The following is a 288358-nucleotide window of genomic DNA, read 5'->3' on the forward strand; positions in this document are numbered from 1 at the left end:
CCCGTTGTCGTGCCTTCTTCCCCCTCCACCCCGCCTCCCATTGTCCGTGCCTTCTTTTCCCCTCCCCGCCCTCCCTCCCTCCCATTGTCCGTGCCTTCTTTTCCCCTCCCCGCCCTCCCTCCCTCCCGTTGTCCGTACCTTCTCCTCTCCTCACCCACTCACCCCCGTCCTCCCATTGTCCGTGCCTTCTTCCCCCCTCCACCCTCCCTCCCATTGTTTGTACGTTCTTCCCCCTCCACCCTCCCTCCCGTTGTCCGTGCCTTCTTTTCCCCTCCCCGCCCTCCCTCCCTCCCGTTGTCCGTGCCTTCTTTTCCCCTCCCCGCCCTCCCTCCCTCCCATTGTCCGTGCCTTCTTTTCCCCTCCCCGCCCTCCCTCCCTCCCATTGTCCGTGCCTTCTCCTCTCCTCACCCACTCACCCCCGTCCTCCCATTGTCCGTGCCTTCTTCCCCCCTCCACCCTCCCTCCCATTGTCTGTGCCTTCTTTCCCCTCCCTCCCTCCCGTTGTCCGTACCTTCTCCTCTCCTCACCCACTCACCCCCGTCCTCCCATTGTCCGTGCCTTCTTTCCCCCTCCCCGCCCTCCCTCCCTCCCATTGTCCGTGCCTTCTTTTCCCCTCCCCGCCCTCCCTCCCTCCCGTTGTCCGTACCTTCTCCTCTCCTCAGCCACTCACCCCCGTCCTCCCATTGTCCGTGCCTTCTTCCCCCTCCACCCTCCCTCCCATTGTTTGTACGTTCTTCCCCCTCCACCCTCCCTCCCATTGTCCGTGCCTTCTTTCCCCCTCCCCGCCCTCCCTCCCTCCCGTTGTCCGTACCTTCTCCTCTCCTCACCCACTCACCCCCGTGCTCCCATTGTCCGTGCCTTCTTCCCCCCTCCACCCTCCCTCCCATTGTCTGTGCCTTCTTTCCCCTCCCTCCCTCCCGTTGTCCGTACCTTCTCCTCTCCTCACCCACTCACCCCCGTCCTCCCATTGTCCCTGCTTTCTCCCCCCGCCCTTCCTCCCTCCCTGCTGATGTCCGTGCCTTCTCCCCACCCTCTGCAATAGTTCTTGCATAAATTGGAGACCTATTGCATTGCAAATGCTTGTTATTGTATAGCGCACGGAGGAGGCGGATACCTGTTAGTGGGAGTTTGTGGGAACCAGGAAGGGGTTGTTCTGACACCGAGACAGTGCATGGCAAGCAGGACCGCTTCGAGGGGGCATGGCAGAGACCACCGAAGCAGCGATATCCCCTGCATGCAATATGCACCGCGGCCCAGAATGGAGGGGAAGAATTGGGAGCCCGACATGGCAGAGCACATGGCACTGAACCTGGAGCCGTGTCCGAGCATAAGTGAGCCACAAAGTGTGCTGGCCGATCTGACAGGCATTATCCTGTGGTCTGGCCCAGTACATCCGAGAAAGGCCTCCTTTTATATGCGTGTAGCTGGAAAGATGCACAGAGACTAAGGACATTCCAGTGTCAGATAGATTTGGCATTATTTGAAGCTTAGCAGTAGGGTTGTAGACATTTTATGGTTAAATAATTATATAACTATCTTCCTATAAACTTCTGAGTATTATTTTGAATTTGAAAATTGTTATAGAGTGCTTAATTTTAGCTGGTGGCAGCCGGAGGTGCCCAGCCGTTCTCATGATAATTTTTCGAGTTGGGAGATTAGCGTGGTGTGGGTATGTAGATGACGGAGTTATTTATTGTCTTTCTAAGTGGGTGCCGATTTCTTCTCCAGTGACATGTTTTGAAAGCTCCTTAGCTTGACAAGTCAGCTGCCCCTTGGCATCCTCTTTGTTTAATCGTTGTTTTTGGTGATGTAAAGGGATGGGGTAATGTTTTTGACTCGGACGTGCATTTGCGATGTTGTTAAAATATATATTCCGCAAATTGTGTGGCCTTCGTAGCTTTAATATAAAGCCTTTTAATTGTGGCTAATGTATGCTGTTTGTCTTGACAATTTTCAACCCTAGTCTGTTCGATTACAGCCTTTAATCAGCAGCTTGGTGTTTGCGCCACATATTCACAGTGGGGCAGATTTATGTTGCACTTGCGCCTCATTTACGCCGCCGTTGCGTCACTTTTGTGACGCAGCAGCGGCGCAAATCCTGCGCCATGGTGCGGGGTATTTACAAACGTGACGCATCTCCCAGATGCGTCACGTTGTAAAGCCCTGCGCCACATGTAGGCGTTCCAGGGCAGGTGGGGGCGTTCCGGCGCAGGAACGCCTCCTAAAAGTGGCTGAGTGAAATCTACAAGATTTCACTCAGTCACTTTTAGGCCCATGCTGCGTCAAAACCCTGCGCCTGCTTGAAGCAGGCGTAAGGATTGACGCAGCATTGTACAGATAGGGCCCCCAGATCATTGCTGGAGCTGCGTCGCGCTTGCGACGCAACTCCAGCAATGCGCCACTTTTCGGCACAGATGCGTCACGCATCTGTGCCGTTTTTGCCCCATGGTGCGCCGCATTATAAATGCGGCGCATCCATGGTGGCGCAGCTGTGGCGCATAATAACTGGCGCATCCCTGCTGATATGCAGGGATGCGCCAGTCGTCATAAATCTGCCCCTAATCTCACCTAAAAACAGGCTTTTTCAGTTCCTGTTTACTTGCAGTGTTATATTTTCACATTCAAAATCGAAACTGAAACATCTCAATTTAAATTAGTTTTCATATTGATTATTTATGTGCGCACAAACAAGACTGTGACCAATGCTTACATCGTCTCCAGGGTTTCCAAAACTTTATATAGATAGCAGGAATAAATGCAGGCCATTGGCACTATTCGGAGTTGTGCAAAATGCATTTTAATGTGCATTTCACAGCAATAATTTGGGCGATTACCCCTCAGAAATGTTAAATATGTAGTGGATCTCAACCACACGTAAAACATGGAATTTAAGGCACACATTGCTTCTGCCTGCGCGTCATTGCACTGAAGGTTTCAAGGCGCATCTCGTCAGGTAATAACGTTAGTTAAAAAGTCTTGTTGCTTCTGCACCTTTCAAAAGCTTGACCTCAATGCTCTGAGTAGTCCCGAGCGCCTTAATGTGGCAAGGTTTACAGTGCACATTACAGTATCATGACGTGTCTAGTACTATAGTGAGGCTAGAGGAAACACGTTTAAATTGCAGTTCCTTTTTAGGTCTCGCCTACGCAGCGCGCATGCACTGCGTAGGAAAAGACCTTTAGCAATCGCTTCAGCTTTGCTGCCAAAAACGTGCATGCATTGTATTGCAACGCGTGCACGTCTGGCGATTCCATTGCGGGAGCGAGCTTTGAAACCATATGGTGCTCGCTCCGGCAAGGGAAACAGGCGCAGGTCCCCTCCTCTCTCCCCTCCCCCTGCTGCCTCCTCCTCTCCTCATCTTTTTTTTTCCCTTCAGCGCGAGGCGTGTGCTTGTCTTTTGTTGATCTCATAGCGCAGGTTTTGCTCTAGGTAGTAGAACGCTTTACACAAGCGTTAGGTTACTGTGTAACTCCTTAGCACACGTGTAATCAATTAATTCACATAAGTATATAGCGTGTTTCCACATGAATGATCAAGTTAATGATACAAGAAAATACAAATAAGATCTTCCTTCTTGCTTCTTGTTTTCTTTAATAATGCAAAACTCCCAATGTTTGATTCCAGCCAACACGTGTTTCGTCGTACACGGGGTATAGTTTCCCCACGACTTTTTCAAGGCTATGCTCCAAGTATCTTAAATTTGAGCCGCGACAATTTATTCAATTCTCAGAGGAAACCGCTGCCCTCAATTATATAACATAGTGTACCAAATCTGTACCACTTTGGGTCTATATTTCTTCTGGCTAATGCCGATTCATTCCATAACGTCTATTTGAAGAATCTGTGTATCTCGTAAATGTATCTTGTCTTTTGTTGATCTCATAGCGCAGGTTTTGCTCTAGGTAGTAGAACGCTTTACACAAGCGTTAGGTTACTTGCATTATACATGGGCAGATTTTTTAAATATATATTAATTACCCGGGGGTTTTTACGTGATTTTCTAGGAGTAACAGGCTATTGAGCCGAAGCCGAGATCTGGTTCTCTTGTAACGTGCTGAGATGCTCTCAGGCCAGCGTCGTGCTTAGTGTAGGTAATGGCCCTGTGATTTATGGAGATGAGAGGGGAAAAATATTTTGTCCCCTCCACCAATGCCCCCCCAGCCCTAAATCTAGAGGAGATAACACCCCCTACCCCCGTCCCACATATGTGTGTGTACTTGCATTGTTCTTATGCAATTCACTACAAAGACTCTAGATGGCGGGGAATTTAGCAGCAAGTGGTGTTTCGAGTTCACGATGTGTGCACGTCACCGCCAAGGAAGGTGCCTGTTCAGCCGCCATTCGTAGTTATTTACCTAAGGTGCCTCCCCGTTTCCCATGAGGCTACATACATTTGAGAAGGCAATGTAGCCGCTTTTGAGTGAGTTGTGATTGAATAGTGAACCTTTTCTCTGCAGACTTTAAATACCGTAACCCATTTAAGAGTTTTTTCAAACCTGCATATGGCGATAGTTTCTCGCTCTCACTTACTAGAGGTTTTACTCCAGTGGTTTCTTCTCCGCCCAATATCTTGTATGCCTTAAACTAATAAGTAAGGAAAATAACGTTCTTGGGTGACGCCAGGATCCTCACTCATAATGTGAGCCGAATTTTTGAACCGGTACAGGTTGTCCCGTGGGTGACCTGCCTACTTCGCAGGATGCCCTGGTGCAGCGATCTGCCCAGCCCCATACTTGTTCAATAAAAGATAATCAAGCTTTAAAATATATAATATTTGCACATCATGTAAAAAAGAATCTTATTCAAAGCTAAGTATTATATATTATTTTGTGACAGTATCTCTGCGTAAAATGTAATCTTTTTACGTCATTTGGCAAACTGTGACTTTAGAGTTTAGTAAAACGCTTCCTAGTTCTTTATTTCCGGTATTTTATGTTATAGACGAACAGTAATTTTTTTAGGTCTAGCTTTATAGAGCAATGGCACGTTACACCTATTGTTAACTTTTTTTTAATACAAAGTATACATATAGCGGAAGCTGGCTTTGCCCAGAGGAATATTTTTGCCTCATCTAGTGCCATCCCCTATGGGGTGCTTGCATTGTAACGCTTTAGGGGCAATTTAACACCTTAAAAGTACTCTGAACTATCACACGTTAAAATGATCATCTCAATGCTTTGTATACTGAAAGTAACCAAGTTCATTATGTCTTAAGATGGTGGCAGTTTAAAACAAGCATTGGCATAGCCAATAGTTCTGGCTTTTGGGACCTTATAAGTATTTATTTATGCAGCACAATATCCTTGGTGCAACAACATCAACTGTTGCATAGCTAAACACTTATAAGGTCCCAAAGGCGAGACCTATTGGCTATGCCAATGCTTGTTGTATGTTTCTCACGGGAGCTCCACTTAAGTATTTATTTGCTGCTTTGAGATGTTTTAATGCTTATCTTCGCTTTGTGTCCTGGTCACTAGCATGCAGCCCATACATTTAGAAGTACTACACACAAAGAAGTCATTTTTATTCAGTTCCATTGCAAGTTGAGTCAGTATCACTTGTTTTGTTCCACTGTTTATTTTGTCTTGAGGTGGCACTATCCTATAGAAAGTTTCCATTCGTCAGGTTCTAGAGAGATCAGAGAGATGTTACTTGGTCTCAGATAAATTACGTTCAGCGTCCCCAATTTTTTAAGTCTCGCCTACGCAGCATGCGTGCGCTGCATAGGAAAAAGACCTTTAGCCATCGGTTCCCTTTTTCGCCCAAAAACGTGCACGCGTTGCATTGCTTTCAACGGCAACGCGTGCACGTTTGGCGATTCCCTTGTGGGAGCGAGCAGCGGCGCCATATGTTTGCAATTATCGCACCTTGCTGCTCGCTCCCGCAAGGGAAACCGGTGCAGGCCCCCTCCTCTCTCCCCTCCCCCTGCTGCCGTGTGAGGAGCGCGTGCTTGTTTGCTTTATATTTTAGATTATACAGGGGTGATATTAGTTGCACACCAATTATCCTTGTGTAAGAAAGAGGTTATCTTCACATCTCTCTCCCTCATCAGCTCCAAAACTCTTACTAAAAAATACAAAGGGCCTTCTGTCACAAGCCTTTCATGTGTGGATACTGCCAGTTTAGCCACAGGCAGCAAAGAGCCCACGCCAGACTTGGGTGGAAGTTCGACCTGTGCAAGAAGTTCAAAGGCCTTGGGTGTGTCTGCGTGTCAGTGCCCCGCCAAGCTCCTGTGAAGGCGGATTCACGAAGTGGCAGCTGAGTCAGGTCGTGGAGTGCTCATAAAAGCAAATACGCACGAAGTCTTATTTTTGGACTATTATGGGGATCACTCAGACCGAATCTTACCATAAATATTCCCCTTTGGTGTATTGCCAATCTGTGGACTTCTGCCTCAAACTGAGGTAAAATGGCCCCCACTTGTTCCGTGACAGTCACAGTAGCGCATCCCACGCCGCGTCCGAATCAGTGCTCTCGAGGCACTTCACTTGGAACCCTTTAGGGACATGCTGTTAAAATGAATGAGGCACTGGTAGGGTCTCCTTCCCCCGCCAACTTCAACTCCACTACTTTCTCCCAAAACATGCAGCTCTCCTGCGCCCCTTTAGCGTGCCTTTTACAGCTCTTCTGTGACCCACTTGCATTTCCATGAACACTTCTTGGGGCTCTCCTTCGGTTGTCCCATGCCCCAAGAGTACCCATTCAGCCCCCCTCATTCACTTGTGTTACTGGCAGGTGCCTCTCCTGCGTATCTTATGAGCCTCTTATCCGTGCACTTCCGGCCCCTCTGCGCCTCACTAAAATCTCTTGTTTGCACGACCTGCGCAAATCCTGACCAGAGCACGGTTGTCTGTCTCTTGTACTGTCTTGCACTGCTTCTGCATCTTAAGCATGTCTCTTCTCTACCCTTCTTGACCGTTTTCTGTGACACCCCTCTACTCTGCGTCTCTCACGTGCCCCACCTACGTATTTCATGTCTCCCTCTCCTGCGCATCTCTTGCCCCTCTGTGCCTTTCTAATTTACCCTCCCTGAGTTCCTTCTTCTCATATTCTGCCCTCAACACTCTCCTGGGCACTCCTGTGCCGCTCCTGCACCAATGCTGTGTGTCTTTCCTGTATCTCTCTACGGCATTTCATGCGCTCTACTCCTGCGCATCCCATGCTCCTCTGCGCCCCTCTAAGGTCTCTGATTTGCCTGTCTTTAGCCCCTACTGGACATAAACTGCACCGACACTCTCCATGTGTCACTTTTGCCCCCTCCTGTAGTAAGTTTGTGACTCTTCTGCGCCTCTCTTGCGCCCTTCCTGTCACCTCCTGTCTCATTGCACTTCCACTGTAGAACATGCAGTGCGCACCTTTGCAGCACCCCTAGCACCTCACCTGCACCCCTCTTGCGCCTCTTCAACACCTCCATTGAAGCTTTTTCTGAGAATCTCCAGTTCCCCATCTATCCTCTTCTCCTCTTGCATCCCTCTTGCCATCCACTAGTGGCCCACAGGAACCCCTCCAGTGCCCCCACAGGAAGCCCCCGCCAGTGCTCCTGCCCTCGTGTTTCTTCGCTTCATCCGCCGCCACTCCTTCTACGCCCGCCGGCGCACCTCCGAGCTCTTTTTTTATCCTGCACCCACGGATAAGAATTGTGAAACATGCCCCGGATGTATAAATCTACAATGAAACCAAGGGGCATATTATCAAGAAACGGCGTTAAAATTATCGCCGCTTTGCGGCAGAAAACTGCCGCTAATGCGGCGATAATGGGCTTGATAATATGCCACAGAGAATTCCCATAGAAGCCCATGTTCTGGTATCAACATGGGCTTCTATTGGAATTCTACAGGGCATATTATCAAGACCATTATCGCCGCTTTAGCGGCAGTTTTCTGCCGCTAAAGCGGCGATAATTTTAACGCCGTGCTTGATAATATGCCCCCAAGTTCTTGCTTTACTTTGTCGAACATCAGCCGAGTTTCTGTTGCTGCTTTTCTATGAACTTCTGAATAAGCATGCGCCATACTTGCTATTCTGTAGACAAGAGAACGCCCCTTAGTGCGTATAGCGGGTCCATCCGTCATTGACCCTTTAGCATAGGGGCGGGGATGGTATCCACCTGGAAACACCCTGTAAAGTGGTGGGGGCGCTAGGCCCGCATACTTTATGAAGGACCACACAGACACTGCAGATATAGTGGTTGACTGACCAGGAGCACGTGCGCTCGGCCCCTTTTATTATCAGGGTCACCTGACTGGTGACGCCTGTGGTGGGTGGGTGTTTAGTGTGGGTTCACAGGCAGTAGAAACACTAGACTGTATCCAGCAAGATACTGCATCCCTCCCAACTTTGGATAAAAAGAAATATTCTAAGTCCAACCTGTAAAGGAAAACAGACACCCAAAACAAACCACAAGTAGACTTAACTTCAGGCCGCAGTCCGGCGGTGTTGGTTTTCTTGGACCACCATTGTTCATGACGTTCAGGTTCGTCTTGGCCAACTATTTGAGACCGTACTGGTCTATCAGTAAAAATGTCTATGTACACGAGTCCTTCATCAGGATACTGGGAGCTGTGATGAGATCCACTCTGATGATGATTCTTGGCATGAGGTTTCCGCCTGGAGGTGACGTGCTAGCTGTTCTAGTATCTTGACGGCCACGATGCTTCCGACTTGCCTCTCTTACTTGGGCACCTCTCTCACCGGCGCCTCCATGTGGGCTTTCCTGCTGGGCGGTCATGGGACCGTGTGGACCGCGCGAGCTCCGTGTGGGCCGCGCTTAGGCGTCGCTTCCGAACTGCCAACGGGACTAACAGCCTAGTCGCTCATGTGTCCGCCAGGGTGATGTTCCATCTCAGTGTCTTCACCATCAGGCATCCGGTTCTGTGTCTTCCTCTCAGGGTTGCAGGGCAACCAGTCTCCGGCTGTGGCCTCCGTGCATCCTGCGCATGTCAAGGAGCTGCTGTCAAACATCTCTCCCATTCGGACTCCAACTTCACTGGAATTCCGCTGAGGCCCCTTGCCCCTGGATTTCCACTTACCGCGTGGGCTGTGCGGGCCTTCGTGTAGGCTGCGCGTAGGGGGTCGCTTCAGAACTCCCAACAGGGCCACGGCCTAGTCTTGCTTTATCCCAAGGAGTGGATCTTCATATGTTCAGTTGTGCTCTACTTCCGTATGCTACAGGGTGCCAGGGGTGCACAGACGGTTCCTGGGCAGCCTGCCTTCTTGGACTCCGGTTGCCTGGAGTGTGTGGATTCCCTTAGGTGTTATGCGGCTCCTTGATGGTGTTGATGACTTCACCATTATCCTTTGATGGGGCAGTAGGCGGCGGTCCGATGTGTTCTCTTTGGTGATGATGCGCAGTGCCACTGTACCTTCCTCCTTTGCAGGCTGACATCCTGTCATCCTATCCTTTCCTCATGGCGTCTTGCCACTCACTCTCCTTCTCTTCTTTACTTTCTTTGCGACGCTGTCTGGTCCTCTCGCATTCTTTCTCCTCCTCATCAGGCTTCTCCGTGTAGCGTGCACTCTACACGTTTCCCTCTGGTCTTGTCCCAGCAATGGGACACTGTCTTCTGTTCAATCTGTGACTGGACCGGTCGTCACGACCTTCTTCTTTTGATTCATTCTAACTTCTAGTTTCTACTGTTCAACTTCTCGTCCGTCTCTTTCTGGTCCTCTTCGCGGACCTTTCCTTGGGGTCCTCTTTGCGGACATCCTCTTCGTTCTTCTCCATTCTTCTGATCAGGCCGCTTGTCAGGCCTCTCCTCTCTGACGACCATCTGAGTGGTCCGCTTCTTCTTCTCACTGGCGACCATCTGCCTGGTCGGCTTCTTCTTCTCACTGGCGACCATCTGCCTGGTCGGCTTCTTCTTCTCACTGGCGACCATCTGCCTGGTCGGCTTCTTCCTCTCACTGGCGACCATCTGCCTGGTCCGCTTCTTCTTCTCACTGGCGACAATCTGGCTGATCGGCTTCTCTTCGCTGGCGACCATCTGGCTGGTCGGCTTCTTCCCTTCGCTGGCGACCATCTTGCTGGTCGGCTTCTTCCCCCTTTCCCGGGTCTTCGCGTTTCTGGTGGCTGTTGCAACCACCTCTTCTTCCCTACAATCGCGTTGCAGTGGCGCGCTTCTGATGGCGCTCTTCCGCTACCTTCCTGGGTGCACTCGCTGTGCATTCCTCTACCTCCTTTGTCCCTGGAGCAGTGTCTGCTGTTCTTGCATGTCTTCGCACTTTGCCGGGTGCTGAATCCTCGCTTGTCTGGTGGTGCTCCTTCTTCCTACAGCTGCAGCGACAACCTGTGGTTACTAGGTACCGCTGCGCTCTCTCTCGGCCTCAGCTCCGTGCTTTTGGTGGTCTGCGCCACCGCTCCTTCGACCTGCTCCTGGTCACTCCTCTTTGCGCTTGTGTCTTCGCTCTGCTTCTCTTCTTAGGGTTCTCAGTTCACTGTCCTCATCTGCTTTGGGCAGCGTACCTATAACTGCCTCTGTGTGGAGTTCCTGCACTCCTGGCACGTTCCTGCACCTTGTCTCTTCATCCTCAAAGGCAGTGTGATGGCTTGGCGCCACTCTGGCATGGCAGCTTTACTGCGCACTCCTTAGGCACTTGGCGGTCCCCACTGTCCAGGATTGCCTTACTTTTCCTTCTGCTAATTCTCTTTGTCACTCCATTATGTTGTGCTGCAAACAGCTGATCCTGTGTTGTTGCGGGTATTTCCCTGGCACTGTTGTGCTTTCTACTCTTTCTCTTTTCCCATTGGACTACTTGGATCTACTTCGCCCAGGCATTGTCAATGCTCCCTGGCAGTCTCTCCAGGAGTCCCTTGCATGCTGTATAGTATTCCATTCAGTGGGCGTTGCCTTGTTTCCAGTGCTGTTCCCGGCTCTTCCTTCTCTCTGAGTCCTCACAATGCCTTCTCACTTCTTTTGGAGGAATGCCGGTACCGACTTTTCGTGACCTCGCTGGGCTCCGCCACATTACTTTACCCCGGGCACAGGCACTCACAGCCAGGTAGGCGCTTTGATTTCTTTATTTTTTTGAAGTGTGTCCGCTTGCATTCATTTTTCGCTGGTACACACATGATTGTGGCACTTCACTGCTGCAATTGTTGACACGCCCAGCAGCACTCCGATGGCCAAAACAGCTTCACCCACGCTGCAGGCCTCACATTCCTGTCCCATCGCTCACGCTTTAGGCAGCAGTGGACGCACACTGTCCCTTGGTGCTCTCGGCCCCACGCATCAGTCTCCTCACTATATTAGGCGGCGCTAGCCGCATGCAGTCAGTTTGCGTGTTCATCGCCCGGGGCCCTTTCAGTTTACAGGCAACGCAGGGGGTGTTCCGACGCCGCTTTCATGGGCTGCATACAGTCTGAGTTCTCCGCCCCTCGCAGCAGCCTCAATCGCTTCCTTCGCTGCCTGGGGGCTGGAGCAGGCGCCGGAGGCTATTCTCCTGATGTATGCGCCTCACTCACGGAGCGGCTTTCAGTGAGCAGGGGGGGAACATGAAGGTAGGAGAGCCGAGACCTTCTTTTGGCGCTGTCGCGTCCTCTTCCTCGGGCGCTTTATTCACCATTCGCTGGCCGCTGCCTAGACGCCGCCTCACCGCAGCCTCACTTTGTACACGCTGCGTGGAGGTGGGGATAGGTCAGCGCTGCTCGGAGTGGGGTCGGAGCTACAGCACGGACACACGCTGCGCGGGAGCGGGGAATCTCCGCGCCATTCCAGGGTTGCTGGCTCTTGATCGCAGGTGGGCTCCGCTTGTGCCAGGGCTTCTCTTTTCACGCCCGCAGCTCCTCACCTTCGGCCGGCAGCCTTTTCAGCGACGCGGGTGGGCTCCGCGTGGTTCACGTCACTTGCGGGGGGGTCACCTCGTCGCGGCCAATGCGGGTGGGCTCCGCTCGACTCGCACTTCACCACAGGGGGCACAGCGGCAGGCTCGACGGGGTCAGGGTGGGCACCCGACTTCCTCTTGCGGGGGTCATAGCGTCACAGCTGATGCAGGTGGGCTCCGCTCGGCTTGCACTATTTCCCCACGGCACTTCCACGCCCGCAGGTCTTCGCGACGGTGCGGGGTGGGCTCCCGGTCACCGTCTTTATCGGCTCACACTCCCCACCAGGAACCGGGGAAGTGAGGCCTCCGCACACGTGGGATAAGACCCACTCGTCGCCATTGTAAAGTGGTGGGGGCGCTAGGCCCGCATACTTTATGAAGGACCACACAGACACTGCAGATATAGTGGTTGACTGACTAGGAGCACGTGCGCTCGGCCCCTTTTATTATCAGGGTCACCTGACTGGTGACGCCTGTGGTGGGTGGGTGTTTAGTGTGGGTTCACAGGCAGTAGAAACACTAAACTGTATCCAGCAGGATACTACATCCCTCCCGCCATTTTCTTTTCCCACTGCTGCCTTCCCCTGCGGCCCCGCCCATTCGCCGCCCCGCTCCCACCTCCCAGCTGCTCCTAAATCCCTTAACCCATTATATGGAGGCCGCGCAGCAGTAGGAAGAGCGACCCTTGACCCTGGTTCAGGGTAGGCCACTCTCCACAATGCTCACTGCTGCTCCTCTGTGCCACGGCTGTTGTCTTGCCACCACTGTATTTGCCTCCCTCCCTGTGACATTGTTGTAACTTCATTTTGTGTTAATCCTGTTTTTTTCCCCTTTTTTACTGTGATCCGCTGTGCCCGCTCCCGTTTTCTTTTCCCGCCGCTGCCTTTCCCTGCGGCCCCCTTAGCGCCCATTCGCCGCCCTGCTCCTGCTGCAGATCGGCGCATATAAATTCTCCCTAGGGCCCATCACACTGACATTCATTCTATTACTCTATCCACACTGAATATATGAGAGAAACCTAAACCAATCTGCATCTAGAGCGAGGTCAATGCGACCTTAAAGAAATTGTCCTGAGTCATGATTTTAAACATAAGGAAATACATTTGAAACTCAATAAATGACAAGGAAATAACCACCCGACACTGGAATTCAAACAAATGCTTATTTATCTAAATGAGTTCAAATGAAAGTCAATCATTAGCAAAATCATTATTCTCATAGTTACCTATTCTAGCTAAAAGAGTCAGGACAGGTCTCTCGGTAAAGTCTCTCGAGCTGCCGTCCTCAGCATAGGTTCAGGAAGAAGTCCAAAACGCGATGACCGCAAGGAACGCAATGAATGTAATGAACGCAATGAACACGGACCCTCTCTAGTCTAGCATATTTATAACAAAAATGACAAAACAAAAGTTACAAACAAACTTCGAATATCCGTTGAGCCGCTGAGCAGAGCGAGCAGGAAAGGATGTCACTTGGTTACATTTAGAAAACCTCCGCTCAGAAAAAATCACAAAAATAAAAACACGGAAGAAGGAAACTCGAGTTTGCAAGTGTTACTTTCATGAATGCTCTTCCTTGGTACCATAGCAGAGCCACCGCAGACTGATCATTGTTCATTGTGGCTTTATCCTTCTCCAAGGACAATTGGATACATGCCCAGAGCTGCTGTCCTCACGGAAACTTTTAATTCAGGCAGAGGCTGTGGTCAGGTGACTTTCAACCATATTCAGCAAGGCCTCTCGTCAAAATTCAATCACTCGAGCGCAGGCTGTAAATAGCAGCCATCTTTGTTTAGGCCAAAACGGACCATCTTAATTAAAAGAAACACAAAACAACGTTACCACATCATAATGATTATACAGTGTTAATTCCCACTAATACCCTTATGTGTATGTAATTATCTAGCCTTCTGCAACGCAATAAAGCATTAGCACACGTTATTTTAAAAGCACAAACTCGAAACAAATAACACTTTTGCGATACTCATTTAATTAAATTGCACATATTATTAAGCAACATATATGCATTCCCACTAAGCCTGGGCGTTAAACTACGCTCCGTTCGCGGAGCTTGCGAAGTTTTGGTAACTTCGCGCTTCGCGTAGAGCGCGAAGTTGCAGATTGCTACGCAATCTAGCGCGTAGCGTAGTAAATTTGCCACGAGATTTGTACTATGGCTGCCCAAGCCCGCGAGAGTGTGCGACCCCGAACACGTCATTGGTGCGCGCGAGCTGACTTCCGGCGGCTGTTTTGGTAAGATCGCGATCCCGAACATGGAAAAACTGCAATCTGGCAAAGAATATCTCGCGAGCTTCATAAAACCTTCTCTAAAATGATCATTTTGCTCAGAAAACTCCTCAGATTGTGATCTTGCTGTAGTCTTTGTGTAAGAAAGAGTCCTTTAATTTTTTTAACACTTTTTTTCAAGAGGAAGGAAGTGCCCCTGACACTACAACTTCCTGTTCCTGTCCAGCAGGCTCCTCCCACGTGCTTTGTGCATGTGTTGTTCACTTTCATTTGGATTTGGAGCTGGAAGGATCACTTTTTGTGTCTGTCTGCTGCATCATACCATTTTTTTGGATTTATTTGAGGAATTTTTGATTTGAGATTTAATTTATGACAAGTAAGTTGGAGAATTGGTGTGTTTGTTTCATTGGGGCTTGTTTGTACCTACATTTTTCTGGGATTTTTATTGTTTTTAAAAATTATTGTTGTGGTGGGTGGCCTATACTACTTTCAATATGGGCCTAGTTGTTTTTCTCTGCAATTTCAGCCAGTAGGGTACCCATGGGTCCATGTTTTGTGGTGTCTGTAGAATTTCTACATCATGTAGGGCATGGATGGCATAGGATTGAAATGCTAAACGTGGCTGTGGTGTATTTCACTGTTGGTGTGTGTGTGTGATTTACCTTTGTTGGATGTGTGTGCTTGTGGCCTAGTAGTCTTCCACTAGGCCCAGAGGTAGTCAGCCTCCAAGCTGTGGTGCGTGATTTTAAATGTACAGTTGGTGTTGTCTGGTGATTTTCCTTTACTCCATGGATGGCTTTGGATTTTATGCAAAAGGTGTGTTTGGGGTGCAATAGCATTTTTTGGGTGTGTTCTAAACAAATTGGGCTATTTTGGCCTGCATGTAAGGCAAGGGATTCAGCTCGCGAACTTTCGGTAACTCTGCACAGCGCGACAACGCGGACTTACAGTTTTCGTCATTTTTGCGCTCGCAATATGCGTGTTCGCGCACGCGAGAAAGCCTTTTTGTACAGTTCGCGATCCCGAACACGCAGCTTTTGCAATCTGGCAAACAATATCTCGCGAGCAACATAGACCCTTCTCGAAAACGCTTTTTTGTGCATTTCTGCACAAAAAACTCCTCAGGCTGTCATTGAGCTGTAGGTTTGGAGCAGGGAGAAGCTGTTATTTGTCTGGAAAACATTTTTATGAGAGGGATTAAGTTCCACAGACACTACAACTTCCTCTTCCTGTCCTTTCCAATCACTTTTTGTGTGTTATTGTGGTGGGGGGGCTGAGCATGTGTGTGGCGGCCATTTTAGGAAGGCATGCATTGTGCCTTTGCCATAGGCGTCCATTGACTGTCTCCCATTTCTTGTGGTTGTTGTGGGTGTGTGGCGGCCATTTTGTGAAGCCATCCAAGCAGTGTGCTTGCTTTTGCCATCCGGTTCCAAGCTTGTGGCCTAGTAGTCTTCCACTAGGCCCAGAGGTAGTCAGCCTCCAACCTGTGGTGCGTGATTTTACATGTGCAGTTGGTGTTGTCTGGTGATTTTCCTTTACTCCATGGATGGCTTTGGATTTTATTGCAAAAGGTGTGTTTGGGGTGCAATAGCATTTTTTGGGTGTGTGCTAAACAAATTGGGCTATTTTGGCCTGCATGTAAGGCAAGGGATTCAGCTCGCGAACTTTCGGTAACTCTGCACAGCGCGACAACGCGGACTTACAGTTTTCGTCATTTTTGCGCTCGCAATATGTGTGTTCGCGCACGCGAGAAAGCCTTTTTGTACAGTTCGCGATCCCGAACACGCAGCTTTTGCAATCTGGCAAACAATATCTCGCGAGCAACATAGACCCTTCTCGAAAACGCTTTTTTGTGCATTTCTGCACAAAAAACTCCTCAGGCTGTCATTGAGCTGTAGGTTTGGAGCAGGGAGAAGCTGTTTGTCTGGAAAACATTTTTATGAGAGGGATTAAGTTCCAAAGACACTACAACTTCCTCTTCCTGTCCTTTCCAATCACTTTTTGTGTGTTATTGTGGTGGGTGGGCTGGGCATGTGTGTGGCGGCTATTTTAGGAAGGCATGCATTGGGCCTTTGCCATAGGCGTCCAAACTTGTGGCCTAGTCGTACAGTAGGCCCAGGGGTACAACTCAGCAATCATCACGGCGGGTTTTTTTTCCTTGCTATTCTTCTTCCTAAGTGTACACTACACAGTACAAATACAACAGGATCCCTGGCCTTGTCAGTCTCTTAATGGCTGGCTATACTGTTGATGTTGTTCACTGACTTCATGAAATTTAATAATTGTGATGACCACCCACGAGACACTAATAAGTTATATATTATATTATGGATCTTTTGACTGATGTTCTTCTGGCTTTTTTGCTTTTAGGTGCACAAAAGACAGAGGTGTGTCATCATCATCCACTGTTGTGGTGCCAGACCGACGTCCTGCTGCTGTAGTGTACACAACGTGACGTGTCAGTGACCTGACCAGGCATCTCTGCAACTTGTGCAACTGAGTGCTGTTTTGACATCTGTTGAAGATGCCCCCAAAGAAAGCAGGTAGCAGGTCCTCCGGTACCAAGAAAGTTGCCATGGAGAAGAAGGAACAGAAGAAGAAGGAAGTGTCACTTAAGTCTGGTGTGCCTCCCAAAACCTTTTTTGGTTCACCAAAAATGAGGCCTGCAGCAGCGGTGTCGGGGGGGCAAGCTGGGGGCAGCACCTCCACATCAGTGGGCCCAACCCACCAACCCATGCCCAAGCAGATGAGTGTGGAAGAGGTAGCCAGCCTTATGGTAGAAAGCAGTGATGCTGTGCCTGAACTAAACTTATCGCTATCTCAAAGTAGTACACAATCAACGCAGGAGGGAACATCATCAACACAGCAGATAAGTGGTCAACAGCCGCAGCTACCGCCCGCAATAGTAGCTGTTCCTCCTGAAGTAGGGGCAGTTCAGGAAATTGAGCCTCATGCAGAGGAAGAAGAGGAAGCCACTCCTTTAGAAGTTGCATTGGCTTTTAAATCCCCAGCAAGGAAAAGGAGGGTTAGTACATCAAGTTCTTCACCAAGCCCCCCTTCTGATGATCTAGATGTCACTTGGAAGCCACAAACTGAGTCTGAGAGGGAAACACATCACAAGAGCAGGCATGGCAAAAGGAAGGTTCCAGAAAGCCTTACACTTATGGATGTTGATGTAGAAGAGCAGGTTGATGATGATGATGATGATGATGAGCCAGTCATCACAAACATCACTCCCGGGCCTGAGGAGATGGAGAGCAACATTTTTACATTATCCAAAATGGATGCGAGGGATGTAGCACGCATACCTCCAACACAGGTAACACCAACACGACCTCCAGCTTCCATATTTACATTAGCAAAGGGCCGGCAGCGTCCTACATCCAGCACAACAAGCACCACCTCAGCAGAAGTAGGTAGTGGTCCTGCACAGAGTCAAATTCAACACACACCCTCCAGTTCATCCGGCATTGGAAGTGGGAGTGGCACCTCCAGCAGGAGACAAAAGTTAAGCTCCCCAGTGTGGGACTACTTTACGGTTAGCCCAAAGGAGGAGAACATTGCTGTATGCTCCGTTTGTCATTCCTCTGTTAGCCGTGGAAAGCTTGGTACAAACTATGGTACCGGAGGCCAAATGACCCATCTGAAAAAACACCACGCAATCCAGTGGGAGGAGCACCTTAGGCTCATCAAAACTGGAACCATTGCTGTTGGGCATAAACGAGTAGAAAGTCCGCTCACGGTGGAACAGGAAGAAGAGGGAGACATTCTCTGTGCTAGTGGTACACAAAGTAGCCCTGTCCCCAGCACTGCAGTGGTAACGCCCACATCCTCAGCCACATCTCATTGGCACAAGAGTAAGAGCCAGCCTGAGACACCAAGGAGTACTGCTGGGCCAAAAAGTGCGACGTCGACCACAGGAAGGAATACCATGCAGCCTACCATTCTTAGCATGTTTAGTAGGCCGGAGGGGCAGTACGAACGCAATCACCCAATAGCACGTTTGTACAATGCTAAGCTGGCAAAAATGTTTGCACTGTACCTTCTCCCTTTTTCTTTTGTTGAAGGGGTGGGTTTTCTTGAGTTTGTGACCACCATCTGCCCAAAATGGAAAGTTCCCATCCGCTACTATTTTGCAAGAGTTGCTGTTCCAGCACTACATCACGACGTGCTGGAATTGCTTGGAAAAGCCTTAAAACAGAGTGCTGTTCAGAGTATACACCTGACAACAGACATGTGGACCAGTTGCCAAGCCACTGATTACATCTGCATCACTGCACACTGGGTCTCTTTTTCGGGTGTTAAAGATAAGATATCTGACGGCGTTGTTGACACCGCTGAGATTTTTAAAGACACTCGCAAACATGCAACTGTAGCCATGTTTGCAATGGAGAAATCTCATACTGCTGCTAACATTTTGGATGAGTTTAACAGCAAGGTGTTTGAGTGGCTGCGACCAAGAGGTCTTACCATTGGTTTTGTTGCCACGGACAATGGCAGTAATGTAGTTCGGGCCATGAAAGATGGTGGGTATTTCAGGGTGCCATGTTTGGCACACTGCATTTACATTGTTGTGCAAGACTTTCTGAAAAATGAAAGCAAAGTCAGCAGCTTACTGACCACCTGCAGAAGAATATGCACACATTTCAACCATTCTTTTAAAGCCCGGAAGGAGCTGAGGGTGATTCAACGTGAGCATAAAATGCCAGTCAAAGCACTCATCCAAGAGGTGCCAACACGTTGGAACTCAACGTATTACATGCTTGAGCGTCTGTTTGAGCAGTACATACCACTTAATGCTTATGTCATGAAAAGGTCAGGGGATCCTACAGTGAAAGGCATGAGAGTTGAGATGACCCAATGGGACCTTGTCAAAAGCCTGACAGAGATGCTGCTTCCTTTTGAGGTCTTCACCCGTGAAGTGAGCCGGGAGGACTGTACTATGGGCCAAGCTATCCCATTGTTGTACATGCTAGAGCAACAGCTGAAGGATGTGGCAGAAATGTACGCAGATGTGGATGACAAAGTAGAAGCACATTCTTTGGCAGACACCTTATCCGCTTGCTTATCTCACAATACAAGGATTCAAAATAACATTCTGTCAGATCCACATTACATTACTGCCTCAATTTTGGATCCACGTTACAAATTATTGCTGCGCAGTAATGAAGTCATTCCTTTTTCAGAAGTGAATGTTGCCCAGTACAAAACTTTGATAGCTGAGGAAGCCACTGAGTTTGAAAACGAAAGGATCTTCATTAAAGGCCCGCCCCTCCAGGGCAGAAAAAGTACTGCAGGGCACCCAGAACAAAGTTCTACTTCAGAAGCCAAGAGCAGTGCGTTTGCCTCCCAGCAGTCAACACTGCCAGCAGCAATAACATCAACAGCACCAACAGGATCATCAGGCACATTTACAAAAACGGCAGGTGATTGGTTTCTACGGAAAGGGTATTGCACATCAATGACTGATGCAAAGGCAAAAGAGGCCCAGGAAATCGGAGCACCCCTGAACATTGAGCGGATGGTTCAGGCCTATCTAGATGACACAACAGAGGTCTACATGGAGCAAAGCCCATTGGTGTATTGGTATGGGAAAAGAAGCCAATGGCCAGTGCTCAGCAGGATGGCGATAAAGTATGTGGCTTGCCCTGTTGCAAGTGTCTCTTCAGAGCGTGTTTTCAGTGCTGCTGGTGCCATTGTTACTGTCAAAAGGACCAGTCTCTCGCCCAAAAGTGTTGAGAGGTTAACCATGATCAAAATGAATCAACACTTTATACCACCGGAGTACAAAATACGTGAATCACAGGAGGAAGAGGAGAGTGACTTTGATGACATAAGTAGTGGATTGTTAGACGTACTGCTGTCCGAACCACCAGAGTTTGAGGACGAGCTCCTCTTCCCTGACAACTAGGCTTTCAAATTGTTCTCCCTTCCTTTATTTGTGTGTGACTGTGTGTATCTGTTTTTCTGGTTCAAAATCTACATTCACAACAAAGCCATCAACAGTCTCCTTTTTTTATTTCCCTATTGGAGTTGCACGTCTGTGCATAACTGTCCACTCCACTCCTCAGGGTCCTGCTCCATGTTCCTTACTCTCCCTAAGTACATTTCAAGCAAGTCAGACATTGGATGGAGATGGAGAATAGTACAATACATGTTGCCTCTAACAGTCCCTCCATAAGAAGTGAAACGTGACTCCACCTATATTCCATTTTGTTTCCAATCCGAAAGAAACTCATCACTGACTGGCAGAAGGCTAGGCAGGCATCAGATCAGACAGCCAAAGAGAACACCAAGACAGGTAATGAGTGATTATTGTGAATGATGGTGGCATGCATTGCATTGGATGCTGGCTGACTACGAAGAATTGTGCATGCCATGAAGTAGAACTATACTAGTTTATCGACAAAGTACAAGTGACTCAGGTGTGGTGACAGTTAATGTTTCCTTGTTGTTTAATAATGACCACATTGTACTCCTACCACTGTAGGTGCCGGCCAATATCCGTTGCAATTTGGTAATATGGAATATATTATAAACTTAATCAGTCACTACAGACTGAGTTGGTGTTGGAGAATACGTACCACACGGTCACCATCATTGAGGATGCTGAGCATACTATCTTTGCACACAGTCAGTTGGATTGGAGAAAATTTATGGAATAACGGCGTTTCATGGGCTGACATAAAAGGTAAAAGGTTTGAACAAGAACCACAGCAGACCTAGGCTAGATGTCCGTGTAGTGGTGTGGACTGGAGTAGAGTGTAGTGGTATGACGGACAGTGGCGCATTGATTTAGTCACTTCATTGGGAAAATTCTAGGTTGCTGCAGTGCATTTGACACTTCTCTGGCTCGGTCAAAATGTAAGTAAGGGGTAGGGTGCCTGGCCTGTGCCGCGGTTCTCCTGTTCTGTGGCTGTGCTGGCTCCTGAATCCTGTCCCGTTGTTGTTGTACCTTAATGCTTGCTGTAGAGTAGACACACTATGTAGCCTATCCAAGCTGCCTCAGTCTGAAAGTGTTCTCTCCAGAGTGTTGTCTTGCACTCCACTGTAATTGAGTTTATTGTTGTAAAGGCTGTAATTTTTCAATACCCCGTTTGTTTTTCCATCTACACTTACAGGCCGGCCTTTACCCTGTGCTACAGTGGGAGAAACGACTCACACGTACCTTACCAATACGCATCAGGCTTTTCATGGGCTGACATAAAAGGTAAAAAGTTTGAACAAGAACCACAGCAGACCTAGGCTAGATGTCCGTGTAGTGGTGTGGACTGGAGTAGAGTGTAGTGGTATGACGGACAGTGGCGCATTGATTTAGTCACTTCATTGGGAAAATTCTAGGTTGCTGCAGTGCATTTGACATTTCTCTGGCTCGGTCAAAATGTAAGTAAGGGGTAGGGTGCCTGGCCTGTGCCGCGGTTCTCCTGTTCTGTGGCTGTGCTGGCTCCTGAATCCTGTCCCGTTGTTGTTGTACCTTAATGCTTGCTGTAGAGTAGACACACTATGTAGCCTATCCAAGCTGCCTCAGTCTGAAAGTGTTCTCTCCAGAGTGTTGTCTTGCACTCCACTGTAATTGAGTTTATTGTTGTAAAGGCTGTAATTTTTCAATACCCCGTTTGTTTTTCCATCTACACTTACAGGCCGGCCGGCCCTTTACCCTGTGCTACAGTGGGAGAAACGACTCACACGTACCTTACCAATACGCATCAGGCAGGCAGTGATACCCAAGATTGATGTGCGGAGTGTCCATGGAAGGGAGGACCAAGAAGAATGACGAGAATGATGCAACTCCTCATTTGGACCAGGATAATACAGTAACTTTAGTATCATCATTCGTCTTTACATTTATTTGCTTGCTTTTTTCTCTTTAATCATTACGACTGTGTGTTGTGGTTTGTTTGTTAATTGATCCAACTTTTTTTTAGTTTCCTTAGCTAGCTTGAAAAATGAAAGTAAGCCCGGTAGAGCATGTAATTGGGTTCGGTCGGAGCTCTGAGGGCGTCAGACAGGCAAGGCAAATTTCAATTTCGTCCCTGACTGTACTGTCTCATTGGGTCATAGTAGTTATAGTACAACTCATTATCTCATTAACCATCAAGTTATCCTCCTCAGCATGCATGCATTTGCTTTCTCTCACTTCATACTTTGATTTCTTTGATAATGGATCATGGTCGTCTTACAAGATTGTGTTTTACTTTTGTTGTGTCCATGCATATTGTCTGTTTTTCTTTCTCAAACCTTTCCCAAAACCCCACTTCCCATCCAATCATCAATCCCTAACCCTCTTCCCCCGGGCTGTGTGATTTATATTGAGGTGTGATGTGATGACTATGTACACCAATTGATCACACGCTTGCTGGGGCAGATGTGGTGAAAGCAACACTAATTGAATTTCAACTAAGGCAGGGCAAGGATCTTCTTCTGCTTGACCACCCATGCTGTAGTTTACTTTGTGTTCTGTTCCACTCCTCCTCCCTGAGTCTCAGTCAAGTGACTTTCTCTTTCTTTTTTCAAACGCTATTGCCAGTGTCTACTACTACCACCACTATAATGGCATCTACTCCGTCAATTTGGGAAACCAACCATGCAGCCATCAGTGTGCCGAACTTCATCATCAATCACAGGTAAGATAAGTTTGGTGGGAGGTATGGACTAGGAGGAGAGACTGACAGTACTATGACAATTAAAAATAACTCAGTGAGGGGTACTGCATCTATCGGTTTGTGTGTTACAAAATCGGCAGATCTTTTAAATCAAACACTGGCTGTGGGCATGCAGCAGCACGGAAACAAAGTAAACAACCATGTAACTTACATTGAATTCGGAAAACTGTAACCCACCACAAAAAACATTAACATCATATAAATAAATAGTAAGTATATTTTTTATATCCCCTAACAAAAATAAACTATCCCGCTCTGACCTAACCCACCCCCCTCCCTAACCCCAACGAAACGAAAGTCCAAAGTCCCAATGTCCGTTGAAATCCCCAACGCCCACAAACCCACCCACCAACAAAAGGAATTAAAAAAGGGGCAAACGACGAGGTCCTCTATTGTCGGCGGGCCTTAAGGTGTTTGTCCACCAGGATCTTGACCCGCTCCTCCATGTTCTCCTCCCAGCGGGCCATCCGGCGGAGCAGCTGGCGGCGAAATGCCCTAAAGTTGCTTCCAGGGTGGGGGGCAGCAGTGCTGGAAATTGAGGCGCGGCGGCGGGCGAATGCCGGACCACGGCGCCGTGAAAGTGGAGGCCGGGCCTGACTGGGGCCCGGGGCATTGGAGGAGGCTGCAGCTTCAGCCGCCTCCTCCTCCTCCTCCTCCTGAGCCACCAGCCGGCGATAATGCTCGCAGATGGCCTCCAGTTTCCGGCGCCGGGCCCTAGCGGCCAACTCCTTCCTTGATGGTTTATTGGAAGGAGTATCATCTATATCAAAAAAGAAAAAGAACATGTTGGAGCCAATACTCTTAGCAAAACAGGAACACTAAAATCATTCAACACATAGTGTCACAGTATCACTAGCAAGCACAGTTCATAACATTTGGGATTTGGTGCTGGGGTAAGTATCTCTAATCCTACTTCCTTGGACTCTAACATTTGTGACCGTTTCAGACATTATTTATAAATATAATCGTACTATGTATGTACTGCGGTACACCAGTCGTGCTGTTCTTATCTGTAGTTTAGCCCAATTACATAACCTTGTTGTAGGCGGCATGCCAGGTCCATCAGCTAAGCTTGCACCCAAGAGAAACAGATATGAGCCACATGATGATGCAGACTCACGTTACTTTTATTTACTACTACTGTCTGCAGGTGGGGAAGCTCATCTTTTTGTCTGACGCCTTACGGCCGTTGGCACTGGTCATACTCTGTTACATGAGGGCAAATGGCATGCACAATTTCACTTACACCCTGCCATGGGTACTACAAAAAGGCTGATTATTTATTTATCGGATCCAACGATCATTGCTTATATTCATATTATAGATGCTGCTAGTGCTAATACGATATACGACATCAGGTCGGTAGCGGTCGGTGGTGGGAGTGCTGCCGGTCGGTGACGTGGGAAGGTGCAGGGTGGGGATAGTAAACGATGGATTAAGGACATTCACAGGTAATTAAAGAATACATAAAAAAAAAAACATTGCTGCACACAGTAGCACACACTGCATCGCATTCGGCGGTGCAGTGCGCACCTTGAAAATAGTTTTATTTATTTTTATGTTGATTACCTGTATTTGGCCGTAACAGTAATACACAGTTTACTCGCCAGTGCCACCCACCCGTCCCCTCCCCATGTCGCCGCCCGCCAACAATCCCACCACCAACCGCTACTGCAGAGGGTACTTTGCTTTCATTGCTTGTGTAACCAATATACATAAACATTAAACAACAGATAGGCCACCCTTTGCAGGCTGGCTGCCCCAATCGAAAATACATTAATAATAATAGGTAGGGAGTGGTCCCCAGAGTGGGAGGAAGGGGTTTCCGCTTGATAATATATGACGTGCTTGCAAACTACTGCAAGTGTACTGTATGCTCATAATACTACCTTGATTCCTCTAGGCTTTGCTACTGTCGCGCAGTTTCTGTTACATTTTCTTCAAAGTAAGAATCTCCAGTGACACTTTCCACCTATACTGTCTCTTGGTGATAGTACATCCAGGCATACATCCATTAAAGTAAACGTCTATCCTTTTGTATATATCTCTTAACAAACCTTAGTTGGTTTCACCAACAAACACCCATGCTTCTGCTCCTTCCTTCCTTGCCTTGGCTTTGAGTTTGAACCAAAAACACCGCTGACTCTTGCTATCTAGTACTATCCACCCATACTGTGTCGCCCACCCAGGCAGGCATTCTTTCACCTTCCACCCATCCTTCAACAACCCATGCATCTGATCTTATTACTATCAGACTCCTATACATGCTTCCAACAACATATCCTTCTCTGCCGGTCAGTCATATTGTTTATCTCGCCCGTCCTTCCACCCTTAGTGCTTTCCCTCTATGTTCAACACATCCATGAAGGTCATCTGATCTGAGTTTGTCTTCTCCATAAAACATTCACAGCTGATTTTGGAGTCAAATAGAAGAGGCCATCGGTTACTCTACTCACGCTGGTAATGCTACGTAAAGGGTGTCTTCTTCAACCGTTGTATAATGTCGCACAGTACAGTGAAATAGTGAACACAGTTCCATCTAGCTGTAATGTCAAGAAGTAATGAATATAACTTACCGCCGCCGGCCACTGCTGCTGGATCCCCCCTGGGCCCTGTGTCTCCTGCAGGTGCCGCCAGTTCGCCTGCCCCCTCCGGAATGGCCGCATCGCTGGCCCCGACGGCACTGGTGGATGGTAGTGTGCCTAGAAAAAAGCATCAAAAATTTTTTAGATGCCTGTAAACCTCCCCCTATTTTAAGTGTTCACTTGGAACATTGAACAAAAAGTTAATGCGATGCAACATACATCAGCACTAGACAGTAAGTACAGTCAGTAGACAGACACTAGTAGGATATGGTTCCACTTCCTAGGGTCATCTAGTCCTACTCTACTCTTTTGAAAGTTAGCCTGAGCCATGAGTAACCCTTTTAGATTCATCATGTCGACTACTACTCTTTTGGTGCATATTATACCTGCCAGCGTATTGACATGTGCAGTAGATGCCTTTAAGGCCGCTTGACTGTTGCGTACAAGTGAAGAGGTCGGAAAAAAAACAACATATTGACTTTGTTTAGTTTATATTGCTTAGCCATCACACATACATGTTACACTTTTTGGCATGACTGCAAAATGCTAGCATCATTCACCAGTATACTATCTAACGGCTAACTCGCAGCGTTTTTCTCATATATCATAGGCGGAAGATTCCCTTCTACAAACCAGAGATTTACAGAGCATAGTGGATGCAAGATGATGTATCCAGTATTTCTACGTTCTACGGTGAGGGATCTTCCAGAATTATAAAGGTCTTGGCTCTTGTTCTTGTTGTCAATCATGCACTTGTAAATGTTTACTGTTTTAATGTTAGGCTTTTTGCTGGCTTATTGACTATGGCTGTCGTAAATAAAATTTCATATTAACGATGTACAGAGTTTGATACTTGTTTCAAATAAACCTTTTGAACTTACACATAGACTCTGTGGTATTTGGTGTGGTGGAGTGGACTTACACAAGTGTGTGAGCAAAATGGTGTTTGTTATTATGTTCTGGATTGTCTCTGTCTCCGTCATCATCAACATTGTGTATCGTCTTCGTGGGGGGGTCGGGAGTGGGACCCTAATGTGAGACACTATAGCTAGTCTGTTAGGGGATCCTGGGTTCTTCGGACTGAGGTGTGATCAGTAAGATCCAACCTCCCATCAGCACCATCCTATTTTGTTGTGCATAGTTCTGTATGTGGCTCTGCAGAATCCTAGACAATAGTAGTATCATGTACTATCCGATCAAAAATACTAGTCAAATATCTGGTTGGGCATTTTGTTTGTGGTAATTGTCAAAGCCTCAACATTGAGAAGACTTGAAGAGGACAACCCAAAGGACAGGACCCAGTGGCTAGAGCTATTGGTCAATCAGAGTTTTATTGTTGCAAAGAAAACATTCTATTAAAGAGTGGGCAACTGTCCAAGCTTCGCTACACACAGAGTAATAATAGTAATAGTAGTAGTAGTATTAGTAGCACAGAGAGTCATAGCAGAGGGAGTTAGAAGCAACTTCGAGGCAGGGATAAACAGAATTAGTAAACAGATAGTCAAGGTCAAAGAAGTAAGCTTTTGTAAAAAAGAGATTCAGAAAGTGGAACCATAATTTAGAGTTTGGGAAAAAAAAGATGCAGTAACATAACATTTAGGGAAATATAAATGTCAATCTAACCAATGGAGGACTTACTGGGGCCAGCTGCAGGAGCCTCAGTAGAGGAGAGGTCCTGGGGTTCCCCCGCCGACTCCGACCCCGTCTTCTTGCCCCTGGGTGGTGCTGATGATCATGTAAAATATAATAAAGAAAGAGACCAACATTAAGGAGTGCTGTGAGAAAAATAATAAATCATTTGGAAAAACAATAAGTCAAAGAACATTTTAGGAAACAACAAGTGCAATAAAATTGACCTATCTAATCAGATGGATCGACTACTGGCTGCTTCCTAGTGCATTTACGGATCGTCTACTTATTTATGAACACTCCAGTGTTCCTTGATCATTCTGATTCCAAATACTAACAAAGCCTAGTAAGTACCACCTGACCTACACCACCTATTCCAGACGGGCCAATTGTTCACTAAGTCTGCACTTCAATTTTTTTCAGCCATCAAATGCATAGATGATGAGATGGAGGACACATGCATAGTTGCATACATTAGTGCATACATACAACAAATTGTGGGTTGGTTGCATAATGCTGATCTAGTTCTGCTACTGACTGACCATGCTAAGCCTACCACTCACTAAACAAAGTACAAAAGGTTCGACGGAGGACTGGGGTAAGCAGCACTCAGTGACAGAGGATGCGTCACGCAGACCGCATAAAACAATTAGTAACTACTACTAACAAACTAAACCTAGTATCCAATATCCATCCACCACTATTTCACAGTAGGACAATTGAAGGACTAGAGTCTCTCTAGCAAATCGCATTACCTAACTTCAGTTCTGTAAAGTAAACTCTTACATAATCAGCATCAGCACAAGCTAGCGCAAACTACGTTGCAAACAAGTAAGAGTACCACCGTGCACCTGGGTCCTTAAATCAAAGAACATTTTGCTTTTTGGAACGTAATACCAGCAACGCTTGACACGCAGCAGTAATCTTGTTGTTCATCTAATTTAATATACACAATCAGTTACTCACCAAGCCCGATGACCTCGACACCTAGCAGGTCCAACAGGTCCTGCTCCCGGTCCAGGATGTCGGACCACCGGTGAGCTAGCTGGTTGTGGGTGCGCCGGATCCCAGTGCACCGGAACACGGTCCGGCGCACCTTCGCCCACCGACGGTGCCGCTCCTGGGTAGCGTACCCGGAGCCTGGCCTGCCGCCTGCTGCCAAGGTCAAGGGGAGGAGGCGCTGGATGAAAAAAACAAGAGCCGCCGCCTCCTCCTCCCCAAACAGTTGCCGGGCCTGCACCCCTGCAGGACGCATTCTGCCGCAAGGCAGGCGGCGCTTCTCTGCGCCTGCAGGTCCCTTGCCCTTGGGACTTGGTGTGCCCTTGGCCATGGTTCTGGGGTGGGTGGGAGGCGGAAAAGAAAAGTCCGAAGGGGAAAAAAAGTTAGGGTGAAGAAGATAGAAAGAACTTTATAAAAGTAACAAAAACACAGTAAAAGTAGAAATAAAATGCAAAATATAAACTGAGGCAAACAGAGAGATAGATAATAACTAAAAAAAGTCAAGAAAAAGGCTTTAAAGACAAAGGATTGCTGTGATAAAGGGAGGATACAAAAGTAGGCCCAGAAACATGGCATAGAGTGAAAAACAAGATGGCCGCGCCCATTCGCGACCGCGTGGGTAAGTTCGCGCGATATTTCTCGCGAACATGTACAATTTATCGCGAACAAGTAAAATGCGCTCCCGAACACGTCAATGCACATCGCGAACACGCTATCCGCGACCCGGAACAGGAAATAAGGCATCGCGAGCGGGCGGGACTATAGAAAAACAAGATGGCCGCGCCCATTGGCGACCGCATGGGTAAGATCGCGAGATATATCCCCCGAGCATGCAAACAGTTCCCCGAACATGCTTACCGCGCTCGCGAACAAGAAAAAGCCATCGCGAACAGGTTGCCACAAGCAACTACGCAAGCTCGCGAAGCTTCGCGAAGGTCGCGTAGTGCAATGACATCTTCGCGAAGCTTCGCGAAGCTTCGCGAAGCGCGACTACGCGAACTACGCCCAGGGTTAATTCCCACGTGTAGTTTTCTCTCATTAGTAATGTTGGTTAATTTAGACATTTAACAAAACTAATTTTTAATGATTACAAATTAGTAATTTTAATCATAACATATAAACAAAACTGGAGCTTAAAACTCGATAAATTTTCAACAGAAAACTCTGCTCCAGCAATCCCCCCTTTGGTGATATCTTATCACCACAAAAACCAACCCAAAAAAAAAATTTGTCCCAATTTTTAGGAGAAACTGAAAATGTCTTTTATGACACAACATTAAACACCAGATTCTCTCACATCATCCCTCTTCGACTCCAAGTACACACTCTCCCTCAATTCTTCTAATTCTATTTCTTGTGGGTCTCTCCTCGACCTCTTTTGTTTCTTTTCAGCATTTCCTCTAATTATTCTCTTTTTCCCTCCCCTGTTTTTACAACACAAACACCCCAATCTTAGCAACAATAAAGCAACAATTACACATGTCAAAGGAAATAATATTTTACCAATAATGGTACTACCTATCTTAGCAATAAAACTCTTAACAGCAACTATCTTATTAGCTATTTTAGTCCAGATGCTCTCAGCTTCCAGTGGTACTAATTCTTCATGCAAATCAGTAATATTTTTGATATAGACCTTTACATCTTTACTCTCGTCAGGAATGTAAGTGCAACAATGTTGAACTTTCAGCATTCCGCAGACTCCACCCTCCTTGGCCAATAGAATATCAAGGGCAAGTCGATTTTGCATAGACATGGCACGTACGGCAATCATCTCCGTATTCACCAAAAGAAACCCTCCAGCGGTGCTTGTCGATAAGCGATCCACCACTGTTGACAGTTTCCGAATCCCATATGCATTTAAAGAAATTCCCACTGCTGGAATTAAAGCTCCAAAAATATCACCTATGATTTCTGACCAAGTTTCTCTCTTAAAACGTGTTAGTAAATTAATATGTTCTACATCTTCTATTCTATCTATATGAAAAATCTTTGGAAAGACCAGGCCCACATAACACGTGCCATACCAATGGTCAGGCAACTTGTAATAAGCCTTGTTCCCACAAACATAATACACTCCTGGGAAAACTGGATCTTCTCCACCTTTAAAACCCCATCCTGTTGCAATAAAGTATGTATCATGACACTCACTAGTCCCAACAAAGTAATTATCATATTGGGATTTCTTTCTGGTAATGCATAGTTTACCCTGCTGTGGTGCATCTAAAGCCAAAGTTGGACTGGCCCCATTCCTCAATTCCTTTCCCATCTCAATGTCCCAAATTGTCTCACCCAATTTATATTTCCCTTCCTTTACATGCATGCTCATTCTCCTTTCCTCTACCATGTTTAGGAAAGCCTTCCCCTCCTCTTTCAAACTGCAAGTTAAATTGTTTCTAAAAATGTAATCTAATGTTAATTCTTCTTTCTCAATAAAAATCTCACCAAAAATGTTAGCTTCTTTAGCTGGATTCAGCCTTTTGTTCATAGGCAATTGCCCAAAAATGTTATCCTTGTTAGACATCTCGTAATCTATTTTCCCTAACAAATAAAAAACACTACTTAACACACTACATGAAATTCCATACGTAGCTGGTAAATGGTGATAAGTAACACCCTCTGAAATGGATGCAGGTAACTGCATACATACGTAGCAATCCCTAACTTCCATTGTCTTTACGTATTCATACAACAACTTTGAAAAAACATTGCTAGAAAAATGATTAATTGACCTATCTTTATGTATGTAAATGTTACTAATTCTAGTTGGAACTACTTTCTGTGAACTCTTCTCTACATTAGTCACATTCTCAGTATGTATTCCAAAAGTACCTATTGTAACTCTAAAAGTAACTAGTAAAGCTAGTACACCCCATAATAGCATTAATAATCCAGTACAGCAGCAGCACATTCTACACCATCTTTTCAAGAAGGCACATCTACTTTGATTATTTTCTGTGTTAGCCATTCTATTACTTTGGCAGTGTCTTTTGACTTAGCCTCTTCTACTCCACTACTTAAATTTAGAACTCTAGATTATTTCACACAGCTAATTTCAGATTTTCACTTTTCTCCAAGTGACTCCTTCAGTTCACTCAATTTGGATTTGCATCACTTTTCACTTCTTCTTCAGCAACATCAAATTGTATCAGATCTTCAACAACATCCTGTGCATCCGACTCTTCTCCAATGTCAGTCAGGATTACTTTCAGGATTCCAACAGTTTTCTACTCAACCACTTCTCCTACGGTCCCCTCTGGATTTCCTTGACTTTCTGCCTCTTCACCTTCAGACAGTGCCACGTACGTCCATTCCGGTGACCTATACTTCTGGTTAGGTTTTCTGATTCTCTTGATCTCCTCTGGTTCTTTTGAGACCTTTTGTTTTTCACCTTTTGCTTGATTTTGACTAGACACCTCGTTCACCTGTTCAGCTTTCGATGAATTTGCTCGTGTCAGTCTGTACCTCAATCTCTTTATCCTGTTGGGCCAATGATCTCCTCTTACAACCCTCTTTGGTCTTGCTTCTTTATTAGTTCTTTCTCCGATCCAAGTTCTCTTTCTCAGAACTCGACCCTCTGATTTCTCATTTTCACTCTCATCTGATTCTGTCTCATTTGCCTCTTGTTCCTCAACAATTTTCTTTCGCTCCACAGTTTTTCCCACCACCGATTGAGATTTCCCTATTTCTGTCCCTCCTCGGGTCTCCGACACGCAATCTTCTTGCTGTCTACTTGTCCCTTCACCTAGCTTATCAGGAATGTTCCCTACACCTCCTCGGGGGTCTTCTGCAATCTGTCCCTCTCTATCTTCTTCTGACCCTGCTTCTTCAGGTGTAACCTCAAGTGGATTTTCAACCTCCTCATCTGATTCAGGTGTAGTTTCTGTGGAACTGCTCTTTTCTCTCCTTTCTCCTCCACTGCTTGTTGGAACTTCAGGCACTTTTACAGAATCCGATCTCTCCTCTGAGACTCTCAATGTTTCGCTTGAAGCCTCTCTTGGAAAGAAAAAAGAATCACCTGACTCTCTTTCTCCTTCACCCCTTTCAGGATTCTTTTTTCTTCTCACTGGTTCAGTTTCTGCATCATCACTGGAATCTGACTCTTCAAAATACTCCTTACCAGTCCCATCTTTTGGATTTGGAACTCTCAGAGTATGACTCGCATGCACCCAGTTTTTCACACCAGCACACTTTACTGCAGTTGTCGTAGTCAGAATAACTTGTCTTGGCCTTCCCCACCTTGGAACCAAGCAATTTCTTCTTCTGTGTACTTTAATCCTCACCCAGTCCCCTGGACTCAGATCATGGGCTTGCTTCTTCTCAAGTGTAGTAGCGTCTTCTCCAATCTGGTGAAACACAGAATGAACTGCGTCAGCCAGGCCTTTACAGTAATCCAAAATCATGTCATCAGTTATTGTCATCAACTTGTTGACAGGCACAAATGCATGTCTCATCGCACGTCCCATTAAGATTTCGTGCGGACTCAAACCTGTGGTTCTATCTGGAGTAGACCTAATAGTCATCAGCACTAGAGGCAAGACATCAGGCCATTTCATTCCAGTGGCTAAACACATCTTACCAATTCGGTTTTTTATTGTGCCATTCATCTGTTCAACGACTGCAGAAGCCTCTGGTCTGTATGCACAATGTAGCTTCTGCTGTATGCTCAATGCTTCACAAATTAAACCCATGAGCTCATTATAGAAGTGTCCACCTCTGTCAGACTCAATTGTCACTGGGAACCCGTAACTAGGAATCAACTCTATTAACAGTAACTTTGCAACTGCTATTCCATCATTTCTCCTAGTCGGATAGGCCTCCACCCATCTTGAGAACAAACAGACTACCACTAGAACATATCTCAATCTGTTCACTTGGGGCATTTCAATGAAATCTATTTGCATTCTGGTAAAAGGACCTCCTTCTCTGCCTATTGTTCCTAGACTCACCACTGTCTTTTTCCCAGTATTGAACTGCTGACAAATCAAACATCTCTGACAGATGCTCTCTGCAATCAACCTGAATTTTGCATTGTACCAGGTCTGCTTAAAAGACCTAATCATTGCATCCCTCCCCAGATGTCCTTGGCCATGATACATTCTTGCCATTGTCGATAACATGGAGTTGGGCATGACTGGTCTACCATCTCTATAGATCCAAACATGATCTGTCTCTCTTGGGGCACAACCTGCCTTGATCCAATCTATCATTTCCTCATCTCCTGCCTCATCCTGCAACTGTTTCACTTCATCCCACGTTTCTAGGACATTAGTAAACATCACAGAACAAAAAGACATTTCCCTTTCTCGTGCCCTATTAATCGAATGATTGTTCTTTGCACAATACTGTGCTATGTCATTGGCAAAACGATTGCCAAGAGTAACAAAATCATCTCCTTGTCCATGTGTAGCACACTTCACAACTGCTAACTCTTTAGGCAGCTGTATTGCCTCAAGCAATTTTCCAATCACTTCAGCATTCTTTATTGGAGTCCCACTCGACGTCAAGAAACCTCTCTGTAGCCAAAGCTGGCTAAAGTCATGAACGACTCCAAAACCGTACTGACTATCAGTCATTACAGTCACTCTCAGATTCTTCCCAATCTTGCAAGCTTTTGTCAATGCCACCAATTCAGCCACCTGAGCAGATCTCACTCCTTTCAAAGGCGAAGCTTCCATAACTTCTGAAACCTTGCACACCGCATATGCTGCACTCAGCACACCATCATCAGTTCTCAAACATGATCCATCCACAAACAACACATGATCACTCTCTGGCAATGGCAAATCTCTTATGTCTGGTCTTGGTTTTGTGCAGTAGTCAAGCACATCCAAACAATCATGATCAACATCATCTCCCACATTCACATTGTCAGCATCTGGCAACAACGTTGCTGGATTCACATTCACACATCTCTCAAGAGTCACATTTGATGCTCCCAGAATGATTTTTTCATATTTAGTCAATCGACTATGTGACATGTACTGAGTCCTGCTTCTTGTCAAAAGAATTGCCACATCATGAGGTACGAATACCCTTACAGGATATCCCATTATTATGCCCTCACTCTGTTCCAAGCTTCTGCATGTAGCAGCTACTGCTTTCAGGCAACCTGGCAAACCCACAGCTACGGGGTCAAGTGTCGATGAGAAGTACGCAATCGGCCTTCTCAGTTGTCCATGCTTCTGGATTAACACTGAAAGTGCACATCCATTTCTCTCACTGCAGTACAACTCAAACTCTTTCTCATAGTCTGGCATTCCCAAAGCAGGGGCTTCACACATTCTGCTCTTCAACTCCTCAAATGCTGCCATTTGTTCTCCATCCAGTTCCAATGGGTCTCTCACCTCACTTTTGGTCAACTTAATCAGTGGCTTTGCTATCAGGGAGAAATTACTTATCCACTGACGACAATAACCCACCATCCCCAGAAACATCCTCACCTCTCTCTGGGTCATTGGGGCTCTCATTCCTCTGATAATTTTGATCCTGTCATCGGTCACCTTTCTCAGACCCTTTTCAATATTGTGTCCAAGATAATGCACCTCTTTCTTGCAAAATTGCAATTTGGCTGGAGATACCTTTAACCCTCCATCTGCCAGATGATTCAGTAAAGCTATGGTATCTACTTCACAAGCTTCATGTGTCTTCGATGCCACAAGTAAGTCATCGATATACTGCACTAGTACTGAGCTTTCAGGCATGATCAGACTCTCCAATGACTTTTTCAACAACTGATTGAATATCGAAGGACTCTCTGTATACCCCTGTGGGATACGACACCATGCTAAAATACGCTGTCCAAACCGAAATGCAAAAATCGGCTGGCTATCATGATGCAATGGAATTGAAAAGAAAGCATGACACAAATCAATCACTGTGTACCACTCAGCATCATGAGGAATCTGATACAAAATCACTGACGGATTTGGCACAATGGGACAACATGCTACCACAATTTTATTAACCTTTCTCAAATCTTGTACAATCCTGAACTTTCCATTAGGTTTCTTTAGCCCCATTATCGGTGAATTACACGGGCTACTTAGTAACTCTCTCAAAACACCCTGATGAATCATCTTGTCAATTATAGGAGTTATTCCCTCAATTATTTCCGGTGTCAATCTGTACTGAGGAATATTAGGATAAACAATCCCCTATTTCACTGAAATCTTCACTGGATCTACATTATTCATCAATCCCACATCTTCTCCAGTAAAATCCCAAACTGCTGTTTTCACTGTGTGTCTCAACTCCTGAGGCAAATCATCTGGATTAAACACAGCATATGTACCAACAATCTCACTCTCTCTATTATCTAGAGTCATCCGGTACAAAACATCCTCATCTGGTGTCTCAAAAGCTATTCCATCCGGAGTACAGAAAATTGTACAATTCATCTTGCACAATAGGTCCCTACCTAACAAGTTCACTGGACTGGTGTCACAGACTACAAATCTGTGCATGTCTGAAAATTTCCCTATTCTTACCCTTACTGGTTCGGTAAAACGAGTCTTAATCTGTGTATTGGCTACACCAACTACTTGGATTGCTTCGTCCGAGAGAGGAAGATTTCTAATATCTGCTGACCTGACAGTTGATCTCGTCGCTCCTGTGTCTACCAAAAAAGTAACACTCTCCCCATTTATTTTCCCATCCACAAATGGTCCTGCCTGGTCTATTTCTAGAGTTGCACCAAGTATGCACTCTTCCTCCTCTCTTCGGCACCGTCAATAGTCCCCTTCAGACTCACTCCCCTCATTCCTTAACCAGTACTGCTGTACCGGGTTTGAACGTCTCGGTTTGTTTACCTGCTCATCATTGTAGAATCCTGAGTCCTGGTTATACTTTTGGGACCCTCTATTCTGCGGCAAGGGCGGTTTTGGCTCTTGGCTCTGTGTCTGACAACCTTCTGCTGTTGCTGCTGTTGATTACACCCCTCGTTCTGCACCTGTTGATTTAAGGGTTTATTTTCATTACTCACTAATGGTGGATTGGTACACTCGGATCTCCAATGCCCCAATTGTCCACAGTTGTGACAAGGGAATTTCTTTTTGGCCTCTTCTAGATTCCCCTTTCCTTTTCCCGCATATCTGGGTCTATTTCCTGGATTATTTGCCTGTTCCATCAACTGTGCTTCTTGTCTCTCAGCAACTTTCACCTGTGCCCACATTGCTTTCTCTTTCAGCTTTCTCTGTTTTGCTTCAATCTCATCACTGAAGTATTTTGCATGTCTCAAGATTTCATCAATCTTTTTACTTTGCCAATCAACTGTATGCTCACGTATTCTTTCACTGATTTCAGGTCTCAAGCCATATACAAATCTGTATACAAAATGACTCAAATCCTTATCGCCCAGGTATTCGTCTCCACTGAACTGTTTAAAAGCCAGTATCAGCCTTTCGTAAAAAGCATGAACTGATTATTTTGCTTCCTGATGTGTTCGATCTATCTTAACCCAGTCTGTCTCTTTCGGGGGTACTTTATTTTTCAGGAACACTATAACCTGTTCGTACTTCTTCATTACCTCTGGATCTGGTGCTCCTGTTTTCTGATCTCTTGGGTACTCCTTAGCAGGCCAATCTACAACTATTTTACACTCTGCCCACAAGTCTGCTGGAACAATTATATCAAACAGACTATTTAGGTCAATCCACAGCACTTTTGACAATTTCACAAACCAGTCTACCTGCCTATACCACTCGACGGGCTTTTCTCTCAGTCGAGGGAAATCCTTCGTAAATGACAAAATATCCTGTCTAGTCCATGAGACATGTACATATCCTCCTCCAGGAATCTCTCTCATAGGATAAGCATCCACTGTTTTCTCTTTTTCTCTCATGGGAAAAGCTGAGTAAGTCCTGTCCACTGAATCTTCCCTTTTCTTGTACCATCTAGCCTTCCATCTTTCCACATCACCCCATTTTCGCAATAAGGCAATCATTTCCTTAATCTGCCCTGTTCTGCCAGCACCATTTAGATTTTCAATATCTTTGTCAGAGAAATCCACCCTGTAAGGCTTCTGCAAAGCTTTCACCTTATCCATGTCAACTCCTTTTTCACTCGCTATTGCTTTTAACCTGTCATGTGTACTTTTAGCCCTCCAGGTGATACTTTTACACATAAATAACAACTCTCCATCATGATGGGTTTTCAGTATGTCTGTAGGAATTGTTCCCGCAATAAGCTCCTCCAATTCTATGCGCAACCTGGCTACATCAATTGCCTGTGAATCTTTATCCTTTTTTTGAAGAACTTTCAACCAATCATTCAAATCCTCAGCTGTTATTTCTGTAGACTTTTTCACTGCACCCACTTGTTCTGCCATCCTCTGTGGTTCCAAAATCGTTCCTCCCAAACAACCAGTATTCAATCCCGAATTAGGCTGTACATCTAATCCTCCACTACAGGCATCATGTCTCGACTGTCTCAAATTATTTCCTCCTGTTCTCATTCCTGATTCCTCCAAAGTGCAAGTACCAACCAAACCATTTCCAACATAAGGAACCGTCAAACTATTTTCACCCATTCTTTGCTTATCAAAAATAGGCACAACCGGACCAATCGTTACAGGCACCGTAACTGCTTCAAGATTTTTCGTCAGCTCCCTAATTTTCTCAGTCAGCTCAGATGTTGTTCTGGCTAATTCTCTCGTTTTCTCGTCACTGACTCGATTCTCTCTCTCTCGCTCTCTCTCTCTCTCCCTTTCTGTGAAAGAGCTACCACTTTTCAGATCTGGTGTCACAACCTCAGTTTTAATAATTTGCAAAGTATCTCTTATTGGAGTAGCAACTGGCGTGCTCTCTTCTGGTTCTGGTCTATACGGAGGTGGTCTCTTGTAAATCATATCATCTAAGACCTCATCCTCGTAATCATTAGCCCCATACCTTCTCACTTCTGCATCAGGCACCCTTTCTGTACCCTTCCTCTCTTCCTTCTTGTCAACTATCCTCATAGGATATAATCCCTCTGACATACTAGCATCTCGCCATCTCCTCATTCGATCATGATGAGTTTCACGATCATATTTCCTCCCGAACATGTACCTATAGTTGCCTCCACTCCTCTGCTTTTCTCGCTCATGCACCTCATCTTCCCATTCCACCAACGCCTCGAATTGTGTCGGCCTTGGTCTAGGCTCTAGACACATCATTTTCTCCCGTAAATTTCTCAACACGGCCAAATTAAATGAACCATGTTCCGGGAACGCTAAGACACCATCGTCCTTAGTATACTTAGCCCAGTTATTTAACCAAATACAGGTATGATACCCATATTTCACAACCATGAAGGATGCAGGAGTTCTCTTTGGAGGTAGCAATTCACCTTCTCTAGTTATTATGTTTTTATCCTTGTCGAACCATCTTTTAATTTTACCGAACAAGGATTTCTTCTTCTTTTCCTCGGGTTGGTAATACATTTTAACGTTTACCAATATTCTCTAGTCTCTTCCGCAACTGTACGATCTCTCGTCCAATAACAGCGCGACTCACACCAACGCACCAATCCTGGAGCGTCTACGTCACCCTGTACTCCTTCCAATCCCTGCGCGGCTCACACCAACGCACCAACCCTAGCGCGAGCACTGTTCTGATCCACTGCCCAATCACAGCGCGGTCTAAATGACGTCAGCAGTCGCTGCAGACGCTTCTGCTCTGTCTCTTGTCACTCGTCTACCCCTCCTTTACAAAGCCTTCCCAGTAGACTTCGTTTCAGATTCTACAAAATCTATTAGTTACAACATATAAACATCTCCATTGTCTACTTCGCTAACCACGGAATAGTAAAGAAAATTCTTTCTCACAAGAATCCCGCTTCTCTCTAGAACAGCGCTTACCTCTGCTCCACTACGGAATAATTACTTTCGTTGACACAGTAGCACATCCCTCTACTCTGCACTTCTAACATGCATCCATTAACTGTTTCCTCTAGGACTGCTCCAAAGAGTCTTACAATCAACTAAATGCTCATACATTCACGCACTTTCACACCAGAAAATGTAGCACATGCACACAGAATCCTGCCTTTCCCGAGAACAGCGAACAGTCTGACCCGCTACAGAATTATAACACGCATTAACCAAGCAGCGCTTACCTCTGCCCAGTCCCTCAGACAAGCTCAGAGAATACCTATTACTCCTCCCGCGATAAGCTTTAACGGCGAACCTTACAGATCCCTGGGACTTAAGACCAGAGTTTCACAGATAACCTTCGCTACCATACACACTCCTTTTATACCGAAAATATGTCCCTAATAGTAACACACGACGATGTCACTAATTCCGAACCCAGACAATGTGACGCGCAACTTCAATTGTCACACGTTTTTCCCCGCATACGTACAGGGCCAATAATCCCGTCTTTCCCGAGAGCAGCACTCACTTCCCTCTGTCCTACTACGGAACCGTCACCAGCTCCCAAGTTCCAGAAGCCGTACACACTACATAGAACTCAACACGACAACTTCAACATATAGTATTAATACATATACCAACATCAATCAATAAATCAAAAGCCTATGTACAAGCAATCTATCAGATCAAGACAATAATCTAAAACCATCCTCTGCTACCAGGAAACTGCTGCAGATCGGCGCATATAAATTCTCCCTGCTTCCACGGACAGAGTAAATCCACAGTCGCACGCACATACACTCATCATACGCTAGGGCCCATCACACTGACATTCATTCTATTACTCTATCCACACTGAATATATGAGAGAAACCTAAACCAATCTGCATCTAGAGCGAGGTCAATGCGACCTTAAAGAAATTGTCCTGAGTCATGATTTTAAACATAAGGAAATACATTTGAAACTCAATAAATGACAAGGAAATAACCACCCGACACTGGAATTCAAACAAATGCTTATTTATCTAAATTAGTTCAAATGAAAGTCAATCATTAGCAAAATCATTATTCTCATAGTTACCTATTCTAGCTAGAGTCAGGACAGGTCTCTCGGTAAAGTCTCTCGAGCTGCCGTCCTCAGCATAGGTTCAGGAAGAAGTCCAAAACACGATGACCGCAAGGAACGCAATGAATGTAATGAACGCAATGAACACGGACCCTCTCTAGTCTAGCATATTTATAACAAAAATGACAAAACAAAAGTTACAAACAAACTTCGAATATCCGTTGAGCCGCTGAGCAGAGCGAGCAGGAAAGGATGTCACTTGGTTACATTTAGAAAACCTCCGCTCAGAAAAAATCACAAAAATAAAAACACGGAAGAAGGAAACTCGAGTTTGCAAGTGTTACTTTCATGAATGCTCTTCCTTGGTACCATAGCAGAGCCACCGCAGACTGATCATTGTTCATTGTGGCTTTATCCTTCTCCAAGGACAATTGGATACATGCCCAGAGCTGCTGTCCTCACGGAAACTTTTAATTCAGGCAGAGGCTGTGGTCAGGTGACTTTCAACCATATTCAGCAAGGCCTCTCGTCAAAATTCAATCACTCGAGCGCAGGCTGTAAATAGCAGCCATCTTTGTTTAGGCCAAAACGGACCATCTTAATTAAAAGAAACACAAAACAACGTTACCACATCATAATGATTATACAGTGTTAATTCCCACTAATACCCTTATGTGTATGTAATTATCGAGCCTTCTGCAACGCAATAAAGCATTAGCACACGTTATTTTAAAAGCACAAACTCGAAACAAATAACACTTTTGCGATACTCATTTAATTAAATTGCACATATTATTAAGCAACATATATGCATTCCCACGTGTAGTTTTCTCTCATTAGTAATGTTGGTTAATTTAGACATTTAACAAAACTAATTTTTAATGATTACAAATTAGTAATTTTAATCATAACATATAAACAAAACTGGAGCTTAAAACTCGATACATTTTCAACAGAAAACTCTGCTCCAGCACTCCCACCTCCCAGCTGCTCCTCCCTCCCTTAACCCCTTATATGGAGGCCGCGCAGCGGACACGCGCAGCTGGCGCGCCGAAGGCACACCTAAGGCAAGCCCGTCTGCGCCCGTCCCCGCCTGGACCGCGCCCAGTGCCAGGTCCCCTGGCCCCCGCGAACGCCACAACGCCCTCCTCCGCTACGGCTCCAGCACCCTCCACGCACTCAACACCGGACGATCACACACCTGCTGCCTGGCCATCCCGAAACGCACCCAAGGACCCTTCTCCTGCCAGAACTGCAGCTTCACCAGCATCTGGCCCGCCAACCCTCCCACAGAAGAACCCAACTTCCTCAGATGCATCCTGCTCAACACCTGCTCCGCCCGCAAACACGCCGTCGAACTCTGGGACCTACTCGACACCAACGCCCCAGACGTTGCCTTCCTGACGGAGACCTGGCTGACCCCCTCCTCGGCACCCGACATCGCCACAGCCATCCCGGAAGGCTACAAGTTCACCCGCAAGGACCGCACCAATGGAGTAGGAGAAGGAATCGCCATCGTCCACAGAAACACTCTCAAAATCTCGACAGACACCGACGACACCCTCAGCACCGCCGAACACCTGCACTTCCAGATCCACACCGACCCCAACACCAGCCTCAGAGGTACCCTCATCTACAGACCCCCCCGGTCCCTGACCACAGTTCAGCGACTCCATCGCCGACTTCATCAGCGCACACGCCCTCGCCTCCAAGGACTACATCCTCCTTGGGGACATAAACTTCCACCTCGAGAACAACAACGACTCCAACTCTTCCACCCTGATCGACAACCTCCCCAACCTCGGACTCAGACAACCTGTCACAACACCTACCCACTCCGCCGGCCACACGCTTGACCCCATCTTCTCAGCAAGCTCCCACGTCTTCTTCAACCACACCACCGAACTCCACTGGACGGACCACCGCTGCATCCACTTCACCTTCCAGAAACCCACCACACACCCCCGCACCCAGCAGATGCCTCGTCGCCACTGGAGCAAAGTCACTGAGGACCAGCTAACCACCGCCCTCGCCTAGAGCCTACCCGCAGACCCGACTGACCCCGACGCCGCAGCCCATTGCCTCAGACAGTGGATCAACGACTGCACCAACACCCTCGCCCCGCTCAAGGAGCCCTCCAACACCCACACCAACAAGAAAGCCAGCTGGTTCACCGAAGACCTCCAGGCCTCCTAACCAACCTGCCGAAAACTAAAAAAAAACTGGATCCGTGAACGAACACCTGAAAGCTACACAGCCCACAAGAACGCCACCCGCAGACACCACCACCTCATCAGATCCGCCAAAGGTACCTCCTTCAAAGACCGCCTAGACAACAAAACACACAACAGTAAAGAGCTCTTCAACATCGTGAAGGAACTCTCAAACCCCAGCTCCAATACCAACGACATCCCACCGTCACAAGACCTGTGCAACTCGCTGGCCACCTTCTTCCATCGCAAGATCGCAGACATCCACGACAGCTTCGACGCCGTCACCACCCCGGCAACCGCTGAGACCCCCGCTCCCACGACCACCACCCGCACCAACCGCCTGCTCGCCTGGACCAACATCAATGACGACGACACCGTCAAGATCATGAACACCATCCACTCCAGATCCCCAGAAGACCCCTGCCCACACCACATCTTCAACAAAGCCAGCAGCACCATCGCACCCCACCTCCGGAAAACCATCAACATCTCCTTCGAGACAGCGACCTTCCCAGAGAGCTGGAAACACGCTGAGATCAACGCCCTACTCAAGAAACCCAAGGCGGACCCCACGGACCTCAAGAACTTCTGACCCATCTCCCTGCTCCCGTTCCTGGCAAAGGTCATCGAAAAGGCCGTCAACAAGCAACTAACCAACTTCCTTGAGGAGAACAGCATCCTGGACCCGTCCCAGTCCGGGTTCCACAGCAACACAGCTCCGAAACTGCCCTCATCGCCGCCACCATCAGGACCCTGACATCAGGACCCTGCTTGACAACGGAGAAACCGCGGCCCTCATCCTCCTGGACCTGTCAGCCGCCTTCGACACGGTCTGCCACCGCACACTACAAACACGTCTCCACGATGCCGGAATCCAAGAGAAGGCCCTGAACTGGACCACCTCCTTCCTCTCCGGCAGAACACAGAGCGTCCGCCTCCCCCCTTCCGCTCCAAAGTCACCGAGATCATCTGCGGCGTACCCCAAGGCTCATCCCTCAGCCCAACGCTGTTCAACGTCTACATGGCACCGCTCACCCAAGTCACACGACGGCACGACCTCAACATCTGCTCCTATGCTGACGAAACCCAGCTGATCCTATCCCTCACCAAAGACCCCCACACCGCAAAAACCAACCTCCACGAAGGAATGAAGGCCGTCGCCAACTGGTTGGGAAACAGCCGACTGAAGCTGAACTCAAACAAAACGGAGGTCCTCATCCTCGGATCCACCCCCTCGGCCTAGGACGACTCCTGGTGGCCGTCTGCATTAGGAGCACCCCCTACACCCACCGACCACGCACGCAACCTAGGGGTCATCCTCGACTCCAGCCTTTCCATGACGAAGCAGGTCAACGCTGTCTCCTCCTCCTGCTTCAACACCCTCCGCATGCTTCGCAGGATCTTCAAGTGGATCCCCGCTGAAACGAGAAGGACGGTCACCCAGGCCCTCGTCAGCAGCAATGCACTCTAAGCAGGAGCCCCGGCCAAACTCCTGAAACGGCTTCAACGCATCCAGAACGCCTCCGCACGCCTGATCCTCGACATCCCTCGCCGCAGCCACATCACACCCCAATTGAGAGACCTGCATTGGCTCCCCATCAACAAGAGGATAACCATCAAACTCCTCACCCACGCACACAAGGCACTCCACAACACCGGACCAGCGTACCTCAACAGCCGACTCAGCCTCTACACCCCCCACCCGCCAGCTCCGCTCCGCAGACCGCGCCCTCGCCATCGTCCCCCACATCCAAAGAGTGACCGCCGGCGGCAGAGCATTCTCCCACCTCGCCGCCAAGACATGGAACACCCTCCCCATCCGCCTGCGGCAGACTGAAGACCTCCTAACCTTCAGAAGACTTCTCAAGACCTGGCTCTTCGAACAGTAGCAGCACCCCCCCACCCCGCGCCCCCCTAGCGCCTTGAGACCCTCACGGGTATGTAGTACGCTCTATAAATGCTATGATTGATTGAGGGCTGAGGGAGGCTTGTTGTAAATTATCCCAGGCCTCTCATTCAAGGAGCCTCAGCCTACCATCCGTAGTTAATTCGTATATTTTCCTTAAAGTGCGAACCTGCTCTTGGTTTCTAGGTGAGGTTTGGAAAGTTTGCGGAAGCCAGGGAACAATTCTTATCAAACCATGAGCGAAGTCATTTCCTACCTCTCAATGATGCTGAATTGAGTCCTTCTTCTATTCTACTGATATGTCCCGTTTTTGGACTTTCACTATATGGTCACCTATTCTAAGATCATGTTTAAAAACCATCACTTTCAGAAAGGCTTCTCGATGCAGCGATATAATCCGCATGTTAAACAAATACGCCTTTTTCAGTCCTGAAGCGATTTTACCACATTTCCCCTGCGTTTGTGCCATCATCCCCCCCCCTCCCCCCGCGGCTCGGCTCTCGCTGTTCACTTGTTGGATCGCCGACCACATACCTGTGACTGTGGATTCTGAGCCTTATAAAGGGGCTTTGATGTTCACCCAAAAAGGATTGGGGGTAGCTCCGTGGCTGGTGAATCTTACATTCAAAGTAAATAAATGATGAACCGAATCTCTGTCTGTCTTTCTGTTCCTCAACAATCCGCAAGTTTCGTTTTCCTAAATTCACCGCCATTCAAGAAATGAAACAAACCTGGAGCGGAGGAGAAACGAAAGCGAAACACCTCGTAGCAAGCGATGGTTTGGGACAAAGGGAGTGGATGTTCATCCGCCTATCAGAGGAAGGCACGCACGTTCGTGCATCACATGGAAGGCGCTATAAAGCGCTGCTGTGGGGTTCTATCGGGGCATTCGATCGAGAAGACGCAGACGGCTAGGGGAGGGAGTAAAGGAAGAAAAGAAATAAGAGATTCTGTAAGTTTTCAAACATTATTTAGTTACTGTTTTGCACAGATGTTTCTAAGACTTGCCAGACTGGCCCGTGCTATTCAGGAGTCCTGGGAGTATAGTTACAGACCGGCATAGGGCGGTGCCATCGGTGCCACCGCACCGGGCGCTGACTTGGGGTGGGGGCGTACTTTTTATAAGTATATTATCAATTTAAAAGCACCCCCTGCCGCGTCCATGGCCTCCAGCAATTTATTTTCAGGCATCAATTCAAATGTCAAGATAACTCCGGTGATTAATTGTCTTCCTAGAAAGAGACCAGTGGTTTGTCTAGTTGAAGTTTTGACTCACCCAAAGGTAGTGCAGAGGGTTAAGATGACTGCTGCTGAGAACATGTACCATGCAGATAACAAAGTGCATATAATGTAAATAGTTGAGTGGGTGACTGCTTCTGTAAAAGAGCTCTTTCTTACTTGTCATTTATCAGTCAAAATCCTAGTATAGAACATTGCGCAATTAAACTGTCATCAAAGAGCTGCTGCAAACTGCAAGGTATATGTTAGAGCTATATGTTTTTTGCCCAGTCTTTCATTATCCTAATCTTGCCAAAAGGGTTCATTTGGGGAGAAAACAATTATTATTGTTAAAGAGAACCCCTAACAATGGTGTTACGTTTTAAATTCTGAATGTGTGCTTTTCCAGAATAAGGACTCAAACTATATTGCCTACCATCAGTGCTTTAAATGGAAAAAAATAAGTGCAGGTGCTCATTAAATCGAGTTAGGGGCGTGGCTAGTGGGCGGGGTGACTCATGACGATAGAAATCACTTCTATTGAGTATTCATTTTACGCTTGCATTGCCATTGACAGTTGTCTCAAACTTTCCATATGTGCAGATGAGCATGGTAGACGGCAGGGGAAGAACAATACTGGCCTCTGATGTGAGGTCAGTAGACCTCCTCCCACCTCACCTGTGCTCCAGGCAGGCCGTGTAGGCCATCTTCACCACCTTATCCCTGCCAATGTCCCAGCAGGTGGAGGGGATGGAATTGCAGGAGCAAGTGAGTCAGGCCTCAGTGGGAGGCCAAGCGGTTAAATTGCACGGTCACTTATGCAGGCTTTTCCCTCCCACCCATTCAGGCTGCACGCATCACTGTGCCCCTGGCAGCCGATGTGCAATACACTAACAAGACGACCCAGCAGGGAGGCCCAGCAGGGGGCAGGTGAGGACAATGAGAGCTTCCATCCAGGAACAGAGGCTCACTTGCCCCTGCGGCAGGCGTCCAGAGAGCCGTTCGGCTGAATGATACAGACAGATGCCAAAACGGCCAACATGCCGCCAAATAAACAGGCAACAGCTGGCCCTCAGGCATCGGCCTAGTGCCCACCTAATCAATCGGAGTACCAATACTATTCTTGGCACTGGAGAACTGACGGTACTCAGCTTGGTAAAAACAAGAAGTGCTGGTACTAAGTACCTATGAGTACCGGCCCATTTGAAGCACTGACTACTAGTATTGATGACGTGACTCCTACACTACACCTTGTAGTCCTGTCTGATGTAACATTTCCTATACACTGATTTACACACATGTGATTGTTTCTTTGCAATGTGTGTGTGATGTAAAGTGCTCTGACACCTTACACTGGTACAAGTGGTGCTACAAAACTAAATGAATCTGAGAGACAGTGGTTATGGAGACCTGAGCGGCACTGTTGAGGGTGCGAGTGAGGGAATCCGCGGCAGAGGTTGCAATTGGGTGGGCGCCAACAAACATTGTCGCACATGGGGCCACCAGCGCTAAAGCCGGCCCTGAAGCATTCTGGGGTTTGTAGTGCGAGTTCAGCCCAAGTGAGCTATTAAGAGGAGGTTGTAGGTTACAGACGAACCAGTCAGAGGAAGTCCTAGCTTACAGAAGAACCAATAAGAGGAGGTTGTAGGTTACAGAAGAACCAGTCAGAGGAGGTCCTAGGTTACAGAAGAACCAGAAAGAGGAGGTTCTACAGCATTTCGAAGAAGGAAAAGTAGTATCAATATGACATCTCTTGTGACAGTGAGTAAGTAGTATGAATTCTATGTTTTAGACGATTGGCACAACGCAGCGATGATCATGAACAGCCCTATAGTAATGTTCCTGTTGCTTTATGTTAAATACCGAAAAGCAGAGAGACGCGCTGCTGTGGAAAAATACGAGATAATACTGCATTTTAGAGCGCTTAATGCCCCTTGCTATGCCCAAGGCGCATTATCCTACGATGCCCTGCGGGGTGGGCGAGCACTTGGTTGGAGGGAGCTGTACTTGCAATTAAATCCATGTGGGAAGAGTTTTGGTATTTGGAGTTAGAGACGAGTGGTGCTCGGATTCCGTCTTACAACACAACGCCTAACAGTGAGCTGGAGAAAAGAAGCCCTTGGAGTTTACACCTGTCAGCAGGTATAAGATACTCAGGAGGTCGCATGCAATGGTTTTTAGGTGACGACCAACCATCACCCACATCCTGTGCTGGACGCTGCAGTAAACACGACCGCTCTATATATTTCTGGAGGGTTTGGGGGCCACTGGGAGGGTCGGCATTAAAGCCCCTAGTGGGGCGAGCTTTGATACTGGAACAGAGGCACGCGACAGCGTTCGCCTCTGCAGCTCGTGACAGGCGCGCGCTGGACCTGAAGGGATGACGTCATCCTCGATGGCAGCCGTATTACATGGAAGATGCCCACTCATGGTGCTAGGTGAACACTGGATGCATCATGTGTGTCCTCCCAGTACTGAGTGAACCGGCTTAGGACTGATGGGGCCTCTCTGTTTGTACATCCACGTCCTATTGCTTTTCTGTTGGCAGGTTGCCATGAAATGCATGTTCTAAGAGTCCAGTCTAGGGTACAGAAACAAGGGCTGCTCTGCCTGCCCTGTGTTACCAGCAGCCGGGTGTATTTCAGGACGCCGCCCCCTTCAGAGGTGAAGACGAATGCAAGCCCTACAGTGATGTGAGGCGGCCGTGAGGCCTACAAGCAGAGAAGAGTTGGTGACTTCCTGGAGGTGGCCTTGTTCTGGTGTCTGGCTCCGAGCGCTCTAGGGCTGGGCGCTCTGCCCTGACTTCAGGTGGTGACCAGCTTACTGGTGCATCATGCTCCTGTCACTTTGCCACTGGATTCAAGCTAGCCTGGCTGATGATGGCTGATTACCCAGAAACCGGTCCCAGGATGCTTGATTCCGGTCCAGGGAAGACATGGCTTAGCAGTTCGGGCTGGACTGTTCCCATGAGGCACAGGGTCAGACTGATTTGCAAATGGCCATGTCTGAACTGGGGTGGGGAGTGAGCTAAAGAATGATGATGGATTAAACCCAGATCAGTTGACTGGGGGTGAGTGCTAGCAATGTTCAACACTCCATCCATCCTCCCCTTTGGTTTTGCTTTGTTCGCCCTAAGTTGGGAGGGTATGCCCAGACGTGGGTTCCTTGCTCACTTTGCCACTGGATTCAAGCTAGCCTGGCTGATGATGGCTGATTATCCAGAAACCGGTCCCAGGACGCTTGTTTCCGGTCCAGGGAAGACATGGCTTAGCAGTTCGGGCTGGACTGTTCCCATGAGGCACAGGGTCAGACTGATTTGCAAATGGCCATGTCTGAACTGGGGTGGCGTAGTGAGCTAAAGAATGATGATGGATTAAACCCAGATCAGTTGACTGGGGTGAGTGCTTGCAATGTTCAACACTCTGTCCATCCTCCCCTTTGGTTTTGCTTTGTTTGCCCTAAGTTGGCAGGGTATGCCCAGATGTGTGTCCCTTGCTCACTTTACCACTGGATTCAAGCTAGCCTGGCTGATGATGGCTGATTAGCCAGAAACCGGTCCCAGGACGCTTGTTTCCGGTCCAGGGAAGACATGGCTTAGCAGTTCGGGCTGGACTGTTCCCATGAGGCACAGGGTCAGACTGATTTGCAAATGGCCATGTCTAAACTGGGGTGGCGGAGTGAGCTAAAGAACGATGATTGATTAAACACAGATCAGTTGACTGGGGGTCAGTGCTTGTTGGAAGGCGTTCTCCGGGGGGCTTCGGAATGCATTCCTGACCACCCGTTGACCAACCTCTCCCAGAGTTAGGCCGAGCAAGGGCGGGGAGGCCCTTCCTGGAAGGGTCTCGTACCTAGGATCGCACACACTGCGCTTGCACTCTCTGACAGAGGGACACCACACAGTAGTTCTTCGTGAGACAGTATACTTTATCGTAGACGTAAGGGACCTTTATGATCCGAAATGCAGGTACAGTGCCACAATCAGCGGCGATCTCGTGATGGGGGTATGGGGGTAGCGGGACAGTCTTTGAGTCAGTGTCTCTGCGGAGTATCCTGCGCACAGCTCTCAATCCTCGAGCTGGGGGATGTTGCTTCTCTCGGCAATCTCTGCTGATTCCCTTGGAGGAGAGTGCCGCGAGTCACTCAGCAGGCACAGGTGGTTCGGAGTTCGGGGAGCCGCGACAGCGTCAGCAGGGCTCAGATGGTTCAGAGTTCGGGGAGCCGCGACAGCGTCAGCAGGGCTCATATGGTTCAGAGTTCGGGGAGCCGCGACAGCGTCAGCAGGGCTCAGATGGTTCAGAGATCGGGGAGCCGCGACAGCGTCAGCAGGGCTCAGATGGTTCAGAGTTCGGGGAGCCGCGACAACGTCAGCAGGGTTCAGATGGTTCAGAGTGCGGGGAGCCGCGACAGCGTCAGCAGGGCTCAGATGGTTCAGAGTTCGGGGAGCCGCGACAGCGTCAGCAGGACTCAGATCGTTCAGAGTGCGGGGAGCCGCGACAGCGTCAGCAGGGCTCAGATGGTTCAGAGTTCGGGTAGCGTTCTTTGGTTCGGGGAGCGATCGAGCCGCGACCAGGTCAGCAGGCTCTCGTCAGTCCAGGTCTTCTCTGCCTCCCGTCCCTTCAGCACCCCTTTTATACTCCCCCTCCTCTTTGAAGTCCGGAGTCCTCGCCAAGAGGGGTCTTGGTGCCTGGGGGCGTTGTGTCGGGACTTCCTGTCGCTCTGCCCTTTGATCCGTTCAGGTGGGTCCGGGAGGGACTCCAGACACCCAGCAGGCGAGGCGCCCGCTCACCGGGGGCCTGGTGGCCGATCGAAACCTTCCTTGGGGAAGAGACCAGAGGTGTGACAGGGACGGCGCCTCCCGGTCTGGCTTGGGGGATTTCTCTCTCCCTCGGCCGGGCTTGCGTGTTGGGGTCTGGCCGGCCATCGGGATGTTGGGCCATGGTGGCCAGAAGTCTGTGACATCGGGGATCGGTGCGGTTGCAGGGTGGCTTGCTGGTCGGGAGGGCCCACGGCACGAGGCCGGTCTCACACGTGCCCCCCCAGCTGAAAGGCGGGGAGAACTACCCATCCACTTGGGGGTTCTCCTCGCTGAAGCGGAAGAATCGGGACAGGCCGTCCGCGTTGGCGTGGTCCGTGCCGGGGCGATGCTCCACCGTGAAATCCATCCCCTGGAGGGAGATTGACCAGCGTAGCAGCTTGGGGTTTTCTCCTTGCATCTGCATCAACCACCGCAAGGGTCAGTGATCTGTTTGAACTCGGAAGTGTGTTCCGAACAGGTAGGGCTGTAGCTTTTTGAGGGCCCAGACTACTGCGAAGGTCTCTCTTTCAATGGTGCTCCACCGCTGTTCTCGAGGTAGCAACCTTCGGCTGATGAAGGCTATGGGCTGATCTACGCCTTTGTCGTTGAACTGTCAGAGGACTGCCCCGATGCCGTGTTCCGAGGCGTCCGTCTGGACCACAAACTCCTGAGAGTAGTCGGGGGCTTTGAGCACCGGAGCAGTACATATAGCGGCTTTCAAGGCGTCGAACGCTTTTTGGCACGGGGGAGTCCATTGTATTTTCTTCGGGTGTTTCTTGGAGGTTAGCTCTGTGAGAGGGCCTGCGATGCTGCCATAGTTCTTAATAAACCTCCGGTAGTAACCGGTGAGGCCCAGGAAGGCCCGGACTTCCGTTTGGGTCGTTGGAGGTTCCCAGGACAGGATGGCGTCGATCTTCGGCTGGAGGGGGGCGACCTGCCCGCTTCCCACCTGGTGCCCCAGATAGATTACGGAGCCTTGTCCAATTTGACATTTGCTGGCTTTGATGGTGAGGCCGGCCTGGCGCAGAGCCAGCAGGACTTGTCGGAGGTGCTGGAGGTGCTCGGTCCATTGGGAGCTGAATACTGCTATATCGTCGAGGTACGCTGCGCTGAACCCCTCTAGTCCGGACAGGACCCTGTTCACCAGTCGCTGGAAGGTGGCCGGGGCATTCTTCATTCCAAACGGCATCACCCTAAAGCGGTAGTGCCCATCTGGGGTGGAGAAGGCGGAGCGCTCCTTGGCTCCCTCAGTGAGTGCAATCTGCCAGTATCCGCAGGTTAGGTCGAAGGTGCTGAGGTAGCGAGCGGCCCCGAGGCGGTCGATGAGCTCGTCGGCGCGGGGGATAGGGTGAGCGTCCGCTCGGGTGACCGCATTGAGTCCTCGGTAGTCCACACACAACCTCAGCTTGGGGGCGAAACCAGGGGCAGCCGCTTTCGGGACCAGGACTACCGGGCTGGCCCAGGGGCTGTCGGAGGGTTCAATCACCCCGAGGACCAACATCTTAGCTACCTCGGTCTGGATGCAGGTTCGGACCCGATCAGGGACCCGGTAGGCTCGGTGTCTCACTGGCGGGCTGTCGCCGGTGTTTACGTCGTGGACACACCAGTCGGTGACCCCAGGGGTTAGGGAGAAGAGGTCCGTGAACTGCCTTAGTAGCCGGCGGCAGTCATCGGACTGTTGGGAGGTGAGGGCGGTTGACAGTCTCACCCCCTCCACGGAGCCATCGGTCTCTTTAGCACCCAGGGGGTCCGGAAGGGGCTCGGTGTCTTCCTCAGTCCCATCGTCGGTGGCCAGGAGTAAATTCAACTCCGTCCTCACAAAGTGGGGTTTGAGGCGGTTCACGTGGAGGACCCGGAGGGGGTTCCGCGGGGACTGCACATCGACTAGATAGGTGACTTGGCTCTTCCGCTCGACCACCTTGAAGGGACCAGTCCATTTGTCTTGGAGGGCGCAGGGTTTCACCGGGGCCATGACCCAGACTTGTTGGCCCGGCTGAAACTCGACCAGCGTGGCATTTTGGTCATACCAGCGCATCATCTCTTCCTGGCTAGCCTCGAGGTTTGTCTCTGCGAGTTCTCGGAATTTCCGGGTCTGGTTGCGGAGCGCCAGGATGTATCGGAACACATCCGGAGGGGTCCCCCGGAGAGTCGTTTCCCAACCCTCCTTGACCAGGCTCAGGGGTCCCCGGACGGGGTGCCCGTATAGTAGTTCGAACGGGCTGAACCCCAGAGATTTTTGGGGAACCTCTCGGTAGGCGAACAGGAGGCAAGGGAGGAGGACGTCCCATTTCCGGTGTAGGGGTTCTTCGAGGTCCATGATCATCCCTTTCAGGGTCCTGTTAAATCGCTCGACTAGGCCATTTGGAGATAAAGTTCGTGCCACGATCACTCACGACTTCGCGAGGGAACCCCACGCGGGAGAAGATCCCCATCAAGGCCCGGCCTACCACGGGGGCCGTCACGGTGCGGAGGGGAATGGCTTCGGAGTAGCGGGTGGCATGGTCCACCAGGACGAGGATGAACCGGTGGCCCTGGGCGGTCATGGGATCCAGGGATCCCACGATGTCGATTCCCACCCGCTCAAAAGGGGTACTGACAACGGGGAAGGGTTGTAGTGGAGCCTTGCGCTTCCCCCCACTCTTTCCGCTGGCCTGGCACGTGAGGCATGACTTGCAGTGGGCCTCCACATTCACTCGCATCTTGGGCCAATAGAAGTGGGTAACGAGTCGCTGGTAGGTCTTATCTTGGCCTAAGTGTCCGGCCAGGGGTACATCATGGGCCAGGCCCAGGAGGAGACCTCGGAAGCGCAGGGGTACCACCAGTACTCGGGCCGATCCCAAATCGGCCGACTTCTGTTCGCTGTACAGGAGGCCGTTTTCCCAGTATACCCAGTGGGTTCCGGACTGGTCGCCTGCTGCTTGGGCCTCGGCCTGCTGTCGGGGTCCAATGAGAGAAGGGCAGGTGGCTTGTTCCTGGCAGAATTCTTCTCGGGAGGGACCTCCCTCGCAGGGCCACTGGGCCATCTCGGGCAGGTCCCCGAGCTCGGTCAGTGGTTCGGGATCTGGAGGCACCGACCCGTCATAGGGAATGGTTGCTTCTTCCGGAAGAGGGTCGTCGGGCTCGGGTAGTGCGTCCCGGACCTCGGGGACGGCGACTGTGTTCAGTGGAATGGCCTCACCTCCCTCGGAGAAAGGCAATTTGAGAGTCATAGAGCGCGTGGTGGCGCATACCCATTCGGGTAGGCTCATCATTTCTAGATGGGCTCTTCGTTCCACTTGTCCCCACGGGGAACTCTCAAGGTCGTTGCCCAGGAGGCAGTCTACGGGCTGGGAGGTTCGGACTGCCACCCTCAACTTGCCGGTGACTCCCCCCCATTCGAAGGGGACCAGGGCCATCCGGCATAGGCTCTCGGAATTGTCCGACGATATGACTGGACAAAAGGCGTCGGGCAGGATCTGGTCTTCGGAGACCAGGTGGCAGTGGACCGCTGTGACACTCGCCCCAGTGTCGCGGAGGCCCTCGACGCGGTGACCGTTGACCGTCACCTGCTGTCGGTACTTCTTCGTGTTGGCGGGCAGGGGCGTTCCGGGGACCATCTCTCGGTCCCCTAGGGAGACCAGGGCCATGGCGGCTGGCTCCCATTCTTCGGAGTCTTCCATCTCTTCTCCCAGGGCAACGGAGGCCATTTGTCGAGCCGGCGGGGTTGTCGTGGCGGGTCGTTGGTACATGGGACACTGAGGGTCACTGGCATAGTGTCCGGTCTGTTGGCAGCGGAAACAGGTGATCCTCACTCGGGGTCCCGACCTCCCTGGTGGCCCGGTGCTGGCCGGAGGTGGGGCTGGAAAGTGCGGAGGTTGTCCTCTGGGGGGGACTGTGCTGGGAGCCCCCCGGGAATTCTCTTGGTCGGCCTTGATTCCCTCCGCCCCTCTGGCGGGGGAGTCCCTGACTGTGGCGACCGTAGACTCCCACGGGACCCCGTGAGGCCCGGGTGTTCACCCATCAGTCAGCCTCGACGGCCAGTTTTCGAGGGTCAGTGAGCTTGCTGTCCAGGAGGTGCTGGCGTAACTCCACAAAGCAATTGGCGGACAAGTGTTCCCACGCGATTAGGTCGAACAGCTCCTCAAAGGTGGAGACCTTGCTGCCCTTGATGCATCCGTCCAAGGCCTGGCTGTAAAAGTTCACGTACTCTACCCATGTGGTACCGGGTATCTTTTTGCAGTCTCGAAACCGTTGCCGGTACATTTCGGGGGTGAGCCCATATCTGGCTACTAGGGCCTCTTTCATGTGACTGTAGGAGTTCAGCACCGTGGAGGGTAGGTCTAGCAGGGTATCTCTCCCCTCGCTCAGGAACCGGCCCCACAACCCAGCCCCCCAGTCTTTCTGCGGGACTCGGTGGGAGGTCATGGCAACTTCGTAGGCCTTGAACCATTGCTGGATGTCGTCGTTCTTGTAATATTCTTTCACCACATCCTTGGGGATGTGGACCTTTGGTTCCACGACGGAGGAGAGGGGTTGATTTCCCGAGGGTCTGGCCTCCTCACTTTTAGCCTTGAGCTCGATCTCTTTCAGGCTGCGTTCGTGTTCTAGTTGGAGTTTTCTTTCTTCGTGCTCTCTCTGTCGCTTCTTTTGCTCGAGTTCTCCTTGTAGGCGTAATTGTTCTACTGCCAGTTTCTTCTCGGCCAGTTTTAGCTCTCCCTCGATTAGTTTTGCTAGCTTTAGTTCGTGGTTGCGGCCCCTTTCTCGGTCCGCTAGCTCCTCCGGGGATAGGCCCCCCTCTGGGGCGCTGCTCCTCCCCGGGATGCTTCGTGGTTCGTTTGGCGGTTCTCCTTCTGTTTGTGCCCGGGAAGCTCCTGCCTCGACCCAGGTCTTCAATGCTCCCTGGAAATCCTCTTTCGTGCTTAATCCGGTGGTAGCGATTCCAAGGTCTTTGCAGAATTGTTTTAGTTCTCGGTGCGTATAATATTCCAACTGGTCCTCTTGGAATGTCGTGCTTGTGTTGGTACCTGCGGCACCTAGGGAGGTTTCTCCTTCCATTTCTTTCCGGTAGTGCGTCAGTCGTCCACTGCACGATCTCTAGGTGTCGGCTCGGATCCCGTCGTCTGCCACCAAATATTGGAAGGCGTTCTCCGGGGGGCTTCGGAATACGTTCCTGACCACCCGTTGACCCACCTCTCCCAGAGTTAGGCCGAGCAAGGGCGGGGAGGCCCTTCCTGGAAGGGTCTCGTACCTAGGATCGCACACACTGCGCTTGCACTCTCTGACAGAGGGACACCACACAGTAGTTCTTCGTGAGACAGTATACTTTATCGTAGACGTAAGGGACCTTTATGATCCGAAATGCAGGTACAGTGCCACAATCAGCGGCGATCTCGTGATGGGGGTATGGGGGTAGCGGGACAGTCTTTGAGTCAGTGTCTCTGCGGAGTATCCTGCGCACAGCTCTCAATCCTCGAGCTGGGGGATGTTGCTTCTCTCGGCAATCTCTGCTGATTCCCTTGGAGGAGAGTGCCGCGAGTCACTCAGCAGGCACAGGTGGTTCGGAGTTCGGGGAGCCGCGACAGCGTCAGCAGGGCTCAGATGGTTCAGAGTTCGGGGAGCCGCGACAGCGTCAGCAGGGCTCAGATGGTTCAGAGTTCGGGGAGCCGCAACAGTGTCAGCAGGGCTCAGATGGTTCAGAGTTCGGGGAGCCGCGACAGCGTCAGCAGGGCTCAGATGGTTTAGAGTTCGGGGAGCCGTGACAGCGTCAGCAGGGCTCAGATGGTTCAGAGTTCGGGGAGCCGCGACAGCGTCAGCAGGGCTCAGATGGTTCAGAGGTCGGGTAGCGTTCTTTGGTTCGGGGAGCGATCGAGCCGCGACCAGGTCAGTAGGCTCTCGTCAGTCCAGGTCTTCTCTGCCTCCCGTCCCTTCAGCACCCCTTGTTATACTCCCCTTCCTCTTTGAAGTCCGGAGTCCTCGCCGAGAGGGGTCTTGGTGCCTGGGGGCGTTGTGTCGGGACTTCCTGTCGCTCTGCCCTTTGATCCGTTCAGGTGGGTCCGGGAGGGACTCCAGACACCCAGCAGGCGAGGTGCCCGCTCACCGGGGGCCTGGTGGCCGATCGAAACCTTCCTTGTGGAAGAGACCAGAGGTGTGACAGGGACGGCGCCTCCCGGTCTGGCTTGGGGGGTTTCTCTCTCCCTCGGCCGGGCTTGCGTGTTGGGGTCTGGCCGGCCATCGGGATGTTGGGCCATGGTGGCCGGAAGTCTGTGACAGCGGGGATCGGTGCGGTTGCAGGGTGGCTTGCTGGTCGGGAGGGCCCACGGCACGAGGCCGGTCTCACAGTGCTTGCAATGTTCAACACTCCGTCCATCCTCCCCTTTGGTTTTTCTTTCCTCCAGTCTATATGAGGCATGACCCATAAGCCTCGAACCCCCAGAAACAGATGATCACACACAGGGGTTGACAGGCAGAGAAATGGATGAAAAGACGGTAACGTAAATGACAGCACGGCGCACCGTCTGCACGTAGCTGCCCAGTGCAGCCATCTTATGCCCGATGCTGTCAGCCATTTCAGCCTTTGTTACCAACAAAAGAGTGCATTCAGGGACTTTTCACTGGTAGCAATGTAAGAATGCCCTCAGCGTGCAAAGTGCTAAAAAGGCATGAAGGCACTACGGTGGGTACATGAAGCGGGCAACCAAAGGCACGTTAAGGCTAGGGTCTTTTTGGTAAATGTGATAGGGTGACGGGGACGACGTATAGAGCCCGATAAAAACCATGGGGCTGAAGCAGTGTGTCACAATGCACATGGGGTAATGTGACCTTAGGACAGAAGGAACAAACATGGCACAAACATGTCTTGTGATTGGAGGCACAGGGTGACCTCACATTATATGGGAAAGAGGAGACAAGGGGCCTTGTAGGGGAAGGTTACAAATAGTATAAGCTTCTTCACAGAACCCAAGAGATGGGGCCCTAGGAGATGGGGGCCACAGTGATGATAGGACACAAGGATTGGAAGGGCCCATGACACGAGGTCATATGGAGAAATGTACATTGGGCAGAGTGGCATACGGGACAATGTAACCATGGCAACAGTTAGTCATGGCGACCTAATGGCTGCATAAAGTTACAGAGTGGCCAATGGCCTCGCTCCAGGCCGAGCCTCCAAAAATGGCACAGACTAAGAACAGTGAATTTCAGACCCTTTGTATACTGCACAAGACTCTAGCAGGACATTCACCTGATTAGATTAACACTTGTCTTTAGGGCTACTGCCCTAGGAAAGCCCTCCACTGCGGCTAACCTGCTAACTGTTCCAAGGTTTCACAAGAGCAGACTAGAGGATCATCATTTTGCAGTGTTAGCAGCAAAACTCTGAAACTCTGTACAAGATAAACCACATCTTGGAAAGTTCTTAACCTGGCTTAGATTTCTACTTAAAGCCTGGAGTTTTGATCCGGCCTTCTCTTAAGATTGCTCTCTGTAATATTTTCAGCAGGATTTCTCCCTTCAGTAAAGCACCCAGAGACCCTTGGTGATAGTGCCCTTAATAAATGCAATGTAACATAATATAAAACATTATCCTGTTCTGATATCATGTTCTCATAGTGCCATTTGCACTGGAGAAGATATGTTATGTTATGTTAAAAACACTTCTATAGCGCACAGCTGCCCCAGCCAAGGGGCGTCCCGACGCTTAGAGAGAGGTCCCAAACACAACACAACTGTACAAGGGCAGAAGCGCGCAGATCAAAGTACTAAGATGAATGAGGGAACAAATGCGTTTTAATAGCCCTTCTAAACTTCAAAAGCTCATCCATTTCACGAATGTGGGACGGAAGAGAATTCCACAATTTTGCAGCCAAAACCCGGAAGGACCGGCCTCCGGCCCTGCATAGCCTGAACCGTGGGACCACCACCAAGTTTTGACCCAGGGATCTCAAAGAACGCGAGGGCATGTAAGGCACCAAAAGATTATCAAGAATCTGGGGAGAGGCCCACTTGAGGATCTTGAAAGAAAGACACAAGGTCTTAAAATGGATCCTCTGTGCCATGAGCAGCCAGTGCAGAGAACGGATGGTACTTTCCACAGAGCAGAACCTCGGTAAACCTACCAGGGCTCTTGCTGTGGCGTTCTGGACACGTTGCATCCGGGCAATTTCAGCCTGGTTGGCCCCCAACAGGAGCGAACTGGCGTAGTCAAGTCGAGATAGTATGGATGCCTGTATGACCAACTGCCTGGTAGGAGCATCAAAGAACCTCAAGATAGGTCTCAACCCTCGTAAAATGCCGAAACAGGTGGCCGCCACTTTTTTTGTGTGGCCACTAAAACTGAGGACAGGATCTAACCACACTCCCAAATTTTTTACCTATGCAACTGGAATAGGAGTTACACCCAGCTCAGGAGGCCACCACATGTCACCCCAAAGATCCGTCCGCTTGCCCACAATCATGACCTCAGTTTTTTTAGCATTAAGCTGAAGACAGTTGGCATTCATCCAGCTAGCTACCGCCAGGAGTCCATCCCGGAATCTGGGGGCGTCGAGGTCGGAGTACCCACTCAGGGTGACCGCCAGCTGCGTGTCGTCAGCATAAGAGACCATAGTCATGCCCCAATGTTTGACGACAGCCGCTAGCGGTCTCACATAAAGGTTGAATAATGTGGGACTCAACGATGAACCCTGAGGCACACCCAGCTCCAGCGGATAGGACATGGACTCAAAAGGTGGGGTAGCAACCTTGAAGGTCCGATCAGCAAGGAAGGAACGGAACCAGTCGAGTGCAGTGTCCGTAACACCCGCCTCTCTGAGACGTTGAAGTAAGATCCTGTGGGAGACCGTATCAAACGCGGCACTAAGATCAAGTAATACCAGTGCCGCAGTCTGACCAGAGTCAAGCACAGAACGAAGATGTTCCGTCATTTAGAGCAAGGCTGTCTCGGTGCTGTGACCAGCACGAAAGCCATTCTGGGAGGAATCCAGAATGCTTGCCCTCACAAGATGTTCAGACAGCACCCCGTTCACATAGGCCTCAACAACTTTCGCGGGCCAGGAAAGGAGAGAGATTGGGCGATAGCTCTCGAGTTTAAGGGGGTCCATTGTAGACTTTTTCAATATGGGTGTCACAACAGCCTGTTTCCATTTAATTGGAACAACACCCAAGGCGAGAGAAAGATTTATGAGGTGGCGCACTGGAGGAAGACAAATATCAGCAGAGTCTCTGAACTGGGCTGGCCTCACAGGATCCGCTGGCGAGCCAGATTTTATCTTATATGCCAACTTATGAAATGTCTCCATCGACAGACTAGGGAGTGAGGCCAAGGCCTCACATATGGCCGGTGTAGGGCTAGTAGGCTCAGCTACCGGCTCAGTGATGGGGAAGGCACGATAGATAGCTTGGACCTTTTCAAGGAAAAAAGAGGCCAGATCTTCGCAATGGGCCACTGAACAAATTTCCGCCGCAGAAGCTCTTTTGGCCGTCAGGTCCTTTAGGACCTTAAAAACTAGCTTGGACGGATTGAGGCTAGTTCTAAATTCCTGGGAGTAATAGGCTGCACGGGCTCTACACACAGCTCTATGATATGTTTTAATTTTAGAAAAATACAGAGTTTTTTTCCCAGCCTCATAGGATTTCCGCCAGTCCCTTTCTGCCTGTTTACAAGCTTTTTTTAACGGCACCAGGGAACTGTCGTACCATGGGCTGGGTTCTCTGGGACGACATTTCGTCCAGACCGTGGGGATCAATACATCCAAGGCCCGAGAAACCCAATCACAAAAAAGGTCATACCCAGAATCTACATTGAGAAACGGGCCTAGTGGGTTGACCTCCAGGAGATGGTGAAAGTCCTCCAGTTTGAGTTTCTTCCAGTGGCGTATATGCACTACTCTATCCAGGGGCTTGAATGGATGTTCTTTGATCAAAAGAAGAATTTTCACTAAAAAGTGATCGGACCAGGCAACTGGGCTGGGACTAGCCACCTTGGCCCCTGTCAAGTTTGTAAATAAAGGATCAGGAATGTGGCCCCCCACATGAGTGGGGGAGGTAACCAGCTGATTTAGCTGAAGGGCCTCCAAATCCGCCAAAGTACTACTAATGGCAGAGATATGACAGCAATCAAAATGGAGATTAAGGTCTCCAAGGATGCTGAAGTTTGCACAGCCCATTGCCAAAGAGCCGACACATTCCGGGAGAGCCTTTCTAAAAGCAGTGTCACACCCGGGAGGACGGTAAATTAGGAGGCCAGACAAAGTAAAATGATGGCTGATAGAAATTCTGAAGAACGCACTTTCACATCCTACCAAATTCACTACCCTCCAGTCACAAGGGTAGCAGGACTTTACAACTACGGCGATGCCACCTCCCCTAGATGCCCGATTGTGAGTGAAGATGGAGTACTCTGGAGGGAGTGCAAGATTCACGGCTGCCGTGTCCACTTCCTGAAGCCACGTTTCCGTCATGAAGAGCACGTCAGGTGTCTCATCCCTTATAAGATCATGAAGTTCTGAGTGGTGCTTCAGAAGGGACCTGATGTTGAGATTCCAAATAGTAATATCTCGAGAGACCTGTGGTCTACTGCGAGAGGACTTAACCGGGGAGGACTCCGTCAGAACAGAGATCGAATAAGGGGCATTAAGCGACCAAATTCCACAGGCGCACTTATACGGGCCACAGAGGGGGATAACAGGCCCATGTGCACAACATGGGACCGACTGCCCGATACCCAACAACTCATCCCTGGAATATCCACTCACCGAGGACATAACCTTAGAATGTTACAGACTCCCACGAGCAGAGTACCTACACGCCTAGCGCCTCCTTAGCGCTGACGGGCAGGACTCTGGCACGACTCAGGTGCAATGAAGGCGCGCCCGCTGCGCGTTACCGCTGCGCGCTTGAGGACTGGTTTAAGTAGGGTGACCGCGTGTCTGCAACACCACTAGACCGCTCAAAATGGCGCCCAGAAAACGTCACCACCACTCCCAAGATGGCGGCCGATTCTCCACAGTATCAGAACCCCCAGAACCGGACCCGCTAAAGCAGCGGTGAGTCAACAATTAAGGTGCAGGTAAGAGGGAGAATGCCCAGTCTTAAAATCAGGGGAGAACAAGCTAAAAATTAACGGAAATACAAAACGGGTGAATTAAAAAAACGCAGCGCACCTTCAGCACAGCGCTAAAGCACGCGAGTCCTCAAACGCTCTGAAGAGCTAGGGTACCTTATCCAGGCTGACCCCCTTGAGGAACCGCCTTAAGTAGGGTGACCGCGTGTCTGCAACACCACTAGACCGCTCAAAATGGCGCCCAGAAAACGTCACCACCACTCCCAAGATGGCGGCCGATTCTCCACAGTATCAGAACCCTCAGAACCGGACCCGCTAAAGCAGCGGTGAGTCAACAATTAAGGTGCAGGTAAGAGGGAGAATGCCCAGTCTTAAAATCAGGGGAGAACAAGCTAAAAATTAACAGAAATACAAAACGGGTGAATTAAAAAAACGCAGCGCACCTTCAGCACAGCGCTAAAGCACGCGAGTCCTCAAACGCTCTGAAGAGCTAGGGTACCTTATCCAGACTGACACCCTTGAGGAACCGCCTTAAGTAGGGTGACCGCGTGTCTGCAACACCACTAGACCGCTCAAAATGGCGCCGAGAAAACGTCACCACCACTCCCAAGATGGCGGCAAATTCTCCACAGTATCAGAACCCCCAGAACCGGACCCGCTAAAGCAGCGGTGAGTCAACAATTAAGGTGCAGGTAAGAGGGAGAATGCCCAGTCTTAAAATCAGGGGAGAACAAGCTAAAAATTAACAGAAATACAAAACGGGTGAATTAAAAAAATGCAGCGCACCTTCAGCACAGCGCTAAAGCACGCGAGTCCTCAAACGCTCTGAAGAGCTAGGGTACCTTATCCAGGCTGACCCCCTTGAGGAACCGCCTTAAGTAGGGTGACCGCGTGTCTGCAACACCACTAGACCGCTCAAAATGGCACCCAGAAAACGTCACCACCACTCCCAAGATGGCGGCTGATTCTCCACAGTATCAGAACCCCCAGAACCGGACCCGCTAAAGCAGCGGTGAGTCAACAATTAAGGTGAAGGTAAGAGGGAGAATGCCCAGTCTTAAAATCAGGGGAGAACAAGCTAAATATTAACAGAAATACAAAACGGGTGAATTAAAAAAACGCAGCGCACCTTCAGCACAGCGCTAAAGCACGCGAGTCCTCAAATGCTCTGAAGAGCTAGGGTACCTTATCCAGGCTGACCCCCTTGAGGAACCGCCTTAAGTAGGGTGACCGTGTGTCTGCAACACCACTAGACCGCTCAAAATGGCGCCCAGAAAACGTCACAACCACTCCCAAGATGGCGGCTGATTCTCCACAGTATCAGAACCCCCAGAACCGGACCCGCTAAAGCAGCGGTGAGTCAACAATTAAGGTGCAGGTAAGAGGGAGAATGCCCAGTCTTAAAATCAGGGGAGAACAAGCTAAATATTAACAGAAATACAAAACGGGTGAATTAAAAAAACGCAGCGCACCTTCAGCACAGCGCTAAAGCACGCGAGTCCTCAAACGCTCTGAAGAGCTAGGGTACCTTATCCAGGCTGAACCCCTTGAGGAACCGCCTTAAGTAGGGTGACGGTGTGTCTGCAACACCACTAGACCGCTCAAAATGGCACCCAGAAAACGTCACCACCACTCCCAAGATGGCGGCCGATTCTCCACAGTATCAGAACCCCCAGAACCGGACCCGCTAAAGCAGCGGTGAGTCAACAATTAAGGTGCAGGTAAGAGGGAGAATGCCCAGTCTTAAAATCAGGGGAGAACAAGCTAAAAATTAACAGAAATACAAAACGGGTGAATTAAAAAAACGCAGCGCACCTTCAGCACAGCGCTAAAGCACGCGAGTCCTCAAACGCTCTGAAGAGCTAGGGTACCTTATCCAGGCTGACCCCCTTGAGGAACCGCCTTAAGTAGGGTGACCGCGTGTCTGCAACACCACTAGACCGCTCAAAATGGCACCCAGAAAACGTCACAACCACTCCCAAGATGGCGGCCGATTCTCCACAGTATCAGAACCCCCAGAACCGGACCCGCTAAAGCAGCGGTGAGTCAACAATTAAGGTGCAGGTAAGAGGGAGAATGCCCAGTCTTAAAATCAGGGGAGAACAAGCTAAAAATTAACAGAAATACAAAACGGGTGAATTAAAAAAACGCAGCGCACCTTCAGCACAGCGCTAAAGCACGCGAGTCCTCAAACGCTCTGAAGAGCTAGGGTACCTTATCCAGGCTGACCCCCTTGAGGAACCGCCTTAAGTAGGGTGACCGCGTGTCTGCAACACCACTAGACCGCTCAAAATGGCGCCCAGAAAACGTCACCACCACTCCCAAGATGGCGGCCGATTCTCCACAGTATCAGAACCCTCAGAATCGGACCCGCTAAAGCAGCGGTGAGTCAACAATTAAGGTGCAGGTAAGAGGGAGAATGCCCAGTCTTAAAATCAGGGGAGAACAAGCTAAAAATTAACAGAAATACAAAACGGGTGAATTAAAAAAACGCAACGCACCTTCAGCACAGCGCTAAAGCACGCGAGTCCTCAAACACTCTGAAGAGCTAGGGTACCTTATCCAGGCTGACCCCCTTGAGGAACCGCCTTAAGTAGGGTGACCGCGTGTCTGCAACACCACTAGACCGCTCAAAATGGCGCCGAGAAAACGTCACCACCACTCCCAAGATGGCGGCAAATTCTCCACAGTATCAGAACCCCCAGAACCGGACCCGCTAAAGCAGCGGTGAGTCAACAATTAAGGTGCAGGTAAGAGGGAGAATGCCCAGTCTTAAAATCAGGGGAGAACAAGCTAAAAATTAACAGAAATACAAAACGGGTGAATTAAAAAAAATGCAGCGCACCTTCAGCACAGCGCTAAAGCACGCGAGTCCTCAAACGCTCTGAAGAGCTACGGTACCTTATCCAGGCTGACCCCCTTGAGGAACCGCCTTAAGTAGGGTGACCGCGTGTCTGCAACACCACTAGACCGCTCAAAATGGCGCCCAGAAAACGTCACCACCACTCCCAAGATGGCGGCCGATTCTCCACAGTATCAGAACCCCCAGAACCGGACCCGCTAAAGCAGCGGTGAGTCAACAATTAAGGTGCAGGTAAGAGGGAGAATGCCCAGTCTTAAAATCAGGGGAGAACAAGCTAAAAATTAACAGAAATACAAAACGGGTGAATTAAAAAAACGCAGCGCACCTTCAGCACAGTGCTAAAGCACGCGAGTCCTCAAACGCTCTGAAGAGCTAGGGTACCTTATCCAGGCTGACCCCCTTGAGGAACCGCCTTAAGTAGGGTGACCGTGTGTCTGCAACACCACTAGACCGCTCAAAATGGCACCCAGAAAACGTCACCACCACTCCCAAGATGGCGGCCGATTCTCCACAGTATCAGAACCCCCAGAACCGGACCCGCTAAAGCAGCGGTGAGTCAACAATTAAGGTGCAGGTAAGAGGGAGAATGCTCAGTCTTAAAATCAGGGGAGAACAAGCTAAAAATTAACAGAAATACAAAACGGGTGAATTAAAAAAACGCAGCGCACCTTCAGCACAGCGCTAAAGCACGCGAGTCCTCAAACGCTCTGAAGAGCTAGGGTACCTTATCCAGACTGACCCCCTTGAGGAACCGCCTTAAGTAGGGTGACCGCGTGTCTGCAACACCACTAGACCGCTCAAAATGGCGCCCAGAAAACGTCACAACCACTCCCAAGATGGCGGCCGATTCTCCACAGTATCAGAACCCCCAGAACCGGACCCGCTAAAGCAGCGGTGAGTCAACAATTAAGGTGCAGGTAAGAGGGAGAATGCCCAGTCTTAAAATCAGGGGAGAACAAGCTAAAAATTAACAGAAATACAAAACGGGTGAATTAAAAAAACGCAGCGCACCTTCAGCACAGCGCTAAAGCACGCGAGTCCTCAAACGCTCTGAAGAGCTAGGGTACCTTATCCAGGCTGACCCCCTTGACGAACCGCCTTAAGTAGGGTGACCGTGTGTCTGCAACACCACTAGACCGCTCAAAATGGCACCCAGAAAACGTCACAACCACTCCCAAGATGGCGGCTGATTCTCCACAGTATCAGAACCCCCAGAACCGGACCCGCTAAAGCAGCGGTGAGTCAACAATTAAGGTGCAGGTAAGAGGGAGAATGCCCAGTCTTAAAATCAGGGGAGAACAAGCTAAATATTAACAGAAATACAAAACGGGTGAATTAAAAAAACGCAGCGCACCTTCAGCACAGCGCTAAAGCACGCGAGTCCTCAAACGCTCTGAAGAGCTAGGGTACCTTATCCAGGCTGACCCCCTTGAGGAACCGCCTTAAGTGGGGTGACCGCGTGTCTGCAACACCACTAGACCGCTCAAAATGGCGCCCAGAAAACGTCACCACCACTCCCAAGATGGCGGCCGATTCTCCACAGTATCAGAACCCCCAGAACCGGACCCGCTAAAGCAGCGGTGAGTCAAAAATTAAGGTGCAGGTAAGAGGGAGAATACCCAGTCTTAAAATCAGGGGAGAACAAGCTAAAAATTAACAGAAATACAAAACGGGTGAATTAAAAAAACGCAGCGCACCTTCAGCACAGCGCTAAAGCACGCGAGTCCTCAAACGCTCTGAAGAGCTAGGGTACCTTATCCAGGCTGACCCCCTTGAGGAACCGCCTTAAGTAGGGTGACAGTTTGTCTGCAACACCACTAGACCGCTCAAAATGGCGCCGAGAAAACGTCACCACCACTCCCAAGATGGCGGCAAATTCTCCACAGTATCAAAACCCCCAGAACCGGACCCGCTAAAGCAGCGGTGAGTCAACAATTAAGGTGCAGGTGAGAGGGAGAATGCCCAGTCTTAAAATCAGGGGAGAACAAGCTAAAAATTAACAGAAATACAAAACGGGTGAATTAAAAAAATGCAGCGCACCTTCAGCACAGCGCTAAAGCACGCGAGTCCTCAAACGCTCTGAAGAGCTACGGTACCTTATCCAGGCTGACCCCCTTGAGGAACCGCCTTAAGTAGGGTGACCGCGTGTCTGCAACACCACTAGACCGCTCAAAATGGCGCCCAGAAAACGTCACCACCACTCCCAAGATGGCGGCCGATTCTCCACAGTATCAGAACCCCCAGAACCGGACCCGCTAAAGCAGCGGTGAGTCAACAATTAAGGTGCAGGTAAGAGGGAGAATGCCCAGTCTTAAAATCAGGGGAGAACAAGCTAAAAATTAACAGAAATACAAAACGGGTGAATTAAAAAAACGCAGCGCACCTTCAGCACAGTGCTAAAGCACGCGAGTCCTCAAACGCTCTGAAGAGCTAGGGTACCTTATCCAGGCTGACCCCCTTGAGGAACCGCCTTAAGTAGGGTGACCGTGTGTCTGCAACACCACAAGACCGCTCAAAATGGCACCCAGAAAACGTCACCACCACTCCCAAGATGGCGGCCGATTCTCCACAGTATTAGAACCCCCAGAACCGGACCCGCTAAAGCAGCGGTGAGTCAACAATTAAGGTGCAGGTAAGAGGGAGAATGCCCAGTCTTAAAATCAGGGGAGAACAAGCTAAAAATTAACAGAAATACAAAACGGGTGAATTAAAAAAACGCAGCGCACCTTCAGCACAGCGCTAAAGCACGCGAGTCCTCAAACGCTCTGAAGAGCTAGGGTACCTTATCCAGGCTGACCCCCTTGAGGAACCGCCTTAAGTAGGGTGACCGCGTGTCTGCAACACCACTAGACCGCTCAAAATGGCGCCCAGAAAACGTCACAACCACTCCCAAGATGGCGGCCGATTCTCCACAGTATCAGAACCCCCAGAACCGGACCCGCTAAAGCAGCGGTGAGTCAACAATTAAGGTGCAGGTAAGAGGGAGAATGCCCAGTCTTAAAATCAGGGGAGAACAAGCTAAAAATTAACAGAAATACAAAACGGGTGAATTAAAAAAACGCAGCGCACCTTCAGCACAGCGCTAAAGCACGCGAGTCCTCAAACACTCTGAAGAGCTAGGGTACCTTATCCATGTTTCAAATTATGTTTCAAAGTACCTTAGATGCAAACAAAGCTGGGTGACTACACAACATGTATATTTGGTGGCCATACACAAGCTGCCGCAAGCTTAATTCTGGAAAAAAACGAAATTTGTCTTCTTTGGCACCAAGACAAATCAAATCACATTATTCGGCTTTTTGCAAAAAAACTTAAAAGTCAATTAAACACTATATGTACAAAGAGTTATATCGATAAAACACCTACAAAATCACATCAAATACCATTTCCAAGAATAAAAATATACTGTTATATTATATGTGTAAACAGATTGAATATTTTAAAAGAGGGATAAAATTGACAATGCTGCCAAGATCACATTGCAACCGGCCCTAATATGCCTTCAACTGTTAGTCGCAGCTGGATATAAGCCTAACAGCAGATGTAACAAGCATTTGCAATGCAATATGTCTCGCATTTATAAGAGTTTGAGCTATTGGCATTGTAAAATTACAATGCCTTTCATTTATGTTTTCGTTTTAAAACAAATAAAAGGCATTTGTCATTTGCAATGTCAGTAGCATAAATTTGCATAAAAGCAGTGTGTGGAGTGCAGCAGTGTGCCGCGTGCAGCAGTGTGCGACGGGCAGCAGTGTGAGGCGTGCAGCAGTGTGCCGCGTGCAGCAGTGTTTCGTGTAGCAGTGTGAGGCATGCAGCACTGTGACATGCAGCGGCGTGCAGCAGTGTGCGGCGTACAGCAGTGTGCTGCGTGCAGCAGTGTGCGGCGTGCAGCAGTGTTTCATGTATCAGTGTGAGGCATGCAGCACTGTGGCGTGCAGTGGCGTGCAGCAGTGTGCTGCGTGCAGCAGTGTCGTGCAGCATGCAGCAGTGAGTAATGCAGCAGTGACCAGCAGTGTGTGGCGCGCAGCAGTGTGCCGGTTGCATCAGTGTGTGCCGTGCAGCAGTGTGTGGCGTTCAGCAATGTTTCGTGTAGCAGTGTGTGGCATGCAGCAGTGTGTGGCGTGCAGCAGTATGTGGCGTGCAGCAGTGTGCGGCGTGCAGCAGTGTGCGGCGTGCAGCAGTGTGTGGCAGTGTGTGGCGTGCAGCAGTGTGAGGTGTGCAGCAGTGTGTGGCGTGCAGCGTCAAGCAGCAGTGTGAGGTGTGCAGCAGTGTGAGGCGTGCAGCAGTGTGAGGCGTGCAGCAGTGTGTGGCGTGCAGCAGTGTGAGGCGTGCAACAGAGACACGTGGAGGGTGAGGACAGACACGTGGAGGGTGGGGAGTGACACGTGGAGGGTGAGGAGAGACACGTGTAGGGTGAGGAGAGACACGCATTGGCATAGCCAATAGGTCTCGCTTTTGGGACCTTATAAGTATTTAGTTATGCAGCACAATATCCTTGCGGCAACAACATCAACTGTTGCATGGCCAAAACACTTATAACGTCCCAAAGGCGAGACCCGATTCCCTTGCAGGAGCGAGCTTTCAAACCATCCCTTTGTAATTAACAGATGGTTCCTGCTCGCTCCCGCAAGGGAAACAGGCGCAGGCCCCCTCCCCTCTCCCCTTCCCCTGCTGCCTCCTCCTCAAACTTGTTTTTTTTACTTTCAGCGCGAGGCGTCCGCGCTTGTTTTTATTTGGAATGCCTATAACTGCTCCCGTCCAGCATGAATAATTAAACACGCTTTTAGTCGCTCTGAGACACTTCCATGCAGCGCTGCAGAGTGAAGGAAGCATTTCAGCCCTCCCACTCGTCAACATTTGCTGCCAATCCACAAACTCCCTGGCACTATAGCCCTAAAATACTGCTGTAGATATACATTTCCCCTCAAGCTGTGTTCAGTGCATGCGTCCTTTTTGGCTTTCTCTAGCACTATGCCAGAAAACGTAGACAGTGAGTACACCTCCTCACTGCTCTCACCATCAGGTCACTCAATGTTCTTACGGGGACAGGACTCGGGCGTCAAGCCCACAATCAGGGACCCAACCTTCCTGTCCACCACTGCATTCCAGCCATAGCTGGCAGCACCATAAGGCTTCAAAGCCGACACAATTCCATCCCATGGCCCAGCAGGTTGCTGGGCCCTCTGGGTCATTGGTGTCGGCAACAATGGGCTCTTCAAAGCTGAAAAGAAAGAATGATTGGCGTTGAAACGGACTTCAAAGCCGAAATAGTCTTCGGTGTGCAGCAATAGATGCTATTTAAAATGTGATTTTTAAACCCCGGGATATGAGTTTTTAACAGGTGCTATAAATACTGACTATCCCTCCTGGCACTCGCAATCGAGGCCAAAGTATTCTGAAAATACCACGTTATAAGGCAGCTCACTCCGATTTCCACAGTATCTGCACTATCACGGGATTAATCTTCATGGCAGATCACTGACGAATGAAGACCAGAACAGCAGCTCGCGACAGCGCGAGGAATCCTCTGCCGCTAGATTAATGCTTATTTTTTTCAAGCAAGCACGGAGACAGCTCGTGTGATGAATTGCTTGCTGCTTGCAAATGTTCACCTCTCAGATAAACTCTTTGAGGGCTTGAGGTGATTTCCTTGCCACTCGAGCAATGTTTACTTTTCAAATACTTTGACAAGCAGAGAAACCGCTGTGTATCCCGAGAGGCAGCCCAGCCCTACCGATGCCTATATGCGGATCACCGTGCATGCCCTTGAAGTACTGTGGCCCCATGTGAGGCATCCTGCTGCATGCACCTGTGGCTGGGAGTTGGTGCCGGAGCCGCCCCTGTCCAGGCAAGGCCACCGATGCCACGGAGAGGAGTAGTGTAATGAACCGCACCACAGGCAAATGACCTGCATGTAGCGTCTGTTGTGTCCTGCGAGACATGTTCTAGTGTCTCGACAGGCACTGATGTAGTAGCCACTCCCCTATGGGAGTGGGCACACACACACCACGCCCATTCACCACCGGTGTCACGAGTGACGTGACCCGGCTAATAAAAGGGCCCGAGTGCACGTGCTCGTGGCCAGTTGAATAACGATAACCACGGTGTCGGTGCCAATCATTGGTCAGCATGTGGGTCTAGGGCCCACAACATAACAGCGTCCGAGGCTAGGGCAAGAAAGTACAGGCTGCGCCGGCAAGGCTTTCCCTTACCTCCTTCCAGCAAGACCCAGCCAGAATTAGATAGTTGACTACCAGCAACAGACAGTGAGAGACAGTAAGGCCGTTGCCTTCCGCTGTGCCTCCCTTCCTGTCTGCAACGCTCTAGCAGGCTGCCCACGCCTGTCTGCATCCTCCCTGCCCCATCCTCTCTCACCTGGTCATACAATAGGAGCAGGCTGACGAAACACCCCGCTGAGCGACCCTGCTGCCTGCGAAGCCACGCCTGTCTCTGCGGCACTCACGTGGGCGAGAAGACTCTTTCTATCAGAGGGCGGCCCAAGTGCCCGATGGTGAGACGAGCAGTGAGAACAACAGCACCCGCACTGATGCTATGCAACGCAGGTCGCAGCAGGAAGCTCGATGCTGCGGCCTCCTGAGGTAGCATGGCACCACCCAGCGGTGAGTCACTGGACCACACCTGGAGTGGCAGTGACTCCTGTCGGTCCGGGTAGTAATCTTTGAGGGGCCTGTAAGTGCCCCACAACCAAACCATGTATTGAGTGGCGGCGCTGAAGGCAGAGGAGGAAGCTCCATTGCGCCTGAAGACACTGCCCCCAGCTCCCCACTGCACAGAACTAGCGTGATTTGCAAGGCCCACAGCCTCAGGAAAGCCTAGGAACAGTGATGCAGGGCCACCCAGTGGCCACATATGGCACTGCACCAGTTTAAAGTACACATTTCTCATAGAAACTAGCCACAGCACTAAGAAGGCTGCTGTGGCCCCTGCGTTTGAAGTGGCAGCACCCGCACTGGGTAGACCCCGCCCCCATTTGCCCATCTGCGAAATACAGAGGACATGGGAAACTAGCCAAGTGACCACCACATGCCCCAAGTTGGCTGCCCATCAGTTGCTGAAAAAAGGGAAGTGAGCCAGCAGTGCCCGAGACCTCACCCATGGCAGCAAACATGAGAGGCCCCACTGCAGTGTCTCAGACTGCCAGTAGAGGCAGACTCAACTAAGAAAAGAAAAGAAGCCCTGCTGGACATCTAGCAAGCCATGAGGACATTGTGTGTAGCAAGCGCACCCCTCCTAGTTGCTATCTGACACCACTGCACTCGTGAAGATAGAGCTGCACATTCTCAAGCGGCTGCCTGCTGCCCCCGCAAGAAAAAAAAGCAAGCATACAGAGAGCCTGGATGCCTGCCAGGCACCCAGCATTCCCCCAGAGAAGAGAGAGGATGAAAGGCCTGGCGTGTGCCTGACTGTAGGAGGGAGAACCTCTACATCACCACTGCAGGAGTATAGCCCCGCAGTGGGACAATGACGGCGAAGAGCATCCTCCCCCACACTGCCTCAAGATGGAGTCACCAGTGGCCCAATACAGTGCAAGAGAGAGTTGCACACTCCAGGTGGCAAGCTGCGACCACCACCACACGGAGAAGAGAATGTGGCACGATGCCACATCATGAAGGAAGAAAAAGTGTGACAATCCTGTCAACCTGAAGAAATGGATGACCACAGGTGCACTGGAGAGATCAACCAGGGTAGAAGAACGAGGACTTGTACCACCACAAGACAAGAGTGCACCAGCAGACACAAGACAGCCACCAAGGCAGAGCAACGTCCCTGGAGACAGCTCAATGGGAGAACCAAACGTAAGCCTCAGTGAGCGCGAACTGTTTCTCTTCCTAGTGTGACCGTCAGCTCCTGAGTCTAAGTCGTATGGCATCCCTGCTCATGACCGCAGATGCCACAGTTGGAGAACAGCCTCAGCTAAGACACAGAGTTACATGGCTGGGAAGTCCCTCCAGTCATCCTCACTCTCGGTGAATCATCACCACCAATTGTTCAGGTCCAATGGCAACCACAACATCATTGCCATGTGCATCACCCAATCCATGAAAGGAGTAGATCATCACCAGGGTGGAGCCATGCACCTGCAAAGCACCCAGAGACCGAGGCACCCCTATCGAAGTGAGAGACAAAGTGTCCAGGGGCTCTCTGACAGTTCATCTGCCCCTGTGTATTGTTGGCAAGCACACTGACGGTTAAGTTACCTACGCTGGTGGATGCACAAACACTGTCGAATCCTGTCAGAAATACTGCAGCGGCCGCCAGGTGAGCCATATGCAGCACTGCACAGTCCCCGCAGTACTGTGGCAGCCCTGCTAAATGGCCTCAAGGAAATTCCTGCACCCAGGGATCATGGCACGAGAAATGGTCTGGAAGCAGCGCCACCAACAAGGTACCAGGAGGCACCGAGGCTTCGAAGGATAATGTCCTAAGCATCATCAATGCCATTTCAGTCCTGGAAGATTGGTCGTCAGAGTGTCCAGGTGCCCTAAAGAGAAGACTCGGTAGCGGGACTCCACAGACACTCCTGATGCACCATGTTTACGTTGACCTACACCATTACCGTAAGAGCTCACACGTCCATTCCACAGTGTGTAAGTGGACATTAATCTGATGGACAGGCTGCCAAGGTATCTCGACTTCATCAATGCATTGTCCGTGCCCAGTAGTAGCTGGTTAAATTATGGACATGTGCCAAGATGGCCGGGTGCTCCCCGTTGTACCTGTCCACAGTTGTCCTGCGGACTGCCTCTCAAGAGCGGCAGACTGAGGGGTGTACCATGTACATAGTTTATCTCCATAGATTGGACTTTGTTTTGCTTTTAATAAAGTTTGGGAGGAATGTGGTGTTGTGTTGGACACATTCCAGTGTCTCAGCAGGTACTTAGTTTGCCAGCCACTCCCTCAAGGGAGTGGACATACTAGCACCCCACACCCATCCACCATAGGCGTCGCGAGTGACGGAAGCCTGCAAATAATAGGGTCCGAGTGCACGTGCTTGTGGCCAGTTAACCAACTATATGCACGGTGTCCATGTGGGCTCAGTGCCCACAACACTACAACATAGGTCCTGACGAAGGCCACAATGAACTTAAGAACAACACTTTACATATAATGTGTGTTGAACTATTTTCTTTGGATATGCCTGGCCAAAGCTTGGTCAGTACGTTGAAGGGAGGGGAGAGGGCTTTGGAGTTTCCCAACAATCGCGCTGGCATATAATGTTATAATACATTATAGGACAAGCAGGGTACATGAGAGGGGCCTAAGGGGCAATGAAAGGGAGAGGAATGCAGATTGGAAGGAGTACTGAGTGAGAGAAAGCACAATATTTTGTCAAATAACCAACATTTGAGGACATTCGAAACGGGGAGAGAGTGTATTGTGCTCCATACCTGACTAAAAGCACCTGTACCCAACTATTTATCAGAACATACATTTATTTGAGGGAGGGGGTATAACACCCCAAGCACCAGCCCCCCCTCCCCCCCCCCTGAAACTTCACCCCTGTGGACATGTAAAACATGTTATATCATTGCTTGCTGCCCCTGTTGGCCTAAAGGCCTCTGCAGGCTTCTCTTGGAAGGTGTGTTCTTTCCATGGGTGGGCTATGTGGTCATTAGCCAAGGTTATGGTTCTATTCATATGGGCTCCCATTGCCTTGCAAATAGTATATTGCTTTTATGACCCTGAGGTATATATAGCTATTATTACCACTGGGCGGTGACGCGCTTGCCTACATGGGTAGCACGCTACACTGTGTGGGGTGTGTAGTAGGATGCATATTGTGCTTGTTTCGATCCTCTGTGAGAAGTGTGTGCGTGTTGTGAGTGAGGACCAACGAGATGCAGGTATTGTGTTATGGGACGCAGAGTTAGCACTGTGAGATATAAGCATGCAGTTTATGGGTTTCTGTAAGGTGGCAGCTTTACACAACTTAAAATGTCTCTATATGGTATTTATAATGGTCACTGTCCGCTAAACTGGTGACTGCACAGTGTTGTCTATTGTAAGAAATTATTGTGTTTATGATCTTGAGATGGAGAGATGGAGAGATAGTCCGGCAATCTGTGTTACAATCATCCTTTGCATGACTGTCCGTGTGAGATGCCGAGAAGCGGTCATCCGGTGACCTGAGTGGTGGACTAAGTTATGGAGATATGTTTGAGGAAGTGGCGGAGTGAGGCGTTCGCCGCCATGGCTTAACGCCTCACTCCGCCACTTCAGAAACGCAAGGCTGCACCATATTTACAAGGATATGGTGCAGCCTTGCGTTTTCCCCTACGTATGGCATGATAGTGCAAGGATGTCTTCGTGCAGGGTAAAGATTGTTTATGTCCAGGAAGGACCTCCTTCCTGTACATAAACAATCTTTGAATGCCATTTTGTGACTTCCATGTGTGCTGCTTGATGCAGCACACATGGAAGTCACAAAATGGCATTTGTTTTTTAAAGATTGTTTATGTACAGGAAGGGGGACTTTCCTGTACATAAACAATCCACTGCATTTTGCTTTTTCCATGTGTGCTGCACAAGGCAGCACACATGGAAAAAGCAAAAACGAGGAGAAATAATGCGTTTTTCCTCGTTTCGCCATGTTAAGACAAGGTTTTCCCTGGTATTAATTTTGGCGCTGCCTCCTATGTACGCCACCCTTGTACACAGGGAGCAGCATCAAAATCAATGGGTGTTGCAGTGGAATGCCCACCCCTTTCATGCTAAGCATATCGTGAAAGGGGCCTTATTTACAAGGCAGCGTTAAACCACATTGAAAATGAGGCAAAGCCCCTATCGCCACAAAAACGTCTTAAAAAGTGACACTGTGGTGGTGATAGAGACTTGTATATATGCCCCTTACAGTCCTCTGGCGTCCAGCAGTATGTGAAAGATCTCTTCAGTAATTCCATGCCTGCTCAGCTGGCGATTGGTGGTTTGCTGCTGTGGACTGGTAAAGCGCTGGGTGATGGATATGACCTTTCAGCAGTTTTGTCTTATGTTAGTGTAAGAGTATTATGCAGCCTTTTTGAGCTGCAGTCGGCTGCACACATGCTGAGTATTATGGTACTAGTATCAGTGGGGACCACGAGGGTTATGTATGAATTTACATTACTATATAATACCCAACCTGGGTATAAGTCAGCCCCTTTACAGCTTGCTTGGTCATAGAACATGAGGAAAGCTAACGCTTCAAAATAAATATTTATGAAATATTTACATGAATTAAATATTTTAATGTATTTTATAAGTATCAATTTGTAAATAAAATTTAAAAACAGCCTCTTGAGCATTTTTATGTTTAAATAATTTTTAGTAAATATTTAACACTTGTTCCATGGACCCAAGAAGTTTGGCGGGATAGGTAGGAGAGGGTCAGGTGCCAATCTTTGTGCCTGGCGTAGGGTGCAAAGTAGCACGCACAATATACGAGGGCAGCGTTTGCAGATTTCAGCGCCCATTAGACTGAGTGCGTGCAGCTCACAGTGTGCGACAAGGTGCAGCGTAGAAGAAGGCACCACAGTGGCAGCACGTGCTGCCTCGCGAGAGAGGCTAGTGATCCTCTGTCCTGGGAGGTATGGCTTACATCTCTGGATGGGAAAGTGTGGCTTTGTGCTTGTGACGGGTCTACCCCTAGGACATGAAGAGGCGTCCCAATAGTCCTATAGTGGTGATACACCATCTGTCACCAACTTACTTCCTGGCGGAAGTCTGGTGGAATTTATTTATTGTTGATTATTTACAGTGCTAGCTCAATATAAATCAGGTTGTTAACGTTGATGTGAGCAGAATACGATCTAGCTACTCACACAGGCGTAAAACAGGAGTAAAATAGAAAATGTGGAGGCACTGCAGGTACCTGAGCACAAAAAGCAATCCGCAATAATGCAATTCTATACAGCAAGAGGCACTGGAGCAATACAACATATATGTACAAGTAGGGGTGACTTTGGGCCAATCAGCGTTTGTACAGGTTCAAGACTACCCTACTCTTCAAAACCCCTCCTCAGTATTTTACCTCCAGCAACCGTATTCACTAGGCGGAGCACATACAATGGAGTCATCTGCTCCAGGTGCCATTATTCTGCTGTTCTTGCCACACCAACCAGTGTTGTATTCACTATTCTATCATAATCGCTGAGGGCAGATTTATAATCTGGCGTCCGGGCCTGTTTCTCCACCAGAACGTCATAGTAAATTATTCCAATGCCCTGACAGCAGTATTGTGCATCAAATTTAGAAATGACCGCCAAGCAGGACGTCATTTCCTAAAACATTGCCAGGAACTGCCGTCATGGCAATGCCATCTACATTAGGTGGCATAATTGGAGGTCTTCCTCCACAGGGCTGTCGAGGGGTTTACTCAGAGTGGAGACGGAGTAGCCTCTGCCATGATTAAACCTATGGTCTGCCTGAATCTAAATTTGGTGGGTGGACCATTATGTTGGCAACATGCCAGTGGCGTAGCCAGGGGGGTGTGGGTGGGGGGTGGTCTGCCCCTGGTGGCCCTTTTTTGGGGGCGGCAGCACTTCACGTGAGGTGAGCAATTTTCCATGCCCAGGGAGCAGATCCAGTGGCCGAGGAGGAGGCGGGTCTTTTGGTGTGTATGAGGGGCAGCAATCGTGACGACCAGTGCAGGTAAGAGTGTGGTGGTGAGGAGGGGGGGAGTCAACAGATGTAAATGACTTAAGAAAACCACTTACCTTGCGCTTGCCACTGATGCGGTGAGCACAAGGTGAGTGGTTTTCCTCTTTTTAGGTCTTCCCTAGCGATGTAGCATGAATGCGTTGCCATCGCTTTCCGAGGCATGCAGTATACACTATATTGTTGAAGCTTTGTGGAAGCTCCGCCCACTCTCCGGCCCATCTTCTTGATTGACTGCCTTCCGATTGGTTTTAAGCTTGTTAGTCTCTCCCCATAACAGCCATGTCAGTCATTTGTGTCCTTACACGGCTACTGGCCCCTACACAGCACAGACTACTTTCTTCCCACTACTTTCTTCCCATGCACCCCTCCTGCAGTCCAATGCCTTCTTGACGCCGCCCCCTCATGCCTCGTCGCCCACACATATTGCTATTTGCAATGCAATAGGTCTCGCGTAAATGCGCGTTATTGCATTGATAATGCTTGTTTATTTTGATGATTGGAGTGCGCGCCGTTGTCCCTCATTTATGTCTCTGGCCCCTCTTTTTGACTGCTATTACCGAGAGGTTCCCGGCCTGCGCTTGTCATGCAGGGCATGGACTCTGCTCCCACGTCGCTCGGAATGCCTGAGGAATCTCAGAGGGCATTGTCTACGGGTGACAGCTCTTTAAAGGAGGACACCCCACGAGAAGTACCGCTGAAGCCTGGAACCTGCCAGTGCTTTGCGTGTGTTTGCAATCGTACCCAGCCCCGTGAATGCCTACCCAACCGGCTTGAGTGAGGAGCGTGGCACTATGTGAAACACGTTATTCTTGTCTGTTTCAGCATCTGATAAATTTCACATTTTCATGCTCTTTTGTTGTCCCATGAAAGGTACGGTAGCCAGCAGCAGTCATCCCAAATGTAATGCTGGGCTCAGCGGGGAGTAGACTCTGGGGCTGCGCGACAAGGGCAGCATGCGCGTGAACGCGCCCCTGCTAAAGACGCTCTCCTAGGCGCACGCCGTCACGGAGGGCAGGCGAGCGAGGCCTGCTCGGCAGGGGCTCTCCAGAAATAAATGTGCTGCCGCCGATGCTTTATCAGCGAAGGGAAAAAAACGCCTCGCGGCAGACATGAGGGTACTAAGCACGTTTCCATATGTCAGTGTGTTCCCCAGCTAAGCATGGCTACACCCGACTACCGAGAAAAACCAATAATGACGGATGTTGGAATTAATCGTAGCCACCGGGAACTTCTCTGTATAACATTACTTTCTGTTGTTTTTTTGTTCACCGTACCTCTACAGACCTTGACAGACCCAATGCACATCAGTTTTCACACTATTCTAGAAGGGAAAACTCTCTGATACCCTCTTTGGGTAAAGTTTGCACTATATAAATCCTTATATATAAAAGACCAGCCCCAACCCCAGGCACGTTGTTCATCTTATGGAAAAAGTAGTAACACAAGACATTTCCCTCAAGCTAACAAGACATAACTAACACCCCTCCTATTGGGAGGTACTCACCTGTTCACTATCCAATGAACGGAGAGAACATCCTCAAACCTGTGTCATCCTGACATCTGTCCACCTACAGGATCTGAGTGACGTTTTGTTTCCAGTGCAGTAACAGTGGTGTGTGTGCCCTGTAGGTCTCAGATCCCAATACCCACAGCTTCACTCCGACTTTTATCTTTTTGAGGTTTGTGCAATGTTTGCAAAAGCTATTAACTTGGTCCTTATTGCTCCTATTATGAGCACCTTCTAGAATGGCTTCGAAACCTACTAATTATTATAAGTCACTACAACAAATGTCTGCGCCCTCTCATCAATTATTTATTAACTATTAGTCATTTGCACTCACTGTAATCAGGAGTTAGGTTGTGCGTACGTGAGGCCCAGTTATCCTGCCTCTAAAGTTTTGGGAAACCTGTATGTTTCTGCCTCTTCTCCATCCTTCCAACCCCTCGACACCTTTTCTCTTGGGAGGGTGAGTGTGTCTCAACACCAGTGTGCTGTGAATGAGAGCTAGGTAAGTCTCAGACCAGGGTACATCAGGTTGCACAAGAGCACGCGGGCCATCTGCAGCTGCCACACCCGGGTGTCTGTATTGAAATTGGCAGCAAACCCAACAGGAGGCACTGCGCTGAGGGTGGCTCTCAGTCAGACTGGCACCTGGCCGGCTCCACGGGAGTGCGTGGGAGGTCACTGGTCGTTGTCAAAATAATTTATTGGGCAAGATGATGTTGACAGGTCGAAGAGGAATGATATACAGCATGGCAGAAGTGATGCACAGCATAAACTGGGTGCAGTGTTTGATTAGGTTGAGCATTCGAGACCTCTTGTATATACTCTAGTATATACTTATATGTGTATGTAATTTGTGGGCTCTGGGGATCAGCCCTAGGACTTGTCTGCTTCCGCTTAGGGACTTTTTTCTGTTCAACTGCCTCTATTTAACTGTCTTGATTGAAAACGACCAGCAGAGGTCGGTAAAATACCAGAATCACTTTAGCATTCTCTAGATTCCAGTCCATAGATATTGTCTTCCATGAGCACCCATAGACAATAGTATTATTTTAAATCTTGTATTTTCAGTGATATCACCACCAAAGGCCCTGATTTTATATTAAAAACAGAGCTTGGACTATACCATTTCCCGCTGAAAGGCAATATTTCTCTCTGTGTTCCCATACCTGGCATGTCATGCAGTTTGGTGCTTACGTTCCCTCCATGTTAAAGGACAGTAGATGCTTCAGCACCCAGGCCAATGTGCTGCATAGCTAAATACATATAAGGTACCAAAATATTATTTCCCCTCGTCTTAGACTGTCAACTACCCCCACCCCCACCTGCTCTCTGTCGTGCACCGCTTGTCACTGGGCGGCAAACTCAGGGACCGCCCCGGCCTGCAACAGCTCCAGCAACGCCACTGCAGTAAGCATACTCTGTCACGACGGAGTATTCTTAACGTCAACATATACATTGAAATGGAAAAATACAAGTGCAGGTACCTGCTTGTTTATGAGCAGTGCCGGTATTACGTCACTCTAGAGAAGTGTACATAATTTCCCTCTAAAAATAAAAAAGTGCCAGTACTCAGTACCGAATTGGGCCCTAATTAACTAGAGAGGAAGTTCCTGTCCCCCCAAAACTGCAAGTAGCAATAACAGAATAAAAGCTCAATGTCTTCTTACACAAGTAGGTTACGGGGTTAGAAGAGATTCGTGGGGGAAATCGCTCCAAGGGAAGGCAACAATCCTCCATAGCCTGTCAGCCTAGACATGAGTTGTATACATCTTTTTTATAATTGTAAAAGTAGGATAAGCTGCTGGTACTATAGAAAACGGAAGCACACTCCCCCCACTGGTACCATACTCATAGGCAATAAGTCCATTAGATAGAATGTACCCACAGACCAAGAGTTATTTTAAAAGAATATTTTCTTTCATTTAGTTATCAAAAATACATTTATACATTTTTATATAAATACTGTAGTGATGTCACTACTAGTGTTCATTTTTTTATAAAACATTTTTGTTCACACTTAGTACAATATAGAACATAAAAGGAAAAACAATCCATAAGTCTGACAAGGAAAACATATATGTAAAAGATCATCACAGTCAATACATACAGAAGGCACAAAATTACCAAAAAGGGGAAAAATACTAAACAGAACAATGCATTACATAATACAATGAAACATACATGAAAAACAATGAACACACAAAGAAGCGCCGACGCGCGTTTCGGAGATCCCAAGAAATCCAATGAGCTCCTTCCTCAGGGCGCAGTTAATGTTACAGTATGAATGAAACAACCAAATGGTTTACTTGAGACCGTATTTTAATTTAAATGTCGGGCATCACTCAAGTTAGCGCTGTTGGTTTGAAAAAAAGATCCAAACTAAACATTTAGATCCATGGCGTGATAAGATACGTGCTAAGAATAAACACGATGGGCCCCATAGTGTTTACTATGGGGCCCGTCGTGTTCGCGTGAAGCTGTTGGTTCCTATTTGATCTATACTACGTCCTGGGAGCGCTGTACTAAGACTGTTGACACTTCTTGTATATGTATCAGCTGTTAGCATGTGCCTCATTAGTGTTAGCCCTAGAAGATTCTCCAAATAGACTGGTTTCATTTTATTCTTAGCACATATCTTATCAGGTCCCTCTTGTAAAATACGCTACATCTACTATAACCGGTACACCCTTTTTTGTGTGCCATTCCTGCTTTGTGGCTCATATACTCCGGCTGACTCCCTACTCCTGATTTTAGACTTTGTCTCTCTTGTCTGAGTCCCCAGTAGTACTTTAAGTATCCCTTGGATTGGTTTGAGGCTACGCTTACGCCATGGATCTAAATATTTCGTTTGGATCTTTTTTTTAAACCAACAGCGCTAACTTGAGTGATGCCCGACATTTAAATTAAAATACGGTCTCAAGTAAACCATTTGGTTGTTTCATTCATACTGTAACATTAACTGCCCCCTGAGGAAGGAGCTCATTGGATTTCTTGGGATCTCCGAAACGCGCGTCGGCGCTTCTTTGTCTGTTCATTGTCTTTCATATATGTTTCATTGTATTATGTAATGCATTGTTCTGTTTAGTATTTTTCCCCTTTTTGGTAATTTTGTGCCTTCTGTATGTATTGACTGTGATGAGCTTTTACATATATGTTTTCCTTGTCGGACTTATGGATTGTTTTTCCTTTTATGTTCTATATTGTACTAAGTGTGAACAAAAATGTTTTATAAAAACAATGAACACTAGGAGTGACATCACTACAGTATTTATATAAAAATGTATAAATGTATTTTTGATAACTAAATGAAAGAAAATATTCTATTAAAATAACTCTTGGCCTGTGGGTACATTCTATCTAATGGACTTATTGCCTATGAGTATGGTACCAGTGGGGGGAGTGTGCTTCCGTTTTCTATATTGATTATTCCCTGACTTCTTCCCCCCTCTATTGACTGTATCAGGGTCCCTCTTCGTTTTTCTTGTGTAAGCTGCTGGCACTGCCTTGACTGCTCCAGCTAGGACAATACACAGGCGTTAGCAGTTGTAGAAATGCCTGTTCTAAATCTAGGCAGGGTAAATAACATTTTCAACTGGAAGATGGACCTCTTAAAGTGCTCCTTGTGAAAATAAAACTGGGAAAAGTGTGTAGCGGAGATTCCACTTCACGGTGGAGAACAGGTGGAGCTAAGGATGTGCAAAGGAGGTTGAAGGGGCGTGACCACACCCTTCGAGCATACCTACATATGGAATAGATCAAGCCCCTCCTCCGGAATTGCGTAGAAACCCCCCCGTAAATTATTTGCTGGAAGTCAAGAATGTCCAATTCAAGCGTGCGCTCGGTGTTGCAGCCTCACTGCCTCTTGCTGCACGTTATCGTTCAATGCCCAGGAGTTGAGCATGTGGGGATGGAAAGTCCCCTGCTTGACACAGCAGGAGTGTACACCAGCCTGTGAGTCCTTCTACCCTAAAGGGTATCTGCATCCTGACATTTAAGGGCCAGCACACTTGGGCCCAGGGCCTGGCTCTAAGGTCTGGAATGCACCCCACGTACACTTCCTAGCTGACATGGGATTACTGTCCATGTCCCGGGACATCTACATGAAGTGCTGGTGGCAGTGAACCATTCCTTATGATTGACAGTGCTAACAGAGCTTTTTTGTTAGAGTATGAGTGTGACGCTTACTGGCCCTGCTCTAGTAAGGGCCCAGGCCATTCACTCTCATCCCTGTGTGCATGCTGTGTGCGTGGTGTATCTGTGGTACCTTCTAGCAGGACTCTATGGTGTGGTGAGTGAATGACTGCAGAGATCAGTGGGATCCATTGTGGATACTCCTGGTAAAACTGAAGCAATTGATGGAGGTTGTGGTACCACCTCCACGGACAGTCGTTGTGAATTGCTGGCTTCCAGCCCGCGGTGCATAGCAGGTCAAGCCCCAGGACATCAGTAGTAAAAGGCCCCATCACCACATTGAGGCCCTGTGACCTCTGCTTATCCTGCTGCTCCCGAATGGGTTCTGGCAGAGGGAGTATCTGTAATCTAACACAGACCATGTCTAACATATGAGAAATAATGTTCTAGGATTTTGGAAGGGATGAAAGAGCCTCCTAGGAGGTTTCAGAAACTGCACATTGAGGAGTTGAATCAAGCGAGCCATGGACCACACTGTTACATAACTCATTCCTCTGCAGTGCAGACCAGTGAACAGCAAATATCACCAGACAATGAACTGAAATGTGTCCTGTTATTCTGCAGATTAACCCCAGCTGTGCGCTTCAGCATCCCACATAAAGATGGGTAAAAGAAAAGGAAAAGCCAATAGGCAGTCAAGCGGATCCAGAGGTCATGGATGTGGACATGCTCCTCCTGCAGGTAAGAGGGGGAGATCTTTTCAGTTTTCACCTGTGCTGGATGTGTATTTGTTTGTCAGTCAGGTAGTCTCTGCATCAGTACACTATGTATGGTTGGCATCGCTAACGAAACTGAGAGTTAGTAATAAAACAAGTCCTTATGACTCACGACAAAGTCTACCTGAAGCCCACGTTGCCCAACATATCTACCATTGTCATGGTACCTGCCAAGGTCTGAGCAACTCGTTGGGTGGGGTGGGGTGGGGTGGCGGGGTGGGAATGGGGGGTGAGGGGCAAGCCATCCTTGCAACAAATATTGCAGTTGTACATGGAATCATGTCACTAATTAAATACAAATTGCTTATTGTGCAGGAGAAAAGTAAATATTATATTGGACGGAGAGAAACCGCGCAAGATTCTAACAAACATCTATATCCGGTAGTAGCCAAACTATCAGGACTTACATCGAATCCCATCCCAGCCCCGTCACAGCCCTTATATGACTTACTTGCCAGCTATTTCTTTGAAAAGGTCAATGATATCTATATCAACTTCTCCTCTCAACCCAAGACTGATGGTCAGCCCCCGAACCATGGCATTACTGAACCCCCTCCTTCCTTCTTACAATTCAATAGTATATCAGACCAGATCTTAAATTTAATTTCCATCACTAAATCAGGATCTGCTACGGACCCCTGCCCACCAGTCATTCTAAAATCCATCGCCGAGCTCATTACACCTAGCCTCTCTAACATTTGCAATGCGATGTTTACGACAGGCATATACCCACGGGTTTGGAAAAAACATTTAAACCTCTGCTAAAAAAACATAATCTTGATCCTAATGACACTAAGAATTATAGACCTATAGCTAGCTTGCCATTCCCAGCAAAGATCTTAGAAAAGGTGATGGATATTCAATTATCTAAATATATCGAAGATCACTATCGTCTGGATGACACACAATTCGGTTTCCGTAAGGGCCACGGAACTGAGACAGCGCTTAATAAAGCATCAGAGGATATCAGGATGATACTCGATCAGGGGGGGCCGCTGTTCTTATACTGTTGGATCTTTCAGCGGCATTTGACACGGTCGATCATGCTATCCTGATCGACCGTGTCACAAAAATAGGTATCTGACATGCAGCTAGAGCCCTGCTGACCTCTTTCCTAACAAATCGCACGCAATCAGTGAGTCTCGGCACCTTCAACTCTCCTCAACTGGCCCTCCTGTGTGGTGTACCGCAAGGATCATCATTGAGTCCGACACTATTTAACATCTATGTGTCGGACTTGGCCAAAGTCATCAAGGCACAAGGGATGGGCCTCACATCTTACGCCGATGACACTCAGCTGGTGCTGGCAGTACATAATGATGGCGATGGAGCAGCAGCCAATTTCCAGAAAGGCATGTTGGCCATCAGCAGTTGGATGGCCAACAACTGCCTAAATCTTAACTCTGAGAAAACAGAGGTTATGATATTTGGTAATCTACTGCCAAATTGGTCTTCCGCCTGGTGGCCGTCCTCATTGGGCCCTCTTCCACTTCCAGTAACCAGGGTGTGAAATCTGGGCGTTATATTTGACAACAGGCTGTGCTTTGTTCCTCATTCTAATTCTGTGGTCTCATCATCATTCCATAAACTGCGAATGATAAAAAAAAGCTCCTTCCTTTTCTACCTCTCAGTGCTGGAAAGACACTGGTAAGTACTTTAGTTATGTCTACTATTGATTACTGCAGTGCTCTCCTCATTAATGCTCAGTCCTCTATAAACTCCAATTGGTCAAAAATTCTGCAGCCAGAATTCTACCGGGAACTCCTAAATATAAATCCATCTCACACACACTTCAACAGTATCACTGGCTTCCAATAAAAAATCGTATTAAGTTTAAAGCCCTTTGTATTGCATATAAAGCTTCACGTAACTCTGGACCATTGTTCCTGAATGAGGCCCTAGACGCCTACATCCCTAATCGGGCCTTACGCTCTTCCACAGCAAACCTGCTAAGGGTCCCCCGCACCAAGACAGCATCGTGGGGTGACAAGCTTTTCAGCGAAGCTTTGGAATTCTCTCCCAATTCATATCAAAGCCAGCCAGTCTTTACTTGCTTTCCGAAAATTGACCAAAACATGGCTTTTTAACCAATAGTCTATCTGTCGTTTGGTTCATGCTCGCTGTCCCTAGCGCCGAGACACCCACAGGTATTTGCGCGCTCTACAAATTGCATAAATAAATTAATAAATATACTCCTGCAAGATATATATACAAATCCTCTTCACACGTTCAAAAGTAAATACATAAATTTACATAAAATACCACAATGATGTTTGTCTTTATATTTTCAGATGTCTTTAATTCAAGATCTTTAAGCCTTCTTAGCCAACACGTGTTTCATCGCTGTTACAGGGGATTACCCCACAACTTCTTCAGGGCTAAGGGAATATATAAACAGGTACTTGTTCGTGTATGCAATGATAGTAATAACACTTTATTTTTCAAATTATTGACAAAGTGACTTCGATGAGTTGTGTGAATTTAAAAAAAAAGTGAATAGAACTGTGAGGCAATCCATGTGAAACTGGTGTTGTACATGCTTCTCGTACAATTTATCAATGGGGGAAAGAAAGAACAAGCAAAGCCCCCAATCGTTTATGTTATCGCTATAAAACATACTGGTACAGTTGGTGTTTGAGACTCCCTTAAAGGAGTAATCCTGTGGTTGGCAAGGTGCGGGCATGCAATCAACCTATTTAGTTTTATAATCTATTTTGTTATATTTGTGGCGAAGTAGTGCTCCCTCATGCTGTCACTAAATAGTAAATACATGCCGACTATATTGTGTTTTCAAACATGTCTAAAAGAACGTATTTTGTTATAATACGACTCCTGAGGGCAGTTTCAAGTAGTCTCTAAGTAACAGAAAAGGGCACATCAGCTAAAGAGTGGCAGTAGGTACATTCTAATAAGGAATACTAGGTACCATGAAGGATCCCCCTACCTTAGTTCCCGTGATAATTCTAACCCGGACGGGGTTCCTATAAATTTTGCTCCTGGAGAGGTAGACTAATTAGTCTCGTGTCCGGAAAGCTAAATATGCTTCCAAATGTACGGGAGTTTCTTTTAGAAGAGCTGCCCCATCCTAAGGTAAAATTAACATTGTATTAACATTTTCATCCCTCACTCCTCTGTCCCGTATTATGACTCTGGTAAGACCGTTTTATCATTCCTTACCGGCAGTATCCGGTAACCCTGGGCGTAGGTTGCTTAGTAGCGCAACGCTACGCGAAGTGCACTTCGCACTACGCAAGCTACGCGAGCTGCGTAGTGCGGTAGGGAAAATGCTGTTTGCATTGATTGCACAGTGCCGGATGCTTGTCCGCACTGTGCAATCATTACAAACAGCATCTTGCACAGTGCAAGCGGTCGTTTTCTGCCGCTCGAGTAGATTTGTGCTTGAGCGGCAGTTCTCAACGCGGACTGGTAGTTTCTCATCGCGAGCGGTCGCGAGCATACACGACCACTCTCAATGAGAAACCTGACCTCCCCACTTTGAAAATCTTGCAGGGAGGTTTATTTTCCATGCTCGTGATAGGCAACTTGATGTTGCTAATCGTGAACGGGGAAAAAGTCTTGCCGGGATGTCATTTTGCTTGCTCGCGGTCGCCAACTTGACGTTGAGGACCATGAGCAAGCAAAAAATGCCCGCTACGCTATACGTTTTTGCACTGTGCTACATGCAATTCGCGTAGCGCGTAGTTGCGCAAACTACACGAGCGTAGCATAATAGTACGCCCAGGGTTAGTATTAGGTAGAACCCTTCGGATCTCCAGGTTGTGGCATGTTCGTGGCGCACATCAGCAGTCTGCAGCCAGCCACCCCGGCGTTGTCTTAAATAACGAAGCATGAGGGTGGTCTAAGCCGGTACTAAACCCATTTTGGGCGCCATCTTGGAGTGGTGTTTCGGAACCCCCGGGACACTGGAATCCCTTAACCCATTTTGGGCGCCTTCTTGGAGTGGTGTATCGGGAACCCCGGGGCACTGGAATCAATATTATTGTGACCTAGCGGAATGTCGGTGGAAACTAGCTGGCGGAAATGCTATCTGCTAATAATCTATATCTGCAGGGGCACATGACAGCATTGCAGTGCACTATCATACAAGTGTGACATTTGTGGCAACGTGCATGCTGTGTGTAGGTAAGTGGGTTTCTGTTGCAGTAACTACCCCACATTTTGACTACGAATGCACTTTGACTTGATGTGCCCTGGGTCCCTGCCAATCAGGTTCCCAGGGCCTGTGCTCTTTCCCCAAACCTAACCCAATTGGCATCTCTGGCCACAGGTCAGCCCCTGGTAAGTGGTACCACAGGTACCCAGGACACTGTGACCAGGGAAGACCTCTAAGGGCTTCAGCACTTATTGTGCCACCCTTAGAGCCCTTTACCCAAATCACACACTGCCTTTGCATGCTGCGTGTTTTGGTGCAGAACAAAGTGAAGGGTGGACATGGCACACATCCCTGTGTGCCATGCCTACAACCCACTGCTCTAGCATAGATCAGTCAGTCCTCTAGCTGGGTGCCCTATACCAGTGGTGAGGGTACAGGTGCATGAGCCCTGTACCCCTACAGTGTCTAAGTCCATTCTTAGACAGTGTAAGTGCAGTGGTGCCATTAAGATTATATGGTGCTGGGAGCTTGTCATTACAAACTCCACAGCACCACAATGGCTACACTGAAAACTGAGAAGTTTGGTATCAAACTTCTCAGCACATTAAACCCACACTGATGCCAGTGTGGGATTTGGTAAAAATGCACACAGAGGGCATCTTAGAGATGCCCCCTGAAAAACGACTAGCCTCTGGTAGGTTCCCTGACTGGTACACACCAGCCTGCCACCTCGAGACATGTTTCTGGACCCCTAGGGTGGGGCCTTCGCTTTGGCCTTTCTTGGGCGAAGGCTTTGGCCTTTCCTGGGCGGAGGTGTTCACACCTCCCCCTGGCTAGGAAGCGCCATTAGTGGCAGGGGAGCTTCAAAGGCCTGGCAGCCTTTGTAATTCGACCCCCAGCCCCTCCTGCTAGCAGGAGCAAGCCCCCTTCCTGTCTCCCCCTCCTTTTCGGCGGGAAGACGGGCGGGAAAAACTAGCCAGCCCAGAAGGTGTGCCGACCTGTGCCAACTCCACCCCTCAGGCGGGGGAGGCGAGGTGTAGCCGTCTCTTCAGTGCTCGCCATCTTGCAGATGGCAGGCACTCCCCAATCAGGATTATGGATTTTGCTCAATTCCCCCATGTGGGGTGAGCACACCAAGGGTGTAATCACCCTAAGGTCAGTAGCCCATTGGCTACTGACCTCGAGACCCCTAAAATGCCCCCTAAATACAGTATTTAGGGGGCATCCCTGAACCAAGAAAGCAAAATCCCACAATCTAAGAAGAAAAAGGAAGAAAAAATATGCCCAGCAGCGGAGACTGCAGAGAAAAAATGACTTGGCCCCAGCCCTACAGGCCCGTCTGCAGTTTCCGGAGATCCTGCGCCAAAAATCGTCTTGTCCTGCAGCCAGCGACCTCCAGAACCCCGGGGAGGACAGACTGCCTTCAACAAAGACCGGATCTCCTGTGAACAGCAGCTCTGTTCAAAAGAAACACCAAACAAAGACTCCGAGCCTGCTGAGGAGAAAGAAACCCAATGCCTGTAACCACGAGTTCTGCAGCCAGAATTCTACCGGGAACTCCTAAATATAAATCCATCTCACACACACTTCAACAGTATCACTGGCTTCCAATAAAAAATCGTATTAAGTTTAAAGCCCTTTGTATTGCATATAAAGCTTCACGTAACTCTGGACCATTGTTCCTGAATGAGGCCCTAGACGCCTACATCCCTAATCGGGCCTTACGCTCTTCCACAGCAAACCTGCTAAGGGTCCCCCGCACCAAGACAGCATCGTGGGGTGACAAGCTTTTCAGCGAAGCTTTGGAATTCTCTCCCAATTCATATCAAAGCCAGCCAGTCTTTACTTGCTTTCCGAAAATTGACAAAAACATGGCTTTTTAACCAATAGTCTATCTGTCGTTTGGTTCATGCTCGCTGTCCCTAGCGCCGAGACACCCACAGGTATTTGCGCGCTCTACAAATTGCATAAATAAATTAATAAATATACTCCTGCAAGATATATATACAAATCCTCTTCACACGTTCAAAAGTAAATACATAAATTTACATAAAATACCACAATGATGTTTGTCTTTATATTTTCAGATGTCTTTAATTCAAGATCTTTAAGCCTTCTTAGCCAACACGTGTTTCATCGCTGTTACAGGGGATTACCCCACAACTTCTTCAGGGCTAAGGGAATATATAAACAGGTACTTGTTCGTGTATGCAATGATAGTAATAACACTTTATTTTTCAAATTATTGACAAAGTGACTTCGATGAGTTGTGTGAATTTAAAAAAAAAGTGAATAGAACTGTGAGGCAATCCATGTGAAACTGGTGTTGTACATGCTTCTCGTACAATTTATCAATGGGGGAAAGAAAGAACAAGCAAAGCCCCCAATCGTTTATGTTATCGCTATAAAACATACTGGTACAGTTGGTGTTTGAGACTCCCTTAAAGGAGTAATCCTGTGGTTGGCAAGGTGCGGGCATGCAATCAACCTATTTAGTTTTATAATCTATTTTGTTATATTTGTGGCGAAGTAGTGCTCCCTCATGCTGTCACTAAATAGTATATACATGCCGACTATATTGTGTTTTCAAACATGTCTAAAAGAACGTATTTTGTTATAATACGACTCCTGAGGGCAGTTTCAAGTAGTCTCTAAGTAACAGAAAAGGGCACATCAGCTAAAGAGTGGCAGTAGGTACATTCTAATAAGGAATACTAGGTACCATGAAGGATCCCCCTACCTTAGTTCCCGTGATAATTCTAACCCGGACGGGGTTCCTATAAATTTTGCTCCTGGAGAGGTAGACTAATTAGTCTTGTGTCCGGAAAGCTAAATATGCTTCCAAATGTACGGGAGTTTCTTTTAGAAGAGCTGCCCCATCCTAAGGTAAAATTAACATTGTATTAACATTTTCATCCCTCACTCCTCTGTCCCGTATTATGACTCTGGTAAGACCGTTTTATCATTCCTTACCGGCAGTATCCGGTAACCCTGGGCGTAGGTTGCTTAGTAGCGCAACGCTACGCGAAGTGCACTTCGCACTACGCAAGCTACGCGAGCTGCGTAGTGCGGTAGGGAAAATGCTGTTTGCATTGATTGCACAGTGCCGGATGCTTGTCCGCACTGTGCAATCATTACAAACAGCATCTTGCACAGTGCAAGCGGTCGTTTTCTGCCGCTCGAGTAGATTTGTGCTTGAGCGGCAGTTCTCAACGCGGACTGGTAGTTTCTCATCGCGAGCGGTCGCGAGCATACACGACCACTCTCAATGAGAAACCTGACCTCCCCACTTTGAAAATCTTGCAGGGAGGTTTATTTTCCATGCTCGTGATAGGCAACTTGATGTTGCTAATCGTGAACGGGGAAAAAGTCTTGCCGGGATGTCATTTTGCTTGCTCGCGGTCGCCAACTTGACGTTGAGGACCATGAGCAAGCAAAAAATGCCCGCTACGCTATACGTTTTTGCACTGTGCTACATGCAATTCGCGTAGCGCGTAGTTGCGCAAACTACACGAGCGTAGCGTAATAGTACGCCCAGGGTTAGTATTAGGTAGAACCCTTCGGATCTCCAGGTTGTGGCATGTTCGTGGCGCACATCAGCAGTCTGCAGCCAGCCACCCCGGCGTTGTCTTAAATAACGAAGCATGAGGGTGGTCTAAGCCGGTACTAAACCCATTTTGGGCGCCATCTTGGAGTGGTGTTTCGGAACCCCCGGGACACTGGAATCCCTTAACCCATTTTGGGCGCCTTCTTGGAGTGGTGTATCGGGAACCCCGGGGCACTGGAATCAATATTATTGTGACCTAGCGGAATGTCGGTGGAAACTAGCTGGCGGAAATGCTATCTGCTAATAATCTATATCTGCAGGGGCACATGACAGCATTGCAGTGCACTATCATACAAGTGTGACATTTGTGGCAACGTGCATGCTGTGTGTAGGTAAGTGGGTTTCTGTTGCAGTAACTACCCCACATTTTGACTACGAATGCACTTTGACTTGATGTGCCCTGGGTCCCTGCCAATCAGGTTCCCAGGGCCTGTGCTCTTTCCCCAAACCTAACCCAATTGGCATCTCTGGCCACAGGTCAGCCCCTGGTAAGTGGTACCACAGGTACCCAGGACACTGTGACCAGGGAAGACCTCTAAGGGCTTCAGCACTTATGTGCCACCCTTAGAGCCCTTTACCCAAATCACACACTGCCTTTGCATGCTGCGTGTTTTGGTGCAGAACAAAGTGAAGGGTGGACATGGCACACATCCCTGTGTGCCATGCCTACAACCCACTGCTCTAGCATAGATCAGTCAGTCCTCTAGCTGGGTGCCCTATACCAGTGGTGAGGGTACAGGTGCATGAGCCCTGTACCCCTACAGTGTCTAAGTCCATTCTTAGACAGTGTAAGTGCAGTGGTGCCATTAAGATTATATGGTGCTGGGAGCTTGTCATTACAAACTCCACAGCACCACAATGGCTACACTGAAAACTGAGAAGTTTGGTATCAAACTTCTCAGCACATTAAACCCACACTGATGCCAGTGTGGGATTTGGTAAAAATGCACACAGAGGGCATCTTAGAGATGCCCCCTGAAAAACGACTAGCCTCTGGTAGGTTCCCTGACTGGTACACACCAGCCTGCCACCACGAGACATGTTTCTGGACCCCTAGGGTGGGGCCTTCGCTTTGGCCTTTCTTGGGCGAAGGCTTTGGCCTTTCCTGGGCGGAGGTGTTCACACCTCCCCCTGGCTAGGAAGCGCCATTAGTGGCAGGGGAGCTTCAAAGGCCTGGCAGCCTTTGTAATTCGACCCCCAGCCCCTCCTGCTAGCAGGAGCAAGCCCCCTTCCTGTCTCCCCCTCCTTTTCGGCGGGAAGACGGGCGGGAAAAACTAGCCAGCCCAGAAGGTGTGCCGACCTGTGCCAACTCCACCCCTCAGGCGGGGGAGGTGAGGTGTAGCCGTCTCTTCAGTGCTCGCCATCTTGCAGATGGCAGGCACTCCCCAATCAGGATTATGGATTTTGCTCAATTCCCCCATGTGGGGTGAGCACACCAAGGGTGTAATCACCCTAAGGTCAGTAGCCCATTGGCTACTGACCTCGAGACCCCTAAAATGCCCCCTAAATACAGTATTTAGGGGGCATCCCTGAACCAAGAAAGCAAAATCCCACAATCTAAGAAGAAAAAGGAAGAAAAAATATGCCCAGCAGCGGAGACTGCAGAGAAAAAATGACTTGGCCCCAGCCCTACAGGCCCGTCTGCAGTTTCCGGAGATCCTGCGCCAAAAATCGTCTTGTCCTGCAGCCAGCGACCTCCAGAACCCCGGGGAGGACAGACTGCCTTCAACAAAGACCGGATCTCCTGTGAACAGCAGCTCTGTTCAAAAGAAACACCAAACAAAGACTCCGAGCCTGCTGAGGAGAAAGAAACCCAATGCCTGTAACCACGAGTTCTGCAGCCAGAATTCTACCGGGAACTCCTAAATATAAATCCATCTCACACACACTTCAACAGTATCACTGGCTTCCAATAAAAAATCGTATTAAGTTTAAAGCCCTTTGTATTGCATATAAAGCTTCACGTAACTCTGGACCATTGTTCCTGAATGAGGCCCTAGACGCCTACATCCCTAATCGGGCCTTACGCTCTTCCACAGCAAACCTGCTAAGGGTCCCCCGCACCAAGACAGCATCGTGGGGTGACAAGCTTTTCAGCGAAGCTTTGGAATTCTCTCCCAATTCATATCAAAGCCAGCCAGTCTTTACTTGCTTTCCGAAAATTGACAAAAACATGGCTTTTTAACCAATAGTCTATCTGTCGTTTGGTTCATGCTCGCTGTCCCTAGCGCCGAAACACCCACAGGTATTTGCGCGCTCTACAAATTGCATAAATAAATTAATAAATATACTCCTGCAAGATATATATACAAATCCTCTTCACACGTTCAAAAGTAAATACATAAATTTACATAAAATACCACAATGATGTTTGTCTTTATATTTTCAGATGTCTTTAATTCAAGATCTTTAAGCCTTCTTAGCCAACACGTGTTTCATCGCTGTTACAGGGGATTACCCCACAACTTCTTCAGGGCTAAGGGAATATATAAACAGGTACTTGTTCGTGTATGCAATGATAGTAATAACACTTTATTTTTCAAATTATTGACAAAGTGACTTCGATGAGTTGTGTGAATTTAAAAAAAAAGTGAATAGAACTGTGAGGCAATCCATGTGAAACTGGTGTTGTACATGCTTCTCGTACAATTTATCAATGGGGGAAAGAAAGAACAAGCAAAGCCCCCAATCGTTTATGTTATCGCTATAAAACATACTGGTACAGTTGGTGTTTGAGACTCCCTTAAAGGAGTAATCCTGTGGTTGGCAAGGTGCGGGCATGCAATCAACCTATTTAGTTTTATAATCTATTTTGTTATATTTGTGGCGAAGTAGTGCTCCCTCATGCTGTCACTAAATAGTAAATACATGCCGACTATATTGTGTTTTCAAACATGTCTAAAAGAACGTATTTTGTTATAATACGACTCCTGAGGGCAGTTTCAAGTAGTCTCTAAGTAACAGAAAAGGGCACATCAGCTAAAGAGTGGCAGTAGGTACATTCTAATAAGGAATACTAGGTACCATGAAGGATCCCCCTACCTTAGTTCCCGTGATAATTCTAACCCGGACGGGGTTCCTATAAATTTTGCTCCTGGAGAGGTAGACTAATTAGTCTCGTGTCCGGAAAGCTAAATATGCTTCCAAATGTACGGGAGTTTCTTTTAGAAGAGCTGCCCCATCCTAAGGTAAAATTAACATTGTATTAACATTTTCATCCCTCACTCCTCTGTCCCGTATTATGACTCTGGTAAGACCGTTTTATCATTCCTTACCGGCAGTATCCGGTAACCCTGGGCGTAGGTTGCTTAGTAGCGCAACGCTACGCGAAGTGCACTTCGCACTACGCAAGCTACGCGAGCTGCGTAGTGCGGTAGGGAAAATGCTGTTTGCATTGATTGCACAGTGCCGGATGCTTGTCCGCACTGTGCAATCATTACAAACAGCATCTTGCACAGTGCAAGCGGTCGTTTTCTGCCGCTCGAGTAGATTTGTGCTTGAGCGGCAGTTCTCAACGCGGACTGGTAGTTTCTCATCGCGAGCGGTCGCGAGCATACACGACCACTCTCAATGAGAAACCTGACCTCCCCACTTTGAAAATCTTGCAGGGAGGTTTATTTTCCATGCTCGTGATAGGCAACTTGATGTTGCTAATCGTGAACGGGGAAAAAGTCTTGCCGGGATGTCATTTTGCTTGCTCGCGGTCGCCAACTTGACGTTGAGGACCATGAGCAAGCAAAAAATGCCCGCTACGCTATACGTTTTTGCACTGTGCTACATGCAATTCGCGTAGCGCGTAGTTGCGCAAACTACACGAGCGTAGCGTAATAGTACGCCCAGGGTTAGTATTAGGTAGAACCCTTCGGATCTCCAGGTTGTGGCATGTTCGTGGCGCACATCAGCAGTCTGCAGCCAGCCACCCCGGCGTTGTCTTAAATAGCGAAGCATGAGGGTGGTCTAAGCCGGTACTAAACCCATTTTGGGCGCCATCTTGGAGTGGTGTTTCGGAACCCCCGGGACACTGGAATCCCTTAACCCATTTTGGGCGCCTTCTTGGAGTGGTGTATCGGGAACCCCGGGGCACTGGAATCAATATTATTGTGACCTAGCGGAATGTCGGTGGAAACTAGCTGGCGGAAATGCTATCTGCTAATAATCTATATCTGCAGGGGCACATGACAGCATTGCAGTGCACTATCATACAAGTGTGACATTTGTGGCAACGTGCATGCTGTGTGTAGGTAAGTGGGTTTCTGTTGCAGTAACTACCCCACATTTTGACTACTAATGCACTTTGACTTGATGTGCCCTGGGTCCCTGCCAATCAGGTTCCCAGGGCCTGTGCTCTTTCCCCAAACCTAACCCAATTGGCATCTCTGGCCACAGGTCAGCCCCTGGTAAGTGGTACCACAGGTACCCAGGACACTGTGACCAGGGAAGACCTCTAAGGGCTTCAGCACTTATTGTGCCACCCTTAGAGCCCTTTACCCAAATCACACACTGCCTTTGCATGCTGCGTGTTTTGGTGCAGAACAAAGTGAAGGGTGGACATGGCACACATCCCTGTGTGCCATGCCTACAACCCACTGCTCTAGCATAGATCAGTCAGTCCTCTAGCTGGGTGCCCTATACCAGTGGTGAGGGTACAGGTGCATGAGCCCTGTACCCCTACAGTGTCTAAGTCCATTCTTAGACAGTGTAAGTGCAGTGGTGCCATTAAGATTATATGGTGCTGGGAGCTTGTCATTACAAACTCCACAGCACCACAATGGCTACACTGAAAACTGAGAAGTTTGGTATCAAACTTCTCAGCACATTAAACCCACACTGATGCCAGTGTGGGATTTGGTAAAAATGCACACAGAGGGCATCTTAGAGATGCCCCCTGAAAAACGACTAGCCTCTGGTAGGTTCCCTGACTGGTACACACCAGCCTGCCACCACGAGACATGTTTCTGGACCCCTAGGGTGGGGCCTTCGCTTTGGCCTTTCTTGGGCGAAGGCTTTGGCCTTTCCTGGGCGGAGGTGTTCACACCTCCCCCTGGCTAGGAAGCGCCATTAGTGGCAGGGGAGCTTCAAAGGCCTGGCAGCCTTTGTAATTCGACCCCCAGCCCCTCCTGCTAGCAGGAGCAAGCCCCCTTCCTGTCTCCCCCTCCTTTTCGGCGGGAAGACGGGCGGGAAAAACTAGCCAGCCCAGAAGGTGTGCCGACCTGTGCCAACTCCACCCCTCAGGCGGGGGAGGCGAGGTGTAGCCGTCTCTTCAGTGCTCGCCATCTTGCAGATGGCAGGCACTCCCCAATTAGGATTATGGATTTTGCTCAATTCCCCCATGTGGGGTGAGCACACCAAGGGTGTAATCACCCTAAGGTCAGTAGCCCATTGGCTACTGACCTCGAGACCCCTAAAATGCCCCCTAAATACAGTATTTAGGGGGCATCCCTGAACCAAGAAAGCAAAATCCCACAATCTAAGAAGAAAAAGGAAGAAAAAATATGCCCAGCAGCGGAGACTGCAGAGAAAAAATGACTTGGCCCCAGCCCTACAGGCCCGTCTGCAGTTTCCGGAGATCCTGCGCCAAAAATCGTCTTGTCCTGCAGCCAGCGACCTCCAGAACCCCGGGGAGGACAGACTGCCTTCAACAAAGACCGGATCTCCTGTGAACAGCAGCTCTGTTCAAAAGAAACACCAAACAAAGACTCCGAGCCTGCTGAGGAGAAAGAAACCCAATGCCTGTAACCACGAGTTCAAGTGGCCCACCGGTCCCAGCGAGGTCCCCCAGTGCACTAGAGTCCGAGTCTACCGTGGGTTGACCCCTCCAGGTCTCCCCGACATCACCTGCAGCCTCTGCACGGAGACCCCCCCAACCGCGAGTGGCCCGGTAAGGTGAAATCCGACCTCAAAAGACACCCCTGCATCCAGCCGCCCTGTGCCCTGGAGAAAGGAACCCGAAGTGCACCTACGTCCCCGAGCCCTCCAACTTACCTACCCAGCTGTTGGTTCCTCCCGGAAGTCTTCCTGGAACAAGCCTGCAGTTAAAAAACAAAACCAAAAATCCCCATTGAAAACAACTGGCATCCAATGCGAAAACAGCACCCTGCACCCAGCCGCCCCTGCGTGTGCACTTTGTGTGCTAAACCGGATCCCCCATTGCCCTGAGCCTAACACCAGGAGCTTGGCTCTCACGACCTTGTGGCCTGCTCGCCAGCAGCCACCAACCGGAAGCCCCCTGTCCCTCATTGGATAACATTGGGCCTCAGCACTCTGAACCCAGCCGCCCTAGTGCCGCTGAGGGTGTAACGAAAGTGCATCCTTGACCCTGGGAGAACCCTTGTTCTAACCCCAGAAGCTCAACTCCAAAGACCGATTACTTACCTAGTAAACATTAACTTAATTTCTCTCCATAAGAACCTTTGACTGTTTTTCTCTGAAAAATGTTTGAAGTGTGAAGTTAATTTGCAATGAAACCTGAAAAATAACAATTGTGTAAAACTGATTTTACTTACCTTTTCTCTAGGAAATGTCCCAGTGTGATATCTACGCATATCATACTGAGTAGAAAAAGTGATCTCAAAGGTAATCTCGAAAGTATCGTAAAAGTAACTTACCTGTAATTTTCATTGCAAGGTCGATACAAAGTATATGTACATCATTTCACAGTGTTGCAATACCAGTAATTCAAACAGTAACCATTTCAAAGTACATTTACAATTGCATTTCAAACTGTATATTTACTGCAAAATATTTATCAACTTACCTGTGCCAGGCTTGCTTGGTTCTAGAAAATAAAATAACTGAAAGAATATTTTTATACAAAACCAATTGGTCTGAAGTTCAGTCTTTGAGTGTGTGGAATCATTTGCTGATTTAGTGGGTACAGTAGTTACAAAAACGGGTAAACCCAATAGAGCCGCTGGGACCTGGGTAGAGAACCTGTTGAAGGAGACGGATGCACTTGATTAATTTCAGATTGAGAATTGCACGCAAGTCGTGATCACACTTGACCCAAATAGACGAACCTATTCTATATTACAGATTTGTCAACAGTAAATTGGAACGCTTCGGTCCATTTTGGACACAAGATTTTAGCAACTCTTCCCTGATGTAATGGATGTTTCACAGAGATCATTTTTATATTGAGTGTTTCAAGTGCCATCCAGTTCAGGGTGGTTTATGGTGCCCCCCTCCCTCTTTTTCTGTCCTGAGGAAGACCCCGTCGAAAGGACTCTAGCAGCCTACTCTGTCTATTGGGGGTCGAAACGTAAAGTGTGTCATGGTTTCATGCCAGTTGGATCAACAGTGCATATCACTGTGATATAATATTCCAAATTATGGCTATGTATTTTTTATTATTGAAATGTGTGGCTGAAATAAGCCGTGTTCCTTTGTATATATTCATGTGATGAATAGAATGTCACTACTTTCCCTTTACACTTTTCTAACCCTCACTTGATGCACAATACCTTCTCTCTTTCCTTTCTCCCCGCAACTTGGGGCACTATTTTGGTACTATTTTTGAAGTCATTTATGAAGAGTTATTTGCAGATTTACAAGCAAGGATGTTCAATGTGATTAAATACCTTTGTTCTATACATATCCTTAGTGTATTAGTGTAATAATGCCTAGTGTACTTTAATTTCGTTTACTCTTAAGTATTGTCTCACTGGGACCATTTCTCTACTGTACGATTGAGTGGGTACAACAAATGCTTAACACTGTCCTCTGATACTACCTTACTGCTCGCTCACACTACCACAAATAGAGAGTGAGGTGCTATCTAACTTTACCTCTGCCTACCTTTTAGGTTCCACTGGACTCTGTGCACACTATACCTCACTTTGGTATAGTATATACAGAGCCAACTTCCTACACTGTGTTTATACATAAGTACAACCTTGTAAGAAATTTATCTTGATATCCAAGAGCTATGACATGTGACAATGTGATAGTGAATTTCGTGACATGAGGGTGAACCTCATATTTAACTATAAATTCTTAGACTTGTTACGGACAGTTGCAGTCGGTCTCAATTCTCGCTAGTATCTGATCCATAGTATTTTAGGAAGCGTAATGCAATGTGAAAGTGAATTCTGTGACATAGCTAGGTGGGGACAGTAGCATTTAGTCCCGGTTCGTTATTGTACACAGTCTACAACATGTTAAGTCTTGAGGTCTCAATTCCTCACTGTACATAGTCTCCAACATGTTAAGTATCGAGTTCGATTAAATCCCTTCATTAACACGGAAACAGTCATTTATTCCGCTTACTTGCTATGTCGCCATCTCCGTGTAGAGCCGCACTGGAGTCGAAAACGTGGTAAGAGAACACGAACTATCCAGGCTGAAGTCTTTTAACCTCTCTAAAGTGCTCACACCTGTAGTCTATCGGTCAAGGTAACCTAATCACGTGACTAAACGTATAAGCGTGGGCACCATCTTAAGGCGGTATATAACCCGGGGTTTAGGGGAAATAATATTGTCAAGTGTTATATTTGATTTAAAAAAATGCCAATTCTTGCGTAGTATATTGTAAATATGTGTGCTGTACATGTTATATTCTGTCACAAATGCCACCTGATCTGAATATTTTTTATTTACTTTTGGCACTCTATCTGCAAGAGTATCTCTTCTACGTAATCCTTTAGCCTTAGTCAAGGCTTTTTTAAGGCAAGTATTGTTATATCCTCTTGCCCTGAAGTCTACCTCGATGCCTCGCAATCTTTTTTCGTAATCATTTTCCTGGCTGCAGTTACGTCGTGCCCTCACCATTTCGCCAAACGGAATGGCCATAATGGTGGTACTGGGATGACAACTGTCTACACGTAGCACCCTGTTGCATGCGGTAGTTTTTTTAAATATATCACTCTGAATACTATCGCCCAGAATGTATAATCACAAATCCAGGTATGTAATCTCTGTTTTGGAACTATTTAATGTCAATTTAACATTAAAATTTTTATCATTGAGATATTGACAATATTCTTGCAAATCATCATCACTGCCTTTCCATACCAACAGTATATCATCTATATATCGGACATAGAATAAGATACTCTCAATCCAGTGATGTGCTCTTGGGCCCCAGACATGCTCCATCTCATACAATCCCATAAATAGATTAGCATAAGATGGAGCAAATCTAGAGCCCATCGCAGTCTCTTGTTGTTGTAGGAACCACTGCTCTCGATGTAGAAAAGCATTTTGGGTCAATATTAGTTCTGCAATCAGAAGTAACATCTGAGTGCGTTCCAAATGACTGGCATTCCTTTTATAAAGGAAATGTGTCAAAGATCTTAAGCCTTGAGTCATCTCTATGCACGTATAGAGGCTCTCCACGTCCATTGTAACGAACGTAAAGCTGTCTCTTTCCCATTGAAAATCTTCTAGTTTGCAAAGTAGTTCTTTACTGTCCCTTATGTAAGAAGGAAGATTTCTTATGAGAGGTTGAAGAAACGTATCAATGTACTCCGCTAGATGTTCTTTTGGGCCGCCATTACCTGATATTATAGGGCGGCCAGTGGGAAACTTGCCACCCTTATGTATTTTAGGGAGTATGTAGATACAGGGATGTCGCGAGTTTTGAGCAAAGAGATATTTATATTCCTGATCAGTAATTAGACCAGACTCACGCCAATCAAATAATTTGGCATTGATGTTGCTCTCAATTTGTATAGTAGGATTCTTTTTGAGTCTTTTTTTATTGCATTGTGCATTCTGAAGCTGGCGATCTATTTCTGTCACATAGTCTACATAGTCCATCAGGACTATGTTGCCTCCTTTATCCGCTTCGCGGATCACTATATTTTTGTCATCCCTGAGTGTGTTTAAACACATTTTCTCAGCTTTTGTAAGATTGAATACATGTTTACATTTACTATATGTATTATGTGTCTCTTCTAGATGATAAAGATCCTGTGTGACTCTTGAAGCAAATTCATCTATTGCAGCACAAGATTGATTAGAAGGTATAAACTTGGAGGTATTCCGTAATCCACTATCTACTGTGGTATCCTCTACAACATCTAGGCTACGTGCAAAATCGACCAGATCATTAGTTTCCCCTTCATCATATAGTGTTGCAATAGTGTGTGAAACATCAATGTCAGCAATAGTAAAATCAGATCTACATGCATTATTAACCAACACATCGCGTACTTTTGGATGTTCATCAAAGAATTGTTTATACGCAACTTGCGAACAAATTCAAACTGTACATTTTCTAGACATGGTTTCTCAGTGGGACAATAGTTTAATCCTTTACACAAAACAGACAATTCTAGTTCACTCAAAACTGTGATGATAAATTAACAACATTTAATGTATTAGTCTCATTTTCTGTATCAATACTGTCCATGCTGGGGCTCACAATCTCTTCATCTATTTGGTTTGTCCATTTGCTATCCTTGCCTTTGTACCGGCCCTTGTATTTTTTGCCACTCCTTCTTGTTCTTCTGTTTGATTTTTCTTTTTGTTCCCCAATCGGAACCTTTGTACTTCTCTTAAAAAAACAGATGGTGGTTCTATATTTGTTGTACTCGTACTAGGCCCCTCGCTTAGATCACTCCCTAATGAAGAGAGGGAAGCAGAGCTAGACGAGACACTTGGGTCTTTAGTAACCCGTTCAGGGACTTGGGGCAGTTTGTTGGTAATGTCATCGTATTTTCTAGCAAAAGTAAAAACCTACCTCGTTCATAGTCACCCTGATCACGTTGTATTTTTTGCTGCTTTTTATCCTTTAAATAGATTTGATAATTAGCTATCTCTTTTTTTAGAATAACATAGTTCTTCTGAATGACATCCGTCATATTGGTGTCACTAATTTCTTTCTCTAGTTGTGCAATGTCATATCTAATCTTTCTGACTTTGCGCTCTGAGTTCCGAATCAGAATATCCATCATGTTATAGGAGGCCTTATATAGTCCATCCTCCCACTCGCCTAGGTGATCCGCATCCAAATCTTCATAATTCAGGAAGATAAGAATTCGGAGACCACGTGGGATACGCCTATTTTCCAGGTATTTTTTGAGTGTTGCCCCGTCCCACCATTTGTCGAGCTCTTGTTTTTTTAATCTCTCCAAGCGTATAAACTTGTTTTTAAGACCTTCAGTCTTTAATGTTTTGGAAGATACTTGTACAGTGTCAATATTCTTCTTGCCAAATAGGTCTACCTATGTCACTATTGGATGTATGACGTTACAACGCATACATTTACATCGCGGTACATTACATCGCGGTTTTGACAACGCAAGTCGTTACAACGACTTGCGTTGGAGGGCGCTGGACTTAGGAGTAGTATGATTTACTATTCCAACGCCAGTCTACGTACAGTAGGGAAGGTGTTGGATTGTAAATTATACTATTCCTTGTCCTAGAGCGCCATCTAGCGCAAGACTTGTGTTGTAAAAACCGCGATGCAATGGCATCGCGATGTAATCCCCGCGTTGTAAACGATGTTTCCCGTCACTATCCACTATCACATTGTCACACGTCACATGTCACAAAACACACTAACATGTTGATTAGTTCGGGTCACAACGACAAAGCTGTTGGATATCAAGAGAAATTTCTTACAAGGATGTACACAATGTTAAGACAATGTTAATTTTACATTAGGATGGGGCAGCTCTTCTAAAAGAAACTCCCTTACATTTGGAAGCATATTTAGCTTTCCGGACGCAGGACTAATTAGTCTACCTCTCCAGGAGCAGAACTTATAGGAGCCCCTTCCGGGTTGGAATTATTACGGGAACTAAGGTAGGGGGATCCTTCATGGTAACTAGTACTCCTTATTAGATTGTACCGACTGCCACTCTTTAGCTGATGTGCCCTTTTCTGTTACTTAGAGACTACTTGAAACTGACCTCAGGAATCGTATTATAACAAAATACGTTCTTTTAGATATGTTTGAAAACACAATATAGTCAGCATGTATATACTATTTAGTGACAGCATGAGGGAGCACTACTTCGCCACGAATATAACAAAACAGATTATAAAACTAAATAGGTTGATTGCATGCCCGCACCTTGCCAACCACAGGATTACTCCTATAAGGGAGTCTCAAACACCAACTGTACCAGTATGTTTTATAGCGATAACATAAACGATTGGGGGCTTTGCTTGTTCTTTCTTTCCCCCATTGATATATTGTACGAGAAGTATGTACAACACCAGTTTCACATGGATTTCCACACAGTTCTATTCACACAAGTCACTGAAGTCACTTTGTCAATAATTTGAAAAGTAAAGGGTTCTTACTACCATTGCATACACAAACAAGTACCTGTTTATATATTCCCTTAGCCTTGAAGAAGTCGCAGGGTAATCCCCTGTAACAGCTAAGAAGGCTTAAAGATCTTGAATTAAAGACATCTGAAAATATAAAGACAAGCATCATTGTGGTATTTTATGTAAATTTATGTATTTACTTTTGAACGTGTTCAGAGGATTTGTATATATAGCATAAGTGGTCTGCTGGCCACACTCGTGGGGATCTGGTGGTTTATCCGTACCTTATGCACCGTGCCAGATTACCTGCCATAACTGATGTACTTGTGATAGACCTTAGAGCGCCATTGTGCCTATTGCTGACCACCGACTGTATACTCCTGCAAGCTCACTGAATTACCAAGCAGCGTCTCCTAAGACTGACGGTAAAGGGGTATAGATGTTGTACAGTAACAGCTAGCTTCTTGGCATTGTGGTAGAAGGTCCATTTTAGTTACACGTAGATATCCGAATAATCTGGCTTACCAGCAGGTTTTATGCATTTGACTGACAAAATATTACCCACTGGTGTTCGCCACTAGGTAGTTATAGTTTGGTCAGCTGCTCCATAGGAAAAGCATTTTTTGTGCTGGCAATAACGTTGGCACCATTTAATGTACCTCCACAAAACTTTCCAAAAGGTATTACTTTTTGACTAGTTTGTGCATGGGAAGTTTTGGGGTGATCCATTAAATGGCTGTCGAGATAAAAGGGGGATCGCAAAATCTCTATGCATTTTCCATAGACTTCTTTAGAAAAGGCTTCAGTAAAAACTGCTGAGTGGAATTACCCCAAATTTAGCAGTAAGTTAGATCTCAGTCCGCAGATTGTGCTTTTTTGATATGGTATAAATCCGTTCAGTAGTTTTTGAGAAATTAAGGTTGCAAAATAATTGTATATCTGCACGGTTCGGTCTGTGAGAGTCTCAAGAGTCTTGCGGGAGTGCCAATTTAAACACAGAGCGGTCTGATTGGCCCAGGGATCTTTATTTCCCTTGGCCCATCCCACTCCTGCAGGAGACTCACTCGAGCGAGCGCTCTGATTACCTTACAGCAATATGAGAAAAACATTGCTGACAGCCATCACAGGACTTAGGGACTTAGGCCCCTGTTCTGAAGTAAAAATATATATATATTATAAGGGGGCAGGGTAGTGATATCCTCCTGGGGTCAAAAAGGAAATTTGCTAAAAATGCTGCGATCTTGTGAAATTTCTAGGAAATAAAAAAAGAAATACCAAAAAGCCTCCCCTCCCCCGAAAAAGTGGACGGTGGTTGTACGCCCCCCCCCCACCCTCCCTGAACCCTTCAGAGGGCAAGGGAACCCAATTCTCCGGGGCTGATTTTCTTAAAGGGGGTGGCACACAGCCCCCTCCCTGGGCTTTTTAAGGCCCTAGGGGCCGAAATTTGGTGAACCCCCCTCCCCGAGCCTCTAGAGACCCCGGAGGACCTACCACCATGAACTAATTTTCAGGTTTTTTTTATTAAAGGGGTGGTGGGGCGTGCGGCCCCCTTCTCTGAGTACACATCAGAAGGCAACAGGAAGAGGGCTTAGCAAATGATATAATAACAGAATATTAAATATCATGCTACAAAACATATGATAACAGGAAGATCGTTAATATACAACAATACACAGCGAAATGTTGTGAAGGTAAGTATATATTGGTAAGTTTGGATTTACTAACCATGCACACATATATATTCACCTAAACCCAAAGTTAAAGTACAGTTATGGCTACGAATTAATACCACAACACTGCTTAAATTTGCAAGTTATGATGGCAATCCATAAGCAGCTCAATAGCCATGAAACCTTAACTCAAATACCAAATGCAACACTCCTGACCCCACCCTTCATGAAACCGATGTAATTACAAATGTTGTCAATCATTTTACAGATAGCCCCTACCACCCTACATGAATGTAGTTTCATTATTTGGTTTGATTATGCGATGTATTTTAATTACACTTTGCTTTTAAGAGTTATTATTCATAGGTATAAATATTGTGGGCTCGTAGGCGTTCCATTTGGAGTGTGAGTTATGGTTTGAATGGCTGTTGTGTGGGTTATGGATTGTGGACCTCACTATAACTTGAGTATTTCAGTGGTTTTGTGGTGTTAATTCGTAACTACAACAAGACTTTACTTGTGCTTGTTAACTGAACTTCTGTGGTTTTTCAAAACACATGTAAAAGCATTACAACAAAGCCAACCATCAAGTCAAACAGGTACAATTACGAATGAATCGTTAACCGACACCTGCTATGTCTATATTCCCCGTGTTCATTTGAAAACAATCATCACACGCAAGGTGACATTTGAAGTAGACACGAGCGCGAGAGCACTCGTGCCAACTTCAAATGACAACACTCAACACACCTCCCCCCTTTTATTTAACAAAGGCAAGAGAGAAAAGAAAAATAAAATAAATAAATGAATGAAAAGAAATAAGAGAATTAATAAATTAAGAGAGAATTAAGAAAGTACAAAATCTTTAAATTTAGTGGGTAGTGTTCGAATTCTTGAGCTTCAGGTAGGACATGCTGGAACAGCTGCACCTTGTTCTTCAATAGGTAATTCTTTACTTGAATTGCTCACAGCGCTTTTATTCACATCCAGAAATACATTTGAAGAAGTGTTATCACAAAAATCTTTTTTACCTTTATAAGGTGAGACTCTATTAAAATTCCAAACACTTCCATCTTCCACTCGTACAGCATTCTTAAACACTTCCACAGCACGCACAGGATCCGACCAGTTAGGTAATCCCTTACGTACCGAGCAACCTTTCTTACACCGTACTAACTCCCCAACCTGAACAAAAACATTCCTAACAGTTCTGTTCTTTACCAGATTATCTTTCATTTTGTTTTTGTAAGCGACCATTTTACGATGAATCTCCTTGAAGTCTATCTCAGCAAAATCTGCTTGTGTTTTGTTCTTATTTTTCAACCACCATGGAACAAGTTTTGTACTGGGTTTGCGACCTGTCAATAACTCAAATGGACTCAGCAAAGTAACTGCAATGGGTGATGTTCTGTAAGATAACAACATGGATTGTAAAGCTAACATAATACACATTTGACTGCTGATTGAATAGCCTCTTTGACAACCCTGTTAAATCTCTCAATCTGACCATTTGCTTCTGGGTGGAAAATCCTTTTGTGAGTAATATCACACCTAATCAAATAATCTTCCATCTGTTTACTAACGAACTGTTGTCCGTTGTCAGTAACGAGTTCCTGAGGAATCCCTTCCCTGCAGAAAATATCATCTAAAAATTGTATAATGGCTTCAGAAGTAACCTCTCTGACCATCTTAATGTTAGGCCATTTTGAAAAATAATCCATTGGTACAATACCAAAAACTTGTTGATGCGGCAAAATACTAAACAGACCAATTATGTCACTACCTAATTTGCTCCAAGGTGCAGCAGGTAAATCCACGGGTTGTGGAGTAGCAGTTAAAGATTTAGTCGATTTATCACTATTGGCACACAAATTACCTCACATGATGTTCAACATAAGAGTCTATGCCTGGCCACCAAAAGCTGTCCTTCAAGCGTCTCCTGGTGATAGAAATGCTAAAATGCCCTTCATGAGCAATATCAACAAACATTTTCCTGAGATCAAAAGGTGGAATAAATTGATCCCCCCTCAGAATTATTTCATTCTCTTTGGCCAATTCATCACGAACCTTGGAATAACTAACCAAACTTCCTATAAGCTTCCTCTCTTCCGGCCAACCTTCTAGTATGAATTTCTTCACTTCTTTAAGTTCCTGATCCTTCTCCATTTCTTCATTCCACAATTGCTCCTGAATAATGGAATTGTCATTGATCAACACATTCACATCACGCACTACATGTGCCACTTCACATTCATCAGTATCAACACTATCTGATTTCATGCACGGAAGAGGCAATCTTGACATACAGTCAGCATGAACATTAGTTTTTCCAGGAACATATACTAATGAATACTGGAAATTTTGTAGTCTAGAAGAAAGTCTGGCGAACCTTGATGACAATGTGCGTCCACCACCAGGTGATAATATATGAACCAAACGTTTATGATCAGACTTGATGGTAAATTTTGTTCCCCATAAAAACGGTCTAAAATGTTCAGCACCCCACACGCACGCTAATTGTTCTCTTTCAATTACAGAATAATGTCTTTCAGATTCTCGTAATGTTCTTGAGGCATATGCTACAATCCATTCTTTACCCCATTCTTCTTGAATCAGTACCGCAGCAAGACCACAACTGCTTGCATCAACCATTACTATACAATGTTTCCCAATTACAAAAGGTTTGATACATGGGGCCTTAGTAATCATTTCCTTAACAGTGGAAAACATTGCAGTCATAACATCAGTCCAATTGAACTTTACATTTCCTTTTAACAGATTTCTAAATTGTTCAATTACGGTTGCATAATTGGGAATAAACTTGGCATAGAACTCCATTAAACCCAAAAAGGCAACCAATTGTTCCTTGTTTTCAGGAATAGGGGCTTTACTGATGTTCTCCAAATGTGACATTTTAGGTTTAATTCCATCTCCGCTGATACTGTGTCCTAAGTATTCCACTTCTTATCTTTTGAATCTGCACTTGTCTGCACGAAGAGTTAGACCCTTGTTTGATAAAGCAATTAGGACTTTCTTTAAATTGTGGTCATGTTCATCCTCATTATTGCCAAAGACTAAAATGTCATCTTGAAATGCTATAGCTCCAGTAAGACCGTCAAGAGTTTCTTTCATTAGTCTTTGGAAGACAGAAGCTGCAATAGCCAACCCAAAGGGCATCCTGCAAAATCTATACAGTCCCTCTGGTGTTATAAACTTAGTCAAATCTTTAGATTCTTCATGGAGAAGCACTTGGTGATAAGCACTAGCTAGATCGAGACAAGAAAATACACGTGCATCAGCTAATGTTGAAACCATTTCATGTAGGTTGGGCAGAGGATGAAAGTCCACACAGATAGCATTGTTAAGACTGCGCAAGTCAATGCACAAACGAAGATCTCCCCCCAATTTAATTGAGATGACAACTAGAAAAACCCAAGGAAATGACTCTATCGGCTCAATTATTTTCTTAGAACACATACCATGGAGCATCTCTTTCAATTTGTTCCTATAGGACAAAGGAACATTCCTTACCTTATGTCGTACCGGTATGGCATTGGCATGTACTTTTATGCGAGGTTTAAAGCCTTTGTATTCACCAAGTTTGTCACTAAATAATGTAGGAAATTCATTTTTTATTTTAGAAACCAATAAAGAATTATTGGGCTTAATCAAATCTACTTTCTTGGTAATTGTATCAACAGAGTATACAGGAGGATATTCCTAGTTTTTCCTGATGTGGCCAACCTAGGAGTGATTGTTCTACTTTAGTGACATACATTTTTCCACATGTGCTGCGTATATGAAAAGTTAATTCAGCAATAAAATACCCAATGAGATCCAGTTTATGACCTGTGTAACCACTTAGTGAAATATGAGGATGTGTGAGTTCCATATTAGGGCAATTAGCACAAACAAGAGCATGAGGTAGAATAGCATACCAGGAGCAGGAGTCAACAAGTACTTTGGTAGAGATTCCATTAATAGTAACATTACATGAAGGACATTTTGCAGTGCTTATCTCTTTAGTCTCACTAAGTATAGTGTTTACATCATAATCATTATCACCTGGCTCTTCATGTTCTTGTATGACATTGACTCTTCTTGGGGCTGACCTACAAACCCTTGGAAAATGCCCTTTTTTGTTACATCTGGCACATGCTTTATCTAGAGCAGGACATGCTTTTGAATTTCCTAGGTGATAATTACTACCGCATCTGAAACAGTAAATATTGTTCCATCTGGTGACAGGTTTTTGCCATCTGTTTCTGGTTTCTGTTTTTTGATAATTTTTATTCCTTTGGGTTGTAGATTTTTTTTGTTTGTCATCTTTCTTGTATTTTTTTGTTGTTAGTACGCATGAGAATTTGATCTCTTAAAACTTGGTCATAATTAATATGTTCAAAATCACATGTGACCGCTAAGGACCTCAAGGCTGATACATAGGTGTCAATGGATTCATCAGGTTTTTGCTTCCTAGAATAACATTTAAATCTTTCCATGACCATGTTAATTCTTTTTCCATAACAAATGGAAAGTTGTTTGGCTGCAACTTGGTACAAATCTAGACCAGACGTGCTGGGCAGAGGAGGTACATTTTTATATTCTATGAGGGCTATTCCCCCAAGACAGTGTTTCAATAAGGAAAGTTTCCTGTCTGCTTCGCATTCCTCGCCCTCCAAAACTTCAACATACGCAAGAAACATCGGTTCCCATATGTCCCACTCCACTTGGGGATCACCAGGCAATGGAAGGAAGGATGGAGGAGGTTAAATACCAGACATTTCTGCTTAGAAATTCCTAACTGTCAAAGCACCACTGTAAAACAACTTTTAAATGATATAAAAGAAAAGAAACAATATGTGAGCGTGTCACAGAAGATTTAAATTATCCTAAAATTTGACATGCGTGTTGAAATGTGTGCGTGTCACAGAAGAAAGAAAGCACATGAACCTGATATGGGGCTCACTCAGCGATCGCGCTGTGCAGATATGATTCCTCCGTTGATGACAGGCTGAAATTATTATTCTGCTTATTGTACGTGAACCGGCAATGCCCAGAAACCTCGAACTGTAAACAGCTGAGCTTGATGGACGGTGCTACTCCTCCTTGTCCATTAGCCAATAGAAGGAGAGAGGATAAAGCACTAACCAATTGTACAACGCCTTACTGAATACCGGTCTGCATCTCTTTCCTCGAAATGCAGACAATTCTCCAATTAAAATTGCTGACGTGCTGACGACATCGCTTGTCTCAGCATTCAGCTCCCAATAGCTCGCCGAGTCTGAAATAGGGAGTTCTCCAATCAGCGCTGGTTTCCAAAACATCCAAAGGAGAAAAAAAAAAAATTCAAAATAGTTTGTAACGTGGGAGACGTACCCCGATCGTCGCCAGTGTAAAGAAGATCATAGTTACCGGTGAATCCAGAAGGAAAGAAGAGAAAGAACGCAATCCAGTGCGGAGTGTAGTTTTTAATGGATCAAGTCAAACAGGTACAATTACGAATGAATCGTTAACCGCCACCCGCCATGTCTATATTCCCTGTGTTCATTTGAAAACAATCATCACACGCGAGGTGACATTTGAAGTAGACATGAGCGCGAGAGCACTCGTGCCAACTTCAAATGACAACACACAACACATAACTTCACTCTAACCTTTGTTTTTGTTTATTCAGTGAGGCTTGGCCAAGGGTCCTGACCTGACACTTTTAGGATCCCTCCGTTTTCTTGGTCCCCAAATGAGTGATCTGCTTGAAACTTGCTATGAATAACTTTTTCATCGAGCTGCTTCAAAGTTATTAAAAAAACAAAAATACCTTCCCCATAGAAACTGACTCAACCATGACTACACTGGAGCTTTCACCACTACTGTAATATTCTGGTTGCAAGCAAATTGAATTTTGAGTACAGAGTCAAATTTTGGGAATACCCTGAATAGAAACGTTGAATTTTGTTTTTGAGCTGCAGGTGGGCACCCACCAAAAAAAGTGGCCTGTCCCCTTGGGCACCCACAATGGGTGATGGCCGGGGGCATTGAACCAAGGTAAACTTTATGATATTTTTAAGTATTCTGAGAGCCAGAGCATTTGCTCTTCAGCTTGGGAATTCAGGGGCCCACTGTAGATGGTTTTATGACTGCATGAGGTGGCTTTGGAAAATCACTGAAAAAGTCAAAAGCTAAAGTGACTATTAAAATTAGGTATTCAAAAATAACTTGGAAATTCATTGAAAAAACAAAAGTAAAAGTGACTTTATAGTCATGTGACAATGTCAATTGCAGCATAACATTTAAAATTTAAAAAAAACACAGGAATTCACTGGGTATAGTTACCTGACTTAACTATAACTCGAGTCCTGAAGTAACTATAACTCGCACCCTCGCCATACCCCGCTTATAACATTACATATTACATCACTTCTGACCTGTTCAATGAAATCATTGGTAACATCACTGATGACTTCTGAAAATGACACCATTGATGACAACTCTGCACGGTTGGGGCACAAGCTATAGTTACTGTCTTCTGCAGGTCTTCATATTTGGAACTGCTGTAGTGAACATCCAGGAAGACCACACTGGCTTGTTTTTGGTGCTTCCGAACGCCAGTCCATCCTTAGCCTCACTTGTCTGTGGTGCATGCACAACAGAACAGTGTGCAAATACATACAATCAGCCTTCTTAGCAATCTGACCCAATTCTGCAAGGACAGGAGAACCAAAATGACCAGGAGCTGCAGGAGCAAAATGAACCTACCCTACTCTAGGTCAAATAGAGAACCCGAGGAGAACCACTGGGAAAAACACAAATAAAAGGTGCAGTCATGTGAGGCCAGAGCGGCCTAGAGAGAGATGTGTGGACAAGTCACAACAACCTCAAGCATTGTCAGGCACTGTTTCACTTCTTTGCTTGTAGTGATGCTGTCTCTACATGCCTTAACCCAGACCTGATTGCCTACCACTCAGAAGTGGCCTAAAACCTGGCTTCATATGAGTCAAGCTATATATACCACCTCCCCCTCTAGCCCAGACACCACCTAGGCCTCCATAGTTTATGATAGTTTGTAAAGCATGAATGAAGATATACTTTCATCCCTGAGAGTGATGTAATATGAGATGTGATTATGGCTTGTGACCCATTCAGACACAATCCATACTTTCTTTGTTCACTTAATCTGGGAGAACATCACGTTCCAGTGCTAAGACTACTGCATTAGAATCAGGGTAGTTGACGAGATTGTCTACTCTGTTCACCCAGGAGTCACATAGAGAAGAGAGGCAATGGATGTCATCACCATCAGTCGAGTGGTAGAAGCCACTCTGACTCAGTCAACACAGCCGAACAACTACCTTACACAATTCCTAACTTTCCTCTGAGAGGCTAGAGTCCAGTGCACCCACCCAATGCCAAGGTTGCCAACCTGGGGCCTTTCAATTCACTAAGGGTGATGCTGAGAACAGAAATGCTATACCTGCTCTCCACAGTTCAGTAGTTCCCCCTTCCTTTTCCAGGTGAGTGGTTGCTTCATTGCCCAGTTGGACCCCAACATCTTAGCATTGGGCCTTCTTGACAGTTGATGATAGGGAAGCCAGTTAAATCTCTGATACCCATAAGAATCTAATATCATCTTAACCAAAATCAAAAATTAAAACTTGCACATTAAGATTCAAAGAATGTTTATGTCTAGATCGTTTAAAGGAACTTTTACATTTTCACTACTATGGATATATGGTCGCTGCTGGACAAAACAAATGTTCATCCGGACCGCTGATCGGTAATCTCAGGAACCTAATCGCTAAACTAGGAGCGACAAAGGCAGCAGTACTTAAGTGATCTGTAAAAAAACAATAAATAAACAGGTTTCTGTGAGGAATCCCTTCATGACAGCTCTTCCTCAAAGACATCTGCACGAACATCAACACCACAGCAACATTAGAGGTAAGAAATACATGAGGCAATAGTCCTAACACAGTTTAGTTTTCAAGGAACACAATTTAATGATTACAATGATAAAAGAAGGAATGTAGGAATCAAGAGTTATTAAAGTGGAATGTTTTTTCTCAACCAATAGCAGTCTTTGGACGTAAAGTTAAACACATCATTTGGTGGTTGTGTTTCTTTGTTAATTTGCAATATTCTTCAAATTGTTTTCCCCTCTGACACTAGATTCCGACATGTGATACAAAACACCAAACAGGTTGGAGGCAAACCACTGCATCAAGGGTTAGGAAAGGGGTAAGGGTTAAAGAAAGGACTAGAGGGAATAGACTTCACAGGCAGAACACAAGAGTAACAAATGCCAACTCAACCATGTATCCTCCGTAAACCACACCAGCATCTCCCACAGGTCCAACCAGCAACAAGCAAATGGGCTGCTTGCTAATTGTGGACTCCTAAAGTGTAGTTCACCTCTCTGATCACCTGAACAAACTGTAAGCAAGGGCCTGAATCTCTAAACATTCCTCACTGCTGGTCTGTCAGAAAGCACCAAGATTGTAGTTTGGAGCCAACAGGAGCGATGTATACATCTGCACTTATCCTCATTCACAGGTAACCACTGGCAGAGGCCCTTTTATTGAGCCAGGGCACAAGCAGGTGCCACTGGGCCCCTACCATGGGGGTTGAGGTATTTTACTCCTGATGTCCTGGGCCTGACCAACTATGAGTCCTGAGTAATTGTGCCAAGTACCCCTTCAGCACTTGACTCTCAGTGGTATTTTGAGTTGAGCAGTCCAAGAACTCTTATTAAATGTGGGGGGGATAGGTGTAAAGTGGACACAGGCTCCCAACTCAACATACAAACAGTAATGACAACAAGATGATTGTCCACTTAAATACTAGCTTTTATGAAAAAAGGAGTATTTAATGTAAGCACACAGAGCGTATATCAACACTAAATAATCAACTTTTAGGGTCAGTGCACGAATACTATTCAGGGCGGAATACTAGAGTCACTTTTCCCTGTTCTGTGGGGATGGTCATTGCACATTCGATAATGGAGGTGATTCCAGATGCGACCCATGCTAGTCCCATGCAACATAATCTATGCCTTGCCTTAAGAGTGTTTGTTAGCACCATCTAGATAGTAAGTTTGAGCAAGTTTTCAGTGGACCCAGCGATCCCCGGAGGACCGACGGTACTTGCCCATGAACTCTGGCCTCCCAACTCTGAGGGTCCACAACTTCTTGTGGTCTTTGATTTTTGGGTTTTGTAAAGCGCTCTTATGCCCTGAGGCATCTTGGCGCTAATCCAAAGCAAGGGGGTGTGCAGAGCGGGAACGCACTGATATTGGGTGTGACCGCTCAGCCCTCCACAGGGCTTGGTCGCCCCACTCACTGCTGCCGCTCCTGCCTGCCTTTGCCGCCTCCTGCCTGCAGATTCCTTCGCTCGCTGCCCGCTGCTCCTGGGAATTTCCCGCTGCTCCTGGGAATTTCCCGCTGCCCGCTGCTTCTTGAAATTTCCCGCCGCTGCCTTCCTGCGGCCCCGCCCCCTGTGATTCCATTCGCCGCCCCGCTCCCGCCACCCAGCTGCTCCTCCCTCCCGGCTCCTTACTTAAGGGGACCATAGGGGACCACAGAGTGTGACCGCTCAGCCCTCCACAGGGCTTGGTCGCCCCACTCACTGCTGCCACTCCTGCCTGCCTTTGCCGCCTCCTGCCTGCAGATTCCTTCGCTCGCTGCCCGCTGCTCCTGGGAATTTCCCGCTGCTCCTGGGAATTTCCCGCTGCCCGCTGCTTCTTGGAATTTCCCGCCACTGCCTCCCTGCGGCCCCGCCCCCCTGTGATTCCATTCGCCGCCCCGCTCCCGACACCCAGCTGCTCCTCCCTCCCGGCTCCTTACTTAAGGGGACCATAGGGGACCACAGAGTGTGACCGCTCAGCCCTCCACAGGGCTTGGTCGCCCCACTCACTGCTGCCGCTCCTGCCTGCCTTTGCCGCCTCCTGCCTGCAGATTCCTTCGCTCGCTGCCCACTGCTCCTGGGAATTTCCCGCTGCTCCTGGGAATTTCCCGCTGCCCGCTGCTTCTTGGAATTTCCCGCCGCTGCCTCCCTGCGGCTCCGCCCCCCTGTGATTCCATTCGCCGCCCCGCTCCCGCCACCCAGCTGCTCCTCCCTCCCGGCTCCTTACTTATGACGCCCCCAGAGCGACCGCGCAGCGGACGCGTGCAGCGGGAGCGCCGGTTGAGCGCCGAAGGTGCGCCAAAGGTAAGCCCGTCTGCGCCCGTCCGCGCCTGGACCGCGCCCAGCGCCAGACCCCTTGGTCCTCGCCCTCGCCAGCACACCCTGCACATCTAAGATGCCAAAACCCTCCACGCACTCAACGCCGGCCGAAACACCGCCTGCTACCGAGCCACCCCGAGACGCACCCACGGACCCTTCACCTGCCTGACCTGCCGCTTCACCGGCCTCCGACCCAACACCGCACCTGCTAAACCGAGCCCCAGCAACAAACACCTGATGTGCATCCTGCTCAACACCCGCTCCGTTCACAGGCATGCCGTCGAACTCTGGAACCTCCTCGACTCGACAGCACCAGACATCGCCTTCCTGACGGAAACCTGGATGAACGCCTCCTCAGCGCCCGACGTCGCCATCACCGTCCCAGAAGGCTACAAAATCACCAGGAAGGACCGCGTCAACCAGACAGGAGGAGGCATCGCCATCATCCACAAGAACACCATCCGCATCACGACCAACTTCGATGACACCTTCACCTCCGCCGAACACCTCCACTTCCAGATACACACCGACCCCAAGACCACGCTCAGAGGCACCCTCGTCTACAGACCACCGGGACCACGCACACAGTTCAGCGAAGACATCACAGACTTCGTCAGCCCGCACGCCATCAATTCCACCGACTACATCTTCCTGGGGGACCTCAACTTCCACCTGGAGGACAACAAGGACCGCAACACCACTGCTCTGCTGGCCAACCTGGCCAACCTCAGACTCAAGCAACTGGTAACCACCCCCACCCACTACGCCGGCCACACGCTTGACCCAGTCTTCTCATCCAGAAAATACGTCACCTTCAGCCCCTCCACCAATCTCCAGTGGATATATGACGTTACAACGCATACTTTTACAACGCATGCACTTACAACGCAATTTTTACAACGCAACATCCACTACAACGCATTCCATTACATCGCATGACACTACAACGCATTTTTAAAAACTACCTTTACAACGCATTCCATTACATCGCATACTACCTTTACAACACATACCATTACAACGCATACTACCTTTACAACACATACCATTACAACGCATAATATTACATTGCATTTAAGGTAAGTATTGGATAGTATTGGGGTAAAAATTACTATTCTTACTCCAGGGGGTGCAACAGTAGGGTAAGTGTTGGATAGTATAGGGGTAAAAATTACTATTCTTACTCCAGGGGGTGCAACAGTAGGGTAAGTGTTGGATAGTATAGGGGTAAAAATTACTATTCTAACTCCAAGGGGTGCAACAGTAGGGTAAGTATTGGATAGTATAGGGGTAAAAATTACTATTCTAACTCCAGGGGGTGCAACAGTAGGGTAAGTGTTGGATAGTATAGGGATAAAAATGACTATTCATACTCCAGGGGGTGCAACAGTAGGGTAAGTGTTGGATAGTATAGGGGTAAAAATTACTATTCTAACACCAGGGGGTGCAACAGTAGGGTAAGTGTTGGATAGTATAGGGGTAAAAATTACTATTCTAACTCCAGGGGGTGCAACAGTAGGGTAAGTGTTGGATAGTGTAGTGTAATATTATGCGTTGTAATGGTATGCGTTGTAAAGGTAGTATGCCATGTAATGGAATGCGTTGTAAAGGTAGTTTTTAAAAATGTGTTGTAGTGTCATGCGATGTAATGGAATGCGTTGTAGTGGATGTTGCGTTGTAAAAATTGCGTTGTAAGTGTAGTGCGTTGTAAAAGTTGCGTTGTAAAGGTTGTTCCCCATCTCCAGTGGACTGACCACAGCTGCGTCCACTTCAGCTTCAGTAAAACGACGACCCACCACCACCCTCAACAAGCCCCCCGCAGGAGCTGGAACAAGATCACCGGCGACCAGCTCACCACTTTCCTCAGCCAGAACCCCCCCACCAGCTCAACGGACCCCAACGAAGCCGCCAACAACCTCACACAGTGGATCACCAACTGCGCAGACGCCCTCGCACCACTGAAGAAGAACCCCCCCAGCAGACGCAGCAGCAAGAAAGCCTCCTGGTTCACCGACGAGCTCATCACCTCCAAGAAGAACTGCCGCTCCCTGGAGAACACCTGGCGCACCAACCAGACCACAGACAACATGACGGCCCTCAAACACGCTACCCGCAAACACCACCAACTGATCCGCGCCACAAAGAAGACAGCCTTCAAGGAAAGACTGGACAACAACACCCACAACAGCAAGGAACTCTTCAGCATCGTCAAAGAGCTCTCCAACCCCGACGCCGGAAACAATGACATCACTCCCTCACAAGACCTCTGCGACTCCCTCGCAGCCTTCTTCCACGACAAGATCGCCAACATTCACAACAGCTTCGGCCCACCAACCACGAACCCCACCACCGAACCGATGCCCCCCACCGCCACCCTCCGCACCTGGACCCCAGTCAGCACCGAAGACACAACACGCACAATGAACACCATCCACTCCGGATCCCCTACGGACCCCTGCCCACACCACATCTTCAACACGGCCGACCACATCATCGCACCCCACCTCCGCGACATCATCAACGCCTCCTTCAACACCGCCACCTTCCCGGAGTGCTGGAAACACGCCGAGATCAGTGCCCTGCTGAAGAAACCAACTGCAGACCCCTCCGACCTCAAGAACTACCGCCCCATCTCGCTCCTCCCGTTTCCTGCCAAAGTCATCGAGAAGACCGTCAACAGACAGCTAGCCGCCTTCCTCGAGACCAACGGATCCCTCGACCACTCGCAATCCGGCTTCCGAGCCAACCACAGCACGGAGACCGCCCTCATCGCAGCCACAGACGACATCAGATCCCTAATGGACAATGGGGAAACTGCGGCCCTCATCCTCCTGGACCTCTCCGCAGCGTTCGACACTGTGTGGCACCGCACCCTGGTACAGCGCCTGAACAACACCGGCATCCAGGAGAAGGCCCTGGAGTGGATCACCTCATTCCTCGCCGGAAGAACCCAGAGAGTCCGAGTCCCCCCGTTCCGGTCACCGGCCACCGAAGTCATCTGCGGCGTTCCACAAGGGTCATCGCTCAGCCCCACCCTCTTCAACGTCTACATGAGCCCCCTCGCAACCATCGCACGTCAACACAACCTCAAGATCATCACCTACGCCGACGACACCCAGCTGATCCTCTCCCTCACCAGCGACCCGGACGCCGCCAGAGCCAGCCTACACGAAGGGATGAAACACGTCGCGGAATGGATGAAGAACAGCCGCCTGAAACTGAACTCAGACAAGACGGAGGTCCTCATCCTGGGATCGTCACCCTCTGCCTGGGACGACTCCTGGTGGCCCCCCGCCCTGGGAGCCACCCCCATGCCAACGGACCACGCACGCAACCTAGGCTTCATCCTGGACTCCTCCCTCTCGATGACCAGACAAGTCAACGCCATCTCGTCTTCATGCTTCAACACCCTGCGCATGCTTCGAAAGATCTTCCGGTGGATCCCCACCGAGACCAGGAAGACGGTCACCCAGGCCCTCGTCACCAGTCGGCTGGACTACGGGAACGCCCTCTACGCCGGCACCGCCGCCAAACTCCAGAAGAAACTCCAACGGATCCAGAACGCCTCAGCACGTCTCATCCTGGACATCCCCGACACAGCCACATCTACGGACACCTGAGAGACCTGCACTGGCTCCCCGTCAACAAAAGAATCACGTTCCGACTCCTCACCCACAAGGCCCTCCACGACCTGGGCCCCAAGTTCCTCAACAGCCGCCTGACCTTCCACAAGCCCACCCGCCAGCTCCGCTCTGCCAGCCTCGCTCTCGCCACCGTCCCCCGCATCCGCAGAGCCACCGCCGGAGGAAGATCTTTCTCCTACCTGGCAGCCAAGACATGGAACTCCCTCCCCATCCACCTCCGGACAACGCAAGACCATCTCGCCTTCAGGAAGCAACTCAAGACCTGGCTGTTCGAGCAGTAGCGTTCCCCCTCCACCCCCCAGCGCCTTGAGACCCTCCGGGTGAGCAGTGCACTATACAAATGCCTATGATTGATTGATTGATTGATTTGATATTCAACCGTAGATATGTTGTTTGCTGTAAAGTTTTCAATTTTTTCCTGAAAATCAGAAGAGTGGAGGCTGTTTTTAATCCAGAGGAAGTTCATTCCAGAGGAGTGCAGTGTTTTTCACAAAGCTTCTGCCACCCCAGGTGGTCAGTCTGTGTCAGGGCACAATGATTTTTTTTCCAGAGGCTGGATCGAATGGGTCTGTTTGGAATATACCATCTGAACTTGTGTTTTCAAGTACTCAGGACCTGTTCGGGCCACGGCTTTATAGGGAATGTAGAGTGATACCTGGGAATTAAACTATCTGAGTATATGGCCTGGAAGCACCATCTTAGTAAGGCCTTCCTCAAATTTTCCCAGGTAACCGGGGCTCTGCGCAAAGAACACCGCCTCTCTCATACCAAGCCCATTGCACCAGCACTGAAATTGTACAGTTGCAAGGCCGTGAGTTGTGCACTGTATGGTGCTGAGTTGTGGGGTATGGCAAGAGCAAGTGATCTGACATCCCTGGAGAATAAGTTTCTTAAAAATTTGGTTTCCCACCGCATAGCACCCCTACTTGCCCCAATCTTGCTCGACATGGGCATCAAACCCATAGGTGACTTAGGGAACCTTCGCCCTCTGCTGTTCTGGCAGCGGATGGTCTCCACTTTGGAAATTTCGCTTTATGCGGCTGCCTTCCAGGAGGTTTGTGCTCTAGACACCATGCACAAAATTGGTTGGATCAAACATGTCAAAAGTCTTATGTCGCACATAGGCCGCGCAGGCAACAACATTGGTTGTCCAATACCCCTCACTAGAAGACAGATCAAATCACTCTATTGAGCAAGGATCGATCAAATCGCCAACACAGCTGGCATCCAGGGGAGATCGAATGAAGAATTCAGTGACATTAAGCATAGCTGTACCCTTGAAAGCTACCTTGACATTATCAAAGTGCCAGCCGATAGGAAGTTATACATCCAGCTCAGGTTTGGCAGCCTGCCGATCAACACATTTACAAACTCATGGCTGCACAACAAAGTACAGCCAAAGGGCTGCCCTTGTTGTTCCTGCCCACAAGAATCCACAGCCCATTTTCTCTTTGCATGCACAGCATACACCAAACCAAGGCACAAATGGCTTTCTCCTGTCTGTAGAGAACTCGGTACTCGAGATTTTAGAGTGGCCCTGCGCATACTGAAATCGGATGCAAGACCACTATTTGTGTGCGCAACTGCGAAATATTTGGGCATTGCATGGGTGATCAGAAGGAGGGCGTCGATTGCCCCCGCGCCTATCCCTGAGAGCTGCTGAAACGATTAATTGCCCATAAAGCACATCTGCCATATAGGTTAGCAATCCTAAAATGCAAGTAATACTTTCCAGTCCTGTTTACAAGCAAACTTAAAATGTTTTTATTGTCTTTTAGCATAACGATCGGTGAATGTAACCACTAGCATCTGCTCTTCAGTAACGTTTTTTGCCAAATTTGTACCTCCATGTCCTTGTTGGTAAGAACCTGTGAAGGAACCAATGACCCGTTTGACTGACGAATGTAAACATTAGCATCCAAGGCGCCTGTATTTTAGAAACGGGACTTTCCCAAGTATGTACATACACTTTTTGTTTGCACTTTAGTAAAGGGACTTTGTTAAATTTGCACCTCAATCTTCCCTGTTGGTTGGAACCTGCGACAAAACTCATGACCCGCATTACTGGTGAATGTAATTGCTCCCACCCAACACATTCCATTCCAGAAGCGGGACTCTGCTTAGCTTGCACATTAATCTCCCCTGTTAGTTTGTACCTGCGCCGAAATCCCGCATAGAACCTGTAGTTTTTAAATTCATGTTTTTAACGTTTGTTAGTTCAGCTTTTAAACGTATTGCCATTTTTAATCTGTACTGTTTTAACCATCGATGTACACTGTTGATTTATATTGATAAGTATGAAACTTATCCCTCCAGTCTTTGTCTCTTTTATGGTATTTCACCGAAATAGAGAGTTTCATGAGGATGATGATGCAGAGGGATTTAAAAGAGGCTCGTTCAGAGCTGGGGTTGCAGAGTGGACTTTAGGTAAAATTTGAAGCATTCTGGCTGCTGAATTCTGTACAGTTTGCAATTCCTGCATGAGATTAACTTGCAGATTAAGATAAAGGCCGTTGCAGTAGTCCATGTGTGAGAGTACCAGTGCAATGACTACTGTTTATAAAAAGATCAGAAGGAATCAGATGCCTGATTTTCTTCAAGGTTTTTAAGATCAAAAAGGAGGAAGAGGTTACTGCATTAACCTGGCTTTTATGGGTCAGTCTGTTGTCCAGCAGGACTCCTAAGTTCCTAACTTTATTCTTTGGGGTAGGAGGAGTGCCCATGACTTTCGGCTAGCATGACGGAGTCCAGAAGGATGTGTTGTGACCAAACAGCATTGCCTCCGTTTTAGCTGAATTTAATTTGAGGCAATTTTTGCCCATCCAGTCACTGACTGCCGACATACAAGTACAAAAAGGTTCATCAATGCCGAGCTTAGAATTGGAAAGGGACTCAACTATCTGGGTGTCATCGGTATACGATACCAATGAGAACCCAAAGGATCTGATGAGTGCTGCCAGCGGGGCGACATACATATTAAACAAGGATTGGCTTAAATATGAACCCTGGGGGACACCACAGGGTAAGATATAGGATTTCCACGTGTCACTAACAGACCTCCTCACACTGCTCCTGTGCCTGTGAGTAAGTTTTCCCAACAGCTGCCACAGCATGATGATCCAAGGCAACAGCCCTGACTCCACTGTGGCCCCTTCCTCGCATACAGGGGTCACCAACTCCAGCTTTCTTATGGGTGATGTCCTTGTTCTCACAGTGATCTCCTCCTGGCACAAGTGGGTCACAGATTTCAGTGCGCACACAGGCGATGGTTCGAGCTTTGCAGTGGTCCTTTCCTGGCATCTGGGGTTCAGCGACTTCAACAAGCACAACACACAAAGCAAGGTAGTGGTGGATATAAGGTCGCACTTCAAAACTACTCAGATAAACGGGCTAGTGTGAATAATTTAGCTTTGCAACAATAAGTACATTTGGTGCCTATCAGGGTAAAATACCCCACTACATAGGGTATCAAATAACACAAGAAACAAGAGTAACTTGTGTAGCGTTATCAGCACAAAGGAAACCCCGGCACTCATAATATTTTACATCAATTCAATTATGATACATTATTTATCTCACCAAAAACCCAAAAGATGAGGAGAGAACCCTCCTTTTTCAGGAAACCACGAAAACTGTCCAATTAGAGTAGTCTTGGTAAATTTATTAAGAATAAGAAGACAAAACTGGCACATTACAATTTGTCACTATATTTGTACAACAGATGTTCGTGTTAAATGCAAAGTGGTCCAGTCTTCGTTGTGAAGAACACCGATCACAGCCAACGCGCGTTTCGTCACCACCGTGACTTTCTCATGGCTCTTAGACCGCTCGAATAGTAGATGAAAATACTAGCAGCTCTTTGGTCACGAATAGAAAGGTCCTCCTGATCTGATGCTTAGTAGTTAAAAGATGTAGGAACGATTCCTTATTTCCTTTCCGGTTCTGAGACAGGAGAAACGTCCTTCTTCGAAATTCTTTTATAAGCTGTCAAAACGTAAAAATGCCAAATCGTTCCTATTCTTTTCCATTCAGTTCTGAAACAGGAGATTAGCCTCTCATAAACGTTCTTTCCATATTGATATGTAAACAGTGACATTAATCATTCCTCGTCATATGGTTAAACCGTATTCAACTGTTAAGGCACAATGATAAGACCCTTGAATATAGGCTTCATGTAGACCCTGCAATCCGTTCCTCCCGTCTCGGCAATCACGACTTCAACAAGCACACTAGGGTGATATTGCTAGCTTTTGCTAGATAAGGCGGATGTGTCACACTTTTGCAATGGTCCCAACTGGACCAGGCATCTCACACTTAACTCACTGGAATCCAATTGCCAGTCTTAGCGTGGGCCCTCTCTCCCTCAGGGTGCTCTCCTTCTACTCACCGGGGCTCACTAATCTTGGTGGGCCGGCAAAAGGCTGGTGTTCCTGGCTGAAGGCAAGTGATTGTGACTTCCTGGGTTATGGCCCCTCATCCAGCAGGGAGACTGGCAGTCCTTGGTCCCCAGTCCTGTTCAAGCAGCAAGCAGTCTCGGTGATCTCTCTCCTGAAGAGACACTGCTGCTGTTCAACCAAGTGTGGGTCTTAACATCAATCCTTTATAGATCAAGTCCAGCCACATATGTGACTTAGAGTCTGGCCTTTGAGATTCATGTTGTGGTGTCAGCACCTTTGAAGTTTCTTCTCCTGTGCACTGCATGTTGTCAAAGGCACCGTCTGCCACAGCAGGAGTAACTTCAGTTCTGATTGACCCACAATACAGGCCAAGTGCGTAAGTGGGAATCACACCTGTCTGTCAGCCTCAATTGAAATATCCCTATAACGGTTCAAAGGACCAAGGCTTCCTCTCTGTGAAGAATGTCGGATGCACAGTGCCAGCCTTATAGTCGCACCACCTCCCTGACAATGAGCCCAGGCCCTACTGACCAGTAACTTCCTGGATTCAAAGAGATCTTTGTTGTGCACAGAGGCTGCTCTTTCCTTAAATGTATGTGCCCCACCCCAGCTCTCAGGAATGTCAGCAAAAAAACAACTGTCTGGAGAATGCAGCCCTCACCTCTCCAATCCTTGGGCTTCCAAAATGGTTTCCATGTCATGTACCATCCACAGAAGCATACGCCAGCACGCCCACACAAGTATCATGCACTCTCCGGCGAGACACACAATCCATGCAGGGCAAGAGTAAGTTAAGTACACAGCCACTGAACTTTACACGAGTGAGCCAGTAGGCCCGCTCCTGTGACACAGGTAAAAAGGCTTGTTAACACTCATGCCAAGGTGGGGGCAGTAGCCCTGTACCTTCACAAGCGTAGCCCTCGATGCGTCTCTTCCTGTCTAACAAGCCAGTATAACCACAAGACAGGCCTAGGACATGGCGCACACACACATGATCTATGTTCATCCATATCCAAAAATCATTACCGCGGATCCAGATATCCATGCAGCTGGGGCACTGTTGTGACAGTAGTGGCTGGTGACCTTTAAATGTGGTGAGGCAAAATCTTTGGCTCAAATTTCAGTGAGCGAGCCTGACTTCTCTGTGGATTCTCACTCAGTTACGCTCTGATTCACTCACTCTCCCTCTGGCTCACTCACTTGGTCTCACCTATTCTCAGTTAGTCTAACTGTCTCACTTAATCTCATTCTCACCCACCCCACTCACTTTTCCTCAGTCACTCTCACTCTAACTCACCCAATCTCAATCTGACGCCTCCAGTTTCATTTGTTTCCACTTAGTCCCACTCATTCCGTCTCACTCTCACTCAATCTCTAACACACTTAGTCTCACTAATTCTCTAATTCGCTCAGTCTCATTCATTCTGACTCACTCGGACTGTGAGTCACTCAGTCTCGCCTATTCTCAGCCAGTCTGACATAGTCCCACTTTTTTTCACCCATTCTCATTCAATCAATTTCATCTATCTCTGATTCTTGAACTCTCACTGACTCACCTAGTCACAATCATTGTCGTTACTGCTCAGTACCACTCATTCAGACTCACTCTGACATAATCAGTCTCACTGATTCTCACTCTGTCTCACTCAGACTGTGACTCACTTAGTCTTACACAAAGTAACACAGGCATGCTAACTCACAGTTACACTCGCTGTCATTCTCCCTCACAGTTACACTCGCTGTCATTCTCTCTCACAATAACCCTCGCTGTCATTCTCCCTCACAGTTACCCTCACTGTCATTCTCCCTCACGGTTACAATCACTGCCATTCTCCCTCACAGTTACAATCACTGTCATTCTCCCTCACAGTTACACTCGCTGTTATTCTCCCTCACAGAAACACTCGCTGTCATTTCCCCTCACAGTTGACATTCACTGTCATTCTCCCTCGCAGTAACACTCACTGTCATTTCCCCTTGCAGTTACACTCGCTGTCATTCTCCCACAGTTACACTCCATCATTCTCCCTCACAGTTACACTTGCATTTATTTCCCCTCACAGTAACACTCACTGTCTCACTGATTTTCACTCTGTCTCGCTCAGACTGTGACTCACTCAGTCTTACAGAAAATAACACAGGCATGCTCACTCACAGTTACACTCGCTGTCATTCTCCATCACAGTTACACTCAGTCATTCTCTCTCACAGTTACACTCGCTGTCATTCTCCCTCACAATAACCCTCGCTGTCATTCTCCCTCACAGTTACCCTCACTGTCATTCTTCCTCACAGTTACAATCACTGTCATTCTCCCTCACAGTACAATCACTGTCATTCTTCCTCACAGTTACACTCGCTGTCATTCTCCCTCACAGAAACACTCGCTGTCATTTCCCCTCTCAGTTGAAATTCACTGTCATTCTCCCTCACAGTAACACTCGCTGTAATTTCCCCTCACAGTTACACTCGCTGTCATTCTCCCACAGTTACACTCCATCATTCTCCCTCACAGTTATTCTCGCATTTATTTCCCCTCACAGTAACACTCACTGTCATTCTCCCTCACAGCTCCCTCACAGTTACACTCAGTCATTCTCCCTCACAGTTACACTTAGTCATTCTCCCTTAGTTACACTCGCTGTCATTCTCCCTCAGTTACACTCGCTGTCATTCTCCCTCACAGTTACACTCGCTGTCATTCTGGCTGTTATTTCCCCTCACAGTTGCACTCGCTGTCATTCTCCCTCACAGCTACACTTGCTGTCTTTCTCCCTCACAGTTACACTCGCTGTCATTCTCCCTCACAGTTACACTGTCATTCTCCCTCACAGTTACACTTGCTGTCATTCTCCCTGACAGCTACACTTGCTGTCATTCTCCCTCAGTTACACTCGCTGTCATTCTCCATCACAGTTACACTCAGTCATTCTCCCTCACAGTTACACTTGCTGTCATTCTCCCTCACAGTTACACTTGCTGCCATTCCCTTCACAGTAACACTCGCTGTCACTCACTGTTATTTCCCCTCAGTTACACTCACTGTCATTCTCCCTCACAGCTACACTTGCTGTCATTCTCCCTCACATTTACACTTGCTGTCATTCTCCCTCACAGTTACACTGAGTCATTCTCCCTCACGGTTACACTCGCTGTCATTCTCCCTCACAGTTACACTCACTGTCATTCTCTCTCACAGTTACACTTGCTGTCATTCTCCCTCACAGTAACACTCGCTGTTATTTCCCCTCACAGTAACACTTGCTGTCATTCTCCCTCAGTTGCAGTCAGTCATTCCCCTCACAGTGACACTCGCTGTCATTCTCCCTCACAGTTACACTCGCTGTCATTCTCCCTCAGTGACACTCGCTGTAATTCTTCCTCACAGTTACACTCGCTGTCATTCTCCCTCACAGTTACACTCACTGTCACTCTCCCTCACAGTACCACTCACTGTCATTCTCCCTCACAGTTACACTAGCTGTAATGCTCCCTCACAGTTATACTCGCTGTCACTCTCCCTCACAGTACCACTCACTGTCATTCTTCCTCACAGTTACACTAGCTGTAATTCTCCCTCACAGTTACACTCGCTGTCTCTCTCCCTCACAGTACTCTCACTCACTGTCATTTCCCCTCACAATTACACTTGCTGTCATTCTCCCAAACAGTTACACTCGCTGTCATTTTCCCTCACAGTAACACTTGCTGTCATTCTCCCTCACAGTGACACTCGCTGTTGTTCTCCTTCACTTTTACACTCGCTGTCGTTCTCCCTCACAGTTACACCCGCTGTTGTTCTCCCTCACAGTGACACGCGCTGTCGTTCTCTATCACAGTGACACGCGCTGTCATTCTCCCCCACAGTGACACTCGCTGTCATTCTCCCTCACAGTTACTCAGTCATTCTCCTTCACAGCTACTCAGTCATTCTCCCTTAGTTACACTCGCTGTCATTATCCCTCACAGTGACACTCGCAGTCATTCTCCCTCGCAGTGACACTCGCTGTCATTCTCCCTCGCAGTGACACTTGCTGTCATTCTCCCTCGCAGTGACCCTCGCTGTCATTCTCCCTCGCAGTGACACTTGCTGTCATTCTCCCTCGCAGTGACCCTCGCTGTCATTCTCCCTCGCAGTTACACTCGCTGTCATCCTCTCTCATGGGACAAATACGAGTGAAAACAGAGACACTTCTCATTTTAACTCCTCATTCTGGGTTGCAGTGTAAATCTAAAGACAAGATAAACATATTGAAACTTAACCATTACAACTCCCCAACTAACCCTTTCTACAGGAATCATGTACCTCCAGAACAACTCTAGTTTTCTGCTTGTGTTTATTAAAGTCGAATACTGGTATTGTTCAAAACCAGAACATAAATACCTTTGTAATCCCTGTGATGCATCCTTAAATGTACCCTCCCTGTAATGAGGCAACTGCCTTCTAATTGTGAGTACACCTGTTCTGTTGCTGTGATTTTATATCCGAAATAAACTTGGCAAACTGTAATGCAATAAACATTCATCACTGTTACATAGCTCTCATGGAACACCATTTAGTTTCCTCCCTAAACTCCACCACTATTTGGAATACATTATGAGCATCATGAACATTTCAGAAGTCTTTAGAACGTGAGATTTTTGTTTGGAACAGAAGTAAATGATTTTTAACAAATGATTTAGTTCTGTACTGCATCAAAATAGGTCTCTTTCAGTACTATAAACTATCCGTTTATTTCTCCAAATACGACAATCTATCCATAGAATACTTCTGTATGTTCAGACTTGTTGTTTTTCCACAAACACTCTTCAAGGATAACCGTCTCTAAAGTATCTGCAGGTCCTGGCAGCAGCAACAAAGTATCTGAATTGCCCGGCATGACCACTGGACCGAAGGAAACTTACACCCCAATGACTTCATAAGGGCCGCTGCCATTTCCAAACAAGGTGATACTTCAAAGGAGTCATGGGAAATGTAGTTTTGGTTAGGATGCTAGAGTTTAGTTTGTCATCAGAGATGCAAAGACTTTTTTCATGCGTCTCATGATCACCTCCAGCCTTTCCTCTATTTAAATGCTCATCGTCATTTGTTTGGCTTTTTTGGTTCGAATTCATATTTTACGTCACAACTCATTCTCTGTGCTTGGCTTCTGTTAATTCACAACCGCATCTGCTTCTTGACAAACACCCACAATCTGTTTCAACATAAAGTCACAGGGTTGCAGCAAAGTCAGTATCTCTCGTCCAGATTCATCCAAATGGGATTTAAGAAGAAATTAATAATGGCATGTACGTGAGCTGTGTTTCTAGTCCTGTTCTAGGCCAGGTGGGGTACACTTGCACGTCTTCGAGGTTTGGCCCCACATGTAAAGACGCAGGATGGACAGCCAGGCAGGACACCATGGGGTTACTGAAGAGGTCTACAGCTGAGCAAGGAAAACAAGAGGGCTCTTAAAGGTGCTCGGTTGTGGAAGCGTCTTCTGATGCAGACATTGTGGGGATATGGAGGAGCCCGATTGGCTCCCTATTTGAGGAGGACTTTGTAGGGATTTCTAAAGCTCCCCTAGACCTCCTTGCTTTACTGTCTTGATGATGTTGAGCCCTAACGGAGAGGGTCACGAATGAATAGGTGCTGCTCTGGCAGACACATAGAAGTGTGAGACCTCGACTGAGGTTGTGGCACATCCTATCCTCAATATGCCAAGGATACCCATGAGAGTTTAAATCTCTGTCCACTGGTCTCCTGGATGACGATGCACCATCTTGGGTTCAGTCTGCAAAAGACCGAGTTCTCACTCATTTCGCCGCAGGCTTTATCCATGCCAGTACAAAAGTGGTAGACTCCACATTCTGGACTGCTTGCCCTTAATCACCGATAACACAAAATCTCTGGACATCACTTTAGACTTTACATCGGATCTTTGCAAGCAAGCCAAGCATAGTAACACCCTGGTAAGAAGTGCCGCTGTTAAAGCCTCCTTACATGCTGCAGCTGATTTCAACTCGGGCCCAATCCCTTTGATCCCATCACCCCAATCCTGAGTTTCTTGGGTTAATTGCCAATTGAGGAGGCAGCCATGGTCAAACTAACCTATATAGATCACAAAAATGTCCATCCATATCATTCACACTACGTGAGCTGGCAAGGCCAATACTGCCGGCAGCACGCTAGAATGGGCCTTCCAAACAGGATGTCCTTAAAATTATGGTCTCTGCAGACTCTTCTTTAGAGACTAAAGACCTAGACTTCAGAAATTGGACATTAAATATTGTTTACTAGAACCAACTTTCATGTGGGTGACAATAGACGGCAAATCCAGAGATTTCACACACCTGGAGAATCTAGCATTTTTGGACACTTCAAAGGTGCTTAGCACACGATACCTAAAATATCTACACAACTTGCTAACTGCATGTCACAATTGATGCAGATACAGGAATCACTGGTAAAGCTACAAGCATTATAAAATTTAACTACCCCCATCCTGGATGGAGTGGTAGAAAACTTGATATATCAACAATCATAACCAGTTTCTGCCAAATTTTGTACAGATTCATCAAACGATGCCAGTGCTATTCGTAAATGAACATTTTGTGACCCTCCTTCGTTTAACTTGGCCCCACCTTGGTCGATGTGCACTAACTTTTATATATACTAGAGAGCATACTTCTGCTAGGCCTCTGCCAAATTCATGCAGCTCCATCAAGCAGTGGCAAAAGTGCCAGTAAATCAAAAATATTTTTCACTCTACCCTCCGCCCTTTAACGTTGCTCCCCCACTGTATATAAACAAAACCTGGTACACCAACACCAGTTGTAAGTTGCTAACAACTTGCCACATTGGAGACCGGTTCATTAACTACAACAAAAGTTAGAAGTGGGAGTCAATAAAATGTTAGTTTGCTTATATCTTTGCATCCCCCTCCCCTTAATGCATTGCCACAAAACTTGACGTACCAATAAATATTAATTCTATCTAGGCTCTGCCTAATTTTGAGGAGATTCATCTCACAGTGCTAAACCTTTTAGTAAATGAACACTTTTTTAGCCCCCCCCCCTTGTTAGTGCCCTTCCTTGATGTATCTACATAAATATGAAAATAGTAATATGAATATAATAAGCATATTCCAATTTTCAGGCATATTTGTGGAACTGTGCCAACGGTATAAGGAAATCAACAAATGGCTTTTGAACTGACAAGATATACAAGTGCTAACCCCTTCAAGCCAAACCAGTACCTTCTTTTTCAAACACTATTATTTCACAAAAAACTGAACGGATTTGCACCTAGCCAAAAAAAGAACGCTTTCTGAATAAAGGCCTATTGGTATACCAAGTTTGGCCTAAATCTGTTCAATGGTTTTTTGCACTGTCTTTCCTCAAAATTTCTTATAGGAGCTAAAATGGGAAATCACTGCTTTTTTCACCTTTTCAAATCTTGGCAGCTGACGCTCAGCTGAATGAGTAAGTAGACCTGCCACTTTGTGTAAAAATCAGTCACAGGGTCAAACGTTATAAGTAAATCTATAATGCATTTACAATGGAAACATTGTATGTATATATTAAATACACAAACCCTGAACAGCTTATACAGTGCATGTTCAAGACTGAAGTGACCACAGCAGTCTACTAAAATCTTCAAATCTACCCTTTATTGCTTTCCTCCTACAACTAAGTACATTTATATTCTCCTATACCTTCTTAAAATATTAATGTTTTGGGAAAGCCCTGCTTAAGAGGAGGTGTTGTGATTGTTTGAACACTCAATGTAATTTTTTTTTCTAAAATATGAATTTATTTTTAACTGCAGAACGTTCATTGCTGGAATCAAAATTTTTAGGATGTGGTCAATGTGTTTAAATTGTTTACCTTCTTAGGTCGAGCTTCGATCGACCTGTTGCATCGCATCTGTGGGGTTTGGCACACCCACCGATTGCCATAGGTTGTTTTCTATGCATTCTGAAATGCTTGTTTTTATTGGTCGAGCACTGCAATTGTCCCGCTTTTGTATGACTCATTCCTCCCATGGCGATTTCACTAATGGTTCGTTTTGGTTGTCCAGCATGAGGATGCTGACTGGATCAGAACATAATTGTTTGTAGACGTCCAACTTCCAAGGAAGTGGCGACCCTTATGTAACGTAACTGGTGCTCATGTAAAGAGCTCCCATACATTCAGGTCGAGTTTGTGCTATATAAAACTGCATTTAAAAAAATTGAGTCGAGCTTATGCTATATAAAACTACAAAAACATCCATATAAGTGAAAACACTGCTTACATGCAAATGTTTTGCATTGTTATAAGCAAAATGATAACCCATGCAGGAGCAGAAATAGACTCAAGTTGGCCTTCAGCTTGAAAATTAATTAAAATATTTTAAGCTCTTATCTTCCGGTTGTTTCCTGGTCCTTCTATTTTCATCATCACCAAATTTTGGGCGGAGTTTTCAGTACACTCAGCATGAATGTATCAAAAACGAAGAGTCTTCCGGGGCAGTAACTGTAGTTGTTGTGTGGGTAGGGTTTTTCTTAGGAGGAGTGTCGTTCCATGCTCTGGATGATGGCAGGCTATAGACGGTTATCGGCACCCACTCTGGTTACCTTGGTGAAAGCGTTGGGTGATTAGAGCTCCCCCAGCTATGGCACACTAGATGAACTACGAGAAGGAGCAGGATCAAAACGTACGGGCACTCGTGGAGAAAGTGTGAGGGCTAAGTGAAGATTCCTCAAACAACAAGAACTACGGGGCATATCAACAAGGCGGCAATAAAAAATTATCGCTGCTTTTGCGTCTGTTATCGGACGAAAAGCGGCGATAATTTTATCGCTTTATCAGCAAGGTCACGCTATCGCGTGAATCCTTGCCTTAGCACCCTTTCCCGTAACGCCCACCTTTGCATCTTTAATAAGATGCAAAGTGGGCGTTCCGTCCCAAAATAAGTGGGGGAATGTCTCTAACCGACATTTCTCCAATTATCAATGGGCACGCAAACAAGCATAGCGATAAGAACTTTGGTTATCGCTACTGTCCTTACGCCTGCTTTTCCTTTGACTAAGCAATGTTAGTCAATGGGCGGTGGATTATAGGGCTGAGACCACCCAGCCCTATCAACAAGGATATCGCCGTTTTCCATGGAACATCGCTGGAAAACCAGCGATATTCCATGGAAAACATCGCTATCACAGGAATAATTATCGCCATAGCGCTATGCGTTGGTAATACAGCGCTAGCATGGCGATAAATATCTGCGATAGCCGGCGATAAAATTCCTCACGCTAAGGGCGGCCAGTGATAATTATCGCTGCCGCTTGTTGATATGCCCCTACAAATGTGCCTTACAGTTCGCCTGGCCACACTTCAGGTCTGTTGTGTACATTTGTCAGCTTTCAACGGAAGCGCGTAATTGTCCTTCGAAAAGTGTGTGCTGATAACAGGCATCCGTGCAAATGTTGAAGTAGCCCTGCTCGGGTTCTGGCTGTCTGTGCAGAACATCCTTAGGAGGTGCAGGTGCCTCGAGCATGAAAAAACACTGCTTTGAATTGCTACATAGTCCACAAATGTTTATAGGTAGAGATTTAGGGCCACATGCATCAACGAGAAACCTGCTCGCAAACGGGCAGATTAGCAGAATCTGCCCCTTTGCGACCGGTATTTTTGCATTTGGGATGCATCATCCCAAATGCAAAAATCGCTATTTAAGGAATCTCTAAATAGCGATTCCTTAAATTGCGATTGCATTTAAGGAATCCCAAATTGAGATTCCTTAAATGCAATGCATGAAAGTTTAAAAATTAGCGATTTCGCTAATAGGGGGAGCAAATTACCATGAAGTTGAACTTCATGGTAATTTGCAAAAACTTTGAAAAATGCACTAAAGTGCATTTTTCAAAGTTCCATTTTACATACACACATGCCCTTGGGGCATGTGTGTGTGCAAGATGTATTCATATGCAGATTTCAGGGGTGCAACAGGGTGTCCTTTTTGACGCCCTGGCACCCTTGAAATAGCATGAGCAATTTGCGATTCTCTAATTGAGATTAGCAAATTGAGAAAGTCCTCCCATTCATTCCTATGGACCTCTAGGCCCATAGGTATCAATGGGGAGGTATTCCTTAATTGCGACTCGCAATTTGCGAGTAGCAATTAAGGAATGTTTAGAAATCGCTATTTTGTAAGCGATTTCTACATGCATAGCCTTTTGCTATTCCTTATTAGCGAATCCTTATTTTTCGCTATTAAGGAATCGCAAATGGCATTGTTGATGCATGTGCCAGTTAGTGTGCTAATGTGTAACGATTTCATGTTTGCAATGTGGTTACGTGTGACATTACAGCTTGAATCTTGGATGGACCTCGGAAATGATTGAACAAAAACCTTTCATTGGTCTGTATTTTGGACACTTTTTATGTTGTTTTACTTATTTGTAAGTAGTCCTTTTATAGTGTATTTCTGCCACTTGTGTGGCCTCGTAGACTTTTAGGAGCCTTGTTTCCCTCCATACGGTTCAGGGGCACTCAATGACGGAAGATAGGTCTTGCAGGTAATTGTGGTAATACCTTGTTATTTTGTGGTTTTTGATAAGCACATCAGACATTAACATAGCCTCTTGGTGCTGCTTTAGTGATGCCTTTCCAGGAATATACATTTATCTGTAAAATAGTTTTATTTGTTATTCATAAATTAAGGACGTTTGAATATGTAACCATCAATTTAACCACGTGTTATTACACAACCTAAGACTAGCCTAGGGCCCTTTGTCTCTGAGTGCAGTTGCTACCGTACTTGTAATGTAGATTGTTGCTTGCAGCACCTCTCACCTATTCAGTTTGTTTGTGTTTGTGCCCTTCATACATACCTGCTTTTTGTTTGGGTTACATGCTTAATTAGTCCCGCCAGACTGCCCCTGCTACATATGGTTTAACATGTTTTTCAGGTTGAGCCTGGGTAGCAAATGCGCTGCTCTGCGTGGCATGCTGTATTCAGGTATGGACTTGAATCTCCGCCCATTTTCCGCCCATCTTTTCAATTGGCTCCCGTTACTGTAATTTCTAAATCATTGCTTTTGATTCGTATATATGCATAGTAGTCCCTCCTTAGTACCGCCTTGTCTGCATGTTTAACCTCCCGTGAGGACTGGCCTTTTTAGGTCGAGCCTAGCGTTGCAGCGCATGCGCTCCTCGCTTTGCGAGGCATGTAGTATTCAGTATAGCGTGGAAGCTTTGTGGGAGCTCCGCTCACTCTCTGCCCATCTTTTTCAGGTGCTAAATGCTGCCTTCTGATTGGTTTTAGGCTTGTTAGTCACTCCTCATGATGGCCATGTCATCATGTTTATCCTTCCATGGTTACTGGCCACTTTACTTCAAACACTATTTTCTTCTCGTGCCCACTCCCCCCCACAGTCCGTGACTTCTCGCCCACCGCCACCCACCCTCCACGCCCCTGCACTCCCGTTCGTGCCCTCTCCTCCACCCGCACTCCCTTTTCCAATGCAATAAGTCTTGCGTAAATGCGAGTCCTATTACATTGCAAATGCTTGTTCTGGGTGGCGGCGCCTGCTCATTTCGCACACACATTGTTCAACTTTGCAAACAATCGGCATCCAGTGTGCCTGTGCCCTGGTGAAGGACATGCCCCCCGAGCGTGCGCTGCCCCCTCTTAATCCCCCAAGTGCCCCTAATAACAACTTTTCTAGTGTTTATCAGCGCACACATACTCCGTCCTGGCTCTTTGTGTTTGCCTGTGGTGTGGTAGGAGGGCAAGCGGTGACAGATTAAGCCCCCCGCATCTGTATCTGTTTCCTGTGTGCTGCACCCTCCGTCCTTTAACCCTCTCCCCCATATGTTCCCCTCCAGGACTGCCAGCACCAAGCCTGCGGGAGCATGAACCAACAGCAAAGAATGACTGCATTCGGGACAGACAAAGAACTCAGCGACTTGCTGGACTTCAGCATGGTAAGCACGTTTTATCGACCAGCTGACTGCTCTCGATGCGCACGGCAAGGTGTTTGTGCGTCCACATCATTGGATGGGAAGGGGGCCTCTCCGCGGACCCCCTTTCAGGAATTCTAGCGGCTCTAAGGCTTATGTTGTGACGCTGCTTCCCACCTTTACTCCACAGCAAGCTTGTGACTTGCATGTGTCATACTGAAAAATACAGGCAGAATCCTTGGTCTAGAATGTAGATTAACAACATCACTACTTCCAGAGTTGTATGTTGTATTTTTGTAATTATCTATGGCGTTGTAATTAGTAACGCGTAACAAGAGCGAAAACAATTCTGTTTAGCTAGTGTTTTGGGTGAAATAACTGTGTAATGTGAGCCTGCTGGTGAAAAAGATGGAAGCACGGATTTGAAGCAACGCCACTTGGAAATGTGCGGTATCAATGTTGGCTCTGGGATCCATCATTTAACATCACAGACTGATGTCAACACTCTTTCAAGTTTAGTAAATCTTATGGCCGCTTTGGTGTAAAGAAAATAAGGCGCAGCTGTCTAGGTTTTTGTGATTGTTGTATGTAAACCATTGGGAATCCCGGGATGGCCTCGTCCAGACTCAGTACTGTTACCTGAGTCAGGTAATGTTTTACCAGTAAATGCTCCCTAGTTGACTTGTCTCATCTAGTTGACCTTCTTTGATGCTATTATTTTCGAGGTTGTTGTGAAAGTTGGAATAGGGGTGGTCGTTAAAGCATCACTTGTTTCTGTTCAGTTGGAAATGAAGCGTTGCTTTTGCTTCTATCCGCCTAACCTCTGCATGTTACTGGTGCCCTGAAAGTTATTTAATGCCAAGAGTCCCAGTCGTGCACACTTTGTGCCCTTTGCCTTTTATTTAATATGCCGGTATTCATGTCTGTTCATATATTATCTTTACATTGTGGATTTGCAATTGAAAATGTATGGGTATTCAAGTCGTCATTTTGTCTTATGTTTTGTTGGCTTAGTGGGGATATGTAATATTCAGTCGGTTAAAATAATGCGACTTTAATGCAAGTGTATTTTTCCAAACTGGGGAAAATTATACCCATAATTGGGCTTTGAAACCTGGTCCGTAAGGCTTCTGTGTCCCAACATCAATTTCGGGGATAAAGGCACCGGCCTATAGGCCACTGATATTAGGCAGCAGTAAACTATAGGAGGGCCTTTTCACATAGGACAAAAGGCAGTGCATTCTTGCAAGGTCCTTGTGCTGTTGTGGTCTAAATTTCCAGGCTACTCAGTGGTGCTCCTTTTCATAATGTAGGAACTGCATTGCCAAGGTTTCTTTCTGCCTCCATGTCCCTGTTTTTGTAGCGATTGAATTTTTCTAGCCTTTGCCGTGATATCGAGATCTGTGTGAGAGACAAGAAGGTTGAATTGATCTATCAAAGGATCACATTGTTTCTTAAATCAGCTTTCCTGAGCGTGCATGCTTGATCTAAAAACTATTCGGAAAATGGGCATGGAATGGGCTAGGGATGCCAAATCTGGTTTCAGGAACATAGTTTCCACGCCTGGTTTCTTGTAGAGTGCCAGGTGCTTTATCTGATGTCTTCATTCACACCTCTAGACTGCGATGACATGGTTAGTGTTTGGCACCTTGTGTGTGCCAACCAGGGCGTTTACTGAACACTGGTGGAGATACTGGTGGGCATGGCTGTGTGTGTGCACATTATTTACCGCTCTCGCTGGTTCCTGGCTGCTTCAGACACTTCAAAAACCAAAGGAAATGATGGACGGAGTGTTGAACCTTGCAAGCACTCACCCCCAGTCAACTGATCTGGGTTTAATCCATCACCGTTCTTTAGCCCACTCTGCCACCCCAGTTCAGACATGGCCATATGCAAATCAGTCTGACCCTGTGCCTCATGGGAACAGTCCAGCCCGAACTGCCAAGCCATGTCTTCCCTGGACCAGAAACAAGCTTCCTAGGACCGGTTTCTGGCATTTCAGCCGTCTTCAGCCAGGCTTGCTTGAATCCAGTGGCAAAGTGAGCAAGGGTCTCACGTCTGAGCATACCCTGCCAACTTATGGCGAACAAAGCAAAAACCAAAGGAAATGATGGAAGGAGTGTTGAACATTGCAAGCACTCACCCCCAGTCAACTGATCTGGGTTTAATCCATCACCGTTCTTTAGCCCACTCTGCCACCCCAGTTCAGACATGGCCATATGCAAATCAGTCTGACCCTGTGCCTCATGGGAACAGTCCAGCCCGAACTGCCAAGCCATGTATTCCCTGGACCGGAAACAAGCTTCCTAGGACCGGTTTATGGCATTTCAGCCGTCTTCAGCCAGGCTTGCTTGAATCCAGTGGCAAAGTGAGCAAGGGACTCACGTCTGAGCATACCCTGCCAACTTATGGCGAACAAAGCAAAAACCAAAGGAAATGATGGACGGAGTGTTGAACATTGCAAGCACTCACCCCCAGTCAACTGCTTGCTCACTTTGCCACTGGATTCAAGCAAGCCTGGCTGAAGACGGCTGAAATGCCAGAAACCGGTCCTAGGAAGCTTGTTTCCGGTCCAGGGAAGACATGGCTTGGCAGTTCGGGCTGGACTGTTCCCATGAGGCACAGGGTCAGACTGATTTGCATATGGCCATGTCTGAACTGGGGTGGCAGAGTGGGCTAAAGAACGGTGATGGATTAAACCCAGATCAGTTGACTGGGGGTGAGTGCTTGCAATGTTCAACACTCCGTCCATCATTTCCTTTGGTTTTTGCTTCAGACACTTGCCATGTTTGATTTTGGTGGGAATAAGGCATGTGTTCCTAGGATGAGATTTAAAATATGAATTCCATAACCGTCCAACTCTTTTTTTATTTTTTATTTTTCATACTGGTAATTATTAATACTGTTCTTTGGAATACATATAATGGTCACAGTTCCTGTAATGTAGTAATTTATTTACAGATAAAGACAGAACAGCCATAATTCTACTACACATATGTATTAAAATCAAGCTTTATGGAGCGCATGACAGCATACGTGGATGTCTAAAACGGTCCACAGAAATCACAGATCCTCTTTTTTTTCCTAATATTTATATTTCATCAAAGCAAAGAATACATACATTTCAGAACCGAAGAAATGTTTTTCGTCATTTACCCTTCCTCCCCTCCCCCAACCCTGAAATTGGATCCAAGCACAAACAAAAAATACAATAGATAGGTAAAGAAAGAAAAAGAAAAAAAGGAAAAAATAGAGCCACATTTCATTTGTAAAAATGGGTAGAAATAGAAGTAGTATAGCCCATACTACTAGCACTGGTCCGGTAGGTATAGCAGCCAGTGTATCTGCGATTATAATATTCTTACTCTGCCTGAAGCCCTTCTAGCCACCGTTTGATTGGGGCCCAGATTTCCCTGCCCTTTTTCCTAGCCTTATTACCGCTACGTTCATAGACAGCTATTTCGGATCGATATATGGCTAGTAATCTCCCCAGCCACTGCTGTCCAGTAGGTGATTCGGTATCCAGCCATGCTGTAGCCAGACAGAGTCTAAAAATAGTCATAGCTATAAATAAGAATATCTGGTGACTTCATTGTATTTCCAGATCACATATACCTAAATCTAATCGGCCCGGTGAGATAGGGATTTGATAGCCTAGCTGAGCTTCAAGTATTTTACCCACCTCCTTGCTCAAATTTCGCAGCTTGGGGCAGTCGGCAAATAAATGAATGAGATCGGCTGCATGGCAGCCACTCCATGGACAATGAATCCCTGTAGTCCCTCCCCATTTAGCAATCTTCGCTGGAGTAATATAAAGATTAAACTAGGTTTTATAACATTGCATCTGTAAATTAGTAGCGATAAACAACGTCTGCGCTAAAGAAAAGGGAATCTTCTCAGTCTCTTGTAGAAGCTCTGACCAACGAGTAGTGTGTTTCGTCAAGTCGTCTCCCATTTCTTTGTTTAGCTGCTTATATATATTAGTGATGGGGAGAGAAGATTTTAACATTGACTCAACTAACTCTACCCGATTGAAGTCTGCAGTTCCTCCTTTTTTTTTTAACAAAGAAATCCCTAATTTGTAAATACTTTAAAAAAATGTATGTTGCAAATGCTGAATTTTCCATTTATTATATCAAAGGGGAGAATCCCTCCCTCATCAACCAAATCTGCAATAGCTCTAACCCCCCTCTGTACCCAAAGTGACATGTAACCACCCCTAAAAATGTCTGGGAGCAGAGGATTATCCACTATAGGAGTGTATCTATTTATTCTACCAATCCCAAATTTCTTTCGAACGGCTGTCCAAACCTTGAATGTTCCCAAAAGAACCTTAAATCTGACTCTTTTAAAGTATCCATATTCAATCTGCCGTAAAAGACATCCACGAGCTTCGACGCCCATTATCAATTCATAAATTGATACCAAATCCCCTTCTTCTGGGTTAATTTCAGCCGAGATTAATAATGTTATTTGTTGAAGTACTGCCGCCCAATAATATAATTGGAAATTAGGCCGCCCAACCTCCTTGTTCTCTCGGCAAGGTCAAAAATTTTAGGGCCCTACGGGGGCGTTGCCCGGCCCATAAAAACCAAGACGCCAGCTGATTCATAGATTTAAACCAGCGGCTTTCTACTTCTAATTGTATGGCCCTGAAAAAATATAATAATCTGGGAAGAAACAGCATCTGGATCACATTGCTTCTCCCTATTAATGTGAGCATGAGATTATTCATTCGGGTGAAATCATTTTTAAATTTCCGAATTAAGGGGCCTAAATTTAGATCTACGATGTTCCCCACTTCTGCTGTTATCACCACCCCTAAATATTTTGCGCTGGGGACCACCCTAGGATCGTCTAGCTGGACCAAACCATTTATTACTATTAAGGTTTTGCTCTGATTGAGCAAATATCCAGAGAGCCGGCCAAAACTTGCAGCTTCCCTTTCTATAAGAGCTTGAGACGGATTAGAAGTTATGATGGCCATATCATCGGCATAAGCCAGAATTTTAGTATCGCCCCCTTATTATGCATCGCAACAATACTAGTATTATGCACAATCTTCCTAATAAGGTTGTCGATATCCAGTGCAAATAAAAGGGGCGCGCAAGGACACCCTTGGTGGGTTCCATGACAAATCGAGACCGGCTCTGACATATCTCCCATTACAGCCACACGGGCGACTGGACTACGATACATGGTCTGGACCGCCTTGATGAACCCACTACCTAGTCCATTTCTATCTAATAAGGCCCACGAAAAAGGCCAGGAGACCCTATCAAAGGCTTTCTCTGCGTCGAGCAGGATTAAAGCCATAGGGTCTCTGGCTATTCTGGATGCATCAAAGAGGGCAATGTCCGTCGAATATGATCGGTGGTGTCGCGGCCGGGGACAAAGCCGTGTTGGAAGGGGGAAACCAGTCTCTTGATCACTTTAGATAAACGGCTAGCTAAGATTTTAGCATATATTTTTATGTCGCTATTAATTAACGTAATTGGGCGATAAGACCCAAGCTCCGTGGTGGGTTTGTCTTTTTTAGGAAAAACCGCTATGTTAGCATATCTCCAGGATTCTGGAGCCTCCCCACCCACTTGAGCAATCGTAACTACCTCTTTAAGCAGCTCAATAACACATGTAAAAAAGACTTTAAAAAATTCCCCTGGGATTGAGTCTGTACCGGCCCCCCTTATATCCTCCTCCGAAATTGGGGCCTGAAGAGACTCCTTTTCCTCCACAGTGAGTTCTTCAAAAGAGAAATCTACGATATAATTCAAGAACTCTGAATCGTCAAACGGCGAATCTTCATTATATAAGTCCAGATAAAATCTCTGGAATGCCGAGCGGATAGCTACAGGATCTGTAATTGTGCCCAAAATAGGTTCTCTAATATCTAAAATTTCTCCTTGCACTATCCTCTCTCTTGTGCGTCTAGCTAAGAGTTGTCCCACCCTTTCATTATTTTCATAAAGCTTGCTTCGCCAGGCGATATATTTACCAGCTGCCTTTTTAGCCGAAATCTGTTATTGCGGACTTCCCCACCGCTACTCTAGCTTGTGCTTTCTCAATATCCTCACCACTCGTCAAAGCCTCGATTAGCTAGACCTCGGCTTCTATTAATTCCGCATACAAGGCCAGTTCTAAAGTATTATTGTTTTTCTGCTCTGCCCACCCATATCTAAAAGTCTCCCCCTTATCCCAACCTTGAGAGAGTCCCATACGATGTCTGGTCGAGCACTCCCCACGTTTTTGATTATAAATCTAGGAATCCAAACCTTCATATGCTGCAAGTATCCATTATCTGATAGCAGAGCCCTATCGAATGTCCAACGAGAAACCCGGGATGAATTATTCTGTATGGCAATTTCAAGTACTAGGGGATTGTGGTCAGACATATCCCTTGGATACTTATGAATCTGAGCTTTCTGTGCAACTGATGGAGAAGCAAAAAAGTAATCAAGTCTAACATGAACTTGATGTGGAGCAGAAAAAAAAGTATATCCAGGGTCCCCAGATTTGGACATAGCCCAAATGTCCAATAATCCGTGCAGTGCACATAGGTGAGGAACAGACTTATAAAACTTACGACCCTGATATGCTCTCTCACCGACAAAGCCGGCTTGTGATTTTATATTTATGTTGAAATCACCACAAATCATAAGAGGCAATGGCCAGCCCACTAATTCAGTACTCAACCAGTCGTACAGAGCGGGATCATCCAATACAGGTCCATACAACGATCATAAAGTAAAAGAACAAGCGTTCATGACACATTGAACCACGGCCCATCTCCCCATCTTATCAGCACTTGTGCATGGAAACTTGGCTAGCCCTTTCCGTGCCATAATAGCAACACCCCGCGTGCGAGTCCCTTGGGAAGTACTAGCAATTAATTGGTATCCAGCCAATTCTGCAGCTTTCTGGCGGCATGCTTCAATGTGAGTCTCCTGAAGACACACAATATCTGCTCTCAGATATTGAATGTCCTCACTAATTCTATGTTTTTTCCCTGGATTATTTAAACCACAAATATTCACAGAAGCAATCCTCATCGTGCCTTTACCCATTTACCCCTGTGAGAAAAAGCCAATTCCTTGTGCCCAAAGATCTCATCCGATTACCCACTAAGCCCATAATTAAGGATCCAACCCTAGCCCACCCCTCCCAACCCCCCCCCACAGTTCCTCTTGTTGAAGTCTCCTTTATTGCCTTGCCACAAGCTTCCCTGATTCTCTGAGGTCCTATCTACTATGGACATAAGTAGACTGCTTCCCAAAATCTGAGCTTCGTTGCCCATAATGGTAAGGAGACATTAGAATGAGCCTATTTGTACAAATATGCTCGCAACAAGTGCCAGGGATTAAAGGGATGTGCTAGTCATCAATGGTTTGAAAGTATAAAGTGTTTGTTCTGCCTGGTGGAAGCAGTATAGGTCTGCAGGATCAGTCTGTAAACGACCAGTGCGAATAGAATGAATTTGTACCTTCTAGTTGTTCTGGAGGTTGGAAGTACTCGGAGCAGTGACATGTTCTCCGTAACATGCTTTTGTATTTCACTGTTTAGTGGGGGGGGGGATGCTGCTCTGGTCAGCCTAGTTAAGGCATGTGCTTTGGAAACTGTAGTTTCAGTACATAGTTAACCCTGTAGCTTTCTCTGTTAGGGGAATATTTGCTCAGTAGATCAATCGTCTGCTTGGGTGACAGTGGCTTGGGGGAGTAATGTAGTAGTCTTTTCTTTATTCCTATTTATAGAGAGGGGGACACTAGGAGCTAATTATTAGGTCCAGGGGCCCTTGCTCCTGAAAAGTAACTAGTACACAAAGGGAGTCACTGTTCCTTGTAGAGGAAGAAAAAGGAAGAAACTTTTGTTGTGTGCTACTCTATCTGTGGGGGACAGTGTGTCCTCATCATAATGCCCTCATACACCCCGAAGGATGTCATGCTTCATCACTTGGGCTTTGCTCCTCATTGAGCCGGCGCTGTAATGCCATACAGGTTCCCCAAAGGGTTACTTTATCGGAGATCTTTTGATGAGAAGCCGTTTAGGTGCATGGGTGTAAGTGGTAGTAAAGTCTAAAGTGGTGTATTAAAAAAATTACTGGAGGGAGGGTGGGTGCTATTTATTAGGGTGATCCCTCTGTCATTGTTAAAAAAAAGTGTGTGGTGCTGCTCTAGGGGTTATTATGTCCCTCTGTAGCTGGATATATGTCCCTAATGGACATATATAATGATCTACATCAGGGCTCGAAAAATCAGAAAAATGGTACTAGTCCTGCAGGTCTAGTACCTTGAAAACTCTCCTCGACCTAACAGTAACCTACTTGACCTCCGTCTCTGAAAGCGGAGCAAATGTGACAAGATAACAAGATTTAAAGACATCTTTATTGCTCATTTGCTTTGTGAGCAATAAAAAGGCCTTTAAATCTTGTTATCTTGTCACATTTGCTTTGTTTTCAAAGACAGAGGACAAAAGTTAGTATGTTTTCCTACTCGCCAGAAAGGGCGAGTAGGACCTAAAAATAGCTCGACCTCATTAAATTTACCTCGCAAATGCGAGCGGTCGAGTGGATTTGTCGAGCCCTGTACATGTTTCGCGCTGTATGTGGCCTCAGAAGGAGATCCAAAGCGCTTCTTCAGGACCAAATGTAGTTCAATTTTAGTATCAAGCGGCGACCTAAACTAACCAGCGCCGCCAAATCTGTAGAAAGAAGTAGCGTTTCTGAAAAGAGAAGTGTAGGACAAAAGTATAGTGGCATTAGTATCTTGTCATGGTAGATTCATATTGTCCGGGTCATCCATTGGAGGGACTGGTGCGCATTACCCTTAGCGTGAGTATTATCGCTATAGGTTGGCGTAGGTGCATTTATAATAACAGTGATGTGAATAATTAAAACTATTTTTCTCAGCATAGTGACAGACATACATAAATAGGTATAAGATCAATGATAAGATTGTGCCATGTAGTTCTTTATCTATATATTTACTCTATCATTCATAGAGTACCCCTGGTTAGAGTACCCAAGTTGATGTGACTCTATGAAAGGGCTCATTCATTAGGTAAGTATATGAATCATAGCTGTCTAGGTAGATAATACCGTGAAAGTGGGCCCAACCATTGATGGCAAACCTCGAGACACTGTTGTATTGATTTCTGCTAAATACATCATGTTTCACACCCCTTAATATTAGAATCAGGACCTCGTGAGTTCAGTGAGGGCACTCGGGAACTGTGAATAAGAGGAGGCAAAGTAAATAGTGTTAAGAGGCTTCATTGTTCCTTACTGTTGTAGTTAATAAAGCTTTTGTTGAAAACAAAGCAGCATTGTTTTGGAAACTACGAAACGAAAAAACGAATGAGCTAAAAAGCCGTTATGCAGAGTTATGCAGAGTCCAGGGACGATCCCTCGGATGTTTGGAAAGTTTTACACAGAGAACACCAGTAAATGAATTGCTCAGGTTTGGTTTTTAAGAAGCAGTTGTTTTCACAGGCTAAGTGCTTTTAAACCAGAGAGATGTTCCATTCTGAAAGGTTTCCCCTTTCTCTTTTACTCGCGGTTCTCCTGTAGTAGCAGGGCCGATCCACCTGCCTGACTCTCCCTGTCTCCGCCGGTAATGGGAAGGTGGCCCTTGCCCCTTATATAGCAGAGGTGTGTTTCCAATCAGTGAGTTAATTACATGTTAATGGGCAAGTGTGTAACGTGATGCGCAGGCGCCCTCTTATAGTGGGGTGTTTGAGTAATTTTTGCTATCAAGCTATTATTAACAGCGGGTGTCCTATAATGAATTTCTATTATTTAAGTGTGATTAAGGTGGTAAAGACTTGCTCATAGATTTAGGCAGATAGGTTGTTAGACCACGGGCGCCATCTTTGAGTGGTGTAGTTGGCAGGTCGATTGTTTTACCATGGGCGCCATCTTTGAGTGGTGTAGTTGGCAGGTCGATTGTTTGACCATGGGCGCCATCTTTGAGTGGTATCGCGATGTATTATTTGTCACTATAAGGTGTTAATGGTCAAGCCCCATTTCTAATATTTAACAAAATATATACATGTGACTGATTGTGACAGTATGTTGTTACAAATGGCACTCATAATGAGTGTCAAACAGAATCGAAGTTTAAAATCAGTCCACATAAGTTTTTGTCGACGTTTCGACCCCTTGGCACAATTTAGAATGGGGTCATCCTCTGGACAGAATAAGAACGGGAGTCACCAGATAATTGGGCCAAGAAACCCACAACTGCAGATGTGACCGCAGCAGTCTGAGGGAGAAATCTCAGCGAACTGCTTGAAAATAACCAGGGACTATGACAATTACTTATCTGCATGGCTGGGAACCAAAGAACAAATTTCAGGTATGGTAGATATCAGTGCCCCCCTACAGCTCCAGAAAATATACCTTGTATACAGTGGGTATTCGAATCTATGATCGCTCAGCCTAAAGCCTATATGGTGGACTTCGCAAAGGTAAAAAAAGAGTATCTTAATTGTCTCTCCGTGGGGTGAGGGGACCAAAATGGACTTCTCTCAAGGAAGTTAACCAGTCTAATCTCCACCACTGTAAGGCTGGATACACTAAGTAGATCTGCATGCAAACATCGCAAATACTTGCTTGTTTCTTTATGGCTCTAAATATTAGTCCCCCCATTTGAATAAATCTACACATAGCTAAGACCTCGTATCTGGGAAGCGCACCGGTCGGAGCTGCCTTTCTGACGGGCTTGCAAAAAGTGAAGAGAAAATTAATTTAGTAAAAATGTACTTCATCAAATACAGTTTTGGACAGGCAGGCATGGCTGCATCTAGATTAAACTTGCAAACTGGCCCCCACGGTCACTAGGTCTTGTGGCACTGGTGCTTCTGCTGACCCTTCACGATCACTAGGGCTTGTGGTGCTTCTGCCGGGCTGAGCCTTCACGATCATTAGGGCTTGTGGCACTAGCGCTTCTGCTGTGCTGACCCTTCACGATCACTAGGGCTTGTGGCACTAGCGCTTCTGCTGTGCTGACCCTTCACGATCACTAGGGCTTGTGGTGCTTCTGCCGGGCTGAGCCTTCACGATCCCTAGGGCTTGTGGCGCTTCTGCCGGGCTGAGCCTTCATGATCCCTAGGGCTTGTGGCGCTTCTGCCGGGCTGAGCCTTCACGATCCCTAGGGCTTGTGGCGCTTCTGCCGGGCTGAGCCTTCATGATCCCTAGGGCTTGTGGCGCTTCTGCCGGGCTGAGCCTTCACGATCCCTAGGGCTTGTGGCGCTTCTGCCGGGCTGAGACTTCACGATCCCTAGGGCTTGTGGCGCTTCTGCCGGTCTGAGGCTTCACAATCGCTAGGGCTTGTGGCGCTTCTGCTGGGCTGAGCCTTTACGATCACTAAGGCTTGTGGCGCTTCTGCCGGGCTGAGCCTTCATGATCACTAAGACTTGTGGCGCTTCTACCGAGCTGAGCCTTCACGATCACTAGGGCTTGTGGCGCGTCAGCAATGCTGACCCTTCACAATCACTAGGGCTTGTGGCGCTTCTGCCGGGCTGAGCCTTCACGATCACTAGGGCTTGTGGCGCTTCTGCCGGGCTGAGCCTTCGCGATCACTAGGGCTTGTGGCGCTTCAGGAATGCTGACTCTTCACAATCACAAGGGCTTGTGGCGCTTCTGCCGGGCTGAGCCTTCACGATCACTAGGACTTTTGGTGCTTCTGCAGGGCTAAGCCTTCTTGATCACTAGGGCTTGTGGCGCTTCAGCAATGCTGACGCTTCACAATCACTGGGGCTTGTGGCGCTTCTGCCGGGCTGAGCCTTCACGATCACTAGAGCTCGTGGCGCTTCTGCAGGGCTGAGCCTTCACGATCACTAGGGCTTGTGGCGCTTCAGCAATACTGACCCTTCGCGATCATTAGGGCTTGTGGCGCTTCTGCCGGGCTGAGCCTTCACCATCACTAGGGATGCGGCGCTTCAGCAATGCTGACCCTTCACAATCACTAGGGCTTGTGGCGCTTCTGCTGGGCTGACCCTTCACGATCACTAGGGCTTGTGGCGCTTCTGCAGGGCTGAGCCTTCACCATCACTAGGGTTGCGGCACTTCAGCAATGCTGACCCTTCACGATCACTAGGGCTTGTGGCGCTGGCGCTTCTGCTGGGCTGAGCCTTTGCGATCATTAGGGCTTGTGGCGCTTCTGCAGGGCTGAGCCTTCACCATCACTAGGGTTGCGGCACTTCAGCAATGCTGACCCTTCACGATCACTAGGGCTTGTGGCGCTGGCGCTTCTGCTGGGCTGAGCCTTTGCGATCATTAGGGCTTGTGGCGCTTCTGCAGGGCTGAGCCTTCACCATCACTAGGGTTGCGGCACTTCAGCAATGCTGACCCTTCACGATCACTAGGGCTTGTGGCGCTGGCGCTTCTGCTGGGCTGAGCCTTTGCGATCATTAGGGCTTGTGCTTCTCCAGTCCTGGATTCGGTATTCCTGCTATGTTGATCCTAGTCAGACTAGCTACACCCTCAATCGGTCAATTAACCTGATGTGACCAACCTGAGAGTGCCCTGCTTGTCCTGAGTGAGATTGTGTATATTCTGGAGCGGTCATAGGTTCCCCTTACATGCTCAACACTAGGGAGTGGATTTTAGATTAATAAGTCTGTGAGTGGACTCTCTTGTGATCTGACATGTTTGTTGTCATCATGTTTGAAGATCACTGACTAACAGAAAATCGCCACGGGGAACAGCGGGACTCAGCCCAGTGGATGAAAAATGCCCCCATATCAGAAATCTTGTCTTTTACGTTCGGAAGTTCAAGGACTTCAAAGACTCCTGATTTAAAAAGAAACTAGCATATCTCAAAGAAAGTTCAAAAAGTACTTTATTTGGGCTTTTAGCAGTTAAACAATACTTCTTTAACTGCGCAGCGTTGCTGCTTCCACAGTTCAAGCGTTGCAAACTCGCACCATTCCCTTGCTGCAACGTACGTCGAAGGGGCATTTATTGGCGGCGAATAAACAGTTCACTTTACGCAGTCCTGCATCTCTTAAAATCACAATGTCCTTTGTCTGATGTCAGACAGAGTGTGCACTCATCATCGGGTGGCTGCTTTAATGAACATTATCTTTACTTCTAGGAATTAAAAATGTGATGCTGTTCACTGTAAGGGCAATGGAACTCGCTCCCGGTCTAACAGGAATGCATTTGTTTCTATTGTGTGAGAGTTGTTGTGAAGGAGCGTCTTAGCTTTGTTGAATTCATGGCGGATATTCCACCCAACAATTCTCCCTGATATTGCACTGTCCTCTGGGGGCAGTGGAAAAGTATGAGGGAATCACTTCTCCCATCACCTAGACGGGATGGAAACTATTAACTAAGACAAAACGTTGAATAGAATAAGTTTGAACCTCCTTTTTGTATGAGGGTTGGGCACAGGAGACCAGGCTTTGGCACCAGTCATGGTGACTTTCACTACGTGTATCTGACCTCTACATAGTGTTCTAGCCACATCACAAGCTGTGTTCCAATCGAGTGCAGCAATGGCGTAAGTAGTGTGCTTCTGCATACTGTATCCTGTGGTTATGGTAGTTGAATCTGTCTATTAAGACACACATAGTTTACTTACACAAACATTCTGCCCCTTCCAAAAACATGTTTGCAACCCTTTCCTGTGTGTTTATGCACACACATTCGATGTACATGTGCACACGGATTAAGACATGCATGGATTCCTTACTTTTAAAGTTCCAGAAAGATACCCAAGGACCAACCTTAGTGGGAAATATATTGAACTGCGGATTATGGGACAGACCTACTTTGAAAGTGACAGCTTTTGTTTTGAGCAACATTTATAGAGGTTGCCTTGGAGTTTAGAGAAGTAGTGATACTGATGCAGCGCGGAATACCAAATCCCTCTCTACGTCACAGACCATAGATCTCCACTACCACATTCATTCACTGGTGGGGCCCATAACACCTACATTCATTCCCTATAGACCTACGGTACTTTGAGAGGTGATTCTTCTCTATTCCATACGCTGTTATGAGAGGAAATACACAAATCCCTAATGAGCAAATAGATTCGCCTATCTTTCCCTTCCTCACCAGGATCTACACATTACCCTTAATATTCCTCCCATAGATAGGCCATGGATCAGCCAGTTGCTGGGTAGAGCAACGTTTAATTCTCTAAGCAGTAAGCATCAATACATTTCTCAAATAATAACCCGACACAATTCTTGCAATTAAAAATAATGTTTATCAAAAATAAAGCATAAAGAAATCATAAGCATTCAATAGTTTGTTAGCATATTTACCTATTCTGGCTAAATGTCGTCCTCTAAGTCAAATCAGATCTTTTGTCTCTATGCCCATAAGAGATCAATTAGTCCGGAAAGTAATTGGGCATTCGATCAGTCCATTAGAGACTCAGGCTAACAGCTGTCCTGCAGTGTCACCGTCATCTCCGTCAGCATAACGTCAGGAAATCAGAAAGCCAGATGATGGAGTTTTAGCAGACCCTAACCCTCTCTATTCTACATCTTTTATACCAAATTGACAATAAGATTTGTAACAACATATGTCTTAAGTCTAACGTGATTGGTCGATCCAGAATCGTCCATCCTGTTTCTCAGGCGCCTTATGCCTTTTACGTGCAATTCGCATTTATTAATAAAGTTGCAACAGTTGCTTGTCCAGTTAAGTCATTTTAGTTGTCACACGTTTTGGTGTCCATGGTGTCATCAAATATAACAGTTTGTAGTTCATGAGTGTTCATTGTTCAAAGGTTGGCACACCTCCCGGATGTGTTCTTCGCAAGGACAGTCTGCCGGGGGTCAGGACGAGGTTATTGTTGCTCATCTTTTTGGCGCACTTCACCCAGATTCTTTTTATTCGTCATCTGGCAGTCAAATAGGGATGGCAGCCATTTTGTGGCCACTCCGGAAAGGTCAACTTAAGCAAAGAAACACAAAAACGTAATTAATACATGGAAATGATTATTAAAATGTTATTCCCTCGCTAAACCCCTTATGTGTGTGTATTTATCTAGCAATAGCAACACTCAATGCGGTTTATACTCACATTTAAAAGCACAATTCACCAAAATACATTACAGAAGCAACATATAACATGTAAATTCTAAATATTTATCATTAGTATGCGTACGAAAATTAGTTTACGTATTAATTAGGCCATGCAAATGCAATTCCCATGTGTAATTTCTTATTAATAAGGTTGATTATTAAAACACAGCAAACCATTAATACTATTACTATTAATTATTTTAATTCAAACCAAAAGAATTGAGGGGGTATACACCTTTTTAAGAAAAACCCACTCCAGTAATCCCCCCCTTTGGTGATTTTATCACCACACAACACCCAAATTTAGTACCCTTTTACAGAGAATTACGAAATGACTTCTTATTCATAGCTCACAAATCAGTTTCTCCATATTCTTCTCTTTTTGCCTTTTTATACATGCTCTCTTTTAATTCATCCAATGTTATCTCTTCCATTTCTATGTCTTCACTCCTTTCTTTTCTTTTTAAATTTTCTCTTTTTGTTTTATTCTTTATTTTCTTATTTCTACAACACATACATCCTAATCTTAAAACTAATAATGCAACTATCACACATGTTAAAGGAAACAAAATTTCACCTATAAATGTACTACCTATTTTAACTAAGAAATTTTGAATAGCAGCTATTTCTTTCCCATTCTCGTCCATACATCTTCAACCTCCAGTGGTACAATTTCGTCATGCAATTCAGTAATATTTTTGATGTAGACCTTTAGATCTTTGCTTTCGTCTGGAATGTAAGTGCAACAATGTTGAACTTTCAGCATTCCACAGACTCCACCCTCTTTTGCCAATAAGCTATCAAGGGCAAGTCGATTTTGCATCACCATAGCACGCATGGCAACCATTTCAGTATTGACCAATAAGAATCCATTAGCGGTGCTTGTTGACAAGCGACCCACTACTGTTGACAATTTTCTAATTTTGCCTGCATTCAGAGATATTCCCACTGCTGGTATCAACGCACTAAAGATGTCACCCACAATTTCTGCCCAAGATTCTCTCTTTCTACGCACGAAATGACTATTTAAACTGTTTACACCTTCTTCTCTGTCCATGTGAAAGATCTTTGGAAATACCAGGCCTACATAACATGTGCCATACCAATGGTCTGGCAAACGATAATATGCCCTGTTTTTACAGATGAAGTATAGTCCAGGAAATACTGGATCTCTTCCACCTTTAAATCCCCATCCACCCATGATTCGGTATGTATCATGGCACTCACTATTACCTAAAAAGAGATTATCATATGCAGTTTGATTCCTTCTTATACAAAAATTCCCTTTCTGAGGCCTATCTAGAGCTAGTGTTGGTGTAGACTCTCCTTTTGTCAGATGTTTCTCCATCTCTACATCCCAAGCTGTTTTCTCAACTTTTCCTTCTGATGCCTTTTTGTGCATCTTGTGCCTTCTTTCCTCAACCATATTCAAAAATGTCTTTTTTCTTTCTGTAAACTGCATGTCAAATTATATTTAAACACAGCTTCTAATGTTAGTTCACTAGTTTCTAAGAAAAATTCACCTAAAACTTTAGCAGGTTTTACCTTATTCAACTTATTATGTTATGTTATGTTATGTTACTGACTTTTGTACCGCGCACAGCTGCCCCAGCCAAGGGGCGTCCTGGCGCAGGTATTAATGCAAAAATATTGTCTATATCTGAAAAATAATACTCTAATTTCCCTGTCTGATAAAACAAACTAGCTATTACACTACATGTTATTCCATAAGTAGCTGGAAGGTGATGATAAGTCACTCCCTCTGCCACAGAAGCAGGTAACTGCATGCAGACGTAGCAGTCCCTTACATCCATAGTCTTTACATATTCATACAATAATTTTGAAAAAACATTATTAGAAAAATCGTTAATAGACCTATCTTTATGCAAGTGAATATTTGTTTTTACAGTCGGTACTACTTTTTAAATTTTATCTATGTTAGTTGTGTTTTGACCATGTCCTTCTATTGTATCTATTGTAACTTTGAAAGAAATTACTAGAGCAAGGATGCTCCACAGAAGCATTAATAATCCTGTACTATAGCAACATGTTTAACACCATTGTTTCATGAATGTACATCTACTTTTACTACCATCTATGTTAGCCATCTTTTCTAAAATGGACCGTGTCTTTTGACTTAGCCTCTTCTACTCTATGACCAATTTCTAATCCAAGGCTTCTAAGCACCTACAATGTTCTACCAATTTCTACTTTTACTCAAGTTATTGTTTTCCACATCAACAGCTTCTTTGTTTTTATTCAGTTTGGCAACTCATCATCCTTTGCCTCCTTCTCCCAATCAGGGTACAGAATCTCCTGAATCTCCGCTTCTTCTTCTCCAATGTCGGACAAGATAACTCTCAGGATTTCTGACTCTTCTTCTTCTTTAACCACTGTCAGTAAAGTCTCCTCTGGATTTCCTTGACTGTCTGCCTCTTGCGGTTCTTCAGGCAGGGCCACATACGTCCATTCCGGCGACTTATACTTCTGGTTAGGTTTTCTTATTCTTCCAGACTCTTTTGTTACAATTGTCTCTCCTTCTTTTGATTTTTTCTGACTCGTGACCTCATTCACCTGTTCAGCTCTTGGAGGTTTCACTCGAGTCAATCGATATCTCAATCTCTTTATTTTGTTTGTCCACACTTCAGGTTTTACATTACTTTTCACTTTACTTTCTTTGACATTCTTTTCATTCTTTTCTTCTCTCCAAGCTCTCTTTCTCAGAACTCGACCTTCAGGTACTTCGTTCTCACTCTCTTCTGACTCTGTCCCAACTTGCGTTTCTTTTTCACCCGTCTCTTTATTTACCACCTGTTCTGGTTTCCCTACTTCTGTCCCTCCTCGGGTCTCCGACACGCAATCTTCCTGCTGGCTACTTCTCCCTTCACCTAGCTGGATGTTGCAATTCCCTACACCTCCTCGGGGGTCTTCCGCAATCTGTCCCTCTCTCTCTGTACCTGTCCCTTCTTCACTCAAATCTATTATTTCAGGTGGAATTTCTCTTAGTTTTTCATCTGGGACTTGCTTTCTTTGAATTTCTTTTACTGCTTCTTCTTTGTCTTTTCCTTCCTTCTTTTTAGGTTCCTTTCCAGGACCTTTCTTTCTTGGCTCGTCTTCAGAATCTGAGCTGTCTGAAATCTGCAATCTTCTTCTTAGAGAGACACTTCTGGGGACCAAAATCTGATTTGGCACGTTTCCCCCTCTTTCAGGATTTGCTCGTGTTTTTGGTTCTTTGTTGTCTGATTCAGTACTTGACTCAGATTCGTCATAGTACTCTTTCTCCTTGCAATCCACTGGATTCGGTATCCTCAAAGTATGGCTGGCATGGATCCAGTTTTTCAGTCCAGCACACTTCACAGCTGTTGTCGTGGTCAGAATGACTTGTCTTGGTTTTCCCCACCTGGGAACCAAACAGTTTCTTCTTCTAAGGACTTTTATCCTCACCCAATCTCCTGGGCTCAGATCATGGGCTGGCTTCCTTTCAAGGGTGGTGGCATCCGCTCCATCCTGATGAAACACAGAATGAACTGCGTCAGCCAGGCCTTTACAGTACTCCAACACCATGTCATCAGAAATTGTCATCAGTTTGTTGGCTGGAATAAATGCATGCCTCATGGCTCGTCCCATGATTATTTCATGAGGACTTAACCCTGTAGTTCTATCTGGGGTTGCACGTATGGTCATCAAGACTAGAGGCAAGACATCAGGTCATTTCATTCCTGTGGCTAAACACATCTTTCCAATTCTGTTTTTAATTGTACCATTCATTTGCTCAACCACACCAGAAGCCTCTGGTCGGTAGGCACAGTGCAGTTTCTGTTGTACATTCAATGCTTCACTGACCAATTTTACAATCTCATTATAGAAATGCCCTCCTCTGTCTGATTGAAGGGTCACTGGGAACCCGAACCTGGAGATGAATTCCCTCAAAAGCAACTTTGCCACTGTCAATCCATCATTTCTCCTTGTCGGGTATGCTTCCACCCACCTGGAGAATAGGCAGACTATGACCAGAACGTACCTCAGTCCATTACAAGGAGGCATCTCAATGAAATCTATCTGCATTCTGGTAAAAGGTCCTCCCTCTCGGCCTATAACTCCTAGGCTCACCACTGTCTTCCTTCCAGGATTGTATTGCTGACAAATTAGACACCTCTGACATAGACTTTCTGATATGATTCTGAATTTTGGGTTGTACCAGGTCTGCTTAAACGACCTGATCATGGCATCTCTCCCTATGTGTCCCTGGCCATGATACATCCGTGCCATGGTAGACAACATGCTATCAGGCATCACTGGTCTTCCATCTCGATAGACCCACACCTGATCCTTTTCCCTTGGTGCACATCCTGCTTTTACCCACTGCCTTGTTTCCTCCTCTCCAGCTTCCTCCTGCAATTGTCTCACTTCTTCCCATGTTCCTACAACGTTAGTAAACATTAAGGAATAGGAAGTAATTTCACGCTCTTTTGCCCGATTGACTGAATATTGATTCCTGGCACAGTACTGTGCCATGTCATTGGCAAATCTGTTGCCAACAGTAACGTAATCTTCACCTTGATTATGGGCAGCACATTTCACCACAGCCAATTGTCTAGGCAGCTGTATCGCCTCAAGCAACTTTCCAACCACTTCAGCATTCTTCATAGGAGTTCCACTTGAGGTCATGAAACCTTTTTGCAGCCATAATTGGCCGAAATCATGGACAACTCCGAAGCCATACTGGCTGTCAGTTATCACAGTCACTCTCACACTCTTCCCAATTTTGCATGCTCGAGTCAGGGCCACTAATTCTGCTACTTGAGTAGATTTCACTCCTTTTAGGTAAGATGCTTCCAACACTGCTGCAACCGTGCACACTGCATAAGCTGCACTCAACACTCCTTCTTCTGTTCTCAAACATGACCCATCAACGAACATTACATAATCATTTTCTGGCAAAGGTACATCTTTTATGTCTGGTTGTGGTTTTGTGCAATACTCAAGCACATCCAAACAATCATGGTCTGCTTCATCTTTGACTTCCAAATTTACACCATCAGGCAATAGTGTTGCAGGATTCACATTCACACATCTTGCAAGACTCACATTTGTTGCACCTAAGATAACCTTCTCATACTTAGTCCGCCGACTATGTGTCATATACTGAGTTCGACTCCTTGTTAAGAGAATCGCCACATCATGAGGTACATACACTTTCAAAGGATATCCCATCACAATTCCTTCACTCTGCTCCAGGCTTCGACATGTTGCAGCTACTGCTTTCAAACAACCAGGTAAACCTACAGCGACTGGATCAAGCATCGATGAATAATATGCAATCGGTCTCCTCAGTCTTCCATGTTTCTGGATTAGCACAGAGAGTGCACATCCATTTCTCTCACTGCAATATAACTCAAATTATTTTTCATAATCGGGCATACCCAAGGCTGGGGCTTCACAAAATCTATCTTTCAATTGCTTGAATGCTGCCAATTCTTCTTTGTTCAATTCAAGGGGATCTTTTACATCACTCCTTGTTAGCCGTACCAGAGGTTTTGCAATCAGCGAGAAATTGCTGATCCACTGGCGGCAGTATCCTACCATTCCCAGAAACATTCTCACTTCTCTTTGGGTTATGGGGGCTCTCATTCCTTTTATGATTCTAATTCTGTCTATTGTTATTTTCCTCAATCCTTTCTCGATGTTATGTCCCAAATACTGCACTTCTCTTTTACAATACTGCAGTTTGACTGGGGACACCTTCAGTCTTCCATCTGCCAAGTGATTTAGTAAGGCTATAGTGTCTACCTCACAAGCTTCCCGGGTTTTCGACGCCACAAGGAGGTCATCAATGTACTGAACTAGTACTGAGCTTTCGGGCATTTGCAAACTTTCTAATGACTTCTTCAACAATTGATTAAATATTGAGGGGCTTTCTGTATACCCCTGTGGGATTCGGCACCATGGCAAAATACGGTCTCCAAAACGAAATGCAAAAATTTGCTGGCTGTCGTGGTGCAATGGGATGGAAAAGAAAGCATGGCACAGATCAATCACTGTATACCATTCTGCATCATGGGGAATCTGATACAAAATCACTGATGGATTTGGTACAATGGGACAGCATGGGACAACGATTTTGTTCACTTTTCTCAGGTCTTGCACTATTCTGAACTTCCCATTTGGCTTTTTCAGACCCATTATGGGTGAGTTACATGGACTGCTCATTATCTCTCTTAGAATTCCTTGCTTGATCATTTTCTCAATTATTGGAGTAACTCCTTCAATTATTTCAGGTGTCAATCTGTATTGGGGAATATTTGGATAACTTGCTCCTTCTTTTACAGTAATTTTTACTGGGTCTACATTTCTCATTAGCCCTACATCTTCTCCGGTAAAATCCCAAACTGCTGCTTTTACTGATTGTTTTAATTCTTTAGGTAATTCATCTGGATTGAACACTGCATATGTCCCAACATTCTCACATTCTCTGTTAGCTATGGTCAATTTATACAATACATCCTCATCTGGTGTTTCAAAAGCTATTCCATCTGGAGTACAAAATATGGTGCAATTCATTTTGCACAATAGGTCCCTACCTAGTAAGTTCACAGGACTGGTGTCACACACCACAAAGCGGTGCATTTCAGCAAATTTCCCTATGCTAACTTTTACTGGTTCCGTAAGATATGTCTTTAACTGTTGGTTGGATACACCAACTACTTGGATCGTTTCATTCCAGAGAGGAAGATTCTTAACATCAGCTGATCTAACAGTAGATCGAGTAGCGCCAGTGTCCACTAGGAAAGTAATATTCTCATCATTAACCTTCCCATCTACAAATGGTCCTGTCTGGTTTACTTCTAGAGTTGCGCCAAGTATGCACTCTTCTTCCTCCCTTCGGCACCGTCAATATCCTGTTTCTGAATCATTCTCATCTTGTTGCAGCCAGTTCTGCGAAACAGTGCGAGCGCGTGATGGTTTATTTACCTGTTCTTCATAGTAGAATGTATGTATGTATGTATGTATCACGTATTTGTATAGCGCGGACTGTCACCCGAAGGGTATCCTGGCGCTTAGACAATTATACTGACAACACACAGAGCGATCAGAAGGACTTATTCTAACCTAGGAAAAAGATATGTTTTTAATTCCTTCCTGAAAGAAGAGAAATCCCCGGAGCTTCTCAATGACAGGGGATGTATGTCATTACAACGCACACTTTTACAACGCATGCACTTACAACGCATTTTTTACAACGCAACATCCACTACAACGCATTCCATTACATCGCATGACACTACAACGCATTTTTAAAAACTACCTTTACAACGCATTCCATTACATCGCATACTACCTTTACAACGCATACCATTACAACGCATAATATTAAATTGCATTTAAGGTAAGTATTGGATAGTATAGGGGTAAAAATTACTATTCTTACTCCAGGGGGTGCAACAGTAGGGTAAGTGTTGGATAGTATAGGGGTAAAAATTACTATTCTTACTCCAGGGGGTGCAACAGTAGGGTAAGTGTTGGATAGTATAGGGGTAAAAATTACTATTCTAACTCCAGGGGGTGCAACAGTAGGGTAAGTGTTGGATAGTATAGGGGTAGAAATTACTATTCTAACTCCAGGGGGTGCAACAGTAGGGTAAGTGTTGGATAGTATAGGGGTAAAAATTACTATTCTAACTCCATGGGGTGCAACAGTAGGGTAAGTGTTGGATAGTATAGGGGTAAAAATTACTATTCTAACTCCAGGGGGTGCAACAGTAGGGCAAGTGTTAGATAGTATAGGGGTAAAAATTACTATTCTAACTCCAGGGGGTGCAGCAGTAGGGTAAGTGTTGGATAGTATAGGGGTAAAAATTACTATTCTAACTCCAGGGGGTGCAACAGTAGGGTAAGTGTTGGATAGTATAGGGGTAAAAATTACTATTCTAACTCCAGGGGGTGCAACAGTAGGGTAAGTGTTGGATAGTATAGGGGTAAAAATTACTATTCTAACTCCAGGGGGTGCAACAGTAGGGTAAGTGTTGGATAGTGTAGGGGTTTTAATGTAATATTATGCGTTGTAATGGTTTGCGTTGTAAAGGTAGTATGCGATGTAATGGAATGCATTGTAAAGGTAGTTTTTAAAAATGCGTTGTAGTGTCATGCGATGTAATGGAATGCGTTGTAGTGGATGTTGCGTTGTAAAAAATGCGTTGTAAGTGTAGTGCGTTGTAAAAGTTGCGTTGTAAAGGTTGTTCCCCATGACAGGGGTAGAGAATTCCAATGTTTGGCTGCCACATATCTAAAAGCCCGCCCGCCCATCCGAACCCTCATAACCTTCGGAATTACCACAAGGTGTGCTGACAGTGACCAAAGGGATCGAGAGGGCACATACCACTGTAACAATTCCTGCACTGGAGCAGGTCCTTGCCCATGAAGTCCTTTAAACACTAGACAAAGTGCTTTAAAGATAATTCGCTGTGGGACAGGCAGCCAATGAAGATCAGCTAGCGCCGTGGAAGAAGAGTCAGAACGGCGCCGGGAGAGAGCCAGCTTGGCCGCCATATTCTGCACACGTTGTAGTTTAGCCACCAGGTTGGCCGGAGCTCCCAGCAATAGTGCGTTGCAGTAATCCAGCCCGCTCAATATGGTGCCACGCACCACTTCTGGCCGAACATGAGCCGGCAGCAGCGGAAGAATCTTCCACAGCATGCGGAGCAGCATCATGCAAGTGGCCACAGTTTTATTCACAAACAGGTCCAATTGGAGATTAGGCCCAAACACTACGCCCAGATTCCTGGCGGAGACAGCTGCCGAGGGAGCATCCTGAAAGGATGTAGGCCAGAAATCAGGAGGCAGAGGCCGAGGAACACGGTCCAGCGAGCAGTGTAATACCCTTGTTTTGGAGCTATTAAACCGCAGGGAATTCTGCCTCAGCCAATCTGCAGTTGACGCCATACACTGATGGAAAGTCTCCAGAGGCACCGCATCCTTACCCTCGATGGAAAAGATGAGCTGCGTATCATCGGCATAATTAATAACCAAAATGCCGAATGATTTAATCAGACTCACCAGAGGGCGGAGATAGAGGTTGAACAAAATAGGGCTGATGGCCGACCCTTGCGGGACGCCCTGCTCCACCGCTTCAATCTCCGACTGGAATGGTGGCATAGCCACTACCTGGCGCCTGTCTCCCAGGTAAGAGATCAGCCAGTCACGATCCAAACCCTTTACCCCTGCATCCTCAAGTCTACTGACCAGGATGTCATGGTTGACCGTGTCGAAGGCGGCCGACATGTCGAGCAGCACTAGAAAGGCTGCTCGTCCAATGTCGGCTCGCGATCGAAGGTCATCCAAAACGGTCACCAGGGCAGACTCCTTGCCGTGTACTGGTCTAAAACCAAATTGAGACGCGTCCAGGCGGAAATTGGTCTCCATAAAACTGGACAGATGTGTAGTAACCAGTTTCTCCAGAATCTTAATGGGAAAAGGAAGCAGCGATATAGGTCTATAATTTGCTGGACAGGTGGGATCCAGAGTTTCCTTCTTCAACAAAGGTGAGACCACTGCTAATTTCCAACACTCCGGAACACGTGCCAAAGAAAGAGACTGGCAGCAAATAGCGTACAGCGGGGGAAAAAGCTCCATCTGGAATATTTTCCAATATTTGTGTGGCAAAGGGTCCCGAGGGGAGCCAGAGGATACACTATTAGCCAGCCGGCAGAACTCCTCAAAAGACGGAAGGGGAAAACTATCCAACTGTGCCTGTTCACCACCTGCCCCTTTCGTCTCCATGTCAGCCACTAGTATGGAACCCCGTACAGGCTGGATAGCAAGAGTGGGCGTCGGAGTAAGCTTGCTTAAGATCAAAGCGATCTTGTCTTCAACAGCCTGCGCCAAAGAAGTACATAGGGCTTGAGAGGCAGGGATGTCGTTAGCCACAGAGGTAGGTCGAGAGAGATCCCCAACAATCTTAAACAGGGCCTGCGTTTTATTCGATGCGTTTAAGAGCGATTCCTCAAGGAATCGTGCTTTGGCACCTTTAATATGCGTTTTATAAGTCAGTAGGGCCTGTCTAAAAAGGGCTTTCTCAGATTCTAAATAGTGTTTTCTCCAAACTCGCTCCGCACGTCTACAGCAAAGCTTCAATTGCGATAGCTCAGCAGTAAACCAAGGCTTTGCGATCTTGGATCTGTCCCTGATTTTACGCAGGGGGGCCATCTCCTCCAGGGAGTTATGGATCTTCCGGCTGAGGCACTCATAACTTGCATCCACACTATTCCCTAAGGGGATTTCCCCGTCCAACAAAGACGGCAGGCAAGATTGTTTAAGCAGTCTCGACCACTACCTGCCCGTTTTAGTCCTAGTACTGGTACTTCCACTCCCAGTTGTTACCATAGGGAGTGCAACGGAAAAAAGAACTAGTAATGAATCCCGATTCATTACTATACTTCTGTGAGTTTCTGTGATAAAGGTGGTTTTGGCACCTGTTTCTGGGAGGTAACCACCTGCTGCTGTTGCTGCAGTTGACCACCCACCTCTTTCTGCACCTGTGGATTCAATGATCGATTTTCATTATTAGTATTTGGAGGGTTTTTACACTTGGATTTCCAATGCCCTAACTCACCACAATTATGACAGGGGAACTTCTTTTTAGCTTCTTCTATATTACTTTTCCCTTTCCCTGGACCAAATCTAGGTCTTACTCCTGGATTATTTGCTTGTTCTACCAACTGTGCTTCCTGTCGTTCAGATACTTTTACCTGTGCCCACATTGCCTTTTCTTTTAGTTTTCGCTGGTTTGCCTCAATCTCATCACTGAAGTACTTAGCATGTCTCAAAACTTCATCTATTTTCTTGTTTTGCCAATCAACCGTATGCTGCTTTATCATATCACCAATTTCTGGACGTAGACCATATACAAATCTGTATACGAAATGACTCAAATCTTTATCACTCAGGTTCTCATCTCCACTGAACTGTTTAAAAGCCTGAATTAGCCTCTCATAATATGCGTGTATTGACTCCTTGCTTTCCTGATGGGTTCTGTCAATCTTTACCCAATCAGTCTCTTTAGGGGGTACCTTATTTTTCAAGAAGGCCATAGCCTGTTCATATTTCTTCATTACTTCTGGGTCGGGAGCTCCTGTCTTAGGGTCCCTAGGATACTCTTGAGTAGGCCAATTTATCATTAGCTTGCACTCTGTCCATAAATCTGCTGGTACTATTATATCGAATAGACTATTTAGATCTATCCAGAACAACTTTACAAATCTGTCTACCTGCCGTGACCACTTGACGGGCTTTTCGCGTAGTCGAGGGAAATCATTTGTGAAAGACAAAATGTCCTGTCTTGTCCATGGAACATGTACATACCCTCCTCCTGGAATCTCTCTCATGGGGTATTCTGTCGCTACTTTTTCTTTCTCTCTAACGGGAAATGCTGAAGCTGTCTTTTCGGTGACATTATCGCGTCTTTTGTACCACTTACTTCTCCATTTGTCCACATCTCCCCATTTTCTCAACAAACCGATTATGTCCCTAATCTGACCTATCCGTCCTGTAGTATTCATATTCTCTATATCCTTTTCAGTGAAATCGACTCAATAAGATTTTTGTAGTGCTTTTACTTTGTCAAAATCTATTCCCATTTCATTTGCAATTTCCTCTAATCTTTCATGCAAGTTTTTCGCTCTCCATGTTGCACTCTTGCAGAGAAACAACAATTCTTCATCCCGATAGTTTTTCAATTTTTCAGTAGGGATAGTTCCTACTATTAATTCTTCTAATATCATTCGTAATTTTGCCACATCAATTGACTGGGACTCTTGGTCCTTCCTCTGTAGCCCTCTGAGCCATTCACTTAATTCTTCTACAGAGAGCCCTCCTGGGTTTTCTACGTTATTTTGTTCTGGGACTTTTTGTGGTTCTAATATTGTTTTCACTGTCATTCTACTCTTTTCAACGTAATTTTCATTCACAAATGGATTATTTGAAACACTCCGTTCAAACATATTTATTGTCGGTCCCCACGGATTCTCAATTTGAGTCCGTTCTGGGCTTTCAATTAGATTTTGGCTTCTGTACGGCACTGTCAAACAATGTTCAGTATCTTTTTGTTTCTCAAATATGGGCATTACTGGACCTATTGTTACAGGAACTGTTACAGCTTCCAGATTTTTGGTCAATTCTCTTATTTTCTCGGTTAATTCTAAGGTAGTTTTAGCCAATTCTGCTGAACTTTCACCATTTACTCTACTTTCTGTCTGTTTTTCTACCTCTCTTGCAAAGTTACTTTTACCTAACTCTGGTGATAGTCTCTGTTTTAATTGTACGTAATGTTTCTCTCATTGGGGCACTTGGTGACAATGCTTCTGGTTCTGGTCGATACGGTGGTGGGTTTTTGTAAAACACATCATTAAGAACATCATCTTCCGATTCATTCGCTTCATACCCACTCGAATCCACATTATGCCTTTTCTCTGTGCATTTTCTCCCTTCATTCTCTCCTGCCATTCTTACAGGAAACACACCTTCAGTCATGCTTGCATTTCCCCACCTTTTCATCCGATCATCATGTGTCTCATGTCCGTATGGTCAACCGAATATATATCGGTAACCCCTACCACTTCTCTGTCTTTCTCGTTCATGCATTTCGTCTTCCCATTCCGTCAATGCCTCAAACTGCGTCGGTCTAGGTCTTGGCTCTAAGTCCATCATCTTGTCTCTAAGATTTCTTAACACAGCCAAATTATGGGAACCATGTTCTGGAAACGCTAGGACTCCATCGTCCTTAGTGTATTTTACCCAATTGTCTAACCAAATGCAAGTATGATACCCGTATTTCGCAATCATTATAGATGCGGGGGTTTTCGGTGGAGGAAGTAACTGTCCATCCCTAGTCTTAACTGGTTTGTCTTTCTTAAACCATTTCTTAATTTTCCCAAACCACGTTTTCTTCTTTTCTGGTGGTTGGTAATACATTTTCTTGGTTTTCGTATACCGTTTAGTCTGCTTACAACTGTACCGCTATTCCGTCCACTCACAGTGCGACTCTCACTAACACACCAATCAGGAGCGTCTACGTTACTGTCACAATCCTCCAATCTCAGCGCGGCTCACACTAACGCACCAATCAGGGAGCGTTTACGTCACTCTGTATTCTTCCACTCCTAGCGCGGCTTTTACACTAACGCACCAATCAGGAGCGTTTTACGCCTCCAACCCACTGTCCAATCCCAGCGCAGTCGTTCTGACGTCAGCAGCCGCTGCGGCATCTCTGCTCTGCTCTCGTATACCCCTCCTTTACAAAATCAGTACGTTTTGTATCAATTTCTACGATTCTGTTAGTTACAACACAAAAACATCTCCATTGTCTGCTTCGCTAACCAAAGAACAGCAAAAGACCTTTCTCACGAGAATTCCGTCTTTCTCGAGAACAGCGCTTACCTCTGTCCTACTACGGAATCGTTACTACCGTTGATAAAGTAGCACATCCCTCTACCTTACCCTTCTAACAAGCATCAACTAACCGCTTCTCTAATATTAAATAACACTAGAGTTTCGCCATTAATCAGAATGCCTTTTTCATACACACACTGTCATACAAGGAAATTGTAGATCATTCACACAGTTTTCTGTCTTTCTCGAGAGCAGCGCTTACCTCTGCCCTACTACAGAATTTATCATACGTTAACAAAGCAGCGCTTCTCTCTACTTTTTCCTTCTAGCAAGCTCAGAATATACCTGCTACCTTTTCAGTAGTAAGCGTTATCGGTATGCCATTTGGTTTCCTGGTACTTAAGACCAAAATTTCACAGGTAACCCTTCGCTATCATACACACTTCTCTCACACCGAGAATATCACTAGTGGCAACACACGACGATGCTACCAAATCGAACCCAGACAATGTGCCGTGCAACTTCAATTGTCACACGTTTTCCCCGTGTTCCTACGGGCAACCACAATTCCGTCTTTCCCAAGAGCAGCGCTTTACCTCTGCACTGCTACGGAACTGCTACCAATTCCCGACTTCCTACATCCCAGAAGCCGTGCAAACAACATAAAACTCGACATAACTCAACATAGAGTGTTAGTACATAAACCAATACCAATCAATAATCAATAAGCTATTTACAAGCCAACGTCACTAAACCCAAAACAATAGCTAACCATCATTCTGCTACTAGAAAACTGATGCAGCGCGGAATACCAAATCCCTCTCTACGTTACAGACCATAGATCTCCACTACCACATTCATTCACTCATTCACTGGAGGGGCCCATAACACCTACATTCATTCCATATAGACCTACGGTACTTTGAGAGGTGATTCTTCTCTATTCCGTACGCTGTAATGAGAGGAAATACACAAATCCCTAATGAGCAAATAGATTCGCCTATCTTTCCCTTCCTCACCAGGATCTACACATTACCCTTAATATTCCTCCCATAGATAGGCCATGGATCAGCCAGTTGCTGGGTAGAGCAACGTTTAATTCTCTAAGCAGTAAGCATCAATACATTTCTCAAATAATAACCCGACACAATTCTTGCAATTAAAAATAATGTTTATCAAAAATAAAGCATAAAGAAATCATAAGCATTCAATAGTTTGTTAGCATATTTACCTATTCTGGCTAAATGTCGTCCTCTAAGTCAAATTAGATCTTTTGTCTCGATGCCCATAAGAGATCAATTAGTCCGGAAAGTAATTGGGCATTCGATCAGTCCATTAGAGACTCAGGCTAACAGCTGTCCTGCAGTGTCACCGTCCTCTCTGTCAGCATAACGTCAGGAAATCAGAAAGCCAGATGATGGAGTTTTAGCAGACCCTAACCCTCTCTATTCTACATCTTTTATACCAAATTGACAATAAGATTTGTAACAACATATGTCTTAAGTCTAACGTGATTGGTCGATCCAGAATCGTCCATCCTGTTTCTCAGGCGCCTTATGTTTCTTGTACGTGCAACTAGCATTTATTAATAAAGTTGTGGCATTTGCTTGTCCAGTTAAGTCATTTTAGTTCTCACACGTTTTGGTGTCCATGGTGTCATCAAATATAACAGTTTATATTTCATGAGTGTTCATTGTTCAAAGGTTGGCACACCTCCCGGATGTGTTTTTTGCAAGGACAGTCTGCCGGGGGTCAGGACGAGGTTATTGTTGCTCATCTTTTTAGCGCAGGCGCACTTCACCCAGATTCTTTTTATTCGTCATCTGGCAGTCAAATAGGGATGGCAGCCATTTTGTGGCCACTCCGGAAAGGTCAACTTAAGCAAAGAAACACAAAAACGTAATTAATACATGGAAATGATTATTAAAATGTTATTCCCTCGCTAAACCCCTTATGTGTGTGTATTTATCTAGCAATAGCAACACTCAATGCGGTTTATACTCACATTTAAAAGCACAATTCACCAAAATACATTACAGAAGCAACATATAACATGTAAACTCTAAATATTTATCATTAGTATGCGTACGAAAATTAGTTTACGTATTAATTAGGCCATGCAAATGCAATTCCCACGTGTAATTTCTTATTAATAAGGTTGATTATTAAAACACAGCAAACCATTAATACTATTACTATTAATTATTAATTATTTTAATTCAAACCAGAAGAATGGAGGGGGTATACACCTTTTTAAGAAAAACCCACTCCAGCAATACCACTGCTAAGCATGGTAAACCAAGACTGGAAATGGACTGCGCAGGGGCATGCTTTATCAATTCTTTCAGAAGCTTAAACATTTAAAATGCGTGCCCTGGGTGTGAATAGGTGTCTACTTTTGTATATCCAAGGGGACAAGTCCCGGTGAAAGCCACACGTGGGTGAGTGGATGAATACTTCTAGAAGTTGATGTCTGACTATTAGAGGCTCATGGGCAACATTCTTAGACCGCTATCTACAACCCAGCGTCAACACCATGAGATCCTTTATCAAAGATACCACTGACTTTCTTATCAAATTAAACCAAATCAACCTCACGGATGAAGAAGACATATACCTATGCACCGTAGATGTCAACTCATTATACACCTCCATTCCCCACCAACTAGGTCTGGAAGCTATTGAACAAGCTCTTTTACGGTCAAATCATCCACAGGATCTACAAGTATTTTTGATGGAATTGATGCAATTTACCCTACTGCACAGCTATTTTCAATACAACGATGAATGGTTCCAACAGCTCACAGGTACATCTATGGGCAATTGCGCCGCTCCTGCGTATGCAAATATCTTCATGAATCACTTCGAAGAAGATCATATCCTCACTACACCAACATGGATGAACCATCTAAAGCTATACCTAAGATTCATTGATGATATATTCATCGTATGGAACGGACCAGTTCAGATTCTTGAAAATCACCTCAATCAACTAAACCTAATAGATCAACGCCTGCAGTTTACTTTTAACGTCCATCCACATTCAATCACATTTCTTGATGTCAACATCACAAAGACCTTGACAGGATTTGACACAGACCTATTCAGAAAAACCACGGATAGAAATAATACCTTGCATTATCAAAGTTTTCATCCTTTCCCTTTGAAACAACATCTCCCATATTCACAAATGCTTAGAGTAAAAAGGATTGTTTCAAACCCCAACAAAGTCACCGATCAACTAAACACTCTAATACAAAGATTCAAATCACGTGGCTACCCAGATCTTGTACTACATGAAGCAAAAGAACGTTCATCTACTATATCTCGCAATGAACTTTTGAGGACCCAAACCAAATCTGACAAAAATCTAATCACAGTAGTCTCTAAATACTCCACCATGAGCGCTTCTTATAAACACATCATAAAAAAACATTGGCAGCTCTTGAAATTGGAACAAGATTTCAATCACATTTTTGACAACGAACCAGTCTTCGCCTACACCAGAAATAAAAATATTGGAGAAATACTCAAACCCACACAACCATCAACTGGACAACCTATTTTTAAAGGGACCACTCCATGTTTAAATTGCAACAACTGCAACAACATCATAAAAGGTAATTTCATCACACACCCGATGAAGGGGTACAAGATCAAAATCAAAGTCACCGCAACATGCGATACCTCTAATGTTATTTATATGCTCAAATGCCCCTGTGGCAAAATTTATGTCGGACAAACAGAGAGAAAAATAAAAACCAGGCTCAATGAACATAAATCTAACATCAGGACCAAACAACTCAAGTCAACAGTGGCTCAACACTTCACCGAAGCTGGACATAACGTTAGCCAATTGAAATTTTGTATCCTTGAAACAATCACAAAAAAAGAAGGCAGAGACAATCACAACTTCATATTGCAAAGAGAAAACTATTGGATTTACCAACTGAACTCCATGAAACCTTTCGGAATGAATGACCGTATGGAATTTATATGTTATCTTTAATCACTTAGTCCCTTTGCCCGGATCAAATCAGAGACTCTGCATTGACTTCCTATGTTTACACTTTTGTTATGTTTTTTTAAAGAACATTACTACCATTGTTCAGATCCACAATAATTTTAACCATGGTTCATTTAACCATTGAACACACGTGATTTTTTTGTTTATGGATGTTCTAGTTCGCCCGTGTTATATTCATGGTCCCATTCTCCGAAACCTTTACATATATTTTCTCTTATTTTCTCTCTTGACACATTTTTCATTATATGATATCTCTTTTAGCTAACACCTATATACTTATTCTTAGAATTGTTCATATTATTTACTCCGATTGAGTCTGTTTTCATTCTCTGACCTATCACCATAGTCTGTTTACACTTTTCATCACACCCCCCACGTCACTCCGTATAGAATCACTTATACTTCCGAGTTGGGATTCGTAGTGAGCACTTTTCCCGCGCACCGCCGGTCGAAACGAAGACTTTACTGACACTTGGTAAGAGTTTAGTAACGAGCTCACACCTATTATCCTTTAAAGACTATCTCGTCACGCTTTAGATTTTTATCTTCGATCACCTCGTTTGAACGTTATCACCTGATTCCGTTAACTAATAGTTATCATACATACTGCACTCTTAATGTTTTTAGCCACGGGTGTTTTTGAGTTACCGAATTCAGTTTACCATATAGGGTTCCACCTTTATCAGACTGGTTTGTATACTCCACAATTCTTTTTCGGTGGACTACATTTACGCACAACATTGGATACATCAATGTCAACTTCACAACCACCTATCATTTAGACTCTCACTGTTTTAAACTAACAATCAACAGTCCCCATGCTTCTCTTATACTTACTCTTGTCCTCTTTAGATTTCCCCTGACGAAGGCATATAATGCCGAAATGCATTGGGAAACAGAATATGGAAGTTCAAACAATTGTTTAAAACGCATGTGAATTGCTACAATTCTTCAAGCTTTATGAAACTTGAAATGAACAATAAAGCTTTGTGTGTTTAATAAAACTTGACAACAGCTTTCTTTAAATACAGAAACCTCCTCTGAGGACTATCATCTGTGCCAGGGGGACACACCCCATGTTGGGGGTGCATCTCACAGTTTATATTGACACTCACTTTCGGAGAGTGATACCCCGGAGCACGATTCAACAACAAAACTTAATAATCATCCAAACGGTTGTGCGCGCACTACACCTTTGCTTTATATTTAGGATCCGATAAATCAGTACGCGGCACACCAACCGAATCAAAATGCAATTCGAAGAAATCTCCCATCTCACAGAAACCAGAGCAGACACGTTCGCCTTTGGACAAGAAGAAGCTACCAGAATATACGCCCTAATCCATGAGGACACAACTACTTTCTCCAACAGCAACACGAAAGAACAGAACATCCGTCAATTACTATATTTATCAAAGAAGGAAATCAATCAGCGCTTACATGCGAGTACTATGATCAGGTACCACAAAGCTCAAATGATTCCGAGGGGCCTGAGAATCCCACTGAAGCCCTCCCTATGCAAGAATCAACAAAAATTCAAAGACAGATGGTTCGCCGTCCTAAATAAATGTTCGTTAGACTTAATCCTCCTAATCATCGAAGAACTTTCTACTATCTTAGAAGAACTAACCAAAGAAATTCACAACATCAAAACCGAACTTGAAAATTCTCTAACAACGGATGAATTAAATAAGATACTTGAAGACATCAACAATCAATTAGCTAAACATACAGCGGAAGTAAACGAACGAAAGATCCGCAAATTTCGTAGAGATACGATTGATTATAAGATGGGAGAGGTATACTCCTGGGCTGAAGTTTATGCTAGACGCAGGCAAAGCAAACCATACACTACCAACACTGACACCTCCTCTTCAGATGGTGATCAAACTCAACAATCCAAAAGATACATGGCCAAGGACAAAACATCCACAGCTACACCATTGAACGTGCCTTCAACGTCAACTACCAACACTGTAAATGAAGACACTACTTTTTTAGAGGTAGGCCATTCAAATCAAAACGACCCAGGAGGAGTCACAGAAAAGGTCAAAGAAAAGGACAAAGACCAACTGCAAACACGCATGACAGCAGCAAAGAAGGATCGGTCAAAGAAAGGGAACTGACAGATAACCTTGTTATCAACATTTCTGATCATCATTTCAGTGACATTGAATTAAAGATCTTACAGAAAGGCACATCGTTTGTACCTACGTCGAACACCAACACCTTGGAACTCAATATTAGTTTTTTTAAACTAATGAGAAAACTCAGACTACGACATTTCTTTGATAACATCCTTCAAAGCAATGATGAACAAACTGAGGACCCTCTGATGGGCTTACGCTCAAGAAGCACCTTTATGGCACCAGTAAGCCATAAATGTTTGGATCTGTTTGAGACAGCAGTAAAAAACGACATAGCTAAACTCAGCAACAAAAAAAGATCTAAACTTAGCAACCTCACCAACAAGGAATTGGGCATACTAAAAACGATAGCTCAAAATCCAGATATCATCTGCACTAAAGCTGACAAAGGAGGTGCCCTAGTTATACTCAATACCACCTATTACAACACCCAAGTACAAACTCACCTGCTGGATTCAAACACCTATATGAAACTGGGATTCAATCCAGCGACAAAATTCAAAGAAACCCTACAGATTATCATCCAAGCAGCAGTCGACAAAGGCACCATCAATGAAAAAACACAAAAATATCTCATACAACCTAATCCTAAGAGCCCGATAATTTTCATGGTACCTAAAATCCATAAGAATCCCACCAAGCCACCATGTCGACCCATTGTCTCCACTCGGGGGAGTTTACATGAACCAGTGGGCAAATTCTTAGACCGCCATCTACAACCCAGCGTCAACACCATGAGATCCTTTATCAAAGATACCACTGACTTTCTTATCAAATTAAACCAAATCAACCTCACGGATGAAGAAGACATATACCTATGCACCGTAGATGTCAACTCATTATACACCTCCATTCCCCACCAACTAGGTCTGGAAGCTATTGAACAAGCTCTTTTACGGTCAAATCATCCACAGGATCTACAAGTATTTTTGATGGAATTGATGCAATTTACCCTACTGCACAGCTATTTTCAATACAACGATGAATGGTTCCAACAGCTCACAGGTACATCTATGGGCAATTGCGCCGCTCCTGCGTATGCAAATATCTTCATGAATCACTTCGAAGAAGATCATATCCTCACTACACCAACATGGATGAACCATCTAAAGCTATACCTAAGATTCATTGATGATATATTCATCGTATGGAACGGACCAGTTCAGATTCTTGAAAATCACCTCAATCAACTAAACCTAATAGATCAACGCCTGCAGTTTACTTTTAACGTCCATCCACATTCAATCACATTTCTTGATGTCAACATCACAAAGACCTTGACAGGATTTGACACAGACCTATTCAGAAAAACCACGGATAGAAATAATACCTTGCATTATCAAAGTTTTCATCCTTTCCCTTTGAAACAACATCTCCCATATTCACAAATGCTTAGAGTAAAAAGGATTGTTTCAAACCCCAACAAAGTCACCGATCAACTAAACACTCTAATACAAAGATTCAAATCACGTGGCTACCCAGATCTTGTACTACATGAAGCAAAAGAACGTTCATCTACTATATCTCGCAATGAACTTTTGAGGACCCAAACCAAATCTGACAAAAATCTAATCACAGTAGTCTCTAAATACTCCACCATGAGCGCTTCTTATAAACACATCATAAAAAAACATTGGCAGCTCTTGAAATTGGAACAAGATTTCAATCACATTTTTGACAACGAACCAGTCTTCGCCTACACCAGAAATAAAAATATTGGAGAAATACTCAAACCCACACAACCATCAACTGGACAACCTATTTTTAAAGGGACCACTCCATGTTTAAATTGCAACAACTGCAACAACATCATAAAAGGTAATTTCATCACACACCCGATGAAGGGGTACAAGATCAAAATCAAAGTCACCGCAACATGCGATACCTCTAATGTTATTTATATGCTCAAATGCCCCTGTGGCAAAATTTATGTCGGACAAACAGAGAGAAAAATAAAAACCAGGCTCAATGAACATAAATCTAACATCAGGACCAAACAACTCAAGTCAACAGTGGCTCAACACTTCACCGAAGCTGGACATAACGTTAGCCAATTGAAATTTTGTATCCTTGAAACAATCACAAAAAAAGAAGGCAGAGACAATCACAACTTCATATTGCAAAGAGAAAACTATTGGATTTACCAACTGAACTCCATGAAACCTTTCGGAATGAATGACCGTATGGAATTTATATGTTATCTTTAATCACTTAGTCCCTTTGCCCGGATCAAATCAGAGACTCTGCATTGACTTCCTATGTTTACACTTTTGTTATGTTTTTTTAAAGAACATTACTACCATTGTTCAGATCCACAATAATTTTAACCATGGTTCATTTAACCATTGAACACACGTGATTTTTTTGTTTATGGATGTTCTAGTTCGCCCGTGTTATATTCATGGTCCCATTCTCCGAAACCTTTACATATATTTTCTCTTATTTTCTCTCTTGACACATTTTTCATTATATGATATCTCTTTTAGCTAACACCTATATACTTATTCTTAGAATTGTTCATATTATTTACTCCGATTGAGTCTGTTTTCATTCTCTGACCTATCACCATAGTCTGTTTACACTTTTCATCACACCCCCCACGTCACTCCGTATAGAATCACTTATACTTCCGAGTTGGGATTCGTAGTGAGCACTTTTCCCGCGCACCGCCGGTCGAAACGAAGACTTTACTGACACTTGGTAAGAGTTTAGTAACGAGCTCACACCTATTATCCTTTAAAGACTATCTCGTCACGCTTTAGATTTTTATCTTCGATCACCTCGTTTGAACGTTATCACCTGATTCCGTTAACTAATAGTTATCATACATACTGCACTCTTAATGTTTTTAGCCACGGGTGTTTTTGAGTTACCGAATTCAGTTTACCATATAGGGTTCCACCTTTATCAGACTGGTTTGTATACTCCACAATTCTTTTTCGGTGGACTACATTTACGCACAACATTGGATACATCAATGTCAACTTCACAACCACCTATCATTTAGACTCTCACTGTTTTAAACTAACAATCAACAGTCCCCATGCTTCTCTTATACTTACTCTTGTCCTCTTTAGATTTCCCCTGACGAAGGCATATAATGCCGAAATGCATTGGGAAACAGAATATGGAAGTTCAAACAATTGTTTAAAACGCATGTGAATTGCTACAATTCTTCAAGCTTTATGAAACTTGAAATGAACAATAAAGCTTTGTGTGTTTAATAAAACTTGACAACAGCTTTCTTTAAATACAGAAACCTCCTCTGAGGACTATCATCTGTGCCAGGGGGACACACCCCATGTTGGGGGTGCATCTCACAGTCAACATCGTTGAAGTCCCAGAAGCTCTAGTGATTGTCTAATCAGGTTCCAGCAGAGGTGTGCATGAGGCTAGAAAGATGGAAGGGTCTTTGAAATCAAGGATTAAGTTGTAAGATCTTTGTAGTAGGCAGGAGGAAGGTTGGGTTTGGCAGTCCTAACCTGCTCAGTTCAGTTTCCCTGAAGCTACTAGCGGTATCCATCCACCTTGCACTACCAAAGGTAAACTGGTCTGCAATCCTTCTGGGGTTTTAATATTCAAATCATATCTTATAATTACATCTTCATAAAAATACTAACTTCGAAATTTATTCTCGTTTTATTTAGAGCAAGTGCAGAAATGTTAGGCTTGCTTTGTAATCCTTCCAGTCCATTTTGGCTTTATTAGGTCTCACCTACGCAGCGCGCATGCGTTTTTAGAAGGACCTTTAGCCATTGTTCAGCTCTTTTTCGAAGCACACACTCGTGCTTGTGGCGGCATACACCTTTCAGGAGTGCGCAGCGGCACGCCACAAGCACGAGTATGTGCTTTGAAAAAGAGCAGAGTGCTCTTAAGCGCGCGCACCTCTCTCCTCGCCCATACGTTATTTGTACTTGTTTTTTTTTTACTTTTAGCACGAGGCGCGCGCGCTTTTTTAAAATTAACTTTTAGCGTGAGGCGGACGCGCATGTTCCCTTTCTTTTGTCCGACTGGGGTGGGCTTTCCTCACTACACACACACATGGTTCTTGCATTCAGCAGGGCCTGCATTGACGAAGCTAGCTCTTTGAACGCCATAGCATCTTTCTATTTCAAGAAGAGATTTTTCCTTTCAGAGCCTGCCATGCAAAAGTTTGTGCTTGTAGAACCTGGCGATTATGTAAGCACCTTTCCCTTGTTAGCACATCTCTCGCGCTCGTCCCCTGGGCGCCATCACATCTGTTCGCGAGATTCACGCTAAGTGTTGCAATATTAATTTTGTGCTTGGGCGGGCTTCCAAGTGCCCACTTCCTAACTGTAGGTTTAAGTCGCTTTGTTGCTGTTCGTGAATTTTATAAGTTCACCGCTCTCTGTTTCCGGTCTTAGTCACCATCACAGAGATACAGACAGGCCAATGGTTTTCACTGTTTCTGCAGAGCTGACCCAAAATGTACAATCACAGTCCCCACATCTTCTCAAGAATCGCCCTACTGTGTCGCCGAGGATCACAGGGCTCAACAGAGTGATACTCTGGGAACCTTGTCTGATGCCATGATGCCTTTAAGGATTCTCTTGTACGTTTGACATCTTTAAGAAACAAGCATTGGCATAGCCAATAGGTCTCTCTTTTGGGACCTTATAAGTATTTGGAGCAAAGTCACCACAGACCAGCTAACCACATCACTGAGCCAGAACCCACCAATCAACACTACTGACACCAACGACGCAGCCCGCAACCTCACACAGTGGATCATCAACTGCGCCGACGCCCTTGCACTACTGAAGAACCCTCCAGGCAAGCCTGGCAACAGGAAAACCACATGGTTCACCGACGACCTCAAAGAATCAAATCCTGCCGAACCCTCGAGAAAACCTGGCGCTGCGAATAGACGACAGAAAACCTGACAGCCCTCAAAAATGCCACTCGCAAACACCACCAGCTGATCCGCACCACCAAAAAGACTTCATTCAAAGAGCGGCTGGGCAACAACACACACAACAGCAAGGAACTCTTCAGCATCGTAAAAGAGCTCTCCAACCCCAGCGCCAGCAGCAACGACGTCACACCGTCGCAAGACCTTTGCAACTCCCTCGCCACGTACTTTCACCGCAAGATCGCCGATATACACGACAGCTTCGGCACCCAGACTGCGCCCCCAGCCACCGAACCAACGCCCCCTACAACCACCCTCAGCGCTTGGACTCCCATCAGCACTGAAGACACCGCCCACGCTATGAACACCATCCACTCCGGCTCTCCTTCCGACCCATGCCCTCACCACATCTTCAACAAAGCCAACACCATGATCGCACCCCACCTACAGAACGTCATAAACAACTACTTCGCGTCCGCCACCTTCCCAGAGAGCTGGAAGCACGCAGAGATCAACGCCCTACTGAAGAAACCCACAGCGGACCCTAAAGATCTCAAGAACTTCCGCCCCATCTCTCTTCTTCCCTTCCCTGCAAAAGTTATCGAGGATCGTCAATAAACAGCTGACTGCATTCCTCGAGGCCAATGGCTCCCTCGACCCATCCCAGTCCGGATTTCGAGCCAACCACAGCACCGAGACCGCCCTCATCGCAGCCACCGACGACATCAGGACCCTGCTTGACAACGGGGAAACAACCACCCTCATCCTCCTAGACCTCTCAGCCGCCTTTGATACAGTCTGCCATCGCACTCTAATAACCCGCCTCCACAACGCTGGGATCCTTGGTAAAGCTCTGGACTGGATCACCTCGTTCCTCTCTGACAGAGCCCAGAGAGTCCGCCTCCCTCCCTTCCGCTCCGTGGCCACCGAAATCATCTGCGGCGTACCCCAAGGCTCATCACTCAGCCCAACCCTCTTCAATATCTACATGAGCCCCCTCGCCGCCATCGCACGCACACACAACCTCAACATCATCTCATACGCCGAGGACACCCAGCTGATACTCTCCCTCACCAAAGACCCAGCCACCGCCAAACTCAACCTCCAGGAAGGAATGAAAATCATCGCGGAATGGATGAAACTTAGCTGTCTGAAACTGAACTCAGACAAGACGGAGGTCCTCATCCTCGGACCATCCCCATCCGCCTGGGACGACTCCTGGTGGCCTACAGCACTGGGCACCGTACCTACACCCACTGACCATGCACGCAACCTGGAATTCATCCTGGACTCCTCTCTCATGATGACCAAGCAAGTCAACGCCATCTCATCCTCATGTTTCAACACCCTGCGCATGCTCCGTAAGATCTTCCGGTGGATCCCTACCGGAACTAGAAAGACGGTCACCCAGGCCCTCGTCACCAGCCGACTAGACTACGGGAACGCCCTATACGCAGGAACCACAGTCAAACTTCAGAAAAGACTCCAGCGCATACAGAACGCATCCGCACGACTCATTCTCGACATCCCTCGTAACAGCCACATATCAGCCCACCTGAAAGACCTGCACTGGCTCCCTGTCAGCAAAAGGATCACGTTCAGGCTCCTCACCCACGCACAGAAGGCACTCCACGACATAGGCCCCGAATACCTCAACAACCGTCTCACGTTTCACACTCCAACCCGCAAACTCCGCTCCGCCAGCCTCGCCCTCGCCACCGTCCCACAGATCCGCAGAACCACCACCGGAGGAAGATCGTTCTCCTACCTGGCGGCCAAGATGTGGAACTCCCTCCCCGCCCACCTACGACTGACCCAGGACCACCTCACCTTCAGGAAACACCTCAAGACCTGGCTCTTCGAGCAGTAGCAGCACCCCCCCTCCCTTCAGCGCCTTGATACCCCTACGGGTGAGTAGTGCGCTCTATAAATTTATTGATTGATTGAAGTACAGTCCACATCCTTGGCTTTTATTTGGGCTCTAATTTAGCATTTGACATAATGGTGGTCAAATGTGCTCTTTAATATCTGCTTCACTCACACAAAGATTTTTTTAAACATTCGCCTGGTGATCGAGTGGCACTTAGTTGTTCCAGTCGCGAATCCCTTGATTCAATCTAGACTGACTTACACCAAATCAGTCTTCCTGGCGTCCCTCTTGAAGGTTTTGCATCATGCGGCTGTCTGCCACCTCACAGGGCTGTTAAAACCGGATCATCTCTCTTCAGTCCTCAAGCCAATTCATTGGCTTCCAGTAATTGCAGAGTTCAGGTCAAATATTTGACAATCTTACATGAAACTGTGACAAGGACCCCTGGTCCATGGCTGACATATGAATGGTGCTTTATTGGTTGTACCAAAACCTAGGTCTGTACCCATTGACGCCGAGCTCTAACAAATGCTGCAGCAAAGATGTGTCCCTCTCTTCACTATCATCGGAAGCCGCTACTGACAGGTCTTTAGAATCAATGATGCATTTCTGCCCCCCGTTTTGTTGTATGATCGTAGTATCTTTCACGGTTTCTGTTCCAGGTCAGCCTGAATTAAGATGCATCAAAATATTGCCAAGAGGCGTTGCAAGAATGAACTTTGTACACAAATAAATCAACATAAAAACTCTTAATAAGTTCAACAACGGTGGTGTGGAAGTAGCATCCATATAAAAGACCCTTGGCACAGTTTTAGCTTAGTGTTTGGTAATGCAGAGCGGATCAAAAAGTATTTCAGCTGAGCAGTGCTACAATATGACTGCAAGTACTAGTTTCAAAACTAGGTGGTAATTAAGATGGTGTAAAATGGCTGCTTTACCATTGCTGCTCCGTGCCACTTCATGTGTCATTTACTTCGCTCCCAGCGTTCTGTGCTTTGCCTGGAGTGTTTTCCACGCTCCATCTATTGAAAGGTGTTTTGTTTGCCACTATGCTCGTTTTCTTTATTAGTTTTTAGGTCGAGCATTAGAGACCTCTTGTATATACTTATATGTGTATGTACTTTGTGGGCTCTGGAGATCAGCCCTAGGACTAGTCTGCTTCCGCTTAGGGACTTTTTTTCTGTTCAACTGCCTCTATTTAACTGTCTTGATAGAAAACGACCAGCAGAGGTCAGTAAATTACCAGAATTGCTTTCTGCGGAGGGGCTTTCTTTAAAAAAAAAAAAATTGGCAACTGCCTCTATTTAACTGTCTTGATAGAAAATGACCAGCTGAGGTCAGTAAAACACCAGAATCACTTTAGCATTCTCTAGATTCCAGTCCACAGAAATTGTCTTCCATGTGCACCCGTAGACAATAATGTTTTTCAAATCCTGTATTTTCAGTGATATGACCACCGAAGGCCCTGATTTTATATTAAAAACAGAGCTTTGGACTATACCATTTCTCGCTGAAAGGCAATATTTCTCTCTGTGTTCCCATACCTGGCGTGTCACGCAGTTTGGTGCTTACTTTCCCTCTGTTAAAGAACAGTTGATGTTTCAGCACCCAGGCTAATGTGCTACATAGCTAAATACACATGAGGTCCCAAAGGCGGGACCGATTGCATGCAAATATTTGTTACTTGTGTTATTACTCGGTATGTTTATTTACTCTGTCAGCTCTATTTCTTGAATAATTTCTCCTATTCCACGACATGCTTTGCTGTAACCCAGCACTCATTTTGTTTATTAGGTCGAGCATTCAAGACCTCTTGTGAATACTTATATGTGTATGTACTTTGGGGGCTCTGGAGATCAGCCCTAGGACTTCTCTGCTTCCGGTTAGGGACTTTTTTTTCTGTTCAACTGCCTCTATTTCACTGTCTTGATAGAAAACGACCAGTAGAGGTCAGTAAATACCAGAATTGCTTTCTGCTTGTTCAATTGCCTATATTTAACTGACTTGATAGAAAACGACCATTAGAGGTCAATAAAATACTAAAATTGCTTTCTGCTGAGGGACTTTCTTTTTTAATTTTTCTGGCAACTGCGTCTATTTAACTTTCCTGATAGAAAACGACCAGCAGAGGTCAGTAAAATACCAGAATCACTTTAGCATTCTCTAGATTCCAGTCCATAGAAATTGTCTTCCACAAGCACCCGTAGACAATAATATTTTTTATCAAATCTTGTATTTTCAGTGATATCACCACCGAAGGCTCTAATTTTATATTACAAACAGCTTTGGACTATACCATTCCCCGTTGAAAGGCAATATTTCTCTCCATGTGTTCCCATTCCTGGCGTGTCATGGAGTTCGGTGCTTACTTCCCTCTATGTTAAACAACAGTAGATGTATCATCAGCACCCCGGCTAATGTGCTGCATAGCTAAATACATATAAGGTCCCAAAGGCGAGACTGATTGCATTGCAAATGCTTGTTTACTTTGCCGGCGTAATCCGCTTTCACTATAGCAGCCGCGCTCCAATCTTTCCTTATTTTCCAAGCGGGGTCCGCTTTCAATATATAGCGGCCGTGCTCCTTCCTTCCTTTCTTTATTTTGACACGGCTTCTGCTTTAACTACAGCAGCCACCATTTAAAAAAACATTTTTTATCGAATACCAAAGGCCGTCCCCAACACCATCTCACTCTTCCCACTTACCCTCCCCGCACTACCTCTACGAGATTGAGAATTTAAGCTATTGGCATTGTAAATAACAATGCCTTTTATTTATGTGTTAATTTCTAAACAGATGAATAAAAGGCATTGTCAGTTACAATGCCAATAGCTTAAACTCTCGGAAATGTGAGACATATTGCATTGCAAATGCTTGTTTCTCACACTTGCACTTTGTTGGCATCACTGAAACAGCCTTTCCGGGAGGGAAGTCTATTCAAGAGAGTAGAAGGGGTCATCGTTCTACCTGCGGTTAGTGATCTTGGTGTGTTTGGGAGGGGATAAAGGGAAGCACGCTGTGCGGACGTGTGACGTAGACCGTCTGTGCCCATCAGCACCCATCCGGGACAGGAGGCCAGGCATGTTGGTGCAAGGTCACACTCGGCACCCCAACTATGTAGTTGGAATGAGGTAAGCATGTATCCCCACCCAGAGATTTTTCAAAGGCTCACTGCTCTAAGGATAAGGAAATACCCGAAGATGAGGGTGATTAGATCTTGCAAAGAGTTGAGAGATGGTAAAGAATAGGAGAACACGATGAATCTCCTGTATTTGAACAAGAGGTCACTTGTAAGACACAGTATAGAAATACTTAACCTTTTATCCTCGGTACAGCCAGATATTTTATTGCTGCCTGGAACTTGGTTTACGGACAAGTCATTAGTGGAGATATTGGAGGGTAAACGTGAGTCGAAATGGCTAAAGCTGAAATGGTTAATAAACTTTGTGGACGACCAGAAGAAGACCTATAGGGTAACCCTCATAAACTATAAAAAATTGATCACTCATACTAAGTGCATTTTCTTATCAAACAAGATATGTGAAGCATGCAACCCACAGACAGAGATTTTTAAAATTAAGTGGGATCTCTCTTCTATAGATAGCGTTGGTCAAACAGTGATTTCCTCCCAGTCTTGCTGTAATGATCTAAATGTGTTTTTACAGAGAAGATCTGCCTTTGTAAAAGAATCCATTTTAGACCGCCCGAGGTATACAGAAAAGAATGAATTGACCAAGGCTATGATTAAATTGGATACCTTTACTATGTTGAAGGAAGATACTTTAATTAAATTTATGTGAAAATAAAGGCAGAATCTCCTATCAACCTCCTAAAATTATGCAGGCCTGGGCTCCTTCATACGAGCCTCTTACTTTTCTGCTCAATATGTCCTTGCAGTCAGGTATAGTATGGGACAGCTTTAAGAAGGCAATAGACATTCCCTTGTTCAAAAAGCCAAATGATGACCCTGAGATATTAAAAAATTATAAGCCTATTTCTTTGCTCCCCTATTGCACAGAAGTACTGGCATCTCATGTAGCGCAGGAACTGTGCGTGCACTTGCAAGGTGCACATTTTGTGAACCCTCAAAAAGGTGAATTTCGGCAAAACACAACACGGAAACCGTGTTAGTTTCCATGTTTGATGGCTTAAGAACGGATCTGGATGCAGGAACTCGCAAACCTTAACCCTAATCCTGCTGGACTCTCTGCGGCCTTTGATAAAGTCGATCACAGGATACTACTCCACCATATGAAGGGTGCAGGTCCTTCATCAACAACAGATGCCAAGCAGTTCAATTAGTGCCATTGAGAGCCCCGAGGTAAAGGTAGAGTGCGGCGCTCCCCAGGAATCAGCCCTTTCACTCCACCTGTTCAATAACTACATCCAGCCTCCGATAAAGGAATTACCTAGAAGAGGTTGCTGCATTTTTAATAATGCGGATGACGCTCAGATTTTATTATCCTTGGAGAATGCTCAATATTTATTTCAAGATACACTTGATGAAGATTAATTTCTTGAAAATAAATGCGGAAAAGACAGAAGTGGTTGTTTTTATTCACCTCCCAGAAGCATGGACTGATCACTGGCCCAGAGAAATAGGGCTGCATCTCACACCTAATATAGCAGCAAAAAAGCTTAGGTATCATAGGGGACCATAAATTATCCCTGAGATCGCAAATCAATAGTGTGGCTTTCAAAGGTATATTCATCCTGTGGACAGTGAGGAAACTTATGCCTTACCTTTCATTTGGTGCTTTGAAAACAATCATGGCAGCAATGACAGGATGGAGGATTGATTATGACTGCAGCATTTACCTGGGATTACCGGACTGTGATGTGAATAGACTCCATATACTGCAGAATGGAGCCACCAATCTGGTATTCATAGTCCCTCTCAGACCACATACTCTCCCACTGTTGAAAAAGCTTCATTGGCTACCGTTAGTACAAAGCATTCAATTTACGGTTTGCGGTCTTGTTTTCAAGGCTATTCATGGTTTGGCCCTGGATTTTCTTGATAAACGCGTAGTGAGATAGGTTCCAGCCAGAGTGCTGCACTCACCCAAGGCCAATTTACTAACTGTTCCTAGATTCTCAAACTTGGTGACTAGAATTTGGAACTCTCTTCCAGCAGCTATAGTTCAATAACATCACTAGAACAGTTTAGACGGGCATTAAAAACATGGTGGTTTGAAGAAGCATTTGCCTGTGACATATAGGTACAGCTATTTCATCTTAACTCTTCTTAAGTGGTAGCGCCATGACACACTTGGGTGAATGTCCCTTCTGCTTTGGTTGGGTGCCGTTTTTCCAGTCTGGCGCCCCTGGCGTTGGTGGGTGTCCGGAAGGCCAGGTTGTTTGCTTTGGTATTCTCCACTTTGTTCAGGAATGGGACGAGGACAGGAGGGACCGGTAATCTTCATTACTCCTGGTCCCGTTGTCCTCGTCCCATTCCTGAACAAAGTGGAGAAGACTATCTCCGCGACAGAAAAAAAGAACAGGAGCATGCTGGGATACCCAACCCACTCCCTCCCACTGGGAGTACATAAGCGGTACCATCTCAGCATGCGGCCTGAAAACACCAAGCCAACAATTGGAAGGCCGGCCGCCTGGGAGAGAGGGAGGGAGGGATGTAAGGAATGGGACGAGGACAACGGGACCAGGAGTAATGAAGATTACTGGTAAGTAATAGGACATTACCCCCGGTCCCTCCTGTCCTCGTCCCATTCCTGAACGAAGTGGAGAATACCAAAGCAAACAACCTGGCCTTCCGGACACCCACCAACGCCAGGGGCACCAGACTGAAAAAAACGGCACCCAACCGAAGCAGAAGGGGGCCCACAAGAAAGAGGAAAACGCAGGCAGGAGCACACAACCAGCCACACCCCCAACCAAGCCGACAGAGCCGAGACCCCAAAACAATCAGGGGACGACAAAGAAAGGACTGTAAAAGAGCACAAGACCCCCCAGGCAAGCCAGAAGGAGGCCCCGCACCCAGATCCAAGCCCCAAGGGAACACCCAGAGGGGCAGAAACAAAGCCCCCCCGGACCCCTGGACCACCAGGGAAAGGGAGCCCAGGAGAAGCGGAAGCGCCCCAACACAGCAACCAAGCCAGGAAGGGCAACCAACCAGGGAGAAAAACCACCAAAAGTGAAGCTCACAGCACCAGGCACCACCAGGCAGACGCCCACCAGGGACAAAACAGGCCAACGCGGCACAACGTCTGAGCGCATACGAGAGCAGGCCGCACAGGGCGGCACGGCCGAAGGCCCAGGAAGGAACACAGCAGGAGCAAGACAGAGAGCAAACCCCCCAGAGCAGGGAAGAAGGCAACCCACAACTGCACAAACCCACAAACGACCACACCAAAAGGCAAGGGGAAGGAAGACACGACCGAAGGGGCACACCAAAGCGCGGGAACAACGACCGACACGACCAACCACAGGACCAACCCCAACACACCAGGGGAAGCCACCAGCAAAGCCGCAAAGACCAAAGAGGGCGGAACCAGACAAGAAAACAGGCACCGACCCAGAGTAACAACCAGGAAGAAAGGAGCCAAGGAACACAAGCAAGGCCCCCCTCCCCCACAGCCGACATCAGCAGCAACAAGGAACCCAGAGGCACAGAAACCCCACAGAAGGCCAAGGCCACACAGCAGGAACGACCAGCGGCCAACCCCAACGGAGACACCGGACAGCCGCAGGAAAGGCTGCCACACCGGGAGAAGAACCTGGGGCACAGGAAACCGCCAAGTGGCCAGGCCCGAGGCACACCCCCAAAAGCATGAGACACAGGGACACAAACTCAGCAACCCTCCCAACTGAGGCCATGCAGAGCAACGAAGCGCAGACCAAAGCAGACCCTGCACAAGACCACAAGACCAGGGCACATCCAAGAGAGAACAACAGAGGGCAGAACTCTGAACCGGGGAAACAAAACTCCAGAACCAGGAAGGAGGAACTGCCACCAACCAACAGCCGACTCACCAGCCAGGAGGACAAAAGAGGACACCAAAGAACCACCTAAGGCAAACCCCAAGAGGAGTCGCAGAAGGGCAAAACAGAAAGGACCAACGGCCCAAAACGCAGGTGGCACAGAAACACTCAAGAAGCCAGCCGGACAAACTGACAGGCCAGCCAGCCAGGAGGCCCCCAACACAGCACCACCAGAACCCGGAAGGACAGGCAAAGGGCCAACCGACCCAAGCCCAAAAAAACCCCAACCAAGAAGGGGCACAGGGAAAGGCACCGGAGCCAGCCTCTGCCAAGCCACCAAAAGAGGAGAAGCAGCAGGAAGACAGGGATGGAGACCGGCAACCCACAACTGCCAACCCACCCAGAGGCCCCAGCGCAACAGCCAGGTGCAAAGGAGCGGCACAGGAACAGACAGAAGACCAACCCAGACCACCAGGGCCAGAACCACTGGCCACCAAGAGGCCGAAAAGAGGCCCAAAAAGCACCAGAGAACGAGCTGCCAGGAAAGGACCCAGGCAGGGACCCAAAGGGCACCCTGAAGCCACCAAGGGCCCCCCAGCCAAAAAAAAACACCACACCTAAGCCGAGAAGACACCAGCGACCCACATGCACAAAAACAAACCCCGCAGAGCCAGCAAGAGAGCAACAGCCAGAGACACCACAGGCCGAAAGCAGCCCGCACGGAAGCGGGAAAAAAACGCACAAGCTCAACGACAGGCCCCCAAGGGGAAGGCCACAGCCCCAGAGCCGAGCCAAAGCCAACCACAACCACAAGGCAGACAAAGAGGAGAGGAAAAGCAACAACGCGGCCCACTCACCAGGGGAGGCAGACACCGGACCCACAACCGGCAGCCCCACCAACAAACCCACCAGCCAAGACCAAGAGCAGGCACGGCGAGGAGGATACCCAGACCGGCACCCGCAAAGCAGGGAAAGAGCACAGGGCAGCCCGAACCAGCAGACAGGGCGGGGCACAGGAGCAGTGCACCCAGTGGCATAAAAAAACTCGAGGGGGCCCCACAGCAAAGTACATGGAGGGTCCCCCTTCCGGCTCACTCAGGAGCTCTCAGGCCTGCATACTTTGCTGAGGGGGCCCCCTGGAGCTCGGCCCCCCCGCACTGCGGGGTCTGCGAGGGCCTTGGTTACATCCCTGAGCGCACCCGAGAAACCAAGGAGCCACCCAGGCAGAAGCCAAGAAAGACCCACAACACCCAGCCACCACAGGCGGCAAAGGGAGCGGCAGCTGAGAGGCAAAGGACCCCAAAGCGCACCAAGCCACAAAAAGAAACACAAGAGGGGGGAAGGAAACCACAACAGGAAACCAAACACCAAGCGTAACACAACCCAGCACCAGGCAAGAGGCAAACAGCAATGCCAGCCAGAAAGCCCACCACGGGCACCACCAGCACAGCCCCGGAGCCAAGGGCCCGCAAGGACAGAGAGAGCGCACAACAGCCCCCCCCCCCCCCGGAAAACAACGGACCCCAAGAAACAGGGAGGCAGGAAACACCAAGGGCCCCGACGCAGGACGCAAGAAGCGACCCAGCCACAGCCGAGCAGGGGCCAAGCAAACAGCCCCGGAACGAATTAAGTAGCGCACAGCAACCAGAAGGCCCAGGCAGGCGACCAGACAGGCACGAACCAGGCCCGAACCCGCTCAAGGACACGACCAGGCGCCAGCAGGGAGGAAAGGCCACAGGCCAGGAAAACACACACTGCGAAGCCCACAGCACCTGACAGGCACAGGGGGCATGAAGAAACAAGGCACCATGAGCACAGGCCAAGCAAACCTAGAAGGACGCAAGGAGCGCCCAGCACCGGAAGCCGCAGGCAGGCACCCAGACAGGCCCGCACCAGGCCCGATCCCACAAGAAAGGGCAGGAACCAACAGGGCGGACAGGCAGAGCAACAGGCAAACCCAGGCGGACACCCAACCAGGCACCAACCAGGCTCAACCAGAGAGAACAGAAGCACGCAGGGCAGGATGGCCGGAGGCCCAGATATCAGAGGGAACGAACCAGGCTGGACTCTGCCCCAAAATGGAGAGCCCACGAGAGCAGACGCGTGCACAGGGGTAGGAGTGGAAGCCCACAGCACCCGTCCAGCCCCGGTACACCCCCAGCAGGGGGAAACAGGGAGCCAAGGCCGCAGGCCAGCACAACAGCAAAGCACAGCACAGGGAAGAAATAAACCGCAATGCGGTACTTACCAGGGGGACAGTTCACCACCACCACACAGAGACCGTCCCCCAACCCCCAGCCCAGACGCCGTCCATCAACAAGCACAGAGCAAGCAGAAAGCCAGGAGGCCCGGGAACACACAGCAGAGAGCCATGCAATGCCCCAACCCAGCCCGCAGGGACAGGGAGCAAGACGAGCCAGCACAGAAAGGCCCCAACAGGAACCATCCAGCACAGGAAGAGACCCGTGAACGCCGGGTCCAAGAGCAACAGCAACAAACCCATGGAACCAATGTAGCAAGGAAGAAAAAAACGGAACCGCTACGGGGTACTCACCACAGGGGCAGGAAGAGCACACCACAAGCTCACAGGTGCCCTCCAAGACACCAGCGCCGGGCAGAGGAGAGGACCGCAGCAATCGGCCACCGAGGCCACATCAAGGCCTGCCCCCACACCGACACAATGAACAGCAGGGGCGTCAGGAAGGAAAGAAGGCCAGCAGGACTCCAAAATGCCAGGCAGGGAGCCCAGGAGCACTGCCAAGCCCAGCCCCCAACTTGCCATACAGCCGCAGCTGCGCGTCTTCCAGACCAGCCAAGCCACAGGAAGACGCACACTGTAACCTGGAAGAAACCGGGAGGAACGGCGCCCTAGCCGCAAAGGGTCGGGCGCCAAGCAATGTGGCTCCCGGCAGGTCAAGAGAACGCGGAACAGGACGTCGAGGACAGCCCAGCAGCCCAACGAGACATCCAGCGAAGAAACCATCAGCCAGCAAACACGTCCCATCCTGTCGGAAGACAGAAAAAAAAGAACAGGCTGCATGCTGGGCTGGTACCGCTTATGTACTTCCAGTGGGAGGGAGTGGGTTAGGTATCCCAGCATGCTCCTGTTCTTTTTTTCTGTCGCGGAGATGGTCATCTCCACTTTGTTCAGGAATGGGACGAGGACAGGAGGGACCTGGGGGTAATGTGCGTATTATAAGCCCTTCATTACCATTATCGTATATATGCAATAACTCAAGCCTTTTTTGGTGCGTAAATGAGCCGAATCATCAAAAATACCCGTGTAGATGCTTCTTACCTTTCTAAAGGACACCCTCCTCTGAGATCATTGTGTCTTCAACCCTCACCTTAAAAGTAAACAAAAGAAATTAGTTCAAATTGGTGCATGCTCAGTGGCAGTATGTTATGTTATGTCAATGCAATTTGTAGAGAGCAGGACATACCTACTTATAGAAAAGCCAGGTTTTTAGCTGTTTTCTGAAAGAGATAAGAGTGGGAAGGGCTCTGATATGAGAACGCAGGTTATTCCACAGCTTGCTAGTACCCACCATAAAGCTTCTGCCTCCATAGTTTGTTCTATAAAGCCTAGTAGTGGTTAACAGATTTGTCTCTAGGGAACGCAAAAGTCTGCCAGGTGTGTATATCTACAAAGAGTGTTTAAAAAAACCAGGGCCATATTGTGTATCGCCTTATAGGCGATACACAGCGCTTTAAATTTTATTTGGCTTCTGATTGGCAGCCAATGCAATTTTCTTATAACCTTGGATACAGAATTATATTTGGGAGTCCCAGAGAGACGCCTTGCGCCTGCATTCTGTAGCATTTGAAGCTTTTTGAGAATAAATTTGTGAACAGTCCAGTTTAGACATGACTAAAGCAGTGACTATTTTCCTACGTGCTTCTGCCGGAATAAATGGTACGTTTTTTACCATTCTTAGTATGTAAAAGCACGAAGAGACCAGAGAATCGACTTGTGGCTTATAGTTCAGCTTATCATCTAAAATGACACCCAGATGTTTTGCCTTGGCCTCTGGGATGGGCAGGGATCCCTATAGGCTCAGTCTGTAGAAAACAAACTGATTTATTATTTTTCTATTTGTTATGTCTTTATCAACTTTGCATTAGATTAGTATGTAGAATGCTATTTAAGATTGTGTACACAATTGAAATATGTATAAAATATTTAAATCTCTCAACAGATCACAAGCTCAGTTCGGCAAAGAATTTTCTGAAGAAAAGCATTCAGATTGAGAAGGAAAAGAGCAAGCCATCCGTTCACAAACTTCATCTTCGAAGACAGAAGATTGACAGGGACGGATATCGTCAGATGTGCACTTTTGGGCCACAGAAATCTACTTACAATGACAAGGTGATCATGTTACTTGGAGCAACAGGATCAGGAAAAACCACTTTAATCAATGGGATGGCCAACTACATCTTAGGGGTTGCGTGGGAGGACGGTTTTCGATTTAAACTAATTGATGAAGAGACCAATCGATCACAAGCAGAGAGCCAAACTTCGTCAATAACTTCGTATCACCTCATTCACCAAGAGGGTTTCCAAGTGCCAAACTCCCTCACTATTATAGACACACCAGGATTCGGCGATACTAAGGGCATCGACAGAGACAGGTTCCTCGTTGAACAGATTAGAGAGTTCTTTTCTACACCTGGTGGTGTTGATCATCTAGACGCAGTATGCTTTGTAGTCCAGTCCTCATTGGCTCGTCTCACTCCTTCACAGAGATATATATTTGATTCCATCCTCTCTATTTTTGGGAAAGATGTGGCCGATAACATACTCGTACTGATCACCTTCGCCGATGGTCAAAAACCTCCAGTGCTGGAAGCAATTAGAGTGGCAGAGATGCCTTGTCCGAAGGACAACGGTACCCCTGTCCATTTCAAATTTAACAATTCTGCCCTGTTTGCTTACAATAGATCTGATGAACTCATGGAGAGTGCTGAAGAAGATGAAAACTTTGATAAGATGTTTTGGAAGATGGGTGTGAACAGCCTCAAGAAGTTTTTTACTGAACTAAACAAGCTGGAAACCAAAAGCTTGCGGTTAACCAAGGAAGTTCTTGATGAGCGCAAGCAGCTTGAGGTCATCGTAGAAGGTCTGCAGCCCCAAATCAAAGGTGGTCTGACAAAGCAGGAGGAGATCAGGAAAACAAAAGCCATCTTGGAGCAGAACAAGGATAAGATGAAAGCCAATGAGAACTTTGAGTATGAAGTGCCCAAAACTGTAGCAAAAAAAGAGGAAATAACTGGTTTCATAACTAATTGTCAGAGGTGTCACCAGACCTGTCACTATCCATGTGGGATTCCTGATGATGGTAAGAAGTATGACTGTTGGGCAATGGATAAAGATAGAACTTGCCGTATTTGTCCAGGACATTGTATCTGGAGTGTTCATTTCAATCAGAAATACAAATGGATTTTTGAAGTTGAGATTGAAAGTGGAACTTACAAAGAGTTAAAAGACAACTACGAGGCTGCACGTGGCGAAGTGATGACGGCTGAAGGGATATTTCAGCAGCTGAATGAGGAGCTTGCTTGCGTTGAAGAGAAAGTTGTAGACCTCATTGACGAGTTGTCTCAGTGTCTCCGGAGACTAGAAGAAATTGCCCTGAAGCCAAACCCACTCTCAACGCCAGAGTATATTGACCTGCTGATCCTGTCCGAGAAAGAGGAAGCCAAACCAGGCTACATGGAGCGCATTCAGTCGCTGATGGCCATGAGGGAGCGGGCCATGCTGATTGCAAGCGTCTCTGCAAGAAAGCAACTAATGCCAACAGAGCAGGCCCCACTCAGTTCTGCGAAAAATACCAAGAGGGGTTTCTTTCGGTATTTCGATGTTCGAAGTTGGTTTACATATAAATAAAGATCTCTTGGTTAAGGTATTGACATGCTTCTAATCCAAAGTAAATCTCCCCATCAATGCTTACTTTAAAGCTGAGTATCACAGCTGTGACGTGAATAGTTTCATTCGAAGAAAGGCTACTCAGGTTCTGCGTTTGCCTAACTTTAGTTAACATATGTCTAGGACGCACAACACTGACTATTGATTCTTGTCTCTTGTGTCAAACATCAGAGACATCAACATGGGGTATTAAGGACCTTGCATGATACTTTAATGAATCTGGAGTACTGAGACAAGATGTATGGGAGACAGGATCCAGAAAGAAGGGATGCAGGGTAGGAATGATGAAAAGTTTATCAGAAGACAATATTCAGATGTTTAAAACGTGTTGTAGACAGATATTCCCAATATTTCACTCTGACCTTAAAAGTTTGTGTTTGCTGCATGAAGCTCTCGATTGATTACCTTTATTTGTTTTGCTTCCTGTATTTTGAGTCACACCTTTTCTCTGTTCTTATGCTTGAATATACCTGCAATTGTGATTTGTCTTCTGTATCTCCAGTAAAAACTCAAAAGCGCACTTTGTTTTGTCAAAATTTCCAATAATGGTTCACTTGAATTTGGTATTAGTGTATAGATGTTAATTTTTATTTCTGCAAGCAATAAAATGTCCTAAGCAAGATATGAACGAGGAAACAAATATCAAGAAAGACATAGAATCTTTAAAAGTGTCTATAACAAGATTGTCATAAGCCACATTCCATTAGAGTTGAGTTTAAGATTGTTTCTTTCCACAGGTTACATCCACAGATTGCATGCTATCACAAAACATCTTCACCTGTTATATTCTTTAAAATCCTGTATGAAACATTTACCTTGAATTAAACCTTTACTTTTCCCCTCCCTTATTCATTTTGAATGCCCCTCTGCAATCCTTCTACATGCCTCTTCTGTATATAAATTGCTCCAAATCCCGTGCTTGTCTGTGTTAAGTTTTTTAAACCATTATAATATTAATTCCAGCAAGCATTTGCTTCTCACATAGCCCCTTTTAATGGTCACAATTAAGTCATTAATGTACCACAAAGAAACTGGAGTAGATGACTGGAATGGTTCCCTATAGCATGCAAGACTAACTCCAATAGCTAAGGGGATTGACCACTAACCTTGGGGTCCTTGCAGTAAAGCTCTTCAATGCCTCATCAGGGGTAGTAAGAGCTATATAAATGCAATTTCAAGCCAATTTAATAGAGGCTAGCTATTAACCATTTATCACTCACTGGAAATAATTTGAGGGAAACAGAAAGAGTATCACATGTAAGTACAACAGTGACATGTGAAAGTGTATAACGTTAAAAGCAAAGAATTGTACAAAACATGAGAATAAAGGATGGGGAGAGGCTTATAGTAACCGAACAGGGTAAGGGAAAGTGGTGACATGGCTTGTGAGGGAAGGAGGGAGTAGGGGGTCATACATATCACTTGCAGATGTAAACAAGCACAGGCAAAGTGCTTCTTTGTTGAGTGTTTGTGTAGTTGGCTGACTGAGCTGAGGGCTCAAATAGAGGGGAGATTAAAGGGTGAATGCATGTATGACTAAAGGGGCAAAGGAAGCGTGCGGGGCCACAGTTGGGTAGTAAGGCTGTGGCAGTGGGGCCAGAGTAAGAGAAAGGACCTTGAATGGGGGAGTTACTGACTGCATCGGTCTAATAGTGATGCCATGGATGGATGTGTGGCTTGATGAATTCTTGAGTGGATGAACGGGGGGGAGTGGAGTCAGAGTAAGAGAAAGGCATTATTGGGTGAGTTACTGACTGCATCGGTCTAATAGTGATGCCATAGATGGATGTGTGGCTTGATGAATTCTTGAGTGGATGAATGGGGGGAGTGGAGTCAGAGTAAGAGAAAGGCAGTTAATGGGTGAGTTACTGACTGCATCGGTGTAATAGTGGCGCCACAGTTGGACTGGTAGTTTGATGAATGCTTGAGTGCATGAATGGATGAATGGGGCAGGGCTGTAGTGCTAATATCACAGCCTTTCAAGAGTTTCCAGCAGATCCAGCTTCATGCAGCTGGTGAAGCTGAAGTTACTGGGTAAGAGCCAGCCTTTGGTGGAAGCAATGGCAATCCCATGGCAGCTGATAAAGGCAGAGAGTTAAGATAAAGGCGCTAAGCTGCACGCCTTTGGTGGCCAAGTGAGTCACACAGGTGGGGTACAGCTAGAAACCTTAGGTTTCTACAAAAGGGTCCTGTGGCAGGCAAGAGGTGTACGGTGCAGGAAGGCGGTAGTTTGGAAGCTGCACAAACTCCATCGGCAGGTTGAGGTTCTGCAAGCGGAGGCAATGTGTTACAGTGCATCAAGGTGCCAGGGTAGGCTGGCGCTGTGCAATAGAATAATATGTCAGTGAGGGCCAGAGGATGGCAAACACTTTGAACGCGCTTAAATGGACTAGTTCAGCAGGGTGCTGAGAACAGAAACCACAATGGTGCAGGAGTGATAAGTAATTTCAGAGGATAGTATTGGTGAGGCTGGTGCGCAATGCAAAACTGTGAGGAATATTGGTGAAACTAGTGAGTGATGTGAGAGAAGATGGCAATTGTGAGGCCATTGAGTACTGTGAGTGTTATTGGTAGCTTTGGTGATAGTGATAAATCATGTGAGCGTGCAGTGCGGATGTGAGTGTGATGGTAGCAAGACTGGTGAGTGACGTTGCTGTGTGATGGAGGGTGATGGTAAGGTTGTGGTAAGTCTTGCAAGAGTGAAATATGCTGTGATGGTGAGTGACAGGGACTGTGGAAGTGTGATGGGCTGTAATGATGAATCTGGTAATAAGTGCAAGACTGGGATGTGTTGTGATGGTGAGGCTGTGCTGAGTGAAGTGCTGGGTAGTAATGTTGAGTGACAGTGGAAGTGTGATGAGTTGTAATGATGAGTCTAGTAAGTAGAGAAATAGGGGGATGTGTTGTGATGGTGAGCGATGTGACTGTGATGGGGGACAATGGTGAGACTTGTGAATGACAGAAACTGTGACAATGTGATAAATTGCGATGATGAGGATGTGTTGCGATGTGATGCTTGCAACAATGTGATCAGTACAGATGGTGAGGTTGTGGTGCGGTTGTGGTGAGGGGCATGAGAATTCGGTGGGGTACATTTACAAGAAATGGCTCTCTGTTGTTTTCACGCAGCGGAGCGTCAAACTTTGTACTGCCTACGTACGCCCATTCCCAATGCCATGCTAGCGCTGTATTTACAATACGGTGCTACATGGCGTTAGGAACAGCCAGTGGGCGAAAAAACTGATGCTAACATGAACATCAAGTCTTTAAAAAAAATGCATGCTACTGTGAAAAAAGTGACGTTTGGACAATTAGTGCAATGAAAATTGCGCTAGCTGGCCAAGTATCACATTTCTAGTGTGAAAAAAATAAATAAAAAAATGCTGCTAAGGACAAAAAATAAATAAAACACAAACCTAGATGCAAAATGGGGCAGCCTGGAACCAGCACAGCACAGGACAAGAACACCCCCAACCCCACTAACAGACAAGGTGATGAGCCAGAGTCCAAGGGGAAGAAGAGGAAATGCAGGTTCAGTGAGGAGGCGAATGGTGAGCAGTCTACATATCGACTTTTTAATATCGAGGGACATAAATATCGAGTTAAAAATATCTAAAGTACAAAATATCGAAATAGATAATATCGATGTGAAAAATATCGTATTTTTTTTTTAATTATATGTCGATGTAAGTGATATCGTTAGTAATAATATCGACATGTTAAAATATCGTTATTGTATGTTTAGAAAATATTTTGAAGTTGTTTGTATAAATTGTTAAAATGTATATAATATGAGAAATATTTATATTGTTTTAGGGGCGGGATCTTGGGTTATAGGAAATAAGGGTGGGGAGTGTTTTAAAAATATTTATTAATTTTGTAATATATTTTTAAATTTAATTAGAAAATTTGAAATAAATTTGGCATTTTATGTTTAATTTTAAGAGCTGGATGTTGGGTTACAGGGGATAAGGGTGGGGAGTGTTTTTAAAATGTTAAATATTTTTGTAATATATTGTAAAATGTAATTATTAAATTTGATTTAAATTTGAAATTTATATTTAATTTTAGGAGCGGGATGTTGGGTTACAGGGGATAAGGGTGGGAAGTGTTTTAAAAATGTTTAGATATTTTAGAATTTTTAAAAAAATTTATTTATAAATTTTAAATGTAATTTAGAATTTTATATTTAATTTTAGGAGCGGGATGTTGGGTTACAGGGGATAAGGGTGGGAAGTGTTTTAAAAATGTTTACATATTTTAGATTTTTTTAAAAAATTTATTTATAAATTTTAAATGTAATTTAGAATTTTATATTTAATTTTAGGAGCGGGATGTTGGGTTACAGGGGATAAGGGTGGGAAGTGTTGTAAAATTTTGAATTTAATTTGGAATATTAAATAAAATTTATTTCGAAATTTGGAATAAAAATTTGTTTTGTATATTTTCTTTTAGGAGTGGGATGTTGGGTTATAGGGGATGAGGGTGGGGAGTGTTTTAAAAATGTTGATTAATTTAAGAATAATTTGTAAAAAATATTTAGAAATTTAGAATGTTATATTTAATTTTAGGAGCGGGATGTTGGGTTATGGGGATAAGGGTGTGGAGTTTTATAAAATTGTGTAAAATTTAGGTAATATTGTATAAAACATATTTATAAATTTTGATTTAGATTGTAAAATTTTAAAAAAAAATTAGGAGTGGGATGTTGGTTTATAGGGGATAAGGGTGGGGAGTGTTTTAAAAACGTATTTTACATTTGTAATATTGAGTAATTTATAATTAAAAAAAATATATTATAATATAATATTTCTGGATGAATTTTACATTGGGGAGTTGGATTTGTAGAGGATAAGTGTGGGTATTGTTTTATGTAAAATTTTGAATAATGATTAAAACTAACCGTTTTTTTATATATTTATATTTATATATTTTTATTGTACCTACTGTAATTAAATACATATTGGAGTGGGAATATAAAATTAATTAAGATCAGTATACATGATCTAGTGTAATTAAATATATTTAGGAGTGGGAATACTAAATTAATTAAGTTCAGAGTTTTGCACCTACCCTAATTAAATATAGATTGGAGTGAGAATAGTAAATTTATTCAGTTCAGTGTCCAGCACCTACCCTAATTAAATATAGATTGGAGTGAGAATAGTAAATTAATTAAGTTCAGTGTCCAGCACCTACTGTAATTCTATATAGATTGGAGTGAGAAAAGTAAATTTATTCAGTTCAGTGTCCAGCACCTACCCTAATTAAATATAGATTGGAGTGAGAATAGTACATTAATTAAGTTCAGTGTCCAGCACCTACTGTAATTCTATATAGATTGGAGTGAGAATAGTAAATTAATTAAGTTCAGTGTCCAGCACCTACTGTAATTCAATATAGATTGGAGTGAGAATAATCAATTAATTAAGTTCAGTGTCCAGCACCTACCCTAATTAAATATAGATTGGAGCGAGAATAGTAAATTAATTAAGTTCAGTGTCCAGCATCTACTGTAATTCAATATAGATTGGAGTGAGAATAGTAAGTTAATTAAGTTCAGTGTCCAGCACTTATCTTAATTAAATATAGACTGGAGTGTGAATAGTAAATTAATTAAGTTCAGTGTCCAGCACCTACCCTAATTAAATATAGATTGGAGTGAGAATAGTACATTTATTAAGTTCAGTGTCCAGCACTTATCTTAATTAAATATAGACTGGAGTGGGAATAGTAAATTAATTAAGTTCAGTGTCCAGCACCTACTGTAATTCTATATAGATTGGAGTGAGAATAGTAAATTTATTCAGTTCAGTGTCCAGCACCTACCCTAATTAAATATAGATTGGAGTAAGAATAGTAAATTAATTAAGTTCAGTGTCCAGCACCTACTGTAATTCTATATAGATTGAAGTGAGAATAGTAAATTAATTAAGTTCAGTGTCCAGCACCTACTGTAATTCAATATAGATTGGAGTGAGAATAGTCAATTAATTAAGTTCAGTGTCCAGCACCTACCCTAATTAAATATAGATTGGAGTGAGAATAGTAAATTAATTAAGTTCAGTGTCCAGCATCTACTGTAATTCAATATAGATTGGAGTGAGAATAGTAAATTAATTAAGTTCAGTGTCCAGCACTTATCTTAATTAAATATAGACTGGAGTGTGAATAGTAAATTAATTAAGTTCAGTGTCCAGCACCTACCCTAATTAAATATAGATTGGAGTGAGAATAGTAAATTTATTAAGTTCAGTGTCCAGCACTTATATTAATTAAATATAGACTGGAATGGGAATAGTAAATTAATTAAGTTCAGTGTCCAGCACCTACTCTAATTAAATATAGGTTGGAGTGAGAATAGTAAATTTATTAAGTTCAGTGTCCAGCACTTATCTTAATTAAATATAGACTGGAGTGGGAATGGTAAATTAATTAAGTCCAGTGTCCAGCACCTACCCTAACTAAATATAGATTGGAGTAAGAATAGTAAATTAATTAAGTTCAGTGTCCAGCATCAACTGTAATTCAATATAGATTGGAGTGAGAATAGTAAATTAATTAAGTTCAGTGTCCAGCACTTATCTTAATTAAATATAGACTGGAGTGGGAATAGTACATTAATTAAGTTCTGTGTCCAGCACCTACCCTAATTAAATATAGATTGGAGTGAGAATAGTAAATTTATTAAGTTCAGTGTCCAGCACTTATCTTAATTAAATATAGACTGGAATGGGAATAGTAAATTAATCAAGTTCTGTGTACAGCACCTACCCTAATTAAATATAGATTGGAGTGAGAATAGTAAATTAATTAAGTTCAGTGTCCAGCACCTACTGTAATTCTATATAGATTGGAGTGAGAATAGTAAATTAATTAGGTTCAGTGTCCAGCACCTACTGTAATTCAATATAGATTGGAGTGAGAATAGTAAATTAATTAAGTTCAGTGTCCAGCACCTACCCTAATTAAATATAGATTGGAGTGAGAATAGTAAATTAATTAAGTTCAGTGTCCAGCATCTACTGTAATTCAATATAGATTGGAGTGAGAATAGTAAATTAATTAAGTTCAGTGTCCAGCACTTATCTTAATTAAATATAGACTGGAGTGGGAATAGTACATTAATTAAGTTCTGTGTCCAGCACCTACCCTAATTAAATATAGATTGGAGTGAGAATAGTAAATTTATTAAGTTCAGTGTCCAGCACTTATCTTAATTAAATATAGATTGGAGTGGGAATAGTAAATTAATTAAGTTCTGTGTCCAGCACCTACCCTAATTAAATATAGATTGGAATGAGAATAGTAAATTAATTAAGTTCAGTGTCCAGCACCTACTGTAATTCTATATAGATTGGAGTGAGAATAGTAAATTAATTAAGTTCAGTGTACAGCACCTACTGTAATTCAATATAGATTGGAGTGAGAATAGTCAATTAATTAAGTTCAGTGTCCAGCACCTACCCTAATTAAATATAGATTGGAGTGAGAATAGTAAATTAATTAAGTTCAGTGTCCAGCATCTACTGTAATTCAATATAGATTGGAGTGAGAATAGTAAATTAATTAAGTTCAGTGTCCAGCACTTATCTTAATTAAATATAGACTGGAGTGTGAATAGTAAATTAATTAAGTTCAGTGTCCATCACCTACCCAAATTAAATATAGATTGGAGTGAGAATAGTAAATTTATTAAGTTCAGTGTCCAGCACTTATCTTAATTAAATATAGACTGGAGTGGGAATAGTAAATTAATTAAGTTCAGTGTCCAGCACCTACTCTAATTAAATATAGGTTGGAGTGAGAATAGTAAATTTATTAAGTTCAGTGTCCAGCACTTATCTTAATTAAATATAGACTGGAGTGGGAATAGTAAATTAATTAAGTTCAGTGTCCAGCACCTACCCTAATTAAATATAGATTGGAGTGAGAATAATAAATTAATTAAGTTCAGTGTCCAGCATCTACTGTAATTCAATATAGATTGGAGTGAGAATAGTAAATTAATTAAGTTCAGTGTCCAGCACTTATCTTAATTAAATATAGACTGGAGTGGGAATAGTAAATTAATTAAGTTCTGTATCCAGCACCTACCCTAATTAAATATAGATTGGAGGGAGAATAGTAAATTTATTAAGTTCAGTGTCCAGCACTTATCTTAATTAAATATAGACTGGAGTGGGAATAGTAAATTAATTAAGTTCAGTGTCCAGCACCTACTCTAATTAAATATAGGTTGGAGTGAGAATAGTAAATTTATTAAGTTCAGTGTCCAGCACTTATCTTAATTAAATATAGACTGGAGTGGGAATAGTAAATTAATTAAGTTCAGTGTCCAGCACCTACCCTAATTAAATATAGATTGGAGTGAGAATAGTAAATTAATTAAGTTCAGTGTCCAGCATCTACTGTAATTCAATATAGATTGGAGTGAGAATAGTAAATTAATTAAGTTCAGTGTCCAGCACTTATCTTAATTAAATATAGACTGGAGTGGGAATAGTAAATTAATTAAGTTCAGTGTCCAGCACCTACCCTAATTAAATATAGATTGGAGTGAGAATAGTACATTAATTAAGTTCAGTGTCCAGCACCGACTGTAATTCTATATAGATTGGAGTGAGAATAGTAAATTAATTAAGTTCAGTGTCCAGCACCTACTGTAATTCAATATAGATTGGAGTGAGAATAATCAATTAATTAAGTTCAGTGTCCAGCACCTACCCTAATTAAATATAGATTGGAGCGAGAATAGTAAATTAATTAAGTTCAGTGTCCAGCATCTACTGTAATTCAATATAGATTGGAGTGAGAATAGTAAATTAATTAAGTTCAGTGTCCAGCACTTATCTTAATTAAATATAGACTGGAGTGGGAATAGTACATTAATTAAGTTCTGTGTCCAGCACCTACCCTAATTAAATATAGATTGGAGTGAGAATAGTAAATTTATTAAGTTCAGTGTCCAGCACTTATCTTAATTAAATATAGACTGGAGTGGGAATAGTAAATTAATCAAGTTCTGTGTCCAGCACCTACCCTAATTAAATATAGATTGGAGTGAGAATAGTAAATTAATTAAGTTCAGTGTCCAGCACCTACTGTAATTCTATATAGATTGGAGTGAGAATAGTAAATTAATTAGGTTCAGTGTCCAGCACCTACTGTAATTCAATATAGATTGGAGTGAGAATAGTCAATTAATTAAGTTCAGTGTCCAGCACCTACCCTAATTAAATATAGATTGGAGTGAGAATAGTAAATTAATTAAGTTCAGTGTCCAGCATCTACTGTAATTCAATATAGATTGGAGTGAGAATAGTAAATTAATTAAGTTCAGTGTCCAGCACTTATCTTAATTAAATATAGACTGGAGTGGGAATAGTACATTAATTAAGTTCTGTGTCCAGCACCTACCCAAATTAAATATAGATTGGAGTGAGAATAGTAAATTTATTAAGTTCAGTGTCCAGCACTTATCTTAATTAAATATAGACTGGAGTGGGAATAGTAAATTAATTAAGTTCAGTGTCCAGCACCTACTCGAATTAAATATAGGTTGGAGTGAGAATAGTAAATTTATTAAGTTCAGTGTCCAGCACTTATCTTAATTAAATATAGACTGGAGTGGGAATAGTAAATTAATTAAGTTCAGTGTCCAGCACCTACCCTAATTAAATATAGATTGGAGTGAGAATAATAAATTAATTAAGTTCAGTGTCCAGCATCTACTGTAATTCAATATAGATTGGAGTGAGAATAGTAAATTAATTAAGTTCAGTGTCCAGCACTTATCTTAATTAAATATAGACTGGAGTGGGAATAGTAAATTAATTAAGTTCTGTATCCAGCACCTACCCTAATTAAATATAGATTGGAGGGAGAATAGTAAATTTATTAAGTTCAGTGTCCAGCACTTATCTTAATTAAATATAGACTGGAGTGGGAATAGTAAATTAATTAAGTTCAGTGTCCAGCACCTACTCTAATTAAATATAGGTTGGAGTGAGAATAGTACATTTATTAAGTTCAGTGTCCAGCACTTATCTTAATTAAATATAGACTGGAGTGGGAATAGTAAATTAATTAAGTTCAGTGTCCAGCACCTACCCTAATTAAATATAGATTGGAGTGAGAATAGTAAATTAATTAAGTTCAGTGTCCAGAATCTACTGTAATTCAATATAGATTGGAGTGAGAATAGTAAATTAATTAAGTTCAGTGTCCAGCACTTATCTTAATTAAATATAGACTGGAGTGGGAATAGTAAATTAATTAAGTTCAGTGTCCAGCACCTACCCTAATTAAATATAGATTGGAGTGAGAATAGTAAATTAATTAAGTGCAGTGTCCAGCACCTACCCTAATTAAATATAGATTGGAGTGAGAATAGTAAATTAATTAAGTTCAGTGTCCAGCACCTACCCTAATTAAATATAGATTGGAGTGAGGATAGTAAATTAATTAAGTTCAGTGTCCAGCACTTATCTTAATTAAATATAGACTGGAGTGGGAATAGTAAATCACTTAAGTTCAGTGTCCAGCACCTACTCTAATTAAATATAGGTTGGAGTGAGAATAGTAAATTTATTAAGTTCAGTGTCCAGCACTTATCTTAATTAAATATAGACTGGAGTGGGAATAGTAAATTAATTAAGTTCAGTGTCCAGCACCTACCCTAACTAAATATAGATTGGAGTAAGAATAGTAAATTAATTAAGTTCAGTGTCCAGCATCAACTGTAATTCAATATAGATTGGAGTGAGAATAGTAAATTAATTAAGTTCAGTGTCCAGCACTTATCTTAATTAAATATAGACTGGAGTGGGAATAGTACATTAATTAAGTTCTGTGTCCAGCACCTACCCTAATTAAATATAGATTGGAGTGAGAATAGTAAATTTATTAAGTTCAGTGTCCAGCACTTATCTTAATTAAATATAGACTGGAGTGGGAATAGTAAATTAATCAAGTTCTGTGTCCAGCACCTACCCTAATTAAATATAGATTGGAGTGAGAATAGTAAATTAATTAAGTTCAGTGTCCAGCACCTACTGTAATTCTATATAGATTGGAGTGAGAATGGTAAATTAATTAGGTTCAGTGTCCAGCACCTACTGTAATTCAATATAGATTGGAGTGAGAATAGTCAATTAATTAAGTTCAGTGTCCAGCACCTACCCTAATTAAATATAGATTGGAGTGAGAATAGTAAATTAATTAAGTTCAGTGTCCAGCATCTACTGTAATTCAATATAGATTGGAGTGAGAATAGTAAATTAATTAAGTTCAGTGTCCAGCACTTATCTTAATTAAATATAGACTGGAGTGGGAATAGTACATTAATTAAGTTCTGTGTCCAGCACCTACCCTAATTAAATATAGATTGGAGTGAGAATAGTAAATTTATTAAGTTCAGTGTCCAGCACTTATCTTAATTAAATATAGATTGGAGTGGGAATAGTAAATTAATTAAGTTCTGTGTCCAGCACCTACCCTAATTAAATATAGATTGGAGTGAGAATAGTAAATTAATTAAGTTCAGTGTCCAGCACCTACTGTAATTCTATATAGATTGGAGTGAGAATAGTAAATTAATTAAGTTCAGTGTACAGCACCTACTGTAATTCAATATAGATTGGAGTGAGAATAGTCAATTAATTAAGTTCAGTGTCCAGCACCTACCCTAATTAAATATAGATTGGAGTGAGAATAGTAAATTAATTAAGTTCAGTGTCCAGCATCTACTGTAATTCAATATAGATTGGAGTGAGAATAGTAAATTAATTAAGTTCAGTGTCCAGCACTTATCTTAATTAAATATAGACTGGAGTGTGAATAGTAAATTAATTAAGTTCAGTGTCCATCACCTACCCAAATTAAATATAGATTGGAGTGAGAATAGTAAATTTATTAAGTTCAGTGTCCAGCACTTATCTTAATTAAATATAGACTGGAGTGGGAATAGTAAATTAATTAAGTTCAGTGTCCAGCACCTACTCTAATTAAATATAGGTTGGAGTGAGAATAGTAAATTTATTAAGTTCAGTGTCCAGCACTTATCTTAATTAAATATAGACTGGAGTGGGAATAGTAAATTAATTAAGTTCAGTGTCCAGCACCTACCCTAATTAAATATAGATTGGAGTGAGAATAATAAATTAATTAAGTTCAGTGTCCAGCATCTACTGTAATTCAATATAGATTGGAGTGAGAATAGTAAATTAATTAAGTTCAGTGTCCAGCACTTATCTTAATTAAATATAGACTGGAGTGGGAATAGTAAATTAATTAAGTTCTGTATCCAGCACCTACCCTAATTAAATATAGATTGGAGGGAGAATAGTAAATTTATTAAGTTCAGTGTCCAGCACTTATCTTAATTAAATATAGACTGGAGTGGGAATAGTAAATTAATTAAGTTCAGTGTCCAGCACCTACTCTAATTAAATATAGGTTGGAGTGAGAATAGTAAATTTATTAAGTTCAGTGTCTAGCACTTATCTTAATTAAATATAGACTGGAGTGGGAATAGTAAATTAATTAAGTTCAGTGTCCAGCACCTACCCTAATTAAATATAGATTGGAGTGAGAATAGTAAATTAATTAAGTTCAGTGTCCAGCATCTACTGTAATTCAATATAGATTGGAGTGAGAATAGTAAATTAATTAAGTTCAGTGTCCAGCACTTATCTTAATTAAATATAGACTGGAGTGGGAATAGTAAATTAATTAAGTTCAGTGTCCAGCACCTACCCTAATTAAATATAGATTGGAGTGAGAATAGTAAATTAATTAAGTGCAGTGTCCAGCACCTACCCTAATTAAATATAGATTGGAGTGAGAATAGTAAATTAATTAAGTTCAGTGTCCAGCACCTACCCTAATTAAATATAGATTGGAGTGAGGATAGTAAATTAATTAAGTTCAGTGTCCAGCACTTATCTTAATTAAATATAGACTGGAGTGGGAATAGTAAATTAATTAAGTTCAGTGTCCAGCACCTACTCTAATTAAATATAGGTTGGAGTGAGAATAGTACATTTATTAAGTTCAGTGTCCAGCACTTATCTTAATTAAATATAGACTGGAGTGGGAATAGTAAATTAATTAAGTTCAGTGTCCAGCACCTACTCTAATTAAATATAGGTTGGAGTGAGAATAGTAAATTAATTAAGTTCAGTGTCCAGCACTTATCTTAATTAAATATAGACTGGAGTGAGAATAGTAAATTAATTAAGTTCAGTGTCCAGCACTTATCTTAATTAAATATAGACTGGAGTGGGAATAGTAAATTAATTAAGTTAAGTGTCCAGCACCTACCCTAATTATATATAGATTGGAGTGGGAATAGTAAATTAATTAAGTTCAGTGTCCAGCACCTACCCTAATTAAATATATTTTGGAGTGAGAATAGTAAATTAATTAAGTTCAGTTTGTAGTGGGAGTAGTAAATAAATTAAGTTTGTTAAATAGCAATTATTATAATTAAATATAGAGTTGAATAGGAACAGTTAAATTACTTTGTTTTAATTTACAATAATTCTGTAGATTTTAGTTTTTGTTGGATAAAACATAGAAGTTATATCAGAATGCAAATTGCAATTTTTTGTATTAAATAGTACAAAGGAAAATAAGATATTTTTTATAGTTGTTGGAATGTATATTAATTACAGAGAAAATATTATTTATTATTAGGCATATTATAATAATTTAATCATTGAAATAAACATGTAATAAAATAATTACTATGTAACATTTGTATTATTGTAATAATTTTTGTAGAATGGATATATATTTTTGTAATGTATATTTTGGACATTAATATATGAACAGAATATTTGTTTTCTGATTTTTATAGCTGTTTAATATTTTTTAATTTATATTGTGTACTGTCAATATCTTTACACTTTATTTGAATTTATAATAAATTGTATGTTTAGAAATATATGATTAATATATTTTAATTATTAATATTAATATTAGATAAATAATATTGAAAATGTTTACATTTTACAATATTTATTTATATTTTTAGTTCTGGTATGTTGTAGATATATTATATTAATTATATCATGTTCATATATTTTTTTTTGGTAATATATACATTTTTATTATTATATTAGTAAAAATATTTATTTTATTATATTTATTATTATAAGTTAAATAATTTTCACATATATAAAAAAAATAGGTATTATTTTTGAGTATTTAATTCTAATGTTTTACTAATTTTTAAAGTAATGTGTAATGTTAAATAAATAGTTAGGACATTTATTGGTATTTTTTTAGTTGTTATGTTTGTTTGGGTCTTTTATTTAGTAACCGCTCGCTGTTGTTTTGGGTTATTTTGGTAGAATCCAGGTCGCGGTTGGGAGCTGTTTCGCGTTTGAGAAGGTAAGAGGTATTTTCTTTATTATTAAATAGTTTTAAGTGTTTTGTGGAAGTAGTAATGTTGTAATAAGTGTGTATGGAGTGATGTTTTAGAAGTTAGGGTGTTAGTAATAGTTTGTATACGGTTTTATAATTTACGTTGGGTTCCGTGTTTGCGGCTTTGTTAGTGTTTTGTTATTTAGGTGTGTTAAAGTTTTATAGTTTTTGAATAATGTTTGTAGTGATGTTTTTAGGTGCATTATGTGTGTTTGTGTGTGGGTGGGAATGTTTGTTTCTGTTTTGTAGGTTTTACGGAGAAGATATTTTCGTCTCTTTCAAACACCGTTTTTTTTTTAAAGGAAGTGTGTATTAGTTGTGTTTACTAATATTTATTTTACACTTCCTTTATTGTTCGGGTTTCCAGGAGCGGTTATTTATCTTTTTAATATTTTTCAGGATTTTTATGGTTATTGGATTGTCGTTTTTTGGCAGAGACGATTATTTCGAAAAACAGTTGTATTTTTCCATTTTATTTGGGTTCATTTTTGATACCTATGGATTTTGAACTACCTGGATTTATTTGGAAGGAATGTTATTATCCTATTGGAGCAACTAGACAGGTAAGTTGATTTAAATATTTTAATTGTGGGTGGGAAAATATTCTATTTTTATTATTGTTGTTGTGTACTTGTTTTGTTTAATTATGTTGTCTAAATATATGTAGATATAAATTATTTATATATTTTAGACCACATAATTAAATATGTGATATTATAAAGTGGTTTCTTTATGTTGTGATAGTTGTTTTAGTAGAATTGTGGGTTAATATTTTTGAAAGGGTTTAGAAGAGAGTTTGAGCTATTGTATTTAAGTACTCAAGTCCTCTTGTGGATGGGTATAGCTGTACCTGTTGTTGTAGGTAATTATACATTTGAGTAGTTTGTCTAGATTGTTTTGGTTTTAATTGTAGGACAGATTGTTGCATTCTTAATTCTTGGAAACTTTGTTCCTTTTGTATGGCAATTAGTAGTTTTTGTAGTGTTGGAGTTGTTCTCCCAGTAGAAGTTAGGAATGCATTATGCCAGCCCTCGACTGCGTTGTTAGTTTTGGATTGTTGGTTGAGTGTACTTACATATACATTCCACCAAGGTATTTGGAACTTTGGCTGACGTCTATGGCCTGATCTGTGTAGTCTCCCCACCCAGGTATCCTCAAAATAATCTAAGAGGGGAGATAACTTTAGTTCATTTTGCTTGTAGAATGGACTTTCTAATAAAAGATTGTAATGTTCTGCAACATCTGTGGTTGGTACATAAGCTAGGGCTGTTAGAAGTTTTATTTGATGTGCAAAAGTTATATTTGTGGCATATTCTACACTTAGGTGCCAATTCCGATCCGGTAAAAAAATTCCCCGTCCGACTCGTATCCGGATTTTTTTCCGTCCGAATCGTCAAAGTAGCGTACAAACTGCCAAGTACGATTCGAACGGAAAAAAGTCCATACGAATCGCATTGGGAAGATTTCCCCACACGTCCTCGGGTCGGGAAAAGTCACCGACACGTCCCCGGGCGAGAAACCCACCGTGCGGAAAAATAAAGTCCGACTGCGCAAGTACGATCCCTCCCGTCCTCCCCATTTCACAACCGTACGCAAAAAACACCGTCCGAACCGAACTCCCATAGCAACCATGGAGACATGTGCCCGCATACGCGCCGAACACCCCACCACCCCCCGCCCGCGTATGTACGCCCCGAACCCCCACCCGTGTATGTACGCACCAAACACCCACCCGTGTATGTACGCCCCCGAACCCCCCCAGCCGTGTATGTACGCACCGAACCACCAGCCGTGTATGTACGCCCCCGAACCCCCCCCAGCCGTGTATGTACGCACCGAACCACCAGCCGTGTATGTACGCACCAAACCCCCCCCCCAGCCCTGTATGTACGCACCGAACCACCAGCCGTGTATGTACGCCCCCGAACCCCCCCCAGCCGTGTATGTACGGACCGAACCACCAGCCGTGTATGTACGCACCAAACACCCACCCGTGTATGTACGCCCCCGAACCCCCCCCAGCCGTGTATGTACGCACCGAACCACCAGCCGTGTATGTACGCCCCCGAACCCCCCCCAGCCGTGTATGTACGCCCCCGAACCCCCCCCCAGCCGTGTATGTACGCACCGAACCACCAGCCGTGTATGTACGCCCCCGAACCCCCCCCCAGCCGTGTATGTACGCACCGAACCACCAGCCGTGTATGTACGCACCAAACCCCCACCCCAGCCGTGTATGTACGCACCGAACCACCAGCCGTGTATGTACGCACCAAACACCCACCCGTGTATGTACGCCCCCGAATCCCCCCCCCAGCCGTGTATGTACGCACCGAACCACCAGCCGTGTATGTACGCACCAAACCCCCACCCCAGCCGTGTATGTACGCACCGAACCACCAGCCGTGTATGTACGCACCAAACACCCACCCGTGTATGTACGCCCCCGAACCCCCCCCAGCCGTGTATGTACGCACCGAACCACCAGCCGTGTATGTACGCACCAAACACCCACCCGTGTATGTACGCCCCCGAACCCCCCCCCAGCCGTGTATGTACGCACCGAACCACCAGCCGTGTATGTACGCCCCCGAACCCCCCCCCAGCCGTGTATGTACGCACCGAACCACCAGCCGTGTATGTACGCACCAAACCCCCACCCCAGCCGTGTATGTACGCACCGAACCACCAGCCGTGTATGTACGCACCAAACACCCACCCGTGTATGTACGCCCCCGAATCCCCCCCCCAGCCGTGTATGTACGCACCGAACCACCAGCCGTGTATGTACGCACCAAACACCCACCCGTGTATGTACGCCCCCGAACCCCCCCCCAGCCGTGTATGTACGCACCGAACCACCAGCCGTGTATGTACGCCCCCGAACCCCCCCCAGCCGTGTATGTACGCACCGAACCACCAGCCGTGTATGTACGCACCAAACCCCCACCCCAGCCGTGTATGTACGCACCTAACCACCACCCCACCAGGGAATGTACGGACCGCACCCCCACCAGTGCATGTACGGTCCGTACTACTGTGGCGTACGCATACGCCAGCGCCCATATTGTGATCCGGACCGTACAAGCGCGTGTACAGTCCGTACTACTGTGGCGTACGCATACGCCAGCGCCCATATTGTGATCCGGACCGTACAAGCGCGTGTACAGTCCGTACTACTGTGGCGTACGCATACGCCAGCGCCCATATTGTGATCCGGACCGTACAAGCGCGTGTACAGTCCGTACTACTGTGGCGTACGCATACGCCAGCGCCCATATTGTGATCCGGACCGTACAAGCGCATGTACGGTCGGTATCACTGCTTGTGGGGTGCCCTAGGGCGTGGAACGCACCGTACCTGTGTGTAAATGTATGAAAACACATAGGGGACACATGAGGGACAAGTATAAGGGCCTAAATGCCTGATGGTTGCCATGGAGACTGAGTTAAATTTTTGAATTTGAGCACCAGGTGCACAGCAGAAGTCAGTTTGAAAGAATCTACATTGTTGCAATGTGGATGTTGACTTGACATCATTATCAAAACTGAAACCATGCAAAGCCACACACTGGGGTAGGTTTGAAGGGATTGGATGAAACGTAGGATGCTAATGTGACTGACCAATCAATCTGTACTCCTATACATGAACAGGCCAGCCAGGCATATATAAGGCAGCCAGGTCCCATGAGAGAGCACTTGCCTGCACATCCATTCATCCATGACCACTGCTGCTGATAGTGATTCCTCTGGCACCATGTCCAGGACTGTGGAGAGGTCACAGCCATTCACCCAGGAGGAGAACCTTGCCCTGATAGATGTGATCCTCCCACAGTTCCAGAGCCTGTATGGTCGACCAGGGGTTCAGGTGAGTGCAGACTCCACTAGCTTAGACTGTGCCCCTTTTGTGTGACAGTGACTTCTGGCATTGTGTCCATGTGTGACAGACATGCACTGTTGTTTGGAGTGGGTCCCAGGGTGTGGAAGGCCTCATGTCACCCATGCAGAGCATGCTGTGTTTCCTGTGTGCACTCCTCACTTGCATAGTGCCTACTGTGACAATGAATGCAAGGTGCATGCCACATTCTGCCTGCATACTCCTCCTGGGGATGTTGTTTCCACAGTCCTGATGTGATCCTGTGTTCCCCCCAGTGTGACAGGTGTCAGTACCCATGGATGTGTGTTTGTTCAGTGTACCTGTGCTGTGAGTGTCCAAAGGCCGTGTTCGTCCCCTGCACATTGGTGTGTGTGTTAGTCCCCTGTCATGTGGGTGAGTGCATATGGGGAGTGTTGCACACAAGCAGCATGAGGGATGGATATGGCCTGGCCATCGGATGTGAGCAGGGAGCAGTGCTGTGTGCATGCCGTGCTGAGCCAGCCCCACACCTGTGACACCCCCGTCTACTGGCACATGGGCAGAGTGAGGTGTGTACCCGCAGTTGGCAATGCCATGTGATTGTCCTGTACCTGTGTGTGTCTGTGTACTCTGCTGAGGTAGCATCAGTGTGCTGGGGCAGGTGACTGCTGTGAGGTGCTGTACATAATCCTGGTGTAGCCTGTGAGGCACAGTGTGATCCCTGGTCAGTGAGTGTGTGGTACCCCTCATGCCACCCGTGTGCTTCCACTGGCACGTAGTGCATTTGGCCTTCCACAGTGGATAATGTCCCTATGACAAAGGTGCAATTAGTTGCATGCATACCATGGCCTGTTCATAATGAGGATTGTTCTATATGTGTGTCTCTGTGTCTTTGCTCATGTGGATTAATGTATTCTCTCTTTTGCATCCTCACAGGTAGGCGCCATTGCCAAGGGGGAGATCTGGAGGGAAGCCGTCAGTGCCGTGAGGGGTACAGAGGGTCGGAGGCGGAGCCTGTCTCAGGTGAGGAAACGCTGGCAGGACATCCGGTGCTGGACGAGGAGGATTGCACGGCTCCTGCTGGGGGACTCACCTGAGAGCCGTAAGAACCGTGGCCGCCGTCGTCTGACCCACATCCAGAAGCGTGTGCTGGCGGTGGTCTTCCCCGATATGGACAGGCGCCTACAGGAGAGGCAGCAGCAGGAAGGGGGTAGGTACATGTGTGTCAGTTGTGTGTCCCCAGCCAATGTAAGTGTGCAGTTGCATGGATACACTGCCAGGGTTTGATTGTGCAGTGCGTCAACTTCTCCACAAAGTAGCACAGTGCTGTTCTCACTCCCTCCCTTCCCCTCCTTGCAATGTGTTCCCTGGTCTGTCGCCACTCTTGCACAAGGTTATTTATGCAGGCAGTTCATGCAGGTGCCCTATGCTATCAGCATCATGTGTGGGGGTGATGTGCCACAGGTATGGGGACCTTGCGTGTGCCATGGCCAATTTCAGTCATTGTGGTGTCCATGTCACTTGGCACTGATTGTGAATCACGACATAGGGGTGTGTCTCCAAAATGTACAGCCTTCCAGCATGCATGTCCAATTGTGTGCCCTCTGACATGATGTGCCTGAGTGGGAGGCCTGCTAAGTGCAGGGACGGTTGCTTAATTTGCAGTCATGTCCATCCTGGACCATGGAGGAGTGTGGGCACTACTGTGCCCTGGGGCACCTCTTCCTAGGTATCATGTGCGTCATCCAACAATATGGCCATTCACTGTGTCTTTGCCATGGGTTGCGTAGGGTGGCATTGTACCCTGGGCTCAACTGTTAGGACCTACAGGTTGCTACATGTGTCCACTGTACAGGGGGACCCATTTTGCTTGTGCATACTCACAGTGGGCATTACCTGTGTGTGTTGTTGAGACAATCTGATGATGTTTGCCTGTCAATGATGTGTGGACATGGCCACCAGGGGCTGTGTGTTTACAGTCATGAATTAGTGGAGGCCATGTGTTTCCATCCCAGAGTAAGAGGTGTACATACTTTCTCCGTCTCAATGAGATTGTCTCAGGTGTGGGTGGTTTGTGCGTACAAGGCCTACATGTCAGAAGCTTCATCCTCCTTGCTGGGTTTAGCCTGTGTGTGATGTTTGACTGGACATACGCTCAAGGTGCAGTGACCCTGTCATGTGTGGCCTGGTTTCATGTATTGCCTTTGCAGCATGCGGCAAGAGTAAATGGATATGATTCATGCTCATCCCTTTTTGACGACGCAGTGTGGTGCAGGTGCTGTGCACATTTGTCCCCAGAGGCTGACTCCTCTCTAAAATTTCAGGTGCAGTGATTTGCTGTTGTGTCATGATCTCCATTGTGTCTCAGTGGCATGGTGGGTAGAAAAACTGTGTGTTCCATGGCCTACATGTGTACATTGTTTTGTAGGTGTTACTCCTGTTGCTTTTCAGGCTATGCAATGTGACCTATGTATATTTGACTCATGTGACATAAGTGTACAGGTGTCTGATTTTCTCCTGTCTCTTCACCTTGCCCACAGCATCGCCGGGGGACACGGAAGGAGACACTAGCACGGACCGGGAGGAGAGATTGAGCACCAGTACCAGCAGTGCTGTCCTGTCTGGCACATGGAGTGGCACGGAGGCCGAAGGGAGTGAGGCGGAGGACCTGTTGACTGCCAACACAGACTATGACGCAGACGGGTCCGAGGCTGAGCTCCCAGAGGTGGCGGAGTCTGCCCCCCCAGCTGATGGCAGCCCTCCACATCCCCCCGCCACCTCAGGTTCCATCACCGGCCTCCCACATGCTCGTGGCCCTTCCCTCCGTGCTCGGTCCCCACATGTCTCCTTCCTGCCAGGCACCGCACCCCCTGCCCCTGTCACCACTGCTGCGGTGAGTGCGGAGTCTGTGGACATCCTGAGGCAGTTGCAGGTTGGTCAGACTGCGATGCTAAATGTCCTCCATGCCCACACCCAGGTGCTGACCCAGATGGAGGCATACATGGAGGGCATGTCGGCTGCGCAGTCTGACCAACGGCAGTTGCTGAGGTCCATAGACTCCACACTGACTGCAGCACTGGATCTCCTGCAGCGCTGCGTAACACCCCCTACCCCTGCCCCATCCACAATTCCCACTCCCGTGCCTGTCCCACGCACATCCAGACGTCAGCGTGCACGCACCCCAACAGACACAGGCACCACACCACCAGGGAAGTCGAAGCGCACACCTCCTGTCACGCACACACAGGGTGAGGAAGGCACACCCACTGGGTCGGGGGGGAAACGTAGAACACGCAGCCACAGTGGGAGTCCGCATTCCACACAACCCACTCCCTCCAAATCCACTCCCCTTAGCTCTCCTGGCCAACAGTCAGTGACAGCATCATCCACTGCGAGTGTGCCCCCCAGCCCCAGGATGACACCACCCCGCAAGCGGTGGAGGCGGGACCCGGCCAGGGGAGTTGAGTCCCCCACCCTGTCCACACCCTCCCCCAGTGGCGCTGCGACCCATCCCTTTGCCCCCCCCCCCTCCTTGGGGCCTGTGGTTGGATTGGGTACGGGGGAGTCGCTGGGGGAACTTGCCGACGTGTGCAGCGCCATTCTGTCCTCCACCTTTGGCGCTGGCACCCCCCCTGTGGCAGATTCATCCCTCCCTGCACCCACAACACCTACCCTTTCCCCTCCTGTCCCTGCGGTGCCTGTTTCCACCCTCCCCCCTGATGCCCCCTCTTCTGTGGATGAAATGGACTTGTGAACTGTGCAGGCAAGCTAGGGGACACACGTCCCGATGTGTACCCCCCCCCCGGACATTGCTGCTGGGCTGGCCCATGGCCCTTGTACATAGTGGACATTTTCTCTGATATATTTTCCTGCTGAATAAAGCCTTTTCTTTTTGTTTTGCACACTGATGCTTTCCTGGACTTGCTGTTGGTGCTGGTGCTCCCTGCGTTGGGGTGGTGATAATGTGTTAGGGGTCTGTGAAATGTTGGAGTGTGCTGCTCATGGGGTGTACCCTGCCATCTGCGTGCCATCACAAAGGTCTCTGCAAATGGTATTTGGTCATGTTTGCTCTCACTGTATGGTGACATTGTCCCAAGGTGTGTTCCGTCCTCTGTGGCCCAGGCCATTTTTCCTGCAGGGTGTCTCCCAAATGCTGTGCTGTGCTGTGTCTACATTTCCTGGATGTGTGAGGGTTGCCTTTCAATATAGCCATGCTGGCTCAGCGATGGCTCCGCCTGCATCTGGGGTATCACCCTTGTAGGTCACTGAACTTGTTGATGGGGTATATTGTCCGATGTCTGGGCACTGCTGGGAGTGATAGGTACACACCCCTCCTGTGTCTGGGCACTGCTGGGAGTGATAGGCACACACCCCTCCTGTGTCTGGGCACTGCTGGGAGGACCCTGCACCCACCCCTCCTGTGTCTGGGCACTGCTGGGGGTGTTTTGCACACCCCATTCTTATAGCAGGTTCGGTGCGTACATGCACGGGTGGGGGTTTGGTGCGTACATACACGGGTGGGGGTTCGGTCCGTACATACACGGGTGGGGGTTCGGGGCGTACATACTCTGCTGGGGTGGGGGTTCGGTGCGTACATACACGGGTGGTGGTTCGGTGCGTACATACACGGCTGGGGGGGGGGTTCGGTGCGTACATACACGGGTGGTGGTTCGGTGCGTACATACACGGCTGGGGTGGGGGTTCGGGGGCGTACATACACGGGTGGTGGTTCGGTGCGTACATACACGGGTGGTGGTTCGGTGCGTACATACACGGCTGGGGTGGGGGTTTGGTGCGTACATACACGGCTGGTGTGGTGGTTTGGTGCGTACATACACGGGTGGTGGTTCGGTGCGTACATACACGGCTGGGGTGGGGGTTTGGTGCGTACATACACGGCTGGTGTGGTGGTTTGGTGCGTACATACACGGGTGGGGGTTCGGTCCGTACATACACGGGTGGGGGTTCGGGGCGTACATACTCTGCTGGGGTGGGGGTTCGGTGCGTACATACACGGGTGGTGGTTCGGTCCGTACATACACGGGTGGGGGTTCGGGGCGTACATACTCTGCTGGGGTGGGGGTTCGGTGCGTACATACACGGGTGGTGGTTCGGTGCGTACATACACGGCTGGGGTGGGGGTTTGGTGCGTACATACACGGCTGGTGTGGTGGTTTGGTGCGTACATACACGGGTGGGCGTTTGGTGCGTACATACACGGCTGGTGGTTCGGTGCGTACATACACGGCTGGGGGGGGGGTTCGGTGCGTACATACACGGGTGGTGGTTCGGTGCGTACATACACGGCTGGGGTGGGGGTTTGGTGCGTACATACACGGCTGGTGTGGTGGTTTGGTGCGTACATACACGGGTGGGCGTTTGGTGCGTACATACACGGGTGGTGGTTTGGTGCGTACATACACGGCTGGGGTGGTGGTTTGGTGCGTACATACACGGGTGGGGGTTCGGTGCGTACATACACGGGTGGTGGTTCGGTGCGTACATACACGGCTGGGGTGGGGGTTCGGGGGCGTACATACACGGGTGGTGGTTCGGTGCGTACATACACGGGTGGTGGTTCGGTGCGTACATACACGGCTGGGGTGGGGGTTTGGTGCGTACATACACGGCTGGTGTGGTGGTTTGGTGCGTACATACACGGGTGGGGGTTTGGTGCGTACATACACGGCTGGGGGTTCGGGGCGTACATACCAGGGTGGGGTGGGGGTTCGGGGCGTACATGCACGGGTGGCGCTTGGGTGCGTACATACACGGGTGGGGGTTCGGGGCGTACATACCAGGGTGGGGTGGGGGTTCGGGGCGTACATACACGGGTGGCGCTTGGGTGCGTACATACACGGGTGGCGGTTCGGGGCGTACATACACGGGTGGGGGTTCGGTGCGTACATACACGGGTGGTGGTTCGGTGCGTACATACACGGCTGGGGTGGGGGTTTGGTGCGTACATACACGGCTGGTGTGGTGGTTTGGTGCGTACATACACGGGTGGGCGTTTGGTGCGTACATACACGGGTGGTGGTTTGGTGCGTACATACACGGCTGGGGTGGTGGTTTGGTGCGTACATACACGGGTGGGGGTTCGGTGCGTACATACACGGGTGGTGGTTCGGTGCGTACATACACGGCTGGGGTGGGGGTTCGGGGGCGTACATACACGGGTGGTGGTTCGGTGCGTACATACACGGGTGGTGGTTCGGTGCGTACATACACGGCTGGGGTGGGGGTTTGGTGCGTACATACACGGCTGGTGTGGTGGTTTGGTGCGTACATACACGGGTGGGGGTTTGGTGCGTACATACACGGCTGGGGGTTCGGGGCGTACATACCAGGGTGGGGTGGGGGTTCGGGGCGTACATGCACGGGTGGCGCTTGGGTGCGTACATACACGGGTGGGGGTTCGGGGCGTACATACCAGGGTGGGGTGGGGGTTCGGGGCGTACATACACGGGTGGCGCTTGGGTGCGTACATACACGGGTGGCGGTTCGGGGCGTACATACACGGGTGGGGGTTCGGTGCGTACATACACGGCTGGGGTGGGGGTTCGGGGGCGTACATACACGGGTGGTGGTTCGGTGCGTACATACACGGGTGGTGGTTCGGTGCGTACATACACGGCTGGGGTGGGGGTTTGGTGCGTACATACACGGCTGGTGTGGTGGTTTGGTGCGTACATACACGGGTGGTGGTTCGGTGCGTACATACACGGCTGGGGTGGGGGTTTGGTGCGTACATACACGGCTGGTGTGGTGGTTTGGTGCGTACATACACGGGTGGGGGTTCGGTCCGTACATACACGGGTGGGGGTTCGGGGCGTACATACTCTGCTGGGGTGGGGGTTCGGTGCGTACATACACGGGTGGTGGTTCGGTCCGTACATACACGGGTGGGGGTTCGGGGCGTACATACTCTGCTGGGGTGGGGGTTCGGTGCGTACATACACGGGTGGTGGTTCGGTGCGTACATACACGGCTGGTGGTTCGGTGCGTACATACACGGCTGGGGGGGGGGTTCGGTGCGTACATACACGGGTGGTGGTTCGGTGCGTACATACACGGCTGGGGTGGGGGTTTGGTGCGTACATACACGGCTGGGGTGGGGGTTTGGTGCGTACATACACGGCTGGGGTGGGGGTTTGGTGCGTACATACACGGCTGGTGTGGTGGTTTGGTGCGTACATACACGGGTGGGGGTTTGGTGCGTACATACACGGCTGGGGGTTCGGGGCGTACATACCAGGGTGGGGTGGGGGTTCGGGGCGTACATGCACGGGTGGCGCTTGGGTGCGTACATACACGGGTGGGGGTTCGGGGCGTACATACCAGGGTGGGGTGGGGGTTCGGGGCGTACATACACGGGTGGCGCTTGGGTGCGTACATACACGGGTGGCGGTTCGGGGCGTACATACACGGGTGGGGGTTCGGGGCGTACATACACGAGTGGGGGTTCGGGGCGTACATGCACGGGTGGGGGTACGGGCCGTACTTCCACGGGTGGGGGTACGGTCCGTACATACCCCTGCCCACGCTCTGCGTGCCTGGGTACGGGCCGTACCCATGCCTTTGGTGTGTGGGTACGGTGCGTCCCACCATTGTTGCGGGCCGTGGGGTCCGCACCGTACACAGGCCTTGGGGGCGTGGCTACGGGTCGTACCACGCGTACCCCTACATGACCCCAGCAATGCTGGTACGAGCTGTACCAAGGCCTTTCTGACGTGGGTACGGGCCGTACCGCTATTGTTGGAGTGACGTAGGGGGACGCGTGGTACGTTCCGTACCCACGCTCTTGCGGCCTGGGTAGGGTACGTACCGGTTCGCGTGACCATCCACTTCCGTTGTGGCGGACGCTTGCGTTGCTGGCCTTGCCCCCACCCCCTGGAAGTGACCAGGCCCTGATGGTCAGGTATGTCCAGGCCATGTGTGATTTGGTACCATGTGTTGGTGTTGTGTGTCCTGCCCCTGCCCCCCCCTTTGCCCCTGGTTGTTGTGCTGACCTTCTGCGGCGTCTGCGTCGGTTCCTGTACGCCAGGTGGACTGCTAGGAGGGCAGGGATGGCACGTAGGTTCGGGTCCATGTCTGTTCGTCGCGTCCAGCTGCTCCTTGCGTGTGTCGTCCTGATTTCCCGGCAGTTTTTGGCAGCCGGTAAATATTTTCCGTGCGGGATGACGTCGGTTCGAATCGTACTTCCTGGTTCGTGAAACGTAGGCTGGATGCGTACCGACGTCACGTCGGCTCCTTTCAGGATCGGAATTGTGTTTAGTTTCTGTTCGGTCGGTGTTTTGTTCGAATCGTACGGAAATGGTGTTTCCGTATGAATCGTACTTGCATTTTCGGATGGATTTCGCACCGGGTACGAGTCGGACGGAGAAAAGGCTCCGTCCGACGGTTCGTACCCGGTTTTTACCGGATCGGAATTGGCACCTTAGTGAAGATTTTTGTAAATGTCTCCATATACATTGGTTTAGATGGAAGTAACATCCTTGGATAGATGTATGGGGGTACAGTTTTAGAATGGAATTTATCATGGCTTGCTCAAAGTCTATGATAATTCTTTGAGGGGAAAAATCATTTGATTCTTGTTTTATTTGTCCTAGCATTTCATTATATGTTGTGTTTTGTTTGTTAGGTAATAGTGCATAGATTAAAGGTATGGAAGTGTTGTGATATTGTCCGTGTATTGTGTAAAGCTGGTAGAATGGTTTTGGGCATATTGTAAAGGTGCCATCCATCATCCATGTTTGGCATTGTTGGAGTTTAGTTATATTGTTTGCAGTAGCAAACATTATGATTCTTTTTTCTGTACTTTTGTTATCAAAAAAAATAAAAGGTTCATTATTGTGGGTGATAGTTAATTCTGGTGGAATGATGATATCTTGAAAAGTTTTAGGGGATGGTATTGTTGTTGTGGTTGATTTTTTGGTCCTAGCAATTGTTCTTTTTATAGAAGCAATTGATGGTAATTGGCCTCTTGCTTCTTTGGGCAATCTAGGTAATAGTTCTTTTAGGATAACACTTGTAGCAGTTTGTGAACCAGTGCTTAATTCTTTTATATTTTCAAGGGTTGATCTGACATCTATTTCAGAGAGATTGGGTGGATGGTTATGCTCTCTAGTATATAGTACAGTTGTTTCTCTTGTTGTTGCTCGTCCGTAGCATTTGTTTGAATAATATTTAGAACACTTCCAGTTCACTTTTCGTTCAGTCTGCTTTTCTTGGGTGTATGTGTAACCCATGTAACACAATAGGAATTTTCCTTTCTGCGATGTTATAAATTTGGCTTCTTCTGTCATTGTGATGTGTTAGAAATCTGGAAAAAATGTATATGAAAATATATGCAATAGTACTTTATATATTTAAATGAAAATAGCCAAAAAAAAATTTTTTTATATATACTTACCAAGTGTTTTTGGTTGTATTTCAATGAAGATGTTCTTTGTAGACAAAATGCTGTTTAGTTTTTTTTTTATTTATTTTTTTAAATTTTATTGTGCAGTGAAAAAGGGGTACAAGCACGGGCCTACAACCTCCCGGGCCGGCCGCTAGCATTAGAAATGATCAAGCAGTTCAAAAACAATGACTGGCCCGCAGGGGCTCCGCTAAATGACAGGAGATCAGGCTGCACATAAGGGAAGTCAGGATACATCCTTTTAACATGAATATCAACACAAGTAAAGAAAAACAAAAAGCAAGGCGAGAAACATTGAAAGGGCGTCTAACCACAGCAGACGAACTCCACACAGGACCACCCTAGGGTGGTCAATAAGAAGGGGGGTCTGCGAGGGAGGGGCCACGGGAAAGCCAGATCTATACTCAGATGAACAAATTAAGCAAGGAACCCTCAAGGATCAGGGGGACAAGGCAACCTCAGACGTATCCACCAGGGGGGGAGAACAGATAGTCCCTCGATACACATTCCACTGACCCCAGATTCTACCCCACGCCCCCGGTTTACCACGAGCCACATACACCGTCTTCTCCCTGAACATGCACCAGTCCATGTTCTCCTTCCATACGGACACGGTGGGAGGCCGTTGGGAACCCCAAAGCTGCGCAATATCTCTCTTTGCGATCATGTTCCCAAGGGCCGCCCACCGAGCCTGGGCCGCATTATAGTTGTTGGGCTCCCACACATTCAGAACACATCGGCGCACCTCCGGCAGCAGAGCGACCCCAGTGACTCGTTTCATAACATCATGCACCTGGCGCCAATATTCCGCCACCTCGCGGCACTCCCAGAGGATGTGGAGTAAGGTGGCACTGAGCCCGCAGCCACGCTTACAGAGCCCGTCGTCAGAAAACCCCATCGAGACCAAACGGGGACCCGTCACATAGACACGATGGAGAATCTTAAGCTGGACCAGACGGAGACGGGCCGGGATGGCAACCTCCTTAGGGGATGACAGCGCAGACTGCCAGTCCTCGTCGTCCAACTCAACTCCATCTCCCGTCCATGCCTCCCGAAGGCGCACCAAGAGATCAGCCCGATTATTTATTAGTTTTTTATAAATCAGGGAGATAGTACTGTCGGGGACGTGTCCGTCGAGTATACGGTCCTCGAGAGGCGAAGAAACAGGGACCGTCGTCCCCTCCCCAAAGACCGAGAGTAGGGCGTGCCGAACCAGGGCATAGCGGAAGAACTCCCTTTCACTCAGCTCGTACTCGCTCTGAAGCGCCGCGAAGGATTTAACCGCGCCTTTAACCCATAGGTCCCCCACTCTGCTAATGCCGATCGTATCCCAGTGCTCAAAGCCTTTCGTTGTCCAGAGGCTTCCCAAGCGCTCTGAGGCGAATAGAGGAGTAGCACACGTTAACCGCCCACTCCAGCCCACAGCCACACTCGCCGCCTTCCACACACGTACCGCAATCCTAGTAGGGCCCGTGAGGGTCCTTCCCGCAGCTCGAGAGTAAAGCGCTCTGTTATAGTTACCGCCGGGAAGCAGGAATTTATCCATCTCATATGCCGGGTTCGAGCCAGGAGCGTACGTAACATGGTTAATGGCAGACAGCTGGGAGGCCCAATAGTACCTTCTAATGTCAGGAAGCGCGATGCCCCCGTCATACCAGGGAAGAGTCAGCTTTGCCAAAGCGATACGCGCACAACCGTCCCAAACCAGTCTCCTCTGCAAACTCTCCACTTCCCTAAAGTAGGCCGCCGGGATGATATCAAAGGAGTTCTGGAGTGCGTAAAGAAATCTGGGAAGGGACATCATTTCAAACAGTGCTGCGCGACCAAGTGGAGACAAGGGCAACTTACACCACCGAGCCGTATCCGCCCTCAAACGCCGGAGGGGAGACAGGAGATTCTGCTCGTAGCGGACCGCCGGATCCAACGAAACGTATACCCCCAAGTATTTAAAGCCGGATTGAGATGTTTGGATCAGAAGCCACGGCGGCAAGAGAGGAGGGCCACCAGAGATAGGATACACGCAAGATTTGGACCAGTTAATTATCAAACCCGAATTTCTCCCGAAGGAAGTAAGGACATCAAAAAGCACATTGAGCGACTTCCGCGGCGAGGTGAGGTACAGAAGAATATCATCCGCGTACAACGAGACCCGATCCTCGAAGCCCGGGGCCCACCGGATCCCTCTGATTGAGGGCTCCCAGCGGAGCCAGGCAGCGAGCGGTTCCAAGGCGAGAGCAAAGAGCAGAGGGGACAACGGGCACCCCTGCCTAGTACCCCTCCCGAGAGCGAAGGGCCGAGAAACCCGCCCATTGACAACAACCTGAGCCATTGGACCAGCATAGAGGAGAAGAAAATGCTGTTTAGTTGATGTAGTCTCTGAAAGTTAAAGAACATATATTGTTTTGGTTGTTTTAGTTTATTTAACCCCTTGTGTGCCACGCCCTTTCCCCGCCCTGTGCCGGGCGTTGCATTAGCGGGCGGGGTTCATGACGAGCTGGACTCGTCATGGGCACAGCGCAACCGCGGCCCATGACGAGTCCAGCTCGTCATGGGCACAGAAGGGGTTAAGTGGGGGTGGTATTGCTGTTTGGTATAGAATATAGATGTTATTTTATAAAGGTTTTTAAAAATTTAAAAAAGATAACATGGATTTGTTTTGGGGTTTTGGATGTTTTGGGGTTTGAGTAGGATTTAATTAATATTTTAGAAAGTATTTTGATAGTATACTTACTTTTTTAGTGAGTCCTTTCTGGCAATGTTCAATCTTTTCTTTAGCTGTTTAGAGTAATATCTGTAGTGGAAACATAAAGAGATGGAATATATAAGTTAGTTATTTTTTTGAGTAAAGATAAATGAGTGTTTTAGTTTAATTTGGCAGTTTAGTTAGAAAAGGTAATTTACTTACGTTTTTAGAATAGTAGTAGGATGTAGGTTTCTTCTGTTTAGCAGAGTTTCTTCTTCGTTCAATGCTTTGGTTTAAGGCACAGTAGAAGACTTGTTTTAATTGGTTTATATAGTGGTTTTAAATTGTTTCTTGAATGTGCTTGGTTGCTTTCTGTATGTGGCCTTTCTATTGGATGTTTTGAATTTTTTTTATTTAATTGGTTTCCTTTTATGGAAAATGCTAAGTAAGAGTATATTTAGTTTTAAAGGAGGAGAGTTTTAAATAATTATATAGAAAAAGATTGTTTATAATGTGTTTTAATTTTTTTGAATTTGTTCGAAATGCCTATGTGATAATTATTTCTGTGTTTTTTTATTATGTTGTTAAATATTTATATAGTTATCAAAGTTATGTTTATGTTTAAGTTGAATATAATTGGAAAATGTAAGTTTTAGGAAAATATTTTATTTATGTTGTTTAAAGTATTGGTTTTATTATTATTAGAATTGTCGATATATGTAAAAAAAACGATATTCTTGATGTCTATATTTTGGTTATCGATATTTGTTACATGTGTTATATTTATCTATTTATGTCGATATTTAGTATTGCGATATTGATGTGTGCGATTTTTGTGTGATCGATATAATTGTATTACGATATTGTAGAGTCGATATCAGTGTAGTTTTTTCATTAAGTATACAATGTCGATAATTTTGATGTCGATATTTTTGTTGCGAAATTTGTGTAGTTCGATAATGTGTCTTTCGATAATATGTCAGAGATCCGAGGCGAATGAGATCCTGATTGCGGAGGTGACGGAGTGTTAGACCTGGCACCTTGGCGTGAGTCTCCCTCCCACTTTTTCCGATGTGCCTCAGATGTTTTGCTGGTGTTAGCTGCTCAGGGCACTGTGCCGCTGCCAATCAGTGCCACAGTGCAAGTGCTCCCTATGAAAAGTGTACCTGTAATTGACTTCCATGATTGGCTTATTTGGTTTTACTGTCAGCCCCCAGTAAAGTGCACCAGGAGTTCCAGGGCTTGTAAGTACAAATGCTGTTAGTGGGCCTGCAGCGCTGGTTGCGCCCCCACAGAAGCAGCCTTTTAAAATATGTCTGCCATTGCAGAACCTGCGTGCAGTCTGGTACTGTCATGCTAGCTGGGCAAGTGCAAACACTTGCCAGCCCCTAAAACCTTCCCTTTACTTCATGTGAGTCACCCCTATGGTAGGCCCAAGGGCAGGGTGCATTGTAAGCATAAGGTAGGACAAGCCCTGATATGTGTGGCATGTCCTAATAGTGAATTACAGCCATTTTCGTTTTTCACTATTGTAAGGCTACCTGTTCTCATAGGCCAGAATGGGCTGCTGGAATTATTACACTCTATAATCCCAGCAGGCTCAGGGAACAGGGTAGAAAGTCAAGTTTAGTATGCCTGAACTCAGAATAATAAAATACTCCTTTTAGTAAGGTTTATTTTAATATCCTGTGTACGCAAATGCTACTTTTAGAAAGTTAGCATTTGCTTGCCTGATTGTTCAGCCCGCCTCTGCTAGGATGTGTATCTGCTGTCTGGTTTCTGTGAGTGGCAGGGCTGGGGGATTCCAGGGGACAGTCTGGGCTGCCAGATGGTGAATAAAGGGATTACCCCCAGGATAGGTGGGAGGAGTGCCCCTTGACTCTGAATAGGGCTGTGCTCTGCCACCTCGCTGCTGGCTCCACCTCCTGCGGAGCGTCTGGTGTCCCTGCCCTGCACCTTCAAAGAAACGACAACAAAATGCTCCACAAACTGGGCGAAACCAGGCTCAGGCCCCCTGGCCTGAAAACACAAAAGAAACTGGGTATAAAGGCAGGAGCCCTGCTCCTAAACTCTGTTCTGCTGGTGAAATTACGAAGAAACTGCTGAAGCCGCGAGGACAGCGCTGACATCTTCCCCCTACTGCTGGAGCTGCCCCAAGTGCCCCCTTGTAACGCCGGACTGCCGCGAAGCCGACCTGTGCCTGCCCGCCCCGTGTGACCCGCTCTGCCAACGAGCCGTGTCCGCACCGTGGCGCTGGACTGCCCCCACCCGCTTCGCCCTCCTGATGACGAGTGCACCGTATTGGCCGCCGTATCCCCACTGGGGGGAGGGACCTGAAAGTCCGCACCGTACCCTGAAGCGTACGGCCCACAGCTGATCCGCAAGTGTGCTCTGTACTCTGCAAGCGTACCACCGCACCTGAAAGTCTGCACCGTACCCTGAAGCGTACGGCACACAGCTGATCCGCAAGTGCGCCCCGTACTCTGCAAGCGTACCACCGCATCGGACCTGAAAGTCCGCACCGTACCCTGAAGCGAACGGCCCACAGCTGATCCGCAAGTGCGCCCCGTACTCTGCAAGCGTACCACCGCACCGGACCTGAAAGTCCGCACCGTACCCTGAAGCGAACGGCCCACAGCTGATCCGCAAGTGCGCCCCGTACTCTGAAGCGTACTGTCCACAGCGGACCTGAGAGTCCGTACCGTGCGCCTGAAGCGTACCATCACAGCGGACCTGAGAGTCTGTACCGTGCTCCTGAAGCGTACCCCCACAGCGGATCTACCAGTCCGCGCCATACACGGAAGTGCACTACTCACCCCCTTTGCCCCCGAGGCCGCGCCGCACGAAGGGAGCCGCACTGTACGTTGGGTACAGGCCACCCTGTGCCTCATTGCCGCCTCTTGAAAGACTGGACCTCTGCCTTGTGCTCCCCGGACCCAAGAGTCCCTCAGTGGCAGAGTTCCGCCTGGGTGATTGTAGCAATTGGCTCCAGTCCCGTCCCGCTCCATCGGGACGATGCGCACGAGCGCCAACGCACCGCTTTCGCCCCCCCCCCTCCGCCTTAAAGAAGAAGAAACCTACAGCCGCGAGCAGGACGAGTTGGGGGCCTCTTCAGAGCACTGTCCATGAACTAGAGACCCTACTTAAGGAAATCACACATCCCGCATAATGAAGGTATTGTGTGCCCCTCCAAAGAGAAATACGTTATTTATGGTCTTGTATATAAACCTGCCTAAGAAAGTATATTTTATAAAGGTTACATATTTTGATATAAAACACAGCCTGGTGTCCATTTGTGGTGGGGTCATTTGGGTTACTGTATATACCTTGCAAATGCTTAGCCTATGACGCCCAGAGATTAGCCTGGTCTGCTTGCGCCACACTACCTAACGGGTGAGCAGGGGTTATTTGAAAGGGTGATCTCCTTATCCTGCCTAGAGGAGAGGGTCCCTGCTTGTCACAAGTGCCCACCTGTGCCAACCAGAGACCCCCAAATCTAACACGGAGCATCAACACCACGTCTTTGTCAGCTCCAGAACGTTATTGGGGACCAAAAAGGTCACATGTGAACAAGGTGAACTGTCAAGAGGACAGTGACCAACTGTAAAAAGCACAGGCACGATTGCCAAGTGCAAAACTAAGCAGAAACTCAACCAATCTCAAGGCAGCATTGCAGAGCGGAGGAGCAGGTGTCCGCAGTTATCTCTAAAGAGTCTGTGGTTGGAGTAGTGGGACAGGATAGTGCTGACTATGACCAACTACATTGCAACTGGGTAAGTACCAACAAGGGACAATGGAAGAAAATACCTAATGTCGTCCAGTCCAGGCACCTAAGTCTCAGCGCTTTGGCACACTGTCTGCAGGTCAAATGGTAGCCACCTGGCTACTATATGCTAAGATATTACATTAATTGAAGTCTCAAGGGCGTTTTGATCAAATGTTTGCATAGGGTTGCGTTGCAAGTGTCACAGCTGGGCTATCGTAACTCACAATGTAGGAGCAGCAATGGGCTGCGTCTACAAGATATGGAGCATTCCTGTAGTAACTGCATGCGCTGGGGCAGATATAGCAGACGTACACCAATGCAGGAATCCCTGCACCACAGGTCAATAGGCACCAGCGTAAGTTCTATATTGGTTGTGCCATCATGCATCCTTTCAAAAATGCATGGAAAGGCTGTATTCATTGGGTATGTATCATCCCTGTGCACACCCCTGCACTGCTGCAAAAAGAACAGCTGTGCACCAATGCAGACACCCTTGCACTATGCCTCAAGGTTGTCTGTGTTGGTGCTTGTCTGTCGTCATCATTGCCAGCGCAAGGGAAAACACATGGGGCGCGCACAATCCTTGTGAGTATGGTGCTGCCCTGTGTATGTGCAATGATGCTAGGTTGCATAGCTAAAGTTCATGCTGTGCCATGTTGTCAAAACAATGTGAAAATGCCCCTTGGTATGTACATTTAACCATTCCCAACAACACTATCTCAATCTCCAAGCATGGCTGTGTAAGCTGTGCAGACTCGGGTGCAGGACCCTGCCCTGCTGCTGTTGAAGGTCCTCCTGAAGTTGCAACCGAATCGGACAACAGATGCTCACGGCCTGCAGTTCTGAATACCAACTCTCTTGGCCCAACCTGCAACCACTAGAATGACTTGAGCCTAGTTGTCCCTAATCTTCAGAACATTTAAAAGGTGAGGTAGAGGTGGGAAGACGTACAGGTCCCTGAGTCTCTGAGGGAGAACTGCCTTGTAAACTTCAATGTACAGACGTTTTTTGCACTGCGCGCTCTCCGTACTGACGAAAAGATTGATGGAAGATATCCAGCATCGCCTTGAGGGGAGACAATATTTGTGACCCACTGGGAAAATGCCTGCTAAATTAGTCGGTCCTGGTGTTTAAAGATCCTACCAGGTGTAAAGTCAGCGAAATGCTCTGACTCGGCCAGTCTCAGAGCCGTAAAGCCTCCTGATACAGGACACATGACCACACTCCACCCTGCTTGTTGCAGTATCACATAGCCATGGAGTTGTCTGTGATGTCCTACACCCAACCCCCCACTTGATGGTCGATAGGAAGGCTTTTAATGCCAAATGAATTGCCTGCAACTTCAACAGATTGATGCAGACAGCTTTCCACTGGAGACTAGAGCTCTCTGAACTCTACCTTTTACAGATCACTTCTCTAACCCAGCAATGATGCATCTGTCACAACCGTTAGCTCAATATAGGGTAGGGCCGGGGTCTGCCAGTGGTCCAATTGTGATCCAAAAACCACCACTGCAAGTGTGTTGGAATCTCCTTTGACACCCGATTGGAACAAGATAGATTTCCCTGGCGCTCAGCACACGGAGTCTTCAGATCTCATTGCAGAGCGCACATGTGCCACCTAGCCTGGTTCTCTGGCAGGATGCCAAGAAGCCTCACAGCCGCTCTCACTGAGACTCATGTCGAAGGTTATACATCTGGATCATAGTTCAAATGTCCTGAGCTCGTTGAGGCGGAGAGAAGACTTGGAATGAGACTGTAACCAGGATGGCTCCAATGAATGGGTGCCTCAGCAAAGGAGTCAGTCATAACTTCAGCACATTTATGGAGACACCCAAGGATGGTAACAGGTTCTTCATCGTCTGCAGATGGTTCATGGCTGATTGGAAGCCCACCGTCAGCAACCAGTCATTGAGGTATGGGAAGACTGGTATCCATAACTACCATTATCCCTTTCGTGAACACCCGAAGGGTGCTGGTGAAGCCAAAGGAGAACAGCGGAAACTGAAAGTGCTTGTGGGCTATTAGACACCACAATTTAGGATTGTGGAACTGCAGGATGGGGATGTGAAAGTTTGCATCCTGAAAATCCAGTGCCATCATTCAGTCTGGCAGACAGAGCTTGCCCAAAGTGAGCATCTTCAACTTGTTCTTTTTGAAGAAGAAGTTCAGAGAGTGAAGATTTAAAATAGGGTGAAGCCCTCCATTCATTTTTTTGGCACAAGAAAGAATTGGGAATAGCAACCACTCCCGGAACCCTTTCTATGGCTTTGTTGTCTAGGAGAGCCTGGACTTCCTTCCATTGAATAGACAAGTGGTCATCTGAAAGATATTGGAGTGTAGGTGGAATGTTTGTGAGGGCGGATAGCATGTGTAGGGCGTAACTATTCTGGAGATCTGAACACCAGTCTGTCTGAGGTGGTGGTTTGAAACCTATGTAGGTAATAACGTATCCTGCCTCCAACTCGATGACAATGTGCCGCAGTGAGCACACTATGAAGGCTTTGCAGTGGTGGTGGGGGATTGGTAGCACATTGACCCTGAAGCCTGGTCACTGTTGGCCTGATCCCCAACTTCAAACGTAAAAGAGTTGGGAGGTCTGTTACTGTGAAGGCAGGTTGTGGCTTTGCCTTTGTGGGATGTCTCTTTCCGAAGCCTCAAAAAGAGAGGTATTTTTGGAGAAAAAAACACACATCACTGAAAGGCCAAGAGAGCGCACTGTAGCCCTACCCTCTTTAAAGCACTCTAAGGTAGAGTCTGGCTTGTTTCTGAAGAGAAAGGCACCATTGAATGGCATTTTCATGTACAATGCTTGGATATCACTGGGGAAGCCTGTGGATGTGATCCATGCATGGCCCGAAACACCAAGCTGGTACCAATTATGCTAGCCAAACAGTTAGTAGTGTCTATGCTTGACTTATTCATGTGTTTCAATGCAGAGTTTGGACTTAAGCTCTTGGATCACCTTTGTGTTCATCAAAACATATAATCGCAGAATTTCAAGACTTACAAATAGCCCAGGCACAAGAGACATATCATGTGGGTGTCCATCACTAATTCTTGCAGGGCTTAAATCATGAATCTTTGGAGGAAGACACATCTCTTCTACAATGTAGAAATGTGAAGGAAAACTTTCTGTCAGGAAACAGAAACAAGTGAGCAAACTCCGGATCTGCGCCGGTATGTGCACAAAGAAAGAAGCTGATGCTGACGCATGGAGGTGGTAGTTGTATGTGGCTCCAACGTCACTTGAGGGGCGGAATGGACGCCACCTTCCAGTGTGCAAGGGAATGGCAGAGAAAGAGCTCCAGACCCAGTCTGGCGCCCAGGAGTTTTCACAAGGTGAGTAATCCTACAGTTATAAGTATCCATCAGTGATGTCATTTGAGATGTCACAGTGATGTCACTGACCATGTCATGAGTGATGTAATATGTGATGTCATAAGCAGTGCTTGGTGGGGGTCACGAGCTGTAGTTAGCTTAGCTAACTATAACTGCTGAATTTCACTGGTTTTGTTCAAGTGAAACCTGAGCCTAACTATAACATCCCTGTAACCTTTGTTTTTTTCAATGAATTTCTAATGTTTTTATTAATTCCATTTCCAAACTATAACATCCCTGAAACCTTTGTTTTTTTCAGTGAATTTCAAAGGTTTTTTAAATACGAATTCCTAACTATGACGTCCCTGTAACCTTTGTTTTCTTTAGTGAATTTCTATGTTTTTTTAACTAGTAGTCGTGTTTTCAGTGTGGTGGAGAAAGGGGGCGGAGCCTCCGACCGGCTCAGCAATCCCGCTGTCTAGGACTTACTGGAGGTAACAGAAGGGGTTCCGTAGCCCCCAAGGAACCTCAGCATCCAAGGGGACTTCATCCCCCAACCAGCAGTGCACCAGGAGGCATGTTTGCAGAATGGTGGAGAAAGGGGGTGTGGCCTTTGAAGCTCTCTCAGCTATGGCGCAGTGTGGGACTTACTGGAGGTAACAGGAAAGCTAGTTGGCCCCCAAGGACCATCTGGAGCCAAGCGGACTTCATTCCCCAACCAGCAGTGCACCATGAGGCAGGTTTGCAGAGTGATGGAGAAAGGGGGTGTGGCCTCAGAAGTCTTCTCAGCAATCGAACTGTTTGGGACGTACTGGAGGTAAAAGAAGGGCTTGCTGGCCCCCAAGGACCCTCCTTTCCTGTGCTGATTTCTGCCATGGGGACTCCATCCCCTGGGGCCAGGCATTTTTTTTAAATAAAGCGAGGGGGGGCAGGCGGCCGCCTCCCCTGGGCCGATTTCGGCCCCAGCTAACCCATCCCCGGGGCCTGTTCCTTTTTTAAATTATTATTCTTTTTCTTTAAAGGGAGGGGGTGCATCGCAAAGCAATTCTTCTCTGCTTTCAGTAAGCATGGACAATTTTAATGCTCTTGCTTGCTAAAAGTTCAGCATCATTTGATAATGGCTTGGCAGGAGCGGCAATGCTCCCGCCAAGCCATAGCGCACTACAGTGTCCCGGCGATGGGCACCCTGGTACATAGGAGCCAGCCTGGGGGGGTGGTGGTCCCCAGGGCCATCTATGGCTCCAGAAGGGGGTCCACTCACCCCACTCCTTGCTTCCATTTGACCCAGGGAGGAGGTGGTCCCCAGGGCTGCGTGCCCCCCGCATTCTTTTTGGCTAAAGTCCCAGAGAGGTGCCAGTCCCTGGCACTGATGGTGTGGGAGGTCTCCACGGCCCACATTATTTAACTTTAAAGCCATGTGGATGTGGTGTCCCCAGGAGCTGCGGAGGTGACCCGCACGGCCCCCCATACCTCCTGTTTTCTTTATACACAAAGTCCCAAGGAGGTGGCAGTTCCTGGCACTAGAATAGTCCAAGAGGCCTCCCCCATTTTTAAAAATATGAGCCCGAGTAGGTGGTGGTCCCTGGGGCAGCAGGGGTGGCCACACAGGCTTCCCCCACATTTACTTGAATTGAAGCCCCCAGGAAGGTGGTAGTCCCCGGGGCATTAGTAATTCGAAGAGGGGGGGGTGATGCACCCCCTATAATATGCAAATGCTCTCAGGACCTGGCACACCCACGGGCTGATTAATTATGACATGCTTTTGTTTTTTTCCAATTTCAACCAGCGTGACTCCCGCTGAATTTGTTTAAAAAAAAATGCTTTTTGGGCCCTGTGGGTTACCTCCAAGAGGTCTAGGGGTCAGGGTATTCCTACCCTGCTCCCTATTCTTTTTAGGTCCCGCCTACGCAACGCATGCACTGCATAGGAGTAGACCTCTTAAAATCAGTTCGGTTTTTCGCTTAAAAACGTGCACGTGTTACATTGCTTTCAATGGCAACGCGTGCACGTTTGGCGATTCCCTTGCGGGAGCGAGCGGTGCCATGTGTTAGCAATTATCGCGCTCACTCCCGAAAGGTAAACGCTGCGTGTCCCTGCTCTCGGCCGCACTCCCCCCACCCCTCCCACTTGTTTACCGAGCGTCAGCGGGCTACGCCAAGAGTGAGACGCATTTTTTTTCACTTTTAGCGCGAGGCGCGCACGCTTATTTGGGTTGAGGCCTTTAAGCTGTCAGCGGTGCATTAACCCCTTCGTAAGTTTCCCAGCTAGCTTGAACGTGTATAATGGAGAGGGCCTGTGAATGCTTACTGCTTCTGGTGTGGCAGGAAGTGTTGGATTTGCCGTGAATAGTTTATATAGGCCGCATTATTGTGCTGCTGGACACCAGTTTCTCTACTTTGTCTCCCTCGGTTCTGCGCCGGACTGTCTTTTCTTGGAGCTCCTTGACGCCCATCGCTGTCCCTGTGATATCTGGGTGCAGTGGAAATGCAGATCTCTTGTACTGTGTTGCAGACCAGCTGCCTGTATCCCCGGGTTCTCTCATTTCATACAGCGGTCGGAGATCCTCAGTGGTCATGGACTTATCAAATATTAATCTCTGGCATGTTCATCGCTAGTTGCAGGAGGAGGTCCAGTTATTTCCCGTGTGCAGCAGAACAGCAGCAGTTCATACACCACAGTCCTTGATTAGTTGGTACAAATAATAACCATTTGAATCTCGCCCCTCATGGGTTTAATAATTGTGTTTGTTTCCACAATAAATCGTTTTAGTAGTCTGCCCACACTGCCAATCTCCGTTTGTGGGCTAGGGAGGGCATCATTTGTTTCACCAGTCTCCCTGAGAATGTGTTGTGTGAGGTAGCTGACCTTGCATTAACCAGGTCGGGTTGAACTGGCACGACCCGTTGGTGTCTCCTCATTACACTGGTGTAATCGGATTTTTTGTTTTTGGCTTTTAATTGATCGTCACAAAGTACTATAGAATAGCTTCCATGACGTTTCATAGGTATATGTACACTGTACAGCAAACTAACTCTTTTACATGACAAGTGACCACGTTTCCCTCACTCAAAAAAGTCAGTAGTGTAATGATACAATGGGTGAATTCGGATATTAGGGCTAGTTATGGATTCACACCGAGTAATGCCACAGGAGTGGCACATCTGACCTGATGGGGAGCCATCTATGATGGACCACCAGGAGGGGCTGACACGTTCATCTTGAGGATCCTCTCATGGAAAGCAGGCGGCTAAACCCATTTCAGAAGCTTTCAACGCAAATTTGATTCTCCTAAAATATGTAAATATGAAGTTGGGTGTGGCCTAAGATTTAAGCTAAGGTTGTGCCTCTCTTGAGTCTGCATCAAGGTTGTTTTTTCTCCTAGTTTTATGTTCAGCCTGGTGACAGGAGGCTAGCCGGTATTGCACCTTTCGTCGTGAGCCTCAGAATAGCACTGGGGCTCCGTCAGCATGTACAATGAACAGAATACAGAATAAAGTAATCATTTTATAGCATGCCCCACAGCTAAATGAATAGTTTATTTGTGCTTAATTAAAAGTATCATTGATCCACCCTCAGCTCAACGTTTTGCACAAGTAGTTGGAAGGCCTGAGTTTTCCTCGCAAGGATTCACATACGTCTTAGGCAGTTCATCGTTCCCCAAAGTGGGCGCCCACCTCAGCTGTGTTGGCAACTAAAGTATGCAGTGCATGTTTAGTAAAATGAGTAGGCATTCATTGGTGTGCGGAGGATATTCTGTTGATGGTACATCTCTCTCAAGATTGTATTTCCATACAACTGACACACACTGGTTAGAATGAACTCTGAGTCCATGTCTGGTCACTATAGCTTGAAGTTCCGCCGTTTGAGTATTAGAACATCAACTGGGTTTAACAGGTCTTTGTCGAGTTATTACAATTGAGACCACTGCAGCGTTGGTTCACCTGGATTGCTGTCATAAGGGAGAATGGCGGGTTAACATCAACGCGGAGTGGACAGTCGTTTTTGAAGATTTGGTCCACTGCAGTCAGTCCATATTGAGCATATGTTTGGTGTTTTCTACTGCATCATTGAGTGAATTATTGCTACAGTTAAACCATTGGACTAATTTACGTATATATAGCCATTTTTTGGCAAGTACCAACATAGAAGGTACATTGAGGTGGCCCTCCTTTGAGCTTTTGGTGAGTGGACATATTAAGCTGAGGGTGCTCCTATGGAGAGTGAGTGATGCTTTATGTGAGCTCTGAGTATGAATGGTTCTGCAACACTCTATAGAACTAAAAGTGTAATGCTATAGGTCTGTCTTGATGATTATGCCAGCTTCATTCCAAGCTAACGGTCCCCGCTAGCTCTATTCGTTTGGATTTTCGGGCAGCACCTTAGTTCTCTTTGTGCTTACCTATGACACACTAAGGTCTGTCATTAGAACATTAATCAGATTATCTTAATTGTCCCACATCTTTGCCCGTTTCCGAATTTTCTTTTTATTGCGACCACAGCATGCATTTTATATGGTGTTTGATAAGATCCTTTACTCTTTATGCCATCAGTAATGTGCTCGAATCAATCCAACGTATTCTTGCCCTGCAAATCTGGTTCAGGGGATGGCTACATATCTGTAGGAAATCGAGATTCCAGTCGCAGATCCTTATTGTAGGTGACCTTGTATTTTTAGAACTTGTTAGCCAATTAGATACATTTAGAATCCAAATTGCAACACCCAGAAATCACTTTTTCTTAGGTGAGTTAAATGAATGCTCACAGCCGTAAAAGAAGTATCCCTTTTATATTTGGACCTGTAACTCGCCCAAGAACGGCATGTAACCCATATGCATGGTGTTGTGTCCAGTTAGGCAGAGTATGACCAGTGTGTGATCTGCTCTCGAACAGTAGACTGTGATCCTTCACTGGGGTGAATAAGCCTCCCTTGGTAGACCCTACACTGCATAGAAGTCACAACAAAATTATAGTTGGCTAAGCAAAATACCTTTGCTCCTAAGAGGGCCTAAGAAGAATTCTTGCAGAGCAAATCTTCAATATTCGCACTTTGTAACTGGGGTAACCAGTAACCAGTGAAGCTAACAGGCGACCTCGTGTTGTGCATAACAAGGTGAGAGGCTTGTCAGGACACTCTACTAAATGCAACGTACACCCCACATAAAACCACTCAATACCACATAATTACATGCCACATAATTACACTCTACTCAATACAACATAAATACAAACCACATAATATCAATCAGTGTCACATAATAACACGCCACATAGTTACACTTTATGCAATACGATATAAATACACGCCACATAACACCACTCAAAACCACATAATCACACCACATAATTAAACACTACTAAATGCAACATACACTCCACATAATACCACTAACTGCCACATAATTACATGCCACATACTTACACTCTGCTCAATGCAAAATAAATACACTACACATAATACCAATCAGTGCCACATAATTACAATCCACATAATTACAATTCTCTATGCAACACAAAATACCATTCAATACCACATAATTATATTATACTAAATCCAACACACACCCCACATAATACCACTCAATAATACATGATTACATACCACATAATTACACTCAACTCAATACAACATTAATACAATCCACATATTATCACTCAGTGCCACGTAATAACACACCACAAATTTCTAACTACACTCAATGCAATATACTTACACTACACATAACACTCAGTACCACATAATTACACACAACATAATTACACTCTACTCGATGCAACATCAATACACTCCACATAATACCACTAAGTACCACATATAACACTTTTTATTAGAACTTTTCTACATAAAACACATCAGCCACAATACTCTACAACATAGCCAAAACTTCAAAATAAACACATAAGGTCCCAAAAGCAAGACCTATTGGCTACGCCAATGCTTATTTACATTTTTTGTGGGACTCTGCTTCAAGCTGAGATGGCTGCCAACTCTTCCTGGTGTTGACAGCCAATCAAATTTCAGTTGAATTTTGAGCTCCCAGATATCTATATTTTTAAAACTTAAATATCTGAAGCTACAGAACGGATTTACACAAAAAAACACAAAACCACATTTTCTGGACCAACATCAAGCTTTCTCCCAAATTTGGTGATATTCCGTTCAGTGGTTAGGGCTGTAGTCGTGTTCACAAAATTAAAAAAAAACCCATAGACAAAACATTGGGAAAATGCGTTTTGGGACTCCCTTTTTTCTCAGCCCCTGCTTGACAGATCATCCAAAGCTTTCCACACATGCAGCTGAACCAAAAGGGGGACGTTTTGTGAAAATTTCTTGAAGATTCGTCAAGTGGCGCTAAAGTTATTAGCAAAACAAAATACGCTTTCCCTATGAAAAGTTTAGTCCTAATTATAACAACCTACTGGCTTTTGCCAGTAGGTAATATGTATATATACATATGTGTCTTCTATGCTGTCAACCCTCATTGAACAAAATGACCACTGAGTCGGAAAAAGTAGCGCCTAAGACGTTGCCAAAAGCTTAACCCCCTCAACAACCGTGAGACACCCAGGCGGAGATTATAATACCACCCTAATGTCTTCACAATATACAGCCAATCCAAATCAAGCTGTTACACACTCCCTCTTTGATCTCAAACAACAAATCCGATCAACAACACAACTTAGAACAACTAACCAGTTAAAAGATACATCTGGTGCTATAAAGCTGGAAGGTGACCATCCAGAAATAGTGCCAAGTAAGACAGTCGAGCCAATACTTGGAGGGTTTGACAATACACCGGTCACCACAAACGTAGCTCTCAAGTGGCCGCAGCAGCATAGCGACCATAGCCCAGGCTTATCTACGTCAAAACTAAGGGTTCCATCATCAATACAGGATCCCTAACAGGAGAAAAAAGATCGGAAGGGCTGCTGGGATACAACATGTGACAAGGCAAGGGTCACCACTGCTCCACCACAGGCACAGATAAACACAACCAACATAATCTCAACAACAGAGACGTCTTTAGAACTCGGACCCGTGCCCTCAAAAACTCGCAAGGAAGCTATAAGCGAAAACGCTTGGGTGAACCAAGCCACAAGACCGGCACAGGCAACGTCTACCAGCAGAATTAAAGAGACAGCAGCAAATCCGGATCCTAGCCTCCTACACCTTCAAAAAGAACTAAGGCGAATTGAACCAGGGACATCAGGCCTCACCAGGCACTGCAGACCAGTAAATACACACTTCCAACCAGACAGTTGGAATATCCCACAACTTCAAGGAGAACCAAGGGCAACAGAACCAGGGGTATCAGGCCCTGCCGGGCATTGCCGACCAGCAAAAACAGGTCTACAACTAGACAACGAGAATATCCTGAAGCACTTCCGGCCTTTTTGCTGGACAGACAAGGGGGCAAGATCTATTGTATTGTAGAGCGCGGTGTCCGTGAAACAGGCACCCCGCTCACCAATAAAGTAAAAAAAAGAGAAGAAAAAAGAGAGAGAGTGTGTTGTCCCTGAACAACATTAAAGTTTCAAAAGGAAAAAAAGAAAGAAACAGAGCGCGGTGTCCCTGAAGCTGGCGCCACCATGAAGCGGATGCCGCATTCTTCTAAAATGTACTAATAATTAAGAAAAGATAGCCAACTGTGCAGTGAGTGCTGTGGGGAAAAGGGGCAGCCGCTTTAAAAGTTAGATCTGCTTAGCGCTGTATACGAAAAGAGGTGGGCGGCAGCAAATACAAACAAAATAGCAGCCACCATTGTTTGTCCCTATAGTCAATAAACAAAATAGTGCTCACCAACATATAATGCCGACCGTGTAACTAGCCAAGTAAAAGGTCCAGTCGGTATGGGTGCTAACAAATGCAGACAAGAAGGGACTAACAAGCCTACAAACGAATCAGAAGCCATCATTTATGAAGGACAATGACACATGCCATTGACAAATATGGGCGGAGAGTGGGAGGGGCTTCCAGTGCACAGTGCATACCCTAATATAGCATGCCTCGCAGATGGAGCAGCACATGCGCGCTGCCCTTAGGCTCGACCTAATGAATGTGTCTGTCTGTAATGCAGCTGGTGCGCATGTAAAGCGATCTGGTACCCTCGCGTCCAGTTCGTGCTATATAAAACTCAACAAAAAAAATTGAAATAATGAAATGAGCATGGGAGGATATATGGTCATTGCTATGAAGAATGTATAAAAAATGTTTTGGGATTTTTACATTTTAATAAGATTTACTCCACTGTTATATGAAATGCTTTCGCTTAGCAAAATTCAACAACATGCGATGGCAAATCATACCTATTAAAGCAGGGCTTTAATTGGGATGAACAAACGGGGCGGGGTGTCTAATAAAGGGGCGTAGTCAGTATAATTAAGGGCGTGGCTTAAAACATGTAAGCTAAAAATCTGTGTTTAGCATAGGCTGCCGCCCGACTTGTATTTTGCTGTTTCTTTCATTGCATCCAGATATGATAGAACAAGTAACATCATACCTACATCAAGTCAGGACTAATGGCTTTGTCAATGGTTGTTAGTTGCCTAAGATAAATAAGTAGCTACTATGGCTTGTATATAATATTGAACAAGCATTTACAATGCAACGGTCTCGGCATTGGTAAAGTTAGAGCTATTGGCATTGCTCATGACATTATTTTTGTTTATGTTTTTGTTTTTAAAACATTTAAAGAAACGGCATTGTCATGAGCAATGCCAATAGCTCTAACTTTAACAATGCCGAGACCGTTGCATTGTAAATGCTTGTTCCTTTTGTAACGTATTGTTTGCTACCTCTTGTATTCTGTTTGCTCTTGATACTTGCACAATTGTCACTTTTGCCTCATGTAACGTAACGTTTGCTTTTGTAACATGCTCACTTGTAATTTTTCTCCTCATGTATCATTACTGTTCCTATTGCGAAGCGCTCTGACACCTTCGTGTAAAGTCCGTGCTATATAAAAACTTATTAAATAAATAAAAAACCTGAGTACTTCACAGGCCTTTAGAAGACCGTTTACTTGTTAATGGGGCTTTGTTGTTTTTCACCCCTTCTTAGAGCCCCTGCATCTTCAATCAGCCGATTGCCTGAAGAATTAGTCCCCCCGAAATTTTTATTAGCCCCCCGCCCCCGAAATGTCTCTCTACTTGCGCCTCTGGTATGTACATTTTTGATGTTATGATTTACATGCAAACTGTCTACATGGCTCGCCTGGAGAATAGGCTCTTAGCGATTCAGACCGTTGGCTCGGCTGTCCCTGTTAATTTGTTAGCTTACCCACCTCTAATAGCTGTTGTAATACAAGACAATCCCCCGCGCTGCTCTTGCCGTTTGTCTGTCCTTCCCTTGCCTTTCCTCCATCCTTCCCTCCTATACTCCTCTCCACCCTAGTCTGGCATTCCCAGCCCGAGATACGGTATCAGACCCCGTCAATGAAGGAGCTCCAGTTAAGACCCACTCCCTCCATTCAACGTGGACAGCAGCATCCACCGACTGTACGAGCAGGACTGCACAGCCCAGACAAAGCACGTGCGGACATCACACACCACAGCTGTATGGCGCACTAGGATTGGTTGAGGGACATTAATACTCTTGTCCTAGACCGCCCATTTATAGCCGGCACCCAGGATATGTTCAGCTGTAGGATTGGTTGCTATGCAACCCGGAAGTGCTAAAATTACGGAACGAAAACATGACAGCCGTTGCAAGATCAGTTAAAAAAAATCTTAGAACACATTGCTTTACAAGTGTATGCTCTGTGTGGTGTTTCTTAAGATTGTTTATTATGGAGGGGCGTGGCTTGAAAGCAAAGCATGGCGGACGTGCCCTAGCAGAGCTCCGTCTGCCTGAGCCCGTATCCAGCAGTGATCCTGACCCCAGCTGCATCACAGACCGTGCAGTGACCTGCAAGGAAGTCGCCACACAGTACGGGTTTGGTTCCTGCTACTGCATCGTCTTCGATGGCGGGCGGAGGCACGTGGGGCATCTGCCTGCGTGGAGGCAGCGCAGAGCAGGGAGGCAGGCCGCGGGCGCTTGAGCCCACCGAGGCAGCGCAGAATAGCAGCGCTGCGGTCGGCCAGCCTTGCTGTGGATGTGGCCGAGTGGCGGAGGCTTGCCTGCGACCTGATGCTGTGGAACATCCTGGGGCTTGCGCGGCCTGAGATCACCACTATCGGGAGCCTGCATTCCGGTAAGACCCCGGCGCCCTGCGGGGTCGACTGGTGGGTGGGGGCGGAGGCTTTCATTTCCCGGCTAGATGTGGGGTGCCAGCGGACTGAAGACTTGTTCCCCTCCCAGCCCCCTTCAAGTGTAATAACAGGTAGAAACAACAAGCGGAGCCTTCGGTAGGCGAAACGTAAAGAAACCGAGAACGTCCCTGTAAAAAAAAAAAAAAACCACGCCCACCAGCGGAAAAAGGGGCCGGCCAGCGATAATTAGATTTCTGGAAAAAAACACGCCCCCCCGATCCGAAAAGGACGGGGCCTGATCGGAATGACTGACCTTTTCTCCAATGGCTGGCCAGCATTCAAGAGGCCAGCCAATGGAGAACAGGGGAGAAGAGGGGCGGGTTCAAGCCCCTCTTCTCCAAGTCATTAAATCTCGGATCGAGACTGCGCAAGCGCAGCCTTCGAGCCGAGACCTAAAAAGCTTCCACTTACAGCGCTGGTGACACCACGACAATTTTGCTGCTCCTGAGTTTCAAAAATAGAAGGGAAATCCAGAGAGAAAATGACTATCTTTAAAGGATTTCCCTTCCCCTAGAACACTCATCTGGCATGACGTCATGCCGTAACTTCTCCACTGGTGAGAAGTGAGCAGTGTGAGCAGCACACATCCATGTGCCTGCTGTCACTTCAGTCCGGAAAAAACGGACCGGCTGTGCCAGGGCACAAATCAGAGCCCGATAGAGACCCGTTCCGAGGCCCCCTTTAAAAAACCTGCCGGTGCTCAGCAGCGGTGAGACGCGGCCCACTTAAAGCCCTGTATCAAAGTAAGAATTATCCCTAGTTTAAATTGTAAAGAAACAAGGGTCAAGAGAAGAACACGCATGACACTGCTGCAAAGCATGAATTAACACGTTTGCAAAAAACATTGATTTGTTAATAAATGACCTGCATATTTTCAAATGCACCAAAAATGCTGCACGGTTACAACATAATGCAAAACAACATCTGGATAAATAAAATAATCGATGCTGGCGGAGCTCATGCCAGGATTCGAGCTACCGTGTCAAATCCAGAGACAATGTATTTGAAATAAATGAGGCCGAAGTAGCTAATTGCTGCTATGTTTTCAAATGCACTGAAAATATAGGAAGATTGCCTTATCACCAAATGATCTACAGATTAAAAGAAAGCAACGTTAAACAAAGCGCGCCAGGAAGATCGCTGCCAGTAATAAGCACGTGTATGCCATACATGTTCATTGTGTACCATACCCCTGCACTATTGTAGAATAAATGCTGGGAACTCGTTGCAGATGAAGTATTTTAGGGGCATATCTACAAGGCCAGGTAATAATTATCGCTCAGCGCTCTTAGCGCGAGGATAATTATCGCCGCCAACGCTGAATTTTATCGCGGAGATAGCGTGCTATAAGCAACGCTTATCTCCAAAGCGATAGAATTCAACGCGCAAGCTGCCAAATGTGCGATTATCGCTGGAAATCCAGCGATAATCGCACAACGTTTGGCGAAAGCTTGCTGATAGGGCAAGGCAGACTTAGCCATGATATCCACCTTCCATAGGATATCATGGCTAAGTCAGTTGAAAAGCAGGCGTAAGGAAAGTAGCGATAACCATGGTTAGCGCTACTTTTCTTATCGCTATGCTTGATAGCGATTCCCTTGATAATTGGAGAAATGTCGGTTAGCAACATTTCTCCAGTTATTTCAGGAAGGAACGCCCACTTTGCATCTCATTAGAGATGCGAAGCTGCACGTTCAGAAAACAGGCGATAAGGCAAGGATTCACGCGATAGCGTGACCTTGCTGATATAGCGATAAAATTATCGCCACTTTTCGGCCGAAAACAGCGATAATTTTTTATCGCCACCTTGTTAATATGCCTCTAAACTCGTAATCTGAGAAACACAATACTCATGGCGAACATGGCAGAAGAAAGTGTCTCTACAGTGCGAAACGGATGGTGATCGGACGTACCCTCGCTGATGCCAAAATGTTCACGTAGAGCCAGATTTTAGTAAATAAACAAAATAGTGCTCACCCAAATATAACACCGACCGTGTAACTAGCCAAGTAAAAGGCTCAGTTGTTATGGGCGCTAACAAATGCAGACAAGGCGGTACCAAGGAGGCACTGAGGAGCCTACTAACGAATGAGAAACCATCATTTATGAAGGACAATGACACATGCCAATGATAAATATGGTCGGAGAGTGGGAGGGGCTTCCAGTGCATACCCTAAAACAGCTTGTCTCGAAGAGCAAGCAGCAAATGCGGGCTGCCCTTAGGCTTTTCTAGTCTGTCTTTTAGCCATGTTGTCTAGCAGCACATCTGCTGTTCAGCATGGCTGAAAGTCACTGCAAAAAGCGCTATGATGCGGCCAGCGCAGGCCACGTCAAAACGCATTTTTGTGTTAGAGGGGCAGGACTATAAACTCAACATTGGGGTGAAGAGACTCTGCGTTGGCTCATGATCCTGTGATTCTGGGCTTTCAGTGACTTTCATCCATGCTGAACAGCACATGTGCTGCTAGTCAACATGGCTAATAGACATTCACATTGACAAGGCCAATAGCTCGGGCATTGCCGAGACCTATTGGCTTTGCCAATGCTTGTCTAGTTCCTGTTCTGTGCTTTTCAATAGTAGCTCTGTGACGTACGAGATCCGTCAGTCCACACCTTTTCATACATCATCAAGTTAAAAAAAGCACCACTTCTAAGCTGTTATATCAGGCAAATGAGTACATACACACTTGTAACTGGATACCCATGCAGCTTCACTCACGTCTTCCCAGTCTTGGAGTCACTTTATCAAATCTGTTCTTTTAGTATAACTTGGTCGACTCTGCAGTATAATTCTGTCCTGAATTGCCACATAATTCTGTGGCCATGAATATAATCTGGGCCGCTGGAATTACTCTCTTGTGCAGCCGCTGCGATTTTCGCATAACTATTGATCTGCCTCATTTGCCACTTAATCCATCATCTGTTGTAAAATCTGCAGATGTTAACAAAAAAAATGTTTCTAGCTCAAACGGTTCAAAAGTTACTAAAAACACAGTCGAAGACCTTTTGCAAAAGTTGACTGGTCATCTTTATGTTGCTTATTGCTATATTTGGGTGTTACATTGGTACCAATGAGGTGCACCAGACAGTGTTAACAAGTGTAAAAAGTTTAAAATAATGAAGTAATACTATTATAAAATGTGCCTCATTACGCTGCATTATTTCTCTTTTCTTTCCGCATAATTTCCTCAACACTGCCGCATAATTCAAGCGGCCCTGAATATAATGCATGTGATAAAGTGGGGGACCATGTCCTTTACTGCTGTATATACAGGTACGCTTACAGAATGTATTATGTCTGGTGCTCTGTGTACCTCAACACCTACCATGATTTTGCTTAAAACTAACTTTCCCTTTGATCTTAATTATAAATGTAGTGTTCTTTTCATTTTGCCACACAATTAGATTATTTGCAAAGCAGCCAGTGGTCCAGCATCTTCTGCACTCCGTCTGTTCCTGCACATTCTTCCGGCCCCTCTTGTTTCCACATTCGTTGTATTTCACTCTGCTGTGGGTGCCCAGCTCCTATTCACACACTTTAACATTTCTTTCACTTTTCGAAGCCTTCACCAGGGACTGCATTAAGGTTTGATCTGTAGCCACGCAATGACAGTGTGTGGGGCCCCACTAAACCATAAGCAGTGTTTTACCCTTCTACTCAATGCTGGTGTTCCCGAACAGCAGTGTTTTATCTGTGAGCAGTCCACATCCATGCACCATGTTTACGGTGGCAGACACATTCCATGACTTCCGCATGTTGTGTTGTGTCCCAGTATGTTTTACTGGTCTGTTTGCATTTGTACAGTGTCAGGCCTTGTGGTGTGTCACCTTTCTGGGCAACCTATAGTTCGGATTTTGGGAGACTGGAGGAAAACAATGCAAAATGTCCTGCACTTCATTATTTCATCACAGTATTTGTTCCCTATAGAAACTGTTTTCCAGACGTCTGCTGCTCTCTGCTTCCTCAGACTGGTGCACGGATACCCCCTCATTTTACCCCTGCTGGGGTGAATGTCTGAAATCCTTAGGTTCCTAACCATGCCTCCTCTTCATATCACCTGGTGTAGTGTAGGTTGAGTTTGTTTGTGTGTGTTTGTGTATGCGTTTCTGGAAAGAGGGGTGGAGTAGTGTATGTGTGTACAACTGTGTGTATGTCTCTATGTGTGTTTATGTATGTATGATTGTGTGGGTGCGTACATGTGTGTATGTATGTGGGTATGATTGTGTGTATGTGTGTGGATATACGTGTCTACGCTTATGCATGTGTGTATGTGTAGATGTATTAATGTGTATGTATGTGTGTGTTTGTGTATGATTGTGTATGTGTGCGTACATGTGTGTGTGTGTATGATTGTGTGTATGCGTACATCTGTGTATGTGTTTGTGAATGATTGTATGTGTGTGGTGCGTATATGTGTGCATGTATCTGTGTATGAGTATGTATATAGTGTAGTGTAGTTCCTATTTCCCTTATAGGCTCTGTGCATTGGAATATACACTATAGTTTTTGCATAGGACTAAGGTCATTATGCTCCTATTGAGTACATTAAACTTAATTACTTGTGTGTGTCAGCTAACTCAGAGGTCACTAGAAACTTCTCGAATAAACAAGAAGGGATTAGTTTCTGACAACCGCATAAACACTTTGTTCCCCTTAGAATCGGAACGCGTCTCAGAATCGTGGAAACAATAGATAACAGTTTCACTCAGTCAATCGGTCATGTTCAGTGGTTCTGCTCAGTGCGTCACGCCGGGACATGGTCTCTTCCGAACTTGCCATGGTGAACCATGCCGTCAAGTTGTGCCAAACCGTGCCGTGGTTGCCATGGTAAGGGAAGGTATATTTATACCTGGAAGGTGCTCAGGAATGTTAGCATTGACGTAAAGTCGGGCAGAGGAAGACGTCATGGATGAACCCCTAAGGAATAGTAGTTCATGCATAATAGATGAGTTCTTGTAGAAATCAAAAATCCTAGCTTGGGAAAGTCCCAATGGCTTAAGGCTCTGGTTTCTAAGAACTCGTTGTGACGTGGGATGGATGGATGTAGGTGACCATGCCTGTATTTGGATAGCATAGCTAATGCCTAAATAAGGACTGGGATTCTATGCCTAAATAAGGGCAATGTGAATTGTGCCTATATAAGGACATGATTCAGGGGAACCTATGTACGGGCATCTAAATCGAAACACAACAGTAGGGATGTGGGTGTCTGTGTGTGGGTGCGTGTGTGTGAGAGCCAGGAGAGAGAGAGAGAGAGAGAGCGAGTGTGTGTGTGGCTGGAGGGGTGTGGAGTCTGTAGTTCTAATGCTGATGTACTGCTGTGGCTGCATGTTCGTGCTTTAGAGACTTGTCACAGGCTCCATTAACTCCACTAAGAAGGGGGACCCCCGACTATTGATAAAGGGCAGGTTAGCGGGGGAAAGTCAAGGAACCAAACAACAAGGAAAGAACCTGCCCAAATTAATTTTAGAGGGTCCTCAATAGGATCCCAGAATGATAAAAGAAAGTCCGGAACAGACAGTTGCAATTAGTCAATCATTTTATTTTTGTAATTTTTTTTTAATAGAATGAATATAGTATATAATAAAAGATATTTTCTCATATTCAATCATCAAAATACGGAATCAATATCAAAAGGTAGAACAAACAAATAGTAAAAACATATAACATTAGTATCATCAGTGCGTATTATCAAAATACAAGGTCCCACACAATCAATGAAGCAAAATATTATTCAACCATGCTAGCATCCATTCAAATTCACACATTCACAATTGAAACAATCCAGGACAACGTCAGTGAAAATCACAAGCCACATGATGGAAGGATGGGAAGATTACATAAACCATCCATGACGTGTCAGGTAGTGAAATCCAACAACCCAACACAGTAAGCGCCAACGCGCGTTTCGGTGTCTAGCCCCAGCCGGGGCCACACCTTCATCAGGGCAAGATGGTCAAACAGCACTGGGACCAACAGACAAACCTAGCGGGAGAAAGCCAAGGAGTTATTTATATATATATATATATCGCCGAGGAGATAGGCAGGAAGTGAAAACCGGCGGGCTTCTTATAAGGATCGTTTCAGGCACGCGTCGCTCGTCAGGTTGAACGGCAAGTTCCTTCCTGCCGGTTTCAGTGTCCGACGTATGGACTGTCCTATTTAACTACCTAATGATGAAGCCCTGATCCTGAGAAACTCTTGCCGGCCACATAAGAAAATCTGTTCATCCTGTGCCTTTGAACTAGCTATAGCCTCTGCAGCTGTCTGCGGACGCGGTGTATGGTCGTAGACCCTTGGAAGCAACTTTGGACACTTATCACGACAAATCCTTTTCTGGCAGTTGACCTACCTGTGGAGCGGAACGAGTTAGTCACTTCCTGCCTATCTCCTCGGCGATATATATATATAAATAACACCTTGGCTTTCTCCCGCTAGGTTTGTCTGATTGATTGACTAATTGCAACTGTCTGTTCCGGACTGCCTTTTATCATTCTGGGATCCTATTGAGGACCCTCTAAAATTAATTTGGGCAGGTTCTTTCCTTGTTGTTCACAGGCTCCATTAACTACAAAGCTTGAGACAGATCCCCTAACAATGCACGTCCTAAACAGTTGTACACTGTATTCTCATTGATGTGTGTAGACATCCCACGAGCACTGAGCAGCAACAGACGCTCAACTTCCCCCAGAAGTCTTGCTGCACTCACAGGATGAAGGATGAATACTTTACAGTCACACCACGTGTGTGGGTAGACTCAGGTGACCCCCACCAGCACCACCCCCGCTACCATGTGCGACATCCTCTCTCGATGACTGTACTGTATAGAAGCGCTTTTTACTAATGACGACGAGGCACTAAAGAGCTTTGTGGACAGGTAGCATGCTACTCACAGGTGTCTCATTGGAGACTTTGTCGTGCACATAGAGACACGGTTGTCATGCTGGCACACGGTTTGTAAGCCATCTGCCATGCAAAACATTCCATAAAGTTGTCACAAACTGTTGCGCGTTGTCTCATGCACTGTGTCCTGAAGAGCTCTGCAATCTGCCACGCAGGGGTGATGAAGGTGATTTGCGTGCACCTGAACTGGTCATGGAGGGCTTACAATGTGTCCACCAACTAACAAGGAGAGGGAAGCCATGTGACGTAATGGCCAAAGCTGCTGACGTTAGAACTGGGGGAACTACGTTTGAGTCCCGGCACCAGCACAACATCCTGTGATTCTGGGCAAATCACTTAATGTCCACTTGTCTAAACTAGGGGGCCCAGACAGAGCATCCTGAGTCCCTCCACTACATAGGGGGGGCAGAAACCTGACTGGCACATTAATGCCCTGAGCGGGTGGGGGCGCGAAGCGGCGTGTGCACAGCCCTAAGGAGACTGAAGCAGACTGCAGATTACCCAGAGGCTGAGGTGAGTCGGGGGTGCTCAAGAATCTGCGATTTTCTGCCTGGTGTCTGATCTGTTTGTTCACTCAGGTCTGGCCTGCAGGGGGCTAAGTGGGTGGCTACTCCAAATAAGTAAAAAAATAAGATTGTGGTGTCCCTGAAGCGGGCACCCACTTCGAGTAAGTAAAACAAATAAATAAACAGAGCGTGGTGTCCCTAAAGCGGGGGCCACTCTCAGCAAGCAAAAACAAAAAAAGAAAAAGCAGCCGCAATTGTCAATAAAGTAAATAGTGTTCACCCACTAGATAAAGCATGCCATGTAAAAGGGCGGCACCAAGACGGGACTTACAAGCCTCATAATTAATCGGAAGCCAGAGTTTACCAAGGACAATAACACCAGCCAATCAAAAATATGGGATGTGAGTGGGCGAGGTTTCCACAGCATACTCTACTACAGCATGCCTCATAGAGGGAGCAGCGTATGCGCGCTGCTGCTAGGCTCGACCTAAAAATCGATACTGTAACGGAAATCACTTTCCCCTTGACATCGATAAACACAATTAAGCTAGTTCTAAACTTCAAAGGCTTCAAAGAGGAGGTGCTAATCGTTAACACGAATATAAACCCAAATCAGAAAAACCAGGATTCAAGACAACTTGTAGATCACCTGCTGTTAATTATAAACCCGCTGAATACTTCAAATCTAATTCTTTCCGGGGATTTCAATCTACAAATCCTAGGCTCATCAGAAAACGAGGATGTACTAGCTCAGTCCCAGCACTGCAATATACCAGCCCAAAAAAGAAGCGGGCACATCAGACCGTCCAAACTGGGCAGGAAATTACTTGAAAATTTAGAGCACATCAACTTAAGGGTACTGAACAGTAGATTTCACGAAAACTCCCCACCAGTCGCCTTATTCCACTCGGAAACCGTTAATTCAATCAGAGACTACAACTTAGTCTCCCTCCCGCTCTTCCATCATGAGGCAGGATTCCGTCTAGGAGATAAAAGGGACAGTGATCATTGAGTACAGGAAGTATCCATCCAAACAATTCCACATAAACCAATAATTTATCTGATGGACACACATGCATGCTTTACGAAAAATTTTAAACGAATCAAGTTGTCATTGGAGAACTACGGGGAGGTTCTTCAGACCGCAAAGTCCTAGCTATTGAACCAAACCGAATTCTCAACAACCCAGTTAGCTAATGGGAAATTTTCACTAATACACTCTCTATGGCCTTTGCATCAATTGCCAGATATAAGCCACCTCACGAGCCAAGGGATGAGGGGCGGGTTCCCAGTGCACAGCGGAAAGAACTGAAATTACAAAAAAAATCAATAAACAAACTACGCAGATCTATAAGGAATGATCCTGGGGACCAGGAATGAAACTTATTATTACTTCAAATGAAAAACCAAATCAAAAAACATAAGTCGAACATCAGCAGGTCCATTGAAAATGCTTTTTGGGCAAAACTTTTTTATGACTCCAAAGCAAATAACAGCACATGCTTCTGGACCACCGTCAACAAAGCTTTGCATCTGGCCCATGGCGGGGTATACCCAAGGTGTCCTGGACAACCTTCCTTTAATTCCACTTTAACAGGCAAAAGATTGCATTAAGTACTTTCTCTGAACTTCAATTGATACATCGCTCTCAATACAAAGATTACTTGGACGAAGTGGACACCAGAACTAGTACAACAATCATCAAAAAACAAATCACAAAAGGAAGGAGAGAAGGGGCAACGGGGCCAAACGCGATTCTATCAGCCCTCTTTAAATGTAAATGTTGTAGACTTGTAAAGCGCACAGCTACCCCAGCAACGGGGCGTCCCGGCGCTGTAGACCGCTGGGGAACCCGTCCTGGCTATCCCTGTGAGATGATCCCCTTCTGGGTATCTCCAAGGTGAAACCAGGCATCCCCGGCGTCTGTGGGGGGCCGTTGTAGAGATGAGGCAAGCTTAATGCCCAGAGTTGCCGAGTGTGTTCCTGGTTAGAGTAGGTACCAAGGCGAGAATTACCGAGTCCGTTTTGACCCTGGTCCACGACCCTGCCACGTTGGGAATTGAACCCTGGTCCCTGGCTGATTCTCTGCTTACGGGTCTGCCGCCTCTATCTAGTGAGCCACACCTCTCCAGAGTTCTGGTCTGGTACCCTGGATGTCTTTTCCAAAGTTAAACAGCTCGGAGACCTACCAGCATCTTGGAAAAGATCTATACTATCGCCTATCCACTAATCCGGCAACAAATCATCACCGAAAAATGATCACCTGGTGGCGCTGCAGGATATTGAGACAAAGTACTTTGCCGGCACCATATTGACAGACCTCCAGGATTGGGCAAAGGAGAAGGAAATAATCCCCTTTAACCCATCTGGCTTTTGGAAAGACACAGGTATCTCAACGAATATTTTAGCCATGTCACTACTCCTCAACATGGCAAAAACAACACAACAGGTGCTCCATTTTTGCTTCATTGATTTAAAGGCAGCCTTTGACAATGTCGATCGGGCAAGACTATGGAGGAAACTGGCAAACTTGGGCATCCCGTCAGCACTTCTGAGCCTATTAATACATCTGCATACCGATACATGGGTGCAGATCAAATTAGGCAATGGTACACATCTTTGAAAGCGCATCCCAAACACTAAGGGGCTCAAACGGGGTTGTGTGCTTGCCTCAACCCTGTTTAATTTTTATATGGCAGACATGACATCAATCCTAAGTTCTTGCAATGCGCATGCCCCCAGGCTGGGCGGTAAAGCCATCTCCAGCATCCTATATGCAGATGATATGGTATTGGCAAGCTGCACCCAAGTGGGCATGCAACTCCTACTCAATAAAATGCAAGAATACGTAGTGGAAAACCATTTAGAAGTGAATTATGAAAAAACAAAAACACTGACAATAAAAAAAGGCAAACAACGGAACTACACTCGGTACCTGCAAAAACATCAGTCCTAAATTCCAGAGCATACAAATACCTAGGGGTAATCATCGATGAAGGCGGACAATTTGCCAGCCAGTTCAAGACAATTAGCAGAAAGGGTATAAAGCAACAACATTAAGGCAAATAAAATCGAAATTAACAGGCCCTATTTTTTTCCCCCTCCTTCGAGTAGCACAAGCCAAAATTCTACCTACCATCAGTTAGGGCAGCAAAGCCCTGAGGGGGAGGGACCCAAAATACTTGGATAATACCGTGGTCAGAGCCTACAGAGTCTTGTTTAACATCCCAACCTATGCTTTTCCAGCGCAGATACGGATAGAGTTTGGCCTAACAAAACAACTTCTGGCTAGGAAAGGGTCGTACATAATATGCTGGCATAAAATCAGGAGCGCTCCCCCGAATACATTGAATTACCAACTTTGGAAAGAGCTTTCAACCAGAACAAAGTCGCCGGCTAGACAATTCCTAAAGGACTGCCTGACCACTACTGGTCTTACCGACCTTTGGGAAACTCAATTTACTCACGCAGGTAGTTAAAAGGGCAATAAGGAAACTCTCCCTTGTGGAAGACAAACCTGCCTTTGCTCGAAGAAGTCATGCCTGGATGACAATCAATGGATACAACTCACTTGGCACCCAGGCATTTTTTGGCCTGGGATACTCGAGGAAGACCAAGGAGGCATTTCTAAAGTATAGGCTGAGAATACTGCCAGCAATTCCCCACCTCCCACAATGGTTGAGGGTGCAACCTACGAACACCTGCAGACTATGCAGCAATGCTATCGAGGGCATGGCACATTTAATCTGCTCCTGCTCTGCCCTAAAGGCTGAATGCCTACGCTTGCACAAACCGCAATTCAATCTTCAAGGACTCCGCACCCGGAGGCAGGACGTGACTGCATGCTTCAATCCCAAGGATCCGCGGCTTAACGGGAAATTGGTTAAATTCCTGATACAAGTAGAACTTATGCTGGGAAGAGAAGCGCGCTATCAGCCCTGCTAACAGCTGGTATTGCCGCTCCAGGAGTTGCCAACTTCATAACCAACATTTGAACAATGAAAAAAGAAATGGGCTGAGCTACCTACTACAAAATTCGGTTTTTTTGGTGTTGCATAGTACACTCATGTCACGACCACGGCGGAGGCTACCACCCGAAACCCTGCCGACCCACCTTATAGGACTTGGCCGTCGACTGTGAAAATGTTATTTGAGACGCTACTTCAGCATATGGTCCTTTTTTTACTCGTTTCTGGTTTTAATTCTTTGTATGAATTTTATATTGCAGTTTTTGTATCGGTTTTAAATAATCCTATACAATACAATTATTATTATTATTAATACATATGTGTATGTTTAATCAAATCTACAATAATTAAATCAAAATAAAAAAAAAATTCAGTTTGAACACCCACACAAATATAAACTTTTCATACGTGAGAAAACAACAATTGATCAAATATAATTATCAAACAAACGTGTGTTGGAAATGTTAACAATAAACTCTTGAGCTTTTTTTGGAAGCTGTATCAGAGAGCTCGGGTAACGGGGCAGCAGGTGCAGATTGTCTCCTTGGTCTCACTGGTAAAACCTGTTGTGAAGGGATTATGTGGATGGTGATGGGGAATGGGTAGTGCAGCTGATGTCTCTTAAGGGAATATGTGGATGGTGATGGGGAATGGGTAGTGCAGCTGATGTCTCTTAAGGGAATATGTGGATGGTGATGGGGAATGGGTAGTGGAGCTGATGTCTCTTAAGGGACTATGTAGGTGGTGATAGGGGAATGGGTAGTCCAGCTGATGTCTCTTAAGGGACTATGTGGGTGGTGATAGGGGAATGGGTAGTCCAGCTGATGTCTCTTAAGGGAATATGTGGATGGTGATGGGGAATGGGCAATCCAGCTGATGTCTCTTAACGGAATATGTGGATGGTGATGGGGAATGGGTAGTGCAGCTGATGTCTCTTAAGGGAATATGTGGATGGTGATGGGGAATGGGTAGTGGAGCTGATGTCTCTTAAGGGACTATGTAGGTGGTGATAGGGGAATGGGTAGTCCAGCTGATGTCTCTTAAGGGACTATGTGGGTGGTGATAGGGGAATGGGTAGTCCAGCTGATGTCTCTTAAGGGAATATGTGGATGGTGATGGGGAATGGGCAATCCAGCTGATGTCTCTTAACGGAATATGTGGATGGTGATGGGGAATGGGTAGTGGAGCTGATGTCTCTTAACGGAATATGTGGATGGTGATGGGGAATGGGTAGTGGAGCTGATGTCTCTTAACGGAATATGTGGATGGTGATGGGGAATGAGTAGTGGAGCTGATGTCTCTTAAGGAAATATGTGGATGGTGATGGAGAATGAGTAGTGGAGCTGATGTCTCTTAAGGGACTATGTGGGTGGTGATAGGGGAATGGGTAGTCCAGCTGATGTCTCTTAAGGGAAAATGTGGATGGTGATGGGGAATGGGTAGTGCAGCTGATGTCTCTTAAGGAAATATGTGGATGGTGATGGGGAATGGGTAGTGCAGCTGTTGTCTCTTAAGGTAATATGTGGATGGTGATGGGGAATGGGTAGTGCAGCTGGTGTCTCAAAAGGGAATATGTGGATGGTGATGGGGAATGGGTAGTGCAGCTGATGTCTCTTAAGGGAATATGTAGTTAGTAATGGCAAATGGGTAGTGGAGCTGATGTCTCTTGAGGGAATATGTGGATGGGGAATGGGTAGTGGAGCTGATGTCTATTGAGGGAATATGTGGATGATGATGGGCAATGGTAGTGGAGCTGATAGCTCTTAAGGGAATATGTGGATGGTGATGGGGAATAGGTAGCAGGGCTGATGTCCCTTAAGGTGCATGGTTCGGTAAAGCAGGGACCTTCGGCCATTCCAGATGATCTAAAATTCCATTCATGTCACGATTGTTGAAAGCTGTCTCTCACAGAATCAATCCGCAAGGATTTATGTAGAGTTTGAAAATATTCCAAACATTCCATTAGTCCTCAGAGTTTGTGGCCTTAAGGCTAGCATACTGAGCAGAATGCTATTCCCTTCTCTGATGAAGTGATACAACATTGCTGAAAGTGTCTCTTGCTGTTGCATTGTGACCTGTTCCGTCAGTGTCTCTATAATTTAAGTTGTTACACATGTTCTTGGTTTCATTAAGGGCAGGATCAGATGCCTCCATTACTCCCAAACAAAGGTTATGTGAGTTACTGAATGCTCAGATGTTGCCGCTGCTCTCCTTCGTGCCTCGTCTGGGAAATGAAGATGGTGCTTGTTGGTCCTTAATGTCCTCACCTTCTATGCCCCCTTCTCATGCTCTTAAAAACTCCACAGAGGCCCCCATTTCTAGCTGAGATTCCTGCTATGTCAAGTACAGACACTAAGGGGTATATTTATCAATCTTTCACGCAGCAAGCCACCTTACTGCACTGTGTGAAAGGGCAGGAACTTGCCGCATTTAACATCATATGGCGCATTCCTAGAGTTGGTGCACTTTTGGCTGCCTAGCGCCAACGCCGGCACCCTCACGTCATTGTGCAAGGGTCCCTGCATTGTAGGCAGGATTGTTTTTGTGCAGGTTTTTGTACACCTTCCTTCACAAAAACCATCCTGAGGCATTTTCCTCTTTCTAGAAAGAGAAACAAATGAGGAGAAATAAAGATATTTCTCCTTGTTTCACCTCACCTGTGGAGGCGTAGAATTTTGACGCCTTCCCAGGTCTACCACTAATGATAAATCTGTTAAAGTGACAAAATCCATGTGTGGATGCGTGAGAACACCCACACTCCACCCATGGATGCATGGGAACACCCACGCTCCACCCATGGAATGCCTCCCTGCTACAGAGTAACGCAAGGCAGCGATTTGCGCTGCCTTTCCTTACTCTAAATTTATCAAGCCACTCATGGCCACGCAAAGTAGCCTTGCACGGGTTGATAAATCTCATTTAGGTTTTTGCATCACTCTTGCCCCCGCAAGGGGGATGAAAAAACCTTGACAAATCTGGCCCACGGTGAACAGAGGAGCTTGACTGTTGCCAGACAGTTTGACGTTTTTGTAGCTCCTTGGTAATTGCAGCTACATGAAGACTTGCTTCTAGCAGAATGTTTGGGAAGTGTATCACAGCTAGTTGAAGGTGCTTCCTCGTTCTCATCTGCGATTCCCCCATAAATGACATGTTTTTTAAGTTTAATATTTCTAAAGTAACAAATATTAATAATACTTTACACAATCAGTGTTATATTAAAGTAAAAAGTGCCCTAAAATAATATACAATCATAACATAGGTAAACAAGTTTGCCCCATGCGTGTTAGAATTATAAGCAGATTAATTTAATAATCAATTTTTTTTACATTTATACAAAGGTAAATCTTCAAATGAATATTTTTTTTAAAAAAATAAGTCTACGTATTGTTATAATTCTTTAAAAAACACATGAGATGGTGCAGGTTGCACTTGTTACAAAACATTCAACTGCATGTACATTCTGTTAGTACTAGTCCAGCTAATGTAAAGTCACCTGTCATCATTTCAAGATCATTGTAAGATGCATGGGTTTCACAGGAGGCATCACAAGTCACTGATAACATACATGCATTTATTGTCTTACCTTGCTCTCTTCTCTCCCAACGTTTGTGGCTCCACCAATGTCTTCAATACTACTGAGGTTGATTATGGTACATACCGTCTTTACTCAGAACTCGTATTTCGGGTCTAGTGGTGAACCTCATGTGGCAAAGCACTCCTAACGGTTTTAAAGTAGTTCTCTTACTTTTCTCTTCACCTCTTCTTGCATCCTCCAGATTCTGGTTGGGTGGAAAGTGCATTCATCTTGTTTTGTCCTTACTTTTGGGGCTATTTCACCATGAGGCTGCCCATGAGGCGTGGCTGCTCTTTTACCCCGAGTTTCAAAAACTCAACAGAACTATATATTACATCATCTGCACCATGGTAGAAAGATGCCTGTAAGCCTGTCTTGTGTTTTTCAACCAACAGCACTAAGACACCTGACAAAGGGTAAAACTCATTATGGAGTGAAACTACAATTTACATCATAGTGATTGATGCTGGCTGAAAACAAAAGTGGGTGATTGATTGTCCCACTCATGGGACCCAGCTGAAAGCGATGGTAGACTTGAAGGAACTTTCTACTGAACTAATACAACGCCATTAAGTCACTATGAACTGTATGGATAGTTCCACCACTGTAAACAGACCAAAAAGTCCAAAAATATAAATCAATAAGAATTGGCAAAGCCTGCTTCTTTTCCACAAGACCTATTGTCAATGCTCTTTCCTAAAGATGGCCGCTGTATGTATGCACATAGGTGCAGTGGCCCTATTAGAATGATTATTCTTGCTTTAAGAAAAGTCTTTAAAAGATTGCCATGTGTGCACACACGATCAGCCATCTTGGAATGATTTTTTATTATATGAAAGATTTTATTGCAAGGTTTTCTTTGAACAGAGTAAGGATGCAAACAAGTCAGGGGAGAAGGGAGTAAGTAAGTAAGTAATTTTTATTGCTTGATAAATAAAAATCTTAGCAAACAGCTACATAATAAAACACATATAAAAAAAATCTGCACTTGATCCGATACAAGTTGCAGTGATTTCGTAAAATACAGAAATATAAAACTTACATATGGTACAAAAGATAAAATATTAATATATATATTATGTTAAGCACTCAATGTCTGCTGGGAGACCATCCTCCTTGGAATTCGTCTCAGTTCAAATGTCTATAAAATTGAGTGTAAGATCCTTACCAAATTGGTGGTAAGTCTAAAATTATCATTCCCAGTGTGCGGATACCAGTGAATTAACAGCAGCCTGTGTTGCTAGCCAGTTTATTGGGAGGTTGCCAAGGTTAATTTTATTTTGTACTATATTCATGAAACGAACAAAGCTGCAGGCTAACCGGACATTGCCCCCCTCGAAGCAGGCCTTCACCGCCTGTCTGCAGGTTCATATTTGGTTTTCATTCAGGCGCGGCTTTTGAAACTGTCTTCGTTCCAGATCTAAACTCTTACAAACACACAGTAGGTGTAAGACGATCTCTTTGGGGATGTCGCATAATCTGCAGTGAACAGTTGGATGTGTGCATTTCCACGGCGGTAAGTGCGGCTTTACTGGTAGAATTCCCAGCCTCATCACCAAAACGCTTTCCTTCATACTTCTCGAGAAGCTTGTACCTAAATATGGCTGAGGTGCGCATCTCGAGTAGCTCTGAATCACAAACCAGCTGTGAGTCCTCTTATTTAGGTATGCTTTATCCTCTTCGAGGGAAATAATCTTTACCAATTTGTTTACCAGGGCCTTAAAACTATAGTAAGGAAGACCGGATTTCCACAAGTCCTGTAAAGCGAGCAACCTTATTCCTGGCTGAAGATAAACCATAGCGGGGCAGTCATTTTTCCTTGTTATCTCTTTCCGCAGGTATGAGTTTAAAGAACCAGACTTAGCACTCTTTATTTTGTACTAGCATTTGGCGTAGACTCCCTTCCTTGCTATTTGCAGCTTTTGTAGGCCAAGCTCCAGCCTTATTTGTGCTGGAGAGGAGTATTGTGGGAGATTGAATATTATTCTTGCAGCTTTGGGGACTACCCTATCCAGAATTATTTTGTCTTTCCCTCTCATTGATTTGCTGCCATACGTAATTGTAGATAGAAGCTTTGCCCGTAGAACTTCCAGTAGCGGGATAAGATTGGGGCCAGTTATTTTGTGCTTGATGTTTTTTAGCATAATAGCCAGAAGGGTTCCTTTTCCTTGGATGGCCACTTTTTGTTTATGGTACGTACCCATGCTGTCAAAAGTAATTCCCAAATATTTGTAACTTTTGACCGTCTCCAGCTGCCTACCCCCCAGCAGCCATCTGAATTGATTCTTGGTGCTTCGCTGGTTGAATACCATTACTTTGGACTTCTCATGGTTTATGCTTAATCCGTTCTTTTTGGCAAAATTGCTTGTGACATTTATCAAATGCTGTAGGCCAAATAGGGTTCGACTGATCGGTATCAGGTCATCGGCGTATAGTAAGTTTGAAAGTGTCAGGCCACCCAAGTTCGGGGCGTGGTGATGGCAATTATCCAACTCATTTGAGAGGTCTGACACAAAAAGATTAAACAAGGTTGGAGCAAGAACACAGCCCTGTTTTAACCCTTTGGTGGTTGGAATCCTCCTTGACAGACTATCGCCGGGCCCCAGCTTAATTTGGACCCATGTCTTGGAGTGGAGTAAGATTAGCTGATTCAGAAGGGTTGGGGCTATTTTCCACCCAGCTAGCTTACCCCACAGTTTCCCTCTGTTGACGCTGTCAAAAATAGCTTTATAGTCGATGAAGCAGACAAATAGTAGTTTATAGATTGCTTTAGTGGCATCTATTAAAATTGAAAGGGCAAGAATTTTGTAGTTGTCCCCAGATCTTTTTGAAAACCTGTTTGGTTGATTGGGATTAGGTCATTTCCCCCTGCTTACTCGATTAGTTCAGCCAGTAGTAGGCCAGCGTAATATTTGGCCTCAATGTCGATTAGTGCTATGAGTCTATAGTTTTTTGGTTCGTTCTTGCTACCTTTCTTGTGGATAGGTGAGATGATCGTTCTTTTCCAAGAATCTTGGATTTTTACGGCTTCTAAAATATTATTAAAGAGAGGTAGCAATGCTCCAACCCAGTAAGTTGAATCTTGCTTGTATACAATTGGGGGAAGCCTGTTAGGCCCAGGCGCCCCTTCATTTCAACTTTTTAAAATTCTGTCCACAATCGTTTTAATTGAAAAGTACGATACGAACTCTGGACCTTGATGTTTTAGGGATTGCCACTCGCTCTGGCTTGCCACTATCTGTAAGTATTTTACCCAGGCATCCTCCGTTATGTGTGAGTTAATTCCTGGTGCTGTTGGATTCTCTATATTCTTGACTGTCTGCCAAAACCTGGTGCTGTTCTTTGATTTTGCGTCATGTAACAGTTTTGCCCATGTTGTTTCAGTAGTTTCCTTTTTTGCTAGCCAGATGATTTTATTTTTTCGGGCCCTGAGCTTCCTTAATTCCAGCTGTGCGTTTTCACCGGGGCAATTTTGACAGAGCTTACGCTTTGCTCTGTTTATTTCGCCCCTTATTTATCTTAACTCGGCGTGATGGATTGCTGATAGATGAATTCCTTGTTTGTTTGCTGGTCTACTCAGTGGTTTTTGCTCAAATTTCGTTGGATTTGCTTTAGGGCTAGATGGGCAAATCTTTCAGTAAAACTTTCCCAGGCTGTTAAGATGTTATCATATAGTAGTTTGTTATGCTCCCACCGTTTTTTTGACTCTGCCAAGAGTTTTACTGGGACGCGTATGTTACATTTTATTCTCCTGTGGTTAAATGTGGCGTTTGGACATTAGTCAGCAGTTGAGTAAGTGAGCGCTGTTCCTTGCATGGCAAGTGTTAACTCTTGCGGTTGATGATCACTATAGTCTTGTATACCAATCCAGAAATCTTTTATCAAATGGTATAGTGGTAAGGATGAAAAAGTATAGTCTATTGCTGTGACAGCAAGCACATTGTGGAAAGTTGCAGCTTGGGGATGATCCCCTCTAAATCGACCGTTTAGAGCTACCAAGGATAAGCTTTCTAGATCCTTCAACAGTTCTTTAGGAATTTTAGTTGGCTTGCCCCACTTACACTTATTCTGAAGAGGGATCCCCCATGCTGGTCTTCTGCCGGCCTGAGTCGCCATTCCCCTTAAAGAACATATTAAAATCGCCTGAGACGATGTAGTTCGAAGTTGTATTCTCAGTAATTAGTTTGGTAAGTTCTGGTACCAGTTGTTTTGCGCCGTTTCTTTTGTTTCGGGGGTGTAGATAGGTGTTAACAAGAATTAACTGCTGTTTATCTTTAGGACCAACTACGTTCAGCTGAATTGTTTTTATCTCATTTGTTGGGGTGCTTTTGCATGTTAGTTGCTTAACCGTCGTTATGGTTTTAATCAAGGATTAAGTCGTGAGACCTCCTTTGAAGTGGCCCAAGTTTGAATTTCTAGTTGCAGGAAGATTATATGATTTAAAGCCTAGTAGGTGAAGTGGATCTGCACGTTTCTTGAAGCAGAATAAGGTCAAATTGTTGGAAGATACGTCAGCAAAGCGCTGTCCGTTGTTTTTGTTCCAAAGACGTTTATGTTCCAGGAGCAGAATTTTAGATTCAAAATACTTGTTTCCTGTTCTAGTCCCTGTCAAGGGGACTCCCTTTTTGTGTTTATAGTTTTTGCTATCCAAGACCAATCCTGTAGTGTGTCGGTTTCTCCTTGACCCTGGATGTCCCTATCGATAGAACTATTTCTCTCCGAAGTCTCTGCAGAGGTACTATGTGCCCCCTTGAGCACAGAGTTAACCGGCCAGAGCTTCTCCTTCTGCTTGGTCCGCTATATTTGGGTACTTCATGGAGGTGGAGTAGTGGATCTGGGTACCCGACTGCTTGATGGAGATGAAGTCGGATCCCCCAGGATTCTAGTTGATGCTTTACCTTGAATATTTTCTCCACTATTTCTCTGGATGACCAAACTGTCTTGGTTGCCTCTTGCTCCGAGAGATGTTTCAAAGTTTCAAATTATACTGATTCTAGATCTTGTGAACCGATCCCTGCCAGACTGCTAATAGCAGGTAATATTAGAAGAATATTGCCTCTGTTTAGGGTATCGCCTCGTCCTTTGGATTTATACTCCGGAATGGACCGAACTGCATTGGGGATCTCCCTCTGGAGCGCGTTCGGGGGTATCCACTGCATACGGATTTGCCATTTCTCCCTGCGCTTCTGGGTATCACATTTGGTTGTTCTACCCTTTCTGCGGTGTCCGGGCTTTGCTCTTTTTCCATGCGCCGCCAGCTGACGCTTAGCTGTTTCACTAGCCTTGTTCTATTTGCTGTTTCCACTTCTAGCTTGGCATCCCTTGATATTAGTTGTTCGGTATGTGCTGTTAAGGATGTCGTGTTTTGTTGTTCCGCCCTTTCTGCGGGGTCCGGGGTTTGCTCTTTTTCCATGCGCCATCCACTGGCGCTTCGCTGTTCCACTGGCCTTGTTCTATTTACTTTTTCCATTTTTGTTTTGGTATGCCTTGTTTTTAGTTTATCAGTGTGTTTCGTTGTAACTACTGATAACGCAGGGGCAGCTTCACTTAATGATTTGGTTTCAGGCTTATTTTCTGCCTGCTCGTTTGAGTTGGTAAGTCTGAGGGAGTTATGCTTGCTTATGTTCGCCTCTCCTACTTGTTCATTCCCTGATGGGAAGGGGGCGTCAATGGCATTTGGCTCAAGCTGCAGGTTTGTTGGCTCACCACTTGCACTTTGTACTCGCTGCTGCCTATTCGGGGATTTTGATGCAACTTGAAGGAAGTGTTTTATTGTTGGATTCTTGTTCCTTCCTTTCCTCCTTTGTTTCCGATGCTGTTTGGATGTTTGCCATTTGTTCGACTGGGCGTCCTCCTCGTCTGGATGACCTATCTGCTTTTTGCCACTGCTGGTGGTCTGTACCGGCGGTTGGCACTCAGGGGAGACTAAAGGCCCAGAGGGGTCAGTGCTCGTAGTCTTGTTTACTTTGGCTGTTTCTTGGGTCCCAGGTTGCTTGTGTTGTTTTGACTCTGTGGTTGCACCTGCTACTGGTCTATGTCTTTCCCAGCCGCCATGAAGGCTCTGGCCAGAGTGTTCCCGTAGTTGCCAGGCTCAGATCGCTCATTTTGCTCCTGAACGGGCGATGACGTTTCCTTGTAGCTATCTTGTTCCAGTGTAATTTTGCCGATTTTAGGCTTGCCAATGTTTGAGTATGTACTTTTGAGATCCGTGAGAAGATCACCCATCACTGTAGGCAGTGTTTCTAGTTTTTCGGCAATTTGATGGCAGGTGCAGCTTGGAAGAATTATTACCGTTTCAGATTGGGCTCTTTTTATAAAGTTGTTCATTTCCAACAATTTGCTGTCAATACTTGTGACGTGCAGGGCTAGACAGTTAAGGAGGGTAAGTTGAATGTCCATCTTGTTCGAATGATATTCCAGAGCCTTAGCTGAAAGCTGCATGGTGTTTAAGAGAGAGGCCCATATTTTGTTTTCTCCTATTGGTGTGTCAGACAGAGTAAGGATACAAACAAGTCAGGTGAAAAGGAAGTAGTACAATAATGTATACTGGAGCTTTTTTTTTGTTAGATGAATTCATTGAGCACATAAAAGCATATATTGATTCAACAGTAGAGAAAATATAATAAAATATGAGCATAGAAATGGGTAGCAGTGATTATATCTATGTTCTGCACAGAGGTATACGACGCAATAAATAGAGACCACACAATTAAAAATATTGTAGGTTTTTGAGCTCCTAGGTTTAGTATAAATCCCCTTGAATGATTTTAAATCCAATTAAAGATTGCAGTTCATGAATACAGCGGTATGGTATCAAACGACCATAGAAGAATGAAAGACAGGCTAAGGGATTGATTACGATGTTGTTCGGAAAGGCACCCAATGGAATTCAATTTGTCCGAATCCGATTCGGAACCCGCCTTTCCGACTGACTCGGACACTTACGAACAATCGATTTCAACGGCTGGAAAGCGTTCGGACTGTCAAACACGGTTCCGAAAGGCATTGGCAGTAACCGAGTCGGTTGGAGCCAAATTGTAGCGGTCTATGGACCGCGTTTCCAGCAGATCGATTAGGATGTCAGATTTGGACAGTCTTTCTGAATTGGTTGTTCCGACACGGATCGGCTGTCGGAAACTGACTTTGGGAGCCCGTAGCAGGCCCCCCTTCATGCGGGGCCCTCCGAATTGGGCCTGTGGGGTACCCAGGGGTCCCTCCTTCCCATGCATGCAGAGTGGCAGGCACCATAGGGTGTCTGCCACAGGGTGCAAGGTTTTCCCCAACCACCCCTTTTATCAATGGGAGCCTGTGTTTTCGTTCGGAACACAGGGTCCCATTGAAGTAAATGCGAGTCTGACTGAACAATGTCCAGAAGCATCGTAATCGTTCGGTTGGACTCGCAAAACCCGATTCGGTCGGAAACGATTCCGAAACCAATTCGGTCGGAAGAGTTTCTGGACGGCATTGTAATCGACCCCTAAGTCTTGACTAGACCAAACCTGGTAACTAACAGTTTGGCCATGAATTTCTGCAAGAGATGCTTTAGCCCACTCAGCTACTGTATAAATAAAAGGGATTTCTATTTTAATTCTTCTATCTTCATTCGATTCAATATGTGGTAGCAGTCCCCTTCTTTTCTGGTACTTCATATGGACGCACAAATTATATTCATATTATTTGACTCTTTGGGTAAATTTGCAACAATTATAACATTTTGCCCAAAAAGTTTTGCAAGTCTATTTTCTTCAGAAAGTTTTTCCAAAGAATATTTGTCCACAAAACTAAAAACTGGTAGAAGTGTGGTAATAGTTGCCTGGAGAAATATTGATTATTGTCGCTTTGGAGCAATTTTGATGTCGGATGATAAAATAAAAAAAGATACCATCATTTGAAGAGACATTTTGTTGAAGCAAATTTGGCATCAATGTTAAATTTTCTACATAGAAAAAAACTAATGTACGCTTGCCTAGTTCTAAACAATACCAATTATCACTCATTTCAACTGAATAAATTGTATAGAGCTATTAAAATGGGGACTGTTGTTATACAAATAAAACCTGCAAAACCATTTTGCACTTTTATTTAAAGTTCCCAAATTACTTTCTGTCCTTGGGGATACCACATTACAGTCTAGTCGTCTTTTAAAAGCAATGCCTTCTATAATTTCACTGCTATTCTGGTGCACCAAAACTACAACTCCCAGAATGCACTGAGTTAATAAATGGAAGCTCAGGACTGGAAAACATTATCCTCGATTACAGTGTCATGTTACCTTACCTCTCTTAGGTGTCACCAAGAGACAACTCTAGCTATGTTGCCAAAGATCTAATTTCGACAATACAGACTGAGCTCTGGGTCAGGCTCATCATGCTTTATGATCTATGCCCTTTATTTGACGGCTCTCGTCTGTTCTCAATGTCGCACCACTGAAGCATCTCTTCACCACTGTCCTTTTGAGAGGATCCCTACACAGCTGACCTCAAGGAACTAAGGGGCATAACATCAAGGCCATGCGATAATTATCGCTCAGTGCTCCTAGCGCGAGGATAATTATCAGCGGCCAACTCTGAATTTTATCGCGGCGATAGCGTGCTATCAGCAACGCTTATCTCCAAAGCGATAAAATTCAGAGCGCAAACTGCCAATTGTGCGATTATCGCTGGAAATACAGCGATAATCGCACAAGGTTTGAAGAAAGCTTGCTGATAGGGCAAGGCATACTTAGCCATGATATCCACCTTACATAGGATATCATGGCTAAGTCAGTTTTGAAGCAGGCGAAAGGAAAGTAGCGATAACAGAGGTTATCGCTACTTTGCTTGTCGCTCTGCAGGTTAGCATGCCCGTTGATAATTGGAGAAATGTCACTTACCGACATTCCTCCATTTATGTCAGGGCAGGAACGCCCACTTTGCATCTTATTAGAGATGCAAAGATGGGCGTTGGGGGAAAGGGCGATAATGCAAGGATTCACGCGATAGCGTGACCTTGCTGATTAGGCGATAAAATTATCGCCGTTTTCCGTCCGAAAACGGACGCTAAAGCTGCGATAATTTTATCTCCGGGGCTTGATGATATGCCCCTCCTTTTTTTATTTTATTTATCTCCGCTCCCTTTACCATTTTTCTAATCACCCACTCCTGCTTACTGATCTGTTCCTGTTTCTCTCATTGATGATTTTATTTTATTCTTTAAAGCACAAATAAAAGTGCAAAAACTCAGGTGACCCCCTTTGCAAAACCAGGTTGTTTGGTGATATGCAATTTTGATGTCGCCTCAATACGTACAAAATACGTACTACTGTTTATGAGCATGTACGCATTGTCATATAGGTATGTAGAGTAATGTAACACACATATAGAGAGAGAGACTTTCTGAGAGCAGATCAAGCCTATACCCGAGATGCAGAGCGTTCATCTGTGTGTGTTAAGGTACAGTGTCCGCTACCAATCACAGAGATTTTTGTTATATAATCATTTTGCTTCTGTAGAAGGGGAGCGGGGGGGAGGTAGGCTAATCTGTCTTATAACATGACAGGGCTTTTCATAATATATGATTTACTGACTATACGGATGGTATTTCGGTATTTCTGTAAGGCAGTAGTTTTTCTGATTGTGACACATATACGGCAATCTACAGCACAATAGTTTAAACATTTCAAACTTCCTTTGTGTCTCATCTTATTGTGGCTGAGTACGAGTGTGTGAGCAAAAGGGTGTGTCCTGTTACGGCGATCTCTGAGAGGATCGGGACTGCTGTGTTCTGGGGTGTCAATTCATTTGTCTCCCTGGATATGGTTTGGAGAGCAAGTGAGACACTATAGCTAGTCCAACTCGAGCTCATGGTACTGAGGTGGTATGGTGACTCAGTCCCTACCTACTGATGTTCTTTGGTTCCAAGTATAGTTCTGTTCCTGAGCAGAATCCCTGCAACAGAACTGGGTCTACCACATGTAGAAGATCTTGTAAAAAACTGCACCTCCCAAGTTGCGACTGTGGTCCAGACCTGAAGCGTCACTCAATCAAGCTGGAATTATTGACAATGCTTGTAATATTCATTGGGTGACGATTGTGAAGGCCCAGCTTAATTCGATAGGACACCCAGAGCTCTTTAACAATCCACAGAGCATCAGTTAAAGCCACTGTTAACAAAGAGCATCTGTCTCAAATAGCGAGGAAAAGAGCCGTGTCAGTGTGTTCAGAGGAGGGTGGTTGCCCATATTGCACTAATTACTGACAATCATATGAAGCCCTACTTATACACTGTACCAAGCTACCAAAGGTATTATCTGGTAAGGTTTAGTTTCAGAATCGCCCACATACTGATGTACCCAAAACACATGTTTTGTGAAAAGTATCTTGTGGACTGTCCATGTGACGCAGAATTCACTCAATCCTAGTTAAGTTTTTATTCTTGTTTGTGAACTGTACGCAGCCCCAAGAAAATGTTTCTAATTCCCTAAGTTTACTTAATATTAAAAGATGTAGACCAGTATTATTGTATTTACAGTTATTACAGTATGACGTGGTCTGTCTTATGGTACACTGATTCATACCGGCTAGGATCAGGTTAAGTAACATGATGGGCTAGTAACCTAAGTTTTAGACAATTTACTCCTAGATCGCTTGAAGTAACCTGTACGATTTGACTGTATAAGTGCGTATATTTGTCAGTACTTGTAATTTTATTTACAGTTTAGATTGATTTTATTATTGGATTGTTGTTTTTAAAGGCCTATATTATCTGTGCGACGTCATGTACAAAGTATTTCACTGCAGGCAGACGTACGGATGGGGCAGGTGCGAATGAGCCGGCACCCGAGCGAAACTCCCAGTAAGGTGCGGGCGTCCTACTCTTCTAGCCTATGGAGCAACTCTCCTTGTATTTATAGGTGGTGTTCAGGAACGGCCACAACTATTTAGTTTTGTAGCCAGACTGTAGGGTACACAGTTCCCTGGCCCGCCCTGACACCCTAAGCGGGTATTTACCCTTTCACTTTTCATATGCACAACACTTTACTTTGTTTTGATTCGGTCCTAAAGAAGCGCCATGGATCTTTGAGACCACACAGGCGCGATACATGTCTACCTCTTCTACATTGTAGTTACATGGGCACATTAAGCCGATTGGGATAACTCTCAACCTACAGGTTTTTACTCTGTCAAGGGTACCGCCACATTAAACTTGTTTTTGGTAACCCTTAAGCAGTTTTAATTTACGTTGCACGCACTACATCACCCTCCAAGAGGACCCACCCCACACACCTGCATGCACCTGACGACTTTTCTCTAAAAAGATCTCCGCCAAAGTGACCCTTCGGGGGACCCGTAGGGCATTGCAGCGCCGGCCCGACGAGGAGCAAACGCTCGATGATGAAGCATGACATCCTTTGGGGTGAGGGCAACAAGAGGAAAGACCTGTTCTTCCCTCTCACAAGTGGGTCCAAATACCTAGGAGAACCTACACCTCCTTCTTTGTTTCCCCTTTCTTCTCTCTCTAGTCTCTTTCCTCTTTCTCATCGAGCGGGTGACATGTTGCACCCCTCGACCGGAACAGTGTCCCCCCTTTAATTAAGACGTTCCACGTTAGGAGCACGGGCACTGGACCACAACTGGCTCCTGGTCCCCCCCTCTTTGTATTGATACAAAGTATTTTATGATCTAATTGCACCGTTGCACAATGTTTTTTATTTGATCATAGGGTTGTGCTTAATTGTTACTTCTTGGAATACTATGGGGCAGATTACGAGTTTTATTGTATGGTGGCGGGACCATCCCTCTGCCGCACCGCCAAACATGCGTAAGAACCTCCCGCAAAGGTGATTCCTTGAGCATTCCTACGGCGGTGCCTATAAAATAGGCTACGCAATGGCAACGTAAAAAAAAAGTTCCAGCACTGCATGGACTGAAAAGTCAATGCAGTGCTGCAACTTCCGTGCATACACACAGGGAGGCACATGCTATGCCCTCCTGTGTGCATCCAAATTGCGTGAGGCACAAGGGGGCCCTATCTTTCATCTTCGCCACTGTTTTCATGGAGGAAAGACCTCCATGAAATCACTTGCAGAGATGAAAGTCGTAATATGCTTGGCAGAACCGCGGCGGTCCAGCAAAGCATAGAGATGCCTCTTAACTGCTGTGCAACCACCAGAAAAGGCTGTTCCCTGGCAGAGTTGGCAGTTCCTGGCCGGCATGACCACGAGGGTCGTAATGTGGTGGTCGCAAGACCGCCACCAAAAGTCTAGCAGTCCTTGGACCGCCATACTCGTAATTAGACTCTATGTGTATTTTATAAAGCCCAGTGAAAGATTTTTATATCCGATCTGTTAAGTTATCAAAAAAGTGTATTTCTGCGGTGACTGCTTTGAACGTTATGCACTATCCACTTTGCATGCTCCCAGTATGGTCACAAAATGCTGCTCCCTTTCGTGTAATATGCTGTTAGACTTGTCTTTTTCAGCGGATTTACCCCAAGACTGTTTGGCCTGTTTTTGTTGGTTTTAGGACTCTGGGCACTTTACCACTGCTATTCAGTGCTAAAGTGCATATGCTTTCTATGTAAATTGCATTTATGGATCGATGTTTCATGATTGGCTTATTTGATTTACTACTAAGTCCCTAGTACAGTGCACTGTGTATGCCCAGGGCTTGAAAATCAATTGATGATGGGTGTCTGCAGCATTGACTGTGCCACCCACACAGGCAGCATTTCAAAGGGGTCTCAGACCTGCCACTGCAGTGCGTGTGTGCAGTTTTTATCTCCATGTCGACCTGGCAAGTGCACCTACTTGCCAGGCCCAAACCTTCCCTTTTCTTACATGTAAGGTACCCCTCAGGTAGGCCCAAGGTACCCCCATGGGCAGGGTGTTTTACATGTACTGATAGTGAACGACTATGTATTTCAGTTTTCACTACTGCAAGGCTATCTGTCCTATAGACTAACATGGGAATTGCTTTGTAAAGTCTTACAAGCATAACTGTCCATTGGGGCAAGATAGAAAAATTGCGTTTAGGCTCTCTGAACTCAGGATTTAAAAATACATATTTAGTAAAGATGATTTTGATATTGTGTGTTTGAAAATACCCCTTTTAGAAAGTGGGTATTTTCTTGTCTAACCATCTTTGTGCCTCTCTGCCTGTTGTGTATTTGCTGTATAGGTTTTTGACTGACGGGGCTGGTTTTTGCATTCACACTAGACAGATCCGGAGGGGGTGGGGGTAGGTGTATCCTGCCTTTCCTGGGTGACTCATAGCCAGGCTACATAGACCTGGTTGCATTTACAGTAGTGGGAAGAGTTGTTGCTTGCACCTGAATGGACTGTCTTCCACAATGCTGTCTCAACGCTCTGGAGTGAAACTGGACTGAGCCAGGCAGAACTGGATTATGTATGCCAGTGGAACTTTGTGCCAACTTCAAAGGGAAATGTGGTATAAATATTGGGGCCCTGACCCCAGAACTTTAGATTACTGCTGGACTAAGGAACCTGCCAGGAAGAAGAGCTGTGAGGAGAGACTATGTATTGCTACATGCACTCCTGCGTATTGGGGCCATGTGATGACCTTTGACTACCATTATTTTAATTGACTTTATGTTTTAATTCTCTCTATTTTAAATGTACATCATTCTTTGTGCATTTGCATCTGTTACTTATGATTTCATTTCCGGTCTCCTTGTAGCTTCAGAGTGGGACTGTTTCACAGAGCAGGACAGCCTTAGCCTTGCCAGGACCAGAAAGTGTGGGATGTGCGTTGAAAGCATGAGAGAAATGTGTGGAATTTCACTTTTCTGTCTCGGAGTGTAGTGCTGTAGGCAATGGTGCCCAAATATGCATTATGTTATACATTGAGAAATTGAGTTTAACCTATGGGCTTTAACGTGACCTAAACTCTATATTGAATTCTGACTCTGTCTAGCTTGAGCTCATCATGCCCCCAGGTTACTCATGGTTATTTAGGTTAATCACATTCAAGATTTTTTTCCTTTTTGAGGGCGACTTCAAGCTTCACTAAGATAAGGGGCCGGAACATGTCACAAGAGAATACATGAGGATTTCTTTGCCTTGGAATGCTTGCATGGAGCTCAGCCAGCACAAATACGTTTCCTTGCTGTAGAGGATGTCTTCTCATGCATTGAGAATATTATAAAACCGGGGTTTCTTGGCTTCGAAACAAGGATTTCTCCTGAGAGACGGACGCATCTGCTCAGTGCTGCATTTCCCTGCTTGACCCCAGGACTGTGATTTGGAATCCCCTGGTCTTGTGTGGGCTAAGATGAAGATATTGCAGCTGGTGAGATATTTTCTCTGATCATTGATATAGAAATATAGTTATTTCTACATGTGTTTTTGTCTGTCTGCATGCTGAGAGACCAGCCTGTGAAGTATTTTTATTCATCAGTTCTTGTTCATTGGCATTATCTGATGTATTCTGTGTATATATTTTATATACTTCCATTCTATGTATACATGCTCTTTATATTTGAGTTCTTCATTTAACAGTGCTAGCTTTTTTGCATTGGATGTCCATTATTAATATATTTGCTCTTTGCATTTGATTTATGAGTATTTCTATATTATAATCTGCTTATGTTTTGCTCCATTATATTATTTGACTTGTGAGTGCTCATTATTTCCTTGTGTTTTACCATAATGATCTGCTTGTGTTTTATTTCATGCATTTGAACTTGTATATTTGCACGTTGTTTTCATTTGTCATCTGGGAAAGCCTTTCTGTTAGAGTGTTGCACTAATAAAAACCCCACGCTTTATTCTGAAAACTATTTTTTGATGTGCCTCATTTGGGGAGCGTAGAGTATGTTTCCAGGTGTTTTCTTGCTTTACCGAATGCCTCAGCTGGGGAGTGCTGAGTTTCTTGTATTTGGGAGTGTAAAGCAAGACAGACTACTGCTTTGCTGGGTTGGTCTGCAGTTGCTGCTTCTGTCTTGGGCAGGGAAAGGACTGGCCCTGGTATTCAGAAATGGGTTTATTATATTCTGTGCGAACGCAGTACCATCTAGGTCAGGAAGAGCCTCAGGAGGACTACTGTTCTGGCTAAGGATGGATTTTTTCCCAACAGCAAAAATAGTTCTGACGAAGCCGGATTCTTATCTTATCTTACCATCACTAAGAATCCTCAGGCCGACTGGATGTTTTAACCTGCTGAATAGTGTGAAGGGGAGAAAATTCAATTTTCCCAATTTAACCAAACGATCCTCATTTAGAAATCTGAAAGGACCACTGACTCCGGATTCAAATTTTTAGGGGTTTATTACAAAGGCCAAAATAATTGCACATACAAGCACCTCATCACGAGGTTAAGGAAGTAAATGGGCACTAATACAAAGAATATCCTACGCAGGAGTCTCATCCGACTCAGGATAAGAAGAATAGTTAACTCCAAAAGCATCAGGCAACCAATAACTGCTCCAATCTCTATAGACTTAATTAACTTAAAAGAAAAAGCAATTAGTCTATCCCTACACTAATTCTAATGTAACATCCCTACTTAGCAAGTTTCCCAGGCAAGAGCGAAAAAGAAAAGGTGTTAATAGTGAAGCCTTCCTCAGAAGTACACTCACTTTGCATAGGTAAGTAGCCAAAGCTACAGAGCTCTTCTAAGATGCTCCTTCTAGCTTCCCATCTAGTCCTCAACTGCTCCCCCCTCCGGGGCACTGTCTCTAATACAAATTGCCAGAACAGTAGAAACGCCCTTGCTACGCCTCTTCGGACAGGTCTTCTTTCTCATCGAAACTCTGACTTCATTCAAAGACCGTTGGTATGGCCTTGGGTCCCTGGCACCTTCTTCATCGAAAGTATCATATCTACATTCCAGTGTACTCCCATGCCTGCTTCTCCTACCTTCCTAACTCCTAAAACAAAGAGTTAGTCTTACTAACAAGCTATGTGTCCTTGCACCTGCAACAGAAACGTATAATCAAAAAACTTTCCACTTGCAGAATTTGCTGACTGCTTCTGGAAAAGAGCCTTCTCAAGGGAACACTTTTCGGTCTACAATATTCAGCTAACATAAGAAACAAATAGGACTTTCCCTAAACGTATATGCGATCAGGCCTTTATATTTAAACATACATTTCTAAAGTCACATTATAAGCATTGACTTCGTTACACTTCATACATGAATAAGCAAAACTACACGTGCAAACTTTAATAAGGTGCACGTTTAAACCTAATGCATCACTTTATACGTGAACTAATTCATTATGCATCATCTAAAATACATATTAGATTAAACACTACATTGATCTTCATAAATGACATGATTACATTTTTATTCGCACTAAGATATGCTGATTTAGTACTTCATTTCGAATGACCGCACCTTGCTATGTTCTTTCAGATATGCAGGTGCGGACTACCTGTGATTATGATGCACCCCTACAATTTTTCAGAATGACATGACGCTCTATCAGTTCCCCCCTTTGATGACTAGTGTCACCTTTACATAACTTCCTTGGAGAAAGAACCGACCTAAACAGAACTTGTTGCCATCCTTCCTCATCTAAGTCTCTCCATATTCTTAAGTTTCTGATAGTGACTGTCCTGCAGTGAAGCCATTCTCGTGTCATTCTCCCTAAGGGCTCTCTCAACTCTGTTTCCCTTATACCACGTGTAAGCTATAATAAAACCCCACAGACAGACTACACAAACCACAACGATAATGAGAGGTTTCAAGACATACCCAAGAAAACTCTTTTCCAAATTTGCAAACCATCTTCCCACTTGACTAAACCCTTTGCCAACTTTCTCCCAAACTCCTTCAGTCAGATCCTCAATCGCATGATGGATCGTAATGATGTTACTTATATATTTCTCCAGATCTTTGCTATTGTCTGGTATTTAAGTACAGCACTCTTGAACTTTCAACAATTTAGAGACTCCACCCTCTTTTGCTAATTGAACATCTAAAGCAAGACGATTCTGCAAAACCATGGTCCTTATCGACAACATCTCTCCTTCCACCAGCAACAGCGATTTTGCTGTGTTCATCGACAACTCATCAACCACAGTCGCCAATCTTCTGATTTTCACATCATTCAAGATCACTCCCAAACTTGGTATCATTGCTCCAAAAACATCTCCTATCACTGCTCCTGCACTTTCACCTCGTTTCACTCATGAATGCTTCCCTCCTTCTAAAAGTTTTAAATCCTCTGCATGGTAGATCTTTGGGGAAATAATCGCCAAATAACACGTACCATACCATTTCACAGGCAATCTTACATACTCATTCTTTCCACACACATAATACACAGTTGGTATCACTTGTACCAACCTTGCAAAAAGTCCTTTGCGGATTCTTCTATGGTGAAAACATGATCGCATGTAGTCTGACCCACTGGAACATTCTCGTAATAAGTTTACCTACGTCTTATACACAACTTCCCTCTCTGCTCCTTATCTAGCGCTATAGTACCATACTCCCCTTTGAACTGTGAGATCTCTCTTCCTCAGTCCAATCTACTGGACTGTCTCCCGTATCTCGTGTTTGTGTTAATTTTCTATATCTGTCTTCTACCTGATCTACAAACTTTTTCTCTACATCTGTTAATGAACAGGTTAGGTTGTGTCTATGGGCATATGCTGTATCCAATTCTAATGATGGTGTAAAATACTTGCTAATCCTATCCTCTTGCTTATAATAATTGTACTTATTCAAATGCTTATTAGCTGGAACTTCAGGAAACACTGCATCATAGTTGGAAAAGAAATACTCAAACAGACCTCTTCCATAAAAGATACTAAACAACAAACTACATGAAATGCCATACGTCAGTGGAAGGTGGTGATATTGAATACCCTCATCCACTGAAGCAGGTAACTGCATACACACGTAACAGTCCTTTGCATCCATCGCATCTATGTATTCATATAGCAGCTTAGCGTACGCATTAAGCTTGAAATCACCTCTAGAAAGATCTACATGAAATCTATGACTCTCTTCGAGTAGCAAAGCTCTTTCAGCTCCTATGATGACCTCTTTTTTGCTAGAAGTGGTAGGTGTTCCTTGTACCTCCACTGCCTGCTCATGTGGAACTAAATATGAAACTACAACTACTATGATTATGGAAACTATCACTCCACCTACAACTGTGCCTACTACTAATTTGTATCTACGATGTGTATCTCCATTCTCCATGATTTCGGAAAAGTTCTTAAAGTTCCCAGTTCCAGCAAGGAACACTCAAGAGTCTCTTTTCTCCTCCTCAAGTTGCTTGCGAACCAGTTCGAACAACAGTCCGAAAAGGCTGGAAGTCCCCTTTTATGGTTTCAGTTCCTTATTAACACAGTTCAGAAAAAGACTTCCCTCGCCCTCTTCCTCCTTTTGTTCGGAAAGTCCCTCAGTTTATTTTCTACCACTCGGACCTAGGTTATCTTCTTTAGACACTTATTTACAAAAAGTTAGTTTTCAGTCCAAAATAAGATCAGTTCCCAAAATCTCTAGAACATGCTGCAAAAGTTCAAGACGAAGAATTTTTGTTTCATGTGACGGTGGCTCATAACCGAACGTCGGAAAGGTCAATCTGTGCAAAATTAGATGTCGCACTCTGCTCAGAAGTGGAGGATTCGGAACCGTGAGAGTCAGCACTCCTTCAATTTCAAGTCCTGGGACCAACAGCGCCACATCAATTTTCACGTTAGGATTCTTGCTGATCACTGTCACGGACCTCAACCTCCCTGAACTCATCACCCCTGGCATCGGTTACTGTGTAAGTCCACTCCGGGGCAGCGTATCTCTGGCGAGGCACTCTCACCCTTCTTGACATTCTCGAGCTTGTTCTCCATCACTCGCCTCTAATTCAGACGTCTCAAGACACTGGAGCAAGATCTTTTTCAGGTGCCAACCTCAGATTCAGCCGCCTTTGTCTTGCAGGCCAAACCTCTTCTGCTCTGGTCGCTCTTCCGCCTTTTCCCCGAATACCCTGTGCACCACTTCCTTCTTCTGCTGAATTTGACTCTACACCACCTACAGCGACACCTCCTTCGTCTGAGTCAAAATCAGGGTTCTGATTGACGTAACCCTCTTCAGCTTGTCCTGGTGCACAACCAGCTGTGTCAGCGACCCTTACAGCTTGACTTTCCCTCTTATGTGGCCCTGCCACATCAGCTGGATTTTCACTCTTGAGAGGGGCTGGAACTCTGCGGGTATGGGAGGCATGCACCCAGTTTGGCAATCCTCCGCACTTCACTGCTGTGTTCGTTACCAGTATTACCTGGTAAGGGCCTTGCCACCGAACATCTAGGCAACTCTTCCTCACATGCTTACGGACAAGCACCCAGTCACCTGGACACAGGTCGTGAAATAGGTCACTGGAGGCTGGAACAGCTGCTGCTTGCACCTGCTGGGGCACAGAACGGACCACATCAGCTAGTCCTTTGCAGTAATCAAGTATTAAGTCATCAGTGATGTTTACCAAAGCTGTGGCCGGTACTGCTGGCAATCGCATTGCCCTCCCCATCAGGATTTCATGCGGTGACAACCCAGTCCTCATGTCTGGGACACTGCGGATGCTCATTAAAACAAGAGGCAAAGCATCGGGCCACTTCAGAGACATTGATGAACACACTTATGCCATCTGGGCTTTCAAAGTCCCATTAACTTGTTCCACAATCCCAGAAGCCTCTGGTGGATAGCTACAATTTAGCCTTTGGTCAACATTCAAGGCAGCACAAAGTAACTTCATGATTTCACTGTGAAAATGTGTCCCCCTATCTGATTCTAAAGAGGTCGGAAAACCGAACCTCGGGATGAGTTCACTCAACAACAGCTTGGCTACTGTAAGAGAGTCGCACCTTCGTGTCGGGTAATCCTCCACCCACCATGAGAAAATACACACCACAACCAGAATGTACCTCAACCCATTGCACTTAGGCATCTCAATGAAATCCAACTGCATCCTATTGAAAGGTCCTCCCGAACTCCCAGTATGACAAGGTAACCACCGTCTTCTTTCCAGCATTCATCTGTTGACAAGTGACACACCTCTGACACACCGCTTCAGCAACTGCACGGAACCGTGGATTGTACCACGTCTGTCTAAACACACACATCATTGCATCCCTGCCAAGCTGTACTGCACCATGTATCAGCCTTGCCATCGGGCTCAATAGGTCTTCTAGTAACACAGCTCGACCATCACTCGAAACCCACACGTCAACATCTCCTTTCACACATCCCGATCTGATCGATCCATCTCGTTCCTGCTCTGAAACCTCATCTTACAGTCGCTTGAGTTCCTCCCAAGTGTCTGCCATGGCTAACATCATGCTGAGCTCGGTTCTCTCTTGGCTCTTACTGTGTAATTTCCTGTAAATATACACCCTTGCTCTGCACTGTAACGGGCAACTTCGTCGGCATAGTTATTTCCCAGCGAAACAAAATCTGTCCCCCTCCCATGAGCTGCACACTTCACAACTGCAATTTCCTTTGGACACTGTAAGGCTTCCAATAGCTGTCTCACGTACTCCCCATTTCTAATAGGCGAACCAGAGAATGTCATAAATCCCCTCTGTGACCATAACTGTTCTTAGTCATGAACCACACCAAACCCATACTGGCTGTCAGTGTAGATCGTGATTCGGATTTGATCAGCAGCCAAACAAGCACGAGTCAAGGCAATGATTTCAGCTACCTGTGCGGAGTGTACTCCTTCTAGACAAGCAGCCTCAACCACTCCGGTGATGGTACATACAGCAAACGCTGCTCTCAACTGTCCAACATTGTCTCTTAGACATGAACCATCTACAAAGAAAACTTCATCAGGGTCTGGCAGTGGTTCATCGACAATGTCAGGTCTCGGTTTGGTGCATAGTTCAGTCACATCGAGACAATCATGGTCCTCACAATCTTCACCATCTGCATTCGGTGTAGGCGCAAATGTAGCAGGATTTAAGACAGAGCATCTTCTCAGAGTCACATTCTCTGCGGCAAGTATAACTTGCTCGTATCGTGTTAATCTATTGTTTGTCAGGTGCTGAGTCTTTGTCCTGGTCATTAAAAGTTCAACAGAATGTGGTACATAGACTGTCAAAGGATGACCCATTACAATGCTTTCACACCTTTCAATGCTGACACTTGTTGCAGCAACGGATTTGAGACATCCGGGCAACGCAGAAGCTACTGGATCTAAAGTAGCTGAAAAATAGGCAACTGGTCTACAGACACCTCCATGACTCTGAGTCAAAACTGACAATGCGCAACCTTCTCTCTCGCAACAGAACAGTGAGAGGGCCTTGTTGTAATCAGGCATTCCCAGAGCTTGAGCACGACACATGCCCTCTCTCAGTGTCAAAAATGAACATCAAACAGTTGTTGTCCCATGGTACCGAATCACTTACATCCTTGTGCGTCAGCCTCTGCAAAGGCTTTGCCACGAAGGAGAAGTTGGGAATCCATTGACGACAGTAGCCAACCTTCCCCAAGAACATTCCGACCTCTCGCTGAGTGGTAGGCACAGCCATATTCATTATTGCCTCAATTTGATCTGTTGACACCTTTCTCTTGCCTTTCTCAATTCTATGACCTAAATATTGCACTTCACTCAGACAGTACTGCAATTTATTCGGAGACACCTTGTGTCTATTCTCTCCCAAATTATTCAGTAAGGCTATTGTATCAATCCTGCAAGCGTCTTCTGTTTCCGAGGCAATAAGCAAATCGTCTATATATTGCACGAGAACTGAGTTCTGCGGCAACACGAGACTCTCAAGATTCTTCTTCAAGATCTGATTAAAGATCGATGGACTCTCTGTATACCCTTGAGGATTTCTACACCACGTTAACACACGATTTTCCAGCCGGAAAGCAAAAAGAAATTGGCTTTCCTCATGGAGCGGTATCGAGAAGAATGCTTGGCACAAGTCAATCACTGTGAACCACTCGGCTTCACATGGGATCTGGAACAATATCAATGATGGATTCGGTACCACTGGACAACATGGAACAACTATCGTGTTGACCTTTCGCAGGTCTTGCACGATCCTGAATTTCCCACTTAGTTTCTGTAGCCCCATGATGGGAGAGTTACATGGACTACCCATTATCTCCTTCAGAATCCCCTGCTTGATCATGGAATCAATTACAGGTTTGATCCCTGCGATAGTCTCTGGTGACAAATTGTACTGGGGTGTCCTCGGGAACTCAACATTCTGTTTAATCTGGATCTTAACTGGCTCAACACCCTTAATCAACCTGATCTCTTCCCCTGTGAAATCCCACACTTCATGTGACACAGAGTCTCTCAGATCGTGTGGAAGCTCTTCCACTGTCAGCACCGGGTACATTTCCATACACAAGTGCTGATTGGCAACCTTAAAGGTGGCGTCATCATTTTTTGTCTGTACTTCAACTCCCTTAGGTGTACAATAGATGGTGCAATTTAACTTACACAATAGATCTCTTCCTAACAGACAGACTGGACTCGAGTCGCACACCACGAACTGATGTCGATCTCGGAAAGTTCCTATTCTCACAGGAATCGGTTCTGTCAATGGACTAGCCATTCTCTTGTTTGCCACTCCAGCAACTTGGATCGACTGTCCCGAGAGGGGTAGGTTAGGAACTACCGCTGATCTCACAGTAGATCGGGTAGCACAAGTGTCAACCAAAAAGGTGGTAGGATGGCCATCAACATCCGCCTCCACAAACGGGTCCTCTCTGGTCTACCTCTAAGACTGCTCCAAGTGTGCAGTCCTCCTCCCCTCTCAGGCACCGTCATGCTAACGGGTCTGGGCTGTACTCATCATACCCCTCAAAAAGAGGCATCTGCCGGTAAGTCCGAGTTCCCTGCGGGATTTTTGGTGGCTGGGGAACTTGTACCTTTCATCGATCTTGGCCTCGTCACAGCATTAACCACTTCAGGTACGGGTACCTGAGTCACTTCTACCTCCTGCTGCACTTGGTTTGCTGGGTTCAAGGGACACTCACGTTTCCAATGTCCGATCTGGTGACAAAGATGACACGCAGTGGTCTTCTTCAGTGTCACCATATCCATCCCGTCTTGGGGTCTACAGGTTTCCCTCTTCCCTGACCATGCACATTTTGATTCCCTTGATTATTTCCCTGTCTTCTTCCCAACGTCCCTCCACTAGGTTGGAACTGAGCTGTTTGCATTTGGACCAGCATCAGTTTGTCTTTTAGCTTCCGGTGCTTCGAGTCTACCTTGTCACTACAGTACCTGGCATACCGCAAAATTTCATCCACTGGCTTGTTCTGCCAACAAATCGAATAATGCTGTATCATGAGACTAACCTCTGGTCCCAATCCCAAAACGAACTTCGAGACAAACTGTCCCATGTTCCTGGGGTCTAAGGCATCTAACCCACTGTACTGCATGAAGGCTTCCAAGAGCCTTTCATAATACTCATGCACTGTCTCTTTTGGTTCCTGAACCGTTCGGTCTATCTTGACCCAATCAATATCTTGGGGCGAGATCTTCGATTTCAACCATGTGATCACCTGTTCAAACTTTTTCATAACTAATGGTGACAAACCATTTGTGACAGCATCCCTGTCTGGTTCAGTAGTTGGCCATTCAACAGCGACCTTACAAGCTGACCATAGATCACCTGGTACCACAATGTCAAACAATGTATTCAGATCAATCCACAATACTTTCGAAATTTTGACAAAGCGATCAACCTGTTTGTACCATTCTACAGGTTTTTCCCTCAGCCGAGGAAAGTCATTCGTAAATGCAGCCAAATCACCTCTACTCCAAGGCACATGCACATATCCTCCATTCTGTACTTCTCGTAAAGGGTAATTCCCTATCCCTAACGTCCCTCCACCCGGAGGCAGCGTCTCTCCTACGTTCTTTTCGGAGCTCTTCTTCTTGGACCACCGTTCCTCCCATCTGTCAAGCATTATCCATGCACGCATTCTTATAATCAAATCCCTGATATGTGTCCTCAATCCTATGACCCTTTTCTCTTCCAATTCTTGATCACTATACTGCAGTCTATGGCTTCCCTGCAATGACTTCGTTTTAGACAGATCCAAATCAGTCAGTTTCTCATGTGCAGTTCTCGCCTTTCGAGTCACATCTTTTGCTACAAAAGGCAGCTCATCTTGTTCATAAATTTCTATTCTGTCCAAGGGCAAATTCCCACTAATTATCTCATCTATCTCTGCTTTTAACCTCACTACATCCAACATTCTTGCCCTCATGGCACCTCTAAGTATCTCTCGACAAGCTGCGCCATTCGGTTCATCATACTCGCAGCTCGGATCTCGGGACCTACTTCCTTCTGTTATGTTCCTAGAGACTGGCCTATTTCCCAAATCATCTTGCTCACTACTTCCTGCCATCCTACCATTCTGATTCTTCGCAGGTGATACCCACATTCTCAGATCTGATCTCGACTCGGACAAAGACCTTGGTCTCACATCCACCTGTCCTCTAGAGGAGTCTGCAGTGGCTGGCAACAGCGTACTCTATTCTATAGGTCTCGGAGCCTGTGCTGTTTTACTCACTGTGCCATTTTGCTCTAGTAGTGACTCCCTCTTCTGTCGTACCCTGTACAAAACTTCAGTTTCTCATTTGGTCTGGATCGTATACGGATACTATGGGTCCAATGGTAACCGGTACCGTTAGGGCTTCCAGTAACCTCGCAATTCCCGCTGCTTCTGTATCTGCTGGAACCTGTGCCTTCCTTTCTTCTGTTCCAGTTGAGATTTTCCCTATTACTCTCACATTTGTTTGGGTCTGTGATCCACCAGTCCCCTCTGCTGGTGTCGACTTTCCTTCTTCAAAACCTGGATTAAATGGAGGTGGTCTTTCTGACAACAATCTATTTACCAAGCTGACATCCGTATCACTGTCATCATCCTCTACGCTCTTTGCCTGCACACCTCCTGTTTTCTCTATCAGCGGATATAATCTATCCACTTCGATCGTTTCCACGCTCCACCTTTTCTCCAGTGCATCCCACCTCACATCTTGAAATACCCTGATCGACTTTTTCACCCTTTCCTGACTTGTGTCTTTTCCTGTCATACGCCGCTCTAATCCATGCATGTAGCGTTTCAAATTGTGTCGGTCTGGGCAGTGGTCGCAAGGAAGACATCACCAATTTCAACTGATACAGCACTACCAACTTGAAAGTACCGTGCTGAGGGAAGGTCAATTCTCCCTCTCCTTGAGTCAGTTTATGCCAATTTTCAAGCCAAATTATAGTATGCAACCCCACATTCTTAGCCATGTAATGTGCTGGAGTATCCTCAGGAGGGGCTTCTTCTCCTCCCCGAGTAACCACTTGTATGTCACCTCATATATCTCGTAAAACTTTAAAACATTTCATGATGAACCAATTTTCGTTCGCACACAGTATTTTCGTTTACTTCCTGATGTCAATCCACCAATACCAGCGCGACTCACACCAACTGACCTATCACAGCGCGGCACCTTTCCTCCGCTTGCAGCAGTTCCCCTCCTTTACAATTCGCTTCTCACACGTCTCATTCACACTCTGAAGTAATTATCTGTCCACGAAACGACCAGACAATCACTTCTCTGACTGTCTGTCCACCAAATGACCGGACAGTCTCTCGAAACTGTTGACCTCAAATCTGGCAACTGCCTGTCCGCGAAACGACTGGACAATCACCTCTAACTCAATCGATAGGATTCAGACACTCAATGTTTCACATACAGCAACCTACGACCAGCGTCGGTTACTCATGCACTCACGCATACGCTCCCTGTCATCCGTGGGTTAGTCAACGACGTCTCATGACTCCCACAATCTCTGGTCAACAAATTTCAACTCTGGGTGTCTTCTACACCACAATCTCTTATCCCGGGACATCAAAATCAAATCTCTCAGCCCGCGCACGCTCACGGTCCGTTCCTCAATCACACGACTCTCATTCCAACTCCGCAAGACATCACACAATCAAATCAACACCGCAATCTAACAAACATCACCCTGTTCATACTCACGCTACCACGAACTGCTACTTCCGCCGCACCGTTACTCTCCACCGGTTTCCATCAAGCGCCGTCGTCCTCCGCTTACAATCCACTGGATCACCATCGCTCGGGCTCTGTAATCTCTTATCCTAATCTAGATCTCCCCTTACTATCAGAGGAAACCATCCTACTCTGCTAACTGACGAAACCGGATTCTTATCTTATCTTACCATCACTAAGAATCCTCAGGCCGACTGGATGTTTTTACCTGCTGAATAGTGTGAAGGGGAGAAAATTCAATTTTTCCAATTTAACCAAACGATCCTCATTTAGAAATCTGAATGGACCACTGACTCTGGATTCACATTTTTAGGGGGTTATTACAAAGCCAAAAATAATTGCACATACAAGCACCTCATCACGAGGTTAAGGAAGTAAATGAGCACTAATACAAAGAATATCCTACGCAGGAGTCTCATCCGACTCAGGATAAGAAGAACAGTTTACTCCTAAAGCATCAGGCAACCAATAACTGCTCAATCTCTGTTAGACTTCATTAACCTAAAAGCAATTAGTCTATCCCTACACTAATTCTAATGTGACATCCCTACTTAGCAAGTTTCCCAGGCAAGAGAAATAAAGAAAAGGTGTCAGTAGTGAAGACTTCCTTAGAAGTACACTCACTTTGCATAAGTAAGTAGCCAAAGCTACAGAGCTCTTCTAAGATACTCCTTCTAGCTTCCCATCTAGTCCTCAACTGCTCCCCCTTCCGGAGCACTGTCCCTAATACAAAATCCCAGAACAGTAGAACACTCTCTTGTTACGCCTCTTCAGACAGGTCTTCTTTCTTGTACTTTTCCATCGAAACTCTGACTCCATCCAAAGACCGTTGGTATGGCCTTGGGACCCAGGCACCTACTTCACCGAAATTATCATATCTAGATTCCAGTGTACTCCCACGCCTGCTTCTCCTACCTTCCTAACTCCTAAAACAAAGAGTTAGTCTTCCTAACAAGCTATGTGTCCTTGCACCTGCAACAGAAACGTATAATCGAAAAACTTTCCACTTGCAGAATTTGCTGACTGCTTCTGGAAAAGAGCCTTCCCAAGGGAACACTTTTCGGTCTACAATATTCAGCTAACATAAGAAACAAATAGGCATTTCCCTAAACGTATATGCGATCAGGCCTTTATATTTAAACATACATTTCTAAAGTCACATTAGAAGCATTGACTTCGTTACACTTCATACATCAATAAGCAAAACTACACGTGCAAACTTTAATATGGTGCACGTTTAAACATAATGCATCACTTTATACGTGAACTAATTCATTATGCATCATTTAAATACATAAAACACTACATTGATCTTCATAAATGACATGATTACATTTTTATTCGCACTAATATATGCTGCTTTAGTACTACATTTCTAATGACCATATGTTGCTATGTTTTTTTAGATATGCGGGTGCGGACTACCTGTGATTATGATGCACCCCTACAATTTTTCAGAATGACATGACGCTCTATTGGTTCCATAAAATAGCAACGACTTATTGGGGCTTGAAATTAAAATAAATACTCAACATGGGGTGAGATATATGGCTATTATCAATATTTACTTCAGAGCAGTACCTCCTAATATCCAATCCCCTACAGTGGACCATCTCTCAGACATGATGAAACATTTACAACGTAATGCCCTAGAACTTATTGCAGGGGACTGTAACACACTTCTGGCTATTAATCAAATGAATCTAGATCAATCGCTGCAAACGTTTGATTTAACAACTAGATTGAGGGTCCCTGAGCAAGTTACAATGAAACTGACTGTGGTGGCAGTACAGTGGCACAACTTAATTGCAGAACATGGCTTAAAGTTAGCCATTGGCAATACTAGATCGGACTCCCCTCCTTGTCCATTTTTTTAAAGATGCCTTATTACTCGTAATATCAATTACATACTGCTGGATAAGTACCTTTGGCCTTTCCTGGTGGATATAACTGTAATCCCAAGATTAGATAGTGACCATCAAGCCCTGAGTGCTACATTTTTTAACTTTCTTTTTATGAATTCAAATTTGCTTCTGTAATCTCTAAAAACTTTGCTGGGACAGTGAACAGGAGAAATGTTAAATGGGCAGATATAGAGGCTAACCCTGCTGCCCGAACATTAGTATATGAGATATTTGTGGAAAATCTGTCTTCTAAAGGAAGCACAGAAATGCTCGTCAGAAATTGTCACTGTGCATTAATAAATAATGACACAATTAAGGCCCCTCTTTGAAAAAGTTGACAAAAGGGTATACCTTCCTCCAAAAATTCACCCAGCTGGTTCAGTAAAGAATGTCGTCTTGTAAAAAGCTGCCTATAAGAGGCTCCAAGGAAGGGTAGTCTGGCTGAATTAATTGCTGCTGGGAAGGAATAATCAGGCATCCTAACTAAAGCTAAAAGGATCAGGGAAGTAGAACAGTGGGCAGAACTCACTAATACACTTGAGAACAATAAAAATAAGGCTTTTGGAAGCTAGGGGCAACTGGCACATGGGAAATTGACAATCTCCTAGAGACAGTAGTTCAACTAGATAGGTGGGTAGCACACTTTCGGGCACTTTATAGTGAATGGGGTCAAGAAATGCACCAGATGAGAATCAGAGGGAGGGAATTTTATTGGAGCAAGTAAATATATTAACTATTGAAGGGGGTGGAGACACTGCAAAGAGGGATTCCTCTTATTTCACTCTGATGGAAACAGATAAGGCACGTAAACAAATGAAGAAAGAAAAGGCCCCTGGGCTACATGGTATTCCGGGTGACTTATTCTTCTCACATCCTGAAGTTTAAGTCCTCTATCTCAATCTTCTGAGCAATGCTATTATGAGGGAAATAATATTCCATCTACCTGACTTGGTGCTGCCATAATGTCAATCTTTAAAAAAGGAAATTGAGATTTGCCCTCTTAACTAGACCCATAAGCTTATTGGATAATAGCCAAAAGATATTTTGCAGGCAAGTCCTGGCAACGCTACCAACGTGGGTCTCGGATAAACATCTTGGAGGACACGCAGGCTGGCTTTAAGAAAAAGGGTAGCACCATTGACCAGGTCTTCTGCTTTATGGTACTGTGCTGGAAGCACGTGACCGTGAAGTGGGACCATTTTTATACTGCATTTATTGACCTGACGTCGGCGTTCGACTTGGTTCCAGGAGATAACTTATGGAAGGTTCTGGAGGCATATGAGTTACCTGGTGATCTTCTCTGGATCTTAAGAGCCCTTCATACCAATACTTTTGCAAGGGTTAAATGTAACATGGGTTGTGATTTAACTGATAGGATCCTCATTAGACAGGGAGTAAAGCAGGGACCTGTATATGACCCGACTCTTTTAAGTCTATATATTAATGGGACAGTCAAATGGCTATCAGGATGTACGCATAATGCACCAAATTAGCAAGAGTACCAGTCACGATCCTAATGTCCGCGGACGACACTCTGCTTATTTCCAGAACTCCCATGGACCTTCAGTCGGAATGGGATTCCTTTGCTGCCTTTTGCAAAAAGAGGGGCCTTGAAATAAATCGAACAAAAACAAAATTCATGGGGATAAATATACACAAATCCTTCAGAGCAAGGATGGTGATCGAAAGCTTCCCAATAGAACAGGTCAAACATTTTGACTACTTAGAAATAAGATTGTCAGAAACTATGAGCTGGGGTCACTAAAATCTAAAAATAGCACAACTGATTGGGAGGAAATATAAAGCCATAGTGAGTGGAGCGATATTCCCGGCGCTGCAGATATATATAGAGCTACGGTGGTGGCGACAGCCACCTATGGGGCAAAGGTATGGGGGTACACTGATGCAACTTCTCTTACAACTGCAGGAAACATATTTATTAGGGGAATGCTAAATTTACCATCGACCACAACCATTGTTCTTGAGGCCGGATCTAGCTCTAATCCCCAACCACATGGTGTCCCTTTTAAAACGTCTGTTGTATTGGGTGAGGTTATGGACAACCTTGGAAATGGCTTCCTACAGGGATTCCTTGGTAGATTTAATTGTATGTGATAAGCAAACCCTTACCCAATAGTTGAAAAATGTTAAGAAGCAGTGTGAACTGATGAAAATGGGAGATTTATGGAATTCACCAGTAGAAGTTGCGAAGGTCTCAATCAGAAATTGAAAAAAGCATACTGGAAAAATGCTATGCTAGATTTGGTATGACCATATAGATGGGAGCTTGACTGGGCAGTTTCTGAATATCAAATGGTTACCTAGGTTTGAGGCTTATATGGAAAGAATCTATCCTCCACAAGCAAAACGTCTGCATGTGCAGTTTAGATTTAGGACATTACCCCTAAGATCATTAACATTTAAGTGGAACAAATCAGGCTGTTACCCAGAACACTGTCCATTTTGCACACAGGAAATAGAATCAGTAGACCATTTTCTCCTGTTTTGACCCAGCTATTCACTCCCGAGTAAGAAGCACAAGTTACTTACCTTCGGTAACAATATATCTGTAAGAAACATTAGTTAGTTAGATTCCTTACCTTAGAATATCCCCAGGCGTCAGGCTGGATCCGGAAAGATTTTTCGTCAGCAGTACCCTTGCGCGTCGGAAGGCGTCGTCTGCGGCTCCGCGTCCGTCGTCGGCGTCGTGATCGCCGGGATGACGTTGTCGGAGTACTTAGACGTCGCCCTCGCGCGCTGATATCAGTTCTGTACATAGCTTTCCGCGCCAGGAACGCAGAGCCATGCAAGAAACCGACACTGGTGCCATGAAACTAGGGCCCTGAAAGGGATAACCCTAACCCTAGATATCGGTTCGCAGAACGGGGAGGATGGGTGGGCCGGTAAGGGATCTAACTAACTAATGTTTCTTACAGATATATATCGTTACCGAAGGTAAGTAACTTGTGCATCTGAAAGAAACACGTTAGTTAGATCCCTTACCTTATAATAGATACCCCAGCAATACCAACCCCAGTGGTGGGTCTGCGAACCAAGATCACACCAGAAAGTCCCGGAGAATGGAGCCGTCTCTCCGGACTTGGCTGCCCAGGCAGTAATGCTTGGCAAACGTGTGCAGCGAGGCCCACGTTGCTGCCTGACAAATGTCCCAAGGCAGTAGTAGCTGCTGTGGCCCGAGTGGAATGGGCCCTCAGCCCCACAGGAGGATCCTTCTTAGCCTAGGAATAACAGACCTTAATGCACAAAACGACCCACCGAGAGATGGTTTGTTTGTGCACTGCCCGCCCCTTCTTAGCGCCCACGTAGCCAGCGAAGAGTTGGTCGTCCACCCGGAACTGTTTTGTGCGATCCAGATACGAGAGCGCATGTTTTGGGTCCAGATGGTGGAGCCTCTCTTCCTCTTTCGAGGGATGCGGAGGTGGAATGAAGGTGGGTAAGGTAACGGACTGCCCGATGTGAAAGGCAGTAACCACTTTAGGAAGAAAAGAAGGGCGAGTCCTCAGAACAACCTTGTTCTGATGGACAGAGAGGAAAGGAGATTTATAAGAAAGAGCCTGAAGCTCACTCACTCTTCTGACAGAGGTGATGGCAACCAGGAAAGCAGTCTTGAGAGTCAGAAGACGAAGAGGACGGTTATGAAGTGGCTCAAAGGGAGCACACATCAGATAAATTAACACCAGATACAAGTCCCACTGAGGCATTACAAAGGGAACAGGAGGAAACATGTGAGTAATGCCTTTTAAGAATCTATTTACAACAGGGGACTTGAAAAGAGAAGGCTGATCAGGAAACCTCAAGAAGGCTGAAACAGCTGAAAGATATCCCTTGATGGTGCCCAGAGCAGAGCCCTGCTGGGCCAGGGAGAGAAGAAAGAGGAGAACCTCAGAAAGAGGGGTGGAAAGGGGATCAACAGCCTTTGCTGTGCACCATGCCACAAATTTGTTCCACCTGCAGGCGTATACCGTTTTAGTGGAGGGACGCCTGGCTGCCAGAATGACATCACAGACTACAGGAGGCAAGTCAAATGGCATCAACTGCCGCCGCTCAATCTCCACGCATGGAGGTGGAGACTGGACAGGTTCGGGTGGAGGACCGTCCCCTGCTGCTGCGACAGAAGGTCCTCCTGAAGAGGCAGTCGAATCGGGGGATCGATTGACAGACTGAGTAGCTCGGGATACCAGTATCTTCGTGCCCTATCCGGAGCCACAAGGATGACTTGGGCCCGGTCGCGCCTGATCTTCTTCAGCACTCTGGGCAGAAGCGTCTCCAACGAGTGCTGCCTTGGAAATTCAAACGCGCAGAACTGATGACATTTCACGTTCTCTTCGGTGGCGAATAGATCTAACCAAGGCTCTCCCCACTGCCGCAAGAGACCTTGCGCCACATCCGAGTTCAGACGCCACTCGTGATCCATCATGCACCGGCGGCTGAGTTCGTCCGCCCTGGCGTTCAGAGAGCCCGCCAGGTGTTGAACCACCGGGGAGATGCCCTGATGTTCTAGCCATGTCCAGAGGCGCAGAGCCTCCTGACAAAGAGTCCATGACCTCACCCCGCCCTGTTTGTTGCAATACCACATGGCGGTGGTGTTGTCCATGAACACCTGCACTACACTTCCCCGGACAGAGGGAAGGAATGCCTTCAGTGCAAGCCGGATCGCCCGCAGCTCCAATAGGTTGATATGGAGCCGGGACTCCGCCGGAGACCAGAGGCCTCTGATCTCTGGCTCTCCAATGTGGCCTCCCCCATCCCAGGAGGGACGCATCCGTCACCACTACGTGCTCCGGCTGAGGTAGGGAGAGGGATCTGCCACTGACCCAATCGCGGTCCGTGAGCCACCACTGCAATTGTCTTGCAGTGCCCTCTGAGATCAGTACTTGGTTGGACAGGTTGCCCTGATGTTGAGCCCACTGGAACTTCAGGTCCCACAGCAGAGCCCGCATCCGCCACCTGGCATGATGTACCAGCAGGATGCAAGAGGCCATCAGACCCAGCAGCCATAGGGCCATCCTGACCGAAACTTGGGATAAAGGCTGGAAGATCGGAATCAGAGCCTGAATATTCCGAACCCGCTGTTCGGGAGGATAGACCCGAAATTGCGCAGAGTCCAGCAACGCTCCGATGAAGAGGAGCTTCTGGGAGGGACTCAGATGTGACTTCGGCACGTTGATGGAGAACCCCAGCAAATGCAGGAGGTCGGCCGTAGTCTGGAGGTGGGAGACGACTTTTCGGGGCGAGCCCGCCTTCAACAACCAGTCGTTGAGATAGGGGAAGACTGGAACCCCATATCTGCGCAGATGAGCTGCGACCACCGCCATCATTTTCGTGAACACCCGAGGGGCACTGGTGAGGCCGAAGGGGAGCACGGTAAACTGAAAGTGCTCGTGGCCTACCGTGAACCGCAGGTAACGCCGATGGGCCGGCAGGACGTGGATGTGGAAATAAGCGTCCTGCAAGTCCAACGCTACCATCCAGTCTCCAGGGTCTAGGGAAGCCAGAATCTGAGCTAAAGTCAGCATCTTGAACTTCTCCTACCGGAGGAAAGCATTGACGCTCCTGAGGTCCAAGATAGGGCGTAGGCCCCTTTTGCCCTTCTTGGGAACCAGAAAGTAGTGGGAGCAACAACCCCGTCCTACTTCTGGGCCAGGAACGCGCTCGATGGCCCCCTTGGCCAAGAGGGCGTAACTTCCTCCTGCAGAAGTCGCAAGTGATCCCCCGATATGCGGTGGTTCTGCAGTGGCATGGCTGGAGGGGTCGCCTCGAAGGTAGGGAGTAGCCACTTCGGACGATTTGCAGCACCCACCTGTCCAAAGTGATGGTACGCCAGTGGAGCAGGTGATGACGAACTCTACCTCCCACTGGCATGAAATGGGCCTGAAAGCTCGGACTAGGAAGGATTTGAGACAGATGCTGCGGGAGCAGATGTGGACTGACCGGCTCTCTGTCCCCCTGCTTTGTCACGGCAGAATCCACGTCCGCGACCGCATTGATGCTGGGTCTGCGGCCTGTGGCTGGACGAACGTGCGGGGGCGCCCCTTACTTGGCCACGAAAGGGGCAAAAAGCAGAAGTTTGCTGGCGCTGGGCCGACAGGCCCAAGGACTTGGCCGTAGCCCTGGAGTCCTTAAAGAGCTCCAGCGAGCTATCTGCTTTGTCGCCAAAAAGGCGACGGCCATCAAAGGGCATGTCCATGAGAGTGCTCTGGACATCCCCGGAAACGTTCGTGGACCTCAGGTGTGACGACGAATCGCCACCGCCGTAGCAATCGCTCTACCCAGCGAGTCTGTGGTGTCAAGTCCACATCTAATGGAGTACCGTGCTGCATCACGCCCCTCAGCAAGAGCCTGGGAGAGCCGTGTCCTGGCCTTCTCTGGACAATGGGACAGCACGTCCGCCACCGTATCCCACAGAGAGTGGGTGTAACGGTCCAAAAGGCACGCGGTATTAATGGACTGCAACCCCAGACTGAGGGAGGAAAACAGTTTCTTGCCAAACTGCTCCATCCTTTTGGATTCCCGACCCGGAGGTGCGGACGGGAAGGCGGTTTGGGACGTGGAGGTCTGGATAACCAGACTCTCAGGGGTGGGGTGTACAGACAGAAAGCTGGGGTCGCCAGGAGCTGGGCGGCGGCGCCGGGCCACGTTCCGATCCACAGGAGAGACTGTGGAGGGCTTGGACCAAGTTCCCATCAGAACGTCGGTCAGGGCCTCATTAAACGGCAGCAGAGGCTCTGAAGAGCTTACTGGCGGTTGAAGCACCTCAGTGAGGAGGTTAGTCCTCACGGCCGCTGCAGGGAGCTCCAGGCGCAAGGCCTAGGCTGCCCTGCGCAGCACCACAGCATAAGTCGCACCGAGAGATTAAACCAGTTTCAGGCGAAGTGTCTAGACCACTGGCACCCCCCCCAGCTCATCTGCCCATGTTGCAGGGATTCTGCTCATGCACAGAACTATGCGCAGGAAACCAGGACCTCAGTGAATTGCGGTGTACCAAAAACTCACCTCAGAACCCAGAACACCAATCCGACTAGCATCAGTGTCCCATTCCTCCTCCGTATCCTCTCGAAGATCCCAATGTATAGACAACCCAGAACAAGCGACTTAGAGTACTCTCAGGAATGGTGGGAATCAGAAATACCTGTTCGTTATTATTCTCATATCAGTCTACAACAAGAGTACTCAGAGACACGGTAAAGTTTAAAATGTTTATTTTATAAACTACGTGTCCTAAGATGCAGTACTTTGGCTAACATAAGCAGACAAATGATTAAAATTAAAACCATCAGCATTGTTACAATACCATAGAAAATGAAGGGAGAAATCATATTACAAATGATAGTGAAATACAACCACCCTCCCTTCGCTAGTAAGCTAGTATTATTAGGCTAATAGAAGGTCTCTAAGTTCGAATGGGGAACCCCATACCGTAAAGATCATCTTAGGTGAATCACATCACAGGATCAGCTTTGCTCTGCGCCTGGAAAAGTTCTTCTCCAGAATGTGTGTCTAATGCATGCAAACTGCAAATTTAAAGGCTCTCGACTTTCAGATATTTGCAGCTGTGTGCGTGTTATGGCTAGAGCGTGGGCCGATCAACCTGAACTCAAAAACATACATTGTTTGGTGGCTCTGACTGTTTCTGCACACAATGTTCAGACCAAGGTCGCAGTGCACGTCTAGGGATGTGAACAACAGACAGGTCTCATGTGAAGAAAAGGCAAGCAAGCAGTTTTCAAATAATAACATGTATCTGCAGTGTTGTGTGCAAAAGCTGCAAAAGTGGCAAGATGGCGTTACTAACATCTAAGGCGCTTATGCTAACATAGCAATTGCCTCCACTACACCCTCCCTTGATCGGACCACGAACTATTAGGAATACAATTAAAGGAACGCAGAGTTCAAGTTCGCCTGAGTGGAACCACGTGCATGTATTGGAAATCCAAAATAAAGGGGAGTGAAAGTTCGAAGAAAAAAACGTTTAAAAAAACAAAAATAAAGGGGGGGGGGGGGGGGAGGGAAATGGAAAATCGTAACATCTTGTAAAGGCTCCGCGAGCCCAAATGTCGAATAAAAAAAAAAAAAGAAAAAGTGTGTGTGTGGGTCGCACAAGGAAAGTTGGACGACATCCAAGTTAATCCATCAACGTGTAAGCACAGTAAATAGCGACAGCTTCCAAAAGGAAGTCATTGGAATGTTTCGTAAAAGTCTCTGCCATCCAGTTTAACAAGGTAAACGAACATACATGTTCCTCGACAACTGGAGCCTCTAGCACAATCAGAGGACAACTGGCGTGCTCTTCAAGATAACTTCCTGCCAAGAAGTCATACGCCGCCGTACATATGTCCCAATTCCCTAGGACTCCATGTGCCGCTCCACAGGCCATAATCCTGATACCAGAACAGTCCAACTCATGAGCCACTAGGGGACTCATCAGTCGATCATAATCCGGGGCAGGAGACACCGAGTTTGACAAGCACAAATTCAGAGCCCATTCGAAAGGACAATCTAGGCAATGAAAAACAGGCTGCACGCAAGTAAAGTAGGAAAACCGGAAGGACAATCCATAGGCTATACTCAGGGTTGCCAGTGGTAATGTTCCATAATATTCAAGCATCCGGTTACGAAGATGGAGCAGCCTGGACAGGCTGTCGTGTGACACAAATTGTGCAGCCATTGCGCAGTAAGCAGACCAACAACAGTACACCAGCTGTGAGGGCGAGAATCAACAGGAGCCCGCTAAAGATGCCGGAAAAAATAGAATGAAAAAATGCCGGTATCACATCAAAAATAGTTTGGAA

At 45.9% G+C, this 288358-nt stretch overlaps 1 protein-coding gene and 1 non-coding gene across 4 annotated transcripts; both read left to right on the forward strand.

Moving 5' to 3' along the window:
• Nucleotides 1-4574: 4574 nt before the first annotated feature.
• LOC146863447 (U12 minor spliceosomal RNA) lies at nt 4575-4724 on the forward strand. The gene has a single exon (XR_014978626.1). It is a non-coding gene; the product is annotated as a U12 minor spliceosomal RNA (small nuclear RNA).
• Nucleotides 4725-44794: 40070 nt separating this feature from the next.
• Nucleotides 44795-189888, forward strand: LOC146863448 (uncharacterized). Of its 3 annotated transcripts, XM_085642883.1 has the most exons (5): nt 44795-44931; nt 82816-82932; nt 93078-93184; nt 134693-134791; nt 187248-189888. In XM_085642883.1, exon 5 carries the CDS (start codon nt 187376-187378, stop codon nt 188933-188935), a length of 1560 nt encoding a protein of 519 aa, XP_085499009.1. In that variant the 5' UTR covers nt 44795-44931; nt 82816-82932; nt 93078-93184; nt 134693-134791; nt 187248-187375; the 3' UTR covers nt 188936-189888. The 3 variants fall into 3 exon arrangements, with proteins under 3 accessions (XP_085499009.1, XP_085499008.1, XP_085499010.1); XM_085642882.1 differs by lacking the exon at nt 93078-93184; XM_085642884.1 differs by lacking the exons at nt 44795-44931; nt 82816-82932 and adding an exon at nt 89173-89275.
• Nucleotides 189889-288358: the final 98470 nt, after the last annotated feature.

Source organism: Triturus cristatus, chromosome 2_2 (genome assembly GCF_964204655.1).
Source record: "Triturus cristatus chromosome 2_2, aTriCri1.1, whole genome shotgun sequence".
NCBI lineage: Eukaryota > Metazoa > Chordata > Amphibia > Caudata > Salamandridae > Triturus > Triturus cristatus.

Coding starts and splice junctions, on each gene's coding strand:
- LOC146863448 (XM_085642882.1), top strand. CDS start 82,854: ATGGGTAAAAGAAAAGGAAAAGCCAATAGGCAGTCAAGCGGATCCAGA. Junction 82,933..134,692: donor TGGACATGCTCCTCCTGCAG/GTAAGAGGGGGA, acceptor GTTCCCCTCCAG/GACTGCCAGCACCAAGCCTG. Junction 134,792..187,247: donor ACTTGCTGGACTTCAGCATG/GTAAGCACGTTT, acceptor ATCTCTCAACAG/ATCACAAGCTCAGTTCGGCA.